The following is a 288,358-nucleotide window of genomic DNA, read 5'->3' on the forward strand; positions in this document are numbered from 1 at the left end:
ATGTGCTGTAAATCTGCACTGCCTGTCAACCCATCCTTATTAGCATATTTATTAGGCAGTGCTTGTTACCTTCAGTAGGATGAGAGCTCTTTGGTAAGTGGAAAGCATGAGAAGCATTGCCAAGGAGAGCAACAACTTTTCAGATTTTCAGCCAGTTATTTTGCACATTAGAGCAGGACAAACACAATTTGGGTTCCTCACTACCTGCCTCTATTGACCACTTGATTCTTTCCACAAGCCTATCATGGACACAAGTATTATTTAAAACAGCTATGATTGCAGGAGAAGAGGAGAGGAAGCATAAGGCAAACAATTTGGAAAAATAATGCCAAATTAAAAGCTATCTATGTGCTCCAAGTATCTCCGTATCAGATTGCCAAGTTTTTGTAAAAAGAACCCATGCCACTGTATTAAATTCTACCAAAATATGAAAAGTAGGAAATAGGGGGGTGTGTGTGTGTCAGAACTTATATGGTGATGTAGCTCAGGAGATGTAACTATGTGAGACACAGACATCTCCCAGTGTTGACCATTAATCAAGACTCCCATCTCCCAATCTTGACCATTGACCAAGATTCCCAAAATGAGTTACAAAAAAACAGATAAAGCTGAAGGCTCCATGTGATAGTACTGTTTTGGAGGATCCTGGCAGCTCAACAAGGATGAAGCCATCCTGGTCTCCCGTGAGAAGGGATTGTACAGTGAAGGACAGGATTTACTACTAGTGGTGGCAGCAGTGATTCTCCTGGCACTCCTTGGTTGATGGACACCATGTGTTGCCCAGTCTCCCTACCCAAGCCAGGTGCACCTGTTGGCTCCCATGTCAGAGAGGCAGTAAATCCACTCTGGATTTTAGTATGAACTTTGAAAAAACTATCCAAGATGCTCAACCTGTTTTGGAGGTATGGTTCTTCTCCTCGGACAGCTCTTTTAAAATGGAGACTTATACCGAAAGCAGATTTATTCCTCTTCTGTCCTCAGAGCCATCAGATGCCACTGACCCATGCAATTCTGTGTCATGAATTTGAGAGAAAATGACATTCACTACTAAGGCAACATGTATTTATACTACTAGTTGGTGGTCATGATCGTGCCCTGTTTTGTCCTGGTGATGCTATGCCATCACTTACCACTATTCTGAGGAGGCTTCTAAGGATAAAACTGATAACGTCTAAGGACAAAATTGATGACAAAAACTGCCACCCCCCCCCACACACATAGGTGCCTCCTCAGATCTGTGTTATATCATGGTGTGTGTGTTGTGTGCTTTCAAGTCGGTTCCAGCTTATAGTGATCCTAAGGGATTTCCTGGCACTGCCTTCCTCTGGGGCTGAGAGCATGTGACTTGCCCCAGGTCACCCAGAGGGTTTCATGGATGAGTGGGAATCGAACCCTGGTCTACAGGGTTCTAGTCTAGCACTCAAACCACTATGTCATGCTGGCTTGATAACTTGAAAACTATTATCCTTGAAAAGATGAGAACCATAAATACATTGGCCCAAACATTCTCAAATTTATTTGGAACCAACTCTGCCTAGTTTTAGGAAACTTGGATTTTGATGATTCCCCTCCCGCATCTCTGGTAGAATAGAATTGTAGGATCATAAAGTTGGAAGAGACCCCAAGGGTCATCCAGTCCAATCCCCTGCCATGCAGCAATACACAATCAAAGCACTCCCAATAGATGGCCATCCAGCCTCTGCTTAAAAGCCTCTAAAGAAGGAAAATCCACTGTTCCCCAAGGCAGCATATTCCACTGTCGAACAGCTCTTCTATTCAGGAAGTTCTTCCTAATATTGAAGTGGAATCTCTTTTCCTGTAGCTTGAATCCCTTGCTCCAGGTCCTATCTTCTGGAGCTGCAGCAAACAAGAGACACCTTCAAATATTTAAACACGGCTACCATGTCTTCCCTTAACCTTCTCTTCCCCCCAGTTTTTCCCAATTAATTTGACATTTCCCCACTTCTTTGTTTATCTGTCTTCTTGAACATACAAACACCATCCTGAAAAGGGGAAAAGATTTCTGTGGAATGAATCAATTTTGAACAGCATTCTAAAAAAATTGAATGATATTTTTTATTTATATATTTATTTTATATATAAAAGAAATTTTAAAAAAGAAAGAAAAAACACAAATAAAGATGCAGGCTTATGGCAATTCAGTTTTATCGGCACCCTCTGCTTGGGTTGTCGATTCTGATCCCCCGGAAGTTAGCAAAGTCCGTCGGTTGTAGTGACCTTTTATGATACCAGAATTATTGTTCTCATTCAGGATTTGCTTCTGTTTTTGCCTGTTAAGAGACTGTACAAGCCCTAATACGACAGCAGCTAAGGAATACTGCCCAGTCAGTTTTCTTGGCTGCAAGATTAAAGGGTTTGGCTGCACTCTTCCCAGAAGAAGATATGTTTTGATTTTTCCTTCTTGCTCACTTATGCCCTTGACATAGATTTCTCCCCGGTAGTCAAAGGCAAATCCCTTGTCCTTCAGGATGAGATATGTTTCCTCAGGCACTTGCATTCTGCCGCTAATGCCAGTGCTGTCCATTCGGCTAGCTAAGTTAACTGTTTTGCCCCAGATATCATACTGGGGTTTCTTAGCACCAATAACGCCTGCTACAACAGAGCCATGGCTAATACCTAGAAAAGAAAAAAGAGACAAGGGTTCCAGAAATGTCATCCTGTTAATATCTTGCAGCAAAAATAATAAGATGTTCCTTTTGCAACTTTAGATTTAATAAAATGCTATAATACCTTGCAGTTCTGCTCTTTGAGGTGTGAGATCTTCCAGGATAATAATAATAATACATTTTATTTATAGACCGCTATTCCGCAATGATCATAGCGGTGATCATAGGATGCAAGGATTAGCACAGATTTGGGTGTCATTGGAATGAGGTACTAGAGGTTTATGGCATTTTGTGATATAGAGTTTGTTTCACATAGAAACAGGTTGAGTAAAGATAGGGGCTCACAATGTTCCAATAGAGTCTAGACCTCCAATGGATTTGGAGTAGGACTTGTTGGGAATGGGGAGAGAGGTGACAGCAAAGCATATAGACAAATCAAAACTGAATTCACCCTTTACAAATGGAAATCAGTAATTTCAAAATCAGAATGGGCACACATGTGTTAGAAAGTCTTAATGGGCTTTTAAGTTGTTTTTAAAAAAGAAGTTCATTTCTTAATGGGCAAGATTACAATTGATGCCATCTAGAATATTATAAAGATTTGGGCTGCTGCCACACTGCAGAATCAATGCACTTTGATACTTCTTTATCTATCATGGCTCCATCCTATGGAATCCTGGGATTTGTAGCTTGTTGTGGCACCTGAGCTAGCTGCTAAATATCTAAATGCTAAATATCTCACAAAACTACAAATCCCAGAATTCTATAGCATTGACCCTTGGCAATTAAAGATGTGTCAAACTGCATTAATTCTGCAGAGTAGATGCAGACCTGGACAGAATACAAGATAATGTTAGAAATGTAATCATATTAATATCATGTTAATTCTAATGTTATTTGCAAATGGTTCAACTAGAGAAATAATATATCTGTTACACAAATAGCTCCATGTTCAAATGGTGCTCTTCTATTTGATCAAGGCCTAGAAAAGGGAAGCAGTGGCTTAATGCCTACATGCCATGTTTCCCTTTCTCTGTTGAATACCCACCCCACCTCACCCCACTTGGAGGTCCATTTTGCTTATTTAGACATAATCAACATATACATACCAATGCGAAGTTCAAAGTTGTTAAATGAATGCTTGTTGATCTCTTGAATGCTTTCATTCAGTGCAATGGAGAAATCTGCCAGTGCACATAAATGGCCCCATTTATCTTCACATTGCTGAAGGAAGGAATAAAACAGAAAATCCATTGCAAAAGGCAAACATTTGTTGGATGACCAGCTACTCCACCTGCCCCCAAAACATACAAATAATAAAAACTGGTTCTAGCTCCATATTCCAGTAGCATGGTAATCTCTTTGCATCTGGCAATGCAAACACAGCCAACCTTACCTGCTCCCTGCTAGGCATGGTCATGGGGGAAGAGTTGGGATGGTGGTAAATGAGTCTGCATAGCAGTAACTCCACATGAAGAACTGTACGCTACATTGAACCATGTTGGGTTTGAGACCATTCTATTCTTCTCCCCCTCTCCAATCAATACAGTTATGTCACTGCTCATTACTAGATATTTTGGACAACAAAACTATGTGCCATGTGAAAGAGAATTTTGGATGGGCCACCCAGCATTTCAGAGCAGACCTGTGGAATGCATAAAATGGAAAGTAGCAAATCATATTTCCTAAAAGAAAGATGGGCAAAGCATAGTCTACTCTGCAATTTTTTTGCCAGTAAATTGCCTCTGGGGGCATTGGGACAATTTTGCCACATCTCCTCCTGGGTCATTTTGGGTGCAGGAGCAGCTTCAAAAAATAATTTTAAAAAATACTCAGGAAGTGTATTCTATTTACTCCCTCTTGTTGTCTTTTAAACTTTTCCCTACTTAATATGGCCCAAGGGAAACTGAAAATACTGCACAATGCTCCACATTCTGCAATAGAAGGTATTTGGGGGAATATGGGGGAAATTACAGATCTCCAAGGTTCTTGGTGGGGAGGAATGTGCCCAACCAAACTTTCACAGTTGCCTATGTGTGCCCAAGGTATGACTAATTTCCTGGCCTTTTGGGGGGAGCTGGAAGGAGGCTGATGTAGCCTCCTGGCTCCTGGAAATTCCCATTATACTATACATATTTTTTGCTGTTATGAGCACAGGAAGGGGATGCTCAGGACTCCGTGAGGCCAAGAAAAAACGCATTTTATTGCACACCTCAAAATGGCCCCATTCCATCGCAGGGTGCCAAGCCATTCCTATTCAGTGCTGACATGAGCCATTTTGCTCGGCTAGAAGACCTCCGTTCAAGCCAAAGGACACGTCTCAGTACTGAAAGAGAATGGCTTGGCACTGGGAGATGGAATGGGGCCATTTTGAAAATACTTTGGTGTGTTTTTTCTCATCCTCACTCGTCCTCGAGCATCCCCTTCTCATGCCCATAATGCAGAAAAAAATGTGTGCAATAAGGTACTATGACTCTAGAGACCAGGGTTTGAATACCTGTTCAACTGTGAATGAGTGCCCTTGGGCAAGTCATATTCTCTCAGCCTCAGAGGAAGGCAAAAACAAACCCCCTCTAAAGAAATCTTCAAAGAAAACTCTGTGACAGGTTCTCCTTAGTGTCACCATATCACATGAAGACACACTACAACAACATATTTGTTAGCTACCAGAACTAACTCCTTACCTGTTTTTCAGGAGATAATCCTGATACAGCCATGTATGTGCTCCCAATGGTTTTAATTTTTTCTATGTCTTGAAATCTTTCTTCATCTAGCAACTAAGAATAAAGAGAGATCCTGTTAATTCTCATTTTGTAATGAAGCTGATCAGATGCACAGCTCCCAAATGGTTATTTATTTTCACAGTTTGCAATCTGGAAGCTATTAATTCAGTGGTACTTGGCATAACGGATAATAGTTTTCTTTTAACATCTTTGGTACACTGAGCTGTTAATAAACTGACTTTGACAGTATGTTTATTTCTACTCTTGATCTGACTGAACTTGCAAGTGATCAGCTGCATTTTGAACATGCTTGGCAATATTTTATTATTTGGACCAGGCAGTTATTCAGCAGGATGATAGAATGAAATCAAATTATAAGTACATGTGGATTTACATATATCTGTGCTGCAGTTATGTATGGTTGACTATGTCTGTTTTGCATTCCATAACATTTACATTTTTTTTTTCAGGAATAAGGTTCTCTCCCATTTCCAATTCACTTTTTGATTTATTTATTTACTAATTTGTTTTGGTAAGAGTTTGCATGAAAATATGTGTTTCCTCGGGCACACAAATACATATGTTTCTATCCATTCTTCTTTAATCAGCCTTTTTTTTTTGCAAGAACTTCCTAACCATAATTGCAGTTTTTGTGTGCATGTTCCCCAAGCTATGTGTTTCCAGATAGAACAGCATTGCAAATTTCAGAGAAGTATGAAAACTGAAGAGTAATTATGTTAGTCTGTGCAAGCACTTGGAAAATGGCAAATGAGATCTCTATGAACCCCTGAAGCATAATTTCCAGAGATAAAGGGGATCAATTCTGGCAGTATGACCAATCCCCTCCCCCCTCAAAAGTACCCTATGAATCTATCCAAAAGACAGAATAGGGTCAAGATTTACTAGAGCCTGGAAACTTAAACTACTGACTGTCTCTGGTCAAAAAAGGGAACATATGGTTCTAGGCCAGCCTTCTCCAACATGGTGCCTTTTGAAATATACAGGGCTACAACTCTCATAATAACTCTTATAAACCATAGATGACATGCTCAATGGTCGGGGATACTAGGAGTTCTAGTCCAAGCCATTTGAAGGATACTAGGTCGGGGGAGGTCGCTATAGACTAGTGGTCTACAGTCTTATTTCTTCAAAATGTAATGCAACCCTTGCAAATGCGCACTTTTTCTAGACAAGGTGTACTTTGCCTCACAATGAGTCTTGGGAGATGTGGAACCAATACTTTTGGTATTGATGCTATCAAAATTTTGTTCATCCTAACTGTGGCTACTTCATTTTATAAGAAATCAAGCAGAGGTTCTCAGGCTGAACATCTCTGCTTCAATTTTTTAAATTTTTTAAATTATTAATTAAAACACACACAAATAAACTTATAAATCAAACAACATACTGTGTTCAACACTACTATACAGTGCGCCCCACCCCAAGGACTATATATACCATTTAATTAATCCATTTTTCAAAACTGCACTGACTCTCACGGAGGCAAACATCCCCTTTTTTCTTATAAAAACACAACTCTACAAATTTATTCCGTACATCTTCAAAATCATTTGCTTCAAATTCCTAAAGTATCCACACTCCCATTGCTGATTGTGCCAAAACTGTGTCACTGTACTTAACTGAATTGTCCCAGCTGCTTTCTTTCATTTACTTGATCTCAAAGCAGCCTGTTGTTGAACTCAGTCAACTGTGTCTCAAAATTAAAAATAGATTAGCAACTAGCAAAAGACAATGTTGTTTCATCTTGTGTCTTGATTCCAAAATGATCCATTATATACCTAAATATTGAAGAGTCACTATGTTAAGCCCTAATTAGATCCTTTATTAATTAAGCAAGTAGGTGTTAGAAGGGCATGTTAAATATCCCAGTGAAGTTGGCACTCTTCCTGCTAGGTATCATGGGAATATTCTACCAACTGTATTTACAAACTCCAAAGACAAATGCTCGGTGAACGGGATAGCATATGTTTTGCTTTACCTCTAAATTACAGTTTTATTATAGTCAATGGTAAAAGTACTGATATCTGGAAAGGCATTTATTCTTACTTTTGCCATTTTATTCCTATTGTCATAGTGATGGAGAATGGTCAGCCAGAGAACTCTGAAGAAATGAAATGTTTTTGAACTGCATTACAGCACATTATTTGTATCAGCATCTATTGAACATACATGTCTTAAAGTCCATCTCTTTTATGCCTCAGACTTGTTGATCTAAGCCAATTTGCACAAATCTTTGAAATGTCACATTGAGATAAAAAGCCAAAAGTTGCAGGCAACATTATTCTCTTAAGAATGTTGGAGAAATATCCAGAAGGAAGCCAGTTTGCAAGACAAGACACCAAACTGTCAAGAGACATGCTAGAGCTTCTTCTATTCATCCCTGCTGCTTGCACTGATAAATAGGATTGCTTATCCCTGAAAAACATTAGTTTCAGACAGACCAGGTCTGCCCTTTGGAATGCCATACATCTGTTGCTTGCTTTGTCTTTTGATCTGTGCTGTTCCTTTGCTGAGAGTGATACATGTGCACCAACACACAGAGCCAAATTCATGGAAAACTGGAAAGTCAACAAGGACAAGTCAAAATGCAACAGTAACAGAGAAAATGCAATAATTAAATCCCACTGAAAGCAAGCCTTAGGATTCTGTGAAAGCCACACACTGTATTTCAAGATGCACTGCCATAGACTAATGCTATTTCAAGCACAAATAACCATGGGAAATTTCTATTATCAGAATAAATAGCCAGATTTAGATGTATAGGCCACTTTTGTAATGGTTCCCACCATGCACAAAAATCTCCCCACTGAGATCAGAGGGGATCTTAATATAGGGTGTTTTGCAGTGGTGGTTTTATTGTAATATTTTCCATGTTACTGTTTTAGTATTGTTGTATCATTTCATTTTATTGAACCAGCATGCTGTAATGGTTTGAGCATTGGACTATGACTCTGGAGACTAGGTTTCAAATCCCCACTTGGCCATGGAAACCCAGTGGGTGAACTTAGGCAAGCCACACGTTCTCCGCTTCAGACGGAGAACCACTGGACAAATCTTGCCAAGAAAACCTTGTAATAGGCTCGCCTTAGGGATGCCAGAAGCAACCTGAAGGCACACAACAACAAAAACAATTATTTTATTTGTTGGTTTACTATATCTTCTTAGCCTTTGAGACTATAAAATGCATTGTGATTTTTGAAAAGCAATATATAAATGTCTGAAATAAAATATAAATGAATTAATATGTACACTGATGTGTAGTTCTTCTCCACTGGTTCTCCTGAACAAATTCCATCTTTGATCTGCATATCCCCCCCTCCATCCGAAGGTTTCTCAAATGGATTCTTCTCTTTGGGATTCTTGTCCACCTTTCTTTCCTAAATTTCCCTGTTTCACTTGATGCCTGTGTGTACTGTATGTACCTTCAAGTCACCTGTTGACTTACGGTGACCCCATGAATTTTATAGGGTTTTCTTAGGCAAGGAATACCCAGAGGTGTTTTTACAATTTGAAATACAGCCTACAGCACCTGGTATTCTTTGACAGCCTCCCATCCAAGTGGTAACCAGGGCTGATCCTGATTAGCATCTAAGATTAGATGGTACCTACAGGATATTTAGCAACACGATTCACTTAATATTCTGCTTTTTAAGATGGCTATGTCCTGCTCAGGGTCTGGAAATGTAAGTGCTATAGTAATGTTAAACTGCTAGAGAAAATCAATTCACTAAAGTAAAAATGTTGAGGAAATTAAATTAAATTAAATTAATTCAGTAGTGGGCTGCAAAGGCAATCAGTTGTTCTTGCTGCCATTACCATTGTTGGGCTGTAACAAGATATTATTAACATTAACTTTTGTTGTTGTATTTTTATCTTTTGCGTTTCCATTGATTTCTTTGTCTCGTACCAGTAAACATTCTAGTCACTAGCAATTTACTTCACCAGGTATACTGTATTAAGATCGGCTAGAATCCATAATCACAGTTACATATGAGTTATGCATGTAATGGACCATGACTCTGGACTGAGAGTTCAAATCCTCGACAGCCATGTAAACCTTGTGGGTGCCCCAAGGCAAATCAAACTCTCTCAGCCTCAGAGGATGGGATTGGCAAACCCCCTGTGAAGAAATTTGTCAAGAAAACCCCAAGATAGGTTCATCTTAGGGTTGCCATAGGCCAGAAATTACTTGAAGGCACACAACAACATCAACAGCATGCATTTGAATTTACAACCTCTACGTAGTCAATAGTGTAGGAAATACACAGGGATCATACACTGGCTGCCAATTAGCTTCCGGGCTCCATACAAAGTGTTGGTTATTACCTATAAAGCCCTATATGGCTTGGGCCCAAGTTACTTGAGGGAACGCTTCTCCCTACACAATCCGCCTCGCACTCTCAGAACATCAGGGAAGTACATATTGGAGTACCCCAAGGTGAGACTAGAAACAACTCACCAAAGAACTTTTACAGCGGCAGCTCCGAATTGCTGGAACAAACTCCCAGAAGAGATCCGCCTTAGTTCCACCTTGGACGTGTTCAAGAAATCCTTGAAAACGCATCTCTTCCGTTTAGCATACCCTCCTGACTCCTTTTAGAGAAAACTATCTCCACACAGAAGCTACCTCAAGATGTTGGACCGCGATTAGATTAAGATATTCAAGACTGTTTATATGATGTTTTCAAATGGTCTATTTTACTCTGTATTGTAATAGTTATTTAATGATATGAACCGCTTTTATCATTTTGGAAAAGCGGTATATAAATAAAGTTTTATTATATTATTATTATTATCATAAAACTCCCTCTGCTCCAGCTTGCCTGCATTATCCACTGCAACTAATGGGTATCTGTTGTCCTGTCCATCAGGACAAAGATGACTGATGTTTCCATTCCCCTCCCATTAGTGATTTCAGATACAACAGTCATAAGCAGAACACCTGCCATAATTTCTCCTCAGAATCAAAGTTCACTGGGGGGTGGGGGTGGAAACATCAATATGGTGTTTCCTGATCAACAGGAGACCAGACTCTCATCACCCTCCGTGGCTGCTATTTAGTAACTCAGGATGGTGATGGTGGTCTGGGAGATGGTACCTGCCTATGCAACGAAGGCCCTGAACAGACGGGCACCCAAGTATGTACTCCGTACGTACTAGGGTTGCCTGGGGGCGTCTCTTTTAGAGGCCCACAACCCTAGTATGTACAGAGTACGTACAAAATGGCGGTGCCCTGTTCACATGGGCGCCACCATTTTGACATAACAGATGCCTAGCGTCCGCATGTCGCGGCGCCCAGGTGACATTGCGAGTGCGCCAGCAGCAGCACTTGCGTGCTGCAAAAAGAAGCCGCTTTTTGGGGCTTCTTTTTCCACCGTCGGGAAGCCTTGCCGTTTGGAGGTTGAGGCTTCCCGCCGGCGGAAATGGAGGCGGCAGCAAATCGCCCTTTTTGGGCGGTCTGTGTCCCATCTAAGATAGTTATGTAACTAGGTAATGCATGTAGAACTATGACCACAATGTTTCATAATGGACATTGTATCATAGACTAATAAAGTTAATTTGTTAATCTGTTAATTTGATAATTTTAGTTAGTTGATTCTTTAACCATTGATTTGCTGATTTTTAATTTTTTGGAGAAAAAAAGTTTGGAAAAAAAATTAAAGCCAGGAAATTAATTTTTATAGCATTGTTTCTAATGTCTGGTCCTCCTTCTGTATCCTCCATATGTATGGTTTTCTATGGACTTTTGTATGAATGGAGAAACTGTTGGGCTGAGTATGGAGCTTGGAATGTTAGGTTTGAAAATTAATCTGATAACATTAAATATTAGAAAATGCTTGATATTGCTATTTAATTCATCATTTAAAATATTAGCTTGGGAGCACTCCATAGGATATATAAGAAAATGGCATAGAGACTGTCAATGTTTAGTGGAGCATGTTTTGTTACTGGCTCCTTCAAAAGGTCTCATTTTGTTCTGTTAAAATTGTCTTGCCACAGATTAGATTCTGCATCCATGGATTCCACCATCTGTGGCTTGAAAATACGTTTTAAAAGTCCAAAAGCAAACATTGATTTTGATATTTGATATAAGAAATACCATTTTACTTCACCATCATATTTAATAGGACTTGAGCATCCAAAGATTTTGGTATTCACAGGGAATCTTGGAACCAAAACCCCAATACCAAGGGCCCATTTTAGACTGGAAAGCCTCCCCCAAATAAAATGAACACGTGGAGATTAAACAAATACATTGACTGAGCTTGCATAAACTGCATGTCCTGCCAACATGATTGATAAATTGCCTGGCCTGCTGACTTGATTCTTAAATTTCACTCAGCTTTTTCCAGCCTGAATCTGTGAAATTACCTCATCGAAGTCAGCAATGATTTCATTCAGCAGACGCAGGCACTCGACACCTTGATTGTTCATTTCGGTCTGGGAGTAAAAGTCGGCAAAGCCAGGTATGGAAGCAAACATGACACCAACAGCATCATAGGACTGAGAATACAGTTCCTAGAGATTCAATGAGAGAAGAAGAAAATAAGAAAGAAAAAAATAACCAAGTGACATATTTCATAGGTGATGAACTGTCACGGCACTGCATTTTGTTAGAGCCTGGAAGACTTACTATTTTGGACTACAGTTCCCACTGGCCATGTAGGGATTCTGGGAGTTGTACTCCACAGAGCAACATTTTGAATTGCTACATTTTTGCAGTTAAAATTCCACAAAATGTTATTAGCTCCATTTTACATGGAAATATTTTGGACAACGGGTCATTAATTAACCTTGGACCCCAAAGGAAGTATTTTTTTGCATTGCTAATGGAATTTAAATTTTATATCATGAACTGATTAAGTTGATTTGTCTCAATATGGAGGAGTGGCTTGCCTGCATAGATATCCCTCTATATCTTAATTCAGAACAACACCAACAACATATTGATAAAATGCAGGCCTGTGAACTAAGATTGTCATAATCTTTTTCCTCCTGTATGATTTTTAACACTTTTGCCTGATGAAGAAATCAGTGGAGCTTTGAAAGCCTGCAATATATATATTATGCATTTTGATTAGCCCAATAAAGACATAATTGTTTTGTGGATTTTGGATGTTATTGTATGCTAATTAACTCGGTACATGATAAACTACATGCTATATGGGAGATCTGTGACTTAAAACTTTCAATATGTATTATTGTGCTGTCTCATTACCATTTCCTTTAAGGAGTTTCCATGGGGAATTCTGAATTAGACTGGAACACTATTGTTAACAGAGACAAGGAAACACTTTCGCTATGTATCAATTTCCTGATTTGCCCCACCTCCCCAAACTGTGCATGTCACTTACCCTCTCTTACACGTTAAATGTCCCTTATCTGGAATGCAAAAATCTGAAATACTCCCAAAACCAAAACTTTCCCCATGGATGGCTGAATTAGAAACCCCTTTGCTTTGTGATGGTCAATGTACACAAACTTTGATTCATGCACAAAAATATTTAAATTATATTTTATAAAATTACCTTCAGGCTACGTGTATATGAAACATAAATGAATTCTATGTTTAGACTTGGGTCCCATCTCCAAGATATCTCATTATGTATGTATATGTATGTATTATGATTCCAAAATCTAAAACATTTCTGATCCCAAGCACTTCAGATAAGGAAGTCTCAGCCTGTATCATCTCTACACCCAGCTGCATGGGTGGATCCTTACAATGGGTATATATTAGTATATATTAAATAAATACACATGCACACACAAGCTGTTCTGAACACTCATATGGGAAACCCATCATCAAACATCATTAGTTCTCCCACTCCCAACCCTGGAGATTGGTCAGGTTAATTTATTATGCTAACATTTACCGTATAAAAACTTGAATGGGTCTGACAGCTGATTGACTGATACTGTGCCTGAATGACTCAAGAAAGAGCCTGAGAGAAAGATTACAGGGTAAGATCATAGACAATACCAGAGAACTGCAGTTGTAAATGGGAAACTAGGCACAGAATCATTTCCTGTATTGCTATGTCCTCCCTCCAGTCCATCTCCCCTGATCCAGGCCTCGGAGGTAGAGAAGAACTGCTGGCCCTCATCCCCTTCCCCACCACCACTCCCTTCTCCTTTTGTGTCGTGTCTTTTTAGATTGTAAGCCTTAGGGCAGGGAACCGTCCAATTAAAAAGATTGTGTGTACAGCACTGTGTAAATTTACAGCGCTTTATAAATAAAGGTTAATAATAATAATAATAATAGTAGTAGTCTCAGAATAACACTGCAAGAAATAATCTGTATCACAAAACATCCAGGACTTGAAGAGACCAAAATGTTACCAAACCCTTGCCCCCAGGGAGGATTTCCCAATTACTGTCTCTCCTTGAAGTAATGGCAGAAGTAATGAGGAAAACCACAAAAGAAGCCATAGCCATTCAAGAGAAGCCCTTTCCTTAGCACCAGGCCATTATGAAGTAAATTCAGAAACCAAACATTACATACTTCATTATCTCGGTCCTTCTCCAAGAAGTGACGGGCAACATGACTTGGGAGGATATTGCGGAGCATGTTTTCATTATGCTCTCTTAATTCCTTCATCTCATTGATTTCTTCTTTGGCTTGGCCACGCCACAGGAAGTCTAACCTTGCTGTGTATTCAAGCTGTAGGGGTGACGAGAGAAAAATGGGAGGAAATAATCAAATGTTATGTCTGTTAGATGCTGGATTTTAAAAATTAATTTGTACGCTTTAGGATTTAAAAACAAACAACCCTTGCATTGAGTTAGTTGCATGGTACTTTCTTAAAGCATGTATACTTCTTGTATTTTGTGTCCTTGATGAGAATTCTGTTGTGCTCTCAATGGGGACAACTGACTAAAAACTAGAATGCATAATTTCTTCTTTTTTGCATTAAATATCATGGGGCATTTTTTTTAATTGTCCCCAGTACATTACATTGGATAGACCAAGAAATTATCCTTATGAGAAAAAGTAACAGATTGGTTGAAACTTTCTTATCTGAGCTGTTTTATGTTTGAAATAAAAGAAAACAAAACCAACAATTTGTATGTGGCAAGTGACTGAAACTTGCAGAAACTGATTGCAAATGTGACAATGTTGCAGAATGCATACAATTTAGGTCTAATCTGCACTGCAGAAATAATGCAGTTTGACATGGCTTTAACTGCCATGGATCAATGCTATGGAATTCTGAGATTTGTCATAATTCTGCAGCATTAAACAATGGCAGTTAAAGTGAAATTAAACTGTATTAATTCCGCAGAGTAGATGCAGCTGTGTGTGTGTTTGTGTGTGTGAGAGAGACAGAGTGAAATCAGGATCATTACTGAAGAGGGAGGACCAAGGGCTTAAAACCTCCTATCATCTATATCAGGTTTCTGGCCTAGAATGGGTGTCTCATTACTGTGTGACTAACTTGAAAAAAAAGTCTGCCCCAGTGATGAAAGTATTTACGTCAGGCAGAACAACTCTTTTTGTAGAGAGATGCCATGAGTGAGAGAAGATTGGGGGCTTCTATCAAATAAGTACATCTTACATGTAATCAGATGATTATATCACAACATTCCATACCAGCCTTTAAAAAGCCTATGCCCTGCTCTTTAAACAAGATTACTTGTTATCTTTTCTGCATGGAACAAATATTCATTGTAGGCTTATGAGTTGCTTTTTGTTTTAACACAGTTTTCACAAGCTTCTGAAAGCCAGAGTGCAATTAAATGATTTTTAGAGGGTATTATGATCAAGTTCAGAGGCCATTGTTTTCATGTTACATAAAAAGTCTTTATCCTAAAAAGTATTAGGTTTATAACAATACTAAGGATAGCTATTGCAGCTTAGTGTTGTTGATGATTTGTGACTTAAAAGAACTCACCCCTGCAGCCAGACTGGCAAAAGGAGATATATATTCTAGAGAAATGTTATTATGAATTAACAATCTTCTTTACTTTGTTTTCCCAATACAAATTCAGTTCCAAATCTTCCTTTTTAAGTATTATTATTGTGTATTAGCTTACAGCTGTAGATCGCTTAGACACTGCTTAGGCAGTATGAAGTGGTATATAAATGAAGCTTGTTTGTTTGTTTCTTTGTATTCACCACAAACAAAAATCACCAAGCTCCATAATAAATTGATAACAGATTCTATATTTGTCATTTGTTTGCTCCTTTAAACTTCAGTCTAAAAACCAAAGCAGTTCTTTCCCATAGGAATGATCAGAATTCATAGATTCCTAGAATCCTAGAGTCGTGAGAGACCCCGAGGGATATCCAGTCCAATGTCCTGCCATGCAGGAATACACAATCAAAGCATCCCTGATAACAACAGAAATAGCATCTTCATCTATATACCGCTTCATACCACCTAAACAGTCTCGTCTAAGCGGTTTACAACTGTAAGCTAATTTCGCCCAACAAGGTAGGTACTCATTTTAATGACCTTGGAAGGATGCAAGGTCATTAAAGGATGATTCGTGCCTGAGCCCTGGCTGGTACTGAACTCTCAACCTTATGGTTTATGAGTGAGTGGCTGCAGTACAGGCATTTAACCACTGTGCAACCAGGGCTCATGGACGGCCATCCCACCTCTGTTTGAAAAATCTCAAAAGAAGGAGACTCCATCACGCTCCAAGCGAGTGTGTTATACTGTTGAACATCTCTTACTGTCAGGAAGTTCTTCCTAATGTTTAGATGGAATCTCTTTTCCTGTGCCCTGAATCCATTGCTTCATGTCTAAATCTCTGGAGCAGTAGAAAACAAGCTTGCGCCATCCTCAATATGACATCTCTTCAAATATTTAAACGTGGCGACCATGTCACCTCTTAATCTTCTCTTCTCCAGGCTAAACATACCCAGCTCCCTAAGCTGCTCCTCCTAGGACCCAATTTCCAGACCATTCACCATTTTGGTCACCCTCTTCTGGACATGCTCTAGCTTGTCCCCATCTATTTTGAACGGTGATGCCCAAAACTAGACACAATATTGCAGGTGAGGTCTGACCAAAGCAGAATAGAGTGGTATTATTATGTCCCTCAATCTAGACACAATACTCTATTGATGCAGCCTAGAATTGCATTGGGTTCCTTAGCTGCTGCATCACATTGCTGCCTAATGTTCATCCTGTGGTACACTAAGAATCCTAGAATTTTTTTTGCAGTTACTGCCTTGAAGCCAGGTGTCATCCTATATCTGTGCATTTCATTTTTACTGGCCAAGCGTAGTATCCTACACTTCTCCCTTTCAAAATTCCTTTTGTTAGTATCAAAAGGCCTAAATATTCTGAAGGCATACGATCTCATCTGATCTTGGATGGTTAGCAGGAATGGCCCTGGCTAGTACTTGAATGGAAGAATGTCACTGAATATCAAGTGCTGTAAGCTATATTTCAGTGGAAAGAATTGGTAAAGGTCCAAGTATTTCTTACCTAAGAAAACCCTATGAAATCCATGGGGTTGCCATAAATTAACAAGCAACCTGAAAGCACATGCACCCATGAAGAAGAGTGAAATCATCTACACAAAAGGGATAATTCTCCCAGCCTCTGGAAACCCCAAGGGGAATATGGTAAATCAATATTGTGTAGCCAATTTATAACTAGTCCATATTCACATACATTCACATCTGGTTTGAATTTTGGCAGAACTTGGGCAAGTTACTTTTTTGGAATACATCTTCCAGAATCCCCCAACTAGGATTTTCCAGAGTCTGGGTTTTGGTCCTTGTTGTGGAGTGTTGGGAAAGGAGGATGAAACATCAAGAAACTGAATTTTCTCTATATTACACATTGAGGCAATGTAGTGTAGTGGTAGAGTATTGAATTAGGACACTGGGAAACAATGGTTCAAATCCCTTCTAAGCCATGGAAACCCACTGTCTGACCTTGGGCAAGTTACACTCCTTCAGCTTCAGAGGAAGACAAGGGCTAACCCGCTCTTAGCAATTCTGCTAAGAAAAGCCAGTGACACACAGCAAAAATGATGACAAAATATGAATATATTTATTTTATGTTTTAAAGGCTTTGATTTCTCCTTCTGGTGTTTTACACCAGTTAGGATGTCTGACAACAACTGAAATCAGTCCTGACACACTACTTGACCCCATAAAATATATCAAAATTGTGGAACACTATAATAAATAGTACTGCATAGACCCTGGTATGTGCTATCCTTATGAAGCCTTACTTTAAGGATAATTAGACATGCAGTTATTGAAAGCCATTTTATGTATTTGGTATAAATAACAAATCTACTTTTCAGATAACTTTTGACGAGCATTTTTTAGATATTTCAAGCTTTTAGTGGGAATGTGAAATAAATGCATGAATGAAACTGAAAGACTTGCCTTACCTGTTGGCCATGATAAAAGACAGCTAACAAAAACATGGCCATAAGAAGCAAAGAGGCCTCTTTGGTCCCCAGGAAGTCTGTGCTAGAAAGAGAAAAGGTGGAGGGGAAAAAGTGGAATAGCACAGGTTTGAATAAAATTTGATTTCTGTTCTACCTCAGGCATCATCTGCACTGCAGAAATAATACAGTCTAACACCACTTTAACTGTCTTGGCTCCATTCTATGGACTCCTGGGATTTCTAGTTTGTTGTGGCACCAGAACTCTCTGACCACGAAGGCTAAATAGCTCACAAAACTACAAATCCCAGAATTCCACAGCATTGAGCCATGGCAGTTAAAATGGTGTCAGACTCCATTATTTCTGCAGCACAGATTCAGTGTTCAATACATTATTAAAGGAACAGCCCCACCTTCTTTTTCATCTAGCCACTGCATTTCTCAAATTCTAAAAAAGGGATTCGACAGATGGGTGCTTTGTGCCAGCCTGGGCCTGAACTAGGGGTGCAAGGGGGCTGAGTGTTTACATGCTCAGCAACCCTACAGTGCACCTCAGGCACCATCTTGGCATGCCCCCATACAGACGAGGTATGCGACAGTGGCGTCTGCACAGCGTAGTGCCCAAACCGTGTGCAGCATAAAAAGAACCCACCGGGAGCGGGTTCTTTTTAAGCGTCCTGAAGGCCTTGCTGATTGGTTGCTGCAGCCTCCATTCGAGGCAGAAAGGAGCGTGTCTCGCCGCCCCTTTCTGCCCATCTGTCCAGCCCCTAAGTGAGTTTCTTTTTTAAATACTGTTGTTACTGTTGTTATTTGAAGTTCATATCTCAGTACCACCAACAAATGGCCAGCTCTTTAAAGCCAGTTATTTTGGTTTTACGTTTCTCTGCTCAAAACATCTGATAAGGGATCTTGATCTAGGGTTGCCATAATGGAGTACCTCGAAACCGGGACAAATGTAGGACAAGGTTTGAAAATGTAGGACATTTTTTTTTTAATTTCCTGGCTAGGAAATTAAAAAAAAAAGTCCTAGATTTTTAAACCTTGTCCTCCTCCTCCTCCTCCTCCCGGCCTGGGAGGGAGCCTAGGCCGGCTCCCAGGCCGAGAAGGGCGCGGGGAAGCTTGGCATCGCGGCGATCGCCGCAGTGCCAGGCTTCCTCCTCCTCCTCCCGGCCTGAGAGGAAGCCTAGGCCGGCTCCCAGGCCGGGAAAGAGGCGGAGGCTGCTCCTCATCGCGGCGATCGCCGCAAGGGGAAGCGGCCTGCTCCTCCTCCCGGCCTGGGAGGAAGCCTCAGCAGTCTCCCAGGCCGGGAAAGAGGCAGGGGCCGCTCCTCATCGCGGCGATCACCGCGGTAGGAAGCGGCCTCCTCCTCCTCCCTGGCCTTGCGGAGGCCTTGGAGGACCCCGCGGTCGGAGCTCCGACCGCGGAGCCGCCTTGAAGGCCTCGCTGGGGCCCGGGAGGGAGCGTCTCCGCGGCTGGAGCTCCAACCGCGGAGAGCCTTCCCAGGCCTCAGCAAGGCCTTGGAGCCGCTGCGGGGCCTGAGGTGGCCGCGGTGGGCGGGGCCGTCCCAGTTTGGGCGCCAAACCGGACCGGGACCGGGTTGGCCCCTCCCAAACCGGGATTGTCCCGCACCCCGGCGGGATATGGCAACCCTATCTTGATCTGAAGTTCTCATTCAGAGGGAGAGATGGGCAGACCAACTCCAGGTGCCTGAAAAAGAAGGAGAGTCCTCCCTCCAGTCCACCTGCCACGATCCAGGCATCAGAAGGAGAGAAGATCTGCTGGACTTTTCCCCTTCCCCACTGCCATTCCCTTCTTTTGTGTGTTGTCTTTTTAGATTGTATGCCTGAGGGCAGGGACATGTCTATTTTTTTAAAATGTAAGACGCTCTGATAGCCTTTTGGCTGAAGAGCAGGGTATAAATACTCAAATAAATAAATAAATAAATAAATAAATAAATAAATAAATAAAACTGTGTCTGTGCATGTGCCTTCAAGCTGCTTTTACCCCATGGATTTCATAGAGTTTTCTTAGGGAAGGAATACTCAGAGGTAGTTTTGTCAGTTTCTTCCTCTGAAATATAACCCATAGTACCTGCTATTCATTGGCAGTCTTCCATTCAAGTACTAACCAAAGCTGACATTGCTTAGCTTCCAAAATCAGATGCCTTTAGGGTATTTGGACTCTTTAGACAACTACTCCTATCTAATTTATTTTAGCTTATTTATATGCTTTCATGCAGCATAGAAGCCAAGGCAGCTCACATCTTCCTAGATTGTACGCCATAGGCAGGTTTACTCTTATCTATTTATTGTTTGTATGTACAGTGCTGTGCAAATCTACAGCACTATATAAATAATAATAATAATAATAATAATAATAATAATAATAATAATAATCTTCCCTGGCCATTGGTCATACAGACTGTTTCTGTTGGGGAGCTACAGTCGAAAGCACTGTTCAGTCATTTGTAAAATTAGTAAGAATAAGGGTAAATTTGGGACTAGGGAGTTCAGAATATGAATTTGTGCATTTGCAAAAGCTCTGCTACAATATGTGTCAACCTTAATAATAATAATAGACTTTTTTTTGAATTTGTGTTCAGTCTGTCCTGCCATTATTATCCACTGGTCAGCCAGTCAGATAGCCCTTCCTTCCCTTCCTGTTCCATTGCCTCTTTTCATTTTCCCAAATACATCAGGGCTTAGAATTCATTAGTGAAGGAAAAGACAAACTATTTCTCATAGGGAAACTACCTTGGACTAAGACGGCAATGTTTTACATTTTTGGATGATATGCCCCTCTCAGGGTGGGGGAGGTCCTCAAACTTTAGCACCTAATGCCTGAAGCCCATCCTTATTTTCATGCTTAAGCCTAGACAAAAACATACAGAAAGTCCTTTCTGACAGTAGCATCAGTGAAAGATTGACACATCAAACCAACTGTGGTATTATTTTCCTATTTGGGGCTCCACAGTAGTGCTGCCCTTTTTTTGTTTCTGCTGCATCCATTCCCAGCTGATGAGATATTTACAGCCCCACGAAGAAATTACCTTGTCTTGATATGTGATGATGCAGGGAGTTTTCTCTTTTCCACAAGGCTATTTTTATATTTATTTGAAGAAGTAGGAAAAAGGCTATTGTACAAGGGCCTGTTCAGATACCCTTGGTGGAATGGCAAAGCATATCAGAACCTTCATTACTCTCGAGGAATGGGATGTGTTTGGGGAATGATACGCAAAGTTACATTTTTCTGATCAATATTTGTTTACATCCTATATTTCTGTGCTGCCCAACATTCAAAACTGTCTGGACAGTTTACAAAACAGAGCCAAAACCATACCATATAAAACAACCTTGGGCAACTTCCTGGGGTCAGAGGACTGTCCCCACCCCTTTGAAAGATGCATCTACCTCACACTTGCCATTTTACTCCCTAGACCTACTCCCTGCACTCCTACTCCAGAAAAAAAATGGAGTTTAGGGCCTAAAATGCACTCATAAAAAACAACATTTCAACTGGAATTAGACACTTACTCTCCATTATGATTGATGTCATCATATCGTAGAAACAGGGAAGCATAAATGGTTTCAGTAAGGAAGCAGTAGATTGCAATCATGATAAGCAGCACTGCCAACTTGAGGACAGAATTCAGACGGAGGAAAACAGCACAGGTCACCATTGCCAGAATTCCAGTGAAGACAAAATACTTAAATAAAGGAGATTGGGAGAACAATCAATTCAGCAACTAGTACTAACTCAGATCCAATGATTCAGTATCTTTGCTTTGGCTATTTATTTTCATTTCACCAAGCACTGAAAAGTCACTTTTCTAGATCATATCTCTCAGACTTCCCACACCTGGCTGGGGGATTCTGGTGGTCTAAAAAGTAACTTTTCACAGATTTGCACTTTTGGGGGTCAACAGTTTACTGCTGGTCTCTTATTATTTTGGCTTATTTCACACTTTCCCCAAGCTGTTCATGGCAGAATATATATCTGTACAAAATATGAAGAGGAATGGAAGTGCAGTTTAAGTGCAAAAATTACACTGAAGCTGTTGGACGTTTTTGTAGTGTTTTGAAATGGAAAAAACAACAACGGGTCTACTTTTAACCAGATGCTATTTTTCCAGATACGCATGGGGCTCTATCTGCATGAGAAATACCAAAATGTCCTCATTGATTTTCAGGGCTGGAGGTCAGCTTTGTTAATGACAATCCCTGTTACGCATGGAGCTTCCAATCAACACAAGAAATTGTGGCCAGCGTTGCACTTCTAACATGACGTGCTCAGAATTACCTCTGGATAGGAGCAAATGTCTGAAAGATATACAGAAGAGTTGAAAGTCTGATTCTTAAAGGGTGCTGGATTGTGAAAATCACACCATAGCTGTTGAAAAAAGGGGAGAAAATAATAACATTAAAACTTAGATTGTTGGAGTTGCAATTTCTTTTAAGAAAAGGGGGAGGAACAGGAGGCATTTGTTTGTTACATTTATACCTTTCCCTTCCTCTAATGAACTCAAAGTGGAATATATGGTTCTCCTTCTTGTTTTCATCCTCACAACAGCCCTGTGAGGTAGGCTGGACAGAGAAATAGTGTCTATCTTAAGAACACACAGTTAACTTAATGGATGAGTTGGGATTTTAACTGAAATCACTCCAATTCTAGTCCAGTAATTGTGAGTCATTTCTCTGCTAGTCCCAAAGCCCTGAATGAATGACCCATGAAGGATGTAGGTAAGTTCACTGCAGCAACCACAATTAGGGTAATATTTGATATAGACCTCTCATGTAACAGGAATGTAAACAATACTTCCAGGTTTTATCATCCTCATTGAGCAAGTCTTCTGATACATTGTGAAACAACATTGACAAAATGGCCAACCATTTCAAGATCTTTCATAATTCAGGGTTGTTGTTGTTGTTGTTTGAGGGGGAAGGGAATGTTTATTTGTGCAAAACCTTTTTTTCTGGACCAAACCCAACATTTTTGTGCAGAAAATAGTGTATTTTGCTAAAACTACACTATCTTTTGTGTGAAATGTTTTATATTGCACAAAAGCTTTTTTTTTTTGTTACAAAAATATGAAAAGTCTTTGAAAAATGTAAAAAGATATATACTGTATATCCGTAATCTTGGTCATTAGGGGGAAAAACCTTTCAAATTATTTGTTTATGCAGACAAGAATAAATTAATGAAGATTCATATCCCTAACAAGTAATGCCGAATTTGAAACTGCAAAAATTTAGTCTTTCTTTTGGTAGAAACTAAGATAGTGGTGATATCATAGGTTTAACTTTACAGTAATGAAAGTAGGTGCCTTTGATAATTTAATTTGATTTTACAAAAATGTGTAAAATTTTGGTAAGAGTTATGTTTATTTTTAAGGTGCTATATCATCATAGTTGGTCACATGTAGCTGGAACTTCTGACATATTCGGGACAATGCAGCCACAAGGTTTACGGTGATGAAACTCACAAAAGTAAGTCAGTCTACAGGTAATCCTATGGTATTTTAAACAGCAGGTGAGTTATTGATGCCTGACAGCACTTTTTAAAGGGACCTCCATTTAAGGATGATAACTCTGGTGGGCCTGACACTGGATTTTCACCCCAGACACCTGCTGCCAGCCATATCGCTCCCAGAAATGGTCACAAAAAGAATTAAAAATCAAATGAGAAGTGACCTGATGTCCATGTCTCGGTTTGATTTTGTTTTGCTGCTGTAGGAGAAGGTTAACCGCGGGAAGGGACAGGTCTCTGAAATGCCCATGAAAATGCTGACATTTCAGGAGGTATTCCATGGTGGTCTGGAGGTTTAAAACTATCAAGCTTCACAATTCATGATTCCTTTTCCTTTCTCTCTTCTTTCACCCTCTTGTCTTTTACACATTTCCCTTTTACTCATGATCTGACTCTTTGGGTACTTACAATATTGATGACAGCTCCCAGAAAATTAATCATAATTGAGGCAAAGATTATAACATTTCGGGCCAAGTAGGTCTCATTAATCCAGCAGCAAGTTTTCCGGAGGACAAGAGGCAAACATTTGTAATCTTCTGCAGTGGTGATCAACACGAGAGCTGAATGCAGCATAATCAGGATTGAAAACTGGACAACCATTGGTATCATCCTGGGGAGGGAAAAAGAGGCCCTTCAGAAGCGAAAACAGATTTACTAGACTTACATAGGGATAGCTGTAAAATGAATTCAAACACACCTATTCTGACACGAGAGTGCATCATTCAGTTTATTTTCCCTTCTCTCTCTCTCTCCATCTCAAACACACACACACACACACACACACATGTGAATGCATTCACACTAAGGTGTTAATATAGAGCTCACACAGGCATTATAACCATATGCTAGCAGTATTTGGGCTTCTGTTTCTCATTCAGCTAGGACAGATTTGCAGTTACTTTTAAAAAAATAATTAATTACACCTCTAGATAGTCTGAGTCAGGGAGATCATGGGCCTAAGCCTACAGGACCTGAGCAGAGAGGCAGAGGATGTGGGGCTTGGAGTCATCTCATTCACAGGATCACAGTGCATCAGTGCCAACCTGAAGGCAGCTAACAACAGCAACAACTAAATCCAAGGCTCCAAAGTTGTTAGCGTGATATCCTTACTTTTCCATTTCTCAAATGCAAATAAAATAGATACTTAAAACTACACATGCCTAAATGTTACTGACTAATAGAACGTGACATGAAACATGTTATCTGCTCATTCACCTCACACCAAGTGAAGTTCACCATTCACTTCAGCCCATATAACATCACACATAGCAGCAACACAAGGCACAGCATGAGCCAGCACTTGAACCATGTGATATTCCTCCTCCACGATTGAGTAAGGTGACTAGTGGTTGAATGAGTTTCTGAAACCATTATACAGAAGTCTTTCCATTTACCTTGAAGAAGGAAGCAAACTCTGGATGGCGGTGATAAATACGAGGACCATGAATGCACACACCAAGTTTGACTTGAACACTTCATCTCTCATTTGGGAATACTGAAATAGAAAACAGTAGGCAAAGGGGAAAAGAAAACCTTCAGTCTTGTTTGATCGAACTACAGAGAGAGTGAGACAATGTTATAAGGCTTTGGGGAAATTAGCAGGAAGAAGCGGTAAATTAATTAGCTCACTGCAGTGAGATCGTTCCCCTGCCCTCCCAAGTTTAAATATAGAAAAACCTCCTCAGAAGAAGCATGATGTGAAGGAGCCTGCAAAGGCACCTCAGCAGGGAAGCAAATATTAGCCATTCAATTGTGTGAAATAGTTTTTTATTCAGCTTGCTCTCTCATATAATCAGTTACATTAAAAATTCAATAATGGATAGGCTACACCACACAATCTCAAGGGATATGGAGTGTGTGTGTGTAGAGAGGTACTTTGAAAGATGTGTATGTGACAAGGAAGAGAAGCACAATTTCACATGCCTAGGGGTTGACAGAAATGTTACAAAACAAGGGGTTGAGATATCATCATCATTTAACTTGGGTTGGAGCTTTAAAGAAATTCTGTCTTGGCTCAGAAGATCCAGACATTGCGGCACAGAGTATCCTAAGTGCACAAACGGGAGAATAATTTGGTGGATTTTACCCACAGCAGTAATTCTACCCATAGCAAAATTCTGGTCCAAACGCTGGATTGAAACTGATGCCAGGGTTTTTGTTCTTGTTTTTTGGATGAGACATTTGGCAAGGCTGACTGGGGAATTTGAAGAACTGTAGTTTAAAAAAAAAAAGATTGAAGAAGCATAGGAAAACATGGGAGAGTTGCAAGCAGAAGATGATGGTATGCTGATGCCTTAGACAATTCTGTGCATGGGTCAGAAAAGAAGAACTTAGCAAAGTAGACATTACTATGTTTGCCATGCTCTGCTTTTATCATACAATTTCCACATTTTTATCCATGAAATTTTTACAGTGGGATATTGTCCCCCTCTTGCAACACCCATGTTTTCCCATACTTTTCCCCTCTTTCCGCCATCTCCCAAATAGTTATGTAATTAGCTGTGCATATCTTTGGACTGGTAGTACTAAGGGCCATCTGTCTGGAAGAACTCTAACTTAAACACAGTCCATTCAATCCAACTTGTGATAGCCATGTATAATTTTTCACCTCAATTTTAACAAGTATGACTAGTTGTCTCTGAGAAGCTTCTATAAAGCAGAACACAGAACAACAGATATATTGGACAATGACTTTTAGAATTCATGAACACTGACTGTGCTGGCTAAGGCTGATGGGAGTTGTAGTCCAGCAACATCTGGATGGCCATAGCTTGTCCAGCCATTTTCTACAACAGCTCTAATTGTTTAAAGAGCTGACATGTTTAAAGAGCTGCCCTTTGAAAAAACAAACAAAACAAAACTCTGTTCTCATGCATGACCCGGCACAACAACATTGATGGTGCTGATTCTATGGAGTACAGTGCTCTCTGAAATCATTACTGGAGACTGGCATCTTTGAGAGGTGGAGAAATAAGCTTTTCCTTGACCTGTTTTCTTATGGAATATTTGACCAAGAAAAGCTTTCATTGTTTCTTATATGTTCCAGGATGAGCTTTACTGGCTACACTTTTATATTCCAGGCTGGGCTACAAATATGGAATAGGTAACATGGCAGTTGTGGAGAAGATACATGCAAATGACACAGAACACAAAAATGACACAAAACACACCACAACACAGCATAAAACTACACACTGCCAGGCAATGAAAGCTTGTATATAGCAAGAGTTAAACAAAGCTTGGATAAAGTTATTTTTTTCCTGGACTATAACTCCCAAAATGCACCTCTGGTCATCAAGGGAGGTTGGGAGTTGTAGTGCAGAAAAGTAACTTTCCTTACTGGATGTTAAGATGGGAAGTCCTCATTTGCCTCTGATAAGAAATCCTATCCTGCTGTGAAATAACACAGTATCTATAAAAGCTACTCTGTTGGGAACATTTCACACAGCCATTCTCCCAGATGATATTTACAATTTATCATTTTTAAAAGAAAACATAGCCATTACAATCTGGCTTGCAGAAATTGAACTACAGTATGAAACCCATTCTATTAGAGACATTTTGCACATCCAAGCTATCAGTTGATATTTGATATCTATCATTTTAAAATAAAACAACACACATACACACACCAATTTTTATGATGTGATAATGGTCTGACTTCTGGAAACTGAACTAGAGTTATATAAGAAAGCAAAGAGGTAAGAAAATTTCTTATAAGAAATACATGGCATATTTACAGATCTGAGGTCATTATCTGTTCCCCAAAGAGAAGTTACTTGATTCTCATCAGGGATGTTTTGCCTATTCATTTCCAGTATTTAATAAAATAATGGGATTAAATGACTAGGATGCAATTGCAAGAGTGTAAGATAGCCATGAGGGATGTGTTTTGGAAAACACACACATACAAAACCCAGGCAGAAATCTACCGGTTACGGATAACAGTGGATAAGGGATGTCCTTCCTCCATTCACCCATGCAAAGCCAGTCAGGTTATTTTGATATACAATGCAAAAATCCCGACTTTTCCCAACCCTGGCAATAAAATAACAAATTATATTGCAAACAATTTGTTGCCACTTCCAGACATGCAGAAGCTGCTGCCTGCGAGGATTTCCTAAATCTGTTAAATGAAATTATCAGTTTTGGATGGGAGTCTACTAGTTAATATTTTATCAGACCGGATTTGTTTGGTCATTCTCTAAAATAAAAAAATCATTCTTCCACTCACTTACCAGGTAGGATGCTCAAATGAGAAAGGGGACAAGCCTTCTCTACCATTAATACAGGGTAAGGAATTGAGTAAACTGTTTAGCTTATCAGAACTATGTTCACCCTTCTCTAAAACCTTTCCTAGTTTAACAATGGACCGTCATGTCTCCACAATCTTCCAGGTAATGGTACCACACCAACATGAACCATTTTGTCTCATTTTGGACATTAAGTTCATGCAGGAGCAATTACCAAGGAAGTCCAGGGAGCCGTAGTTAAGACTAGGGCTGCATGTACGGTGCAGAATTAATGCAGCTTGCCACTGCTCTAACAGCTATGGAATTCTGGGATTTGTAATTTAGTGAGATATTTAACCTTCTCTATCCAAGAGCTCTGGTGCCATAGAAAACAGAAAATCCCAGGATTCCATAGCATTGAGCTATGACTGTTAAAGCAGTGTCAAACTGCATTAATTCTGCAGTGGGGCAGCAGTCTAGAAAAGGAGCCTGCCTAACATGTGACAGAGCCATGACTGCCTAGTTGGATGAATCCAATACTGGGCTAAAGAGATCAACTATCTGACTTAATATAAAGCACATTGTTCCTATGTTCTTATGTAAGGCCATTTCAGTGCCACTCACCTCCTACCCCATTTGTGCACACACACTCTGTTCTTGGGTGTGAAAGAGACTATTTTCAAAATCACAAGTGGTTGGTTCCTTTTTTTGAATGAAAAGATAAGTACAACCTGCAGAAAGTGAGGGTGGTGTTAGAATGGGGTATGGACGCTGGACATCCTGCAGTTGCTTGTCCCCTGCTTTTACAGTTGTGTGGAAGACAGCACAACACTGGGAGAAGCTTTCATGACACTCTACACATGTTGAGGTTCCCTCTTCCACACAAGTATTAATGGTATAGGATCCCTGACTTCTTTTTCCTGTGGCTGTTCTATTCTGAAGGCTGCTTCAAATATAAAGCTGCTCTTCCCTAAAAGATGCTACTGCCATGGTTTCCAAACTCAGGTCCTCCAGATGTTTTGGACTTAGAATCACAGTTGGAGGAGACTTCAAGGGCCATCCAGTCCAACCTCCTGCCATGCAGTAATACACAATCAAAACAGTCCTAACAGATGACCATCTAGCCTCTGTTTAAAAACCTCCAAAGAAAGAGACACTACCACACACCAGGGCAGTGTGTTCCAGTGTTGAACAGCTTTTACTGTCAGGAAGTTCTTCACAATGTTGAGAAGGAATCTCTTTTCCTGTAGCTTGTATCCATTGTTCCATGTCCAGAGCAGCAGAAAACAAATGTGCTGCATCTTCAGTATGGTATCCTTTAATATATTTAAACAGGGCTATCATATAACCTCTTAACTGTCTCTTCTCTAGGCTAAACATACCCAGCTCCCTAAGTTGCACCTCATAGTTGGAGCAATATAGCATTGTTTCCAGACCTTTCACCATTAGATTGTTCTTCTCTGGACACATTTCAATTTGTCAACATACTTTCTGAATTGTGGTGCCCAGAGTAGGACACAGTATAACAAGTGAGGCCTGACTAAAGCAGAATAGAATGGTACTATTAATTCCTTTGATCTAAAGACTATACTTCGATTAATGCTGCCTAGAATTGCATTGGCTTTTTAAGCTGCCACACCACATTGTTGACTCATGTTTAACTTATGGTCTACCAGGACTCCTGGGTCTCTTTCACATGTACATTTTTCAAGCCAAGGTTCCACCATCCTATATCTTTGACCAGCTCCCAGAATCCCTGGCCATTGACTCAGTTGACTGAGGCTGCTGGGAGTTAAAAGTCCAAAACATCTAGACCAGAATTTAGGAACCATTGTGCCAGTGAGTCCCATCAAGCCTGAATGCAGCACAAAAACAGAAAGGAAGAGGATGCTTGGGCTGCAGTTCTAGAATTCCTCCTCATCTTTGTAACCCCCACCTCCAGGAGCAGCAATACCTGTGTTTTTCAAAAACCAATAGCACAGAAGGTGGGAGACAAAGCAAGGGCAGGTACTTTACGATCCATTCCTGTCCCAAAACTGGGACCCGCTCTATCATAAGGCAGAGTGAAACAGATGCCTTAGGTGATAAATGCTGGGAGGTGAGGAGTGTCAGCAAACTGTGCTGGCACCAATTTTAGGGTTAGGGACCACTCAGCAACCACACAGTCCCTAGACCTAATACGTGTGAGGGCGCCATGATGATGCGGCCCTGCCCACGTCACACGTGTCGGTGATGTTGCAGCTGCGCCACATCCAAATGGCACGGCGCATATGTGACATAACCACACCATCCTACAGCACTTGTGGCATCGCAACGGTGCAGCAAACTGGAGCTGTTTCTGTGTGCTCCTTTTTTTGTTAAGCAGTGGCACCGCAACATTTGGTTGCTGTGGTAACGCTACATGGCAATGAGTAGCGGCTCCAGCCCGCCTTTTTCAGGTGGTGTGTACCACACTTTAGATTGCCTGCAAACATTCTATACAGCCTGTTCTACTGTCTTAGCATCCAGAGTCACACTAAACATTTAAGATGGGGTTATATACTCTATGACTGCTTTAATCACAGCTACTCCTCAGGAATATCAGTGGCAGGTAGTTGTTTCTATGTCAGTACAAGCAGTAAATCTGTTTCATGAATTTCAAATCCAACACTTTGAAGGAGCTGTCCTATTCTTAAAGCAGATTTGGTTGCTTAGAGAGGATCTTTCAAGTTCAAACTAAAACCCAGAATATATTTACTGCTCCACTGACAACAACTAGAATCTACTAGGGAAGAAACAAATTAAGAGAGTATGCAGAATTTCTTTCTTGCCCATTGTTTCCTTCCTATAAATTTCTCACTCAAAGAGCGCTTTTATCATTATATGGGGGTTAAATGAATGTTTCTAAAGAAAAGTATTTACTTCTTCCCCATTGCATTCACATTTCCCAAGCTGATACCCTCCAGATGTTTTGGACTTTAACTCCAGAAATTCCTGATCACTGGCCACTGCTGGCAGTAATGGTGACAGCTGAAGTCCAGAATATCTAGAGGGCACTATTTTGGGTAAGGTTGCTCCCAAACATCATCTTCAGATGTGTCTTTTCTTCTTTCAAAAGGGATCATCAGGTTAATATGGAGTTCTTTCCATTGAATGTTCATGGACATTCCAAGAAAGCCATCTATCACAAAACATTTACCACAACAAGATATAGCTATCTGCCTACTTATTGAGAAGCAAAGTGGTAAAGCATTTTGTAAGCCTGGTCTCTGTGGGTTTGCCCCCTCCCTTCATCATCATGTCTTTGCTGTCTTGAAAAGCTTAGTCACTTTTAGAAGGGATTTCCCGGCTGTGGAAATGAGTCATCACACTTAATACATCTATAATAACCACAGTGTATGTGAATAGCTTTTTAAGATTAGTCTTGAGGAGCAGGGGGAAGATGGCAAATCAGAAAGGAAAACCACAGCAATTGTTGTCTTTACTAATTCACTGGTCATTTCAAGACAGTTTGAGATGGCAAAAAGCATCTATCAAGACCCAGCTACCTTATGCTCCAGGCTAGAGTCCTTAAACATCAGGGAGAAAGGCTTGATATGCTCTCTTCGCAATTTATCGCCACTCCGCAAGTCGATGGTGTGCTCTATTCGCTTGTTAATTTCCTCAGGCCCAGACTGGACATGCAAAGCTTGTGCAAGATGGTTTGGAAGCAGATTTATTGAATTTCTTGTTAGGGCAGCCAGAGTCTAGGGGAAAGCACATGCAAAAAGAATAAACCTGCTAGTCCCCTTTGGAATAAAAATGCAATCTTTTCCCCCTCTCTTTCTTTCCTTTTTTTAAAAAGAGATCTTGTTGCATTTGCAAACCATAACAGCGTTCCATGCAATTCATTCATCCCAGATGACCAAATATTTTTTAGAAGGAGACATCTGAACCACAAAATGCACAAAAGTAGAATAGGGCAATTGCTTTGATGACATGTTTGGAATGGGCTTTGAGGTTCTCATGGTAATTCCATCTATTCATCCATTCAATTTGGATAGGTTTTTGTTTGTTTGTTTACATTGAATCAGTAGCAGGTGATGGTTCCCATGTCAGTGGATCAGTGAATCTACTCAAGATTTTTAGTCTTGCTGCAGGGCTCTGCACTTTAGATAGCTTCTTTGAAATTATCTAAGGTGGAGTGGATTCACCATTGTTCTGACAGAGAGGTCACTGACACAGAGGTCACAAACTGCCACTGCACTGAACTCCTATTCACACTTTTCCAAGCATACAGCTATCTATAATTTCAAAGCATACAGCTCTGTATAATTCTGCACCTGGAGAAACCCTTTAAATTGTTTTCCAAAGTAGGGGCATTTCTAAAATGAAGACAGAATCAGAAGAACTGCAACAGAATGTACAAAAAGATTTCTCCAAAGGAAAGGGTATATTCACATGTGAGAGAACTGTCACAGTGTCACCTCAGTCCAAAGAGATGTTTTTATGCTCAGATGCATATATGGATAACTGTCAAATAATGATGGTGCCTTCATTTCAAGAGGTGGTATTGTCTTGCTGTGCAAAGGAATTAGTGCACACATGCTGCATCGTATTCTGTTAGACTGAATGAGAAGCTGTCCCAAGTGGAGGAGGGCCACCTGTGTATCAGAACTCATGGGAATGTAAGAAGACCCTTAAGGGCTAAGCCAAAGGCCTTTTTAACTACTCACACAGTGGCCAACAAGATACCACCAATAAGATGATGCAAGGGGAAGCCCACAAGCATGATATGGAGAAAAAAATCTGACTGCTCATGTTTCCAAGCAACTGGTACTGAGAGACATATAGCCACTGGTACAGGAGATAAAATGTAGCTATTATGGCTGAGACTTTTTCTCCTCCATGAATTCATCTAATCCCTTATCAGAGCCATCTGAAGTTGGCAACTGTAGTCTGAGCCATGTATCCATGGGAGGTGGGGTGGAGGGGTGGGGTATGTTTCCAGACTTACCACAGATAGCAAGAATCATGGATAATGACAAATGCTGTATTTGTGCAGTTGCCTAAAGAGTAAATAAGTAGACTGGGGGGAGGGTACTATTTTGTCCTTTACTTTATGGCTATGTAGAGAGATCTTGTAGCACCTTTGAGACTAACTGAAAGAAAAAAGTTGGTAGCATGAGCTTTCACAGACTTAAGTCTGCTTCCTCAGATGCATGTGGTGGATGTCTCTCTGTACCTGGGCAAGTTTCTTGAAGAAGTTGAAGGATTTCTACTCCATTTGGCTAAATTTAGTGTTTCCATATTGGTAGCCTTCAAAGATATAGCCCTGTTAGTCTGTAAAACCTGTATGCGAAGAGATCTTGTAGCACCTTTGAGACTAACAGAAAGAAAGAAGTTGGCAGCATGAGCTTTTGTAGACTTAAGTCTAGGAAAGCTCATGCTGCCAAATTCTTTCTTTCAGTTAGCTTCAAAGGTGCTACAAGAACTCTTTACATACTGATTTTACAGACTAACATGGCTATATTTTTACTTTATTGGCTACAGGGAACAGTCAACTCCCTTGTTGCAACAGCTCCATTGGTTGCTGGTCCATTTCTGGGTGCAATTCAAAGTGTTGATTTTGACCTATAAAGTCTCTTGCCACCCTTTCAGGCTCATTTGGTGTGAACAAGGCAGAAGGCCTTCTCAGTGGCTGCTCCCAGACTTTGGAACTTCCTCCCTGAAGAGGCCAGGAGGGCCCTGTCCTTGCTTTCCTTTAGGCAACAGGTCAAAACCTATCTGTGCTATCAGGCTTTAGGGTTTGGGCTTTTAATGCTTTGCAGTTCTAATGTTGGTATACAATCTTTAATGCTTTTAATTAGGTCAGCCTTCCATATCCATGGATTCTTTATCCACAGATTAAACCATCCACAGTATAAAAGTATTACACACACACATACATATTCCAAAAAAACAAATTTCGATTTTGTCATTTTATATAAGGAACACCATTTTACTATGCCACTGTATTCAATGGAATTTATGCATCTATGGATTTTGGTATCTATGGGGGGTCCTGGAACTAAACCCTAGCAGATACTAAGGGCCCACTGTATTTTTTACGTTTAGTATTTTAACATAATAAATTGTTTGCTTTTAAATCTTATATTTATACTTTGCTTAATGTTTTTGTATTGTTTAAAATGTGTATTATTTTATATATCATGTTAGCCACCTTGTGTCCCACTATCAGGAGAAAAGCAGGATAAAAAATGAATAAAACAAATAAAACAAATAAGTACTTCAGGAAGCAAAATGCTTTGGGCTGCTCCAGATAGATACATAAAACCAAGAATGTCATACAAGTGACACCAGCTGAAATGTCCCCTTCTACATAAGTGTTAAAGATGTAGGAAAGCTATCATCTTTTACATTTGGTGAGCTCACTAGGTTAGGCTTTATTTCCATATTTGTCAAGTAATTATTTCACGTGTGGTGTATTTTTTTGTTTTTTGGAGTCTACATGATTTCTATAAAGTTGGGGAGGGAGAGGCAGGTTTTGAAGAAAACACCAAATGGTAATGAAAACCTTGAATGCAGAAAAAGTTATCCATTATATGGGCTTAAAGCTTGTATAAGAAATGATCCTGTGGGTGCTTTAATATGGAATATTGCTCACACAGAGGGCCAGTTTTCCAACTTATAGTCACAGTAATCATTTCTGGGAAGCTGCAGAATCATAGCAGATCATCAGAGCCAAACCTAGTGTTAGGCAGACTGAGGCAACCACCTCAGCAGCAGGTAATAGGGGGCGGCACTTTGGTTGTCCCTCCTCTGCTCCCTGGGCAGTGCCCCACATGGACTCCAAGGCTGCACCTGCACTGCAGAATTAATGTGGTTTGACACCACTTTAACTGCCATGGCTCAATGCATTAGGATTTTGGGATTGGTAGTTTTTTGTGATGTCTAGCCTTTTCTGTCGGAGATCTCTGATGCCATAACAAAGTACAAATCACAGCATTGTTTATTTATTTTATTTTTACTTTATTTTTTGCAGAGCAGCAACAGCTTGAGCTGACCAATGGCTCTCAGGCAGATCTGTCACAAGTATCACATGAAGGCTAATTGTCACAGGTATTTCCAGTTAGTTGAAGTGGCTGACTTCCATCTCAATTGAGTGGTGAATCCAACTTGGATTTTTACTCTAAAGGAGCTGTCCTAGAAATAGGATCAAGCTCCTGGGATGCTCCACTAAAGTACTTCAGAGTGAAACTCAAAGTGAATTCACAACTCTACTGTCATGGGAACCATTGGATGTCATTGGCATCCATACACAGAATAGAAGATTCTGTATTTGCTTCCTGAACAGCAAATGGCACCCGCTATCCAGAGATTGGAAACTTTACTGCTAGATCTAATGCATTAATATTAAACCATTAAATAGATGTCATATAAGACAAATGAACCTAGTTTTTTTATTTACTTCATTCACTGAATAAATTACTATTTTGTAAAAAAAAATGTTTTTTTTACTATTTAAAACATTAGTTTTAAATAATAGTGCTTTAATACTGCTTGTGTCACTATTGGGTCTAAGTGCCCAGTAGGCTGGATAAACAACAGCCTTTGCTATGTGGTTCAGAGATTCCTCACTCACCAAATGACAAGCTCCCTTGAAGCAAAGCGTAAAGCAGCTGCTGCCCTTATTTTTTTAAAAGCTATTGCTAATAGCCACTAATGTTAGTGCCATTGATTCCAGCAACAACTGGCCACTTTAAGATGCAGAGATCACTTTTAAGTTACAGTACTTAAAATGCAAATAAAAATTGTTGTTGCTGTGTCCTTTCACGTAGTTTCTGACTCATGACAACCTTATTACAGGGTTTTCTTAGCAAGATGTGTTCAGATGGATTTGCCTTTGCCTTCATCTGATGCTCAGAAAAAATGACTTGCCCAAGACCACCCACTGGGTTTTCATGGCTGAGTGGGAATTTAAACTTTGGCATCCAGAGTGGTAATCCAATGCTCTGGTCATTAACATTAAAATAGTAACAGTAACAAGCAGGGAAGTAACATGTTATCACTAACTTTGCTACTTTTAATGCATTGCTTCCATGCTGTGAAGAACAATATGTGCTCAGTGCAGTTTCTGAATCCTCCTCCCTTCCCCAAATTTCCTAGTGTCATGTTGCCAAATTCAGACCATTTGTGTGAAAATAGGAATGGCCACAGTGGGCTTCAGATGAAAAGAAATCACAAATCTCTATTGTCTCCACATGTGATTAACTACTACATTGGATGCTGACAGTTAAACAAAAGTCAACAATGGCCCATTCTGCACGGGCAAAAAGTACGTGCCGCGCATGTACTAGGGTTAGAAAGGGGCGTCCTTTCCAGATGCCCCTAAACCTAGTACGCGCTTGGCATGTACAAAATGGCGGCACCTGTTTTACATGGGCGCCACCATCTTGACATCGCGGATGCTTAGCATCTGCACATCGTGCAGCATAAATGTTGCCGCCAGTGCGCCATTGGCACTTTGGGGTACCATTTCCGCGGCACAAAAAGAAGCAGCTTTTTTCGGCTTCTTTTTGTTGCATCCGGGAATCGCTCAGTTTGGCCGCTGCGGTTCCCGGACGCAGCAACCAGCGGCACCGGCAGACCGCCCCTTTTTGGGCAGTCTTTAAAGCACCAGAATTCAGCAAATACATGCTGAGATGAAGTGCTGTATGTTCCAGATGCAGAAAACTTTTGCCACATTGGCTTGTTTGGTAGATAACCTTACAATGTTGTAGAGGATTCTGGGACCAAGACTCATGAACATGTGAAGATGTGTTATATCAAGTCAGATCACCAGTATAATTAGCTCAGATTGTCAACACCAGCTTTGCCCAATCTTCTAATATCCTGACATTTTTGACTCCCACCAGCCCCAGCCATGGCAAGAGTCCCAGGATTTATAATATAAACATCTGGAGGGAATGGGATGTTTGGGGAAAGCTGCTGACAGTAACTCTCCAGAGATCTTTTCCAGCTTTACCGGAGATGTTTGGGTTGAACGTGGGACCTTCTGCATAAAAAGAGAAGTTCTATTACTCAGCTATTGCTTCTCCATCTTACAAGGTATTGTATAGGGCTCTTTGAACTTAACTGTTAACTTAACTTTCAGTTCACTTGGTGCACCTTTTAAGTCTTAACAGGTGCACCAAGTGATCTGAAAGTGCAACCTAGACTACTCTTCTAAGAGTATTTTAAGAAGCAATAGGTAGATATGAGTAATTATCTTTCCAAGACATTTGCCCTTGAGGATTAATCTTAAATGGATAAATTCTAGAGGGATACCAAAATTTTTTGGGACATAGTACAAAAACCCCAGTACAGGCAGGAAGTCTATTGTGTGACTTTAGGCTAATGAATCTCCTTTAGCTCTTTACAAACAATAAATCCAGACAGAAAACACTGCAAGGAGAAAGGAAGCAGGATCATAGCAGCCGATCCCACTGTGTATGCATTAATCTGAAGGTTGGGAAAGATTCCACCATGATATGGTGAGGAATGTGTGGTCATCCAGCCTCTGGGGGACTAATTGTTTTATATTGTGCTTGGTGGCATGCTCAGATGGGGAGTCTAGGTCTGTAGTCCAAAAAGAAATTTTTCTAAATCTATCCATAAGCTGTTGGGTGACATACAAGAAGGGAATGACTGCAGATGCAGTTCAAATTGTCTGGAGGATGAAGTATTTCTCAGCCCTGCCATATGCCTAATACACATATATAACATAAAGAGACTCCTCCATCAAGCCTTTGTCCAAAAAAGTGCAAAAGACAGGAAGCAATAATAAAACACATGTTATAACAGCACAACATGGAAGCATAAGTTAAAAGCACAACTGAAAGCCTAGTAATAAAGGACATAGACATATTCAGCTGACTAGACTCCCTTCAACCAGAGATCTGCTTTCGTGTCAAAAAGACTTTCTGCATAAAAATGGAAAGTGCCCTCATTTGCTGTGCGGAGGAGCCTCAGCAGCCAAACCGCGTGACTCTTCCGAGCAGCAAAAAGAAGCTGCAAAAAGTGGCTTCTTTTTGCGGCATGGTAATGACGCCACAAGGCACCAATGGCGCACTTGCGGCATCATTACTGAGCTGCAACATGCAGACGCTAAGTGTCCGCTACGTCAAGATGGTGGCGCCCATGTAGAATGGGCGCCACCATTTTCTGCATGCTCGGCATGTACTAGGGTTGGGGGCGTCCAGAAAGGGCGTACTTTTGGCCCGTGCGGAATGGGCCATTGTCTGCCAGTAGAAGTACAACACAGGAGAGATTTTCAGAATCTGGGAGTAGTCATCAAGAGCACCAGCTAGGAATGAGTGGAAATGAGTGCCCAGGAAATAGGTGCCCATAGACAAAAACCACCTTTCTCCTCCTCCTCCACTACTGCTTGATCTGAGATTTGTTTTCCTATCTGTAGACATAGAGACACACAATAATTTCCCGTGACTCCAGTTAGTGCCTGGAGACCTGGCAAATGGGACCGCCCGACTTACTGGGCTGGTGCAATTGCTGTAGTCTGAGGACAGAGCAGCCTTTTCCCCATGCCATGCGGGCTGAGAGCAGGGCCGAGCGCAGGGCTGGTCTGGGCTGCCGGGCCCAGCATGGCAGTTCAAGATAGCGACGGTACTTCCAGCCGGCTAGGGTCTCCAACTCCCAAGGTCCTCTGGGAGAGGAACTACATAAGTGCCGCACTGTGGCTGGCTGTGCCACTTCTACTCTGGCCAGGACTACAACTCCCAGAATCACCTGGGAGTGGAAGTGGCCCAGGATTGGTGTGCTGCGGGGGCTGCAGCACTGGGATTGACCAGAAGGTGGGCTGCCTCCTGCCTCCTGACTGCTGATTGGCTGGCTGGCCTTTAAGGGGCTGCGCCGGCTGGCACTCAGCAACATTTTGTTTGCCGGCTCCCACCCTCCCTCCCTCGCAGGGTTGGTGATTTGCTGTCACAACTTTCCTAGGGTGGCAGCATAGATCTTGGATCTGTTGGGCGTGGTTTCCTTTGCTGTGGGGCACCTGATCACATGCTGAGGGTATAGCAATGTCGTCAATGCAGGGGCAGCATGAAGTCAGTGTTCCCCGGTGACAAGGGGCGAAGATGCGCATATGCGCATAACTGGTTCCCAAGGAGGCAGGGCACTTTAAGTCCGTTCCCCCTCTGTCATCCTGAGTCCTGGCTGTGACCAGGCAATTTGGTTCATCGACCAGCATGGGTTGGTGGATAGCAGATCTAGACCTTATGCTTTCGGGCCAACCCTTTACACTTATTTGCCTATTTGCCTGCTGTATTTAATAAAGTTTTCTGCCAATTGGTTGTCCGGTTGTCCAGTGTTTTTTTTCTGCCCTTCCTTTCCTTCCACAGCAACTGTAACTAGAAACACTTTGATCAAAAGGACCAGAAAAGATTCACCTGTTCTCTGCTCCTTCTGCTATCACAACATCAATATGGCACATATTAAAATGCAGAAAGACCTCAAGAACAACATACTGGCAACTTGCTCAGAATACACACACATATACACAGGCACACACAAACACAGCATAATATAAAATGGATGTTGCGTAGAAAGAGAACACCAATGCCACCCACAAAGGCCGGAGATATTTCCCTCCCTCACCGACGACTTGTGAGGGTTGTGCCTGTGATGCAAAGGGGCAGCTGGCAAAGCAAGATCTCTGTGAGATAAAGGTTTAAGCCTAAGTTGTGTGGACATTTTAGACAAGGAGGACTAAGTCTGTGCAGAAAAGAAAATGAGATATTATGTCATTAGGGATCTAACCAATGGAAAAGGAAGATAACTCAAGCCAATCTTCCTCCACAGTGACTCATCAGTCTTTCAAATGCAGCAGAAAGGCTGGTGGCTTAGGGCATTTTAACCTTTTCTTATTTAATTTCTGTAAGCAGACAGCCTTCACAAGGGATTTTGTGCCACAGTTAAAACAAACAGAACACCTCTCAGATCCTTACAGTCCTTGCAGAAAAGGCTGCTGAACAGGGGGTGCAGGGAGCACTCTTATTTGAGTTGCCTGTTTGGGCTATTTAAACTATGACTGTAAAAACCTATGTATACAATTGGCATATGCAACAAAAAGTTATAGTGTGGAATGCTCATGAGGGGGGCAAAAAAAGAGTCATTTTTTAAAACCACTACTCCCACAGCTGGACTAAAGCCCCTCAGCTAGCTGGGAGATTTTGAGAACTGTCGCCCAAAGATGCAACTTCTCTCATTCTTTTAAGGACTCCAGTCAGCCATCTTCATTGTACTCCAGAATAAACTTAATTCTGTTCCTTCTTGACTACATCCCTGGTTTTCTGTTCTTTGACATGCTATGACCACTCAGTATTGTCAGTCCAACTTGCGTTGGTCCTTCCTTGTGTCAAATGATTCCTTTTGTACTTCTGCAACCTTCCTTAACCTTCCTTCAACTTTAAAACTCTTCCAAGGGCCATTTGCGTTGGTTTTACCCTACCCCTTCCCTTGCATTACCCTGTCCATATGGGGAAGGGCTAAAGGCCTGATTCAGGTATAGACTGTCTACATGGGAAGGAAAGTCCCACAGTGAATCTGGGCTATCCCTGAGCGAAATTATATGTCTTTATACTTGAGAATTTTAAAAATTCACCATTTGCTCCAGGTCTTACCAAAAAATCTTGAGCATCTGGAGTGTTTACACACAAATGATTTACAAAACTTTAAAGTGGGTCATTAAAACACAGACTTTCAAATGCTTTCTGTACCTTTGCTCAGTCATAAATCAAAATGGAGACTCCAGTCAAGAAATCAGAAAAAAAGACTATGGTGCTTTCCAGACCACCGCTTTGCGCCGGCCTGGATACATGCTAGGGTTACCTTGGGGCGTTCTTTACAGACGCCCCACAACCCAAGCACATACCTGCGGTGTGATAATGGTGGTGCCCTGTTTACACGGGTGCCGCCATTATGATGTCATGGCAGCGCGGCAGCCAAACGATGCAGCGCAGGCGTGATGTGCTTGTGCTGCTGCAGGGCGCTTGTGGCATCCTTTCAGTGGTGCCAGAAGGAGCTCTGAAACAGAGCTCCTTCTTGGGGAGCGCCTTGTTCCTGCAACCACCAAACGGCTGCGGGAACGAAGCTGGGAAAATGGCCCCTTTCTCCCCTGACAGCGGCTCCCGGGCGGCTCCCGGGCGACTCCTGGGGTGTCCTGGGGCATGAAGCCCCAAGAACACCCCTTTTCGGGACCAGGGAGGAGTGGCATTTTGCTGCTTCTCCCTGGTCCCGAAAAGACCAGACTGGGGCCTCTGGGCTGCCACTGTGGCTGCCCTGGCCCCAATACGTGGCGACAAGGGGCGGCTGCAGGCCACTCCAAATGGGTTGTCTGTATCCTGCCTATGACTTGGAATGGCAGCTATACAGGAATTAGATAAGATTCTCAAGTATAAAGGCATATAATTGAAATCTAAAGTCAGGATTATGCATGTCATAGCATTTCCAATTTCTATGTACTGTTGTGAAAGCTGAATAGTGAAGAAAGCTGACAGGAAGAGAATCAATATTTGAAATGTGGTGCTGGAAGAGAGCTCTATGGATATCATAGATTTCCAAAAAGACAAATAAACATAAATACATAAATAATACAAATTAAGTTAGATGTTAAGTGTTAAGAGTTGTATTACAATGTATTTGAACTGGAGAAGGAAGGGAGGGGAATCAGAATTACAGAGCTGGAAGAGAATACAAGTGCCAGTGAGAAGCTTTACAAAGCCTAACACAACTTGTAACCCAAGATCCCTTTACAAAGAAACAGAAATTATGGAACTTGCAACCATTTGCTAAGAAATCATATGCTCTGCTTTCAAATTATTTCTCCTCTTTGACAACAATAGACTTTTGCTCCATAAATTACAGATTCTAAATTACAAACTTTTGCTCCCTCTCCACTAGGGTAGAGGTGCAATCTGAAACACACTACCACAAACTATCTGAAAAATAAATGATTTACAGAATCATAGAAAACACTGTCATAGAGTTGGAAGAGAGCACAAGGGCCATGTAGTCCAACCCCCTTTTATGGAATACACAAAGCACTCCCAACACATAGTCATCCAACCCCTGTTTAAAAACCTCCAAAGAACCACCACCACATTCCAGGCAGCATATTCCACTGTGGAATAGTTCTTACTGCCAGGAAGGCCTTCATAATGTTTAAGTGAAATCTTTCCCCCCTGTACTTTGACTCCATTGCTCCATGTCCTAGTTTCTCAAGCAACAGAAAACAAGTTTGCTTCATTTTCAATATGATAACCGTTCAAATATTTAAACAAGGCTATTATGTCATGTCTTAACCTTCCCTTCCCCATGCTAAACTTACCTAGCTCTCTATGGGGCTGTGCAGATCACCCCTAAGGGGCAGCCTGCAACCACCTTAAGGTGTGCCAGATTGGAGCCCTGGCAACTGCATGCCACAGCCCTGATCCAACCTTTCCAGGGCACAAAAAGGAGCTGCAAAAAGCAGCTCCTTTTGCACCCTGGAAAGGGTGCAATAGCTGCGGCACTGTGGCTTGAAGGCACTCCTTTGGTGCTGCGGACACAGCGCCAGAGAAGCACTGTGATGCCACACACTGTGTAGTGTGGCACATGGCATCACAGTGCCCTGGGGGCGGAGCCAGGCATGCGTCGTGTATATGCTACACCCCGACTTCACCCCCAAAGCTGGCCGGTCTGCACGAGTCTAAGTCACTCTTTTTAGGGTTTGGTGGTTTCCAAACCTTTCACCATTTTAGCCTCCCTCCTCTGGATACATTCTAGCTTGTCAATATCCATCTTGAAGTGTGGTGCTCAGAACTGGACACAGTCTTCCAGGTGAAATCTGACCAAAGCAGAATAGACTGGTACTAATACTTTCCTCCAATCTAAACACTACTCCCATTGATACAGCCTCTTGTTCAGCTTGTACATCTTGAGGAGCAAAGAGGGTTTTTAAAAAGAAAAGGAAAGGGTAGGGGTGTATTTCTTTGTTAAAAGGATGTCAACTTAGAGCAAACACTTTGGAAAATATGGGACTGGAATGGAAAATATGGGTGTCTGGATGGCACCAGGTTGGGAAATCAGAATTGAGGTCACCATGTAAACAAATAAATAAGATTACATTGGGGGTATGCATACTTTATGCATCGAGGCACACCATGGGGAAAGGATCACTACTGACCTAAATAAATAAATAAATAAATAAATAAATAAATAAATAAATAAATAAATAAATGTTTCACTTTCCAGTGTTTTAGGGTGGAATGTAAACTGGCTACTCAGTGAGCTCCTATCCAGACTAAAGCCTAGTTCTTACACAAAACAAAGTTTGATGATAAACCTGTGTCTTCACTGTACTGCTTCATACTAGGGCACACGCAACTGAATGCTCCTTCATATAAAACTAAACAAATAAATACTTGTATATAAAAAATTAGAATTTAGGGAATCTGAATTCTAGCCTAGCGTTAATTTTCTATGTGAAGAGGAACATATCTATATGTTGATACCTCTGCAATTTAAAGTGTTACAGTCCAGTCACAAATCAGTCACCTCATCTGCTACTTGTGAGAACAAAAGCTGGCCAGAGTTCATTTGTACTGAAAATAAACCACATTTTAGATGCCTGATGACTGCCTGCAGCAATTTATGCAACTCCTGGGTCTTTTAATGCTATATGAACTTGACTTGAAGTTCTGATTCAATTAACACTCTGCTGTGTGTGACATTTAATTTTAGTAGGGAGATGGGAGGAGATCTTGACACTTTCTGGATTCTTTTATGTAAGTTAATTCTGGCCTGCAGTGGTTTGTTTAATCATCTGAAGTTCATGTTAGAGGAAAGGTTAAAGTGGAAATTGTTTCCTCCAAAGCTTTTGTAATGGAGATGCAGTAAAGCATGCACTTGTAGCAGGTGATACTAGGAAGGCAATTTGGACTTACATGCTGCTTTCCCACTATGTTATCAAAAGGAAGCTCAGGGCTCCATGATCCTTCTGTGAATGTTGCCCCACTGTTTCTTCTGTCTGAAGCAGTGACTGCCTCTTTGACAATGTCTTCGGGCAGCATCAACAAACTTTCCTCTGGCTGTTTGATCAAGTAGGTCTCGATGTTGTGCTTTCTCAAGAATTCATTGCGTTCCTTGCCGTGCCCTTCTTCAACTTTATAATCTCCATTTAAACAATCTAGAGTAGCCTTGGAAATGTGGATTCTCCTACAGACATTTAAAGAAATAATAAAATTAGAAGAGATGATGCTTGAGCATAAAATACTGAATGTCAAAAGGGAGATCTGAAGGTCACAGTACACCCTTACCAACACACCTGAATACTCTAGTTAAGACTGACAGCCAACTGGCCAGTCAGCCATGCCCTCCTCCAGAATACTCCATTCCTTTTTCCTGCCCTTTTGATGGTTTGTCAACAGGGCATTCAGCTCTCTGTGACTACTAAGCATACGAATTCTTCACAAGACCATGGCGGGGTGGAATGGGGGTTTAGGCCATTCAAATTTGTATTATTGCAAATTTCAGGGTTACTATGAATATGCAAATATCTTGCTTTTGTTTTTCACTGGCTTTGTTTTTAGCCATATAGCTGTAGAGTTTGTTATTAATTCCACCCACTCCTCGAAGGGATCATAAATCTTTATCAACAGCCCTGGGAGCTGTAGTTTTGTGAGACATTTAGCCTTCCTTGTCCCACAGTAAAACTTCAATTTCCAGAATTCCCTAGCACTGAGCCAGGGCAGATAAAGCAGTATCAAACTGGATCATTTCTGTAGTGTGTTTTCACACCAGGACGATTGGCAGAGCCTTGAGGGAGGGTGGGGCTTTGATACCCTCCATGATAGAGACCAGAATTTTCAATATCAGCAAGGTCCATTGGACTAAACTGAGGCATGTGATGGGAGTCGGAGTCGGTATATAAGGACAGTGCACCCCCCATCCTGCCTCTTTTCCACGAAGCAGCCCACCCTCCCACCCTAAATGCAGTATGAACTTGGTTGGTCGCTTCGGGGCCAGGTAGGAATTTTCTCCCCTTTTCCCGGGGTTTTTTGCCTACCCCATACTGTGTGCCGGGACTGGTGATTGGCTTTGGGTGGCTGTTAAATAGGTTTCATTGGCCCATATGGGGTTAAAGAACTGTTTGGTATGCACCATTGGCACCCCTTTGTGGTGAAAGGTTAGGCTCTTGATCAGCTTCACATGTCAAGGGGTGTGGAGTTGTGAGAGAACCTGCCTTTGGGGTAGACATGGGGGTTTTGCTCAACCTTACAAATTCGTGGGGGTTTGGGGGAGAGTGCCTTATGTTTACCTTTCTAGGACTGGACTGAGGATGCAATCCGAATCATTGGATTTACCTCGGGGTTCGGTGTTTGTGCCCAAAGGGAAGGCTGAAGAGGAAGTCTAGGATTGACACCTGGCTTCAGCTGGACCCGCACCAGGCTTTTCACTTTAATCAATTTGCTCAGAGTTTGAAGTTAAGGTTGAAGTTCAAGTGCTTAGCTTTAAATAGATTATAGGTCAAATAAATGGCCCTTTATTCATTCAATTTATGTGTCTGGTCTCATTATTTCATGGTTGGGTATCAATTTGGACCAATAGTTAATCTTGAAGTAATTCACCAGGAGTTGCACATCAAATTATATGAAGCTGGGTTAGTATTTTTATAGCTGTAATCTATAATGGTAATTGCTGAGCAAACATGTTTCTAGATGGACTTGCTCACACAATGTACCAGTATGACACCAATACACACAACACAGAGAGGCAAGACTGGCTATAGATCTGTCAAATAAACTGGCATTGCTGTCATTAAATGTGTGAAATGGCCCTTATTGTCTACCTACAGGTTTCTACTTTGGTTTGCCTTCTTAATTTTCTAACCTATGGTCACTCATAGCTTTTTCTGATTAAAAGTTAATAGCTAAAGTAGGGCTGAAGAGCAAAACAGATGGAAGAGTCTAGCCTGAGAGCCTCTGTACTGTCCAGAATTCTATAAGACCTGGATGATTAAAAACAACAACTCCTATTGCAAGCAAATTGGAAAGCCAGCTGTCAGATGTGTTTGAAGATGCATCTAAGCTTCTGTTCATCTTGAGGTCATGTCTGGAGACTAAATGGATTGTGGATTCAGCAAATCCATATCCACTCCAAGATTCATACCCCCAAAGCACTTCATTTTTGCATCATTTTGAATTTCTAGTCTTAGAAGGAAGCCACCATGGTAATCACCACATTGTCTGAGTGGGGCTTGTAAGGAGCATCCAAGATCAAATCTTCCCTGTTAAGTTCATACAGTCATCAATGACCTGAGGGGGATTTTCAACTATGAGAATCCCCCTCAGGTCATAATCCTATTGGCCCCTTGGTTTCAGCCTAAATGTCTTAAGAGAAATAATTCTGAAAGGAATCCATACTAGAGAATTATTGTATATTGTTTGGGGGCCCTAGCTGGCTGAGATTTCATAAATAAATAGTTTCATTAATAATCTCTAACTTATAAAGCATCGCAGTTTACTATGTGCTAATTGCTGTTGAGTGTATCAGATATATAATTAATAATAATAATAATAATAATAATAATAATAATATGCAAATAAAGTTTTACTCAGGTTCAGTGGTAATTCATATAATCATAGCCAATTTTGCCAAGGACTAAATAAATTGCAAATTACCACAGAGATGCATAATGAAATTGAACTGAATAGCACTAGTGCTACAAATGGGGTCTATGGTTACAGAGAACTCCCTTGTTGAGTTTGTTTCCTGGCACAATTCAAACTCCTGATTATGACCTATAGGCCCGTTACAGACCACCCAAAAGGGGCGGTCTTGGGCCGCTGCCGGTTGCAGCGCGGAGGAGCCGCAGCAGCCAAACCGCGCGACTTCTCTGCGCTGCAAAAAAGGAGTGTGGAAATTGCGCTCCTTCCGGCAACCTGGAAGAGACGTCGCAAGTGCCAAAGCATGCACTCGCAATGTCTCTTCTGGGTTGGGACATGCGGACGCAGAGCGTCCGCTACGTCAAGATGGCGGCGCCCATCTGTATATGGCGCCGTCATTTTGATGTATCGATTACACGCGAGGGGCAAGGAGCGTCCGGAAGCGCCGCCCCTTGCACATAATCACGGCGCGATGACAGCGCCTCTTGCGCCCATCTGTAACACGCCATAAAGTCCCATGCAGCTTAGGCCCAAATTATCTGAAAGCTCATATCTCCCTATATGAGCCTGCTTAAATTCTAAGATCCCCCAGTGGAGGGTTTTCTCTTGGCCTCACCACCTTCACAAGGAAGTCTGGTGAGGGCAGAGAAGAAGCCTTCATGGTGGTTTTTTCTAGGCTGTTGAGCTCACTATCAGACCACCTGACCTTGTGTAAGAGACATCTTCAGACTGTTGTACAGCTCTATTGCATTGCCACTCGATTATGAGTTAATTTTTAAGATAATTGTATTACTTTTATCGATGTGTTATTATTTATATTTTATCTATTGATATCCGTATTTTAGTGGACTGGTAATCCCACCTCGATCCACCTGGGATAGGCGGGTAAATATAAGCAAACCATTATTATTATATTATGGGAGCTTCCTCCTTTCTCTTTAGGGAGAAGGCAAAGACCTTTTTATCTGGACACGCATTTTGGGATTAAATGGCTATACAGAAGAGTCTATAATTAACTTACATAAAAGAATCCAGAAAGTGCCAAGATCTCCTCCAATCATGGGGCTTTCTTGGCAAGATTTTTTCAGAGGAGGTTTGCCTTTGCCTTCCCTTGAAAGTGTGACTCACCCAAAGTCACCCAGTGGGTTTGAGGGCAGAGCTGGGAATCGACCCCTGGTCTCCAGAATCCCAGTTCAATGCTCAAACCATTAAGCCATGCTAGTCACCATAATTCACAAACTACTTGAAGGCACTCAACAATGCCAACAATTCTTTACACCTCCAAATCTTCTTTGAGGTGAGCATTATGATGCTCACATTTTGAATTCAAACTCTAGAAATCCAAGAAATCACTGCTTCCTTCTTTCCCAATGAACTGGAAACTGGAAACTGTTATGAAAAGGAACCATAAATTGGTTAGGATTTTCTGATGTTATTTATGCAGAGCCTGAAGGAATCATTACTCAGGTATTCTTGCACGGGTAACAATAATGTCAAAAGAAGTTGCTGAAATCTATTAAGTATATTATGCACACAGATGGGAAAGCACTATATACTGAGCATTTTGATTAAGATAAATACTGTTAGAGCTTTTTGCAAAAACAGGTTTCTGTTCCATCAACAGAAAGATTTCTGACATACAGAGATCAATGACATACAGCAGGGTTTTGCAGAAAGATAAAGTAATTTGCTCAGGGATATGAAATGTTACAAAAAAAATGGACATAGCTCTGAAGAGACAATCAAACAGTCCAGTATTTTAGCTGTTTTCTACTTGGGGTATAGGTATAGCTAATTAGCAAGTAAGCTAATTTGCCCCCAACAGTCTGGGTACTCATTTTAGCGACCTCGGAAGGATGCAAGCCTGAGTCGAGCTTGGGCCCTTTTGCTGGTCTTGAACTCGCAACCTTGTGGTTTTGAGTAAATGGCTGCAGTACAGGCATTTAACCACTGCACCACCAGGGCTCCTTATATCTACACTACAGACAAAACCTTAAGAGACACAACTTTCTTACAATAATTAGTGAAAATACTTTGATACTGTCTTCCTGTCTCTTCCAGATATATGAAAATTCTCTGCTTGAGAGATTTCTGGGGTTCCCTGAGGGAAGGAAATTGATATTTAATCTGTTTGAATATATGGTATACGTATGCTCACCATGGTTGAAATTCAAAGAAGATAAACCACAGGATGGCTTCAAGGATTATTTTAACTGAGACTATATAGACAGAGGGAGCCACAAACTGACTTCAGAATAGGAATGGGAATCATGCAACACCCAAGATGTTGTTAGGCCACCATGTCTAGCATCCCTCACCACATTACTGTGCCAATTAGGGCTGTTGGAGCTCCAGTCTTAATAACATTTGGAAGGCAGCATACTTTCCGCCTTTGCTTTAAAACAAAGATAACGTGCCCATTAGGGTTGCCATGTCAGGAGCTAGGGACAGCTCCTGGTGATGTGGTGGAGATAGCAACTTCACATGTCTCAAACTTTATTATTGTTAGAGCACACTTTGTCTCTCTAAGAGTTTAGAATGCATATTTGTGGCAATTTCCTGTTTATGTGTTTACACAAACCTCTCTCTTCCTGGAGCATGTACACATCCTTTGTCTCTTAGAAACCCTTCTCACACTGTGCCATGCTTGCCTCTCCCTCCATTAAGGATGCAAATGGAGCTCCCACTCTGAGAAACTCAGACCTACTTTGATCTAGCATAGACTATCTACTTCTTTCTACCCACCTCAAGAACCTGAATCTATATATATGATTTATGAACAAGACTGTGAATAAACAACCTTTTATGCCCTTTGAAAAGAAGACTAAGGGGCTTGACAGACTACCTGGGAAAGGCGGGCTGGAGCTGCCCCCCTTGCTGCACAGCATTGCCGCAGCAACCAAATGGCACGGCACCACTGCACAGCAAAAAAGGAGCCACCTACAGTGCTCCTTTTTGCGATGTCATAAGAGCTGCATTGCAGCTCTAATGATACCACTTCCTTTTAGACACTTGTGGGCCCTGACATGCCCACCGTTATCAATACATCCCCCATGTGGGTGGTGCCACTAAAAAATGGTGCTGCCCACACTTACTAGGGCTCGGGAGCGTGTGGTTGGTGCATGCTCCTGTGTCCTAGAATCGCCACCAACACACCACAAAGACCTTTTTACTAGGGTAGGTAAATGTGTGGGTGGTGGAGGACAGTTCTTGCGTTTCTAATCTTCTGCCTGAACGCAATTTAAATGTCTGCTAAAGAAATTCACCAGATCTGAATTGTTTTAAACTAAACACATCAGTAACAGTATGTAGGACCATTAAGAATGACACCTTATACATCAAACAGTTATTCAGAACATGTCATTCAAAAATAAAATAAAATAAAATAAAATCTAACAAAGAAGACAAAGGAGGAAGGTGAAGGTACAGTATCTCTGGAGAGTCTATAGTGGCTTTTCCAAAGCAAACCTCAGCAGTGGGGCCCAATAGTACACAATAAAATAAATAAATAAATAAGCTCTTCCTTTTTTAGAACAGTGCTGTCATCATGAGATCGCTTTGTTACTCTGCAGCCCAGAGAAGAGGGCCTGGGCCCTGCATTTTGGAAACTCTAGTGAACATAGCTAAGAAGTTTAACATAGGGGTTGTCTGCATGGGCCAAAAGGTCCACGTTCCGTCATTTAGATGACACAGGTCAAAACCCTGGGGCCAGGATCGGGCCTGATCCTGTCAAACCAAATGCAGATCCAGTGTATCTGGCCTGATCCTAGAGTAATTTGGTCTCGGTTTGATGTGGAGTTTCCTAGAAACTCTGTGGCAAACCCCGGCTGTTTGTACATCCCACCCCTGTATTCCTTACCTTGTTACACTGTCTGTCGCCCATACTCAGAAGCCCCCAGTTGCCATATCTGGCATGGAAACAGGGCACCTGGCCACATGGGTGTGAGCGACTGCATGGCAAGGTTAGGAACGCATACCGGTAATGGGTCCCAGGTCAGCGTGGAATGGTGTGTAAACAGCGTCATGTTCCCACGCTGACCTGGGGATCGACCCAGGTGAGCACTGGGGCTAGAATAGCATGAGTTCATCTCATGCTATTCTGGCCTGTCTGCTCAGCCGCAGAATCAAACATTTTGATTGCACATTGACATGGCACAGCAGAATACAAAATGGCAACATTCACTCCAATGGACTAAAAAATTGGTAAGACTCAAAGTGTTAGGAAAGCAAATTGGTTCAACATTAGTGCTTACGTATTACTGTACTTACACACACTTATACTTACCCAGGGATTCCACCTGATTCAAGTTTATTTGCAATGTCTACGTCCCAAGACCAGACATCAAACTGCCACTTCCGTAGACCCAACACACCACACAGCACAGATCCAGAGTGTATTCCAATTCTCATATCAACATCATGCTTTGTCCTTGACCTTACATACCTAAAAACAAAAACAAAGCAAAACCCCATCATTATCTTTAAAATGTATGTAGGGGTTTGGATTACATCTTCTAGAATCATCCTGCTAGCATGGGGTTTGGTGACAAATGTTTTTTGCATGGTGCAGGAAAAACCATATTTTTTTCTTTCAGCATTACACATGTCACTGCATTTGTAGGCCTATATATATTACTCAGTTTGTATCTTCTCCACCCACTACAAAATCTATTTAACATTTATATTTTGAATGTAGCAGATGGGAAGAATGATGACTCTGTTTTACCACCACATGATTAAGGTTCATTGCACAGAAAAACAAGGGGCCACTGTACACACTTTTTAGCATGTGTAGATCATGGATAAGTGGCATATACATAAACTGGCTGAATGACAGCTTGGAAAGCTTACTTTTTTGAACTATGACCTCTGGCATATCATTGCCAATAAAACAGGATTCTGGAGGCTGCAGTCCAACAAAGGTAAAGCTTCCAAACTCTGACATCATTTAGAAGTGATAGAATTCCTTTTAACATTTATTTTGGAAGAAGGAAGCAAAATAGGGATGACATGAGCCTTCAGCTTCAAACTGCAAACTTCCTCAACTCATAAATAAATAAATAAACTGATCCCTTCGTGAGGTAGGCTCACATATCTTTAAGCTGGTTATGATCAATAAAATAAATAAATAAACAAATAAATAAATACAATTAAAAATGGCCCATGACTGATAAAGGAAGATCCAAGTTGCACCAATATCCAGCTGTCTCTACCAATCTCTTTTTTTGTTTTCCCTGTGGACAAATAAGACTAACTGGATGAAGAAAGAAGCAACAGGAAGTGGGGAATGCTCATTCCCTGCCAGATGTAATGGTACCTGTAGTTTTTTTGAGTTTTTAAGCTCTCAAAATGTCAAGTTGCTTTTCATGTGGAGCCACTACTGGTTTTCATATTTTTCATATGAGGTTTGTTCATACCGATGTGAAATCAAAGGCTTTCATGGCCCACATCCATAGTTTTTTGTGGGTTTTTTGGGCTATGTGGCCATGTTCTAGAAGAGTTTATTACTGACATTTCACCAGTATCTGTGGCTGGGATCTTCATAGAATGCATTTTCTGAAGATGCAAGCCACAGATGCTGGCAAAGCATCAGGAATAAATTCTTCTAGAACATGGTCACATAGCCTGAAAAACCCACAAAATCTTGTTCACACCCTTTGGCACTTCAGAGATGAAAACCGGGCATGTGTGGCCCAACAAACATCCAAGTATGGCTAAGATGGCAGAAGTGATTAATGAGAAAGACAAGCTAGGACAGTCTGTGGCAGTTTGCTTTTGCCTGAGTCTACTGAGAAGGACAAAATTTTGTCCCCTCCTCTCTTCTCACCTGTTGACTTAATTAAGTGCAAACTACTTTTGTGCTTTAAACTAAGTTTGCACTAACTGACGTAAACTAAGGACAAAGGGAAAATGGGATGACAGAGGAATAACTGGATCACTTTGGGACAACTGGAAGATATTCTTTTTAGTGTCCAGTGCAGCCACTTGCTGTCTGTCTGTCTGTCTGTCTGTCTGTCTGTCTGTCTGTCTGTCTGTCTGTCTATCTATCTATCTATCTATCTATCTATCTATCTATCTAGCATGCCACCTTTCTCCTGGAGTGGGATCCAAGATGGCTCACAGATTAAATTGTCAAAAACTTTCCAATACAATTTTAAAAACAATTAAAATAATTTTATTTGTCATCTGCAAGTAGGATTGCATCTAGCTAGTTGGCCTGGCAGAAAAACTTCCTTTTAGACAAGAAATTACTTAGGATGTGATCATGGACAAATTTACCTAAGAAGAAGTTAAAGTGAACACAGTGGGAATTATGTCCAAGTAAATATCGGCAGCATTGTGTTATAGGTCTGTGTATGCAGTGGGGAAAGTATTTTTTCTTTCCTTTCTTCTTTTTTTTCTTTTTGCAAAGCTTCTCAAGGGAATTGAATCTGGCATCATCCTTGTTGAGCATCCAGTGGTAGTATTTTTGGAGCTTTTCATTTTTAAAACAGGATTTCAGAAATGTTTGCAATCTGTTTTAAATAAAGCTTTGACTAGATTTTATTGCACATTGCCTGGGGACCATGGTGAATAAAAAATTGTTACATTAACAACAGCAGCAAACAAGTAAAATAAATAAAAATAAAAAGTCACCTAATAGAATTTGATGTGACTCAAATTAAAATGATCATATGCAGGATTTAAGTCTAGAATTTAAAGTTCTATGGAATTTGGAGACTATTTGAGGTTTGTGTCCCATACTAGATTGAACTGAAAGCTGTAATTGTAGATATGATTGCAATGACAGAGACTTTAAAACATGGAAGTATTCTATTTTATTTTAAATTGAGGAGAATTTGCTAGCCCTGAACAATTAATTCCTATTGGAAAAAATAAAAGTGTTAATAATGTTGTTCTGAACGGTGGATTATCATAAGAACGCATAATTGCATTGCATGGACCAGTGGCATACATATTACTGCTATTAAAGAAAAGAATACAAAATTATAGAGAAAAAAGACGGACAGAGATCTTTGAACAGAAAAAAATTACAAGGTCCATTGAGTCTTTTCAGCTTTCCCTCATAAAAATCATTGTGCAATCCTTTATTGCAATACTGGTGAATGATTTAATTCAGGTGTTTTCTCATCTTGCCCTCTATTTCAAGGGATTAATGTCTTAAAAAGTAAACTTTTCCAGAATACTAATAGTTGGATATTAAAAGATTTTTGTCAATATTGGAGTATAAATGATAATGAAAGGAGAGTACAGCTGAGGTGGCTGAGGATGGGTGCTAAGGCTTATAAAGTGAGAAAATGAAAACTCTTTTGTATAAATGGGGTCCATTTATGGATTATATAAAATGTTAAAGGGGGGGGGTGCAGAGATTTTAGAGTTTGAGCTATAGGTAGTAAGGATGTAGTAAGAAATAGTATAGGCAGAAATTTTAAAAACAAAAAAGTTTAGAATAATTTAGATTTCCTGAGTTTGTATTTTTTTTTTTGGGGGGGGGGGGGTCAGGAATGTATTTGATGAGAAATAATAAAAAGAGAATTTGAGGGAGAAGTCCTTTTTAAGGTGTGGGAGAGAGGGAAGAGGTTGAAGGGGAATGTTAAGATACATGTTGTTAATGTTGTGATGGTGTTTTATATGTATTTTTATGGTTTACATTTTAGTTCACATGGTATTTATATGGCAACCCTCTCCTAGTGATTTCTCAATGAAGTTTCTTCAGAGGAAGTTTGTCATTACCTTCTCTAAGGCCAATGTCACATGGAGTCCTAGTTCAACACCAAAACCACCACACCATGCTGACTCAACACACTGCTTCCAAAAATAATGGTGTAACCTTGACTTCTGTTGCCCCATATGGTGGCAAAAGTGGAGGCTATTTTACTGTTTGAGGGGTGTCAATTGAAGGTGCTTTACCTCACCAGCAGCAAGGGTAATTTTTCAGATATTTTGGATTTCGTTTTTTTTTGTTTCTGGAGGAATCAACAATAGGGAATATCCCAACTGCCATTTTCCTTTTCCTTTTTTGTTCCACATAATGCCCCAGATGCAGAAATTCCAGGATGGCCCTTGTGGTCTCTTCTAACTCTATGATTCTATGAGAGGGGAGTGGTCTCTCTGTTCCCACAATGCTGCCACATATCTGGGTATTCTTTGAAAAAGGAAATGGTAGTCAAGCTTCATATCATCATTGCCTATGGAAGAGAACAGCCCTAAATGGCATACACTTCACTAACATAAATCCTTTTAATATAAAATTCTTTTTGATCCCAGTGTCACTAAGCTGACCAGTAAACTGAGCAGTAAAATAGGTCCACCCTAAAAGCAAGTAGGAGACTCTGCATAAAATGGAGGAAGGATGAAAGGAATTATAATCATCTGAAAACTTCCATTACAGTAATGAATGTGGGTACACCTATACAGCTGCTGCCATTTTTAGGGAAGGTGATCGAGAGGGCAGTCGCCTTTCAGCTTCAGGGACTCCTGGATGAAACAGATTATCTCGACCCATTTCAAACCGGGTTCCGGGCAGGCTATGGAGTTGAGACTGCCATGGTCGCCTTAGTTGATGATCTCCATCTGGGCATGGACAGGGGAAGCGTGTCCCTGTTAGTGCTTTTGGACATCTCAGCGGCCTTCGATACCATCAACCATGGTATCCTTCTGGATCGCCTGAGAGAGTTAGGTATTGGGGGCTCTGCTTTGCAGTGGTTCCATTCCTACCTCTCGGGCAGATTCCAGATGGTGGAGCTGGGGGACTGTCGTTCTGACAAGAGGGCCCTTACATCTGGGGTCCCTCAGGGAGCGATTTTGTCCCCTATGCTATTTAACATTTACATGAAGCCGCTGGGAGAGATCATCCGGAGACATGGCGCACGGTGTTATCAGTACGCTGATGACACCCAAATAGTCTTCTCTATGTCTCCGACTGATGCAGTAACTAAGGATGGCATCTCTCCTCTTGATGCCTGCTTGGAGTCGGTAATGGGCTGGATGAAAGAAAACAGACTCAGTGTGAATCCAGAGAAAACGGAAGTACTAGTGATAGGTTCTCCTGGTCCAGGTAAGAAAGTTTTTCCACCTGTCCTGAATGGGGTCACGCTCCCTGTGAAGGACTTGGTTCGCAGTTTGGGGGTGCTCCTTGACTCGTCGCTCCACCTTACATCTCAGGTGGATGCGACGGTTAGGAGCACCTGTTATCAGCTTCGGCTGATACTCCAACTGCGACCCTTCTTGGACCGGGGGGACCTAGAAACCATTGTACATGCTCTGGTAACCTCTCGACTAGATTTCTGTAATGCACTTTACATGGGGCAACCCTTGTACCAATCTCGGAAGCTTCAATTAGTGCAGAATATGGCAGCAAGGCTGGTCACTGGTTGCTCCAGGGCCAGCCATATAACACCTGTTCTGAAAGATCTCCATTGGCTGCCTATTCGCTTCCGGGCCGAATACAAGGTGTTGGTTATCACCTATAAAGCCCTATATGGCTTGGGACCAGGGTACTTGGAGGACCGCCTCTCCCCATATAGTCCGCCCCGCACTCTTAGATCAGGAGAAAGACATCTGTTGACGGTTCCAGATGTCCGCTACGCTGTTACGAGGAGGGCTTATTCTGTCTCAGCCCCTAGACTCTGGAACACACTCCCTAATGAGCTCCGCATGTCCACTTCCCTTGACGTTTTCAAGAAAAACTTGAAGACTTACCTTTTTCGTCAGGCATTCCCCCATGAACGTTGGTGTTATTTTTCTCCCCCTGAATGTGACGTTTTTCCATTCTGTCAGCCTTGTAATTGTATTCTTGTTTTTATCTTGTTATTTTATTGTATATTGTGTTTTTAAATTGTTTTACTATGCTGTAAACAGCTATGATCCATGGAATAGTGGTATATAAATTATTATTATTATTATTATTATTATTAAATAAGTCAGCTTGACACCACTATAGCTGCCATGGCTCCATCCTACAGAATTCTGGGCTATGAAGTTTTGTGAGGAATCGGGACTCTTTGGCAGAGATGGATAAAGACCTTGTGAATCTACAAATCCCAGGATTCGTTAGGATGGAGCTATAGTACTTAAAGTGGTGTCAAAGTGACTTATTTTTACAGTTTAGATGGTACCCCTATTAGATTAAATAGATTCCAAAACCTATGGATTATTGAGAGCACACTTGCTTTCTTATGTTTCAAACCAGCACGCCTAATTCTCAAGAGCAAGACCTCTCTACCACTAATAAAACCAAAAACTGAGAACACAGTAAAGCAGCAAGGGAGAATCTGAGGATGTTCTGCAGTCTAGCTATAAGGAACTGGGGAATCATAGTGTGATGGGAGCAATAAAAGCAAGAGAAGTAAGAAAATGAATTACCTGATTGTTTTGATCATGCTGAGTCCCATTTCAACACAACAATGAGCATGGTCCTGCCGAGGTTCAGGAAGCCCAGATACACAGTAGTAGCAGTCCCCAAGGATCTTAATTCTAAGGCAGTGATGTTCCTGTATCCGAAATGAAAGGAAAAGAAAGCAAAGGAAAGGAAAGGAAAGGAAAGGGTGAGAGAAAGGAAAAGAGAGGGAAGGGGAAAAAGAAAAGAAAACAGTGTGAGCTACAGTATGAGAAAGAGCATGAAGTGATTGGAAGAAACAAAATTGAACCATTTTTTGAAATGTTGATTTTTTTGGGGGGTGGAATCCACTCAAAATGTTCCAGGAAAACTAATGAGAAGATATAATAAATGTAGATTAGTTCATATGTGGGAAATGCAAAGATGTTATAATTCATCCTTCCCCCAAGTTATTGTTTGGCACAAATTCTTAGTTCCAGATGTGAGGGGCAAGCACTTTCCCCCCTAATGGGCCATGAACGGGTATCATATTTGTACTCACTGGCTACAACTGTTTCTTTGTTTCCTGGAAACTCTTTAGGGACTACTAGCCAATGGCTGATGGACTGTCACCAGTCCTCAGAACCCCATTTTGGGTAGCACTGCTTTCAAAGTAATTTTAGCTGCATCTGCACTACAGAATTAATGCAGTTTGACACAGCTTTAACTGCCAAGACTCAGTGCTATGGAATTCTGGGATGTGTCATTTTGTAAAATATTTAGCTTTCTTTGTCAGTGCACTTTGGTGCCACAGCAAACTACAGATCCCAGGATCCTATAGGATGGAGCCGTGACAATTAAAGTGGTGCCAAACTGTTAATTCTGCACTGTGGTAACATCCTTTGTTACTGGGAACTGTCACTTTGGTTTGTGCTTCCCTCTTGCTTTGAAATTTATATAATTTCTTGACACTTCTGCACAATTTATCTAACTTTTCCCCATTGACTAAAGCATGTCTGTGTGTATTTTATTCAATTATTCACAGTAATGCCATCTAAATTTTAAAATAAGTGCATTGCTTTTTGTGCATTTTGTCACAAAGGTGTGTGTGCGCGCGTTAAGATGAGGAGCTTGTTTTCTTGCAACTAATTTTGACAGGTGTGAGAAACTACTTTTGTAGTGATTATCAAGTCAACTGAAATTTTTCTCCATTCTAGCTTTTCAACAAGCTAAGGAGGTGGAAATAAAAGGTAAGAACTAGAAGGGTAGATTTCCAAGTGATTCTCGGTATGAACAACTAGTGGAGTGCAGGAGATTAGTGTGTAGGGCAGATGCTTAAAGTGTTGACAGATTGTTTGTTTAGGCTGCATCCACATTGCAGAAATAATCCAGTTTGACACTACTTTAACTATCATGGTTCAGTGCTGTGGAATTCTAGGAACTGTAGTTTTGTAAGACCTTTAGCCTTCTCTGTCATAGAACTACAATTCCCGGAATTCCATAGCAGTGAGCCATGGCAGTTAAAGTAGTGGGAAAGTGGATGATTTTTGCAGTGTGAATGCAGCCTTAGAAGTAAGGAAGATACACCTTATTTTTAAAGAAGCAAGCACCTTATTGCCAGGCCTTTCCCCACCAGTAGCTCTTGGGAATAACCCAAAAACTGAAAGAAAGCCACAATGGCTTGAATCTTGATGGATCATTAAATACTGCATGTCAAACCATCTGTTTAAGACAGTTGCCAAAAAGTAGAGAGCAATGGAAAAGTTTGCCAAGAGAGAAACACATTCCTCTTAATACTTTACAAAAAGGACTGCAAAACACTTGGATTATATGAAGATGACTTCAGATTACACACACACACACACACACACACACACAGAGTATATATATTTGCTGTTAATTGCTGTCATGTCAACTTTGACTTATGGTGACCCCATGAATGAGAGACCTCCAAATCACCCTGCTCAGGGCTTGCAAACTCAAACTGTAGCTTCTTTGAGTTCTATCCACCTATAATGTGGTCTTTGTCTTTTCTGGCTGCTTTCTACCTTACCAAGCATTGTTGTCTTTTCTGATGATTCATGTTTTCTCATGATATGTATAAAGTACAATAATTGCAGCTTAGTAATCTTGGCTTCTAAGGAGAGTTCAGGCTTGATTTGTTCCTGAACCTGCTTATTTTGTCTTTTTTTGCAGGCTGTAGACCCCCCCCCCCCCCCAATCATCACATTTAAAATGAGTTGATTCTCTTCCTATTAGCTTTCATCACTGTCCAGCGTTCACACAATCATACATAATGGACTGTCCTGATTTTAGTATTGAATTATATTCAAATAAATATCTGCCTTTAGATATTGTTTCTTGCTTTACTGTTAAAGAAGGCAAAGTTATCAGTTTGCTTAAGCAATTAGAAAATCTGGTATAGGTTGAATTTGGGACCAGAAATGTTTCAGAGTTGGGATTTTTTGGATTTTGGGATACACAACTAGTGTAGTACATACTTACAATGTATTTGAGAGAGAGATGCAAGGTTGAAGAGAGATGCAAGCATCTGTGAAATGGTAGGAAACATGGATTCGTACTGAACACTATACTTGGATTCCTACCATTTCATAGTTCCTCAGACCCCTCCTGCTAATCTCTCAGATCCTCATTCTCTTTCCAGCCTTCTGTCTTTTTCCCACTGGCTGCCTTCTTTTGCCTTCATAGTGGTGGCAGTGGTTATGCTTCTATTTGTCATCTCTCTCTAGACACACATCTCATTTTTTCACTACTTATGTTGTGTATGCGATGTGAGGCTGGAGAACGATTGGGGATTTGAGAGATTACAAGAGGAATACCACAGCTGCTGCCTCAAAGGTGGAAGTGGATGGCTGGTGGCAAAAAGTTTTGGGTTTTGGAAATTTCAGATCTAACATTTCTGGATTAGGGGTACTCATCTGGTACTTGTGAAATGCCACAAGCACTGACCCCTCCCCCCCTTTGCTCTTGGCTGTGCACCAGAAGGAGAAGATAACATATACTTAGGGGCCATTCAGACTACAGAAAAAAATGGGTTTGAAAGTGATTCTTGCACGTGAAGTTCATATTGGATCCGAATCCATCACAATACATGTTGGGGCTTGCACAAGGAAATGCCCCTTACACCGAGTTATACAGATTCGGGCTAAAATACATCTTTTTTCAAAAGACGCGGGTTGCGTCAAATTTGAACTTGCCCTTGATCATGATTGGGGCAAATTAGGGAGGGATTAGGGTCAGGGGGAGGGCAAAGGTTGGAGCATTCCCTCCCATCATCAGAAGGGAGGAGGAGGAGGAGGAGGAGGAGGAGGAGGAAAGAGCCGAAAAAGGGGAATCTGGATGCAAAGGGTGACAGGAGGAAAGGGGGAAATCAGGGGTGACTGGGCTGCAGAGGGCTGGCAGAGAGAGGTGGGGGGGTGAAGAAAGTGATGAAGGAGGAGGAGGAGGAGGAAGAGGAGAAAGGGGCCGTGGGAGCAAGGGAGCCATGGAGGGGATCCTAAAACAGAGCAGGAGGAGGAGGAGGATGAAGGAGCTGGGGGAAAGAGTCAATGGGCATCCCCGAGGAAGAAGTGAGTCTGAAGGAAGGAGGAGGATTTCCAGGGGGAATTGGGTTGCGGGGCTATGCTGGGGCATGTAGGGAAATCAGGCTGCTTGTTCTACTTTCATTCCCTCTCGCTCCTGGATTATTGTCAGAGGGAGGTGGGGGGTGGTGGAGAAAGCTCAAAGGGAGGTGAGGGTCAGAAGGAAGGAGGATTGCCCAGGGAAGTAGGGCTGTGGGTCCAAGCTGGGGCATGTAGGGAAATCAGCCTCTTTTGACAATTTATGTGCATTATTTTTTGGGTGCTTGCTTGTTCTACTTTCCTGTTGCTCCTGGATTATTATTATTACTATCATTATTATTATTTGTGTTATATGAGGATGCTACAGGAATGCTTGCGCCGCATTTCCATTTTATTCCCAATTCATTCCATGGGTCTACTTTAGTTGGAACTGACAGGTCACACTCTCTCAGCCTCAGTGGAAGGCAATGGCAAAGCTCCTCTAGCAGGAGGAAAAGGGTCAGGTCAGGTCAGGTCAAAGGCAGGGCACAAACAGAGCTCACATCATGCACCCCCCCCCCCTTTTCATATTTTTTAAAAATTATTTTTGACCAAATATGTGCATGATTTGTTTTCTTGAGGCAGATAGAGCAGTGCTAGCAGCTTGTGCACTTTCCCTTTTCTATGCTCGCTTCCAGCAAAGAGGAAATGTTGCGAGTGTAAATGTTACAATCCTACAACGTGAATGTTACATTTTTTGCTCTTGTCAATTAGACAAAATGATACATGCTTTTGCTACTGAATTCAGAGGCAGTCCTGAATTGCTTTTAAAAGCAAAAGAAAAAAAAAGCATGGCAATTGCATCCTTTACTGGCATTTCTGAGGTGAGGAATTTATTATTATTATTATTATTATTATTATTATTATCATTATTATTTCATGTGTAAGAGGCATTCTGGGGGGCAAGGAGTGGGGGGTGCATTAGCTTGCATGGGATTGAAAATGGGGACAGGGGCAGATCTGACCCAAATGCCCACATATACACACAACACCCAAAAAAAAGAGGTTTTTAAAAAATTGACACTTTGGGGCATTTTGTGCATGGTTCTTTAAAAAAAAGGAGGGGGGGACACTTCTGGTGCCCCTGCAAAAATGTCACCATGATGATCGCTTGATTGACAGCAGGCACCTTCACAGCAGGCACAGAATGCATTCAATTTAAAATGCCCCTCTTTTTGTAGTGGGCACTTGCTAACAGAGAGATTCGGGGGAGGGGCATCCGAATCAGCCCAGTTCCTTCCAGCTTTTTGATGCCAGTCTGAATGGGGCCTTAGACTCATCATATTGTTCTGGTAACATTTGCCATTTCTGACCAGGGATGGGGAACTTCCAGCTCACAGGGCTTCCCCATCCCATGGTAAGTGAGAAATGTACAGTATCTTAGGCATCTGTTTGGCCACTGTAGGAACAGAATGGTGGAAGAGACAGAACTCTGATCTAACAGTACAGTATTCTTCTTATATTTTAAAGTTATGCTTAAGCTTACTTAAAAATAAAATAGAAATCGTCCATGGTAGCTGAAAGAAAGCATGGGGGATCGGGAACTGGCAAGAAAGAGAACCAAAGAAATGAGCTACTCAAATATCTTTCCACTGAATGCCAACAAACATAGATTTCATTAAGATTTTTTTTTCTCTTCCCGGGGCAGGAAAATGATGGATTGCATTTCCTGAGACCTGTGCCATGTTATCAATTCCACCCACTCTTCAAGCAAGACCGATATGCCAAGTGCCTAGCAGAAGCTTGAAGCATGCTATTCATCTCAGTTTGGAAACTAGACTTTATGAACAGATGGAGAAAAAGATGCAGAATCCCAAAAGGAACTAAGGATGGGTGGGGACTAGCTTATTAATGTTCTCTAGATTTGTATGGCCTTGCATTCTATAGCTGAACTTGCATTCTATAGTTCTTTTCAAGGAAGATATGCGAGTCCTAAATTCAGGATTCAGGAATTTGGACATCCCAGCTTTACATTTTTAACAGCAGCTTGACATGTATTAATTATTAAAAAAAAAGTACAGTGGTGCCTCGGGTTACGAAATTAATTCGTTCCGCGGCGCCGTTCGTAACCCGATACATTTCGCAACCCGAAAAGGCTTTCCGTTAGCGCTGGAAGCCTATAGCATTTGAATTTCGCACCGAAATTAATTTCGTAACCCGAAAAATATTTCGTAACCCGGAACAGTTTTTTCCAATCCAACTTTTTCGTATCCCGGAAATTTCGTAACGCGGTCATTTCGTATCCCGAGGCACCACTGTAGTTACTTATCATTAATCTCTTTCCCCGAAGGTATGAACAAGATTATCACAGTGGTTGTGTAACAAGAAATATATTCCTTTTGCAGTGCAATGGCAAATTTTAAATTGCTTTAATAATTGCATGGGTTTGGAATCACTAAATGGTGGAGGAGGAATATCACTTCAATCCACTTCTGATTTTTAAAAGTTAAGTTTTCAAGCTGGTTTCTAGCTTAAAGGACCAAAAGTTCAGGTTGTGCATATGTGGCCATTGCCTGTTGGAATCTTATAAACCAAGTGCAGAGGATGGGAGATTGAACAAAATGGTCAGTGCCTAATGCAATAACTACAGTTATATTGGTTTAATAACACCATAATTGGTATGAATCCATTCCTAAAGAATCCTTGAATTTTTAGTTTGGTGGGATACTTTGGCTGCTTCCACACTGCAGAATTAATGCAGTTTAACACTACTTTAACTACCAAGGGTCCATCCTATGGAATCATGGGATTTGTAGTTTGTTGGGAGACCAGAGCTCCTTGACAGAGAAGGCTAAATATCTCACAAAAATATTCCATAAGTCCCACAATTCCATATCACTGAGACATGAGAGTTAACATGGTGTCAAACTACATTAATTCATCAATGCATTCAGACCTCATTTAAAGAAAATCAAACCCAGAATAAAAAAGCTTGCACCTCATGTGTCTCACAATACTTCTATTTCATCATAACATACCCACAAGAGAGACACTACAGGAACTGCAAGTTGCAATTGCCAAATTTTTCAAACTAGCACAGCAAGGATCTGAACAGAAGAATGGGAACAGAAGAACATAGTGGGGTTATGGGGGAAGGGTTGGTTGGCAGGAGAATACTTTTGGATTGCTTCACTATCACAAAAACATTTATCCATGTGTTCAGAGAACCAAACAGGATTGATTATTCTTTCCCTCACCGCCCCCCAGGATTTACAATGAAGCAGAATGAAAACACTCACAAAGCTTCTGTCTTTTCATGGACTGGCATTTATGTAGTTCATTTCTTTGGATTCATATTGTACCAGTGTATTTGGTTCCTTTCCCACTTGGCATGTGTGTTGCTAGGTACTGTGCAAATGTTTCAGGCAGAATATAGAGGAGTACTCTCACAAATACAGGTGATAAAAAGGGATATACTTAAAAACATTAAACCATACAATGTGTGACTGGACACAGGCAACAGTAATTCAGATTTGTAATTTCTGCATTTGTAACAGGCTGCATGACATATTGCTGCAGACAATGGTATTTATGATTGCTCATAGTATGTCCAAGGTGTGACAGTCTCAGTTTAGTCATCTTGGTTTCTAGGGAAAATTCAGGCTTAATTTGGTCCAGTACCAACTTATTTGTCTTTTTTGCAGTCTATGGTATCTGGGATTGGAATGCATATTGAGTGTTTCCAGTTTGTGGGTCATTCATTTGTTTTCCATATTTTTTGATGAGTTTAATTAGAACTAGAATAGTTTGTTTCTGTAGACTGAAACAGCTATATTGGTATACCATCTGTTCCTGGTGATTTATTTCTCCCAAGTGCTCTGAGTGCACTTTACTTTCTCAAAGTGGAGGTTTATCCTCATATGATTCTTCCTCAAATGAATCTGTCACCCTTTCATCTCTTTGATATAGTTCTTCCATGTATTGTTTCCATTACCTTTTAATTTCTTCTTGATCATGTAGAGCAGTGGTTCCCAAGCTTTTTACCCTTGTGACACCCTTTACATTTACATCCAAATGCCATGCACCCCCACTGACACAGTATATGAATATAATAATAATAATAATAATAATAATAATAATAATAATTTTTATTTATATGTCCTGCCTCTTCCAAGGATCAAGGTGGGATTACAGCATTAAAATAATACAATACAATTGAACAACCAATAAAATACTAATACTGAATTATGCATCCCTATTGGTTACTTAAAATCCTCAAACCTCAATTCGTGTACTATCATACTTATAGAGGAGGTCTTAGTCATCGTCTCTATACCAAATCCGATGGGAAGGCCCACCAGAAGAGATCCGTCTTTAGTGCCTTTTTAAAGGCATCTAAAGTGGTGATAAGGTAATTGTTTAGTGCATGTATTCTCATTCACACATTCATGTACAGTGCACCTGCTCCATATGCAGGTGCGCCCTCCGCAACTTTTGGTTTACATGGAAGCCACGCTGTAATACTTTCAATGGTGCTCGCGGCCACCAAACATGCACACCATGCCTCCGCGTTCATGAGCCCCATTCACTTAAGTGGGGCTTGAGTATAGGCGGAATTTGCCTTAAGCTGGGGGTCCGGAACGCATCCCCTGCGTAAGGCAAGGTTCCACTCTATATTCATATTTTAACATAAGAAAATAGCTCTCCTTTTACCACATCTTTAGTCAGAAGTTCCAAGTGCTTTCCTTGCCTTTCTCCCCCTGTCCTGGGCGGAAAGGATTTGGGAAGAGGAAGAGGAGGAGTGGGAGGGGGATCAGGGCCTTTAAATCTCACATCCTCCTTGAACAAGTCACATGTCCCACCCCAGGAGTCCCATCCCACAGTTTGAGAACCACTGATGTAGAGCATTCCTCTGCTGGTCCTAGAGCATCCCCATTCTTGGTTTAAATTTCCTTTTGAATTCTTGAATCTTGTCACTTGTTCTTTTTCTTTGTTCGTCTTTTGTTTTCTGCATTGATCATTATAGTAGTTTCCCTTGTCCCTGTGCACAAGTTGTTGAACAGTTGCATTGTGGGTTTTGACTGTATTTCTGTCACCTTTTACTTTTGCTTCTTATGGTAAGCATGACAACAAATGCTGGAAATGCGGTAAAAAGAGAGGGACACTATTTCATTTATGGTGGGGGTGTAAAAAGGCAAAGAGATTTTGGAAAACAATCCGTAAAACGATTAACAAAATATTAAATATAGATCTAGAGAATGAACCAGAAATTTTTCTGTTAAATATGCTCAATGATGACTTAGAAAAGAAATATGGTTGTGTGATATTTTATATGATATGTGTAGCAAGAATGGTATATGCAAAATCCTGGAAAAGTAAATTGGTCCCAAAAGTGGAAGGATGGGTATTGAAGTTGCAAGAAATAATAGAATTAGATAAACTGTCAAGAAAACTGAGAAATGAAAAAATGACAATTTTTTTGGGAAAATGGAAACAGGTATTTGAATATATAGAAAATAATTGGGGAAAACAGACAATTAAAATATTAAAAGATTGGTAAAGAAATAAAATTTAATGGAATAAACAATGATAAGGTGAAAAAATTGATGAACCATAGTTGTAAAAATGCTAAGATAAATGGTATAGTTAAAAAAGGAGAAATACGATTTAATTTCCACATTGGTAAATTCATTATTTTACTTTTTCAGATATGAAAGAAATTTTTCTGTTGCTAGGCGAAACTCATTAGGAAAAGTGGATACCCCTGCTCAGCAAAATGAGATTGAAATTTTAAAAAAGATGATATCTCAACATGAGAAAAGGAAATTAAGAACAGGGGGGACATATTTAAAGACTTAACTAATTCTTAAGAAGTGTGAGAATAATACAGGTCCGACTGTAATAGCAGGAAGATTTTTATGTTTTTATGTATTATTAATACTATATATATTTGTATTGTTTTCAGAAAGCTTTTGGATACTGTAGCTAATCTTTTTTTGTTTATTTGTCTTTGTAGTGTTTGTCTTTTTAAACTAATAAAATTTATTTTAACAAAAACTTTTGCTTCTTATCTGTACCTATCTGTTTTAAGAGTTTCATTTGTCATCCACTGAAATTTCTCTTTCTATTTGGCTGCATATAGTTTCTTTTTGCATTTCTTTTTTGTAAAGTTTTCTTGGGTCTTGGTCAGTAGGCTGAATAGTGCAAATCCATTTTTCATACTACCTTTAAAGTGTATAGAGATGCCCTTTAGGTTGTATTTTGGTGTCATGCCTGGTTTGGTGTTGTGCTTTAGCTTGACTTTAATTTTTGATAGTAGTAGTTCATGATCTGTGCCACAATTTTCTCCTGGTCTTGTTCTTGCAGGGAGAATGGAGTTAAGGTAATGTCCATGTGAAACTCATACAGTTGCTTCTTGGGTTGCTTGGAGAATGTGTTTGTGACGAACGAATTGTTGGCTTCACAAAATGCATTCAGTCAGTGTCTTATTTCATTTCGTGATCCTATGCCAAATTTTCAGTTAATTTTTGACTCTTCTGTGTTTCCTATTTTTGCATTCCAATTAAGAAGTTTGTTTGATGTGTAATCAATTTACTCCTGAACTCCAGCACAGAAATCTTTCAATTTCTTCGTCTTCTGACTCTGTAGCTGGCACTTAAATATGGGTTATAGCTATAGTGATGGGTTTTCCCTGAAGTCTTATTGACATGATTTGGTAAAATTTTGTATTATATCTGTTGACTACTTTTGCTACATCTCTCCTCTCTATAAATGCCACCCCATTTCTTGTTAGATTTCCATATCTTGAGTAAAATACCGTGCAATTATTTGACTCAAAATGTCCCATTCCTGTACTCTTTAGCTCTCTTGCCCCAAGTATTTCAATGTTTATACATTCCATTTCTTGTTTTACTGTATCTAGCCTCCCCTAATTCATGATTTTCACATTCCATGTTCCTGTAATATGTATTGCACAGCTTCAGACTTTCCTTTTGTCTCTGCGCACATCAAAAGCTGACTTGAGTCTAGTTGCATTGTTATTCACAGTGCTACTTGTATTTGCCCTCTGCTGCACTCCATTAGCTCATTGAGTGCCCTCTGATCTAGGAGTCTTATTTTAGATTGTCTCATTGTAGCTTTTCCAGAGTAAAAGATCTTCAAAAGGAAGTTTACCATGCCTCCCTCTATGCCATACTAACAAGCATTAGCTATGGTGCCACCACCATTGTCTCTGAATGATACTCTACCAGTGCCACCTCACACTACTGCTCCTGCCTAATAGCTGTTTTACACACTTAGGAGAGTGTCCCATGAGGGATGGGACATCATTGTCCTGTCTCTGTCCTCTTGTCCTTCCTGCCAGATCTCAGAAAAGACATTCACACTTGACCTGTACTTGACCTGGCTGCAGCCAGCTGAAAAGTCCTTTCAACCATCAGCTGAAAAGCACTTTCAGCCATAATTTGGAGTCTTTTGTATTAACAGCTTAACCTATTAATACCATGGCGGCTGAAAGCGCTTTTCAGCTGGCTGCAGTGTGAAAGTGATTTGAGCAATCACTTTCACTTAGGTCATGTACCGGATAAGGATGGGGGAACAATTCCGTTCCTATCCCATCCCCCTTGTGATAATCTCCTGTCTGGCTTCTTACCAAATGCCTGTCTGATATGGGAGACGCTACCAGGAGCGCTGTTACTGTCAGACTACCCTGTAGCTTCACAGGAGCATGCAATCCCCTCACCACAGAAAGTTAATGCCATAGGTTCTTATACTTTGGTACCACAGGTAAATATCCTTAGCAGTAGTTTCAAGTGCTACAGAGATTCAACTAAAATGCAACGGATGGCATGGCTGAAATCTCCAGATACAGAAGAAAGTGGCATGTCTACTTTTGCATAGTGCTGTATTTTTGTTGCTCTGTGTTGTTACAGTAAGACCAGGCAAACATAACTAGCGTATACTGTCAGGTTTCACCAGTATTCCCCCTCCCCTTGCCAAAAGCTCTATTTCTGAATCAGATGTATGTCTGGAAGACACATTTCATCAGGAGGGCACTATAGAACTGTCTCACCTAAAAATTTGTGCTCACTGAGGAAACAAGGAAAAATGTTTTAGGAATTAAAATGCTATATGCTGTCCCATTATCATGGGAATTCAGGGCAGCATCAGGAAATAAACGATGTTGTCCCTGAGGGCAAACAAAAGGCAAGGCAAAGCTCCTTCTGGCTGCTAGCAGCCTCATCACTATTGTCAGCCCATGAGTTTGGCATCTGTGGTGCTGTGTCAAATACAATCAGAGCCCCATATCCATGGATTCTTTATCCAGAAATTCCACCATCCATGGCTTGAAAATATTTTATAAACAATCCAGAGAACAAAACTTGATTTTGCTTTTTTATATAAGGTACACTATTTTACTATACCATTGTATATAACGGAACCTGAGCATTAACAGATTTTGGTATCCAAGGGGGTTCTGGAACCAAACCTCAGCAGATACCAATGGCCCACTATCATATATATATATATGTATGTATGTATGTATGTATGTTTGTTTGTTTGTTTGTTTGTTTATTATTTTATTTTATTTTCTTACATCCCACCTTTCTCCCAATATAAGGACTTTAAAAAGAAAGCTGAAGAAATGAGATGCATGACTTCCTACCTTAAATTCCAATATTATATAATGATATAATATTCATAATGATTGCAGGAGACAGTGCTTGCAAACAGCCAATCATGAGATCTCATCTAAGGACTATGGTTTTGAAAAGGCATTTATGTAATTACTAACTGCTCCAGGTATGAGACATCTGGATATACAGTATCATCAATCTTTAAGGATAATTAGCAGTTGGTGAAAGTATGAAAAATGGGAATGGAGCCAACAGTCTGTTTATAAAGATAATTTTGTCCAGTCAAAAAAGGGCACACACTATTAATAACATGAGGTTAAGCTGTACAGCATCTCATATAATTTTGCAAAATGTGTAATGCATCAACTCAAATATAGCCTACCAGCTGTGTATGATGCCCACCAGTGGCCACTAATCTTGAGACTGCAGGCATAAGACTTTTATATACCTATTAGGGCTAAAATCTGGGATGACGGCTCATATGCTGAGCCACTGTGATCTTGCACAATAAATAAACCTTCTTTTCTCACAAAATCACATCTTCTTTTCTCACTGGAAATTAATACATTAGTGCTCTAGTAAGAATGCAGAACCAGGTAAGGAACAAGCAGATAAACAGCCACACAGACTTTCCATTCCTTTTAAAAATATCTGTATAGACTGCTATGCTTAGGCTTTTACTTCCTCCTTCATTTGTCTGAAATCACTTCTGCCTTTTCTTTCTCCAAGTTAAAGCATCACATGGAGTTTCCAGAATGGGAGCCTGAGTGGACACAGAAGCCAGCTTTAGCAGATTTTGTAAACAATTTCTGTTTATCTAATTATGAATATCAATAGTAGTTACTGTAGTCCTGTTTTATAGCCATGAGCTTGTTGAATCATCCCATTGTACTATAAACACCAAATATTATTAAATATTGAATTAGTGAAAATGAATTAACAACATGACTCACATGTGCTAAGCGATCAAATCTGGCGAAGAGTTCATTTAGCATTCGGACCAGCTCCTGGGCTGAGAGTGTTGTAGAGAGATTTGTGAATCCTTTTACATCTGCAAAAAGAATGCTGAACACAGAATGGAAAGAGGAAAATTAACATTGATTTAGATAGTCATCAGAGAAAGCAACTGAAATAATAATGTTATACATTATGCCAAAGTCATGGGCATTTTTTTCTTTTTAAGAAGAGCAATTGTGTCTGTAGGTGAAGCCCCAAGCAGATAAAAAGAAAAACTGCTATTTCTTCATAAACAAAATAATTGTTTACAACTTTGCCACTCATCTGAACTGTTTGTGCATTTGAGTATATATGAAATTGTTAATTGCAGAAGAATATATTAAATAAGAATAGTTATTTTTAAGTTCAGGAGCTGTTGCCTTCTTGTAATCAGCAGCTCTTTTGAAACATGCTTTCACAAAATATGATAGATTTCTGGATGTCTTTATGCAAAATAAAAGCTCAGAGTAGGCAGATGTTCTTGGGCACGACTATAGTCTTGAGTGAATCTGAAAAAATCTGAAATCTGAATCTGAAAAAAGTGAGTGACTGTGGTAATTCTGAAGACAATGGGGAAACTGATGGGCCTTTACTATTGTCCTTCCTATTTTTGGATTCCTCAACTGTTGTTTTAACCCCCTGTCAATTGAGCAGATGCTTTTGGGACTCCTGGAACTGTGGGACATATGAAGACATGTTTCCAAACTGGATTTCAAAGACAGTGGAAGCAGAGCCATCCCAAATCATCTTACTACCTGAGTCAAAGGACAAGATGGTACCCTCCCCATTCTACCTACAGAAACAAACTGGATGAGCAGTTGACTGACAGCCTTTCTGCTTTTGCATTAGTAGTTGGATAGCAAAGGGAAAAAAATGGGGGTGTGTGTGATTAAACCCCCAGTGGGATGCCATACATATTGGGTGAGATGCTTTATATTTGTGCCTCACAAACTGTACTGGCTTTGAGAAAAGATGCTCCACAGTCATAAACAATTAGCTAAAGGCAAGATTTAAACTGGAACAGTATCACAGAGCACCCTTGGTTGCCAGCACTAGTGGCTATCTAGATTTTATGAGGCATCATCATATTCAAGAGGGTTATTCCTTCCTGCATGTTGTTTCTGGGGTTTTTGTTTCACTTTCTCTCCCAGGTGGCCTTTCTTGCATGGACATTAGCTAGGAAGGATTAGTTTTCCATGCCTTGAATTGTGCTACCCAGGGGGCTTGAACTGCCTATGTAATTTGGCAGGCAGAGCCTGCACCAGAAAGATTACAGGCTTAGCCTAATCATGTTTACATGGAAGCAAGTGCCATTAATTCCAATGAGATTTACATCAAAGTAAACATGCTTTGGATGGCACAGAGTGGACTGCTGGAAAACTGGAACATCACTTGGTGGATTCCACCCCTCCTGTCATGAATAAGCATCATTCACTGTCATGGAAGTAAGCAGAAGCAGAAGGTCTGTAGTAAGCAAAGAGTCACCAAGGTGCTCTGGTGAACAGGGGTGGGTGGATGTGGGACTGCATGAAATGTTCTCTTACTAAAGAGAAGATGGTGGGGGAAAAAAGGGGGGGGGGGACCCAAAAACCTTCCAACATTCTAGAACAGTGATTAATGAACTGATCAAAAGAGGACACATACAGAAGCACCCAGCTGACATTCAGCCAGGAAGAAAAGATCGTTAAAGGGGGGAAACCAGACAGGCAGACACATGCTCCCTCTTACCTGACATTTTCATAGCGGTGAATATAGATCTTGTGAAACTGATGCTGCAAATGTTCATCTTCCACATTGGTCATGTCATTAATCATTTCCAGCACTACAAATCTAGGTAACACAGATAGGACCAGCCTCTCCTGAAATAATAAAATAAGAGATTGGGGAGGTGGTGGTCCCCAAAACAGAGGTTATTGATGTATTCATTTATTATTAAAACATTTATATTCCAACCTATATTCTGGGATCTCATGAAGATAAAATTAATTAAACAGCTGAAAGCCATTCAAAATTTAAAACAACTTAAAATGTTAACTTGTACATCCTACAAGCATAGTAAGCTATTTAACGTATTAAAACAGGGTTAAAATATTAAAACAATTTAAAACCATGTGCATTTGGGAATAAATCAATTAGGCCTCAAACGTTTTAATAACAAGCCGTGTTTTTACTTGATGTCAGAACAAAAAACAGGGTTGGCCATGTGTCTACTTTATGCTGGATTGAACCCAGACTCCCAAAGGAAATCATTCCACAACTAGGATGCCACAATTGAAAAGGTCCTCCCACTGGTGGGACACAGAGGGAGCCACTCCTCAGCAGATGGCACATGGCAGATGACACATACAGCACATATTTTAAATTTCAAAGGCATAGCTGGAAAATCAGTATGCAATGGGATTTTGAGACTAACCAAAAGAAGTAAGTTGACAGCATCTGAAGAAGTAGGTTCAAGTCTACAAAAGCTATCGTCTCAGATGCATCTGAGGAAATAGGCTCAAGTCTAGGACAGCTCATGCTGCCAACTTCTTTCTTTCAGTTAGTCTCAAAGGTGCTACAGAATACCACTGCATGCATATATTTTAAACAAGAGATGGGCTGCAACTATCCTATTTGCCTCCCTGATGAGCCAGACTTCTATTTTGGCTATACATCCTGTTTTAGGGAAAGTGATTTTGGGGGCCAAACCAAAATGTTAGGATTGCTTTAGTCAAGATTTGCACCCTCTGCTTCCAGAGGCCTGATTCTCCATTTCTGTCTTCTCCCTCTCTCATTTTTAGTGGCTTAGAGAGTGGAGCAGAGGGTTCCATTTTGGGGGGGCACAGAAATCACTTTGGGAGTCTGCAAGGACTATCTTTGTCTTACAGTAAATCAAAAGCAACAAAAAGAGAAAAAGTTTTTTTTTAAAAGATAGAAAAAATTGAAGCCAGCCCTCTTATGCAGAGAACTTAATTCTAAGGATTAAAATAACAAAAGACTATCTATTAAACATCTCTTAAAATAAACTGGCTTAAATGCAGTACAGAGAAACACATGAAGGTTGACATTCATAACCTCTTAAATTCATAAGCTCCATCAGATGAATTCACAATTGAATTCATAACAACCATCAAACATTTAAAGTGAAAATTGTTTTTTCCTCTTACGTCAATAGGTGACATCTGAGGTCAAATGTTATAAATATGAAACACCAAGCTATCCTTTATAATATTTTTGCACAAATTATGAATATTTATAACATCAGCTGAATAACAAGTACATTTTTCTATGCCATCAACAAAAACTGTTCTGACTCCAAGTAGAAAACTGTTCACTTGTACATCTGTGCAGTTATAGATTTGTGCAGTACATTTGTACAATGATCAGAAATATGACACACATACTCTTCCCAAAAAATTCTTATGCGTTCAGAACTTTCCATAAATAAATAGCAGTGGATATTTGGCAGAACAATGCTTGTCTATGACATGGAAAGAACCTCTTTTGTTATTTGGTCACAGCAATCAACAGTCAAACACAGAGAGAGTAGTCATTATTCTTCATAATCATTTCTAAAAAAATATCTTTGCTTATATTAGTTCTAACATAACGAAGTTATCCTGAGAGAGGTAAGTACATCACTCTAAAATGATGTGTGTGGAATGTGGGGGTGGTGATTTTGGTATCCTTCTTTATTGACAGAGGGATTGTGTTTGTTGATGCAAGCAAGGCACTGCTCCAGCACCTCCACATTTCCAGCTGACTCCGATGGCAAGGAGAGGCAGAGAGGTATGTCTTCCAACCCCCAAACTCCTAATGACCTGTTCTCATCACAGCCTTAGATTGAAGCTAAACAACAACGGAGACAAGACTGGGCACCCAACAGCACAATGGCCATGAGGCAGAGCAGGAGTTTCCCCAATGCCACTCTCTAGAATCAACCTTGCAGATAGCAGTGGAACCATTGTAACATAGTGCCTCCTACTCCCATCCATTAGAGCTAGTCCAATAAGATACCATGATCAATGGGATCAAAAGCTGTGAGAGATCTAGGAGGATCAACAGGGTAGCATTCTAACGTCTTTCTCCCAGAGTGGGGTACTCTGGCCTGAAGCAGTACAGTACTCTGGCCTGAAGCTAGACTGAAACACAAACATGAGGGATGAGATCTGGGAAGAATGTATGGTTTGAGTTGCTGAATGTTTTTATCATGGATGAATTGTTTGGATATTGTGTAACTGGGGGAAAAAACTTTCAGTCCTTACAACAACTACCTATGTACTGTGATTAACTTTACTTACTGAATAAAGCTTTTCTGAATCTGCTGAATCTGCTTAAGGCTTACTGTATGTTCCTGGAGAAGAGTTAGACTGTATATTACAAGTAGTTATCACATACCTCTAAGTTCAGGGAGGTCCTCCTTCAAGGCAGCACACACCTCCCCCTGACCTAGTAAGGCATTTAATAACCCTTTAACCCACCAATCAATCCATGTCTGCTAGATCTTAACAGCACTTAAGAGTGTCGCTGAGCCTGACCCCAACAAGCTCTGCACCACATGGAAAAACTTTGTTGGACAGTCTGCTGAAGATAGAATATAAGAGGTATAATATGTTATTTTCACCACCTTCACTGCCACACAATGAAAGGTCTTTGCCAAATTCCACTTGTATTCTTCTAGAGAAATTGGTGAAATGTGGGCCAGTCTATTTTACAATTAAATGCATTTGTAGGATGGCTGAAAAGGAAAGAAGGAACAAATGGGCCTGATGATGTTCATCATCTTTATAAATGACTTGGATGATGTACATCCAATTTGCATAAGCCACCAAACTAGGAGAGGCCACAAACACAAGAGGCAATACATTTTAGGTAGGTGCACAGACACTTGTCCTGACTCTAGGTATCTTAAACCATAGGCTAAACAAGAGTCCCAAATGTATTGTTAAGGCCAAAAAAACAAAAAACAAAACAAAAAACAAACAAAAAAAGTAATCCTGGACTACATCAACAGAATTACCTGTATATACTTGACTATAAGTCAACCTCATGAATAAGTTGAGGGCAGGTTTTGGGGCCAAAATTATGGATTTTGCCATGACCTGTGGATAAGTCAAGGGTAAAACTTGGAGGCTCCTTCAATGTGTGTATGTGTGCATTCAGCAAGAGAGACGCTAACTGAGGCTTTTTGCTTCAGCATTTCAACTTTGGTTTCAGCCTTCACCCAGACAGTGGCAGCCGGTGGGGGTGGGAGAGGGACTGTTTAGTTGTTTAATAGCAATTAATCACTCAGGACTCTTTCTGCTTGGCTCAAGAGAAAAAGAAACTCTCTTCTCACCACATGGGGAAATCTGAAAGAGCTGCCATCACATTATAACTTGATGTATTTTATTGTTGTAGGATTCTTCGTGATTGGGCGGGCTAGAAATAAATCATCATTATTATTATAATTATTATTATTATATTATATTATATTATTATCATACTGATCCGTAAATAAACTGACCTGGGATACTGGGGTCAATTTTTGGGCATACATTTTTAGACTTAAAGACGAGTATATATGGTAGTTTCCAAATCAAAGGACTTAACATTATCACTGTTTTCTACTTTGTGCAAATCTCACTGGGAAGTCTATGTCTAATTCTGGGAGCCATGTTTAAGGAGAATATTGACATGCCCCAAAATGATAAAGGATTTGGAAACCAAGTTTTCTGAGGGACAGTTGAGAGAGCTGGATATGTTTAGCCAGGAGAAATAAGAGGTAATTTAAATATTTGAAGGGCTGTCACAGGAAAGTTGGAGTGAACTTTGTTTTCACTGCTGCTTCAGGCACTAGCATTGGAACAAGAAGATTCAAACAACAAGAAAGGAGATTCTTTATTTAATGTGAAGGAAGAACATCTTGCTTCTAATAGGTTTTTCCATAATGGAATAGGCTGCCTTTTGAACTGCCTTGGAAGGGCCTTTGCAGCTGAAAGGTGGCATAACATGTCCAAATAAATATAAAACCAAGATGCCCAAATCAATACAATTAAACAAATTTTAAAAATCATTATTTTAATTGGAGGTTTAACACTGCATTCATTTAAATCCATCTCTTGTGTGAGCAAACAACCAGAGGATTAGGTTGTTAAATCTGCATCCATTGTAACAACCTTGGAAGAAAAATGTCATATTCCATCTGTGATACAGCAATGGTGCTATTTCACCATATCTCTTTTGCAGCCTATTTCAGATCATTTGCAGGGCTCATGACTTAAATCTCACAAAGAAATGATTAAATACATTGAAATAAGTGAAAAAGGACTGTGTAGTGGCTCTTTTAATCTGCTTATCACCAGTTTTCAGTGGATGCTTTGAGGAACATTGAGCTAAATCATTCATCCCCTGCTGATTGTGGACAAGGTGAAAGATATTTAATCAAAGCTTCATATGGAAAACTAGATATAATAAAAAAGTAAATAAGTAAATAAACCAAAAGCCATTTGAGCTGATGTGATAGGGACATTCTCCATGTGACTTTGTATTGATGATGGCCCACTCACAGAAGTATGTCACTGCTTAAATCTGGAACCAGAAAGCCTTGAACATAGCCTTGAAACAGTAAAGATATCTGAAGAACAGCAGCCAGAGCTGCATAACAGAGGAACGGCTTTCTCAACAGATGGAGTTGTATTTGGGGGTTTGTTCTTCACAGGCACAATCTGTAACACTACTAATGTTGGGAGTTTGAAAAACAACAGAGAGGCACAACTAAACTGAAAGCAACTATATGGGACAGAGGCATTTCAAGAATAGGAGCACAGGGGGAAATGTTCTGTTTATTCTCATTCACCCACTCATCTTTAGCCATATCCTGAAATAGCTGCAGGGTCAGCTTCATTGCATTGAGCAAATTTCAAAAGCTAAAGACCAAATGGCCAAGGGTTCCCTTCCCAGAGGTGTCACTAGGAGGGTGAGCCAGATGCGGACAGCACTGGTGACACCACTGCTCCTCAAATGTCTTCCTTTTGGCAGACATGAACTGTGGTATTCACCCATGTTCCTTTAAAACCCTCAAGTTCAGAAGAATAGAAGGCATGAGTGGAGCAAGGCTCAATGGGAAGAGAAAGTAGAATCCTCAGCTGTTATTGTTTTTAAATTATGCTTTTAAAATTTTATTTAAAAACATCACATCTCACAAAATTTTCACTTTAATCACATGAAAGTATGTAAATAAATTTAGGTTGTGCTTATGATATTGTAATTTAAAGGTATAATTTTTATTTTGCTAGTTGTTTATGTCACAACTACTGCCATTACATTTAATGGTTCTGGAATTTTGATTTATGGGTTAAAAAAACATTACTAAGGATTCTGTATGATGTAGGATGGGAGAAGGTCAATGGGTGGGTGATACCATGATTGTCCGCACTGGGTGATGTCAACTTTAGTGATGCCAGTGTCTCTTCCCTTACTTTTGTTTCTCAATATTAATAATAAAGCCAACTATCTTCCCTGCCTCACACTATGTAAGCATGTAATGCTATACCACGATGCAGTGTCTTTCCTGTGCTCATTTCATCCTGGAAACATGGAGCAGTCAAAACACTATTTGAAGTGACTGCAGGACTTTTAGTGCTGTTAAAAGAAGAAAAAAATCCCAAACTTTAGCTACTTTATGTTATTGTTGTGTACCTTGTCATTTCTAACTTATGGTGACCCTAAGGTGCACCTATCACAGGGTTTTCTTGGCAAAATTTGTTCAGAAGGGGTTTGCGTTTGAGTTCCTGTGAGGCTGTGATTTCCCTAAGGTCACCTATGGGTTTCCCTGGCTGAGCGATGATTCAAACACTTGTCCCCAGAATCATAGTCCAACGTTCAAACCACTATGCCACACTGACTAGCTCACACCTACCTTGAATTTACAGTAAAACCTAGAGATGTAAATCTTGAGGGAACTATTTGTTGTTCCACCTCAGGCAGCAGTGTCTTTTGGGTTCACTATTGAAGTCATTCCCCCGTAGTGCCAATCTGAATGTGGTGGCTAAATGGGTCTCTGCATTTAATGTACAATCTTTCCTTCTGACTGAAATGCAAACACCAGCTGCTTTGGTAATTACTGAGATCACAGAAGGGAAGGAGGAAGGCATTAATTCTTTCCTCCCTTGCTGCCAAGGCTGCCCCTACCATGTGGGAGAGTAAGACAGCTGCTTCAGGAAACTGATTTTGGATGTCACAAGAAGACAGCAAATTATTTGCTTTTAAATCCATGTTTAAAGCTTTTTCTTTTCTCCTAGGAAGACGTGTTTGTATTATGGCATCATAGAATCACAGAATTGGAAGAGACCTCAAGGGCCATCAGGTCTAACCCCCTGCCATGTAGGAATACATAATCAAAGCATCTCCAACAGATGGGCATCCAGCTTCTGTTTAAAAACCACCAAAGAAGGAGACTCCACTACACTCCAAGGCAGCATATTCCACTGTCATAGAGCTCTTACTGTCAAGAAGTTATTTTTAATGTTGAAGTGGAATCTCTCTTCCTGTAGTTTGAATCTGTTGCTCTGGGTCCTAATCTCTGGAGCTGCAGAAAACAAGCTTGCTCCAGCTTCAGTATGACATACCTTCAAATACTTAAATAGGGCTATCATGTCACCTTGTAACCTTCTCTTCACGCAGCTCTCTAACATACAAAGCAGACTGACCCAAAAGGGCATATTGGGGCTTCCCTGGTGCTGCCCACCCCAGTGCTGCGGCAACCACTCAGGTGTGGCATTGATCCAGCCCAACACTACTATTTTAAACTGACTTCTGAAAAGGAGTATTTTTTCTGCTCCTTTTCAAACCGGCTTTTCTGGGTTGAGGCAACTTTAGGCTGCGTTCAAGGCCATGCCTCCAATGCAGCCTGACAGCACCATTTTGGCCCATCTGTTTTGGGCTTAAATCGCTACTCATGGGACATAGTTTCTAGACCTTTCACTCCATTTTGGTCACCCTGAACACACTCCAGCTTGTCCACATCCTATTTGAATTGTGGTGCCCAGAACTGGACACAGTATTCCAGGTGAGGGAGGGCTAAAGCAGAATAGAGTGGCAGTATTACTTCCCTTGATGTAGACACTTTACTTCTATTGATGCAACATAGAAATGCATTGGCTTTTTTAGGTGCTGCATCATACTGTTTACGGATGTTAACCTTGTGGTCTACTAGGACTCCTAGATCCCATCCTGCACCTATGCATTTCATTTTTTCTGCCTAAGTGCTGTAGCTTACATTTTTTTCATGTTGAAATTCATTTTGTTAGTTTTGTCTCAGCTTTCTAATCTATTAAGATAATTTTGAATTTTGAAGATTAACCATCCAATATGAAGCCAAGCCCTCCCTCCAGTCCATCTGCCTTGGTCCAGGCCTTGGAGGTAGAAAGGAACTGCTGGACCTCTTACCCTTTCCCTCCACCACTCCCTTCTCCTTCTGTGTCATGTCTTTTTAGATTGTAAACCCGAGGGCAGGGAACCGTCTAACTAAAAAGATTGTATGTACAGCGCTGTGTAAATTTACAGCGCTTCATAAATAAAGGTTAATAATAATAATAAATCCTGGAATCAGAGTCATAGAGTTCGAAGAAACCTCAAGAGCCATCCAGTCCAAACCCCTGCCATGCAGAAAATATTCTCTCCTCTGGGGTATTAGCTACTCCTCCTAATTTGGTGTCATTTGCAAATTTTATAAGCATACCCTCTGTTCTTTCACCTAAGACACTGATAAAGATGTTAAATAGCACCGTGCTAGTCATTTTATTCCAAGATGAAGAGGAGCCATTGATGAGCCTTCTTTGGGTTCAGTTGGTCAAATCCACTTAACAGTAGCATTGTCTGGCCCACATTTTACTAGCTTGTTTGCCTGAACATCATGGGGGGACCTTGTTGAAAACCTAATGAAATCAAGATATACTACACCCACAGCATTCCCTCCTTCTACCAAGCTGATAATTTTATTAGAAGATGAGATAAGTAGTGTGTATCATGATTTGTTTTCGAGAAACCCATGTTGACTTTTAGTGACTGGAATTCCTTTCTAAATGCTTACAGACTGTTTGTTTAATGTTTTGCTCTAGAATCTTTCCTGGTATTGATGTCAGGCTAATAGTGTGGTAATTATACGGGTCCTCTATTTTTTTCCTTTTTTGAAGATGGGGAAGACATTTGTCTTCCTCCAGTCTGCTGGGATCTTTCCTATTCAGATTGGAGGAGGGCAAATATTCCCATTTGTGGGATCTTCTGCCATTGGTGCCAAAATAACAGGGCAAATGTAGGATATTATTTACATTTACTTTGGTTGGGACCACTTTTTGTTCTGTCTCAGGGAGCAAAACATTTGGGGTTGGCTCTACCTGCTAAACCCATGAGGAAAATCACTCCTCTAAAGCTGAAATCCTTTGGAGGGGGAAAGTGTCATACTAAAAAAAATAAATAGGTAAGTGTGATTGGTTCCTTTTAGCAGCTTTCCCCTCCTACACTTCTCACTGCTAAGTCCACTTCATATTTCTCTCTTGCCACATTTGCCTCCTAACTTAAGAGCATAAGTATACTCCAGTTCTGAGGCGAGACTCTAGAGAGAGAAAACACTTCACACACAAAAGACTTTATGTCAAGATCCATTTTGCTCATTCTGGCAAACTTTGCTTTGAAAGTATAGACTCAATTATCCCTCCAGGTCAGTGCTTATCATACACCTCAATCCAAGGAGAAGGAAAAAGCTTCCTGCTCTATTTCTGAGTGAGAAGGGAGAGCAAATAACGGCTTTATATAGTTCTACATTTTAGCCTGAAGTGTTGTGACTCATACTCTTATATCTGGAGGTCTTTAGCTCAATTAATAGTTGTGGCAGTTGTCAAGTGTACAAAAAGAATATTCAGAAGAAAATATCTAACTCATCCAAAAGTCACAATGCTTAAAGGGTGGAGTATTTGTCTGAAAATCTATGAAGGTGGTTATCAGACTTCTCATATTTGCACAACTATTTTTAGAATGCTTATCTGTGAAGAACTCCTCTGCTGCATATAGGTATATATTGGGGGTACAAAGAATATTAAAAAATATTTGAAATATATTAAAACAAAGACCCTGAATCTACAGAGAAGAGTAAGATTCTGTCTCTTCGTCTACTCTCCTGCATGCTGAGTTGAGGGCAAAACTACTTTTGTACTTTATAATCAGTTTGCACCAATGGAAGTAAGGTGAGGACAAATGAGGAAAATGGGAGGAGAGAAAAACTGGGAGATTTTAAAGCCGCTCAAAAAGTGGTACAGCAGATTATTAATCAGGACTGTCTCACACTGAGGAGAAGCAAGTTTATTGTTTTGTGCCTTCAAGCAAATTTCTGACTTATGGTGACCCCATCATGGGGTTTTAATGGCAAGATTTGCTTACAGGGGGTTTGCCACTGCCTTCTGTTAAGGCTGAGAGTGTGTGACTTGCCTAAGGTCATTCCATGGTTTCCATGGGTGGGCAGGGACTGAAAACATCATCTTCCAGGGTCCTAGTCTAACACTCAAACCACTATACCATGTAGTTCTCTAGAATCAAGTTGTTGTTGTTTGTCTTCAACAAGCTGTTTTCAAGTTATGGTGACCCTAGGGTGAACCTATCATGGGACTTCGAGGGTTGAGAGTATGTAACTTGTGAAAGGTCACTCAATGGATTTCCATGGTTCAGGTAGGCTAGATTAAATGTTCCTAATCACATCTTCCTAAATTAAGAGAGAAGGAATAATCCCTGCCCTTCATTTGCTCTGGGAAGAGACCATTTACATAAGATTTCTTTCTTAATTTTAAAACAGGAATTTTTCTTCTGTCTGTCTGGGTTTGCATGTGTATGTGTTTTTGAGTGGCAAGCTGAACAATTTTGGTTGATACTCAATCCCTCATTGTTAATGACATCAGCAGGGACCATCCCTAGGTCCCTGGTTTTGCCTTGGAAACCTCAGGGACTGAGATGATCCTAAACAACCCTACTGGTGTCAATAGAGCCTTATACTGAGTCAGACTGCTGCTCTATTATCCTAGTACTGCCAACATTATCTGGTAGCAGCTCTTCAGGATTTCAGGCAGAATTACAGCTCTCCCTGGAGGTCCTTGATCTTCCCTGGTGGTCTTCTATTTTTAACTAGTCTCCAGCATTCATCACCATTATAGGACTGTAATATTTGGAGGAATGCATGATTCTCACCTTGGTTTAGAGTACGAATAGGCAAAGTGTGACCCATAGGCTACATGAGAACCACCAGGGATGTTTTTGTGGTCCCCAGGGTTCCACCTAGGAGTTAAAATGTTTTTTGCAATTGCACTGAAATGCTCCAAAATGATCTCTATGGGTTGGGAAGGACATGCCCACTACATTTGCAGCTCCCTGGACCCACAAGGGTCAAAATGAAATTTTGCAAAAAGATTAAAAAAAACAACAACTTCTAAATGCCCCCCAATTTTCTGTACATGCTAAGAAGGCCCCCAAACATACCCCCATATCATCTAACGGGTGTTTGAGGCAAAAATTATTTTTTTTAAAAGGAGCAGGTGTGGTGGGGTTAGTGCGTCCCAAGTCCCTCACAGCTGCCCACACCTAGGCTATAGCAACACTAGCCATGTCATGCTTAACCTCCTTCCAGTTGGCGGGCAACCACTCCTCTGATATTGTGCTAGAGCTAAACCTAAGCCTAGATTGATGGTACTGTAAAATATGCAACCTGCTAGATAAAGTAATGTCTAGTCAGGTATGCAAGAGAACAAAGTGACGATGATACCTTAAAGATCGCTGTGTTCTGCTTTGCGTAACAGATTGGGAAGTGCAAATGAGATTGTTTGTGTCCTTTTTAAAAATAAGTACTAACTGAAAGATTTGGAGGAACTGATGAGGAAAGACTTAAGAAGCTGGGTATGTTTACCTTGAAAATGAGAAGCCTGAGAGATGACATGATGACCATATTTCAATACCTGAAGGGATGTCATGTAGAAGATGGAACAAGCTTGTTTTTGCTGCTCCAGAGGCTAGAACACAAACCAATGGATTCAGATCACAAGAAAAGAGATTCCACCTGATCTTTAGGAAGAACCTCTTGGTTGTAGGAGCTATTTGACAGCAAAATGGACTGCCTCGGGGGCAGACTATCCTGCTTTGGAGATCTTTATACAGAGGTTGGATGGACATCTTTCAGTTGTTTAGTTGTTTATTCCTGAATAGTGGGGAGGGGTTGTACTTGATGCCCCTTGTGGCCCCTTCCAACTCTATGATTTGATGAGTTTGTGAGGAACTTTCTGGGACAAGCTAGGCTTGCACAAAAAGGACACACTCCACTTGAGCAATGATAAGACCAGAGTGCTGATGCTTAACATGAAAAAAGTGGTACAGCAGCTTTTAAACTGCATGGTCTTGGTCTATAGAAATATAATAATAGAATCATAGAGTTGGGAGAGACTACTAGGGCCATCCAGTCCAACCCCTTGCCATGCAGGAATACACAATCAAAGCACTGATCCAAAAACCCCAAAGAAGGAGGTTCCATCACTCTGCGAGGCAACATGTTCCATTGTTGAACAGCTCTTACAATCAGAAAGTTCTTTCTAATGTTTAGGTGGACTCTTTTTCTCATATCTTGATCACATTGGTCTAGTTCCTAGGCTCTTCAGCAGGAGTAAGTAAGCTTGCTCCTTCTTCAATATGACATCCCTTCAAATATTTAAACATGGCTATGTTGTCACCTCTTAACCTGCTCTTCTCCAAGCTAAACATATCCAGCTACCTAAGCCTCCCTTTATAAGGCATGGTTTCCAGACTTTTCTCCATTTAGGTCTCCCATCTCTGCACATGCTCTAGTTTGTCAACATCCTTTTTGAATTGTGGTGCCCAGAACCTGACACAGTATTCCAGGTGAGGTCTGACCAAAGCAGAATAGAGTGGTACTATTACTTCCCTCAGTCTAGACAGTATTCTCCTAATGATGCAGCCTAGAATTGTATTGACTATTTTTGCTGCCACCACTAAGACTCCTAGATCCCTTTCGCATGAGCTGCCATCAAGCCAGGTGCCATCCATCGTATATCTGTATTTCAGAGGGGATAAGAGCTTTTTCTAGACAATCAAAAAGAGCAGGAATAGTATCAGAATTTTATCTGAACTAACATTACCATGAAAGTGTAAATCAAGATTCAGATCAAGGAACTGGAGCAACATATACATATATATGCACTTGGATTTTTCCACCTGAGTAGCAGGGCTATAGGGTGTGGAAATGCTGCAGCCTTCTCCTCCTTCTCGTCTATTTTTTCTATCTGACATTTCTTCCAAAATTGGGACTCAAGATGGCTTACAATTGTAAAAAAATACAGCTAAAACATACAAAAAGTGAACATTAAATTGGGATTGAACTATTGACAATATTAAAATTATTTTAAACTACCCTTAAAAGATAAAATACCATTTAATTTTTTTAAGTAACCCTCAGTTAAATAGTTCAGTTTAATACACTACAGCATCCTCAGCCCATTCTTTTAAAATGTTCTCTTTTAGAAGCCTGCTGGAATAAAAAGGTATTTGCCTGGCAAAAGAAGGACAGCAGAGAGGAGGCCATTCTGTTCTCCCTGGGAATGGGATCCCAGAGTCAAGGGGCAGTCACTGAGAAGGCGCATCTTACGTTCCCACCAACCATTCACCTCTTGATGAACTCAGGGCCCAGGCACACAGTCTGCCAGATAGCCATAACCAACATTCTGAATTGCGCCTAGACACAAACTGGCAACCAGCAGAGCATTAACAGAGGAATAGTAGCCGGGTTTTCTGAAGACTCTTCAGAAGGTAGAGCACATTACAGTAGTCCAAACAGGATGTAACCAATCTATGTACCATCATGGCCTGATCTGGCTTCTCAAAGAATGGACACAGATGGTGCTTTATATGTGAAAAAGCCACTGCAGAAGACTGGGTCTCCAGCTTCAAAGCTGAGTCCAAGAGTACTCCAAAACTATAAACCTGTGTCATCAGGGGAAGTATAGCCCTACCTAACACAGGCTGAATCTCTATTCCCTAATCTGCCTTTTGACTGATCAGAAACAGCTTTGTCTTGTCTGGATTAAGTTTCAGTTTGTTTGCCTTCATCAATCAGTGGAATGCTAGATTCAACAGCACCATGATAGATAATGCTAAAGGAATATTGGCAGAGCCATTCCACCAGGGAACATAAACTAGCCAAACAGCTAAAAAACAAAAAACAAAACAGCAGAATTAAAGGCAAGCAACACAAGGAATAATTTCCCATATAAGTGTTGTTACCTTACCTGCCTCTGGTTTTCTGTTTCTAGCCTCAGTCTAGCTTCTACACATCTTCTGGTCTCTAAGAAGGCTTGGCGTTGTGCTCGGTCTGATAGGTAGCTAATGAAGATCCCAGCAGTATTCATGCACATAAATAAAACTGCTTGAGCTGCTGTCTGGAAGAAACAAGAAGAAGGAAAATTAATGACATAGCTCCATCATATTTATATCCATACACAGAAATATACACACACTCTAATTAGGGCTAGGGAATGATAAAATAAGTTTTAGTTAATCCATCATCTGCATCTGCCTTGTAACCACTTAAATATTTTTGCACATTTCCAGAAATGTAGAATAGGCACCCTTCTAATATATATATATATTTTACATTCTACATTTCTGGAAATGTGCAAAAATATTTAAGTGGTTACAAGGCAGATGCAGACGATGGATTAACTAAAACTTATTTATATATTTTGGGGGGTAAGCATTAAGATAAATTTAGTATGTCTTTTTTAAAAATCTTCCACTCATTGTTTTTTCTACCTGTTTCTTTCCCTAATGTTGCAATATAGCAGAATAAAAAAACTATGGACTTTATCACATGAAGCTAGAAAAACAGAATTTTAACAGGATAAATTTTAACAGTTGTACTAGTCCTGCTGCTGCTTGCATTCCATTCATTACTGTAGTGCATCTTTCATACGCAAAACCCATCAAAACCTTGCTGCTATTCAATTGCTGCCTTCATGCAATAGGTTCCTTCCGCTGCAGTTCCACTTCTTAAGCAGTCATGTGTTGTCAGTGGGTATGATTCTGTTCCTCTTGTATTGAAAGGTGATATAGGTCCAAAACACACTTCCAAAAATAATACAGATTGAGACCACTTTAACTGTCCTGCCTCAATGCTAGGGAATTCTGGGAACTATAGTTTGTGAAACATTTAGCCTTCTCTGTCAGAGAGCTCTGCTGCCACAATAAATTACAATTCCCAAGATTCCCTAGCACTGAGTCAGGGCAGTCAAAGTGGTCTGAAACTGGATTATTTCTGCAGTGTGTTTTGCACCATAGAAAAAATTATGAATAAATAAATAAACATGACATAGGCCAGTGCTTCTCAGATTATCTGACATGATAGTCCAATAATGTCCATCCCCCAAATGCCAAAGAATGGCCTAAATAGCCTAAAAGGACTATCTGGTCTTGGAAGCTAAACAGGATGCGCTCTGGTTAATACTTGGATAGGAGATTGCCAATGAGTACCAGATGCTGTAGTGCAGGTTATATTTCAGTGAAAGGAACTGGCCAAACCACACCTGTGTATTCCTTGTCTAAGAAAGCTCTATGGACTTCATGGGGTCATTGTAAGTCAACAGGTGACTTAAAGGCATATGAACATACGACTGGCAATGTATAGCTGCAATGGCTTCTTTCTTTCATGGAAGCTTGTGAGGAACTAGCAGCTAATAGCTCAGTTATCACCACTGGTCTAGGGACCACCACCCTGAATAGCATAAACTATCTCAATACACAATAACAGCTGGGATAAAAAGTATAACAGTGGCAAAAGTCAATAGATTTGCTGGGGCATTTTTGTCTTGACTGTTCTTTATTTGTATATGTGTTTCAAAGAAGCCCACATAGCAAGGGGCTTAAAATTGATGAAATTGTTTACACCTGTTCAGGTGAGAATGCCTTCACTGTAGTTCTGTGGCCATGTATAGACAGAGAAAGAAAATGACTGGCCACAAAGCTTTATGGTGAACAGGATGTTTGAACTGAGACCTTATTGACAAAGTCTATAATCTATGATGTCTGTATCCATCTCTAAAACTACTTCTTTACACAATACCTAATTTCTTGATTTCACTGCTTGATGATGTAGTGATGGCCTCTCACTAACCTGTCTTTAATCCTCATGCACCAGGATGGGACATTTTAGTTTCCCCAAAACAGGTGCTGTAGTTCCACACAGTCAAAACAAAAATGTCTCAGCAAATCTATTGATTTTTGCCATGGTTATATCTTTTATCCCAAAATAAAATTCTAATTGAGAATGAGGTATATGTTAAATCCTATTCCTAATTCAAACCCTAATTTATAGTGTACTGGAATTCTCAGTGGGGTTATAATGTCTTTGAGTATATGGAAATGGAATGTATGTTATTTTTTATGTGTGTTTTTTAAAGTGAATAAAAACTATTTTTGTTTAAAAAAAGGAAAACAGACTTCTCATAGATATCTTAAAAAAACAAAAACCTAGTGCATGGAGGTTAAAACACTGGTGGGCAACTGTTATCTTCCAGGTAGTGTTGTACTGCAGCTCCCATCAGCCTTAGTAAGCCTAGCTAATGGTGCTGAGTGCTGGGAGTTGTAGTCCATAAACATCTGAAGGGCCATATTTGCCCACACCTGTTTCAAATTGGTTATACCAGTAGCAGCTGGTGATATCCAAAGCAACCTAGTGGTGAACCTACTCAATATCAGTGACTGGGCAACAACACTATGAGAAGGAGAAGGCCTTTGCTTTGTGTTAGTAGCCTTCCCAGAGATATTTGATTAGACATTAGTAGCTTGAAATAAGATGCAGGGTTAGATGGAAAGTTGGTCTGATCCACATACTTATGTTTTTATTCCACTAGCTTCCTCTATGCAAAGCTAGGCTGCTAGGAGTTAGAACTGACTGCAAAAGCAGTAACTTAAAGAAATAAAATAATTTCTACGATCTCTATTAAATGAGTTGGAACATATGATGCCTTCTGTGCCTGGAGGAAGAAATAGGCAACATTTGGGGGCATTAAACTCTCACTGAACCACAGATGATGTTTGCAAGAGATGAGTCACAGCACTGGAGTCAGGAATGATTACAGGCATAATTAGACATTTTTTACTTTTATTTTTTTGCAAAATGTTCTCTGAAACACATGATGTTACTGTTGTGACTCGTTTCACAATATAGTGTTAACAGCAGAGGAGATCAGGGGAAGTATACATCACAATAAGCATTTGTCATTGTTATTATTGCCATATGATTATTTTCTGTAATAATGAATATGTAGAATGAAATTAATGAGTAAGTTTGTTCTTCTGCTTACTTTCTCAAAGAACTTGTGTCTCACTCAGCTCCTCTGAATAAGCTACTTTCGTTCTGCCTAATTCTTAAGGCATAATCATAGACGCAGTCTCTTCAGTTCCACAAAAGTGGAGAAAGGCCAGCCTAGTTATCAGCCATAGTACTGAACATCCTAAATGTTTTGCATTCATATTTTTTTATATAAAAACAACAAAACACCATAAGTCTCTAGCCCTCATTGCTGCCAAATGGAGGCTTTAAACAGTGTGGCTGATAAAATCTCCAAAATCAGAAGAGGATATGTAGGATTTTTTATACTCCAGTTGGCTTTATTACCTAGGAACACTCATGTGTAGAGATGGGAAAAGACATTTTTATGAGTTTGTCCAGCTCATGCTCTGCAAGACTATTAGCAAAAGTGTTTGCCTAGTGTGTATGTATGTATTTTGTTTCCTGTTATTTAAAAAATACAGCTTGCATTAGTGCGACAAATGGACAGTTATTCTTGGAGGTGAAATGCAAAATGTCTGGAAAGCTAAAGGTTGAGAACTATTCTATTCTACAGGAAAATTAAAAGAGTAAATCACCCATTGAAGGACATGTAAATCTTCAAGAAACGGGAGTTATTTCTCTTTATACACAAATCACTGGAGAGCCAGCATGGTGTAGTGGTTTAAGCACTGGAACCCAGTGGATGACCTTGGGCAAGTCATGTTCTCTCCGTCTCATAGGATGGCAAAGGCAAATCTCTTCTGAACAAATCTTGCTAAGAAAACACTGTGGTAGGTTCATTTTAGGATTGCCATAAATTAGAAATTGCTTGCAGGCACACAACAACACTGAAGCACAGCTCTTTGGTTGTTTTTTTTTTTAAAATATAAGTGGTATATAATATTTTCAAATTAAAAAAAAACCTTACATACAAAGATAATACAGACCCACATTCAGTAGTTTGTTTTTGAGGATGTAGAGAAAGAGACAATCTTAGTTGCTGACCACCTCACTGTCCCATATTAAGAACCTATCCTGTACATACATACATACATACATAGAGATACACACATACACCGCCCAAAGGGACATGCTCTCCCTGGCATCACCATCTGAGATCTGTATAAACTATTTTCAATTTAAATTTATGGAGGATATTTTATGATATAATGATTTGGGAACGTCTTCTGGGGTGGGGTGGGCAAAATGTGATTGCAAGGGAAATTTAGTGACCTTCAGATGCTGTTGGACTGTAATTCCCAGCATTCCTCACCATTGTATATGCTAGCTAGGGCTGCTGGGAGTAGCAATCCAGCAAAAGCTGGAAAGATGAATGATTCTCATTCATGGACTAGAGGCAGGCAGCATAATACATAGCAGAGAAGAGTTGAGTTCTAACATTAGCAACTGCAACTCTGATATACCAGATACAAATAATGGTCAAGATCATATCTCTACACACCTAACTCTGTGCATGCAACCCCACACACCCCCACCCTGGGAATGGCCCCTGATGTTGTTACTTAACAGTAAGGAAGGGAGGAGGCGATTCAGACCACAGAAAAGGAGTCAGTCCCAGCTCAGTGGGAGGGGGAGAAGGAATAAGGACATGTTCTCAAATAGAATTTACCCACCTTTTCTTTCTGCAAGGACCCCAGAGCAGCTGAATCTTCATGTCTGAATCACCTCCCCACCAGTAAGTGATGGCAGTAGGGGACCTTCCAGAACTGACAGGTGGGGGGAAGTTTGAGGATGGACCACAACAACAGGAGAATAGCTGTCTGTGGCCTGTCTAAAAAGGGTCTCATGCATGTGTCAATCACTGACAGGATGCTGGCCAAGGTAAATAGACAAGTAGGTCCTCAAAGGAGCTTCAGGCATTTCACAGTTGTCTCAACACTTTACCGATTTATTTGTCATAGGATTAAATATCCTAAGGAATCTCGATATTTGCATTTTGATCAAATATTTAAAACAAACCAATGTATCATGAAAACAGAGGGTCAAATCAGATTAATCTGATAGTGCAGGCAGGTTTTCCAGCATACCTTGCAGACTCTAGTCCAATCTGGGGATTGGACTAGAGCAATTCAGCAGAGAGTTCTACCTACAGCACCAAGGCACAAATCCCAGGATTTCTCATGATGGAGGTATGAAATTTTACATGGTATCAACTTGCTATAACTGTGTAGTACAGATACACCAGTAGAACATATAGAACTGCTCAGTCAGGGAATTTAGCCTGAGTTAGCAGTTAAAAAGAGCAATTCCTGCTGGGTCCTTATTGGCTCCTCTGGTCCAATAAGATTTGGTTGGGCTGACAAATTTTCTTTCAGGTTTCATTATGTCAGCAATGCAGAGCAGAACGAATGACAACATTTCCTTCTGTTCATGAGCTGCCATGGTAGTGCACAGAATAAGGTATATGGGCCCCATTGTTGGATTACTCATATCGAGTCCTTTGCTGCTTTAAATCCCCACACCAGATGCAAAGAATAATAATACAGTCCACCCAAGAAAGGGTTCAGATGGAAAGGGCTGTAGACTAGTGGCACAGCACATAGAATTAACATGGTATACTGCAGTGCTAAGAGTCATAAACAGGGACTTGTGAGATCTGGGTTCTAATCTCCATTGCACCATGAAATTTACTGCATAACCTGGTGCCAATCTTTCTCTCAGCCTGACTTAGCTGAGAGCATTCCTGTAAAAATAACACCTTTATGAACATATCTGATTTTATGAAATTTTAGAAGTAAAGTACAACCAGGGACTTAGAAGGAAGAGCATTTCTTGGAGATCTTCAGGAAAGGATTGGGAAGATTCTTACCTGATACTTGGGCTGTATCTGCACTGCAAAAATAAGGCAGTTTTGACACCGCTTTAACTGCCATGGCACAATGCTATGGAATTCTGAGGTTTTTAGTTTTGTGAGATATTTAGCCTTCTCTGACAGAGAGCTCTGATGCCACAACAAACCATAGTTCCCAGAATTCCATAGCATTGAGGCATAACCGTTAAAGCAGTGTCAAACTGCATTGTTTTTGCAGTGCAGATGTAGCCCAGGAGAGCTTTCTCCCAAACAGTATGGCCACTGGCCTTGTTAGCTTTAGCAGCTATAGTTCAAAAAAGTAACTTTTCCAAGCTCTACAGTCAGCACACACAGTACTAGCCTAGATGAAACAGTAGTCTGACTCAATATAAGAGACTTTTCTATGCCCCTAGAGAATCTTATTGCCAAATCACATTTTCCATGTAGTTCAATTTTAATACTTCTTCCAAGTCCCTATCCAACTTCATCTCCACATTTTTGCAGTGACTTCACCACCTTCTTCATTCTACAAGATTTTAATAATAATAATAATAATAATAATAATGAAATTTTATTTTTATACCGCTATTCCAGTGATCACAGCGGTGTACATCAAAGAGTAAGACAATTAAAACATCAGCATGACAATAATACAAAGTTAACAATTAAGAACAGTAAAAACCAACAACACCCTATACAAGTGGCTGTGTAGAATGGAATACACAAAAACATTGCCAAGGGGAAGAGAATGACCACAAGGCTCACGGGGGGGAAAGCCTGGCGGAACAAAAAAGTCTTCAAGTTCTTCTTGAAAGCATCGAGGGAGGTGGAAGTACGGTGCTCATTGGGGAGGGAGTTCCAGAGCTGAGGGGCTGAAATAGAGAAAGCCCTCTGAGCTGATACATATCGAGCGTCTGGAACTCTTAAAAGATGTCTTTCACCCGACCTGAGAGTGCGGGGCGGATTGTATGGGGAGAGGCGGTCCTCCAAGTACCCTGGGCCCAAGCCATTTAGGGCTTTATAGGTGATAACCAACACCATGTATTCGGCCCGGAAGCGAATAGGCAGCCAATGGAGATCTTTTAGGACTGGTGTTATATGGCTGGCCCTGGAACATCCAGTAACCAGCCGAGCAGCCATATTCTGCACTAATTGAAGCTTCCGGGTTTGGTACAAGGGTTGCCCCATGTAAAGCGCATTACAGAAATCTAATCGAGAGGTTACCAGAGCATGTACAACGGTTTCAAGGTCCCCCCGGCCAAGGAAGGCATTTTAACAATGTTGACTATCCCAAGAGTTTACACAGTTTTCTACATGGGGTTTACTCCCATGGGTGTAAGCTATTAAGACATAAATAATGCAAGATGAAGTCATTAAATAATTTGGTGAAGCACTTTACAAACCCTTGGGATTTTTAAAAATAAAAATAAAGTGCAGTATGAAGTTTATTTTTAATAAATTGGATAGAAGAGAGTGAAACCACAGCATCAGCTATTCTATCACCAAGTTCCATCTGTTTTATCATGTTCCAGGTTAATTCAATCCTCGTTAAATTTTAAAATCCGTTCATCAACTTTGTCTCTCAGACATCTTAGCTGTATACCTCGCCTGCCTCCCCAACCTCTAAATTGGTAAAATAAATATTAACTTGTTCCTTTCCTCCTAATTTAGTGCTCCCTGACACATGCATGGAAATACATCAGATATAAATAGCTCTTTATTACAGCATGTCTGAGTTTCTCCACTGCTCTTGTAATCGGAACATTTATCGTGCATTCATCAGGGCAGAAACAAGATAAAGCTGTTTTTAAAACTAGAGAAGATTAGTTTTTAGTTAAGGTAGGTTCTGGACATTGGCCTCACTCATCAATGGAAGATGCCTAGCCTGGTCTTAAGGAAAGCAAAGTGGACCAGAACTTTTGCTCAGGCCACTTGAATAATAGAACTAGAACATGGGGGCATGCAAGGTCCTTGGACCTCTATATGAACAACTGTACACCAGATCTCCTGGTCGTTCATGTGGGAACTGGTGCCACTAGTGTTGTGTCCCTTTCTGGGCACTCTTGTGATCCGGATTTGATTCTGTCATGCTCTCCTCAGGTGCTGATGTGACCACATGAGTGCTGAAACAGGGCACATACTCCTCTGATACTTGCTAAAGCTGTCTCAGTGGCAAGGGAGCTATATCCTTGCCCAGAATGGCCTTACCATCAAAGTGGGCATTGCAAAGTGGGCAGTCCCCCGTCATGCTGTCTGAAGCACAACCCTAAATAGGCTTCTTTCTCTCCTCTTTCCTACTAGAGCCATTGCAGAGTTGAAAGGAAAAGGGAAAGAAGAAGAGATAAAGCAAAGAAGAATAAAGTGCCCTAAGGCTAAATAGACAGAAAAGGTAACCAGAAAAATAGGAGTGATAAGAAAGACCTGTGCTCTGAGCAATGGCAGGAAGAATAACTAGTTTCATGGATGGCCAAAGGGAAGGAGCCTGCCAAGTCTATTTTGTTGTTCAGCATTCACAAGACCCTTATTGATTCTTCCCACCTGTTTCTGGGCAGTGACAGAGGCCCGAGACAGACGGGTGGGAATCACCATCCTCGGTCCAAAATTAGGGTTCGGGAGCACGCAGCAACCGTACACTCCTGAACCCTAATACGGAGCAGTGGCGCCATCATGGTGTACTGCAGTCCACACAGGGGCCGCCATGATGATGCAAGTGTGGCGCCACATCCATACGTTGGGGACCCGCTCTTGCATAATTGACGCAACATAGTGTGCTAATTGTGCACTGATGGCGGCGCCCATGCACACCCAAAAGAACCTGCTTTTTGTAGGTTCTTTTTGAAGAGGAGGGAGCCCACATGGTTTGGCTGCTGTGGGTTCCCTCCGGAGAAAAATGGGCAACTCCAGACTGCCCTTTTGGGGAGGTCTGTCGAGCCCCAAACAAACTCAAGTTATGTGGGTTCCTGCTTTCACCAACCCTTAGAATTCTCTGTTCCTATTACAATTATTTTGGGTCCCGTTAAGATGACATGAGTCACCTGCAAACATACATAAAGTGTTACTTTTTGTAAAATGGTGGTGACATTTCACACCACCATTTTACAAAATGTAACATTCCATGTATGTTTACAGGTGACACATGTCATCTTAAGGGGGGCCAAAATAATTGTAGCAAGAGTCTAAGAGCAGATCTACATGTACAATAAAATCCAGGGTACCCCATATTTTCCAGATTCGCAGCCATTCTGGGACTTGTCTATACATACTATTGAAGGGAGGCTATTCACAGCAAATTTGGATTAAGCAGCCACACATCCCCGCCACGCAAATCTAGAGGTTGTAAAATGACAAGCTTTCCTGAATTATTTGTGGCAACACAACACCCTTTTTTGAAAAATGTTTGTCAAGGATGCACACATGTGGAAGAGCACAGGTAAAGGCAAACAGATATATATGGTTTTACGTAAATACAGTTGCCTTTTTACAGATTGCACCGCTCGAACCTCCTGCTCTTTGGGAATCATCACTTCCTGTCCCTCCAGCACTGCCAGAGTGAGTCTGCCAGCCACACTTATCACACATCCAGATTTTCCAGGAAAATCTGGGGAAAAGGGGGTAAATCTTTTTTTCCTTCACTGTCCAAGGAATAGGCGCTAGGGTGCCTAAACACCTCAGCTAATTCCCCAAATTGACAAGACCATTGTATGTCTAGATCACCACTAATTCTGGATAAGTAAGGATTTAAAAAAATAGTCTAGATTTAGACAACCCTTAAGTTACTATTTTTTTCTTTAAAAAAGAAAAGAAAAGAAAATGGGAAAAGGCACACTGAATCCTCCAGGTAGCATAGAATTCCTGGAGTTGGACAGTAGTCTAAAAAAGGGAACCTCTCCAACCTTTGTTGACAATAGCCTTTCCACCTGACTGCCACAGGTCAGTCTCTTCATCAACATTATTACCAACTGTGAATTAGCTGCTCCCTTCCTAGAACTCTCAGCTCCCCCAATTCTGCTATTTGAGGAGTATGGTAAACAACTGTTAACATTAAATCTTGAAACTCTGGCAGTGACCATTCTTTTATGTAACTCCCTTATGTAACAGCATGTAATAGTTCCTGGGTGAACATTAGCTTCTTTTCCTCTGCCCTCCTCATTCCTTTTTTTAAAATCATGCCCCTTGGAATGTAAACCATTATTCTAAAACTTAAATTACTGTAAGGGCTTCTTCAGAAAGGTTTATATAAATATAAAAAGTAAATAATGCATGGAAATAGGCTAGGAAAGAAGCCCCAATTTTTATTTGGTTACATTCTAGTTAGAACAGTGGTAGCACTTCTCCATCCATACCATACCATCTGGCTTACCTAGATGTTTTTTTAAATTGTAAATTCAGATAATGAATTTTAAACGTGGATTGTTTTAAAATGTGTATGTCTTATTTGTCCTTTTAAGTTGTTGCATGCATTAATTCATGTGTTTTAACTGATGTTGTTTTCCGCTTTGATCCATGGGAAGAGGTCAGTAAGAAATAGTAGTAGTAGTAGTAGTAATGTAGTATGGTAAATAAAAAAAACAGTGGAGGAGATACTTAAATGCATTACACACCTCAGTTTTGACTGCTCTCAAACCATGTCTTAAATGTTTTTGGTCAATCGATGTAAGACTCCCAGTTAAAGAGTATCTCTGGACATAATGAATACCTACTGTCTATTTGGGGAATCAATAAAATCCAAATGATAGTTTACAGAAAATCACAGAATTATATTACCTTATACTTGGAAGTGATCACACGTGACCTTAAAGTTGGAAGTCTAGCCCCTGCCATGCAGGAATACACAACTGTAGCACTTTTGAAAGATGCTTGTCTAACCTCTGTTTAGAAACCTACAAAGATGTCCACCACCCTTGCAAGGCACTCTGTTCTACTCTCAAATAGCTCTGGTATGGACTGCCTTGGAGGAAGGAAATAAATTAAGCTATTCAAGAGTACAATGCTGAAAAGTGTTCCAGATATATGACAGTGCAAATGGGCATGTAACCCTACCGGGGGTCACACCACAAAGGTAGTGGAAGCAGCCTTCTTCTGTTTGTAAAATATATTTTCACTTAAAACAAGTCATGCATGGTGGAATAAAGAAGAACTAAATGTGAATCACACTTCCAGGAGGACTGCAGGAGTGCAATCATTTTAAAACCAAGTGAAAATGTCCTGTAAAAACAAAAAGCAAGTTAAACCCTGCCTTTGTCCAACATTAGGGTTCTTCCTGGATACAGCCAAGCAGTGACATACACACTCAGGGGAAGTCAGGCATGGTATATGGCAGTGAGAGGAACTTTTTAGAGACAGAATGCCCAAATCAACAGGTGCCACCCAGTGCTGGGGGGGTGGGGTGGCAGGACTTCTGGGGGCAGGACTTCCTCTTTCTGGGGGGCTGGACTTCCGGTGGTTGGATTTCCAGGAAAAAAACACCCAGGCACACTCTCTTAGCCTCAGAGGAAGGCAATAGCAAAAATCCCCTCTCTTCATATCCTTACAATTTTGTATCCATTCTGAATCTTTCTGTAATCTATGAAGAAACCATTGTACCTTTATTCCTTCCTCTTGGAGTTCTTCTCTAGGTTTCATCCTCCCCTTCTGAATAGTCTTTATTAAAATCTGGTTTTATTTTAAGCATTTCTCCTCTTCCAACCTCCATCTACCAAATAAGGCTTCATGAGGGAATATCCACATTGGTGGGTTACAAACCGCCACTTGGGAGGTCCTCAGGACGTCCCAGTTTAAAAAAGGGGCGTCTCTTCCAGACACCCCTATTCCTGTTATGGACTCTGTCCGTAACAAATGGTGGCGGCCGTTCCACATAGCCGCCGCCATCTTGACGTAACGGACGCTGTGCGTCCGCACGTCGCGCAGCGCTAATGATAATAATAATAATAATAATAGATTTATTTCTAGCCCGCCCAATCACGAAGAATCCGGGCGGGTTACAACGATAAGATATAACAAATTACAATAGAGTTAAAAAAATCAAACCCTAGACCTACCACCACCACCCATTCCCAGTACTAAAACAGAATTAAACAGTAATAATATTAAAACATTAAAAACATTAAAAACATTGAACAACCAAAAAATAGGCAGAAACATTGGCGGGGGGAAATAGAAAAATGAGGGGACAAATATCTCTATATCTGGGGAGGGTAACTAGGTTGGAAAGGCCTGCCGGAAGAGATACGTCTTGAGTGCTTTCTTAAAAGCTACCAGAGTGGAAATATGACGAATCTCCTCCGGCAGGTCGTTCCATAGTTTAGGAGCAGTAGTAAAAAAGGCCCTCTGGGGCGCCACCAGAAGAAGCTCCATTTTGGAGCTTCTTTTTTGCTCCGTAAGGGAGCCGCGTGGTTTGGCTGTGGCGGCTCCCTCACAGAGCAAACAGCAGCGCCGGGAGACTGCCACAAAGCGGAGGTTTGTAACGCCTCCTATAAAGCTTTCTAAAAAAGTTTTTTTAAAACTCTCTGGAATATATTGATTAGTCCACTTCTAACATAGTGGCTCTTAAAGTCTCTCTTTTCCTTTGTCTTCCTGTAGCACAGGAACACATGCCAACCAAATCTTAGTCCACTTCCTTCTAATTTTAAAACCCTTTCTTTTCTTAAATTAATCAAAACCTTTATCCAAGTCACCCCTTCTGCATAATAGTAGAGTCTCAAATCTTTAAGTCCCATTCCTCCTCTCTCTCTTATGTCTATTAATATTTTTCACTTTATCTTAGATTTCCTTCCCATCAGATAAATCTAGTTATTTCTTCCATTATGAAAATCACCTCTCATTAATGATGATTGGTAAGGCACTGAAATAAAAATATCATCTACCTTCTGAAGAAATCTTGCCAAGAAAACCCCATGATAGATTTGTCTTGGGGTCACCATAATTTAGAAATGACATGGAGGCACACAACAACAACAGTAACAACAACAACATGCATAATAAAGCACAGACAGTACAGCACAATAACAAGAACAAAGAGAGCCAGAGGCTTGAGCGTGTGACTCTGAAGACCAGGGCTCAAATCCCAGCTTGGCCATGAAACCCACTGGGAGACCTTGGGCAAGTCACACTCTCTCAGCTTCAAGGAAAGGCAATAGCAAAGCCCATCTGAAGAAACTTGTCAAGACAAACCCATGATACACTCACTTTAGGGTCACCATAAGTCAGACTTGAAGGCACACAACCCCAACCCCAGCCTCGTGCCTTACCAGAAGGCAAAAGCTTTTCCCAGCTGGGGATTGGAGCAGACCTTCTGCCATGTTTCCTGGAAGAAGTCTCCAGCAGCAAGGGAGAGCCTGAGGAGGAGGAGGACGATGACAACGCTCCTGGTTGTGGGTTGGCTGGGGATGGGGCTCCTTCCAAAAGTCCCCAGAGAAGGATGGGCAGAAGCTCTGCAGGCAGTGGCATACCTGAGTTTGGTGTCACCTGGTGTGGAGGGCCAGGACTTCCAGCTGGAAGGGGTGGGGAAGGCTTTCACCCTGAAGGGCCACACACCACCCCTCCTTGTTGCAGCTGGGTTTTCCACAGGAGAACTGGGCTGCAGCAAGGAGCTGGCCCAGCCCTGCATGCCTCCCTGCCCCTCCTTGCTGTGGCCCAGGCTTCCCTTGCCGCATGTCCTCTGAGATGCCAGAGAGGACACACATGCCACCGGTTCTCAAACATGGGCATATGACATGCACAGCTTTGTCCTTAAGCACCTCACTGCTATTTACACCACCCTCAAGATCTCCTGCCTGGAGTCATCCATCCTGATCTGCCTAATGATACAACTGAATTTACTAAAAGTCCTCTCACTTGTATTCTCTCTTTTTTAGTGATGTCATATGTGGCCTCCCTTGTCTTAAAATGTATCAAGAATCAAGTGAATTTTAAATGCCTAAAGCAACATCTGGAAAATGTCACAAATTGACATTTTGACACCAAAAATTTGGAGATGTTGCTAAAACTCCAACGTTTGAAGCACTGTTATATATACAAACACTTGTAATGCCCAATTTAGAGATCTGCTTCTGTGATATACATTTGTGTACCCTTGAGTTCATTCTTCAAATACCTTAATACAAGAGCTATTATATATTTGGCTGCAGTACCCACAGTATACTAGTCAGCATGGAAAGGGTTCATGCTGGTTGGGGAATACTGGGAGTCGCAGCCCCAATTCTGCTAACATGAGCCCACTACTCTTCAGTCCCATGATATCATTTGGAACCCATTTTAGACCAAAGAGCATACTTGAAATGCATGTTGTTGTCATATAGTTTTGGAGACACAGACTGTTTTATACCATTTGTTCTCACTAGAGAATTACTAGAGAAACTAACCAGGATCAATCATAAGCCACACCATCAATTTTCTGCAAGCTAAGAGCTCTTATCTCCTTTGAATCCACAAAGAAGCCAAATGACAGATCAAATCAAATTTACATTTACAAGATATCCTGGGATTTTGAAGCACTTAACAGAGTCAATATTAAAAAAAAAAAACATACATAGCAAGGCCAATGCAGTGTGAGTGAACGAAAGTCAAATAGGCAAGATAATTTCATATTCGAAAATGGACTTTAATGCAATGCAATTCATTTTTATTAGTAGCCTGTAAATATAGCAAAAACTTTGCTTGATGAGATTACTGTTCCTCTCATCCCCCCCCATCCAAAAAAAAAAAAAAAAAACCCAGTTAGTGTTTTATAGTGTTATTGGACAGGTCAGAAAACAGCACAGCTCTGTCATAAAAATCTTTATCTACATAACCTAATGTGCTACTCAAACCATATGCTCAATACAATCATCAAGATGGATGGGTGTATTCTTATTGGCCCAGTTCAGTATCAAGCTTAGCAAACTGCGGCATCGCCTGCCAATCCAAAAAAGAAAAAAAAGGCAGCCCCTTTTCCTTCTCCAGCCCAGTTTAGGGTGACTATGGCTGCAACCACACTGCAGAAATAATCTGGTTTGACATGATTTTAACTGCAATGGCTCATTGCTATGGAACAACAAAATGGTTGTTCTCACTGTATGTTCATTGAACAGCAGCATCCGAGAGAGAAGATAATTTCATATTTAAAGTGGACTTTAATACTGGGGGAGACTGTTTCATAAAGATGAAAACGGCTACATTTAAAGAAAAGGTATTTGCACAACTACTTAAGCTATACGGAAAGTGTTTGCCATTACGTCTAATGAACCCATGTGGTCTGTTGCCACAGAGCTGCTTACGCTGCAGCAGACAAAAGGTGAAACCAAACTTATACATGAAGCAGCAGAACAAGTAGATACAAGGAGGTAGATAAAAGCCTTTTGCTAAACAAAAGCTATGAGTGCTTTAAATATAACTGTGAACAAGATACAAAGAGAACCATTTAATTAAAACAGAAGAAACTCATTTCACAAAGAGCGGACCTGTAACTTTTCTCAAAGTCAAAGCAAGAAGAGCTTTAACTAATTAGTTTTGCTGGCTGAAAGTTTTAGAAAGCTTTGTTCAACAGGATTTGGCTCACAGTGAACTGTGGGTGGCATAAAGTTGTGGTGTTTCTCTAGACAATATATTCCATGTGTAGCCCAAAGCACTGGTTGCCATGGAAATTGTTGGTTAATTAGGCTTGAAGAATAATTTTGATTCATTGTTAGGTGTTAAGCTAAAATTAGCAAATTGTTTTCCGTAATGAAAAGAAACAATTCTAATACTTACTTGGATCTAGAAGGGAAAAATAAAGGTTTCATTTGTACAAATTATTTAATAACAACTCAAATGATAGTTAATTCATTATTTGGATAATAAATTATTTCACAGGGTGGTGATAAAAACATACATTGTGAAGCTGAAAATGTTGCATGAAATAAAACCTACGTAGCCTTCCATCCTGCAGGGAGATCTATAGCAAAGACCTAGAAGGTCAGAATCTGCTTATCTTTTGGAATATTAGAATAGTAACAAACTTAGAGCACTGTGCTCCCAGAGATTTTTTGCCAAAATGTCTGATTTCACCCCTAAGCATCTGCAACTATGGAAATGAATGAAGAATGGATGATACAGATTATCTGCATCCATTTCAAACCAGCTTTAGGGCAGGGTATGGAGTTGAGACTGCTATGGTCGCCTTAGTGGATGATCTCTGTTTGGGTATTGACAGGGGAAGTGTGACCTACTTTTGGCCTCTCAGCGGCCTTTGATACCATCGACCGTGGTATCTTTCTGGAATGCTTGGGAGAATTGGGAGTCAGGGGCACTGCACTGCAGTGGTTCCGATCTTATCTCTCAGGCAAGTTTCAGATTGATGCTTGGAGACAACTGCTCCTCTAAGAGGGAGCTTAAATCTAGTGTCCCTCAAGGTGCCATTCTGTCCCCATGCTATTTAATATTTACACGAAACTGCTGAGGGAGATAAATTTGAGACATGAGGTAGGGTGTTATCAGTAGGCTGATGACACCCAGATATATTTCTCCATGCCTCGGACTGCTGCAGTGACTAAGGATGGCATCTCTCTTCTGAATGAATGCCTTAAGGTGGTAATGGACTGGATGAGGAAAAACAGATTAAAACTGAATCCAGATAAAATGGAGGTACACATTTTAGGGACCCCTAATCCGGGTACGGAGATATGTCAGCTGGTTCTGGACAGGCTCTCACTTCCCCTAAAGGACTGTGTTCACAGCTTGGGAGTGTAACCTGCCTCAGTCCCTCTGGAAAGGTGGGATATAAATAAAACCACTACTACTACTTATTATTATTATGAATGAAGAATGAGTGCCATTCAAGAGGTTGCTGCACACACAACTCCAGGAATCATGGGAGATGGAGTGCAATAATTTTTGGCAGGCCACAATTTCCCCCGTTCTCTTCCATGAGGCAAATAAGTAATACAGTGGGCCCTTGGTATACGCAGGGGATCTGTTCCAGACCCACCCGCGTATACCAAAACCCACGTATGCTCAAGTCCCATTTGTCCCAATGGCGGCGCGCATGCACGCACGCCGCCATTGGGACAAAAGTCCCTGACCCCTCCTCCCTCGCTTCCCTCCTCCCTTTCCTCCCTGCCTCCCTTTCCTCTTACTTACCTTGAAAGTCTTGGTGCGGCTGCTTGGCCTCCGCCGCTGCTGCCGCCGCGGGACAAGCCAGGTGGCAGTGGCGGTGGCAGAGGCCAAGCCTCGGCTTCCTTGCCACTGCCGTGAGAGGGCGCGATGGCGGTGCTGGAGGCGGCGAAGAGGAGGTGCGGAGCACAGCACCGCCAGAGGCCTTCAAGGCCTCCGGCACTGTCACCCAACCTCCTCACCACCGCTACCACCGCGGAAGGGGCAGGTGTTGGTGATGGGGCCCTCTTGGACTCCAACACTGGTATCCGGCCCTTCCGCGGCGGCGGAGGCATGAAGGAGGCCGGATGCTGGTGCTGGAGGCCTCGAAGGCCTCTGGCGCGGCAGCCCTGCTTCCTCGCCGCCGTCGTGGGAAAGGCCCAGTGGTGGTGCTGTTGGGGGCCAAGAGGCCTCCAGCACTGCCATTGCGCCCTCTCACAGCGGCAGCAAGGAAGCCGAGGCTTGGCCTCTGCTGCCGCCGCTGCCACCCAGCTTGTCCCATGGAGGCGGCGGTGGAGGCCAAGCAGTCGCACTGAGACTTTCAAGGTAAGTAAGAGGAAGGGAAGGGAGGGAGGCAGGCAGGGATGGAAGGGAGGAGGGAAGCGAGGGAGGAGAAGGAAGTTGTCCCTAATGGCGGCGCGCGTGCACGCGTGCCACCATTGGGGACAATTTCCTGATTTGCCATCCGCGGATGCTCAAATCCACAGATGGCAAATCCGCGTATAAGAAGGGCCGACTGTACTTGGTTTCCCCATCTCTAAATCTCACAGTACCCTTTAGAATAAAGGTTGGAGACTGGTTCAGGCTCATTCAATTAACATCATGGATTTACCTAGATATGGATCATCTCCCCAGTCCTAAGTGAACATTCTAACCATTATACCTTGCTGTTCTATATTGGCCGACATGTCATTCACAGATATGTTTTTGACCTTGAATACACATAATAGACATGAATTTCACTAGTTGTTGTCTGCTAAAGAAAAAGCAGATTTGGATGACTGAGATGTATCAAAAACAATTTTTGAAAATTCTCTTCTTCCACTTGGCTATAGGCTACTTTAGAAACATAAAAATAGTGTAAGGGTCTAACAATGTTAAGTTCTTATAGCTGTGAACATAAAGTCTCTTCCTCCATTTCTCAAAATAATAACATCTACACAGATTGCAGTGCTTTCATCTTGATGAGAAAACGTGTTAAGACTATACACAGGATGATGAAAATTCATACTGCATTAAGAAATCGATGACTATAGTATATTGTGGGTTTTTTTGGGGTATGTGGCCATGTTCTAGAAGAATTTATTCCTGATGTTTCACCTGCATCTGTGGCTGGCATTTTCAGAGAAAATAGATGACTATTTCCCTACCTTAGCTCCTACTCTCTACTGCCCCAGTTTGGCAAGCACAGTCCAAATTAATCCTTGGACATCCCACTTTTTCCACTGCTTTTAAAATATTTCAGTTTCTGTCTCCTCCTCCCTCTTGTTTCAGTTCGTGCAAACTGAGTTCAAAGCGCAAAAGTAGTTTGTACTCAAATTCAGCAGAGGGGAGAGGAAGCAGCAGAATCTTGCCCTTCCCAGTAGGCTCAGGCAAAAGGAAACTGCCGCAGAGTCTCATGTTCTTCCTCATGAACAATGTGCTGTCTTGACCACACTCTGATGTTGCTTTACCACATGTATCCCAGTTTTCATTTATGAAATGTTGGAGGGAATATTAACTCAGTAATAACAAATCAATAAAACTATATGGGGGAAAAAACAGAAACAAAACTTTCATAGGTAGCTCTTGCAAGCATAGAATAAGCACAACAACACTCTATTTAAGTCTGGGTATTTGTGACTCACACATTACTTCAGGCAAATTGTGGTACATCAGAGTCAAAGTGACAACCAATGAAACCCACGTAGAAATGCAGGAAGCCAAGCAAGCTTAAATGTTACCATATTAGTTCCACTGGACAGCTCTTAAGTACCAAGTACTCTTCTCCTCATTGCTTACATATCCCGAGCTAGTCATAGCTGAAGCAAAACATTATGTAAACTCAGAGTTCTCATCCAACATCAGTTCACAATTGAATTTTTTTGAGTCTGAATAAGACTGCAGCTTTTGCTTTTGAAATTCACATTTTAGTAAAAAAATAAAAGGAAAAAAAACTTATATATCTTAATTTTTAAACCAACAGAGCCGAATGTATGGCAGCAGTTATGACAATGGTATGGGTTCATTGACTCATATATGGCAGCAATCATGACAATGGCACACATTCATAGACTGACGGAATCATAGAGTTAGAAGAGAGCACACAAGCCTTCCAGTCCAATCACATTGTGCCATGAAGGAATACACAACCAAAGCATGTGCAACAGTTGACCATCCAGACTCTGTTCAAATGCCTCCAAAAAAGAGACTCCACTACACTCTGATGGACTGTGTTACATTGTCAAACAGCTCTCACCATCATCTTCCTAATGTTTACGTGGGATCTCTTTTCCTGCAGTTTGAATCCATTGTTCCATGCTCAAGGGGTTGTCTACACTGATGGGGAAAAAACCTTCATCTCATATTTTCCTGGTCCACAGTGACCGTATTAGTGCCACAACTACTCAAAATAAACTGGACTCAAGTTGTACTGACTGCCACACATTTCCCATACCCTAATTCAAATCGGTACAAAAAGGAAATGTGTTTTTTTCCTTCCCCGTATGCCAAAACCTGTCAACTAACAGCCTTGTTTACCAATCAATCTTTCCAACTTGCACTCTTGCCTTTTCCGTCCAATCTTCTTCCTGCCTCTTCACATTCCAGTTAGTGATAATGAGTAAAGGCAGGAAGCCTAAATGTCTCCTCCCCTCTGCCTGACTATCTGTTGATTTATTTTTTAAAAATGTATTTTTCACAGACACAGGATAGAAGCTGCCCATCTCTTTTACTGCAGCTGCTGGTAATGGAGCTCTTCACCCCTTGCTGGCAGATGCCGCCCTCTCCCCAGCAGAGCAAAGTTGCTCCAAAGTCAACTAATGGTGAAGGAATAGTGTGACCTACACCATCATCATTGTTCTCATGGCTGGACTGAGCTGGGAAGTAGGTGGCAGCAAGCAGAGTAAAGTACTCCACTGCTGGAAATTGTAGTGAAGGAGATCAGCAGCTTTATTCCACATGGTTCATCAATGCTAATGGTAGCTTAGGCTAGCTCATCCCTCTTCCTCTCCTTGATACCTGAGTGAGCAAATGAGTGAATGAGCAAGGGAGTGAACATACACCTAGACACCGCAACCTCTGCAAATAAGGAGAGAGGACTATGTATAAAAAGTTTATAAAAGACGCTTCCATTTCCAAAGCCCTTCTAGTCATCGATTACTATGTCCTCAACATTAAAAAAAGCAGCAACACTTACCAAGCTTACCAAACTAGTCCCACCCTCCAATTAGCTCACCCACCCAGATTTCACCCCGATTCTGACTGGAAACAAAGGGCCGAAACATATGGACCTGAAAAGCAGGCTGTGGCTGCTCTGGCACAATTCACATTGGGGTTGCAGCAAACCCATGCACCCAGCCCCAATCCAGGCCACCCCCACAGTTTTGAACTGGTCCGGCAAAAAGAATGGTATTTTACTACTCCTTTTGGACCCCATTTTTTGTAAAAGATGTGACCTCAGTGCAGTTTCCAGCCATGTTTGGGGCATGCATCATCTAAATGCTACACTCTGAACGCGACCGGGAATCAGTTTACTTGGGCCATCTTTTTCAAGCCATAGTGAATACAATTTATCTCCTATTTAGACAACCTCCTAGTGTCTGGAGCAGTAGAAAACAAGCTTGCTCCATTCTCAATATGATATAATAATAATAATAATAATAATAATAATAATAATTTGTTTTATTTATATACCACTATTAATAATAATAATAATAAAATTTTTATTTATATACCGCCCTTTCAACAGATCAGGGCGGTTTACATCAGGTTAAAAACAATACAAAAACAGTAAAACCATACAACAATTCCATAAAACAAAGACAAAAAAGCCCCGGGTTAGCCGATCCCTTTGCCAGTGCGGATCTATTCCAAAGATCATAGCGGTGAACAGCAAGTAAGCTAATTAGCAAGTAAGCTAATTTGCCCCCAACAGTCTGGGTACTCATTTTAGCGACCTCGGAAGGATGCAAGCCTGAATATCCTTTCAAATATTCAAACATGACTTTAAGGTCACCTCTTAACCTATAGTTTTGTTTTTAGCTTAAAACAGAATTACAGTTGGCCCTCCATAGTCACGGTCTTGATTATTCGCGATCTCATTGTGAGCCCTGCCCACCTCCTTCCCTTCCTTGGGACTCAGTTGAGTCCCAAGCACGGGAGAAAGTGGGCGGAGCTGGCATGCTGGCAGCACACATGCCCACTCTGCCCACCATCTCCTATCCCTCTGAGCAGCTGCTCCCAGAGAAAGGAGAAGGGGACGCTGCTCCTGCCAAGGCAAGGCTGCTCTGGCCGGAAGAAGGCTGTGCCAGCCAGGGCAAGGCTTTCCTTAGCCGGAGCAGGAGTTTTCCGGCTGGTGCAGCCTTACCTTGGCAGGATCATGGCCATGCTGGCTGGGAGAACAGCTGTACTAGGAGGGGAAAGGTTGTGCTGACCAGAGGAAGACCGCTCCGGCTGAGGCAAGACCTTCCTTAGGCCGGTGAATCCTTCCTCCAGCCGGCACAGCTGTTCTCCCGGCTAGCACGGCATTGCTTCTGCTGAGGCAAGGGCATGCCGGCATGAAAAAGCCTGCACCGGCTGAGGCCTTACCTCAATAAGGAAAGGAGGGAGGGAGGAAAGGGAATAGGGTAGGGGGGGAGAGGGAGGGAGGGGGAATACTCAAGTTCCCATTGTCCCCAATGGCAGCGCACTATTGAGGGAAATGGGAACTTGAATATTCGCGAAATTACGAATATTCCCTGGAACAGAATCCCTGCGAATTCGGAGGGACGACTGTATTAAACTCAATGAGCAAGTTGGTTATTGCTAATGTAAACACGACTGGTTCCATTGAGCCTGTTATAACATAACAATCTATATCCCATCTTACATCTCTGATAACTTCTTCTATAACAGTTAGTTACATAGAGGCAAATTTAGATGATTTTTCTGGGTGGTTGTAAACTAAATCTTTCCATTACTGGGACTTAGATCTCTCCATGAAGAGTGAGTGGGTGGGTTATTTATTTGGAGCATTTATATCCTACCCTCCCCTTTGGCCAGAGTGGCTTACAAACTGTTAAATTGACAGTTCCTGGCCCTGAGGCTTACAATGCAATAAGACAGAACACAATGGAGATTATCGCACTGTGTTCTGAGAATGTTCCTATCATCACGTGATGAGAACGTTCCTGGAACAGATATTACTGCATTAGTAAACTAGAACGTGATCAGAACGTGATCAGAACTGCATTTTACCGCACAGCGATTCCTGAAACCGTTCCGAGAACATATTCCACCAAGGCCGCCTCCGTCTCCTGATTGGCTGAAAGAATGACAGGCAGGGAGGCAGGGAAGCAGGCAGGCGAGCGACTGCAGTGAGGGAAGGGGTGTGTGTGAGAGAGAGAGGGGGGAAAGGAGGAGGGAGGGAAGGGAGGGAAGAAGGAGGGATCGGGAGGAAGGCAGGGAGAAAGAGAAATGGGGAGAGATGAGCCTTGCAAGTTACACCCCAAACCTCCTTTGCAAGGCTGGAAAGAAGGAGGAGCTCCATGCAGGTCTCTTCAAGCCGAAGGAAAGCAAGTTGCCAGGGAGGGGACTGGGCCAAGGGCAGAGCCCCAGCAGCCGTAGCAGCTCTTTAAACTGGTTAGAAAAGAAGAGTCCTCTGCTGTCATCCCAATTCCCCATTTTGGCTGCTTGTCAGCCTTTTGCCTCCTGTGTGTGTGCGCATGTAATGTGTGCCTTCATAGAATCATAGAATCATAGAGTTGGAAGAGACCACAAGGGCCATCCAGTCCAACCCCATTCTGCCATGCAGGAAATCACAATCAAAGCATCCCCAACAGATGGCCATCCAGCCTCTGCTTAAAGACCTCCAAGGAAGGAGACTCCACTACACTCTGAGGAAAGAGTGTGTTCCACTGTCGAACAGCCCTTACTCTCAGGAAGTTCCTCCTAATATTGAAGTGGGATCTCTTTTCCTGGAGCTTGCATCCATTGCTCCGGGTCCTAGTCTCTGGAGCAGCAGAAAACAAGCTTGCTCCCTCATCAATGTGACATCCCTTCAAATATTTAAACAGGGCTATCATATCACCTCTTAATCTTCTCTTCTCCAGGCTAAACATCCCCAGCTCCTTAAGTCGTTCCTTGTAGGGCATGGTTTCCAGACCTTTCACCATTTTAGTCGCCCTCCTTTGGACACGCTCCTTTTTGAATTGTGGTGCCCAGAACTGGACACAATATTCCAGGTGGGGCCTGTGAGCTTCCCTCCCCGCTTTAATTCTTGTCTGGCTCTTTGCTATGGAATTCTGGGAGTTGTTTGCTTGCTTTTGTGTGTTGCTCCAAACAGAGGAGCTTTTGTGGATTCCTTCCTGGAGGGAAGGAGGAGAAGGTCCTGGGCATCCCTGCCATCCTTGCCTCCTGCAGGCTGCCAGCACAGGAGCCCCGCTGGACATGACACTAGAGGCCCCCGCAGAAGCAGCCAGACCCTCTCCCTCTTGCTCTCTGCTCTGGCCCCCCTGTTTCCCTCTCTCTTTCTCTCTCTTTCCCTTCTTTCCTCTTCTCTCACTTGTCCCAACTTTCCTCCCTTCCCTCCCTCCTTCTTTCCCCCCTCACACACACACACCTTCCCTCACTGCAGTCGCTCGCCTGCCTGCCTGCCTCCCTGCCTGTCATTCTTTCAGCCAATCAGGAGACGGAGGAATGAGAGAACGGATTTGAGAACAGATAAGAATATCGCACACACCTCTGTTGGAACGTTCTCATCACGTTTCAGCTCTCTGGGAACACATTCATATCTGTACCCTCCTGGAACACATTTGGAACACATTTAAACGTTCTGAGAACCCGATTGGAACACATACGTGCGGTATACTCAAATGCGTTCCGTTCTCATCACGTGATGAGAACGGTCTCAGAACGCAGTGCGATAATCTCCAATATTTCTGTTATATTGTATTGAAGATGACCATTTCACATACATCATTCTGAATAGTCCGATTCTACTGGCTTGTTCTACCTCCATCACCATCCCTCCTCCTGCCTATTATGACTGAAATGACAACACTCTTGCATATTCTGAACAGATATTTGGCTTACCAGAAATACAGAATAAGCAAACTCTCATAAACAGACACACAGGTCAGTTTAGCCTGAAGAACTTCGAATACAGTCAGCCCTCCATATCCATGGATTCTTTATCAATGGATTAATATTTCTAAAACTATAAAATACAAAAAGCAAACCTTGATATTGCCATTTTATATAAGGGATGCCATCTGCCATATACTATGCCATTGTATATAATGGGATTTAAACATCCACAGATTTTGGTATCCATGGAGGTCTTGGAACCAAACTCCAGTGGATAGCAAGGGTCCAATGTAATTGACCAAAGCTGGTTTTGGGGGAATCAAATGGTGCTCCATTTTCTTATTTAGAGAGTAAACATGCTGTTCTGGCAAAAGATTCCCAAGGCCAATGAATAGTACCTTGTCTTGCTCCACTGTCCACTACATCTGGATTCAGCAGGCAAAGCAGTTCTCCACTGCAACCCAGGCTGAATCCCCAGACTTAGAAGCACAGGTCAAGATCCCTTATGATTGTGCCAAGAGTTCATACAGTACCTCTGACAAGATGAATGCCTTAACAATACCTACAGGGACTAGAACATAAACAAATGAATTCAAATTACAAGAAAAGAGATTCCATCTAAACGTTAGGAAGAACTTTTTTACTGTAAGAACGGTTTGATAGTGGAATAAATTGCCTTGGAGGGTAGTGGATTCTCCATCTTTGGAAATCTTTAAACAGCAGTTGGATGGGCATCTTTCAGGGGTGCTTTAGTAATGTATTTCTGTGTTGCAGGGGGTTGGGCTAGATCACCTTTGTTGTCCCTTCCAACTCTGAGAGTTCATGATTTTTATGATCTATGGAATGTACACATATCAATATTATGGACATTTCTTAAAAATGAACATTTTCCCCTACATAGACTTATAATGCATGTATGTACCTGTGTGCGTGCACACACACACACACACAGAGTCTCTCAGTATTATCTAACAGCACTGACATACAGAATGAGCAGTTATGCATTCCTCATTTCCTCAGCAATTAATTGCATCAGTTGAACTGTATCAGCATTTAATTTGGTAGTTACATTTAGCTGCTTAAAGCTGATGTCTGTTGCAAAACCTCCATCTTTGCATATCACAATGTATCTAGGCAATATAGGAATAGCAAACAAAATCATACATATAAACTTTGAAAAGACAGGATAGAACAAAAAAAATAGAAATTTTCCCCATCAATCTGCTACCTGAACCCTTTTATTTAGAGCTGCTGTGACTGAACCAGTGCATATCCTGTGCTTCACCACTACTGTCCCTCTAATGATTATTCTTGCTTTGTTGAATATGCCTAGTTTGGGGTTTCCTTATGATGAATGGGTACCCATTCCAAAGTTGGTTCCTGGGAAAGTCCAAAGTGACCTTTAGGGTAGGTCCTATATATATGCTACAAACTGTGTAGCAAGGATAAAGGCCCCTGTCTTCCAATATATCTTAATCTTATTTTTGGAGTGGACAGAGCTTGGAAAAGTGACTTTTTGGACTATGAGTGCCAGAATCCACAAGCCACCCCAGCCCAGGATCTTAACAGATCAGGACTATGGTCATATTGCCTGGAGAGTCAGTGTGATGTAAAGACCAAGGTTGTCAGATGGGGATTTGGGACATCCTGGTTCTAATTCCCACTGAGCTGTGAAACTCACTAGGTAACCTTGAAGCAGTCATACTCTCTCTCTCTTTCACATACACACACACACACACACACACACACACACACACACACCTAGATCAGAATGGCAATAAAGTAAACAGATCAAAGCTTGCCTGCCTTCTCATGCAAGAGTCCTCATATGGATCAGGCTCTTTTAAGTGTGAAGGCAGTTTGCATCTGAGAAGAAGTTACTTGGGAGAGACAGTTTGGCTAATATGCATCTAACAGAGTGTTATTGTTAACTGCCCTTGAGTCAACCTCAGCTCATGGCGATGCTGTGTATGAGACATCTCCAACCCCCACCCCATCTTCCACTGCCCTGCCTAGCTCTTGTAGAGTCTGGCCTGTGACCTCCCTAATTGAGTCTATCCACCTGGCGTGTGGTCTTTCTCTTTTTTTTACTGCCTCCCACCTTTCCTAGCATCATTTCCCCCCCTAATGTAGAACTTGTAAAAGTCCTTTGTGAGTCATGAAACTCACTGGGTGACACCGGTCTACACACTTTCTGCCAGTCAAAATGACCTCACAGGACTGTTGTTGTGAGGATAATGTGGGGTGGAGAAAGAGGGGGGGCATATATGCTCCCTTGATTTCAATGAAAGGAATGGTGGTTGTAGCAATAAAATAGTTTTAATTACAGTACTGAGACTGTCTTGCTCTGATTTTAGGCTTCTTTTTAAACACTGAAGCAAAAAATGACTGCCACAGAAAAGTAGACACACTGCAGGATGAGCAATTTCCCATTAATGATGAGTCACAGTGAACATACAACAACCTCGGTTAAACATGATCTAGGCAAGCAGTTCCATATAATGAACACTATTCTCAAAGGAAGCAGTTCTAGTGCATATGTCAGAAAGACGAATGTAGTGTCAGGGTTGCCCCCCACCCCTTCAGCAAAATAGAAGACAAATACTTGCATCTAGCAAGCTGTTTTTGTTTTTAAAAAAACAACTCCCTGACTAAACACATTTAGGAATAAATCCTGTTGGTTAGCCCAAAGCAGAGTAGACCCTTTGAATCAACTGTTGAATGGTGAATCAATACATTGACAAATCCCACTGATTCAATGGGTTACTTTATGTGGAACTAGCAACAGAATTCAGGCTTTAGTTCAAAACCATGTACTCTACATTCCTCATTCTCTTTACTGAGAACGTCACTCTCTTTAAAATCCTGATTCCTGCGATTCCTTCTATATGTGCTGGTTTCTTTTCTGCATTCATTCAGTGGGCTTCCTTGTCAATAGATTAGTGAATCTATTCTATCCTTTAGTATGAACTTTAAAGGACCCATTCAAGGTGCTTAACCTAGTTGGAGTGGAGTTCAGCACCCTGGGCATTTCATTTAACAGGCAGACTATAGTGCAGAATGGACACACTGGCCCAATGATAAGGAAACCATCAGCTGCCACTGTTACACTTTAATGGTTAGACTGTTGGACTAGGAACACGCACTTTGGGTCTCCATTGAGTCTTCATTGAGTCATGGACCTTGTGGTCATAAACTTTATGATTTTATCATAAACTCTATGCTTTTATGAAATTCACAATTTGTGTTCTTATCAGCCATTAACTCTCTCAAACACTCAGCCTATCCCAAAGAACTATTGTGTGTATGCCATCTTGAGCTCACTGCAGCAAAGGCATAGTATAAATACAACAAGCAAGCACACAAACCAACCAACTAGAGGCTTCAGTCACGAGCCTGTATCCCAAAGGATATAAGCAATTCCCCTCAAAGACTGCTGAAGTCACAACCTTTGCTATATGGAAAAACTCCGTCAGCCTGAGGGTTGAATTCAGTTTCAGATATATTTTCCAGCACCACATTCCAGAGGTGGGTGTGCCCAAAGGTTAAAGTGTGGGACCAAAATTATCAGCTTGAAAGTAGACTTCGGAGAGGCATTTCAAACTTTTACAATGGAGGGGGGCAGACATAAAATGTGAGAAGCCACCAAATGATGATTTCATGGGTAATGGGATATGAATATCTAAGTAGTGGATTGAACTGAAACCTCAATATGGCCAGATTCAGCCCTGAAGCCTGAGGTTCTCTACCCCATATTTACCAGAAGTCTGAGGTCTCTGCTGTGACGAAGACTCTGAAAATAATATGAAATTTCATTCAAAGAATAAAATGTTCAGTGTGTTTTGGTGACAAACTTTTACAAAGGCACTGAAAGAATCACCATCATATATCATCATCTTCTCCTAGCTTAATTGTCATTTGTGGTAAATAAAGAGCCTGTGTTAAGAACAAAGAGTTTATTATGCAATGCAGCATAACTTAACAAAACAAACACTAAATTTTCCACTAAGCTTAATACAAATCAGCATCAATCAGGTCTGTTATAAAACTGAAAGGCTAACTCTTGCTTCCTCTCTCTCTCACACACATACAAATATCTCATTCTAAAAGTACCCAGTTTATGATTATATTTTTCTTTATATGTATAAATCTCTACAGCACAGTTGATAATCCCTAAAGCATCCTTTCTAACTGACAGCAAATATAGCATGTAAATCTCCTTGTGCACTGAAAAGGAAAGAAATGTAAAAAATATGAAGGAATGGAATGCTGTTACAGGTTGTGTACCCCTTATCCAAACATGCAAAATCTAAAATGCTCCAAAATCCAGCATGATGCTTCGAGGATATGATGCAGTGCTCCTGCTTGTTTGTTTGCAAGAGGGAAATGGGCAGCTGGTGGGCTCCCCAAAGAGCTGTACTCTCTGGACAGCTGGAGAGAGATACAAGGTGAGAGAGAGAGAGAGGGAGAGAGAGAGAGAGAGAGAGAAGGATCTGCAAAATGGTGGGAAGCATAGATTCATGCCAAGCACCACGCTTGGAATCTGGCCATTTCACAGATTCTTATGTCTCTCCCCAGCTTCACATTTTTCTTGTGTCTCTCCAGCCTTGCAAATATAGTATGAACTAGGCTACTTGTATTCCAAAATCTGAAGAAATCCAAACTCTGAAACACTTCTGGTCCCAAGCATTTTGGATAAGGGATACTCAACTTGTATTATGAATACACTCATTTTCTAGGGGATTTTAATATATTAAAAAATTACTTGTTCCCAAGAGCCAGACATTCCAGCAGTGATAACTCACAATGATACCTTCTTCTTTGAAAAATTGTCCACCTTTCCCCAAACTATTACTGTGAAAACTTCAGCTAAAATCAGAGAGAATAATGAAATTGAAGTGGAATGGCAGACCATGTAATTGTCCCTCCGAAGTAAAAAGTAACAGCATTGTGTAGCCTGGATCCACTACGCTTTGTTGTTGTTGTGTGCCTTCAAGCTGTTGCCAACTTACGACAACCTTAAGGCAAATCTATTACAAGATTTTCTTGGCATGATTTATTCAGAGGAGGTTTGCCTTTGCCTTCTGTGAGGCTGAGAGGGTGTGACTTGCCAATCTCCAGTGGCTGAGTGGGGATTCAAATACTGGTATTCAAAGTCATAGTCAAATGCTTCAAACATTACACCATGCTGGCTCTCTACTGGTCACTATCATTTACAGTATACATACCAGTACTTAAAGGAACCACATGTTAACCTTCATCCAGGTAGACTTGATATTTTTGTCCCTCAGAGTAATTGTTTGTTGAAGAATTCAAACAGCACTAGACGCACAAAGCAGGCCTTTTATGACATTATTTATATAACTGTAACAACTGAAGAACTCTACAAACCAAAAAAGTAGCATTTTAAATATAGACACCCCTCCATTTTCATGGGGGATCTGTTGCAGACCCCACCCCTGCGAAAGCAAAAAATGACAAGTATTCAACCCCCATTGGCTTGAATGGTTGTGCAGTGCAGGCACACGCCCCATTTTGTCCTGCAGCACTTGCCACTCATGAAAGACTGAGGGATGCAAATGGCAAGACTGCAAACACCGAAGGACAAGTGTATAAAGAAATTGTTATCAGTTTTGCCCCAAAAATGAAAGGCAGACAGCTACTCAAAACAAACAGTCCATGTTAATGTTTATTTTCTGGCTCTGTCATTTTGGAGTATTACGTAATATTCTTGATTGTACACCTGAAAACTCTGCAGACATGGGCCTTTTTAATACTGTGCAATATACCAAAATTCCCATGAAAATACTACGGATCAGTGCTACTCAGGATGGTGATCCCTGGACCAGTGCCAGTTCTTGAGTGTGCCAGTCCCTAGAAAGTGTGAGAAGAAAGAAAAAATTGTACCCAGTGAGCACCAATCCAGTGTTGGCTCCTAGCACAGTGAGGGCTGGGAAAATAATTGCCAGTCCTTTGCACCAGATAGCTGGAGAAGCCCTGTTCTAGATCAAGTCAGTCAATGAAAGGTTTTTAATCTGGTTGATAATGGTGAAATACAGTTTTTAAAATAAATAGAATGGTGTGATGTTTATGTAAACAAATTCATAAACATATGCAAAGAAATGGCTAGCAAATTATTGTCACTACTGGAATATCAACAACATATTCTAAAAGTGTATGACAATGTTGCAATTCCATTGCTAAGACTTTATAGCATATGTCATGAGTAGTAAGAGGGGGTGGGATAATGGGCTCTCCCATTATCTGGGCAATACTGCTGAGGGGTAGTCTCCCCTTGAAGTAAATAAAGAATTAATGATGTGTTGGTTTTAAGCTACATTTATTGGGGGACAAAATCTCAAAGAAGCAAAAGAGATCACTAGAGACAATTGCCCAATGAGGATTATAAATTGAGGAGAATTGTTAAAGTTTAGAGATGATCCCCAGTGCGAGATTATAAAAACCTTGGGTGCCACGAAGCATAGAGAGAGAGTGATACATCACAACAGCAAGCAAGAAATCAATACAGCATACAAGGGAGGTAATGTTATCTGAAGTACAAGTCATTGTTTCTCTGCAATGTGCTCAATTGGAAACAACATAGAAGGGAAACAGAAAACTCATATTTGATAATGTTAAACTATATCAAGTGTGGTCTTCCAGGAGCTGCTGCAGTACATTTAGGGATGATGACCAGATGTGGAAACATGCCTTGGAAAAGCATTTGGGACTGCAGAGGGCTTTTCAGGATTTTTGATTTCTGTGATTTTACAAACAATATGCAGCCCCTACACTGGCGAGGTTTGATATAAATTAAATACTAGTTCATTATTTTGGCTGGAGTCCTGTTATATTCATACAAAGAAGTACTCAAACCCCCCCCCCCCCAAGTAATTTATAGTACTTGGTCACAAGTCTGTCACACATGACCAATAGCACCATTAAAACAACCACTTGGATACTGCCAATGAGACTCCCTTCAGAAAACTGTAGCCACTGGAAACTTTCCACCCTTGTTAGGGTAGATATGCCAGCAGAGTTTTACATTGCTTGGCTATTGAACACAGAGTTGTCTGGTAGTGGCTACCTTATTTCAGGCATGGATTTCCCCAACTATATTTGGGACTGAACCTGGGTTCTTCCTCATGCAAAACATGGGATCTACCACTTGGGTGCGGCCCTCCTGCTATACTCAACCCTCCAGTGTTCTCCCTAGGGATGGACAACACACTCCTTAGGTATAGATCCAGGTGTCCATAGCCTCAATCTGGCAGTGAAACAAATTTTGATGAGGTTGCAGAATGGTTGGTCTTCTTTCTCTTGTGTATTATCTTATACACAATCAAGCCAACTGTGCATAGTATATTTTAATTTCAGCCTTTCCCAGTATTTCTGCATGAGATGCCTTTAATCAATGATGCCAAATATTGAAGCTTTATGACTATGTCGACCATTTCCATTTTCACTCTCAGCTTCCTCCCTTTTATGAATCTGTTGTTTTTATGTCCTATCAAGTCTGCTTTGACTTATGAATTAGGGTTCCCTCATTGTCTTAGCCTTTAGGACATGGATAGGGAACATATGGCCCTCCAGACATTGTTGGATTGTAAACACCATGATCTCTCATCATTGGCTATGCCAGCAAGGGCTGATCAAAGTTGCAATTCCACAACAGTAGTTCCCCAACTATGTACTAAAGATGCCCTTCTTCTAATCTCCTTGATGCACAAACATGTAGTGTTCTGAGAACGGGAAGGAGCAGGTAATGAAATACATGATTAGAATATGAAACATGTTGTCCAATTTCCACACATCTTTATGCGACTCCTCATTTCTAAAAGAAGAAACACTTGCAATAGTCTGGCACCCATCTCTATAGCAATCATTTGATTGCACAATGAAACCTTACATTATTCCATTGGATTATACACACACACACACAGTTCTGCATATATAAAAATATAATTGCATTATATGCAGTTCACTTTCACGTTTCTTGAATAATATTCTGAGAGTATTCCATCTCACATGTGGTTCCTGAATGCCAGAAGAATATTCCTTTAACTGATTCCTTTTCTTTCAAACAGAACATACCATGTCTAATACCTCTATGAGATATATGATTTTCAGATAACTGAAAAAAACAGAATCCAAACTAAATCAAGAATTCAGTTGTGACTAACTGGTAATGAAAAACCACTAGAGGGAGCCAAATGAAAATCCTGTAATTGTAGCATATTTTAGCAACTGCAGTGGAGCGAAAATATTTCAGCACTGAGAGATGGGGATAGCTCCCAGTTCCTCTGGTATATCCTACAGGTTTTTACCAATAGCACAGAAGTAGAAAATAGCTATCAGTGGGGTGGATTTTTTAAAAAGATTATCTGAACTCTGATATTACTGTCTTAATTATTTTCATCTTACATCCATAGATCCTGTGTTGTTCCTAGGATGTGCCTTTGTTGTTGTTAACCACCCTCCAGCTGATTTTGACCCATGGTGACCCTGTGGATGAGACATTTCCAAGACTCCCTATCCTCCACTGTTCTACTTAGTTCCTTCAAAGTCATACCTGTGACCTCCTAATAGAGTCCATCCATCTAGCATGTGGCCTTCCTCTGTTTCTACTTCCCTCCACTTTTCCTATCATTATTTTTTTTCCAATGAGTCGTGCCTCCTCATGATATGGCCAAAGTACAAAAGCCTCAGTTTTGTCATCTTGGCTTCCATGGAGATTTATGGCTTGATCTGCTCTAGCACCATTTGTTTGCCTTTTTTGGCTGTCCATAGAATCCTCAGCACTCTTTTTCAGCACCACATCTCAAATGAACTGATTTTCCTCCTAATTTCTTTCTTAACATACCAGCTCTCACATCTATAGATGGTAAGAGGGAATATAGTGGCTTGTATGATTCTAATTTTAGTGTTCAGTTGTATATCTTTGCATTTTAGGATCTTTTCTAGCTCTTTCACAGCCACTCTCACCATTTTCAATCTTCTTCTGATTTTCTGGCTGCAGTTCCTGTTTCTATCAATGTTTGATCCCAGGTATGAGAACTCTTTTATTATGCTCCTACTGGCTCCCAAACACATCCAGAAAAGGATGGAAAGGCATTTTAAAATAAACTCTAACATTTCTGGGATCTTATACAAGTTGAAATTCCTTCTTCTGCACAACCATTAAAGGTGCAGGAGTCCTGTTCTGCATTTCACCTGGCAATCCTAAGAAATACCCCCTTTTTACATTGTTAACTCTTCCTCTTGCAACTACAATTTCCCTGACAGATGAACATCCATGTTTAAATTTATTCAACACAGAAAAATGCCTCCACTCTGAAGACACTATGTCCCACTGTTGAACAACTCTTGCCATTTGCATATTTCTCTTTGTGTTTAGCCAAAATCTGCTTTCCTATATTTCTTCCCACTTCCCCAGATGCCCTTGCCCTCTGGATAGCCTTCTTCCATGCAAGCTTCCTATGATACATCATCTTTGCCTCTAATGCTGCCTCTAATACCTGAATTGTAGTGAATGCCATGATATAGTGTTTACTAGAAAGCAATGGCAAACCTCCTCTGACCAAATCTTGCCAAAAAAAAAACCAATGATAGATTTGCATTAGAGTCACTGTACGTCAGAAATGACTTGAAGGCACACAACATACACACACAGAGTTGCCAAAGGCTGCTGCCACAGTTTGACAACACGTTAACTGTCATGGCTCAGTGCTAGGGAATCCTAGGATTTGTAGTTTGTTGTGGGACCAGAGCTCTATGACAGAGAAGACTAAATATCTCACAAAGCTATGAATCTCAGAATTCCATACACTGAGACATGACAGTTCAAATAGTTTCAGAATGCATTAATTCTGCAGTGTAGATGCAGCACAATTACACAATTCTCTTATTTTGCCCCATCCTTTCTGGTTTTTGCTAGGAAGTTGCTTTTCTGGTAGCCTGTTAAATAATGAGACTTGTCCCTCAAGGCACGATACTGTCTCCAATGCTATTCAACATTTACATGAAGCTGCTCGGTGAGATCATCCGGAGACATGGGGCGGGGTGTTATAAGTATGCTGATGACACCCAAATTTGCTTCTCCATGTCTCAGACTGCTACAGTGACCAAGGATGGCATCTCCCCTCTGAATGACTGTCTGAGGTCAGTAATGGATTGGATGAGGGAAAATACACTTAAACTGAATCCAAATAAAATGGAGGTACTCGCTATAGGCAATCCTAATCCGGGAATGGTGATAAACTTCCCCTAAAGGACTGTGTTCGTAGCTTGGGGATACTCCTGGACTCATCACTTCAGCTGTCATCTCAGGTGGATGCGACGGCCAGGAGAGCCTGTTATCAGCTTCGGCTGAAACACCAGCTACGACACTTCTTGAAATGGGAAAACCTAGAAATGGTTGTACTCACTGGTAACCTCTCATCTTGATTTCTGCAATGCACTCTACATGGGGCAACCCTCATGCCTCGTTTGGAAGCTGCAACTAGTTCAATATATGGCAGCCAGATTGGTTACAGGGAGTTCTAAATTTGATCCTACTATACCTATCTTAAAATCCCTACACTGGCTGCCTATTAGCTTCTGGGAACAGTATAAGGTGTTGGTCATTACCTATAAAGCCCTACATGGCTTGGGTCCAGCTTACTTGAGGGAACACCTCCTCCCATACAATCCTTCCTGCACTCTCAGGTCCTCTGGGAAGAATCTCTTGCAGTCTAAGAAAACTAGACTCGTAACGACTTCCCAGAGGATGTTTTCTATTGCGGCTCCAAAAATCTGGAATGACCTGACGGAGGAGATCTGCCACTAACATCTTTAGAGGCCTTTAAGAAGGCAATAAAAATGGATCTTTTCTGGCAGAAGTTCCCTAACTGACTTGGAATGTTTACTCTCCAGTTGCATAGCCATTCCCTCCGGACTATGATCATGATTGATTTTATTGACTATTTTATTGGTAGCATTTTATTGGAAATTGTTGTTTTTAAAACTATTTTAAGGTGGGAGGGAGATAGGGAATTGGATGTTATATGTTTTGCTATGTTTTTACTTGTGGCTTGTTGTGTTCTATTTTTATTGTTCTTATGTTTGTTGTTACCCACCTCAATCCAATACAGGGAGAGGAGGGATACAAATCAAGGTCTCTACCCAGATCCCCCCCGGGGGTGGTGGACCTATTAGGATGGTCCACCCTCGAAGGCTGATGGAACCCAAAAGGTTCCAGGAAGCCCTAGAGGGACACATGGTTGGAAGTGACGGCGACTCTGTTGATGCCCTGACTGGTATCTGGAATACCGGTCTCTCTAGGGCTATACACAGTATCGCTCCCAAGCGCCCTCTCAGACCTGCTTCCAAACGTAAGCCTTGGTATACGGAAGATCTCTGGGCGAGGAAGCGGGACCTGCGACGGCTAGAGCACCGCTGGCGGAAACACCTACGCTTAGCTGACAAGGCTCTCCTAGACCGCCTGTTGGAGGACTATGGAGAGGCGATACGAGCAGCTAAGAACTCGTTCTATGGTGCTCGTGTCGCGTCCGCAGAGTCGCGTCCAGCAGAGTTGTTCAGGGTGGTCAGGGAGTTAACTCAGCTCCCTCCCGCCCCGAACCAGATCCTTGAACCTTCTAAGGCCTGCTGTGACCAATTTAACAACTTCTTTGAGGATAAAACCTCTCGGATAAGCGAAGGTCTTAACGCCGGCATTAGAGCAGAACCTAGGGTAGAGGCATCCAGAGCCTCCGTGGACTCTATTAAACTGGATCAGTTTGAGTTGGTAAGTACCGATGATGTGGACAAGATCCTTGGAAGTGTTCGGAAGACAACCTGCTCTCTCAATCCCTGTCCCTCATGCCTAGCGGCTCAGGGGGGACCGGCTGTAACCTTGTTGTTACACCGGATTATAAATACATCACTGAGGGATGGGCAATTTCCAACCAGCTTGAAATTGGCCACCATAAAACCGCTGCTAAAAAAGCCCTCCCTCGACCCCCTGATTCATAGTAATTATCGGCCAGTCTCGCTGCTGCCATTTTTGGGGAAGGTGATCGAGAAGGCGGTTGCAATCCAGCTTCGATCGATCTTGGATGAAACGGATTATCTGGACCCATTTCAAACTGGCTTTCGGGCGGGCTACGGGGTTGAGACGGCCATGGTCGCCTTGGTCAATGATCTCCGTCTGGGCATCGACAGGGGAAGCGTGTCCCTGTTGGTGCTCTTGGACATCTCAGCGGCTTTCAATACCATAGACCATGGTATCCTTCTGGAGCGCCTGGCAGAGGTGGGAATCGGGGGCACTGCGCTCCAGTGGTTCCGCTCCTACCTCTCTGGGAGGTTCCAGATGGTGCAGCTGGGAGACGTGTGCTCCGATAAGAGGGCCCTCACAACTGGGGTCCCTCAAGGAGCCATTCTGTCTCCCATGCTATTTAACATTTACATGAAACCGCTGGGAGAGATCATCCGGAGACATGGGGCGCGGGGTTATCAGTACGCTGATGACACCCAAATAGTTTTCTCTATGTCTCCGACTGATGCAGTGACTGAAGATGGCGTCTCTCCTCTCGTGGCCTGACTGGAGTCGGTAATGGGCTGGATGAGGGAAAACCGACTCAGTCTGAATCCAGAGAAAACGGAGGTACTTGTGATAGGTTCCCCTGGTCCAGGAATGGTGGTGGTTCCACCTGTCCTGAACGGGATCACGCTTCCTGTGAAGGACTCCGTGCGCAGTCTGGGGGTGCTTCTTGATTCGTCGCTTCACCTTACAGCTCAGGTGAATGCGACGGTCAAGAGCACCTGTTATCAGCTTCGGCTTATTTGCCAGCTGCGCCCATACCTGGCCCAGGGAGACCTTGAGACGGTGGTACATGCTCTGGTAACCTCTCGATTGGATTTCTGCAATGCACTCTACATGGGGCAACCCTTATACCATACCCGGAAGCTACAGATGGTACAGAATATGGCAGCCAGACTGGTCACTGGTACTTCCAGGGCCAGTCATATTACACCTATACTCAAAGATCTGCATTGGCTGCCCATCCGCTTCCGGGCACAGTACAAGGTGTTGGTGATAATCTATAAAGGCCTATATGGCTTGGGCCCAGGATACCTGAAGGACCGCCTCTCTCCATACATTCCGCCCCGCACCCTCAGAACTTCTGGGCAGCAACTACTGAGGGTCCCAGGGGCTAGACTAACCTCCACAACGAGGAGGTCATATTCCATCGTCGCCCCGGCCCTCTGGAATACGCTGCCCATAGAGCTCCGCTCGGCCACCTCCCTGGCCCAGTTTAAGAAGGAACTAAAAACCTTCTTATTTCAATCTGCATTCCCCGAATGAAGTTCCAGCTGGTCTTCCCCCCCCCCCCCCCGATGACAATGGTGATCGGCTGATGGTGTTTTAATTTTGTTTTTAATATGACTGTATTGTATTTTTATGGGGTTTCTGTATTGTTATTGTGTTGTTCACCACCCTGATCGATGGAAGGGCGGTATACAAATAAAATTTTTATTTATTTATTTTTTAAAATTATTTTTATTATTATTATTATTATTATTATTATGTCTGGATTATTTGATGCTAGTGTGTTCTTTTATCTATTGTTACTTTTTCCTTTAATGTTATGGTTTTTACACAACTTCGTTATACTTGACATTTGCAACTCTGTTGCAACCTATCCTGTGGATCCAGGTAGGACCACTTTTGTCCCAATTCAAATTCCTTTCCCCTGAATTTCTTTCTACTTCTGAAAACCTTGGGGTTGCTTTGCGGGTGAGGAAATACTGTTTTGATTACATATGTAGAAACTTTTATGCTTGTACACCAGAAATACAGGGAATGGTGACTTAAATTCACTTGCTAGTCCTGAATAGAGTAGACCCAGACAATGAAGAGGATTTATGTATGAGATCCTGTGTGGTTCTTGACTTGCCATTCAATTCATTTATTTGAATTTACTGTAGCTTGGACTAGCAATTGAATTTAGATCAGTGTGTCCATCAATCTTTTCATCCTGAACTGATTTTCTCCTTTATCTGTATTCAATGTATGCCTATCTCCTTCCTCATCTCTTGAAGAGAAAAGTCCCTAAGAAAAAAGAGAGGTCATGATGTCACCAGAATGGTCTGTCCATTGTGATTATCATTTTCATTAACATTTTAAGCTTTTTAAAGGTGCTCATTGGCATTCTGAATGATTCCAGTTTTTCAGAAACAAAATTCTCAGTGGGAGGGGAGTCTAATATCTCTGCTATTTTCTAAATATCTATCCCATTATTAAACACATCACCTCCACCTTAAATCAAAGACATCCTCATGAATATCTGCTGAACAAATTAACCAGAGGTGATAAGCATTTTGCACAATCAGAGACAACATTTCAAAATTAGGATTCTGTATCTGTAAATTCAAAGATGAAAGAATGCTAAAATATCAGAGTATAAAAAGTATCCTGCAAGATCAGATCAAAAACCTACCTAAACCATATCCAGGCATTATCAAATGTGGTTTTAGTCAACATTTGAGGATGAGGCATGTGCCAGCCCAAAGCCCTCCATTCTGTCACCTTCTACATTTGGAGTATGAAAAAGAGAGTCTCCACTTTCTGTGGAAGCTCTCTATGCAATTTGGACAACTGGAATAACATGGGGAGCCTCCAAGGATACCAGAAAGTCTTCTTTTCAGAATGTCCACCTACATGAGTAGAGGGTAACAGAAGTGATGTGGTGATAGGCAGGTCCAGCATTTTCTGTGGTTTTCAGGCTTTGGTTTTCCAGATGTTTTAGACGTCAAATCCCAGAACTCCAGATCATTGGCTGTACTGCCTAGGGCTTCTGAGAGTTGAAGTCCAAAATATCTGGCAGATCAGATGTTGAGAACCAATAATAAACCATATATCATAGTGCATCAACAAAATGTCAATATGTTCTTGATCTGATTTTCAAGTACAGTTATGTTGTTTCTGATAGCCATCAACCACATGCCTCTAGAACAGAGGTTCTCAACCTTGGATCCTCCAGGCATTTTAGACTTCAGCTCCCAGAATCCATCATTTGGGCAAGCTGGCTGGAACTTCTGGGAGTTGAAGTCCAAAACATTCTGAGATCCAAAGATTGAGAACTACTGATCTAGAAGATCACACACTCAGCAGAAAAGTAATCACGTTTCCCAGTTGTTTTTCCCCCACCTGAGTGCATCACTAAGGGTTGGAGAAGAGGGGTTGACACCTCTCCAAACATTACTAAGGATTCTGTATGGTATGGTATGGGAAGAGGTTAAGGGAGAGTGACATCCTGGGTTACTACACTAGGTGATGTAAGCTCTAGTGATGCCACTGTCTGATGCTAGTCTGTCCTAGAAGAGACTAGGACCCAGAGCATTGGATGCAGGCTACAGGAAAAGAGATTCCACCTCAACATTAGGAGGAACTTCCTGACAGTAGGGGCTGTTCGACAGTGGAACACACTCCCTTGGAGAGTGGTGGAGTCTCCTCCCTTAGAGGTCTTTAAACAGAGGCTGGATGGCCATCTGTCAGGGATGCTTTGATTTAGATTTCCTGCATGGCAGGGGGTTGGACTCGATGGCCCTTGTGGTCTCTTCCAGTTGTGTGATTCTTTGATTCTAGAATCATAGAATAATAGAGTTGGAAGAGACCACAAGGACCATCCAGTCCAACCTCCTGCCATGCAGGAACTCACAATCAAAGCACTCTCAGAGATGGCCATCCAGCCTCTGTTTGAAGACCTCTAAAGAAGGAGTCCTGTTTAGTTACTGTCACTTTTTTTTCTTTAATGTTGTGGTTTTTACATGAGTTTATTATACCTGCCATTTGCAATTCTGTTGAAAATGGCTTGTTGAAAGCTATGCAGTAGAAGACAAATCTGGCAAATTCTGCCAAGTTTATAAGGCTCAGATTGCATCTCTGCCATCTGAAAGCATTTCACTCATCACCAAAAGATCTCATCACCATACACATCTGAAAGGCTCATCCTTAAAGGCTTCGCTACCAGGTCACACTAAAAATGAGGACAATGTGAAATAGTTATGATCTGCATCAGTGGAGACTCCACTTGCAACAAGGAAGGTTATGTATAAATTAGCATACAAACCTTTATGCACAATTAGGTTCAGTTTATGCATAAATTAGCATACAAACCTTTATGCATAATTAGGTTCAGTTTATGCATAAATTAGCATACACAAAAATTCATGCAAATCAGACACTAAGCACCAGGTGGCAGACGATCAAATTTCAGTGGCTGAATTTAGATGGACTATAAATAGACTGACTATAGCCCTTTGAGTTGTGTACAAAGCTGTTTTCCCTGATCCCAGATGTTTGTGTTTACTTAGTAGAGAAATGCACATAGAACATCCTCTGAAATGTTCTATATTCCTCCATCAAATATCACAGGCTGAATCACTGGCACTTAAGACAGATTCTGGGGCTCTAGTAAACTGTTATTGCTATGTATCTTCAAGTCATTTCTGATATATGGCAACCCTAAGGTGAACTTACCATGTGGTTTTCTTGGCAACATTTGCTCAGGAGGCAATCAATTCAAGAAAAAAAGAAAACAAGAAAACAAAACCATTTTTAAGAATTTTGAGCCTTCCTAGAAACTTTGCCTCTGAGAAGACTTTTGAAAAAGATTTTTAAAAAATTACTGGATTAATAAACAATTAATGTATGCAGTAGAGTTACATAATACCACTTTTATGGGCTATACCTTTCAGAGGGCATTTGGTTGAATTACGTATGTGAATGCTTGTCTGTGAAACAAAGTGGGGGAGAGGCCCATACATACATACCCTCAGTACATAAAAAGCTGTCATTTTAAAGAATCTAATCCCCTGCACTACAATGTAGCTTTCTCCATACACAAATGATTTTCCTGCACACAGGAGAATTAAAAATGCCAGCCTGCAGTTATTCATTCTTCATTCTAAAGACCTGACCTGAAGGAACACAAAAAGTTCAAGTCTAACACAAAAACTCATTGTGGCCTATCCACATCTGTTCCCACAACAAAGAAGATGAGAAGCCCACAGGCTGGAGGGGAACACAATAACACCTTATTGTAACTGGTACTGGGAGACATATCCCTGTGTTACTGTAGGTAGCATATAGCCTTCTTGACAAGCAGCCTTTCACAGTCTTTATTGATGTGTGCCTCCAAGTCATTTCTAACTTATGGTGACCCCAAGGAAGGGTTTTCTTGGCAGGATTTGTTCAGGGATGGAGGTTGTCTTTTCCTTCCTCTGAGGCTGAGAGAATGTGACTTGTTCAAGATCATTCACTGGGTTTCCATGATCAAGTGAAGATTTGCGTGTTTGTCTCCAGAGGCATAGTCCAATGCTCAAACTACTACACCACACCAGCTCTTGTGAATCTACCTAATCCTCTTTTAAAACCACCCACACTGTCAGCCATAACAACATTCTGTGGATGCGGAATCTGCAGTTTAACTGTACTTTGTGAAGAAGCATTTATTTTCAATGGTCCTGGATATACTATCATTTGGCTCCCAAAAACAGATTGCCAACTTTTCACTTCAGTCCTGTATAAATAGCAAAGAACATGTGACAATGTTTCTTTCCAAACTATATAGAAAGCTTTGTTTGCCAGTTCTTGCTACCAGTAATTCATTGATTGATTTTACTTCCTAATATCCCCGACAACCAAGTTTTATTAAGCAGTGAAGAGATTTTGAAAAATCACAATATTCCCACAAAATATAAAGCAGATAACAGCACTACTATAAATCAAAACAAAAAATTAATAACAATAGAAACTAAATTCAGCCTTAGTCATAAAATCAAGAGAGACCAAAAACTACAAATCATATCAATAGTGTGATACCAATGTAAACAGGAATATTGAAGATATTAATATTTTATAACCAATTTGCTATGGATTTTAAGAACCCTGAGGGAAAATTCCTGTCCTGCTTCCAAAGAGACAGTAGTGTAGGAACCAGATGAGCCCATATTTCAGAACCAGTTTTGGCCCCTGCCAAAAAGGTTTTCTCCCTCGTGGTCACCCTCCATAACTCAGATATGAACTAACTAGAAAAGATCTTGAAGTGTAAAGATATGTTATTAAATACTGAAGTTAGGACTACTATACCATCATATTTTCAATTTCTATCTGTGGTTGTGAAAGTTGGAGAATGAAGAAAGCTGATAGGGAAAAAAAATTCAAAATGCAGAGCTGGAGAAAAGTTCTATAGATAGTGTGGACTGCAAAAAAGACAAATCGTTCCTAGAGCAAATCAAGCCTGACCTCTTCTTAGAAGCCAAGATAACTAAACTGAGACTGTCATTCTTTGGCCATATCATGAGATATAAAAGACAATAATGCTTGGTAAGGTAGAAGTCAGGAGAAAAGGCAGGAGGGCCACATTCCAGGAGGATAATCAAGGAAGCCACAGTCCTGAGTCTGCAAGATCTGAGCAGGGCTGTTCAGGGCAGAGTGACTGGGAGATCTCTCATTCATAGGGTCACCCTGTCAAAGGTGACTTGATAGTAGTTAGCAATAAATCCACACTGCAGAATTATAGCAGTTTGAGCCCGTTTTTAACTGCTATGCTTCCACCTACGGGAAACCAGGGGTATGTAGTTTAGCGAGAGGCTTAAAATTCTCTTTTATTGTGTGAACTACAACCTTAGAGCCCCCTAGCAAACTTTCACTAAACTATAAATCCCAGAATTTGGTAGGGCAGAGCCACAGCAGTTAAAATGGAATCCCACTGCTAAAACTGTGGAGTGTGGTTATGCCCTTAGGCTGGGTGGGAGCCAAATAATTCCTCCCACTACTGGATTGATTTCTGCCCAACGGAGCAGGAAAGAGGATGATTCCCCTTCCTTTTTCCATGCCCTTTCCAGAATCTGGCTAAGAGCCTCCAGAACTATATGGAACAGATGAGGGGGCTGCAACTAGAAACAGCAGAAGTCCTCATTGCAGATGAAGAGGGAGCTTGCAGAACACTGGGTTTCTTTTTCCTACTTTGGCAACCCTAGGGACTGGTCTGGATGAAACCCAATACCTACTGAATCCAATTTGAGAGTCTGCAGATCCTTCATCCTCATTACATATCAAGACACTATGCAGATTCCATGGCTTTGAGATTAAATGTCTGTCACCTTCCACCTTTACCTCCTCCATCCTGCTTTTTTGTAACATCCTGCTTTATGGATCAGCCTTGGAAGCCTTGATAGAAGTGTATCTCTTCTTTCTCTGCCCTACTAATGCTGTATGGAATTTTGTCCCTCCCCCCCCCCCCCCGCAAAACATGGCTATGTGGCTCCCTCCCCCCTCACTTGCAGGACCATTCTTAGCAAGCCTCAGTAGATGGCCTTAGGGCCTGGTTAGGTGGACATGAGAAACAACAGTTTTCAGGGAATGGGCAACCAGACTTCTATAGAAGCCCACTGAAATTCTGGCATGCAATTCCAAGGGGTTGTAGCGTAAGGACAGGGTAGGGAATGACACCCCCCCCCACACACACAATAAGAATTCTGTCCCTCTAATAAAATTTTCCATTAGTCCCCAAATTTCAACTATAGCACAGTGAGGCACTGAAAATCATTCACACCTAAAACCATTATATTTGCATTGTCTTGGTAACTTTGTTTGTCCCTTTTCTTTGGATGCCTAAACTGTATTCCTAAATGCAGATTTGATGTTTAAAATTATAGTATTGCAATGTTAGAAATTCAGATACTGAAGGAAAATTTCACTGGAAGGGCAGAATTCCTATTGGGGGGCAATACTCTTATTTTGCCCCATTCCCACAGCTACACCCCTGCCTGTTCCTAGTGTGTAGCCCTCTAATGTAGTTCTGGCTTTTGAACCCTCCAGATTCCCCAGGTTGCCATTTCTCCATTGAGAAGAAAGGGGATGAACTGCATCTCCTTGAAGCCACTGGGAACAGCAGTTCACCTTTTAACAGAACAGAAATAAAAACTGTAAGGGCCTCATGCACTGTTTAACATTTAAAAAAAAAGTCTGATTTTTCAAAACCAGAAATAGATTTCTGTGTTTATTTGCACCAATCTCATACACACAGTCCATGCAGCCCTCAGAGGTGGTAGAATGGAAAACCAGCTCCTGGACCTGCCACAGTTGTCCACCTAGACTAAGGTAGGAATTATCTACTCAGTAGATACAGCCCACAAAGTTAAGCAGTCATGCCCATCTAGTATGTAAAGCACATCTGTTAAACCCAGACATTCCCAACTCAACACTCTCTCCAGGTGTGTTATACAACTCCCATCATTCCCAAGAACAATGGGATTTGTAATCCAATGCACCTGGAAGGTCCTGGTGGAGGATGATTGGGTTAGCCTATCAAAAATTCAGTGCCTGTTTTTTTTTTTTTTTTTGGGGGGGGACAGATGAATACACTCCCCACCCTTGTTTTGAATGTCCTGCAAAAATGCTATTTAATTGTGTCACAACAAGATAATCCTGAAATCAGAAAGCCTTTAATCCATCTGACATTATTTCTTTTACTTGAGTAAGTTCATGTTCTTAAGGGGAAAAAACTTTTAAAAAATAGCACAGCCACCTGGAAACTTGAAATCAAAGTGAATGGATCGCCCCCCCCCCCCCAATCCTAATCATTGCCATCCTTTAAAAAATCAAAACCCAAGGATGTCAAACTGATCTGTCCACAGAAGAAATTGGGGTAATAGAGGACATCGATGCAATGCTTACTTCCTCCAATGCACCTTCTCCAGACTGAAACTGGGGCACAAAAAATGTAGCATGTGGCCTCCAATGTTATTTTTTGGGTCTTAATCTCTTTAGACCTCTGAGTCACTGTTATTCTGGCCAAAGAGGCAAAAAAGGACATTTCTTCACCTGGAAGCCTCCAGGAACAGTTTTTTTTAAAACATCCTTTTAAAAACATTTTTTTTAAAAAAAATCAGTTTTTCAAAAAAAGAAATGGACATCTGGACAGTTTCAGTTTTGTTCATTGGCATTTGTGACAGTTTGTGTGGCTGGCCGAAGGACTGTTGGGATAGAAATATGGTCCATAGATCTGGTGAAGTTTCTCAGTCCTATCCTAAACCTTGCCCAGGAAGGGGAAAGAAACAACTATCAAAAAGTAATCTCTACAATCTGGATTTGACTGGAAGCAAATATTGGTTTGCCGGGGGAACCGGGGGGGGGGGGGGGGGGGGAGAACACACAACCACTGAAAGCCAGCTCAAAACTAGTCTGGTTTAATGGATGATCCGATTTGCCCTTCAGACACAAAGGGACTTGATACTAACTCAACCACAAACTCAAGAGGTGGCTTTTGATGCATTTCTACATTTCAGGCTGCATTTGTTAATTTATAACATCAGAATGAACTTGAAGGGATCAGGTGCAGATAATAAATCCCTTTGAAAGGCACTGCAGGCACAACCGTATGAGTCTGAACTTACATTCTGATGTTCCAAAAATTAACATAATACATAAACTAAATCAAAACAGGAATACAGTATACTCCACTAAAGCATCAATCCTGTACATTCCTACCTGAGAGTAAGTCCTATTAAATAAAGTCGGCTTATCTCTTAGTGTATGTATATGTGTGTGGGTGTGTATAGGACTGCACTTAAAATGCACATAATTCATCAAATGGTTAACCAAATAGATTTAGGGATCAAAAGCAGCATGTTGTGGTTGTGATTGCTTTTAGGGAAAGAGGGGAGATGTGATGAATTATCCAGCCACATCAAAATGTCATTCCCCACCTTGCTCCACATGCGCACTCTCAGTTCTCCTTCCAAATAAAAGCCCAGATCTATTTGAGATCACACCTGAATGTTTTTTTTAAAAGGAAAGCTATGGTGGGAGGAGGTTAAGTTATGCATTCACTTGGCAATAGTTCTAAAGAGTAGGTTGTTGAGGTTGATGTAGGTAAACTTAGGTTCTAATTCCCAATTCAGCAATAAAGTCACAGGGACACATTGATCACTGTGCCGTGTCTCTACATAACCTATCACCAGACAGGGATAAAACAGGATAACCCCATGCATACTCTCCAGGGCTCCTTGAAAGAACAGAGAGAATCAGATTTGACAGATCCATTTCTCCAACTGACTACAAGTCCAACACATCTTGGTTTGGAATGGCTGGAATTGTAGTCCAACACCTGTGGGGGATGCCAGATTGAGGAAGGCTGATCTCATAAAATCAGGTGCTGATCGATAACAACTTCTGTGCATTCCTCATTGTGTTCCCATCTGGATGACTTACAGCACCCATACCTGCTTTCACAGAGGGCTTTGATTTCATTTATTATTATTTTGGTAAAGGTTCATCTGAACTTAGGAAAAGTTCCTCAGTTTGGACCACAGCTCTCAAAAATTTCCATCCAGCTTGAACTGCATCTGAATGGGAAATTCTAGGAGTTGTTCCCCCCCAAAAAACAACAACAACAACAACACACAGCCCAAAATAGTTTTCCAAGCTCTGTTTTTACCCTAATGGTGATGCATGTGCAACAGGCTAGTGGTGGCTGGTGGTTTTCATGTCATTACAGTAATGAAGCCCTTTACAGGAGCTGTCCAAGTTGCTGAACCTTTTTGGAGGATAGTGTTATGGCCCTTGGATGAGTTCAGATTAAAACCAAGAATGGATTCACTTCTTTCCACACTCACTGCCTTAGCCTAAATCTTCTCAGGTAGGAGAGAAGCAAGCACTGACAGAACAAGCATCACAAAAGGCAATTCCCTGCAGAAAGAAGAATTAACCCACATAGACAATACCTGGTTGATGGAGGTCACCATCTGCCTTGGTATGACTATCTGCATGACAAGCTGCAAGAGGGACGTGACTAAGCCAGCCAGGATGGCCCAAGTCAGGGGCAGAGGCAGCATGCTGTAGGTGACAAAGAGGGTGAAGAGCACATAGCCAATGCCATCACCGAGAAGCCCACATCCCAGGCCAGCCGTCAAAATCTGTGTTGCCATGGCCACCCAAGTGACCACCCCACTGTACTGCAAGTAGGTGTAAGAGGTTGTGTCCTTCCTAACCACCACTAAGGCACAGATGACCACTTCAATGCCTGTGAAGAAGCCCAGCAGAATGCCCTTGAGGGGGTCCATGGGGGCTGAGGCCAAGGTGAGGTGGAGTAGCAGGAGGGTCAGCTTGGTGAGCACATCCAAGATGTTCACCACCACCTCTGATTTGCGCCTCTGGCCCAGGAAGTAGCGCTGGTAGAGGCGCTCCAAGTCCCGGGATTTGAAGGAGTTGCGCAAAGTTGGGAAGATCACACCCCGGTAAGTGTAGCCCCAGTTGAGGAAGAAATCTGAGTTGCTGGGTGCGCCATCCAAGTGCAGGAAGCCCAAGTCCCCACTGCTGCTGGTGCGCTCTGGGAAGACTTTTGTACCCCCGTTGTTGTGGCCGCCGAGGCTCTTGCCTGCCGACTGGCGTCGGGGATGATGAGAGTGGTTGGAGCAACAGGAGTCCTCTGAGGCCAGTGCTTTGCTACTGCTGCTGCTGCTGCTGTGCTCTTGGATGAAGCGCTGCTCAGTGATATGGCGCAGCGCAGTTTGCCACAGCAGGCGCTGGGAGCGGGCACCACTGCCAGGGGGAGTCTGGTTAATGGTGTACAACTCATCACTGTCACTCAAGCAGCGCACCTCTGACAACTCCATGGTGTGTGTGTGTGATGGTGGTGGGTATCAGGGCAGCCAGGTGGGTCAGATGAATCACATTGACCAACAGATGCCTCCTCTCACTCTCCTGACAAGGGGATCTGAGGTTATTGCAGAAGCAAAGTTCCTTCCCATCCCTTCTTTGGCACTGGATATTCCTTCTGTCCAGGAGGTCAGCTTTGTAAAGTGCAACCCCATCTACCACCCATTGACTGTAGTAGGATGGGGCGAGGAAGTGAGGGGCCTCTTGCAAACTGAGTGGCTGAAGTCCAGTTTAGTGTGATCAAAGCCCCATGCTTATGGTTGCCTCTCTCTTCATGAACCTACAAAGGAGGGACACAAACAGGCAACAGTCTCTCACGCCGAGAGGGCTGACCTCTTTGGTCGCAGATAGCCAGGCAGTAGTACCCATCTTTCTTTTGGAAAGACAGGCCATGGGTCCCTCTTGTCCACTGTTATCTGCTTAGCTTTCTGACAAGGTTGGTCCATGTAGGTCAAGTGTGCCAAGGTCTCCAGCCAAAGTCTTCTCCCGTCACCTTGTGCTTCCGGCTCCCTGGGCTCCTTGTGAAGCGCAAGATGGCAGGCAGGGCCTGGAAGCCCTGGTCTGAAAGCTTGAGGTCCACCACCGAGTAACCACCGAGGGTCCTTGCAAGGTGCGATCCTATGTAGGTCAGTTTTTGGAGTGCTGGAAGAGACAGAGCTCCAGCTGCAAGAGGATCATGCAGCTTCAGAAGCTCAGGAGGGAAGCTGTGGGGGTCCAGCGAAGTGGAGGATTGTGCCCACACTCATCCCCACAGCTCTCTCTCTCTCTCTCTCTCTCTCTCTCCAGCTTCCCTGTGTCCAGATGCAGCTGGGGTCGCGAGAGGTGGGCGCTGGCTGGCTCTAACCCCCGAAAAAGTCAGCATCAGCGGCGGCGGCAGCAGCAGCCAAGCCCCTCGGGGCAAAAGCAGAGGAAGGAAGGAAGGAAGGAAGGAAGGAGGGGGTGGGGAGAAAAAGAAGAGAGAGGAGAAGCGCTTTTGGGGAGGGGCTGCTTCTCCTTTGCCGCTTCCCTCAGTCCGAGGCGGGAAGGCGAGCGAGAGGCGTCCGAGGGGAGGAGGCACCTCTTCGGCTTCTGCGATGCTTTCATCCCAGCCTCGGGCGGGAAGCTCAGCCAGGAAGCCGGGGCTCGTTCTGCTCCGGAGGGGGACCACCTCCGCCCCAAGGAAAAGGCCGAGGCCAAGGCGGGGGAAGAGCGTCCCTCTTCTTCCTCAGCAGAGGCCACCCCTCGCAGCAGCAGCGGCGGCGGCGAGGAGGCGGCAGCAGCAGCAGCGCCAGCCCCAGGGGCCCCCCTCAGGCCCCGCCGAGGGCTCCGGGGGGGCTCCGCTCCGGAGGAGAGAGGAGAGGGCCATCGGGGCGCTAAAGGGGAGGAGCCCCCCTTGGCCTTTCCAACTCTTCGGCAGAAAGAGCCCCAACCCTTCAGCCTTGGGCTTCAGCAACTCTGCTCCTCCGTAAAGGGAAATGGAGACACCCAAGAAAGACCCTTCACGCAAGAAGGAGAAGGAGAAGGAGAAGGAGAAGGAGAAAAGAAGGAGGAGGAGGAGGAGGAGATGAAGAAGGAGGAGATGAAAGAGAAGAAGATAAAAATGAGGAGAAGAAGATGAAAGAGAAGAAGGAGGAGGAGGCGATGAAGGAGAAGTAGAAGAAGAAAGAGGAGGAGATAAAGAAAGCGGAGAAGGAGGAGCAGGAGCCCTGGGGCTCTTCCTCCAGGCACTGGCCCCTCCGGGAGGCCGGGGTTAGGAGGCCAGGGCCCCAGGGAGGAGGGAGGAGCAGAGCCTCCTCAGCCCCCTGCCTTCCCCCGCCTCCCAAGGCTGGCCCATCCCTCCAGGTGCTCAGCAGCCCCCAGCAGGGCTCCCAGGTGGGGCTCCGGGAGCCAGGGCGCCCCTTTGGTCCTGGGAGGCTGGAGGGCCCCTCTCCTCCTCCTTCTCCCGAAAGGAGGCTGCCGGAGCCGCTGCGGCGCTGGGCTGCTGCTCCTGCTCCTGGTCCTCCTCCTCCTCCTCCTCTGCTGCTGCTGCTGCTGCCTCTCTGGCGGAGGGAAAGGCAGGCAGCCCCCGGTCAGCTGATGGACCACTGACGTCAGGCTCTGCTTTGGCGCCCACTTGAAGAAGAAGAAGAAGAAGAAAGAGGAGGAGGAGGAAGAGTGGCTATTGGCCAGCCGGCCCTTCTGAGGGCTCCCAGCCCCGCCCCCTTTCCCTGGTCCTAGGGAGGATGCAGTTGTTGGGGCTCCAAGGACATCCCAAAGGAATCCCACCCAACAATGGCTGCATCCACACTGGAGCACTGTTAACCCGGTTTGGCATTACCTTAACTGCCTTGGCTCAAGGCTATGGGATTCTGGGAGTTGGAGTTTGTTGTGGGCCCAGAGCAGGGGGCTCCCATTGCCATCCTTGGAGGCTAAGAGAGTGTGAGTTGTCCAAGGTCACCCAATGGGTTTTATGCCTGAGCTAGGAATTGAACCCTGGTCTCCAGAGTCCCAGTCCAATGCTGACCAAAGCAGAATAGAGAGTTACTATCACTTCTCTTGATCCAGAAACTATACTCTTATCTAAGTAGCCTAGATTTTCCTTGGCTTTCTTAGTTGCTGCATCACATTCAAGTTCACTCCGGCATATAGCAACCCTATCCTAGGGTTTTCCTAGCAAAATGTATTTGGTGGAGGTTTGCCATTGCCTTCCTCTGAAGCCAAGATGTGTGGCTTACCTCAAGTTTCCAGAGATTTGAAACTTTAGGTAACTTCAGAGAAATTTGGGGTAAATTCAAAGATCTAATCAGAGATCTGGGCCCTTAGTTCAAAACTCAAGCTGCTACATTAGGCTCTCACAGGTCAAGATATTATATTAACCCAGTCAAATTATTATACAACTCAGACCTGAAAATACCAGAGGTGCCTTTCCCTTTTCCTTATCCCTAGTAATAAATAATGATAACAAATAAAACCACTAAGAATTTGTTGTCTTTTCATAACACCCCAAAACTGCTGCCTGAGGTTAGAACCTCACTCCATCTGCATTTTCTGCTCATACTTGCTCTCCCTGTCTCCATTTTAGGGATGTGCAGCATATTAAAATAGGAAATGCAACAGAGAAAAGTAGTATGTAGAGAGACCTTGTAACACCTTTGAGACTAACCGCAAGAAAGATGTTGGCAGCATGAGCTTTGGTAGACTTAAATCTATTTCCTCAGATGCAGGAAGTACACTTATGTCTATGAAACCTCAGGCTGCCAACTTGTTTCTTTCAGTTAGTCTCAAATGTGCTATAAGATCTGTCTACATACTACAGGTTAACACAGCTATATGTTTGAATCCTACTACCAGAGAAAAATAGGTTTATTCTGACTGATCTGTATTGTTCCACCATCTGGAAGGAAAGTTGCAGGTGAATGGGTGCAGGAGAAGAAGAGGTGGTTGTTCTGTGCCTCAACAGGAACCTCCTGTGCCCACTCACATACCTTTATTTCTGGGCCATGGCAGGAGGCACTGGGGCCACCATACAGTTCAGTGGGTGTGCTTATGTGCAAGAAAGAGCGGGTGGCATAACAAAGGTTGCACCTGCTCCTTACTTTAGAACATTAGCTGCTTGCTAGCTTTAAAAAACTCCAAACTAGTTTAGCATGCAAACTTCCAAATTAGTTCAGCACTTGAATTGGAGCCAATACCAATAAGGAAGACCTCTTTTCAAAACATGAAACCCAATCAGCTATTAATACATAGCAAGAAATTCAGGTAAACTGGAACAGAAGAGCATAAGCTATGCACCCTTAAGCACTCGCCTAACTATCAATGGCTTGGCAGTGCAAAAAATGCCTCATTGATATGCCTCATTTAGTATCAGTCCAGGGTGGTTCCATGATACTTTGCTGGCTGAGGTAAAGGACAAAATGTTGCCCTTCAGTTCAATGTGCAAAAGCAGACTGGACTGGAAAATGAGCCCTACTTCAGCACTATTCATGAGAGAGGACCATCTGCCACACTTGGTGGGCAATGATAAGCTTAGGGGGCACTAGGCGGGCCAGTGAGTACATCTAGCTCTGCCTGACCTCCAACACTTTCCCACTTTCCACCGTGCCTAGCCCAGAAGCAGAAGAAAGGCCCTCTCTCCATTCTGACTGCCCTTGCCCTTGAGAGAAGAATTGGCCATATCTGCTGGACTTGATCCTCTTTCCCACTGCCATTCGCTTCTCCTTTTGTCTGATGTCTTTTCAGATGGTAAGCCTGAGGTCAGGGAACTGTCAAGGTAACAATCTGTAAGCCATTCTGGGAACCTTTATGGCTGAAGAGCAGGATATAAATACTCTAAATAAATAAATAAATGGATCCTCATGCACCTTATTCTGCAGCTTGAGTCTGCTGCCTCACTTTGCCTAAAGGTAGGACCATCCCTGAAGAAATCTCAGCTAGCATTCTGTATTGCACTTACCTAAAATTACATATCTGTAAATGCCCCATATTCACTGACACTATGTAGACATGTCTGTGACATTATTCACACAACTGCCATTCCAAACCTGCCTTACCAAACAGCAGCCTCACTGAGCAAATGAGGTTTGTTCAGCTGGGAACTGGGGTGCAGGAGGGTGACATTTCCACTCGCCTCCCACCTATAAGGAAGGCTGCCATGATACTTAAAGCATCTCTTCCTCCTTGCCCATCTCACCATTATCATCTTGCCCTCCGCCCCTCATTTCATCATTCTGTCCCTTCTCACCTTCTTCCTTACCATCTTCCTTCCATCCTTCTCCTCTTGCATTTGTCACATTTCTAATTTAGAATCAAACTCCTTTGGCTAGAATGTCTGCTTCACTTCTAGTTTGAAACATATTCAGGGAATCTGTGTTGACCATATAACAAAGTACAATAACATCCAAAATCCACAAAACAATGATATCTTTATTTGACCAGCCAAAATGCACAAAATACATGATAAAAGCTTTTGAAGCCAGTGGAGCTTTGAAAACTTGAATCATGTATTTTGTGCATTTTGGTTGACTGAATAAAAGCATCATTGTTTTCTAGATTTTGGATGTTGCTGTACTTTCCAGCGTGAAAGTTACCCTAAGAAGAATGAATATAATGACATGGTGAAGCAGTGGTAGAATGATGTTCTAAGATCCAGAGCATCATCCAACTACTGCTTAATCATACACGGATTTAGCATGCAGTTACAGCTATTATTCTTAAAAAAGAATTTAGCAGTGGCCTTCTACTTTCTGTCTTTTCTCCAACTGACATATCTCTGTATTAATAGGTAAAATGCATTCATATCTTCATGTCACTTGCGGAAATGCCAGGAAGGAGAGAAAGCAAGAGCTCAAGATTGTCCAGCAATTACAAAATGGCTTTACCATGACCCTGTAAAGAGATTCTAGATGAATAAAAAGAATATGAAAACAAAAAATGAGCATGCAATATGCTATGGACAGGCACAGTGGCAGAAATGACGACAGCATTTTAGATGCACCTACTCAGGGTCAGCCCTGCCACTAGGCAGACGTGGATACTCACCTTAGGTAGCAGATGATGGCAGGTGGAAGCATGGTGTTTGAGGGGAAAGCAGTATGCCCCACAGTTGTGCTGCACCCACAAGTTAGCTTGCTCCCTTTTGACCAAACCCTGGGAAGTTACTTTTAAAAAGCAGTTAATTGGAGTTAGAGCTCCAAGGCTCCTAAAATTAGCAACATTAGTAAGTCACCATCATATTAAGGAATTCTTCACTTTCTTGTACAGTGGATCCCTCCCATCTGCATGGGTTCAGTTCCTCCACCCATCCATGCATGGATGGCAAAAAACATGGATGATCACACCCCATATTATATGATGATGTGAGCACAGATGTATCAGCACACCTATATGTGCACACTGCCATTGAATAATACAGGGCATGGCAATCTGCAGGTGATCAGAACTGTAGATTGCCAGGTCGTCAATACAAAGAGTCCACTGAAAATAACTGTTCTTTGTTTTAGAACATACACACATCGGAATGTTACTAGATTAGTGGCCATTGGCTTCCACATCAGTAGGGCAGCAAATTTGCTTTAGATTCTAGTCCATACTGTAAAGGGTCTTTCCAAGGTCCTGAACCCAATGAATAAAATAAGTTCAGCACCTTGGATAGTTCCTTTAACACTTGGACTAAATCCCAGAGCTAGTAGGAGCCACTAGCTGCCATTGCCTGTGGTATGAACTATTCATGCACTCAGACTATAGACGCTGTAGTTATAAAAAAAATAACTAAAGCCAGGTACTGTTATACCAGAAAGGGAGTAAAGTTATCCTAGTTACACTGAGATCGTACTGAGACTCATTTATGCTTTAGGAATGAATTGCAAATCATGTGTTATTTGGAAGGCATTATTTTCAAGCTCAGCTTAGGTGCCATGGAGGATATTCTCCCACTGCCAGTGCATTCAGATTTTATGCATGACATAGAAGAGTTCATTACAGCCATTCTGGCTGTGGGATTCTGGGAGTCATAGCCAGGCATGTAATTTTTCTAGATTGTGGGCTGGATAAATCTTTGGTCTGCACTACCAAGGGTATTCTGACAATATTCTGTTAGAAAGAGATAGTATCAGATGTTTGGGAACACTGCTATTTAGCAAAGTATCTCATAATGCCCAGATCGCCTGTTTGTGCTCTGTGCTGGCATAGCTATACCAACATAGGCAGTGGTAGCAGGAGATAAAAGTCTGTTAGTACAGCTTCCGTGAAGGAAATAAGGTCTTAGAGAAGTAAGGCACTGGAAAAACATTTAGCCTGTCATCCCTCACCCTGGAAAAAGTGGAATTGCTAGTGTAGAGCATGAATAGGATTCCAGCCAATCATGCCAGTTTTGAAATTATCCTAGTTTTGAAATGGCAAACATCAGTACAAACACATGCATGCCCACATGTCCATACACAGAAGTATACAAGCACAGACAGATGCACACACTTTTCATCAGCTAGCAACATCTGCGAAGTTGACTTTCTTTGACTTTGAATGTTCACTCATGCTTTTCTAATAGAATGACTAGTAAAGAGAGAACAACATGAAAACGCATAAGACAGAATGTGCTCAGGTATGAACAGTACAGACTGTGTTGGTACAGATCACATTGTAGGGTACATAGTCTCCAGATTTTGCAATATATATATATATATATATTTTATATCCTTGTATGCAAAAGAGCATGGTTAAGAAACATAGTACAAGAGTAGCTCATACCACAGAAAGTCTAATATCTTTGGTATTTCAACAAATGGATCTCAGGTAGATGTCAGAGGCACTGGGTTTGTAAATGATAGTTACTGGGACTTGGTGAGTACTGTCATACTTATGGCCTGCTCTTGGTTTCCCAGGGCATTTGGATGGCAAATGTAGGAGCAGAAGATTGGAAGAAATAGTCTCTGCTTTGGCAATGTTTAAACTATCGTATATACTTGACTATAAGTCAACCTCATGTATAAGTCGAGGGCAGGTTTGGGGGCAAAAATTAGGGATTTTGATATGACCCATGGATAAGTCGAGGGTAAAATTTAGGAACATGTAACCAAGGATGTAAAGAATGGTGCAAAGGAAAACAAGGTAAAGAACATATAAACTTCCAGCAGATATTAACTGTTTGTGCTCATACTAAAAACTGTATGGATGAGATAAATAGAGGGAGGACAGTGCTTCCAGGTCACATTATGGTCTTTCCTTTCACCAGGTTATGGTTCCTTTTTAAAATAAGTATTAAAGTACTTATATTGACCCATGGATAAGTTGACACAGGTTTTGGGGGGTCAATGTTTTGACTAAAATTTCTAGACTTCTACATGAGTATATACACTAGGTAGTGGTGGTGGGTGGAGGTGTTTGTATTAATGTTTTAATGAAAAAATGAATCCGTGGCCCGTTACAGACCGCCCAAAAGGGGCGGTCTCGGGCTGCTGCCAGTTGCAGTGCAGAGGAGTCGCAGCAGCCAAACCGCGCAACTCCTCCACGCTGCAAAGAAGGAGTGCGAAAATCGCGCTCCTTCCAGCAACCCGGAAGAGATGCCGCAAGTGCCAAAGCATGCACTCGCTTCATCACTTCCGGGCCACGATGTGTGGACGCAGAGCGTCCACTACGTCAAAATGACGGCGGCCGTGTGGAACAGCCGCCACCATTTGTTATGGACTCTGTCCGTAACAGGGTAAGGGGCATCTGGAAGAGATGCCCCTTTTTCAAAATGGGACGTCCTAAGGACGTCCCTTATGGCGGTCTGTAACCCGCCCTAGTTATATTAATACTGTGAAACATTATATTTTATGTTAGAAAGCTTGATCAACCATGCTTTAATGCTAGATGGACCATCAGCCCAACTCAGTATTAAACAGCTTCACAGACAGGGATAACTGCTGGTTCCCATGTCAGTAGGAAGATGAACCAACTCTTGTTGGCTTAAACCAAATGATTAAAAAAAGTCACTCCTGTTGCTTTTTTAAAAATTGATTATTTACACATACATATATGACAGGCTATTATAACTATTTTCCAACCCTCTTACTGGAACAACAAGGACTATTTGCATTTAAACATTTTAACTTTAACAGTTTGTTGGCTGTTGGTCATTGATAGATCAGTATCCAATGCCAGTTGCTTCTTTTTAATCACTTTATTTTTATTGTGCAAGAGATGTAATTCAGAAACAATTCTCTCAATTAACATAGGTTTAACCAAAAACAACTCTGAGAATAATTTGAGTCTATGTTTTAATATGTATAGTCTACATACAGTCAGATTTAAGAAGAATGACATGCAATAAAAACTTGAGTGTTTTATTAAAATATGTAAATCATATCAAAACCTAATCACTTTGTATTGTTAATATTAAACAAACATTAAAGCATAATTGATCAAGTTCTCTAACACAAAAATAATGTTTCACAGTATTATTTTTTATAGTAAGCAGAATTTTTTCCACTAAAACATTAATGCCCCCCCCCACCAATGCCCTGGTTTAAACAAGAAAAATAACAACAGTCCCATTTTAAACCAACTCCCAGTTTGTTTTTTAATTAACAATGACAAAAATAAACCCAACCACTAGTTATCACAGATCATAGGTTCACATCTGCTCAAGTCTTCCTGTGTGCAACATAAATTTGTTTGGGTCCTTGGGTACCAAAAGGTATTCTTCATTCCTGTAGCTCAGTCAGGTCAAAGTTATAATGAGAGAGAAAATCATGAGATGTGTCATGGGTTTTATCCTGCTCCTACTCCTGATTAGGAGAAGAAATCCTTGAAGCTCATCTAGCTGAACTGCAACCACCTGCTGATTTTAACCCTCCCCCAACTAGTAACTCAGTAGGAACTTACTGGGGAGCTTGACTGAAAGCCAGGTAAAACAAACTATTGGCCTGTTACAGACTGCCAAAATAAAGCTGCTTCGGGTCTCTTTGGAGGTATGCTGTTTAAATGATGCATGCACCCTAAGAATCCGGAAGCTGCACCAAAGCTGCACTCCAGTGCTTAGGAATGGAGTGTGGCTTTGGCGCGACCTCCGGACTCTTAGGACCCATGCATCATTTAAATAGCATACCTCCAAAGAGACCCGAAGCAGCTTTATTTTGGCAGTCTGTAACAGGCCATTGTGAACAACAAGAATCCTTTGCAGCTGCTGTGAGATCTATAGCTGCCTGACCTTGAGACGGAGTTGATAGCTCAGATTTTCTCATGTAAGCTTCGTAAAGAGATGATGACTCTTCTGCCACTGCTCCTTTTGCTGTTCTTTTTCCCATCGATGCACAGCAGTGCTAAACCCATTTAAAGCACTTCTTTTAATGGAATATTTTAATGGTTAAATGTGTTTAATTGATGTTTTAGGGGAGGGAATAATTGTATTGTATGGACTTTTTATTGTAAGCCACCTCGATTGTCTTGTGACAGAGAGGCATGGTAAAAATAAAGTTGTTGTTGTTGTTCTGCTGAATTACCCATGCCTTTTGCAGTGAATTGATTCAGTGCTAGTGTGAATGAGCTGCAGATCTGAATTGGTTCTCTGTGAAACAATCAGCCCTGTGATGCAACTCCATGTTGAATTGAGTCATTGATGAATGTGAACACAAACTGGATTAAATTGAAATGGGGAAGGTTCAATCGCTGCTCGAATAGTGTGAACGTCTATTTAGCACTAAATCGCTTCATCGATTTGACTCAAAAACTGGTTTATTCTGTAGTGGGAATGAGGCCTAGGATACTGGATCTCCATTATTTCACCATGGAAGGGAAAAGATGTGGCCACACATTGTTAGACTGGAAGAAAATTACATTGCACAGCATGCAGGAAATGAGTCTTTCTGCTCTCCCAGCACAGAGATGATGCAGTAACAGGAGGAAAACATTACCTGTTAATTTGTATGCTGCTCTTACAGACTTAATTCTTATTCTGTGCATAAGGAAGCGGGAAAACTAAAGGACTGGGACAATTCCTTCTAATCTGAATTGGCTGCCTGTTGTACAAGACTTGTTTGTCCACAGCTCTCACTCCTGCTGGTGAGTACATTATTGAAAGATAGTGCTATCAGTCTCCTACATGTCAAACAAAGCATAGGTGGCCAACTACCCTGGATTGATATAGACGATTTATTTGTGTCATAACTCATCCCCTGGATGACGCAGAGAAGGAGAAAGAGGAAGAAGAAGAGGATGCAGATGGCTAGGAAGCTGCAGCTCCTTGTAGTGGAGCTCTCTGAGCATTTCATCTGAGGAAATGGGGGCAGGGGCAATGGGGGACCATGACCATGAAGCTGGCAAAAGGCTGCAGATGCTGATGATGACACATCTCTATCCTTAGTTGAGCAATGGACAGAAAAATACTGATCCCAGTGCCTGTTAAATAATGGACAGTGGCCTAATTAGGCATTAATTCGATATCTTTGGCAGTTCTCTCTCAGCTTTAATGCTGACAACTGTCTTATCTGGTTGATTGGCAGTACTCTCTTGCATTCCTGTTTTCATGACCTGGCTACCTTGTAGACTATTCTGTTTATTCCTTGCTGGCTCATGTTTCTCAACTTTGGACACCCTGTTGTGACTTCTGGATCAGCTAATGACCACCTTTGTGTTGCCTCCTTTTATCTTGCTTAGATTATCCATGATTGACTTGTCTGCATGGGTGAAAAACCCCATTCTCACACTGCCACTGGTGCTGCCTGATCACATAACAAAAGGCAATTTCCATAGCATAGGCCTTCCCTGTTAACCCAACTTTGTCTCAGAGCTGGCAAAGTCACAGGAAGCCCCGGTGTTTCCCCAAAATCTTGGGGTTAATGTATTGTGGCATGCAAACAGCTAGATTGAGCCTGGATTAGACCAGCCTGATGTTCACATGTGAGGTGCCACACCATCTTCCTTCCCTGTGCTGAGCAGTGTAGGAAGGGAGCAGCTGTTGCTGGACCCAAGGCTTCTGCTTCCATACTATGCCAACTGGAACTCCATGGACAGGTTGCCCCACATGCCACCACTTCTCCTGAGAGTGGGCTCATCAGTGAGAACAGAGAGTAGAAAGATACCCATCCCATGGCTGGAGCCTGCCTGGGGCCTTCCTTGGTCATTTGCTGACCTGTGTCCAGGACCAAGAGATAGGGCTTGGAGGCCCCTATTGAAATAATAGTGATGCATTTCCAAATTACCACACAGAAGACCATAATGTTAGAGGTTGGGGTTGCAACAAATAAACAAACAGAATGGGTCTGCATTTTCCAACAGCTTCCAAACCCAGTCAGACAAGGATGTGCTCCTTTTGGAGATATCACACACACACACACATATTATATATATATATATATATATATATATATATATATATATATATATTATTTATAAAGCGCTGTAAATTTACACAGTGCTGTACATATAATCTTTTAGACGGTTCCCTGCCCTCAGGCTTACAATCTAAAAAGACACGACACAAAAGGAGAAGGGACTGGTGGCGGGGAAGGGGATGAGGTCCAGCAGTTCTTCTCAACCTCCAAGGCCTGGACCAAGGCAGATGGACTGGAGGGAGGACTTGGCTTCTTGGAGCTAGCCTGCCTCTCTTGCCCTCAAGATGGAGGATGAAGGGAGGGCTTGTCTTCTTCCAGGCAGGCCTGTTGGAGCTAGCCTGCCTCTCTCTCCCTCAAGAAGGTGGATGAAGTTGATAACAAGCGCTTCTGACCGTCGCATCCACCTGAGATGTCAGTTGGAGCGACAAGTCCAGAAGCACTCCCAAGCTGCAAACTGAGTCCTTCAGGGGGAGCGTGAGCCCATTCAGGACAGGTGAACAAATTTCATTACCCGGACTCGGGGAACCTATCACTAGCACTTCCGTTTTCTCTGGATTCAAACTGAGTTTGTTTTCCCTCATCCAGCCCATTACCGACTCTAAGCAGGCATTTAGAGGAGAGATGCCATCCCTAGTCACTGCATCAGTCGGAGACACAGAGAAGCATATCTGGGTGTCATCAGCGTACTGATAACACCGCGCCCCATGTCTCCAGATGATCTCTCCCAGCGGATTCATGTAAATGTTGAATAGCATAGGGGACAGGATAGCTCCTTGAGGGACACCAGATGTAAGTTCCCTCTTATCAGAGCAAGAGTCCCCCAGCTGCACCATCTGGAATCTGCCCGAGAGGTAGGAACAGAACCACTGGAGCGCAGTGCCCCCGATACCTAACTCCCTCAGGCGTTCCAGAAGGATACCATGGTCAATGATATCAAAGCCGCTGAGATGTCCAAAAGCACTAACAGGGACACGCTTCCCCTGTCCATGCCCAGATGGAGCTCATCAACTAAGGCGACCATGGCAGTCTCAACTCCATAGCCCGCCCGGAAACCAGTTTGAAATGGGTCCAAAAAATCCGTTTCATCCAAGATCGCTTGGAGTTGGAAGGCAACTGCTCTCTCAATCACCTTTCCTAAAAAAGGCAACAGCGACACAGGTCGATAATTAATTATGTATCAGGGGGTCTAAGGAGGGCTTTTTTAGCAGAGGTTTAACTACTGCTAATTTCAGACTAGATGGAAACCGTCCCTCTCTAAAAGATGTATTAATTATGCGGTGCAGCATGGATGTTACCGCAGTTCCCCCCGAGCTGCCAGGGATCAAGGGAGCATGTTGTCTTCTTAAAACTTCCAAGAATCTTGTCCACTTCCTCGGTACTCACAAACTCAAAGTGATCCAGTTTAATAGAGTCCACGGAAGCTCTGGACACCTCTCTTATAGGTTCTGAAGAAATACTGGCGTCGAGATCAGCCCTTATTCGAGAGATTTTATCCGCGAAGAAGTTGTTAAATTCGTCACAGCAGGCTTTAGATGGCTGTAAAATAGGGTTCAGGGAGGGGGGCAGTTGAGTCAGCTCCCTCACTACCCTGAACAGCTCTGCCAGACGCAACTCCGCGGACGCAATACTTGCAGCATAAAACAAATGTTTAGCTGCACTTATTGCCACTCCGTAAGCCTTCAAAAGAGACTCAAGGAGTGCCTTGTCGGCTAAGTGATGATGTCTTTGCCAGTTGTGCTCTAGTCATTGCACGGCCCACTTCCTTTCCCTGAGATCTTCCGTATACCAGGGTTGCTTATTGGAAGCAGGCTGGAAAGGACGCTTGGGAGCGATATTGTGTATAGCCATAGAGAGATCTTTATCCCAGATGTTAGTCAGGGCATCAACAGAATCGCCGTCAGTTCCAACCATATAACCCTCTAGGGCTTCTTGGAACCTTTTGGGTTCCATCAGCCTTCGAGGGTGGACCATCCTAATAGGTCCTCCACCCCCGGGAGGGATTTGGGTAGATGCCTTGAGTCTAGCCTCGACCAGGAAATGGTCCGTCCATGATAGGGCAGAGATATTAGATACCTCTGCCCACGGAGTATCCATGTCCGTACTAAAGACGACATTGAGAGTATTACCAGCACAATGTGTGGGCCCTGAGACCAATTGGGACAGACCCATGGCAGTCATGGTAGCCATGAATTCCCGAGCCGCGCCTGTTGGACCTTGACTGACCTTGAAAGGGATGTTGAGGTCTCCCAGGACAAGAAGCCTGGGAGACTCCAGCACCAGTTCCTAGACCAGATGTATCAGCTTGGCCAGGGAGTCTGTTAGCGCACGGGGTGGACGGTAGACCAACAGAATCCCCAGACTGTCCCTAGCCTTCAGGGTCAGGTAGATACACTCAATGAAGTCCATTTTTCCGGACATGGTTCCTGGTTAAGGGAAGGGTGTTCTTATAGATCAAGGCAACACCACCCCCATATTAGTGTTGTTCTGAGAGGAAGTTCTGTCCCACTGATTATTTTTAAAATTTGTATTTCTGCAAAACTTTAGTTTCTCTCAAGCACATTGATACTGCTTTCTTGTTTCTCTCTGGCCTCATTTAGACATTGTTTCTATCAGAATCACCCTTTAAATTCTGGAGGGAGTGACAAAAGTGAAATGACAAGCCTATAGTCAATTCTAGTCCTCATCATTTTTTTTCATCTAGGTTATCTAGGCCAGGTTAATAGACAAAGGGGTCTTGCAGCACCTGTGAGACTAACTGTGTGAAAGAAGTTGTAGCATAATGCTTTCATAGACTAGGTCTACTTTCACTCCAAGTATGTGAGGAAGTAGACTATGTTTACAAAAGCTTTATGCTACAACGTCATTCTCACAGTTAGTCTCAAAGGTGCTACAAGATCCTTTTGCAGACTAGCATGGCTATGGCCCTTTCCAGACAGGCCTTTACAGCGCCCCCGTCATGTGCTAGGGGTTGGCCGAGGGCGCACCGCCCATACTGGCCTCACCCCTAGCATGTGATGAGGGTGTCAAAATGACGGCGCCCTATAAACACAGGCACCGCCATTTTGACATGATGGACACTTAGCGTCCGCACATCCCAGTGTCATTGTTACGCCACAAGTGCACCATTGGGGCACTGCAGCATCACAATCGTGCTGTAAGAAGAACCCACTTTTTAAGAGTTCTTTTTGCTGTGCGAGGGAGCCGCGTGGTTTGTCTGCTGCGGATCCCTCACGCAGCAAAACAAGGCGCGGATAGACCGTCCTTTTTGGGCGGTCTGTATCCTGCCAAAGTCTCTGAATTCTATGCCAGGTAAATATGGCATAACATTTTCTTATCCGTGCTTTTATTCTGGGAAATTCCAGCTCCTGAGATACAGTGAATAACTACTGCTTACATAGTTTCACCATGTACATGCTTCTCTAAAAGACCTTCTTATACCCTTTCATCCTTTGGAACTAGGAAGTGAGGCTCCGACTAGGAGACAGTGTCTTCACATATTGCTTGCTTATTTGAGAAATGAAGAAAATTAACAAGACAATAAAAAAGAAGGGATAATGAGTATTTTAATATTAATATCCTGCCATTGGATGCAGCATTTCCGTCCATGTGATTTGTGGGCATGCCCTTGATGAATCATAATTATGTCTATTTGGTAGTTATCACAGATCATTCAGATTAAGGTTGTTCCTTTCTTCCCTTACACAAATGGCAAGAATTTAATCAAGCTTCATTACTCTATATCTATATTGTGTTCACAATTCAAGTCATCCATATCAACTTTTAAGCAATAAAAAGACAAAGGACACTTTGTTCCATTAGAATAAGGATCTGTCTTGTCTAGAATCATCCTTTCTAGAGCATATCTTTTCAAATGATAACTGTATTTTCCATGCCTGAGAGTTGTTGCAGTGAGGCTCACTCCCCGGCACCTCTCCTTGCGCCACAGCAGCACCGTAGGAACTAAATTGTGCAGCACTGCTGCGCAGCAAAAAAGAAGCACCCAGAAGCGGCTCCTTTTTGCTGCACCACTGCGATGCCACAAAGCGCCAGAGACAGCGCGGTAACATTGCGGCTATGCTGCACCATTTAGACGTAGCGCAGCTGCGGCGTCATCGTTGTGTGCACCGTCTGTACAGTGTTGCACAGCTGTGGCATGCCCATGACGTGCTAGGGTTGTGGGGCATGTACACACCCCGTCCTCGAGCAACCCTAGAACATCATGGGCACGCTGCAAAGGGCCCGTCTGTACTGGCCCATGGACAGAATAGGGAAACTGATGGGGAAACACAGCCTCCAAATGATTTACAGACCAACCAGCAAAATCCAGCAAACGCTGTGCTCAGTGAAGGACAGGAGAGACCTTCTCACAGCCGCAGGGGTTTATCGCAAACCATGCAGCTGTGGACAAATCTACACAGGGACCACAAAACACAGTGTTCAAACATGAATAAAAAAACACAAGATACACTGTAGACTATCATCAGTAGCAGAACACATTATAAACCAACCAGGGTACAGAGTGCTATTTGAAAACATTGAAATTCTGGACCATGCCAACAATGTCCAGGTCAGAATGAACAGAGAAGCCATTGAAATCCAAAAACACCTGGGCAACTTCAACAGGAAAGAAAAAATGCTGAAAGTAAACAAAGTTTGGCTACCAGTCCTGAAAAACACCAAAATCAAGACTCGGGACAAGCAAATGACCACCACTGAGGCTCAAGGAGTTTCCCCACAGACAATGGATTACCAATTAAATAGATAGAAATCCCCCTCGCATACCCCCCCACAACACATCTCCAGGCTGTGCCATTCAACATAGGATAACAAACAAATTAACTCCGCCATTAACATGTAAACCACTTCCTCCCAAACAAGGGTCCCACTGTATATATGCTCCACACATGTCCATGTCAACAACTTCTACAGAAGCCCCTGAAGGTCTCAGGGGAACTTAGAAGAGTCAACAATTCACTCTGTGTGTGTGTGTGTGTGTGTGTGTGTGTGTGTGTGTGTGTTTTAAGAGCAAAAGAGAGTGAGTGAGAGCAAGGGAGAGAGGGAGGGAGGGGTGGAGGGGAGGAAAGAAAGAAAGAAACTGACAGCTAATTCCTGGATCTTAGAACACTCAGTTTGTACTGTTTTACACAAGTAAATGGGGAAATGTGGCCCTCCAGATATTTTAGATGCAATCCCCCAATTCCCTTACCATTGGCCATAATGATTGGGTGTTGAATGATTAATTTATTGATTGATTTTATATTGTACTTTCCTCTCAGTATACGTCCAAAGACAATTTACAATATATGTTAAAATATAAGTTAAAACAAAATATAGATAAAACAACACATAATACAAAAGCTTTTTTTTAAAAAAAATGAAACAGATGGTCCAATTGAAACATCCAAAAGAATTTAAACACATTCAAAACATATTGTAAAGACTAAAAAATGCAGCACACTGCAATTAAAAACTTTCTTCAATGGCCAGTTAACACTCAAAAGCTAGGTTAAATAAGAAGAGTAGAGAGAGGATCAGTTGAACTTCTCATAGGAGTGAATTTAATAGCCTGGGAGCAGCCACCAAGAAGGCTCTGTCCCATGTCTTTGCTAACCCTGGACCTTATCACACAGGCTCCAGGCATGGGATGAGAACGGTCCAAAAGGGGCCGGGAAGTGAACGGAACAAGTGGCGATGCATTTTACTGCACACAGGAAGTCCCTCACTCATTCCGTTCCTTTCCCTTCCATTTAGAATCCATCCCAGAGGAGGAGATTTTTGAGAAATGTTCTGAACAGTTCTTAAAAACCGTGTCCTCTAGGACAGATTTGGAAAGGAAGGGAAGGGAATGGAATGGAATGGGGACTTCTGTATGCAGTAAAATGTGTCTTCCACTTGTTCCTGGCCCCTTTCATTCTGTTCTCGTCCTTTGCATGGAGCCCCTGTGCGATAAGGTCCCCTGTTGCATGGAAGTGAGAGAAGACCCCCCCCTCCTCTGAGGATCTTCAAATTCAGGAAGGCCCTTATTGAGAGACAGTCTTTCAGACAGACTCAGCCTAAGCTGAATTGGGCTCTTTTTGGGCATAACGCTCACTTTGAATTCTGCCTGGAAATGAATCTGCAGCCAGTGCAGCAGTTTAAGCAGAGAAATTATATCTTCCCAGTACGCAGCCCTGCACAGCAGTCTGGCTGCAGTATTTTTGACCTGCTGAAGTTTCTGTACCAATTCCAAAGGCAAATGAAATGTTGCTTGCATTACATTTATCCAAATGAGATGTAATCAAGATACATTTTACTAAGACCAGACAGGAATTATGGTCAAAATATCTGGATAACTATAGGTTTCCTAGCCACAATAGAAAATAATCTAGGAGGTGTTTCTCTGTAATTGCACTGAAATGAAGAATTATCACCATGAATGAAATCTTAAATTATTCTCACACTGAAAACCACCTGTATCTCCAACAGGTGAAGCTGTAACTAACTCAGGCTATTGTAAATCAGGCATGAGATGTGGGAGGTGAATGTCAATGTCAGTTTGGATGTTAGAATAATGATAGCTCCAATCAAGTGAATAATAAGCCTACCATAGTACTGGGAGGATGGCACATTGCTGATTTATAACAGCAGGACCTCATTGGTGCTAGATTGAATTATGTAGGTTAAAAAACAGCAACCAGCCCTTTCATTACACCTCTGATTATGAGAAACAGGTCTCCTTGCTGCATAATGTTAAACAGTGCAATGGGTGGAGGATGAGTTGAATTGTTGCTTCTCTAGGTTTTCAGGAAATCACCCTCTGTGAGGAGCAGAAAGAAGCTTACTTTGAGGTGTCTGGACAGCTTGATGATTAAAAAAAAAATCAGATGGGGCACCCACACAGTTCTAAGGTTAGTTTTTAGCCTTGCCTGCATCATATCAACATAGCATAAACATTCTGTTCCTTTATCGGACAAGAGAAGTAAGCAATTGATTCCCCCTCACACTCCCTGCTATGGCTGCAATATTTGGAAATACATCTTTGGACTGGAATATCCAGAATCCCCAGCCAGTACGGTGGCAGCGGGGGGATCTGGGATTTACAGTACAAAATATTCAGTTTTCTGAGCTCTGCTGTAGCATTCATTTTGTAATTTGGCCTTGCATCACTAATTCTTTTTAAATAAACTTTCACAGGCTGTTGTAACACTGCAGAATTACTGTATATACTCATGTATAAGTCTAGAAATTTTAGTCAAAAGATTGACCCGAAAAACCTGAGTTGACTTATCCACAGGTCAATATAAGTACTATACTTTAACTCTTATTTTAAAAAGGAACCATTCCCTGGTGAAAAGCAAGAGCATAATCTGTCCTGGAAGCACTGATCCCCCCCCCCCCCCTATTCTCTCATCCTTCCAGCCTTTAGTATGAGCACAAACAGTTATGTCTGCTGGAATTTTATAAGTTCTTTGACATTGTTTTGCAGTGCTTCATCCTTTAGATCCTTTGCTATATGCCCCTAAGTTTTACCCTTGACTTATACACGGGTTATATCAAAACCCATAATTTTGGCCCCAAAACCTACCCTCGACTTATACATGAGGTCAACTTATAGTCGAGTATATACGGTAATGGAGTCTGACACCGTTTTAACCATCATGGATCCATCCTATAGCAGCTATCCAATTCCTGCTTAAGGACTTCCAGAGATGGAGAGTTCACGACCCTCCAAGGCATTCTATTCCACTGTCAAACAGCTCTATGTTTAGGTGGAATCTCTTGTAATTTGAATCCACTGCATCATGTTCTGGTCCCTGGAGCAGGAAAAAACAAGCTCACTCCATCTTCTACATGAAATCAGATATTTAAAGATGACTATTGTGTTACCTCTCAGTCTTCTCTTTACCAAGTTAAATATACACAGCTCCCTAAGTCGTTCCTCATAATCTGTTCTTGTTAGTCATAGCAGTCTTTTAAAAGTAACACGCTGCATTGTTCACTGTGTTGTTACTTTTCTCTTACTTCTGCTACTTTTTAAAAAATCTATTCTAGAACTACTAAGACAAAAACATCAAACTTGAAAAATTCCTAAATATTAGATCCGTCTGTCTGTCTGTCTATCTAAAAATGCCTAAAATGCCTAAAAATGCCTAAAACACATTCCTTGTTACACCCATACTACAACATTGCTCCTATCCATAATGTTATTATTGATATTCAGTTTTATTCCATCCTTGTTGATTTGAAAAGTTTGGCAACTATGGCGCTTTACAAACCGCCCAAAAGGGCAGTCTGAAAAGCACCTTCATTTGCTGCATGGAGGAGCCTCAGTGGCCAAACCACATGGCTCCTCCGTGCAGCAAAATAGAAGCTGCAAAATGGAGCTTCTTCTTGCGGTGAGCTAATGACACCACAAGGCGCCAATGGTGCACTCGTGATGTCATTAGTGCCGTGTGACGTGCGGACGCTAAGCGTCCGCTATGTCAAGATGGCGGCGCCCATGTAGAACAGGCACTACCATTTTGTATGCGCCGAGCGCGTACTAGGGTTAGAAGCGTCCAGAAAGGATGCCCCTTTCTAACCCTAGTATGTGCTCAGCACATACTAGGGTGCCCGTTTGTAACGGGCCTGTTACTCATGACTCATTGCTCTGATAGGTAATGTAGTGCTCTGTGCTCCAGTCCTTAAGACTGGAGTGTGGCTTTGGCACAGCTTCTGGCCTCTTAGGATGCATGCATCATTTAAATAGCATACCTCCAAAGTGACCCAAAGCCTGTCTGTATGGGCTCATAGTTACCAGGAATTTAGGTACTTTTCTTAGTAAAAACGATGGAACAAAATTATTTATCAATTACTCCCAATATAGAAAATAGTGTGGCATAGTGGTATGAGAGTTGGCCTACAACTCTGGAGACCAGGGTTCAGATCCCCACTCAGCCACAAAACCCACTGGGTGACCTTTGGCAAGTCATACTCTCTCAGCCTCAGAGGAAGGCAATGGCAAACCTCCTCTGAACATCTTGCCCCATGATAAGTTCGCCTAAGGGTCACCATAAGCCAGGAATGACTTGAAGGGACACAACAACAACAAGCACTCCCAATACTGGAGGAGAACAGAGAATTATGTGATTTTTCTGCTTCTCTTAACCAGCTCCCATTGAACATGATCACAGCACTGAAGCCAAGCCAATCTATGGCATGAAGTAGCTTCCATGACTCAACTGAACATGGGTAGGCAGGCATCTCCTTCAAAACACACCTGGCAGGTTCAAGCTGAAGCAGAAACAGCCTTCAATTTTTTCCAGCATGCCAGCATGTGTTTCATTTTCTCCTGCTGATTATATATACCCCTTCCTTAGCCATTCCACTTTCTCCTTCCTACACCCTCAAAAACACAAGCGTCTGTTTCACATATCAGCCCACCTGTCAATTTTGATTCAATAAGCATTACATATTTAATTCTTCTTCTTTCCCCAACTTCTGAGTCTAAGCCAACATTTGGCATCTCTTCTTCTTAGGTTGCTACAGCTTCTTTCTAGGCTTAGGTTCTCAAACCTTCAGGTAAAGTGACCCCTAATAGCATCGAGGGCTTGTAAAAACTGCATAGTACCATTCTGAATAACTGTGGATATTTCTTCAATCCACAGTTCTTTGCCATTTCAGCAAGCAGGTAGTGGGAGACTAAGCAAAACAACAGCTTGACTGTGGGCAATCTTATTATTATTGATTCCTTCTCCCCCTCTCCTCACACATTTGGAATGCCTTTTGAAAAATCACCATGAAATCTCTTGGGACAAATATTTCCTTGAACAAAGCTGAGAATAATGTCAAATGCCAAATTCCAACAACATAGTATTAATTCATTATATTTAAGCTAGGGATGCCAGTCCTTGACTATTTATCCTTATATGTGAGGGAGAATAATTGTGGTAGTTTTCTTTCCGCAGCAGGAGAAGATGAATATTTATCTGCAGTGTTCTTTGTCACTATTATCAAGTTGACTTATAGTGAACTTCAGAATGAGAGACCTCCAAGAACCCCAGACAGTAACTGCCCTGCTCAGGTCTTGCAAACTCCAAGCTTTGGCTTTTTTGATCTACAGCTCCTCCATGTTACAGAAATAAAACAGTTTGACACTACTTTAACTGTCATGACTCCATTGTGTGGAATCCTGGGATTTGGCGATGTGTTCAGCCTAGTCTGTCAGAGAGGTCTAATGCCTCACCAAACTACATAGTCTAGGATCTGTACAATAGAGTCATGGCAGTTAAAGTGGTGACAAACTGCTTTATTGCTGCAGTGTGGGTACACCCTTAGTCTATCCACCCATAATGCTGTCTTCCTCTTTTCCTATTAACTTCCACTTTTCCCAGCATCGTCGTGTCTTCTCATGATAGATCCAAAGTACAATAGTCTGATTTTAGTCATTTTGGTTTCTAGTCAGAGGCTTGATTTGCTCCAGGACCCATTAATTATTTTAGTGGTCCATAGAACTCTCTTCCAGCACCACATTTCAAATGAGTGGTTTTTCTTTCTGTCAGCTTTCTTCCTTGTCCAGCTTTCACAACCATATATAAAATAAGATCCTCAAAATGACAGGGTTTGGAATTGTGCATCCCTTCAGATATCACTTAGCTGCAGTTCCCAGCACCCCTAGTTGACATAGGCGGAATACAGACTGCCCCTTTGGGGCAGCCTGCACCCGCCCCTTTCCCCAACGGATTGGGGACTGAGTGGCCACAGCGGCAGCCTCGGAGGCCCTGATCCGCCACTTTTCCAGGCCTCGGGGAAGCAGCAAAACGCCACTTCCCCACAGCCTGGAAAGGGGTGTCCTTGGGGCTTCATGCCCCAAGGACACCCCGACAGTGGCGGGGAGAGAGAGAAAGGGGCTACTCAGCCCCTTTCTCTTTTGTATGACTGGCACAGCACCTCTGAAAGGGCACCACAAGCGCCCTGCAGCGGCACCAGGATGTAATGGCCATGCTGCACCATTTGGATGTGATGCGGCCATCACGTCAAAATGGTGGCGCCCATGTAGACAGGGCACCATCATTTTGACATCCTGGCGACGAACTAGGGTTGCGGGGCGTATATAACCCCTAGTACATTGCCAGGATGTGCTAAAAGGCCCATCTGGATAGGGCCATAGTCAGCTGTCAGGAATGCTAGAAAATTTAGTTCAGGAAACTATGGAAGGCCACACAATTGCCACGTATTCTCCCTATATTCAAAAGACTAAAAGTGTTGTGGAGAGATTTTGTGCAGAAAAACACGTAGGTTTTTTTTTTTTTAATAATTTGCACAAAAGCAGAGTTTTAAGCAAAGGAAACTGTTTTCCCGCAAAGCAAACCATATTTTCAGTGCAGTAAAAGTATTTTCTGAGAAGAAAACTGGGGGGAAGTTGCACCCCCCATATTTTTAATCTACGGAATAATTTTTCTGCAATACTTTGGAACATAAATACCACAAGATTTCGGTATTTATGTTCCAAATACATTGCTGGTAGATATCGATTCTTGATTCTCAACAAACTGATTTATTTTTTTAAAACTGGGAAGGAATAGTTATGAATGTTTTTTCTATCTCTTATTTGAGCCTTGCTTTTCTTCCAAAGATCAAGGTGAGATATGTTACTCTTTCCACTTTCCACATTTAATCCACATTTAATCTTTTGGTCCATGTGGGTATCAATGACACTGTAAGGTATAGCCTTCAGTATATCATATGGGATTATGAGGTTTTGGGTGGGAGATTGAAGGACCTTCATGGACAGGTTGTCATTTCTCTCCTTCCAGTTGGAGGTTGTGATGTAGGAAGGGAGTGAAGAATAGTGAAGATGAACAACTGGCTCTCCAGATTGTGCCTCCAGAAAATATTTGGCTGTTTGGACCATGAGCAGCAGTTTCATGAAGATGGATTTCTGGCAAGGGATGGTTTCACCTCATAATAGAAGGAATGGTTTTACTAAGGTTCTCACAAATCTGGTCAGAAGGGCTTTAAACTGCATTATGTGGGGTAGGAAGACAGTATTCTTGAGGGCAAGAGTTCATCAAATGATGGAGATAATTGCCCCAGCTGTTATAGGGAGAACTGGGTGAACAATAATAACAGATAAAATCGAACAATACAATATGAGTGGGATGGGATGAAAAACCTTAAATAAGCAGCTGAGGGGGGGTTGGCTCATGGTCTTAGATGTGTTTACAATAATGCACAGAACATGGAAAACAAAGAAGATGAACTTGAACTCATAACTCAGCAAAACAAATGTGATATAATAGCCATCACTGAAAGCTGATCTGATGAGTCTCATGATAGGAATGTAGTAAGAGGAGTATAACCTATTTCAGACAAATAGATCAAACAGGAAAGGAGGAGGAATAGCATTATACATCAAGGATGTCTACATCCATGAAGAGATGCATGACTAAAATCTTGGAAGCCAGATGGAGAGCATATGGATAAAAATTAAAGGGGAAGTAAACAACAGGGATGTCATTATAGAGGTCTATTACAGACCCCCAAGCCAGACAGATGTTCAACGCCACATTTCTGGGTCATAGAATCAGAGAGTTGGAAAAGACCTCAAGAGCCATCAAGCCCAACCCCCATGCAGGAATACACAATCAAAGAAACTCCAACAGATGGCCATCAAGCTTCTGTTTAAGAACTCCAAAGGAGACTCCACCACACTCTGCAACAGTTATATTTCACTGCTGAACAGCTCTTACTTTCAGGAATTGCCTCCTAATGTTGAGATGCAGTCTCTTTTCCTGTAGTTTAAATCCATTGGTCTGAGTCCTATACTCTGGAGCTGCAGAAGATAAATTTGCTCCTTCTTCAGTATGACATCCCTTCAAATATTTAAACAGGGCTGTCATATCACCTCTTAATCTTCTCTTCTCCAGGCTAAATATACGCAGCGTTTTATATATCCATCTCTCTTCTATACTTACATTCTCTGAAGATGCCAGCCACAGATGCTGGTGAAACATCAGAAATAAACTCTTCTAGAACATGGCCACATAGCCCGAAAACCTCACAAAAAACTATGGATGTTGGCCATGAAAGCCTTCGACTTTACATTAAATATACGCAGCTCCCTAAGCCAATCCCCATACAACATGGCTTCCAGAACTTTCATCATTTTGATTGCTCTCTTCTGGACATGCTTCAGCTTGACAACATCCTTTTCGAGCTGTAGTGCCCAGAAATGGACTCAGTATTTCAGGTGAAGTTTGACCAATGCAGAATAGAGTGGTACTGTCATTTCCCTTGATCTAGACACTATACATCTGTTAATTCAGCCTAGAATTGCATTGGCTCTTTTAGCTGCTGCATTACACTGATAACTCGTATTTAATTTGTGGTTTTACTAGGACTTCTAGATGCCTTTCACATATACTGTTGTCAAACCAGGTGTCCCCCCATCCTATATTTGTGCATTTCATTTTTTTCTGCCTACTTTGCTGTTTCTCCATGTTTAAATTAATTTTGTTAGTTTTGGCTCATCTTCCTAATCCACTAAGGTCATTTTGAATTTTGATCCTGTCCTCTGTAGTATTACTTACTGTAGTATTACCTACCCATCCTACTTTGGTGTGATCTGCAGATTTTGTAACCATGCCCTCTTATTCCATTATCAAAATCACTGATAAAGATGTTGAATAGGACTAGGCCCAGGAAGGAAAGCTGTGGCACCACACTGGTCGCTTCTCTCCAGGATGAAGAGGAGCCACTGGTGAACACCCTTTGGATTTGCTTGGTCAACTAATTACAAATTCATCTAACATTTTCATTGTCTAGCATACATTTTACTAGCTAGCTTGCAAGAATATCATGGGTGACCTTTTCAAAGGCCTTACTGAAATCAAGATATGCTATGTCCACAGCATTCCCTTCAAGCTGGTAATTTTTGTGTTTTAAAAAGGAGATGATATTAGTTCGTCATAATTTGTTTTTGATAAATCATGTTGACTTTCTGTGATTATGGCATTCCTTATAGGCTGTCTGTAAATTTATTTGCTCTAGAATCTTTCCTGCTATTGATGTCAGGTGGGCTGGGCAGTTACTATTTGGATCCTCTTTTTTCCTCCTTTTGGAGCTTGGGACAATGTTTGCCTTCCTCCAATCTGCTGAGACCCCTCTTGTTCTCTAGTAATTCTTAAAAATTATGACAGTGGTTCTAAGATTAATTTTGACACTTTGAACAGTGTTCTCCTTTTGAGAGAAGACACAGACAAAGAAAGTGCTGAATAGTTCTGTTCCCTGTTAACATTTCATCATATTTTCCATGCAGCAGCCCTACTGTTTCCTTATTCTTCCTTTTGCTATGGATATAACCAAAAAGGCTTTTAAAATTATTTTTAACCTCTCTAGCAAACCTGAGCTCATTCTCCACTTTAGATTTTTTTTTCTTCCTACAGAAGCTGGCTGTTTCTTGGCATTCTTCTTTGCTTCTCTGTTTCTTATACATATTCTGTTAAGGCCATTAACGTCATCTGTGCATACAAGCACACTATGGTTGCCAGGAGTAATAAGGGACAGGTCTTCTGTTTCTTTTATGGTTGTATCGAACAGAAAATTTCAGCAGGTGTTGCTTATCCTGAAAGGAAAACTTGCTGAAATTCCCTTTTCTACACAACCATTAAGAGGAGCCCTCATCCCTGTTTCATCTATTAACCCTAAAGCAAGTAGCTGAGTACTGTAATGGCTCAGATCTTACCAAGACTTAACCTAAGGAAGTTAATGGGGAGAAGTTTACAATCTCTTCTTTTTTGAGCCTATGCAGACTGGCCATAAATGCCAGCCTGGAGGTGGACATTTGATGCACACCATATGATGCACACCCTGACCCTGCCCCCAGGGTGACATGTCGCGCACCACTCCACACGATGCAGCGCCAAAGGAGCACTTTAAAGCTGTGGTGCCACACACTTTTGTAGCCATTTCTTATTCTAAAGGTTTTATTTTTTAAAAAAATCAATTTCCAATCTTGTATTTGCTTTATTGCTTTATCTCTTATGAAGGTGGTTAGTATGTCTAAGTCCATAATTTCTTTTCGTTTGATTAGCCATTCTTCTAGTGTGAAGTCAAAGGCTTTCATGGCTGGCATCCATAGTTTTTTGTGGGTTTTTCGGGATATGTGGCCATATTCTAGAAGAGTTTATTCCTGGTGTTTTGCCAGCATCTGTGTCTGGCATCTTCAGAGAATTCTTCTAGTGTTGGTATTTTCTTTTTCCAGATCTGCATACACAGCATCCTAGCCAGTGTAATCTTATAGAATAATAATTTCTTAAATTTCTTTTGTATTTGAGTATTGCATTGGTCATGTATGTTAGGTACAGTTCTGGAATGGCTGGTATTTTCTCTTGTAATAATTCAGTTATTTGATACTGTATTCATTACATGCAAAAGACATTTACACATTTATGCAGATCCTATCATTAAACTGTCAGTGAAGCAGAATTGCATTAACGCATTCTTCCTTTAATACATAATGAAGGGCGAAGACAGGACAATTCCACTTCAATGATGGGACAATGACAGGATAAGCATGACATCGTATGAAAAACTTTTTGTGATTGTGCGATAAGGATGGGAAAAGGACAGGACAAGGACAGGATGTCCCCCGTCTGATAATATCCAATATTTTAGAACAGCAAAGATAAGAGCCAATCTTGCTTTTGATTTTCATGTAAGGTAGCCCTCTTCCTCCATAGTGCCATGCCCAGCCAAGAGCAGCTCTCGGAGGAGGAGGAGCGTCCTCCAGAGCAAGAGCTAATTGAGGCTACACCAGGTGGTAATCCTGCTCTGCCAGGTCCCAATTGTGCTCTCCCAGCCCCAGAGGAGGAGGCCCAACCAGGTCCTAGTGCTAGTGAGATGCCTCCTGTGGTGCAACAGCCTAGTGGTGACTCTGAGGAGGAAGCTTGCCTGGATGTGCCTACAGTGGATCCTCGGTATACGCGGGGGATCCGTTCTGGACTCCCCCCCGCGTATACCAACATCCGTGTATGCTCAAAGCACTATTCTGTCCAATGGCGGCGCGCATGCACGTGCGCCGCCATTGGACAGAAAAGTCCCCTTCCTCTTTCCCCCTCCTTCCTAACTTCTCTCCCTCCCTCCCTCCCTCCCTCCCTCCCTCCCTCCCACCTACCTACCTAAAACTAACCTCCCTCCCTCCCTCCCTGGATCGCCCCGCCGCCGCGTCCTCGCTGCTGCTGCCGCCGCCGCTGTAAGTGGCCCGGATGCAGCCTGGAGGTCTCTTGGCCTCCAGGAGCAGCACCCAGCCGTTTTGTGGTGGCGGAGGCTGAGGCCGCGAGGGAGAAGAGGCTTGGCCTCGTCCTCCTCACAGCCTCGGTCCCTGCCGCCGCAAAATGGCCGGCTGCTGCTCCTGGAGGCCAAGGGGCCTCCAAGCTGCAGTTGGCTCTTTAAGAGAGGTGGCGACCAGGGAGGACGGGGCCAGGCCTCGTCCTCCCTGGTCGCCGCCTCTCTTAAAGAGCCGGCTGCAGCTTGGAGGACAAGGGGCCCCTTGTCCTCCAGGCTGCAGTCGGCTCTTTCTCTGCGGCGGCAACCAGGGAGAACAGGGCCAGGCCTCGTCCTCCCTGGCCGCCGCCTCTCTTAAAGAGCTGGCTGCAGCTTGGAGGACAAGGGGCCCCTTGTCCTCCAGGCTGCAGCCGGCTCTTTCTCAGCGGTGGCGACCAGGGAGAACGGGGCCAGGCCTCGTCCTCCCTGGTCGCCGCCTCTCTTAAAGAGCTGGCTGCAGCTTGGAGGACAAGGGGCCCCTTGTCCTCCAGGCTGCAGCCGGCTCTTTCTCAGCGGCAGCGACCAGGGAGAACGGGGCCAGGCCTCATCCTCCCTGGTCGACACCTCTCTTAAAGAGCCGGCTGCAGCTTGGAGGACAAGGGGCCCCTTGTCCTCCAGGCTGCAGCTGGCTCTTTCTCAGCGGCGGCGACCAGGGAGAATGGGGCCAGGCCTCATCCTCCCTGGTCGCCGCCTCTTTTAAAGAGCTGGCTGCAGCTTGGAGGACAAGGGGCCCCTTGTCCTCCAGGCTGCAGCCGGCTCTTCCTCAGCGGTGGCGAGGAAGAGGGAGGGAAGTTAGGAAGGAGGGGGAAAGAAGAGGGGAGGAGAGGGACTTTGTTCCTAATGGCGGCACGCATGCACGCGCCCCGCCATTAGGAACAACTTCTGGGTTTGCCATGCGCGTATGCTCAAATCCGCGTATGGCAAATCCGCGTATAGGGAGGTTCGACTGTACTTACAAAGAGAGAAGGGCTGAGAGTGCTTGCAGGCACAGATCCAAGAGGACTGCAGAGAGGCAATTAGCCAACCAGCCTCAGGTAGCATGGGAGAGAGTTTCCCTTACTTAAGCTGTAGAGAGGCCTCCACTCAGTGCTAGAGTTTATTGCATGATCCCCTGGTGTGATTGCTGCTGGCCCTGGCTCCTTGTATCTTGACTCCTTGTTGCTTTGACCTCAGACTGGACCCTTGTTATCTTCTGGCTGCTCTGACCTTGGACTGCTTTGACTACTCTGATTCCCGGTATCCTGACTTCAGCTTGGCTTTTGGACTGCTCTGACTTCTGGTATCCTGACTTTGGCTTGGCTTCTCGGACTGCTCTCACACGTACTCCTTGCAAGGTCTGTGTCCTGCTTCCACTTGCTTGGCTAAGCCATTCTTATCGGCGTGTGTCTGTGTGTGCTGGCTGCAGTCCAGGACACATAGCCCCTTTTCACTACGTCCCATATTGTTTTCTGATGCCTTAATTTCCAGAGAGTCATTTTTCAGGGGCAAAAATATCTATAGAAAACAGTAGTAGAAACTGAGCTTTCATGAACTTCCTGAAGTAAATCCAATTCTTATCATCCAAGTCACGGCATTTAAATTTAATTACTTCCAGTGTATAGAAAATATTTAAATGACATTTCAGCCTGAAACAGCATGATTCTATGCATGCCTACCAAGAAGTAAACCCAATGGAATTCAGTGTTTCTTTCTCCCAGATTGTCATGTGTAAGATTGCCGCCTTAATCACTCTTCAACAGTGCTATAAAACGGACGGGTGTGTTGAGGGCATTAAGGATTAATTAATCTGATTGTCCCCATCTCCAGTGCCACAGATCGAACCTCCCTTTGCAGATGCTTTTCCCCTTCTTATATTTTAATTTAATAAGTCCTTAATATGATCCCTGGGGGCCAATTATGGCAGCTAAGCACAAACTATTATGGCTGGTTTATTACAGATTAATTGGCTGTTTCTTGAAAACAGACATACATGTCTTGTTCCCAGCAGGTTGTCTGATTCAGCTTCCCCCTTTAGTTCCAGTACTGTCTTCGTCACATTTCTCCTGCCAGTGAATTACAAGAGTGAAATCCTGTGTCGGATCTTTACAGCACGTATTTTCTATTGTTTCTTTCAGTCTTCTCTGCAGAAGAAATCCAAACAAAACTCTCCTACCCTGTCATTAAACTTTTGGCATTTAGCTTTTCCTAGAATCACTGTGCATCACTGAATTCACTGATCTTGGCTGGTATTGAAAGGCAGGTAAACTCAGCCCTGGTTAACACTTGTCTGGGAGACAACTAGAAAACCCCAAAGAGCCACCTGCTGAATGGTATGACTTAATAAAACATATCCAGAGTAGCCATATTGGCTATGTAGCAAAGTACAATAATATCCAAAGTCCACAAAACAATTGATACCTTTATTGGACAACCAATAAACAGCTTTTGGGGTTCCACTGGCTTCTTCGTCAGGCAAAATGCAGGCTTGTGATTAACACTGTCATATTTTCCCCTCCAGTATGATTTATAATATCATTGCCTGACAAAGAAGCCAGTGGAGCTTCAAAAGTTTGCCACAAGTATTTTGTGCATTTTGGTTGGCCAATAAAGATATCACTGTTTTGTGGATTTTGGTATGACTCCATATAAGACAGCTTTCTATATTTTGTTTTGTTGGGCCTGACCCAAGATATTTTTCTGCCGGATGAAAAGGACAAATTGATGCTCCCTCTCTTCACTTCAACACTGCAATGGGATAGTGCTCCCAGTACTCCTGAGACCATCTGGCCAGTTTAGGGGTGCAGGATAGGTTATATGATGCAAAGAGCTCTGTCTTCCAGTGATGACTAGTCAGAAGCTTTGGGGCTGTCAAATTACAAGGAGGTACAGCTTTGGGGCTGTCACTGCTTCACCCTAGCATCTATCACTGAACTTGCATCTGCATTGTAAAAACAATCCAGTTTGACATCACTTTAATTGCCATGGCTTAATATTATGGGAATCTGGTAACTGTAGTTCGTTGTGGCACCAGAACACTCTGACAGAGTCCTATCTCACAAAACTACATACTCTAGAATTCCATAGTATTGAGCTGTGGCAGTTAAAGTGGTGTTAACCTGGATTGTTTTTGCACTGTGGATACATCCTGAAGTGCTTTTCTCACTCTGTCTAATGATAGGGCCAGCCCTAGGGTGCATCTGCACTGTCAAGTTACAGCATGTTGATATAACTTTACCCCATTCTGTAGATTCCTGGAATCTGTAGTTTCATGAAGTACTTACAATTATCTGCCAGTGAGCTCTAACACTGTAGTTTCAAGGGAATGCACTCAAGTATTTTAAGTATCTAATGAAAATACAAAATGTCATCTTGGAATTTGTAGTTTGATGAGGTGAGTCCCATGGCTGGAAAAAAGGCAGGATGCAAATATAGTAATCCCTCCACATTCCAGGGCAGTATGGGCCCCATGAAAGTGGAAAAACCAGGAATATGTTAGCCTTCCTCCCAACATGAATGATAGAGGCGGGATACAAACCGCCGCCGTTTGCTCCACGCGGGAGCTGCAGCAGCCAAACCGCGCGGCTCCCGCGCGGAGCAAAAAAGAAGCTCCATTTCGGAGCTTCTTCTTGCGGCGCACTGATGATGTCGCAAAGCGCCGCTGGCGCATTCGCGACGTCATAGGCGCCGCGACATGTCTGGACGCTATGCGTCCAGTACGTAAAGATGGCGGCGCCCATGTGGAAGGGGCGCCGCCATCTTGTACGTATAGGATACGTACTAGGGTTAGGGGGGTGCGGAAGCACCGCCCCTTCCTAACCCTAGTACGTATCCTATACGTACTATATGGCGGTTTGTATCCCGCCCAAGTCTTCCCCCACCAAAAGCACTAACCGTAATTCTCTTTGCAACCTTGAAACTCATAGCCTCCCTCACATTTCCAAAGTGCTTCCACTTTCAATCAAATGTTAGCAGCCACAGCTGCAAAACACACACCTTCTCCCCTCCTGGCCAGACAAAAGCATCACTGTATCTTCCTCACTTTGACAAACTGCATTCTCCTCATTTCCAAAGTCTTTCCACTCTGAATCTGATGTTTGCAGCTATCACCACAAAGGGAAGGTACAGTGTTGTTTTTTTCTGTGTTGTTTTTGTATGGCCAGGAGGAGGAGGGGAGAGAAACTGGATACTCTCTGTCTCTGAGATGAGATTCAAAGGGAAGGTCTGTGGAAATGAGGGGGATACAAAGTTTTGGCAAAACAGGGAGGAAGAGTGAGGAGGAGCAGCTACAAAGTTGTGAATCTGAAACCTGCAAATGTGGATGGTCAACTGTACAACAACAGCACCACCATTAAAAATACTAAAAATTAAATGCACAGATGTAGGATAGGTGACACCTGGCTTGACAGCTGTGCATGAAAAAGTGATCTGGGAGTCTTAGTGGACCACTGGATGAACATTTGTCAGCAATGTGTCTTCTATATGGCAGAATGGGGTGGAATTGAATGTTCCTTGGGGACTCTTCCAACTCTATGATTCTATGCAATAAATAAACAGCACAGATACTCCTCTGGGGAAGATCTCAAAGTGAATTATTCTCCTGTAGAGGGTTGCCGAGTGAAATAAAGGACAGGACTTCTATCCCTTTGATAGTTGTGTAGCAACGTCAGATGGACATCATCTTTCCCTTCAGGTTACTTCCTTATTGCATTTTCCATAAACACATACCACTTGCCATTTACATTTTCTTTGCTACCCTGTTCCACTTCCAGAAGGGCACACCCAAGTTATGACCAGGTTTTTTGTTTTGTTTTGTTGCCTCTTGCCAACTCCCCCCCCCCACCCAACAGCTAATGTAAACAGTGCTCCAGAATAAACAGTGCATTGTGTTTTGACTCAAAAGTTTGGCTTCCAGAGGAGTGAGGCGATACAGTGCAATGAAAAGAATGTTGGGTTTGGATCCAGGCAATCCAGATTCAAAGGTTCATCAGCTAGGAGAGTCACAAGATTGCCTGGGGGAAAACCACTGTCTTGTGCTTTGACCCAGGCCTCGGGAACCTGTGACGCACCAAAGCAAATGGGTTCATCAGGAGCTTTAAAAAAAGCCTCTATTTTGTGTCTTCCTGCTTGGAGTTGCCAAGTATCTGGCAAAACCACAAAACATAAATAAGTAAATCGATTTACTGTAATGCACCCTCAGCTCTTTGACGTAAGGGATGAAAAATAACTCTAATAATTCAATAACACAAGGCATCAGAAAACTCCTCACTTGGCTCCTTTCATCTTATTCAACCCAAACTACAATTCTGTCAGTTCCAATGCTATCATTATCCTAGTCTTCTATCATGTATGGTGTAGAAAGAGTAGAGCAAATAAGGCATTTTGCTCCTGCTGTCTTTCTCCTAAAGCTATCCAGTTACACAGTGGAACTGAGTGGCAGTAGATTCAAGGCAAACAAAAGTAATTATTTCTGGAAACGCTGCATGATTAAGCTATGGAATTCATTGCCACAAGATGCACCAATAATGGCAAACACAGCCATTAACTCAAACATCTGTGAAATTGATCCAATCATTGGTAGCAAAATGGTTTAATGAAATGGCTCTCCCTGCCCACTAACTTTGTTTTGCTGATCCATTTAATTAATTTTTCAGTATACTTATCAGTACAGCAGGCTCCAGAACAGATGTCAATGGAGCATATTTCTGAACTGGCATGGATGGGCTGTATTGCCAATCTCTGACTCTCATACACAGGGGACATTGTTTAAAACAAGGGTGGAAAAATTGCAAGAGTGTGAGGGCATATGTTTCACTGACAGCATGTGCTGCAGGCCACACCAGTCCTATGTATGTTCCAAGGTTAGAAGAACAAAACTGAAAGTATCCAGAAGTCCACGTCAGGTTTGGTTTCTTCCCCATTTGGGGGGTTGGTGGGATTTGGGAACCTCTATCTCCATTTATGCAAAACCTTCTAGGTGTGTATCTACACTGTAGAAATAATACAGTTTTACACCACTTTAAGTGATATAGTGCCATCTTATGGAATCCTGGAATTTTTGGTTTTACAGATTCTTAGGCCTGTTACAGACAGCCAAAATAAAGCTGCTTCGAGTCACAGTGGAGGTATGGTGTTTCAATGATGCATGCGTCCTAAGAGTCCAGAAGTCGCACCAAAGCCACGCTCCAGCCCTAAGGACTGGAGCGTGGCTTTGGTGCGGCTTCTGGACTCTTAGGACGCATGCATCATTGAAACACCATACCTCCACTGTGACTCGAAGCAGCTTTATTTTGGCTGTCTGTAACAGGCCTTAGTCTTCTTTGCCAAAGCATACTAGTGCCTCACAACACTACAAATGCCGAGATTCTGCATGATGGAGCCATGGCTGTTAAAGTGATGTCAAACTGCATTATTTGTACAATGTAGGTGCACCCAAAGATTCCATAAGTGGGGAAACCATTTTATTTGCTTATTATTGTTATTATTATTGACTGGTGGGGTAGAGGCAGTCCTTACAATATCCTTTGTACCCTTGGTTTAAATCTTTAGTGTGAACTGCTTTTGAATAGAGCTTATGGGAAATTTTGCAAGATATTAATATTTATGTTGCTGATTTGCTGCTGGGTGACTAGAATCAATGAACCACTATATATATGATTCAGCGTGAGTGAGAGGACTTTGAAATCATCATTATCATTTCATGCCAGCCCTACAATTTATGTGGCAAACATTACCACTGCATATGCACTAATGTTGCATATAAACCTTCCTCCCCATCATTCACACTGCTAGTTTGGTGAACTCTGCAATGGTCTCTTAGCAGCCATGCAGCCAAATCTATAATAGCAAAGCAAACAGAGTGGCAGTTTACATACATACAGGACAAGGGTTTTATTCAGTCAAAATTTCAATTCTTCATTGTGTTTGAAAGCACATGCAGCTCTGAACAGAGCTTTAGAAAAGTCAGTCTTGTAGACTACAACTTCTACAACTATAGTCAATATAGCTAGGGGGTTCTGGAAGTTGTGGTCCAAGAAGTAATTTTTCCAGGTTCTAGCTCTGAGAAAACAGACCTATCAAAAGTTATTGGCAGACAAAGTTGAACGCCTTTTCTTGTCACCAGAATCCACTGATTCAGATTCCGGAGCGACAAAAAACAGGCTTGTGCCATTTTCTGCATAGCATCCCATCAGTTACCATGCCACCTCTCAGTCTTCTACAAGGTAAAAATACCTAGCTTCATCTGTCTTTCCAGACCTTCAGTCATCTTGGTCATCCTTTTCTGGGAAAATTCCAGCTTGTCAATATCCTTCTTGAACTGTGGTGTGCAGAACTGGCACTGTATTCTGGCTGAGGTATGACCAAAGCCGAACAGAATAGTACCATTACTTCCCTTGATCTGGACATTATAGTTCTGTTTCTGCACTGGCTTTTTGGCCACTGAATCACAGTGTTGACTCATCTTTAGCTTGTATTCTATGAAGGACCCTAAATCCTAACCTGTTGAGGTGCTTGGAGAAACATTAAATATTTATATTTGAAGGGAAACATGTGTTGGTCTCTCAATAATAATAATAATAATAATAATAATAATAATAATAATAATAATAATTTATTTATACCCCACCCAATCACTAGGAATCCAGGCGGCTTACAACAGTGGGGAAATACAGAGCAATAGCAATAAACAATAATAATACACATAAGATAATAAAGAAATATAACATAGCAATACATAGCAAAAAAAACATAATAACAACAACAATAACAGTAATATTGTAGCAATTCAATAATGACAAAAGCCTAACACTGATTATTACATTCAAATCAATAATTATCAAAAAGAATTCCCTATTTCCAACCCCTCATTGGAAGAAATAACAAGCAGATGCCAATAAACAATGAAATAATAAAGGAAATACAGCACAAGTTACAACATTACCGTCAAGGAAACTACAATAAAACAATTACAATCTAACAACCTGAAAAAGGTGGAGACTAAAAATTAGCAACAAGATAATGTTCTTCTTAGTATTGCCCGAGGCTTTATGGGTCGACGCCCAAGCAGAGTTGGTCCAGGGCTGGAGGAGAGGGCAAGATGTTAAAGAGCCCTCCCTCCCTCAGTCCTCCATTTTCCTCCTGGCAGTCCACACACACTCTATGTGTATATACATGTATTTGTTAATGACCTTAAATCAACCTCGACTCATTGTGACCCTGTGTATGAGATATCTCCAAGCTCCCCTATCCTCCACTACTTTGCTTAGGTCTTGTAGATTCAGACACATGGCCTCCCTAATTGAGTCTATCCACCTGGCATACGGACTTTCTCTCTTTCTGCTGCCTTCTACTTTTCCTAGCATTATTATCTTTTACAATAATTCTTGCCATCTCACAACGTGGCCAAATTCTGACAGCCTCAATTCAATCAACTTGGCTTCCAGGGAGAGTTTGGACTTGATCTGTTCAAGGAACCATTTGTTTGTCTTTTTGGCTGCCCATGGTATTCTCAGTACTCTTTTTCAACATCTCATCTCAAATGAGTTGATTTTCTTTTTATCCGCTTCCTTCACTGTCCAGCTCCTACATCCGAACATGCTGATGGGGAATACAATGGCTTGGATGATTCTAACTTTCATGCTCAGTTGTATATCTTTACTGTTTAGGATCTTGTCTAGTTTTTTCATTGCTGTCCTTCTCATTCCTAGTCTTCTTATTTCTTGACTGCAGTCTCCTTTCTGATCAATGTTTGATCCAAGCTATATGTATATGCATTCAAGTCACCTGTTGACTTATGGTGACCCTATGAATTTCGTAAGGTTTTCTTAGGTAAGGTATACTCAGGTATACTCAGAGGTGGTTTTGCCAATTCCTTCTCCTGAAATATAGCCTACAGTACTAACCAGAGCTGACTCTGCTTACCTTCCAAGATCAGATAGCTTCTCAACCATTATGAATGCAGAATATTTTTTTCTCACAAACATAACTAATTATTAGAAATGACTAGTATGTACATAATACCATTAGCTATGCTTTATTTGTGTGTTATAAATAAAATATTTTTTAAAAGATAGGGTATGATGCCTCTAGGCAAGCCAACAAACCAGAGTATAGTTGGAGAATTGGACAGATGAAAAAGTAGATAAAAATGATATATGCCTCAGTTTGATTCATTTTTATTGTATTTTTTAAATCTGTATTACAAGGAGAATGTTGTTTAATTGCCATTGCTGGCCCTGCAACCATTAATTTAAAATTACGCCTGGCATTTGCAAATCAATAGTTATCTGAGGGAAGAAAAACAATATATATGAAGGTATGTAGCTTCCTCTTTTTCTGGGGGCAGGAGAGGAAACACTTATAGTTTTCATCTGCTTCTAATTTGGCCCTGCAAAATCAGATCCATCCTCATGATAATTTGCAAAAAAGACATCCACCAAGAGACAAGTTATGTAGAATTAAGGTGTGTGTATTCTGATAATTACTACTGCCAGGATCTTGCATCATAGGCCATGATAACCTTATGATGATGGAGCTATGTCATTGAGACAATATTCAGGCAAGTTACAGGAGTCTGACAATATGTAATGGGGGCATGACATGACACAAGACGTCCCGTTGTGAAACAGGAGGTCCCACCCCATATGTGAAAGGTGGGGGACATTGTTCCATTAGAATGCAGGGTATCCATCACTTACCACTGCCCTCTGTTCTGGATTTCCATTGCCCTGTGGCTCTGTTGGGGCTCCAACCCCACTTCTCTTTTCATAGCTATGGCAGAAAGACAGTCTATATTACAAAGTGTTGTATTGTTGTATATAGCAAGTATTGTGGAACAGCCACACTATTTGCTATCCTTGTGCAGTGGTCCCAATAGTACTGGTATAACAATGTTCCCTTCCTGGCAATATGACTGTTGCCAAATGCTATAGTTTTAAATGATCCAACTGGAAGTTGGTTTACGATGACATGAATTCCCAATGTCCCATCACTTCCTGTCATCATTTTGAGAGGGACTGCACAGGTAAACAGAAACATTTTCTGGGGGAGGATAGTCCCCAGGATTCTGAGCTGCTTGGGAGGTGGAGTGGGGGTATTTTTACACTGTAGTGCAGTTGGGGTATTTTTGTACAGTTTGGGGTTTTGCATGTTTTCCCTGAAAACTATATATATATATTCCTGGGGGGAGAACTGGGGGAGTTTGGGAGTTCATAGGAACCTATGGCATCACAGAAGTGGAGTTCAGGTGCAGCAGGGGTACCATGGGCCACCCTTTGCCCACCCTGTTGTATGGTGCCATCAGGCTTGTACATATTTTGTGACCTCTTGGGCTTTGTCACAAGCTGAACATGAGCCAACTTCTTTCTTTCTTTCAGTTTGTTTCACAGGTGCTGCAAGATCCCTTTGCATATTGATTTTCCAGACAAACACAGCTATGTGTTTGAATGAGTCAACAATGTGATGTCGCAACTAAAAAAGCCAATATGATTCTAGGTTGTATCAATAGAAGTGTAGTCTCTAGATTGAGGAAGGTAGTAGTACCCACTATATTCTGTTTTGGTCAGCTCTCACCTGGAATACTGTGTCCAGTTCTGGGCACTCCAATCTAAGAAGGATGTGGACAAGCTGGAACATGGCCAGAAGATGGTGACCAAAATGGGAAAAAGTTCAGAAACCATGTCCTATATGGGGTGGCTTAGAGATGTGGATATGTTTAGACTGGGGAAGAGGAGACTAAGAGAGGATGTCATAGTGGTGACATGATAGCCATGTTTAAATATTTGGAGGGATGTCATATTGAAGATGGTGCAAGCTTATGTTCTGCACTTCCAGATTATAGGCTGCAGTGTGATGGATTCAAGTTACAGGAAAAGAGATTCCACCTAAACATTAGGAAGAATTTCCTGACAGTAAGAGCTGTTCAACAGTGGAATGTGTTGCCTTGGACAGAGGCAGAGTCTCTTTCTTTGGAGATTTTTAAACAGAGGCTGGCTGGCCATCTGTGAAGAGTTCTTTGACTGTGTCTTCCTGCATGGCAGAATGGGGCTGGAATGGACGGCCCTTGGGATCTCTCCCAACTCTATGATTTTAATCAAATGAAGTGCACACAGGAACCTTATGCTCACCCACTCTCTTCACTGAGGAGGGGAACTCTCCCCCCCCCCCCCCCCATCAGCACTGTAGCTGTAATCTGCAGACTCTCTTAAGAGATTACAGCTCCAACTTCAAATGAAATCTTTATCTCTAGTAAGGGAAGTGGGGGTGGGAATAAGCCTGACTGTGTGTGCATGCATGATGAGCTGATATCTTCCCCAGGAATACTTGGAAGAAGCGTGGAAAAAGCTCACGTGTTTGGGGCCATGCTCTGGGCATCATTAATGCCTGATCACTCTTTTTGGTGGAACGTGATGTCCCTAATGATCCTCTAAAGCCAAATGAAAAAAGTTTGTTCTCCAAGCAAGTATTGTAATTTCCATGGGTAGCTAATCATTGCTATTATATACTTGCTTTGCTGCAGCTGTCTGGTGTAAAAATGGAAGGCTTTCAGTTTCTGTATATGTGTGATCATGCATGATTCTACGTGAGTGTAAGTCTTCGGCTTTTTTTGAGAAATGAGATCCCCATAGTCCTGGCTGTAGCATCAGAATGAAAACATGAAATCTGCAGACAATTCATCTGGCAACAGTCTGCTTTAAAACAACAACATGACCCATGTGTGCCATGACTGTTTTAGCCATCATCATGAAAAGCATCACTCTCGTGTACTTTCAAATAATTTCATGCTTCTCTGAAATACTGCTGAAGTACTTTGACATGTGATTTATGCGAATGGACATGGGAAGTTAGGGAATAAATCTACTGTGAAAACAAAATCAAAATTTTATACTAGGATAATTAAATTGTGTGCTAAGGAAAATGTATTCTATGGTCTCTATAAAGTTTTCTGATCAAGGTAAATTTAATGTTTCTTTGATCACTATGCCTCCTGCAATTTTTACATTTTTGACTGATGTGATTTGTGCTCTTCTAGACATATGGGCAAGAAACTACAAGAAATATCAAAGCCCCATCCTTGTCAAGTGGAGGGTTTATTCAGTAAATTTCCTAGTACATGAAATTTCACCAGGCCTGGAAACTTACAAGTGTAATTTTGTAAATATGAAGGCTAGAAAGCTTATCTTTTTCCTTCTTCAGCTCCTCCTCCTTTATCTTTTTTAAAGGACAATCAACAGTGCAATCTTGTAGTACACCTTGCTGAGCTCAATAGGACTCAATAGGACTGCTTGGGAAATATATGAAGAATTGCAAATGTTTTAGTAAAGTGAATTCTGCAGTATGTACAAGTTGAGTCTTCTTTATCCAGAATTCCAAAATCCAAAATCGTCCACATGGGTGGCTGAGATCATGATATCTTTGCTTTATGATTGTTCAGTGTAAACAAATTTTGTTTTATGCACAAAATTATTTAAAATATTTTGTATAAAATTACCTCAGACTATGTGTATAAGATGTATATTAAACTTACATGAATTTTGTGTTTAGAATTGGGTCTCATCTCCAAGAAAAGAAGTAAATATAAGCAATTCCAAAATCTGGAATAAATCTGAAATCCAAAACACTTAATAAAATGTAAAATAAAACTTTATATCCCGCTTTTTGTTACCACAATCAAAGTGGCGTACAACCTTTAAAATATACAATATATACAATTCCCCCCCTTAAAAAAGGATTAAACAATTCTATCCATTAAAATTACAAATGATAAAATCTAAAAACAATACTACAATAATAAAATAATGGTGGGCAGAGTCTTCGCTTGTATATGACTGTGGGGGGAGTGTTACATGGCCGGGATCTATTCCGGGAAGGCCTGCCAGAAGAGATCCGTCTTGACAGCTTTCTTGAAGCTCTCAAGGTTGGCAGTTTGACAGATCTCGTCTGGCAGGCCATTCCATAAAGTGGGAGCGATCGCAGAAAAAGTCCTCTGGGAGGTCGCCGTCAATCTGGTCTTTGTGGACTGCAACAAATTCCTCCCAGAGGTTCTGAGGGTGCGAGGCGGATTATACGGAAGGAGGCAATCACTTAAGTAGGTTGGGCCCAAGCCATGGAGGGCTTTAAAGGTAATGACCAACACCTTGTACTGTGCCCAGAACCAAATAGGCAGCCAGTGGAGTGATTTCAATATAGGTGTAATATGGTCACTCCTAGTTGTTCCTGTAATCAATCTGGCTGCCATATTCTGTACCAGTTGAAGTTTCCAGACTAGGCACAAGGGTAGCCCCATGTAGAGTGCATTGTAAAAATCAAGTCTTGAGGTTACCAGTGCATGTACTACAATTTCGAGGTTACCCGGCTCTTCTGGTCCCAAGCATTTTGGGTAATGGTGACTCATCCTGTATCACCTGATACCGTTTTTATCTTTCTGCAGAGTCCTTTTCATAAGAATGGTGGTTGATGAATTGTCAGAGCAGTCAATGTATGTGGAGTCTGTACTTTTAAAAGTTATCCAAGATGTTGGACCTATCTCCCAAAACCCAGAGCAGATTTGTTGTCCAACTGCTATGGTAGAGGCATCAAATGTCACTGACAAGTGGAAAAAATGGGGTACTGAATCTTAAAAATAGCTGTCTAGTTTAACATCTTTTTACCATAGTGGCCAACTGGATGTCTCTGGGAGGACATGACTGCCATAGACCTCTCTGGACATTGTTACTAGCAGTTCATATTCAGCTATTTATTGTGAATGATTTAGAGCTATGAAAAGTTACTTCTTTAGACTAAAGCTCTTAACATTTCTCTTAGCTCATGTAATTAGTGATTGTATTGGCTGGAAGACCCCTGGAGCTGTAGCCTAAAAAGTAACTTTCCTAAGCAATACTATACACCTGGAAGTTGCACATAGTTCTCGCCTTCAACAGCTCTTTTTGATGACTGTCTCATTGTCTGTTCCAAATGTAAAGAACACATTGAACTGATACACATGCCTTTCCTGACATCCTTTATTTTGTACACAAGATCCTGGTCTTAAATGTATGTTCTTTACCTTCCTTTTTGAAAAGCCAAGAACAACATAATTCACTGGTAGAAAGTGTACACTTGGGAAAACAGAAGCTTATTTTAAGCTTATATGAGGTAACCATTTTAATGACGTGGATTGCAAAACTCACACATTCATCTTCATAGGAATGACAGCCATAAGGAACAGGGAAGAGCTTGAGCATGTTAGTGAACCATCTTGCCAGTCTACTTGGCTGTCACTCCTTGCCAAGTTCTGTTTAGTTTCTGAAATGAAGAAATGATCCAGAAGGTTGACATGTTATCTCCTAGTTCTCCTGTCTCAGTACCAAGAACTTGGTTAGTTCTTTCTGCAAAAAGAAAGGTAAAGAAGGACCCGTCTGGCTCACACAGCGTCAACATGGCTTCTGGAAAATTAAGTCCTATGCTACTAACATTTTACACACATTTGTGCATGTGATGAAGCACATGGATAGGATTGATGTGATAGATATTTCTTCAGACTTTCAAAAGGCATTTGACAAAGCCCCAAAAACTCTTAAGGAAGAATAGTTATGGGACAAAGGAGACATTGTCTTTTATATCAGTAATGTAGTAAAGAACAGAAAACAAGGTGTAAGAGTAAGAGTGTTGTTCCCATAATGCTGTGTTCAGTCTACTACAGACCCCACTCTTTATCTTAAAGGGGCAAATCTTTTCCTGTCACTCTAAGCAGAAAGGAAGGAAAGAGTGGGTGTTTTTAAGGATTTAATTATTGAGAATCCTCACTGATATTTACAGTCTCTTTGCCTGTCCCCTATCAATGGAGGCAGGGCAGGTGGATTACACTATACATGGGCTCCCCCTCACCAACCCATATACTTAACAGTTGTGTGGGAGAGGGCTTCACTCTTCTTTCCTTGGTCTCCATCCTCTTCAAAGTCAGGAATCTGTGGTATGGAAACCAGGGAAAGCTCATGCACAGTGAAATCCCCTCTACAGACTACAAGCTGCAGGCTGTTTGTACAGCTTACAAATGGATGGTGTCAGGGAAATTCAGCACCTACATAGAAACCACATCATACCACCACTGTGTGGATTTATGCCTTTACCCTGAGGAGGGTTTCCTTGGCTATCATCCTCCTAATTTATCACCCCCATCCTCATCCCCATTCAAATATATTTCATTCGAGGGATATAACTGTGAGCTTTATCACACCGGGTTCTCAGCCCGGCCCAGCAGGAAACTGAAACGAGTGGGGGACAGATTTTACCGCACACACCCATCCCTCACTCGTTCCGTTCCCCCTCTCTTCCCTTCCCATTCCGTTCCAGAGGGAACACTTTTTGAGAACTGTTCAGAACAGTTCTCAAAAATTTCCCCCTCTGGAACGGATTAAGAATGGAAGAGAGGGGGAACAGAACGAATGAGGGACGGATGTGTGCGGTAAAATCCGTCCCCCACTCGTTCTGCACTCGTCCCTGCTCCTTCCGTTCCGTGCTCAGAACGGAACGGAAGGAACAGAAGGAACGCAGTGCGATAAAGCTCTGTGACCCAAGGCAGCTTACAATTTGAAAGAAATGCAATACATTAATGATTCTTTGTCACATTGAACAAGGAGTAAGATTGTTTTCTGCTGCTCCAGAGACTAGGGAGATTATCACACCGGCAAAAAAAGATGGGAGCATAGCAGTATGCGCTTATCAATATCATGTGATAACACAAAGATTATCACACAATGTTGTGATTATCCTGCAATTATCTTGTGAATAAAGAGGAATTCTAGTGCCACTATTTATTCACAGAAAATCCCAGTGAATAAAAAGCAGTGCTAGATTTCCTCTTTATTCAGAATAATTGTGATGTCATGCAACATTGAGTGGTAATCTTTGGATTATCGTGCACTAGTGCTGGGAGTATACCGTTATACTTCTGTCTTTTTTTGCCGGTGTGATAATTTCCTTGGACATAGAGCAATGGATTCAAACTAAAGAAAAAACAGATTCTAGCTAATTCTCAGGTTGGAGGAACTTCCTGACAGTAAGATCTGTCTCAGAGTGTAGTGGACCTCCTCCTCACCTTAAAACCTTCCTTGGAAGTTTTAAATAGATGCCGGATAGCCATTTGTTGAGAGTGCTTTAACTGTCTCTCCTGCATTTCAGGGGGTTGGACTGGATGGCGCTTGTGGTCTCTTCCAATTCTATGATTCTATGAACTAAAAACATACAAAAGGTGAATATAAAAAAAGAATTTAATTATTAATACAGTTTAAGTGCATGCTTTAAACTGTATGAATAGTTTAACTTTATTTTAATACAATTAAAGATAAACAATTACCCTATATACTCAACTATAAGCTGACCTCACGTATAAATCGAGATCAAGTTTGGGGGCCAAAATTACGGATTTTAATATGACCCAGGATCACACAGTAAATATATGTATACACCCATTGTCTTCCAGGTCAGCATTCTCTGAAAATGCCAGCCACAGATGCTGGTGAAACATCAGGAATAAATTCTTCTAGAACATGGCCACATAGCCCGAAAAACCCACAGAAAACTATGGATGCTGGCCATGAAAGCCTTCAACTTCACATTATCTGTGATTGTCTCTAGTCATTCAAGGAGAGCAACATATTTTTTCCTAAAGCCTACCTGAAGCTAGAGCTATATGTGTAATTTTCTTTCGGATTTCAAGAGGGTGTGGATTGCATAACCTCTGTACAGGAAGTCTCCAGTGTTCACGTTTGACTGTGAATGGATCTACTTGCATCCTAAGTAGCTGGTTTGCTAAGTCCAGATTAATCTTGCATTTATTTATCTTGGTGTTGCATAATTATTTTTCCTGATCCAACAGCTGGAAGGCAGGCTTAATTCAGCAAAGCATAAGCACTACAAATAAATCTATTATTCACTCTTAGCTGCTCAAATGAAGCAAAAATGGAATTAGTTCCACTGATATGCTCTGAAATTAATAATGTCATTTCAAACATCCTGGGCAGGAAATAACACTTTTTCCTCCACTGACCTTTGCCAATCACCATTTACCGGGTTCATAATGTAAGAATGGCAGATTGAGGTCAGAGGCTCTGTTCAAGGACAACAATTAGATCTTTAAAGGATTAATGCTCAGCAGAGGAGAGCTTGATACAGCAAAGCTATGATCAGTAGTATGTGGACTGCAGACAGAGATGTGATTTCAATAGAGGTCTCAAATTAGGTTGGGCTTGGTAGCCCAAAATGATTTATGATATATGACATTAAAGTGAAGAAGAGGAGACCTGTGTGTTCCACCTGGACCCCACTGGAGAAAAGGAGTATAAGGGGAATAGAAAGATGAAGAGCAGGATAATAATAATAATAATAATAATAATAATAATAATAAATATTATTATTAAATAAATAAATAATGTATCTATTCCCTTTATACTCCCAGCCTGATTCAGCATTGCCACTGCTGAGGAATGCTGGGTGTTGCAATTCAATAGGTCTGCAGTTCCCACTCATGCAGCAAGGTGTGCTTCTGTTCTTTCGAAAACATCAGGTCACTGTGGGTAGGTAGGTGTTCATTCTGCTTTGGCATTGTCTCTGATAAAACCTGGCACCCTTCTACAGAATTAAGGAGAATGACTAACTGTTACATGTATGCTTGAGTCTCTTTCAGAAAATTAAAGATTATCCTTATTTTATGTAGTGAGCCCTTAGTATTCACTAGGGTTAGGTTCAAGGACCCTGTGTGGATAGCAAAATCTGTGGATGCTCAAGTCCCATTATATGGAATGGTATAGTGGAATGGTGTGTGTTTTATAAAATGGCAAAATCAAGGTTTGATTTTTGAATTTTATAAAACATTTTAAAGACATGGATGACTGATTCTATGGATGCAGAATCTGTGGATATGGAAAATGGTAAATCTAGAGAACAGATACCCTAGCCTTTAAATGAAAAAAGAAAACTCTTGTTCTCTGTTTGCAGTTTTTCATTCAAGAACCCTAAACATTGCAAACACTTACCCCAAACACTCTTAACTGCATAGCCTTAGGCATTTTCTCTGTTTTCTGCAACCACCCTGAGAGAAGGCTTCATTTCGTCTAGCGCATAGTCCAGCAAGCAGTACTAGGTCTAAAACGGCACAGGGCTTTTCATTACTAGGTCTGAAAAGGCACAGGGCTGGTTCAGATGTAACACTAAACCACAGTTTACTATACAATAATGAGTTTACTAACTCCCTTATTCACATATTTCCTCTCCCCACACCACATTTTGGAGGATTTTTACCTCTTATTCAGATTAGCCATAGCCCACCATGACATCTACATAATGCTGCAGTTAGGACTGGCACACAGAACTGTGGTTTATCAAAATGGGAGCAGAGGTTTCCTTTCTCCTCATGGCCATACCTGGGGAAAGTCAGTGGTGAGAAAAAGAAAAAAACATTCTATAGAAATAGAAATATAGAAGAAAGGAAAGAGGTACTGGGATGCAAGCACTCTCTCCAGTTCTCTCATTTTGACAGGGACAGTCCTGAGTAATTCTTTGTTGTCTCACTTTTTCAATTGCTTCGGTCTCCTTCTCCCATTTCCCCACTTTGTCCTTCACTTGCTTCAGTTGCTGCAAACTGAATTTAAAGTGTAAAAGCAGATTGCACTCAATTAAATTAGCAGGGAGGGGAAAAAGGCTGAGAATCTTTCCCTTCCCTGTAGGTCTGGGCAAAAGCAAACAGCTGCAGCCTCTTCTAGCTTGTATGTTCTTCCTCATTAATAATAACTTTTGCCATTTTGACCACACTCCACTGTTGTTTGGCCACACACACACCAGTTTCCATTTAGAAAATTATAGTACTTTCATACCACTTTTAATTGACTCCTGGGATTTGCAGTTTTGTAAGGACTTTTACATTCTTCAAAAGCTCTTCAAGGAAGCATGGTAGAGAATTCCAAGTACTCCTTCCCCAAACTTCAGATCCCAGGTTTCTATAGGAAGAATCTTTGGCAGTTAAAGTGTTATCAAACTGCTATAATTGTGGGGTGTAAAAGCACCCTTGAATTGGCTAAAAGATATCCAGGGTTGCAAGAACTCAGAAGGCGGCATGGTATTTTTTAATCTCAGTACTTCCAAGCAGAAGAATGAATTACATTCAACAAATAGATTAAAAGGGTATGAGCGTAGAAGCTTTCATAATGTATTTCTTTAGCCTAGCATTTCTGTTACTTGAATGCAGATTTTATTTATCATTGAAGGAGAGTGGACTGATTTACATCAAAGTGACTCAAATATCAGATTAATAGCATTATAGTGGAAGAGAATGTAAAGCAAGTTTCCATCCCAGGTTGTGTAAATCACATGTTTCCTCATTAAATGTGCATTGCAATTAGTTAACGTAACAATTAGACTACAAATTTCAACTAAACAGAGCCTTTATACTCTCCAGGAGCATATCTGAACAAACTTCAATCATGTTTCCCGAATACATTTTGCAGTACAGAGCTACATCTGATTGGAAGCAAGGGGGTTGTTGAGAAATTATTGGATTTCAGTATACAGCAGCTTTCTGTATCCAATAGGTCATCTGTATTCATTTCATGGCTACCCATAGGCTCTGAAACTCCCTTCCTAAGGATGCTACGATGGCCACCTCTTTCTTATCTTTCCATTGGCAGACAGACTTTTTTTTCATTCTAATGGGTTTTTGAGGACTAAAGAAGCTTTTTTTAAAAGTGCTTTTACAAGTGAGCTGTGCTGTTTTAACTGCACTGTCTTGAAACTTCATTTTAACGCTATAACTAATTGTGTTTAAAACTGTTTTTACTGTTACCACTGTAGCATAATTACATTTGAATGTTGTTGTTTTTGGTATATTTTAACTACATTTGCTTGTTTTAATTGGAAAGAAACCTTCAGTCCCCATTTTTGAGGAAAGGTAGGGCGTAAATGAAGATGATCACAACAAAAACAACAAATTCAGGCAGTTAAAACTATATGTGGGTTTGAGTGTCGAACAAAGGTCCAAAATACACTGCAGAAATAATCTAGTTTGAGATCGCTTTAACGCCCTGTCTGAGTGCTAGGGAATTCTGGGAACTGTAGTTTTATGTGACATTGAGCCTTTTCTGTTAGAGAGATCTGGTGCCACAATAAACTACAATTCTCCGGATTCCCTAGCACTGAGCCTGGACAGGTAAGGCGGTCTCAAACTGGATGATTTCTGCAGTGTTTTTTGGACCTAGGTCTGCTGGGACTTGCAGTCCTGCAGTGCCTGGAGGGCTGCATGATTAGCATCCTTGCTGTCACTTAGGAATGGCTTTTTGAGGAGTGTGCAAAAGTGGGAAGGAAAATCCTACTGCAGAAATGAAATTCTTTTCACATTTTTAAAGAAAATATCTTTACTATTTTCTTTTTCATTCTCTGTTATCTCATGGTATTCCAGAAGAAAATTATCCACTGAAGGAAAAATGACAACAAGCCAACAACTGTGCATTTAACATTCAGTTCCACAAATCAAAATATATCTTCCCTGATTAAAATTGTCCCTTCCTTCCATGATCATCAATCAGCCAATTAACCTGATTACACCTGGTAGTCCTTATGATTTGCCAGAACTGTAGGCTCAGGCTCTTTCCTAACCATTTATATATTGTGATTTTAGTGAGAATCTCTGATGTCACCTCGAGATTAACCCTTAACAATACCAAATAATGCAAAGAAGAGTCTTCTTGCACCTTAAAGACAATGTTTTATGGCATATACTTCCATGGAGTGCAGTAGTCATGTTTTGCATGACATGTTATGCTGAATCTCATTTTGGGAGAAAGGTGGGATATAAGTCCAGTAAACAAGCAAACAAACTAGATGTGAAATTGGTAACTATGCTGATAGCTATACATTAATTTGGACATCTCATGAGAAGATATGACTAACTAGAAAAGACAACAATGCTTGGTAAGAACACAGTAGAAAAAGAGGAAGACCACATCATAGATGAATAGACTCAATCAAGGAAACTAATTTTGTGAATGGCGAATCTTACAAAAATGTATACCAGAATTTGTTGTTAGGGGCTTTGACCTCAAAGAGCCCCAGTGATCAACTGCCCTGCTCAGGTCTTGCAGTGGCTTCCAGGAATGAATCTATGGGCTTCCTCTTTTCGCACTGATTTTTTAAAATGTGATTAAAAGAAGTTTAGTGTTGGGCTTATACTCATTTATTTGCTGTATCAGATTAACATGGCTACCATTAAAACATGGAAGGAGATTTTTACACACTTATTTCATTGCTTCACAAAACCTACCTTAAGTTTTGTTCTTTGTGATGTTTCCATTTGCCCCTGGTGCCTGCTGGGGTTTGGTTCCAAGACCTTCCATGGATACCCAAATCTGTGGATGTTCAAGTCTCGTTATATACAGTGGCATAATAAAATGTTGTCCCTTATATGAAATGGCACAATCAAGGTTAGCTTTTTGGAATTTATATTTCAAAAAAATAGTTTCAAGCTATGGATGGTTGAATCCATGGATAAAAAAATCCAAGGGCACTGAGGGCCGATTATATTTGACATGTTTGTGCATTTCTTTATATATAACATTTATATTGTAAAATTTCCACAATGGCCAGAAATGCTTTTCCTCAGCTGAGGCTTATGTGCTGACTAATCTGTTCCTAGAGGTGTCTGAACTGGTCATGGTGACACACAACATCTCACCTAGCTCTTTTTTGGCCTTCCCTTGGGGATCTCAGAGCAAAACAAAGCCTTCAGGAAGACTCATTATTTCCAGTTCAAGCAGAGATGTCAGAGGTGGGGCATAGTTCCTGTTTACTTTACCCTCATGTATCAATATGGGGCATTTTAGTCTTCAAGCGTCATATTTAATTGTAGAAACCACACTGAACCTGTCCTACAATGAGCTCATTTTGTGATTTTGTCACCATCGTAGACAGTTGTCGACTCTCTCCCCTTCCCATACATGGTTGTTGTTTTTTTTAATCTGGCAAAAATCATTGGAAGCAGCTGCCCCAATAAATCTACTGCTTTTTGACATCAGGGTATATTTTGTGACAATCATTATAAAGCATTTACACAAATAAAGGCCTCAGGTGGCTTTTCAGTGAATCATGATGCCAAGAAGCAGAAGTGACATATTCAGCCTGTTCAATGGCTATACTTTTGGGTGGCAACAGCATCAAAAATCAAAATCAAATGGAATTGGGAAATACAAGCAATTCACAAATACCACTACCATTAACTCTAACCTTCAATACAATGGAACTCTCATGGGGTCACAAAATATCTCACTCTTTACTCAATGCAAAATTAACTTTAGGAGGTGGCTGAGGAGTTTGGGTTTTTTTCTCTTTTCTTTTTACACTCCAAAACAAAACAAAACAAAGCACAGAACAGTCTGTCTTCCCAAACACTTCTCCACTGGCTCCACCTCCTGGACTGCCTTGGGAGGGATAGAACATGATTTGCATGGTGTTGAGTTAAGAATCAAGGGAGGAAAAATCAAAACAATGAACTGTCTACTCAGATTAACTATGGTAAGTGAGAATAATATACACCCAGAGGTGGAGAGACACTGACACACCAACACAAGAATACTGGCTGATGAAGATGATTGATCTTGCTGAAATCAACAAATTTTCAGTGTTGATCAAAGAGAAATCTTTGCATAATTTTAAGAAAGATTGAGAATTGTTTATCACATATTGGCAGTCCTTTTGGGGAGATAAATCAGTTTTAGGTTGTGTAAAGTAAACAGATTTGGTGTGTAGCAGAGGCATAAATATTTCATCATATATCAGGAAGAAGAGAAATAGTGGTATATATCGTAGTTTTTTGTGGGTTTTTCAGGCTATGTGGCCATGTTCCAGAAGCATCTGTGGCTGGCATCTTCAGATAATACTGGCACGGAAGAGAGGCCGGATGGCTATCTGTCAGGGGCACTTTGCCCCACCCTTGGGGCAAACTGATTTATTCAAAAAATGATTTCAAACTTGTTTTTAATTCATTAAATAGTCTTTTTTTAAACTTTCATAAATGTTTTAATGTTTTAAATTGTTTTTAATCTACTTCAGTAAATCTGATTCCTGTGCTGCCCTGAGATCTTCTAATATAAGGCAGGAGCAGTGCCATTGCCATCCCTGGTATAACCTGTGCAGGGATCATGGCCAAAAGGCTGTGCTCACCCCTTCCCTTCTACCACAGTAATGGCAGTCCCCTAAAGAAGAGGCTGCCCCTAGGAAATAGGGCTGGGGGCACTCAGCCTTCACATTCCCTGCGGTAACAGTGGCTCACCATGAGAAACTCCTGCTGCTGTGTGGAAGCAGAGCTGGGGGCTCTTAGCCTTTGTTCCTCTTGGTGGTGGCAACTCCTTGTGAGGAATCACTGCCGTGGCGAGGAAGCAGGGCCAGATGCCCTCAGCCCTGTCCTTCCCCATGGTAGTGGCAGCTCCTCATGAAGAATTGCCCCCTCTGTGGGGAAGTGGGGCTGGGGGCACCCGCCCATCCTCCTTAGAGGGAAGATGGCCCAACTGGGTGTCACCTCTCTTCTGGAGTGTCAGCCGGTGCAGGTCACACCACCACACACCACTAATGATGCCACTTGGCAGGAAATAAATATTATAATAATAAAGTTTGGCTTGGATCTTGATTTGGAAAGCACTCCCATTAAGATCAGTTCTGAGACACCTGATTAAATTCAGATTTCAGGTCGGAATCTTTTGCCTTGTTTTGACCTGGGTATTTCCCAAATTTGAATCAGTCTGCAATTTAGGATTTCTCTAAGTCTACAAAACTGCTGTGCTACACTTAGGGAGATAAAGAGTCACTTATCTGATTCTTGCATGCAAACACAAAGAATATAAAGAGACAGCAATAAAAAGAGGGCTTCCTCCTACACGCACATTTTTTATTTTTGGTTTTGCATTGCAGGACTTGTTTGTAGGAAAAAAATCACTTCTACAAATCAGTATGATTGTAAAGAAAACAGTGCAAAATGCAGATTTTCTGTACCACACAAAATAGAGTTCTTCTCTACAAAAGGTATACAGAAAAGTTTTCTAATGCAAACACAGTTTTTGCTAAAAGGTGCTTAAAAGCAATATCCTGTGTGTGTGTGTGTGTGTGTGTGTGTGCGCGTGCATGTGCATGCAATCTGGTTGACCATTTCTCAGGCCAGGTAATATCCAGGTCAAGAAAAATTGCAAGCAGTCTACATCTCTAACTACGTTGGGGGGGTGGTGGTGGTGGTGGTGGTGGTAAATAAATCCTTCAAAAATGTTTAGTATTTTCCCTCTAAGACACTAACTGTGCAAGATGAACACACTAGAGGGAATACTCTACCACAATGAGTCCTGCTTCTAGCAAGATTTAATGTAGAAGCTTTTAAGCCTCTCTGAACAAAGGAAAGAAACCACAACTGCTTAATAAAAAATGATGGTGGGCAGGCAATAATTTTTAAAAACAGATTTTATTACAGTTGCATATATTGTGTATCAAAGTCTCTAGTTCTGTCCTACTCCCCTCATATAATTTTTTCATTCCAGTAAACATGCATAGGTGAGAAAAGCTTGCAAATAAATAGAGTAGCAAATATTCCTTTATTTCCAGCATGGTTTAGCTAAGATTTACAAAGGTGTCATGTCTAACAAGTGATAGGGGTGAGGCACTGAGTTTACCAATCCTTAGAGTTGTTTTCATTTCTTTAGTAGAAGAAAACATTTTCATTGTTGGGAGCTACAAAGAGATTTTGTTTTTTAAAAGGTCTTGCTGAAGCTGCCCACCACATCGCCATACCATCCTGAACACACCTGATCTTGTCTGATTTCAGGAGTTAAGCAGGGTCAGGCCTAATTAATAGATGCCTTGGTTGAATTAGTGCAATATGCTCTACCTTTGCAAACTGTCAGAACCTTCAGTTGGCCCAAAGAGCTGCAGCGAGATTGGGGAATACTTTATTGTTATTGTTAACTGCCCTGAAGTCAACCTTGACTCATGGTGACCCTGTGGATGAGACATCTTCAAGACGCCTGTCCTTAATAGCTCTGTACAGGTCCTTCAATATCAGTCATGTGGCCTCTATTATAGAGTCTAACCATCTGGCATGTGGTCTTCCTCTCTTTCTACTGCCTCTATCCTTCCTAGCATTAGTGGACTTTATCACATGGGAGACAAGCATCCTCCTCCCATCATTAAATCGTCATTAAATCCTGTTAATTGCATGATCAGGGGGAAGGTTATCACACCCTCATGCAGTTCTCCCATTCTTGTCTCGTATGTAAAGAGTAATGGAGGCGTCATTTGGTATTAATGTAAACTTCGGTTAATACCAAATGATGCCTCCATTACTCTTTACAGACTGGACAAGAATGGGAGAAGCATGTGGGGGTGTGAAAATCTTCTCCCCGACTGCGCAATTAACAGAATTTAATGATGATTTAATGATGAGAGGAGGATGCTTGCCTCCTCTGTGTGATAATCTCCATTGTCTTTTCTAATGAGTCATGCTTTCTCACCATGTAGCCAAAGTACAACAGTCTCAATTTAGTTTTCCTGGCTTCCAAGGAATGTTCAGGGACAGGCTATAGAGGCCATATAACTTTCTTGTTGCAACAGTTGCACTAGCTGTTGGTCCATTTCTAGGCATAATTCAAAATACTGGACCCTGTATGGCTTGGGTCCAGGTTACTTGAAAGGCTGTATTTCCCTTTATGAGCCCATTATAGCTCTTCGCTTGTCAGAGGTGGCCCTTGCTGTAAGCTACAGTTCAGAGGAAGGAATTGGCAAAACTGCCCCTGAGTATTCCTTGCCTAAGAAAACCCTATGAAATTCATGGGGTCGCCAGAAGTCAACAGGGGACTTAAAGGTACATACACATTATTCCTCCTTAGTGTGTTGTGCTCTCACTCTCTCAGCTTTATTAACATCGAATTTACAGCTTTCCATTTATAAAGTAGACCTGATAGCTTCACTGTCTTTGGGAATATGATGAATGTTTCCAACAAAACAGTTCTCGGAGCTGACAGTCCGTATATAGACACCAAAAAGTGCTGCAGTTGTAAATATTGCTACAGGGCTTCTGAGGATAATAAGTAGACTTCAGTAGTGAAAAAGGTTAAAATTCCTGCCTTGGACCAATCAGTTAATCAAAAGTACAAATCTTACAAGTGATTCATTTCTTATATAAAATGGGTTATCCCACAATCTTCAAATTAGGATTGTCCCATAGGATAAGTTTAGCATCACAAATTGTAAGTGACAAGATACAATACACCAAACCATAATGGCAGCATAAATTGCAAAGCATATCATTCCCTTTTCTTTCTTGAGCAAAGAGAACCTAACATCCTAACAGAAAGCAGAGTTTATGAATTAGGCTGTTTGTCAGTTATTTGGAAAAGTCAGAAGAGATGTCTTATGATACAAACACAAATCTGGAAAATTAAATCTGCCTTTTCAAAATGACGGTTGCACTGTTTTGAACAGAAAACAATTTCTCTGGGGTAAAGAACGCCAGAGAAATCCCTAAAAATTGTATTTCTCAAAGGTAACTTATGGGATATACAGTGAAATACCTGAAAGAACATACACCTTGTTGTTGCTGTGGTTGTCATTGTTAACTGCCATCAACTTGACTTATGGGGACTCTATGACCTGAGAGATCGCATACACTACGAGTAGTAAAACATTCATCTTTGGTATATCAACCTTGCCCTAATATATAACTTGAGTGAGGTTTACCTATCCAAATCCAGAAATATTTTAGCAATAGCAATGCAAACATAATTGCCTGCACTGACAGTTACATTGTACAACACAAGACCTGATGGAGCAATGGTCTGACTCAGTATTAAGTAGCTTTCTATGTTTCAAAGGGTAGTTTGTTTGCATGAATGAAGCTGTAATATCTCAGGTGTACCACTAAATGGATGACGAGTGTCACCACAGCTATCAGATGAAATGTCAGTTGAACCATTGAGACAAAAGGCTTGAAGAGGAAAGGAGGAGACCTTTGTTAAGACATTTGCACCAAAATAGTCTGGATGTGTTCACAAGTGCTGAAGATCTCTGAAAACAGAAGCTGCTTTTCCACACTGATGAAACAAGGTACTGTGTGTGGTTTCAGCTCAGCCCTAATTTAAACTAAAGCTGGGGGTAAAGTACTGGTCTTTTAATCATAGCAATTTGAAGTTAGTTTCCCCCGTGAACAATTTTTAGAATTCTGGAGCACCTAAAATTCCTCCTTCTGTCACCTTTGGTCATTCTGCATTTTCTTCATTCAGAAACAGTGAGGGTTTTTTCTTTCCTTTTCAATTTCACATAACAACAGCAACTCATTGCTTTCATTTCACAAATTAAAATCACTGACTGCAATGCAGAATAAAATCTGGCTGTTCTCATTCAAGCCATCCAAATGTTATTTGGGATGAATAGCAAAAACATAAATAAAAAATAATTTGAAAAACAGAGACATTATCGATATGACAACATGCCTGTAGTTTCAGAATGAACTGGATGCATCCAAGGATCAATTTTATATTTCTAAAGTAGCACAAATCTGTTTTCCCAAGGACAGGGGTGGGCAGACTACTGTAGTGGGATATAGTGCCACCCCCAAACTGTTTTTGTAGCCCTAGATCTATTTACCCTTTTTTTCTGCCCACCCAATCCCTTGTTGTGGAGGGTGTTGGAAGAGACCTCAAGGATCATCAAATCTAAAGCCCCTACCATGCAGGAATGCACACATTTGTTATCTTTTAAATTAATTGTAGCCCTCCTATACTATTCAACAACAAAAGAAAAATCAGTTTTTTTCCAAAACGAGAATTTAACTTATAGCCACTTTTCTGTTTCCTTTTAAAAAAAAAGTATCCTTTTTGGCCCCAAACTGCCCCTGGAGAATCCCGACACGAAAACTTGGCCCTTGGACCTGATGCAGTTGCTCACTTCTGCTGTGATGGAAAGGATGGGGTTCTGATGATGAAGAAGATAGTCTCATCACTCACAATCAGTATGACATCCTTAAAAAGGGTGGGAACTTTGGGTGACAACTGGTACTGAAAGCCTTTCTGTGCAGCTTCCAGGCCCTCTCACATCCCTTGCTCTTAAAAAGGACAAGAAATACATAATTCCACTTCCAGGGATAAGGAGTTTAGTTCTCCATTTATGCATCGCCTGGCCGCAGTGCATTCTTAGGTGTGAAATATTGCTCCTGGCCATCTGAAAAATACACAAGTGCAGCCCAAGGGACATTAGGGAGCAGCAAATGGGGAAAGTGTAGCCTCTGAAACCGTCTTGCTGTACCTTACCTTAAAAAGTCCTCCTTATCTGAGCATCAAGTGGATGAAGGATGAAGAACTGAAGGCTCTGGCTGCCAGCTGTCCTCTGAGGCCATGCCTAGGTGTTCCACCAGAGACTCCTCCAAAGGAAGACATTGAAGATTTTCACATGACATTGTTATATCGTTCCTTTATCATCCCAAAGTGTAGTGCAATCGTCATAACAGATAGAGGATTCGAAAAGATTTTCACATGAGGCTGTTAGTGTTCTTAAATCATTGACATATCAGAATTCAGCAATTCAACTGTTTTGAAATCGTTTTGTAATCATTTATTGTTGAATTCTGATATATCAACGATTTAAGAACACTAACAGCCTCATGTGAAAATCTTTTGGAATAGTCTATCCGTTATGACGATTCCACTATACTCTGGGACTATAAAGGAATGATATAACAATGTCGTTTGAAAATCTTCAATGACATGGAGGTTGAAAAGCCCCTATATCCTGAAGAGACACAGTAGCAGACATGACAGTATGTTCAGCTGTCCAGGAATTCACAAATCCAGTAGATACTGACTTGGTACAATGTGCCATGTGGAGCAAAAGCTGGGATTTCCCAGCAACTGCTGATTATGACAAACTCTTGAGATGTTGTCTGCTAGACTCAACCATCAGCATAAGTTTGCCATGAACTCTGCCCAGACTCTCAGATTTCCTCGACTCCTTTGGCCCCTTAGCATGGTTGTTAAGACTCTTCTTTGACTTTCTCCCTGTTTGTTGACAAACTGGTAAGACTCCACTCTATTTATTTGGCCTTGGATTGTCTATTGAGGATACCTCTGCCTGCTACTTCTAATTGTGACACCTTCATGATTCTCTGTGCTCCAGCCTATCCATCAAACACATGTCCCTGTTGTTCTCCTGCAATACCTATTTGTTCCACAAAACACTCTGATCCTGTTTATGTACTTGCAATGAAACAGAAGATCTTCATGGTTCCTCACCCCTAATCTATAACAAAGTAAGCACACCTTGTACAGCAGGGATGGAGAATCCTAAACCCTAAGCAGCCAAAGTAATGGTGAGACCTGATAGAAATGTCAACAACATTTGGAAGGACAACACATTCTACATTTTAACTATAAAGATATATACATGAGAGTTGAGGTACAGAGTTGTGGGTGATGGACAGCATCCTGTTAGGACATATGAACAAATAAGTCTTGCTTAAAAAGTAAAGGTAAAGATTTTCCCTTGATGAGATTGCCTAGTTTTGGGGGTGGTGTTTATCTTCATTACTAAGCCAAGGGAGCCAGCGTTGTCAAAGACAATCCCATGGTCATATGGCATAGGAGTGTGTTACCTTCCCACTACCTGCTTGCACTTTCACATGCATTCAGATTGCTAGGTTGGCAGGAGCTGGGACTAGTGATGGGAACTCACTCCATCATGTGGCACATGGGAAAGGGCACTTTTGCTGTTTACTACTGGAAAGGGGGAAGTACAATTCAGAAAATGAAGATGCAGCTGGTCTGGACTCTGAGTGGAAGGAAAAAGAAAGAGAACTCCATGTGCACCTTCTTCTCTTTCCCCTTCTGAACAAAGACCAACTTGTCCTTCACCATCTGAATTGCTTTGCTCTTGCTCTCTTTCTCACAGTAAGCTGCAGCAGCACCAGCTCCCCTTTATGGGGGTGGATAGATGCCAAAACAGGGAGAGGGTGCAAAACTACATTGCTGAAGCATTATAGTGGATCTGTTTGATGTGGAATCCTGGCCATTATGTAGCTTGTCAAAAAATTTGCACTCTTAATTCCAGAATTTCCCAGTGGCCATGCTTGCTGGAGAATTCTGCAACCTGTCACTTTTCCAAGTCCTATTTCAGAAGCTTACTGCTGAGAATCTGTAAGCCCATGTAACTGGTATGACTACTAACATAATGCAGGAGTCCCTGTTAAGACATAATTAATTATAGCACTACCCCAATAATTAGTTGCTTATACTGTAGTTACATTTTTCAAAACAAAACAAAACTACTGATTTATTCATTTTTCAAAAGTAACTGATATAAACATTGATATTACCTTTTTTTTTTTTTTTTTAAAAAAGCAGGGATAGCAGAAGACACTGGCTTGTAATACAAAGCATGTCTAAGGAGGTAATGTTACATATACATGAAGATAAGGCAGACTTTTAAAAAAATCAATAGGATAATGAAGAAAATATTTACAGTACATGGCTAATCCTGCCAGCTACCTCCTGGCAATAATACACAAAAACAAAGCAAAGAAATATTTTAACACTTAAAAAAAATAACAAAAATACAATTTTAAAATAGAAGCATTCTATGCCTGGTAAAAACAGTTGCTTGTCTGAATATAATGTGTAGAACTGAAAAAAACAAAAAAACAAAAAAAACACTAGGATGATTTTTATTTATTTATTTATTTATTTGCGGTTCTGTGCCATTTAGTGAAAAGCAAGCCATTGGGCATAAAAAGACTTCAAAAATATTCCCAAAACAATTTTTTCATGCATTCTGTATTCAGAAGAAACGATGAAGAGCAGCAAAGTACAAAAGTTATGCATATTTACTGAGAAGTTCAAAAAGACTGCATTATCTACTCAGAAGAAAAAGGGCTAGATTATTTAGAAGCAAGTACGGGCAGCAATTTTTTGAGAACACCCAGAACCCTATAATAAAGATGAGCACCTTCTTCAGCTGCTACTGTTGGCAGCAACCACAGCATTTTGCCTATCTTTTTCCAAGGAGGTAATGGGAAGGTAACAACTGAAGTTGCGAGGTGGTCTACAGCCCTCCAAATTCCCATAAGGGACCAATGTTCTTCATCCAACTATTGGCAGTTGTCTATCCCTGCCCTACATTTGAATACATACATTTATCTTTGCATTTTTGGGGGGCTTAATTATTTTGGGGTTAGGGGATATTCCTCTTCACACATTCCACATTTATGATTGTATGTCAAATCCCCTATAGATTGTTGATCTTGTGTTTTCCTTTTTTAAAAAAAATATGGCTAGACAAACTTCTTGGCATCACTATCCCTCTGCATGTTTGCTTCTGCAACAGAATCCTGTCAGAAGGATAATTCAGCTTAAAAGTACTCCTTGTCTTCCATTAACCACCACTCTTGATTACCAAGAAGATTTGCATAAACACAAGCCTCTTTGTGTCTGGAGTGTTTGCCTTCACACCTGATGAAATAATTGTCTGTTTCTCATATTGTAATTGCTTGCATTTCTGCAATGATCAAGAAGCCTACATAAAGCTTGGCAAAGTTATGCTGTTGAGTTGCAATTCACACGCCCACCCCCCTCAAGCTACTAGTGTTTTCTCATGGATTCTGGGGTTGTAGTCCAAGAGAGTTATTTTTCCAAGCTCTGAGTTTACATAAGAGGATCCGTGTGGGATCAGATCAAATATCCATCTATCCTGTTTCCAATATTGGCCTTCTAAATACCTTTGGGAAGCCCATATAGGGCATAGAGGCCATAGAAGTCTTTGGCTGCAACAGGCCTTTAGTGGCGAGCTGCCTCCAGTCCTGGCATTTTATTGCACATTAGCCCACCTTTTTATCCAGGAGCACAGGGGATGCAGCTAGTTACCCCCTCCATCATTTTATTCTCACAGCAACCCTGCATGGTAGCTTACGCTAAGGAACAATGACAGACCTTTCACCATTTTGATCATCCTCCTTAAACTGGGACATGTCCAGAGGATGGCAGCCGAAATGATGAAAGGTTGGAAATCATACCCCATGAGGAGCAGCTGGGTAGGTTTAGCCTGGAGAAAAGCAAGTCAAGAGATAACATGATAGCCCTGTTTAAACATTTGAAGGGGTGTCATATTGAGGATGGAGCAAGCTTGTTTTCTGCTGCTCCAAAGATTAGGACACAGAGCAATGGATTCAAACTACAAGAAAAGAGATTCCACCTAAATATTAGGAAGAACATCCTGACAGTAAGAGTTGTTCAGCAATGTAATGTGCTGCCTAGGAGTGTGGTGACTCCTTTTGAGGTTTTTAACCAGTCTGGATGGCCATCTGTCAGGAGTTCTTTGATTGTATATTCTTGCATGGTAGTGAGTCCATGCATGGCGGTGAGTCTATGACTGGGTTCCAAGATCACTCATTGAGATTTCTGAATGACAGTTGTTTTCAGCCTAGATCTCTGCTGTGCCAGGCAGCCTCCAAGCTATTCCCTTCCCGCCCTCTTCTGTTCTGCGTCAGGCCCATTTGCCAGAGCCTATGCGATAAGCTCATTAGACTGAGGGACTGAGGGTCCTTGCCAGTTTTCAGCTAATGATGGATTCTGGATGCTAGAGCAGAACTGGGGGTAGAGCAGAAGCATCTGAAACATGGTTACTCCACCCCCTATTTCTTATACTGCAGAACTGTAGATCCTTGCCACTTATCAGCTAATTCTGAAGTCTGTCTGGTTTAACCATCATCATAAACTGGGAACTTTGATGAACAGAATTTGATAATCAAACCCCAGACAAGTGGCAAGGGCCCTCAATTCCCTAGTCTATGAGATAGTCACGGAGAATCACACCTGGTTTGGTCACTGCAGATGTTAGGATTCTCTTCTATCCTACATGATGACCAAAGTGGCTACTCCACACTCAATGTTTTTGCTGTGATAGCCCTCCTGAGTGGCCATTTAATGATATTTGGAAAGCTCAGGGCATGGGAGAAGTTGACTATGATCCATGATACAAGCTAAGTGCTGGTTTTGGTTAAAATGTGTTAAATTTAAGCCCCAGAAACATAAATAATAGGTTCAGGGGAGAAACAAATATCTCAGACAGAAAGGAGAAAGCCTTGTGTATTAGAGAATGTGTGTCCTAGCTTCTTTACCTGAAACACCTAACTTTGAAGTACACTTGAATGTACAGTTAGATTTGACAAGTAATCTGTTCAAGTACAGGATTTGATTCTGGCTGTTTGTTTTGTGTTTTTCTGTAGTCTTAGTGAGACATGCTGAAGGTTCTGCACTTTTCTCTGCTGAAGGAGCCTGCGTCTTTACAGATCTGCTCTCTATTATTCACTAAAAGGGATCAAACACCCTGGGGAAAACTACTCCAAATGTAATAGATTGTGGCCCCAGAAGCTTCCAAGTGCTGCCGTTGTCAATATTAACATTATTTCAGACCTCTTGCACTCCGAGGGCCCCAGAGTTCCTTCTTTCCAAACAGGAAATCACCTTTAGGTCATTTTTAGTTTCAAAAAGTGGGGAATGTGGTCCAAAGAGATCCATGGTTGTGCTGGAAATGGGATAGGATGGGATCCCACTATATATCACTATACCTGCTACCTCCCCATGCTACAATTTTGTGACTTTCCCAGTTAAAGAAAACAGGTGAGCCAGATATCTGGTTCAGTATAAGACAGTTTCATATGGCTGTACTCTGAGGAAACACACTCAAAGAGGTTTTATTGGTCTTTTGCTAATTATACCAGTCCTGAGTAAGCCATTAAAATTCCAAGGGCATACCAGGATGACAACACATAAGAGGGAACATAAAATTATACAGTTCTTAGTTTTGATGTTGCCAAAGGTTCTTGGAGAATATTTTAGCTCCCTGTGTTGTTTTACTGAAGTATCCCAAGAGAAGCAGCCTGAGATTCTTCACAGAAGATGACGTGTACAATACAAGATTGTTAGAGATTCTGGGTTATGTACAGATTTATTGTTGCTTTGAAAATGGTTATTGCAGGCCAGAAATCCCTATTACAGGCATGCAGAGTTGCTGTGGCAAACAGCATCGTTTTGGTGTAGTGGCATCACAATATCATGTCACTATCCCCATGATAGTCAGCTGATGTCATTGAAGTGAATCACAGGAAGATGCAACATGTAGTTTGATCATGATCTTGCATGATGGAGTATCATTTCCTGTACATTACAGGGGAGAACTCAGCATGAGGATGCAGGGTAGATGTGAAAGCCTGGCATGATTATATACTTGCTGTGACCCTCGCTGACACAGGGGGACCATCAGCTACTGAGAGGCAAAATGAGGGCATTGCTTCTCCAAATAAGATTCTTCTATCTACCCCATGGAATCTTTTTTTTTAAAGTTCCCAAGTTTCTAGTCTTCCAGTCACTTCATACTTCAGTTGAACATTTAGGACTTTATCACATGAGCCTTGGTCTCACCTCAGTCTTGCTGTAACTGTATTATTGAAAGAGAACAAAAAGACACCAGTTTTGGAGCTTTTATTACCATACTTCTCTCCAATAGCACAACAGATTATTTATTTACTTTATTTATTTTATTTTAATGCCGTCTTTCTCCCCAAAAGGGACCCAAAGCAGGGAATGGAACCCAACACTCAAAGCACTACACCATACTGGCTCTCAGAAATTTGGGTACTAAAGGAAAATTTTATTTGGGGACAGATTTCTTACTGGGAGGGGTGACAATGAACTCATCCCCCCCCCCCTGCAGCTACACCCAAGAGACCACCATCCTAACCTTTTGCTGCTTGACCAATGCAACTAAAGTGTTCATGTGTCTTTTCCTTGTGGGAAATAAACCAGTTAGGGTTGTTTAACCTTCTTTCCAAGATTTCTTTGAACTTTGCATAAGAATATTATTTTCACCACACAAAATGCCATTTTCTGTGACAATATACCATATACAAATTTTGTGCAGAATAATTGTTTAAAAAATCATTTTCTGCACACAAAAGCTGTTTCCTTTTTTAAAAAATCCTGTTTGTTGTGAGAGAAGATGTACAAATTTAGTGCAGAGTATGTCCTCAACTGCATAGATCTTTGTCAGTCCAGGATTCTCTTCGTCAATAGTTTCCCAGCACTAAAAAACAAAACAAAACAAAAAACTCACCACATTTTTCATGTTTTTTTTTTAACAGTTCCAAATATTACTTCCACCCCTGTCCAAAGTTAGCAGCCAACCTTTATGGAAGGAAGAGAAGAAGTAGAGCACAAGTCAGGTCTTTTCCATATACCTAAAAATTATAAAACCTTTTAAAATGGGAGACTGGGTTTGTGACTTGTCTCCCCCTCAATAATGTATTGCTTTTGATCTCTCATTCTTCTCAGCATCAGAATCTTTGCCTTCTCTGTCTCTGTCTCTCTGTGAGAGTGTATGTTTTGTACTGTTATACTGTTGCACTCTCCTTCCTTCTTCTCATTCTTCAAAATGAAGGGCTTGGCAGTGATCTTCTGAATGAAGCTTCATTTTAAATTATAGAATCATAGAATCACAGAATCATAGAGTTGGAACAGAACGCAAGGGCCATCCAATCCAACCCCCTGCCATGCAGGAACTCTCAATCAAAGCATCCCCGACAGATGGCCATCCAGCCTTTGCTTAAAGACCTCCAAGGAAGGAGACTCCACTACACTCCAAGGGAGTTTGTTCCACTGTTGAACAGCCCTTACTCTCAGGAAGTTCCTCCTAATGTTGAGGTAGAATCTCTTTTCCTGCAGCTTGCATCCATTGCTCTGGGTCCTAGTCTCTGGAGCAGCAGAAAACATTACTTTTTTAAAAAAAGTTTCAAATAAAAACAAAAAACATAGAATCATAGTGCTGGAAGAGACCCCAGTCCAACCCCCTTCTGCCATGTAGGAAGACACAATCAAAACACTCCTGACAGATGGCCATGCAACCTCTGTTTAAAAACCTCCAGAGAAGGAGACTCCATTACACTCTGAACAATAAAGAAGTAAATTGAAAGCACAACAACAAGCACATCTGCATTCCTTGAGGACATCTCTAACTCTGAAAGTGGCCTCACTCCAGCCACATTCCTTAACTCTGTCCTATCCCACACTGCCTTTCTCTTGTGGTTTCTTCTGGCATTTAAATTGTTTGTATGTTTTCGTACTGTAAGCTGTCCCTCTGTGTTATAGGGCAGCACACAAATGTAGCAAGTAAGTAGAAAAGTATAGAAATGTGTGTCTCCCTTGCTCCATAGGACAGGGCTAGAATCAATGTGTGAAAATTCCAAGGAAGCAGATTTTGGTTACACACAGGGGGGAAAAACAACTACTACTGCATGGTAAAAGCTGTTTGTCAATGGAATGAATATATCAGAAACCAGTGGTCTCTTCTTCACTGGAGAGATTTAAGTGCAAGCTGGATGACTATCTATTAGGTCTTCTTGTAGTTCCTTGCAGAATCTATTATGCTTTCATCTACAGTTAATTTTTTAAAAAACATAAAACCAATAACAGAACACTAAAGCCCTTTCCTTCTTGTCTCTTAAGGAATTTATCCATGCTGATAAATCATTATATATAAAAAAGATGAGCTGAAACAAAATCTACACCCATGCCTAGACTCTATGCCACTGAGAAAAGGGGGAAGGAAGGATGGCTACAAGGATACAGCAACAGTAGAAAGAGAGCTGCTTTTACTCTTTTGTCATTGTCACTGCAAATTGCACTTTCTGTCTGTAACTTTGTTTTGTGCTGAATTGTGCTGTGAGGTCCAGAACTATCTAGGTGAACTAGATAGATATGACTTCTGGTTTGTTGTTGTGGTTACTGAGTGCCTTCAAGTAATTTCTGACTTAAGGTGACCCTAAGGCAAACCTCATTGTTGTTGTTTGCTTTCAAGTTGTTTCTGGCTTATGGTGACTGGACCTATCACAGGGTTTTCTTTGCAAGATTTGCAAACCTATCACTGAGTTATCTGGGGCTGAAAGGGTGTAACTCACCCAAGGTCACTCAGTGGATTTCCATGGCCAAGTGGAAAAGAGTCTAGAGTCACAGCCCAATGCTCAAACCACAGGCTACCTATATACTAACACTCATACCAGTCATATGTGTTTTCTGTGTTCCTTCAAGCAATTTCCAGTTTATGGCAACTCTGTCATAGGAGTTTCTTGGCAAGATTTGTATTGGGGGCGGGGGTTGCCATTGTCTTTCTTTGTGGCTTAAAGAGCCTGCTTTGCTCAAGATTAACCAGTGGGATTCCCTGGTGGAGAAGTCTACCCAAAGATGCACCACTATCCAGTAAAGCTGTTTCAACAGGGGAGTTGTTTCTTCTCCATAACCAGCCCCAGTGAGCAGGCTTGCTGCAGCTTTTCAGACCCACTGAAGTTTCTGAACAGTTTGCAAAGGCAGCATCACATAGAGTGTGTTACAGTAATTCAAAGGGGATGTATTCAAAGGATATGTCACTATAGCCATGAGATACAGTCCCACTCTCTAATACTAATCCATCAAGATGCCTGAGTCATTCTGATGGAGAGGCAAGAAAGGCTGGTGAAGTAAGTAAACCCCAATACAGACTGGTGCAAAGTGCCATTCTGGGGCTGATTTTAGGGCTTGGTAGGGCTGGGTGTCCATATGCACCCAAACCTACTAGTGGCACCCATGCACCATCTTGCTGTGGCTCTGCCCATACGGGGTGCACAACGATGATGTGCAGGCATCCACACACCCAAACGGTGCTCACTGGAAGCAGCTTCAAGGTGCATGAGCACCATTATGACACTCCTAAAAAGAATCTGCTCTATGAGGCTTCTTTTTAGAGAGTGTGTCAGTGCCATGCAGTGTGGTTGGCGTGGCACTGATGAGGGGTAAAGATGAGTGGCATGGAGCCACCTGTCTGTATCCCCCTAAGTCAACTAACTAATGTAGAGTTATTTAGTATCATTTCCTGGTTTCCTTTCTCCCTCATCTTATTTACATGCTGACAGTGCTGTTCCAACTGTTCTGAATACCCCCCACAATCAATCATTGCAATTGACTGACAGAAAATACCATTCAAATCGACAGGGAGAAGCACAGAATAAGTATAGCTCCTACCAGGAGTTTAGTAAAAAAATAAAAATGATCTGTTTCTTTTTGGGAATGATATTGATGACATATTCTGAAAGACAAATTATTTACTGACAGCAGATTCTCACTGTGGGATTTCTTTATGCTGAGTTTGTCTCTGCCATGTCCTGAGTTTTCAGCTCTGTTATTCTCCTACTGACGCATTGCAAGGTCTTCTGACGTCAAACCACTTTGCAAACGGTACTTTAACAAGCAGTCATAAAAAAATACATAATGCTAGGGTAAGTTTCTGCATCAGCAAAGAAAAGTGATTTTTTGCTTCCACTGAAAACCATGGTCCATTTCCTTGACATGTATAGAATTACAAGTTCTTAACTCAAATGTGAAATCTAAACAAAATATGTAAGGTTTCTCTAAGGTCATCAGTCTCTGCATACCCTCCAGCTGTCACAATTTGGCAGAGACAGTCCCAAACGTCCCAGGTCTTTTTTGCTGCTTTGTCTGATTTTTTTCTCCTTGTCCTACTTTCCCCCTTTGTCCTTAGCTTCCCTGAATTGCTGCAAACTGAGTTTAAGTTGAAAAAGTATTTGCACTTAGTTAACTCAGTGGGGAGAGAAAAGAGGAGAAAGCAAAATTTTGTCCTTCCTAATAGGGCCAGGCAAAAACAAACAGCTGCAGCCTCTCCTAGCTTGTCTGTTGTTCATTAATAACTTTGGCCATCTTAATTATATTCTGATGTTGCTTGATCACATAAGTCCTAGTTTTCATCTGGAAAATGTTGGCGTGTATGGGAGCTAAATACCCTTAAGGCACCAGATCTCATCGGATCATGGAATCTAATATTTCTTCCAGTGTGTTCCTGGTACACTGGTGGGAAGTGTTATTACCATGAGAATTTTCAAGTATACAGAAGGCCAGGTCATGCTGTGGAATGAACAACATATCTTCTATGGAGATAAATCCTGTCTCCCTAAACTTACATAGTTCTTTGAATGTGTGAATAAACAACCTGGATAGGAGTGTTTACTTGGAAGCTGGAAAGCTTCGGTTGGAGCAAAATTGCTTGCCTTAGCCCTGAATGAAAACAGCTTGGTGCTGGATGATAGAATGGGGCTGGCTTGAGGACAGTGCAGTGTGCGGTAAAATGCATTCTCCCTTGACCGCGTGCGTCCCCTGCCCATGCCCAAATCGGTGATGAAGGTGAGTGCGATAAGATTCTAAAAGTCTTTTGACAAATTGCCTCACCATACCCTCCAACATTTCCCAGATAAAACTGGGGCATATGTGGCCAAGCAACATCAGAGCATGGTCAAGATGGCAAAAGTTTTTAGTAAGGAAGGATGCATATACTAGGAGAGGTGGCAGTAGTTTGTTTTTGCCTAAGCCTACTGGGAAGATCAAGATGCATATAATGCTCCACTTGCTGCTTCTCCTCTGTTGCAACACTTTCAGAGGCTGCCATTTTGTTTCTAGCTACAGTTCAAAGTGCTGGTCATGATGCGTACCGCCCTATATGGACCATATCTCCCACATATGAGCTGTTTGGATCCTGAGAATCTCAGGAGAGGTCCTTTTCTCATCCCCAACACTATTTCAAGGATGGTTGGTGGGGATGTGAGACAAAGCCTTCTTCGTGGCTGCCTTTAGGATCTGGAACCTCCTTCTTAGGGAGATCAGAATGGACCTCTTGTTGTCCTTTTGTCCCCAGGCAGGAAACCTTTTTATTCTGACAGGCTTTTAAAACAGAACATTTTAAATGAGTGGTCTAAGTGGTTATGCATTGTTTTAAACTCAAATGTTTTTAATAGCTTTTGATCATTTTAACTACATTTTTTATTAATTGTATGTTTGAATTGTTTTAATATTGGTAGTAGCTTAATTCTATTTTAATGTTCATTTTTTGTACATTTTCAGCTGTCTTGTTCTTTTTAAATTGTAAGCTGCCTTGAGTCCCAATTTTGGAAGAAAAGCAGTATACAAAATAAATATAATACAAATGTGGTGGTGGTGGTGGTGGTGGTGGTGGTGGTGGTGATGATGATGATGATGATGATGATTAACCTTTATTTATAAAGCGCTGTAAATTTACACAGCGCTGTACATACAATCTTATTAATTGGACGGTTCCCTGCCCTCAGGCTTACAATATGATGATGATAGGTCACACTCAAAAGAAATCCAGTGAATCAGTGGAATTCACATAAGTACTGATCTACCATTCACCAGTTGATTCAGTAGGTCTATTCTAACTGCAGCTAGGAATTGAATTTAGGCCTAGGACTGCAGCAGAATTGTCTTACAACTCCATAAGAGTTTTATCTTAGCAAGACTGGAGGCAGAACTTGGAAATCGTTATGTCATTTGAACTACAACTCCTCAATTGTCCAGCCTCATTTTGAAGATATCCAGAGAAGGAGACCCCACCACTTCTCTAAGCAGTTGGTTCCATTGCCCAGCCACACTCTCACCATCCAGAGGTTTCTTCTTCTTCTTTTATTTATTTATTTTATTGCACAGTACATAAAAATAAGGAGAAAAGGAAAGGAAAAGAACAAGGGTTGAGATAAAAATTGTTTAACTTGACATTACAGTCTTATCTTCCCATAATTCTGCTACTCCTTTCCATTTTTCTTCATATTGTTGGGTAGAATTGTTATTATCAGGCATTGATAAAATATCTAATGTAGCTAACTCGTTCAGTTTCAGTGTCCATTCTTCTAGTGTTAGTACCGTGTTAGATTTCCAATGCTTAGCATAGATCAGTTGAGCGGCAGTAATCATGTATAATAACACACTCACTTTATCTTGAACCAAGTTATCAGGAATTATATCAGTTATATTTAATAAAAATGATTCAGGTCTTAATGGTATATTTTTTTTAGTATATACTCATAGGTTTCTTCTAATGTTTAGTCAAAATCTACCCTCCTGTAACTTATGGTTGCACTGAAAAACATTATGATGCTATAACTAGATAGATTGATAAGAAATGCCAGTGGAATTAGTCCGCCAGCAGAGCTGCAAACAGATTTAGAGCTGCAAATAACCTCTACTGCTCACATATTTATAATGTGTGAGATATATTAGATGTGTACTTACACAGCTTTCTGGGAAGTCATCTTCACCCTCTCCCCCCCCCCCTTCCCATGCTGCTGTGGAAAAGGAATTAAGGAGATATAAATTGTTTTAGTTGACTGTAACTGTCTCATCTACATAGGTCCCAAATTGCCCTTGGCTATATGTTTCATGGCCTAGTTAAGTCATTTAAACAAAGAATTGCAGAGACACTAAATGTCAAAAAATCACCATAATGCACCTCCCTTTCTCTGGGAAGAGAAGCTTGAAAGAAAACAAAAACAGTGGCTGAGGCTGCTGGCTTCAGGTAAGGCAGATGTGAATCTCCTGGGCTCTGTGCCCATGATTGAGATCCAAGATGTCAGTAAATATCAGGCATCAAACTCAGGAAAGTTTTCAAATTTGACAGATGGAGCTTCCTAGGCCCTTGCCAGTGGCCAATGATCTAGTTAAGTCACTTCCTCTCTATGGTGTGGCCGTGACACATAATTTTTATTTGTTATCAATTAAGGGCTCTCATCTCTTAATTCAGAGCTTGCGGGGGGAGACAAAACTGCCATCCCACTGAATCAAATAAGGCACCCTTTGAAGGGATATCGCCAAGGCCAAAGTGGTAATAAGGACCCTAGGGCACTTCCCAAACCAGCACCCCTTCATTCATGTGTGCAATCTTAGAGTGCTGGCTTCCTGATGCCCTTTCACATGACACACTTACAGCACTATGATTCCACTTTAACTGAGGAAATGATCACATCTGGCTTTTAAACCACAATTATAGTTGTAAAATAATGACGGCGATATTTATCATACCACGATCCCTCCAACCCATAGCTGTTGTGTCTGTGATGCTTGGTTAGGGCTTCACTTTTCATTGTGCTAAGCACCCCTGCATACCCCATGATGTATTTTGGGGGCCTCATATTTTTATATCTCATATCTGGGGATAGAATGTTTTTGAGAGACTGATGACCTTTCAGTAACACTAAATCAGGTTCCCATGAAAAAAGGATTGTTTTCCCTGAGGCATATGTACATCCAGGTTAAAAAAACAAAAACAAAAATATCAGAACTAAAATGCTCCTTCCTTCCTCCAAGGCATCCTCTTGAAACCTGAGACAAAGGGCCCAAACAGACAGGCCAAAATAAAGCTGCTTCAGGCCACTTTGGAAGTATACTGTTTAAATGACGCATGTGTCCTAAGAGGCCGGAAGCTGCGCCAAAGCCATGCTCCAATCCTAAGAACTGGGGCGCAGCTTTGGCACAGCTTCTGGCTTCTTACAATGCTTGTGTCATTTAAAAGTATACTTTCAAAGTGACCTGAAGCAGCTTTATTTTGGCCTGTCTGTTTGAGCCCAAAGATTCTTTTTGAACCTAAAGCACTAAGCCAATCTCTCTCTGCTACATCTTGTTGTGTCCCTAACCAAAGTTCTCCATCCATCAATCTCAGGGATATCCCAACCCACACAATGTTTTTGTTACAGTAAAGTTAAAACTATTAACCAGTCCAGAATCCCATTGTCACTTCCTGGGACAAGACATTCAGCTTTTGTTATGTGGCTAGTTAGCCTATCAGCTAAGGCTAGTTTTAAGATATTAATGTGGTTTCAAAACCTAACCTCTGCATGCACAGTTGGCGTACACTCCAGCCAGCATATATACCCATTCTTTGTGTATGTTCTATGTCATCCTTGGACCTCCAAGTCTGAGCCACTCCAGCTTTCCATATTCTTCTCCTTGGACAGGTAACTATTGCCCCACTGCAACCCCTAAACCTCTGCTATCCCCTATCCATATTTCTGTTTTAGTTAGTTCTGTGTGGTGTATTGTGTGAACTGCTATCTTGTATGTGTGATTTAAGAAGAATAAAACCTTCTTAATTCACCCAAGACCTGGAGTCCTCCCATTTAGTACTGGTATACACTGGTGCACAAGGCCAAAAGTTACCCAACTTTTGTGAAGCTAATTTCCCCAGCATTTAAATTAATGCTGACTATTGGTGGGGACCCCCTCCCCCCCAGTTCCCTCCACCTGTTTTTGGGGTATCAATTGACTGGAGAAACCCATCAATAAAGTCCCAATCTCACTGGAGCCCATTAGTTCTCAGGTGAAACATTGCTGCCAATACTGGGGGTGATGTGGTGTCAGTGTCTCCTCCTCTCCCCTTGTCCCTCTCTCCACTATTCCTAAGCAGCCTGGTTTCTGTTAATTTTTTTCTAATTCTTTTCTTTTAACTTAAATTACATTAGTATAACTCTGGAATTGTATTAAAAAGTAAAAATAAAAATAATATATAATAAAAAATTGAAAGGCATTCTGGGTAGGGCATAGGGCCATGAGTCAGGGTGATGGCAGAAACAGCTCCAGTCATGCAATTAACAAGACATGTGATAATGGTTGCTCACAAACAGTTTTCTTTAACAAGCATGACTGAAGCAAGAATAGGGCTCGTGTGATAATGTCTTGGCATGGTTGCATCCTATGGAATTTGAAATTTGGGGAGGCACTTGAGCTCTCTGGCTGAGAATGCTAAATATACCTACCTAAACTGAATCTTGAACCAGTCCTTTCAAATATGAAGAAGGAATGGCTCTGGGCAACTTTCTATCTTGGGTTTTTGTGGGGTTTTTTTTTTTTTTTTACATTTTAATTCATTTTTATTCTGCTTTTATCCCAGTCAGGTGATGGTGTAGGTGGAGCATATTAAGGGGTGCTGACTAAGAGGTTATGGACTCCAAACCTGTACTGATTAGTATTTTGGTTTTGAATTTGGGAAATCTCAAAAGTGAGGGAGTGCTGCATTCCACTGCAGAAGACACCTGAAACTATCTTCCATCTTTCAAGCTGTGATTGTGTGAGTTGTTGTAAGCTATTCCTGCCTGAGACATGTAAGAGTCAACAACACTCAAGAATGCTCTGTGTAATTGTCACCACATTTGGTGAATGGATTATTGTTTTTAGTCTTTATTAGCTCATGGAACAAAGTCTGAGGAGTACTTCATTTCATCTGTCAAATCAAGCTACCTCTAATAGCATTGTGTGTGTTAAACACTTTAATGACTGTCATGCAGTTCATTTCTCTTGTCTTCAGGAATCTCTTCTAATCAGATTAATGTGAAAGAAATATCTGCAAAACCAACCTATGACCCAGACTGTGGGTGTGAAAATCTAAATCATGCCATAGCCTACAATTAATAATTTTGTTTACTAAGCTACTGTATTGTTCTCTCCCTCTCTTTGGCCATGCTTTACAATCTCCCTTTCTGTAGAACAAGGATTGGGAGCCTACAGACCACATGACTTAAACTAGTCCATGTAGTTTCCTCATCCAGCCTACTAGTGGTGGCTGGTGACTCCCATGTCAATGAATCCCCTCCACGTTTTCCTTTTTTGTTGTTAATTGCTCTCAATTAACTTGACTAATGGTGACCCTATGAATGTGAGATCTCCAAGTTACACTGTCACCAACAGTCCTGCTCAAGTTTTGCAAATTCAGGACCATGGCTTCCTTGATTGACTCTATGCATCTGGAAGGCAATCTTTCTCTTTTCCTGGATGCTTCCTGTCTTGATGTTGAGTTTGGGTAAATGATTATTCCAGATATTCAAATAAAGAACATGAAAATGTACTGAGGCACCTATGATTACCAGGTGCTGGACATAAAAGGAGGAGGAAGATGAACAGTAGATTAAGTAGCACTTCTGACTGCATTGACCTAAAGTTATCTATTAAATCAATGATGAAAACAATATAATACTAAATTGACCTTTGTCAGATTCTGAAGCCCTTTAGAACTTTGTGTCCCCAACTGCTAACTTTACTAGGGATGCAAATTCTTGCCTATGTCATTTTTAGAAGTGAGAATCAATAATTTCAAAAGTCCTCTCCTTGCTAGGTGACATTATAAGACTTTTTGCACCATTTTCACATTTTGGTGTGTGTGTGTGTGCAAGTGCAAAATGCATTTGCAGGATACATATTAAAACTCAAGGTTTTGAATAAAAACCACTGATTTTGTATACTGTTTTCTGTAATAATAATAATAATTATTATTACTTATACCCCGCTCTTTAGCCAAGGCTGTCAGAGCGGGTTACGAATTGTTAATTAGACATTTTCCTGCCCTCAGGCTTACAATCTAAAGAGACAAGAGACAAAAGGAGAAGGGAATGGCAGTGGGGAAGGGAAAAAGTCCAGCAGATCTTCTCTCCCTCTGATGCCTGGACCAGGGCTGATGGACTGGAGGGAGGACCCTTCTTCTTACTCTGATTAGGACCGATTAGGGAAGGCATTGGGCCTACCTTTTCTCCCTCAGAGGCTAGGATGGAGTAGGATGCCTTCTACACAGAAGACTTCCCTGTACACAAACCATTTTGCTTAAAAATAATGTTTTCTGTACAAATTTTTCACAAGGGGTGCAAAAACGTCTCACAGCAATTGGTGAAAAGATACAGTATCTCATGAATGACAAGAAGATTTTCAAATAGTCTTCAGATGCATATACCATCCCAGACAGCATGGCTAATGGACGGGGATGATGGTGCATGTCGTCCAATAATATCTGGGCAAGTTTGAGAAAGGCTGCACTAGATTTCCACCCCTCCTCCTGTTCCTAACAATAAAGGTGTGTGTGTGTGTGTGGGGGGGAATTCAATGGAATTTTTGAATTCTGATCCCAGTCCAACCTCTAAATTTTCTCTGTAAAATGCTTTTCTTTGCTTTTATCAAAAGCGACTGATCTGATATCAGTGCTTACTGCAACAAACCATGCTCCTTGCCTAGCTAATCCTCAATGTGTATCCTCAATTCCACCCTTGATTCTTGATATGTTTGACTAGTTAAAAGAACAGATTCTCATTGTCCCTTGTTTGAACTCTAGGTGTTCCTCTCTATTATTTGTTACTCTGTGGCGGGATACAGACCTCCGCTTTGCGACGGTCTCCCGCCGGCGCCATTTGCTCTGCGCAGGAGCTGCAGCAGCCAAACCGCGTGGCTCCCGCGCGGAGCAAAAAAGAAGCTCCATTTCGGAGCTTCTTTCCGCGGCGCACTGATGACGTCGCGAAGCACCAAGGGCACATTCGTGACGTCATTAGCGCCGTGACACGTCTGGACGCTATGCGTCTGGACGTAAAGATGGTGGCGCCCATGTGGAAAGGGCGCCGCCATCTTGTACGTATTCTATACGTACTAGGGTTAGGGGGGTGCGGAAGCACCGCCCCTTCCTAACCCTAGTACGTATAGAATACGTACTATATGGCGGTTTGTATCCCGCCTGTATTTCGCTCAGTCCTGTAAACCTTCTACTCTACCCAGGTTTTTCTGCCTTTCCAACTAAAGCATGGCTTAAATCATTTGGCTTGCAATTTTAGGTCTCCAATTTTGGAGATAATTTCTACAGTGTAGCTACACCCTCAGTCAATTGGTTTTTAAAAACTTACATCAAAATAGTTTTTTTTTAAAATTACTCTTTAAATAATGTGGGTGTTTTCCCTCACCAAGAGCATTGTTTAAACATCATTACATTTACCACTTGCAGGATGAGAGCTCATTACAGTTCAGATTAATCTTTCAAAATGAATTGTGCAATTATAATAATTTGAGTCTACTGGAGTGAAAGACCTTTTTCCTTGAGAAGAAAAATGCTGTTTTCACATGTTGTTTTTTGTTGGGTAGGATCAAATACTCTTTTAATTTAAAAACCACACTTTTAAATAATCTTCAGAAAGGAAGCTGAAAGGGGAGAGAAAAAAATAGATCAACACACTGCTTCATACCATATATCATGGGTGCCTTATTAAAACAGTAGTTGTTTTGCCAAATCTATGCTAATAGAGTGATTAACATTCCCCTCTACTCATGAAGATAATAATTTATTTACCACTGGGCAGTTCAGTTTTATCATTGCATACAAAATAAGCAGCATTTACTTAGCTCATATTGTTCTGAAACAAATGAAGCTTGTTGAGGCTTTCTTCAAATGTCAAGTCCTCCTCTGCCCCCACGAAAGGAAAAACACAAGAAACAAACCATTGTGTGTTGGGGGGGGGGGGGGCAAGTTATGAACAGTAACAAATGTGTTAGCCTCTCACGGTGTAAATATTTCTGATCAAAGCACTCAAGTATCCTTGAATTTCAGAGCACAATGAATGTTCCTGACCTGAGCCATTTTCTTTAAGCGAGAAGGAAAGAACTCTTTTGGATCAATCTCTGAACCAGTTAGATGCCTAATGATTTCTGGTAAACTCATACACAGGCCATGAGTACAACAAGTATTCTTGATACAATACACCTGCATGCGAAATCCCACATGCGAAATCCTGCATGATCATTCATCATTTGAGACTTTGTTCTGAATTCTTGGTTGTCTGAGGCCCAGTGAATAGCTACAAGGAGTGGCCACACATTCTTTTTGGTGGTGGTTTCTATGCTGTGGAATGCCCTCTTTACTGAGATTCAACAAACCCTGACACTTCAAGACTACTGGATAGTGCATTTTTACAATTGGAGCTCAAAAACATAACCTTTCCAAGCTCTGCCCAAAATCTGGTTGTTTTAGAAGACCTTAAATGTGTGTAAGTGTGTGTGTGTGTGTGATTGCCTTTCCCTTTGTTTTCATTTTTGGTTTCTCAGAGTTTTTATGAAATGCTTTGGTGCCATTTTCATTTTCATTTTTTAGTTTGTTTTGTTTTCATGACATCAACATTTTCTGGGTGGTTATTTATTGCATTTTGTAGATCTAGTTTTGTTATGAGACACTGAACTTCTTTTGGGGGGAGAGGGACATTTTTTTTAAAAAAAATACATTATAAAATAGTGTTAGTCAGTGGCCTCTAAGTCATGGTTTTGGCTGCCTGCAGATTGCCACACCCCATATTACTCAATGGCAGCACTGCGAATGCAGACAGACTGAAGTGTGCATATGCATGTCACCTCCATCAAATAATATAAGGTACAATCATCCTGTGATAGGTTTGCCTTAGGGTCACAATAAATCAGAAATTACTTGAAGACACACAGCAACAATTCTCCTATGAGATGTCCTGGAAAATCTTCCAAGTAGCTTTGTAAGAGTGTCTGAAACCATTGTGAAGAGAGAAATGCTAGTCATTCTTCTCTTCATGCCATATTTCCAGAACCCAGAAAGTCTCTTTATTTTGGACTCCATCTTCCAGGACTGCCTAGGCAGTATAGCTACTGGTCATGCTGGATGGAGGATTCTGGGAGTTAGAGTACAAAAAGTAACCTTTGCACATCCCTGATTCTGATCACACATGCACACACAAAAGCCAAATTCACTCACACAAACAAAACAAACCTCAGCAACTCTGTGATGGCTGTGGTGAGTGATCTTGGGGCAGGAATTCCAGCTGCAAGCTCCTTCCATGCCTCACACACTCCAGGACATAAGTGAAACAACTACATTTAATTCATATTTCTTAGAACCATTGAGGATATGATAGTCTACTTGATGCTGTCATGTTGAACCTTTAATCAGGCCATCACAACAGCTATCATAGTGTCATCAGCCATTGTTAGAGGAAGGGACCATTACTTCTCCAATTCAGTCTGCCTTAATTATGAAAATTCTTCCAAGCACAATGTATATTTAGAAGTTGCCTTCATGCAGTCAGTTGAGCTTGCTTCTAAATATGTATGTATTGGATAGGTTGCATGCAGTCTTAGTTATTCCTAGGAGGGCTAAGCTACAAGAGTTGTCCGAATATTTGTAGTACTTCATTATTTAGTACATTGATGATTGACTATTTCTGAACAGACTCAAGTATACATGAGTCATGATGGTCCAATTCTGCCTGATCATTGATGGATGGGGGGGGGGGGGTAGCTCAGCATTCCCTCCCCATCCTAGTTGTGGAGATTCAAGTCCAACTGCATTACTGCCATACCTTGGGGAAGAACCAACCCTTAATTTAAGAAAAGAGAAAACAACTATTTTTGTCCCTCGTTTCCATGGCTAATACATGATAGTTTGCTAAATGAGGCAAAGGATAGGGTGGCTTCCCTCCCTGTTTCATGTAAAGAAGCTGAATGGACCAACAGTTGAATCTCACTTCAGCACTCCAATGGGATAGCATTCTGCACTACACCTAGGAGGGAGGAGGTAAACCTGGTGATGGCAGGAGAACCACTTGTATGATATCCACAATTATGTCCTCCAATAAAGAGGAACAGTTGGGGGAGTTCATGAGAACAGTCAGGAATCTCCCACTACTGACCCTCAACTTCATCTGCCTGCAGTGGTTGTCTCATTCTGCCTAAGGATAGTGCTAGCCTGGCTAGTTGTATTTGTAAAAAGTTTGGAAGGTTTGTGATGAAAACCATATATATCTTCACTCTAAGTTTATTTGAGTCACAGATTAGTTGATATGTTTTTTCTTCTCCCTATTGATATATGAGTCTATATGTGCAGATCCTTCAAAGAAGAATAACTCTTGAAGTGTAAGGGTTTGTTGAACCTCTCCTTTGGTCTTCTGAGAATCCATCTTCACTATTCTCTGAGGCAGACAAAGATTTTCAAATAAATCTGGATCATGTACAAGAACATTCTTTGTAATGAGGTCTTGCCTGCTAGTTAATTTCTTCTCCTGTGGCTATGACTGAACGGTCCATCAGCTTGATGTGAAGAATAGCAAGGAAGAATAAAACAGTCAGAGAAAGAAATATAAGAAAGCAGCTTATGACTTCGGCTCCTCCTTATGACGAAGACGAGCTATTAATATGCCACAGCAAAGAGACCAGGATCAAATTAAACACAGCACAATGGGATTCTGGAGAAAGCAACAAGAGGAGCAACAAAGCAAAGCAAGTCAAAGATGGTGAAAGAAAAGTGAAAGGAAGCAAGATTAAAGAAAACAGAAAAGAAATCAGAGAAACTGGTAGCTTAGAGAGGAGTTGGAGGAATCCACCTTACAGTTGTTCTGTACATTCAGAAAAAATAGTACATTGTCTTCCCAGAACTGTATCATTTCCAAATGCATGGGTGTACAGGGGGTGAGGTTTAATGTGAGAATTAACATATACATATGATTCCTTATGGCTCTGTCTGTTATTCTATAGCATTCAGTTAATTTCATAATCAAACAGTGTGATGTGATATTTGAACACCTACCTACCAGAGTTTCAACAAAGCTGCACTCTCCATCTGGGGCCTGGGTTTAACTGTGAACCTCATGGCTTAAACTATCTAGCTAAATGTATGGATTTTCATGCTTCTTTCCTGGCACTGGTGCTTTGGGAAGAACTTCCTGACAATGGGGGGTGTTCCCACTTGGCAGATAAAACGGATTATATTGGCGCAATTCTGATTCGGATTATGTTCTGGGAATAATTCAATTTTTTTCCATTGTTTCCATTACCAAAAGGGGCAAATTACCTCAATTCATTTAGACCCTGTTTTCGTTCCCATTTATTTTAAATCGCTTTATTTTAAAGCGGATTAACTTGCTCTCCGTTCCCATTTGTGTCCACAAGCTGTCAATCAAGTGCGTAGGCTTCAGACGTCACAAGTCTTGGGTTTTTTTTTGGGGGGGGGCAGTCAATGAAAATCAGCTGCATCCGAGGCACTTCTGTTGTGTCTCCCCAGACTAGAATGAGGCTTGGCAAATCGGATCAAGAAGGAGAAGGCAACGGGCTTCATTATTGGGGAGAGAATCTTTGGGGAAGAGAGAAGATAAAGCTCAATTCCCCCCTCAGATCCCTGGGTGTCCAGGCTCTCCTTTCCCCAAAATCGCTTTGCCTCCCCCATTGTTCCCTGGGCTTTCTGGGGGGCGATCAAGCAGGGATGTCCTGTAAAGCCCATCCCATAGTTCCTCTGGAAGGAGCCTCCTTTCCCCAAAATCGCTTTGCCTCCCCCATTGCTCCCTGGGCTGTCTGGGGCGTGATCAAGCAGGCATGTACTGCAAAGCCCATCTGCTGCTCAGGCGCACAGGCAGAGGTGAAAAAAGAATAGTTAAAAATTGTGTTCAATGGCTCTCCTAACACATCGGTCTATGAATGAGGAGCAGAGGGGAGGTTGCAATCCACCGGGGAAAAGTCTATGCGAATTGAAGAAAATGGTGCTGGCGATGCAGAAAGAGACCAAAGAGGGTGACACCCCCAGGCCAGCCCCTTGAGCGCTGCTCCTCCCATCTCCAGGTTCCCGCATCAGACACCCTTGTCGTTCCCATTTGGATACAGCGAATCGTACCCCGCTTTCAAAAATAACCCGCTTTATAACCTACTATTTTTTAAACCAGTTTATAGGCGTCTAATTCGAATCATACAATATAATTCGATTTTGAATCGAATTGCAGTGGAAACGATTCCGAGGCATTGAGGAACTAATTCGGGCATCAGTGGGAACGACACCTCTTAATTCGCTTCATGATCTGCTTTATAGGCAAGTGGGAACACCCTCAATAAGAGCTGTTGGACAGTGGAATACACTGCCTTGGAGTGTGGTGGAGTCTCCTTCCTTGGAGGGTTTTAAACAGAAACTGGAGGGCCATCTGTTGAGAGTGCTTTGATTGTGTATTCCTGCATGGCAGGCGGTTGGACTGGATGCCCTTGTGGTCTCTTCTAACTCTATGATTCTATGATAAAAAAGAGGTACTTCTGAGGTACTACTGCTAAGCTTCCTGGGGTTAAAAAAAGGGAGTAGAAAAACAGGAGATCCTGTGGAATCCTTGCAGCACCAGGTAGAGATCTTAGTAGCACAAGGTACAATTCAGCCAGAAAATGGGATTGTCTGAAGCACTGCTGCAAAGATTCCTGAAGTAGGAAATAAGGAGGGAAAACAGGTTAGAACTAAAGTACTACTTTAAGATCTCCAAGATTATTAAAAGGGTAGGGCAATGGGAAGAGCTTTCTGAAGTAATACTGGTAAGATTACTGGGTTTATTTTAATGTAGGAATGGAAAAAACAAGAGTATTGTGGACCTCTCTAGGCGCTATTAGGAACGGCCCCAGGCAGCAGCTGGTAAGTCTCAGCTACCTTAACAAATGATAGATTTTGCAGGGGGAAATGTTTGCAATAAAAGGAAATCAGCAAAACCCATCAAGATGGTTTGGTGAGGCACTAAACATACCAATGGGATGCCAGGTAGCTGTCCCTCAGGTGGGCATTCCACAGATAAAAGGGTACTGCTGACAAGTACCCCCCCCCCCATTGCATTCTTGTTGGTAGCAGCAGCCAGACAGGACTGTCTGAATAAGTCCTTAGTGTGAACATAAGGGAGTGGGCACTCCTTTGAGGAGATTTGTCCTAAGCTCTTTTAGGTATCATGTACTGCCACTCTTCAGTTCAGAAACACAAGTTTCAGAAAAATTCATAAAACATTATCCAGAAACTAAAAATACTTACAGAATAAACAATATTGTCAGGACTGAAAGCCATTACAGTTACAAAGCATATTAAAAGCACAGAGAAATTCAAACAGTTTCGCACTCTTGCACCCCATTCACCTTTCAACCAAAACAATCCTGTTCCCAAGACTGCTCCTCTTTTCAATCTGGTACCAAGCATTCTCAACAATTTGACCCTGACAGTTCAAGGCACATTTTTCTCTTCCCTCACATCTGCTTATTAGCTGGCTTCCCAAAAGATTCTTTCCCCCCATCATCACCACTTGTGTAAGATAACCCATCATCCAATAAAAGAAGCAAATCATATATATAGTATCTAGCCAGCAATCATGGCAGGAACTAAGATCCTGATTCCTGACATTAGAACTTGTTGGTATACTGAACTCAGAGGACAATGGCTGGGATCCTGTTGAGCAGTTACAAATGTGTAAGCTAGACTCAAGCTTTTCAATATTCAAGTTTATAATCATGGCAATATTGCCACAATCACAAATGCCTCTCACCTATCTTCAAAGCCAGAAGCTGCACCAAGCTCTGAAGTCTATTCTTCTAACAACAAGGATGAGTATGAGTATGAAAACAATCAGAAGCAGTACCTCTTTTGAAATTTCTTATTACACTGTAGATCACTGGCAGGAAGGAACTGGAAATGTCATTCTGCAGTGTACTGATAACCATCAGAGTAGACCTTTGTTACTTAGTGTGGCTGCTGACTGTTAAGATAGATTTGGGGAAATGGTCAGGAAGCAATGTGTAGTTACATGTTTGTAATTACGTCTGTACTGTAGGATCTCAGCAAGACATATAGTCTGAGACTTATGTAGACATAAATATTTTTGTCTGATAATGAATGGCTACATTCAGTTCAGGATTGTGGAGGTGGAATTGCACATGCAGTTCTGTTGCACATGAATGCACTGCACATTATATGTAGATGTGCTTTCTACATGGATGTAGTTTGTACATGGATGCACATGCACATTTGAATATTCATTCAGTTATATATTTGGTGCCTTGATTCAGTTGCATAACATTACAATTCAAGACTCAATCCTGATGTAAGATCTTGCCCTTTATCCAGACGAGGTTTGTGTTGTGATTGTGTTTTGTGATGCAAATCCTTGTAACGTATATAATTGTGTTTGAAATAATCCTTTAAAAATGCATTTATTTGCCCCCACAGAAGCATATACTGCAACAACAACAACAACAACAACAACAACAACTTATTTATTTATAGCCCACCCAATCATGAGGAATCCAGGCCAGTTACAACAATAAAAATACATGGAATATGATAAAATCCAAATTTAGTCCCTTCCCAACCCCCCGCCCAATACTAAAATTACAATTAAACTATCACAATTTTAAAATAGTTAAAATACAATAACTTAAAAAAGGGGAAATAATAGAATAATAGAAAGAAGGATATCTGTCTTGTTGGGTTCTCCTTGGAGGTATAGAAATGGGGACTGTCATAATGAGGACCTTCATTTGAAAATTAACAACTACACCAGCATTCAAAGGAGTTTGTCAAGGCTGTTGACTTCTGATGCGGATCTTGGGTGGCTATAACTGACAGCCAGTTAATACAGGCTGCAATATGAATGATGCTGTTTGGCTCTGGAATGTGGTCAGCTGCCATGCCTGTGATGTCTCTTCACCTCCTTGGTATGCTATGGTGTAAAAATCTATGCCTATTCTTTCTGTGTTATTTCGGATTGCTCGAACTACCGAGGTATAACACTGCTCTCCATTGCTGGAAAAATCCTCGCAAGGATACTGCTGAACAGATTAGTTCTTGCCATTGCAGAAGAACTTCCTCCCGAAAGCCAATGTGGCTTCAGAGCTAATAGGAGCACTACAGACATGGTATTTGCCCTCAGACAACTGCAAGAGAAATGTAGAGAGCAGAACAAAGGACTCTATGTAACATTTGTCGACCTCACCAAAGCCTTCGACACTGTGAGTAGAAAAGGTCTGTGGCAGATCCTGGAACGACTAGGATGCCCCCCCAAATTCCTCCAAATGATCATCCTGCTACATGAAGGCCAGCAAGGTCAAGTCAGATATGGCTGAACTGCTGTGACTTGAAACTTGTTGGAAAGAGAATTAATGTCCTCCTTTTACAGCATAAGGCTCCAACCAGGGGCACTGCATTAGTAGGAGATGTACAAATTAGATCATAGTGTACAGAAGAAGTGATCTGCACATGAAATGGATTTCAGGGAAGAGGGTAAAAGAAACTTGGGCCAAAGGGGGGGGGGGAATATAAGCAATCACCAACATCCCTTTCTCAGACAGTATTCTAGAGAATATGGGGGTCTCCCAGTTCTAGGGGTTCCTGGATGACACTGATTATCTAGACCCATTTCAATTTGACTTCAGGCCTGGCTATGAGATAGAGACAATTTTTGGTGCCTAGATGGAAGACCTACGCTGGGAACTAGAGCAGGGAATGTGGCCCTATTGGACCTCTCAACAGCTTTTGATTCCATCAACCACAGTGTCCTTCTGGGCTGCCTGCCAGGAGCTTAGGAGTACTGGTTTACTGTAATTCTGATTGGGGCAAATTCAGAAGAGGGTACAGTAGGGCCTTGGTATCTGTGGACTGGCTGTTTGATGATTTGGACATCCACAGATGGCAAGCCTGCATTGTCTCCAATGAGGTGCATGCATGTGGCTGCACCGCCATTAGGGACAACCTCTGTTGCCGTCCTGCCATTAGGGATAATCAAACTTTGTCTGAATGGCAGGCCATAGGCAACAAGGGAAGAAGGCTGCTCCGGAGCCAGCCAGCCACATTCACTTGTCCAACCAGAAGGTCCAGGAGAAGTGAAGCACGATCCCAGTGCTGGCCTCTGACTCCACCCTACTGCTGAGCCCCTGGGGGCTGAACTAGGCCTTGATGCTCACTTCCTTCTCTTCTTCCTCCAGGACCAGGTGCAAGAGTCCTCTCAGGCAGGCCCCCTCTCGGGTGGGGGGGGGGCTGAGTGCTTTGCCCCCTTGTCTTTGGCCATTCATTCCTTTGGCCTGGCTGACTCAGTCAACCCAGCCCAGCTTCCCAAAGCCTGCCTCACTGTTCTCACCACTGGCAGGTGGCAGGGGGCCTCCTCTGCCACCTTCATCTGAAGTCCTGTTATCCCTACTGGTGGTGTGGCCACCACCATTGGTGGTGCAAACACCACCATTGGGGACAACATAACCTGAGCATCAGCAGATTTTGATATCCATGATATCCATGATATTATACATATGCATATTACTATTTTACATTTTAATTATGCAAATTCAGCACAGTAATCATGACATTTCCCCCTACTACTATGTTGCAGCATTTGTAGCATTTTTGTAGTAACTGCTGAAAGAACTGTTAGGGTAAAGTTTAAAGTATGCAATATCAGAGAGAGAGAGAGAGAGAGAGAGAGAGAGAGATGCATGTTCAAATCCCTGTTTAGACATAGAATTCACCACGTGACTTTGAGCCATCAAAATTATTTTTCAGAGTTATTGTGAGGATTATTAGCAAAACATAAACAATGTAAAGTGAATGTAAACATTCCTGGAATGGTAAAGCATCACAATCCTATTCCAGGCAAAATATCTATGTTTCTGAAAATGGCCTGGAAAACCAACTTCCCAACTAATCACACATACCCAATTCATCAGTTTGATATTAGATGAGAGTGATGCAATATGCCACAAAGGAGGAGGAGGAGGAGGAGGAAGAGGAAGAGGAAGAGTAACAAAATTTGAATCTCTGGAATCTGCATAAAATCCAGCCTAACTCGTAGTATGGCACACTATTGAGAAGGGGGCCCAAGCAAATTAGAACTTCTAATTTGGGACATAGGAAAGGCAGCGGGGAGGGGGGGGGGATGAAAAGAGATGACAACTCTCTGGGCAGATCTATTTTTTTTCTTCCAGCAGCAGCCATTCCATAGCAATTGTTGTGTGTCTGGCCATACAACACAAGTTACATTGATCTACGAGGCCCTCCCCCCTCTACACATACCCTCATTCACAGAAAACAGCAAGAAGCAGCTTGGAATTGTTAATGCACTGAAGGAACAAGAACACTAGAGAATCTAGGTCAATTATATTCTTAAGAATGTGCTCAAAGACTCCTGATGAAAGCACAAGGATACAGAATAGTTGAAGCAGAATATATGAGATGATCTAGGCTTATTGATGTACTGGGAAAATGGGAAATAAGCAAACAAGTTTACACAGATAGCATAGGCTCATTTTCAGGTTTCTTGGTCTTCTTACTAAACGGTCTTCTTTTCCCTTTTCAGTGCAATGTTCTCTAAATGTCATACATGCATTCACATGATTTCCTTAGTTTACTGCAGTGCAGTGGCATTTCTCCTTCTGCCTGTACTCCTGTTTAAAATGGGCCATGGGAAGAAGATTGGAGGAAGGGGGCAGAAAGGAATCTTGAACCAGCACTACTACTGACGTCAGACTACATTGCTGCAGAATTTCATTCAAAACCCTGGGACACGTGATTCAATTCAATCTTCTCATGCTCCTGGGAAACTAGATGCTGTGCTCATAATACTTTCCCTCCCCCCAGTTTTCTGCTTCAAAGGAAAGCTGATGGGATGAATTTTTCAAATAGATGGGCCCAAACATTAAAAAAGCAGAGGTGGGAAAGAGACACTCAGCAGAATTTGTGTCATTTTATTCTGTGGCTTAAAATAGTGCCTTTGACTGCTGCAATCCGATAGCTATTTACCTTGCAGTAGGGTGAAACAATGAAATTTGTTCCCATCTGTGTTGCCAATCTCCTATGTGACAGATAAAAATTTACCGCTGAAAAATTCTGTAGAAAAATAATATGATGAAACTCTGCTAGGAAAACTAAGAACTCTGAAAGAATGCTTCCTTTTCCTTACCCAAATACATATAAGTGCTATGTAATATCATCAGGACCATGGGTTCATGATCCATGATTGCTATATGGGATAGAGATAAATCTGTGGGATAGAGATAATTCTGGAAGGGCCAGAATACATTTCTGAAGGGTTCCAGGCAGGAGACTTTCCCAGTCATGCCTAGAAACAGCAAGTATTCAATTGGGAATCTTTCACATACAAAGCATGTGCTCTACTGTTTTGAGAATATTTTTCCTCTCAAGAGCCCTCTTCTTTCCTTGGTCAAGATGAAGTCCTGAAGTTTTCAAACAGTTTTCAAAGGCAGCCCGATGTAGAGTGTATTAGATCCTTTTCCTTCTCCTCTGGACCTCTCTGCCTATAAAACACCCCATTTCACTCCATCTCTTTCCTTCTCAATCTGATGTTAAAACGTTCTCCTCCCCTAAGTTTTACCCTTGACTTATCCATGGGTCATATCAAAATCCATGATTTTGGCCCTAAAACCTTCCCTCGACACGAGGTCAACTCGTACATGAGTGTATACGGTAACACTTAAGTAAAGTTCAAAGTGATCTCCTTGCTAAGGACCTACGGTGTATCCACACTGAAGAATTAAAGCAGTTTGGAACTACTTTAACTGCCTTGACTCTCTCCTACAGAATTCTGGGAATTGTAGTTTGGTGAGATATCCAACCTGGTCTGTCAGAGAGTTTTGGTGCCTCACTAAACTACAGATTCCAGGATTCTTTAGGATAGAGTTATGGAAGTTAAAGTGGTGTCAAACTGCTTTAATTCTGTAGTGTGAATACCTCCCTAGAGAAGGGAGAGGGATGGAACTTTGTGATGAACTATGGTTGTTTAGAAAGGTTTTGAGAACTTCTCCAGGACTCCCCATCTTCTGAGATTAAAGAATTTGTAATCTTATGAAAGAGAGGGCCTTCAGAGCACTAGGACTACATTCCTGAAGTTCCTTCTCATAAAAATGTAAATGTGGAGGGGCTCTTGTAGGTCTTCTGGTCCATCTCTTCTCTTGGTACAGGAGGTCCAGAACTAGAGCAACACCCAACAAATGCAGTCCAGCTTCTGCTTAAAAACACTATCACGATGGAGAGATCCTCCACCACAAAACTAATTCCATCTGATCATAAAAAAAATCTTCCAGTGTTTAAGCAAATTCGTCTTTCCTGTAATTTAAATCCACTGACTCTTGCCCTCTGGGTCTGCAGAGTAAAAGTCTTTGCCATCTTCTCTATGATGGAGCTTGTCTGAGATTTAAGAAGTGTTACCTACCTGCAAGTTTGTTTTACCTTTAAGGCTAGTAATACTTGGTTCTTCCAACCTTTGTCACAGAGCTTATTTTCCAAACAACTGACCTAACGTCCATAAAAATAAATAAAAATGGAATATACAATTGTGAAGAGGTTTAGTTCTATTCAATGTGACTTAAATAGGGGTGAAGGCTTTTTATCTCACTACATGTAATCAGCTCATTCATGCTATGATACCTATATTCCCATCCAAAAACTGTTTGTTGAAGGCTATTCACTAAGCAGTTTTCACTGCTTCTAAGAGCCTATCACATTACAAAACAAACCTGCATTGAAAGAGAAGCATCTTTCTGCTTGCTTCTCTGCATGACGTCAATGAACAACTAAGTGCACTACCAAATGTACATGTGTGTCCATGAATAATGTATAATGCACATTCATGGACAACAGCATCCATGTACTTTCATTCACAGTGATATCACATTTGTGACCTTACAAGCTTGGATGTTCTGAATTAACCACTTCTGTAGAGGAAGTCATGCACGTGCAAGTGAGCAACAGGATCCTGGGTTGTTTTTCCCCCCATTCTCAATTAGCAAGTTGCAATCTTGCATACATAGCAGCTATACATAGGGGCAACCTCATGCCACAGTCCTGATCTGGCCTATGGAGAGCCCAAAATGGAGCCACAAAAAGCAGATCCTTTTTGCTCCCTCCAAGGGGTGAAATAGCCGCAGCAGTGCAGCTTCATGATGCCACTTCAGTGCTGCATCATGTTGATGCAGCGCCAGATGTGCGTAATGATGGCGCATGCCATGTTGACCAGTGTGCACCAAAATGGCACCATGGGGACAGACTTGGAAAATTCAGCATGAGGATGCTGTGCCCTGACTCCACCCACAGGCTGGGGCTTTCTGCCAGTCTGTATAGGGCCATGGTAACTCAATTACAGAGATGCATGTTGTCCCAGAATATGATTCATGGGGTACAGCAGGCATTGTCCTCCCTTCTTTGAGTTGCCATTTTGCACCTGACTCTGGTCAGTGAACTTCAGGGTCAATTAAAAAAACATAGTAGTTCCTTCAAACCTCAAATCAGCCCATAGCTGGTGGAGGGAAACAGAGAGAATGAAAAGGAAAGAGCATTGAAACCCAAACTCAGTGCTAAAAAGCAAAGTGATTTCTATTGTTTGTTGTTTCAGTTTCACAATGTTATTGATTGGAATTTTGTGTTATTGATTGGAATTTTGGACCATCAGTGATCCAGATTTTATCCAAGAATCTAGGAATCAAAGAGGCATTGTTGGAGAATGCAGTACATTCCAAGCAGTGTTGCTTTTTGTCATTCTGCTATTGTGTTCCTAATATTATTTCCTTCAGATGTTTTGTCAGCTTGTATGAAATTGCTCCCAGAGTAGCTATCATCGCTGGAACCACTGTGGTTTTCTTTTCCCAGAGGTGCTGGATCTCAGTTTATAGGTGTCAATATTTCATCATCATTTTCCTTTCTTGGTCTTCAGTTCTGTTCTCCCCATGGATTTTCACATCTATAATCCAACCTTCTTTTTTCAACCACAGTTATGTCTGCATTTATTACTTTGTGTATTACTTTGAATCTAAAAGTCCTTAAAGATTTTTTACTTTACCATTTTCAACATCCTCTCCCACCAGTGGTACATCATTCCCCCCAATAGATTCCAATGTATCATTGCAGCCACAGCTTTTCTTATATTCAGTCTCTGTGGTTGTGTGGCATGAACTTTCTCTCCCACCCTCTCCCCTTCCCTACTATTATTAGCAAGGATGAGGGCATCAACTTCTGTCCCTAGTCAAGTTTTCCTGTTTTGCTTAAGTTTAGCTGCAGTGATATAGTTGCCAGGTTTTCAAAATCATAGTAAGAGACAGTCAAAATTCACTACAATTTTGTGTCCTTATGAAAATTCATACAGTATTTGGTTTCTTGCTTGGCATGCATTAGCAAGTTCTAAATCTGCTTGAGTCACATTGACTGTAGTTCTATATCACAGTAATATGTTGTATATTTCCCCACATTCTTAACTACATAGTAGAGGCACTATGGAACCCTCCTAAAAACCTGCAAAGATATTATCAGGGCACCTGTCTTGTTCTCAGCCTTAAACAAAATTCAGCATTCCCAAGTCAGTAACCCAGAGAAGCAAGAGGTATCCTGTGTCAAAACAGTCCAGGGTCGGGAAAGCTGTAAATCAGAGTCAGGTTTCCAGGAAGTCACAGTAGCCCAATTGTTAAACAATCCAGGAGCTGTTGTGAAAAAGACTGAAGTTGTACTCAGCTGATGATGATGACTGAAACTTCCTAATATATACAGTATGTTGCCCAGATCTCAGGCAAAAATTTAGGGAGAGCATTTCACAGCTGTGCTCCTCCCAACTCCTTCATTGCAGCCTCTCATTTTCTCTGCAGGGCATATTGAGCCAGATGCTTGAACTTTCACCTTTCTCTGGGACTGGGGCCCATCTATTCCAGCTCCTCTTCTTTGTCTGAAGCTGAACTCCTGACGTGAAGGAAGACTTAGCTGGCTATCAGATGTCTGCTGTGGCTTCTCCATAGTTCATCTTGTTCATCTTCAGATGAAGATCTTCCAAAGTCTAGTTCATCTTCCAATGAAGGGGGCCATGAAAGCACCAGCAAGAATAGCCCAGTGTGGACTGGGATCTGCCAATAGGCACCAGTAGTCCATATCCATTGTCTCGATGTGAATGGGAAGTGCCCAATGCTCATTGACACCCAGTGAGAATTGGGATTGATGCATATATGTCTGGATGCAGATTGGAACCAATGCAAAATGGTCACTTCACTGGCTTCCCTATGTAGTAACATCATGGCAGCCTCCTGCTGAATGCAAACATTGTAAAACTGCTCATTAATATTTTCTGCAGACATAAATCCACTTATGTAAATATAAGGTTCTTACAGAATTCCAGCCATCATAATTATCTGTAAAGGCATTGAGCTTCAGGCACTTGCTCCTGCAACATGGCCTCATTTCCACAAAATGCCTCCACACCTCCAAACTCTGGATTTTTGGCAGCTCACTCAGTCTATATCAAATGACATGCTTTTCAGGCCTCAAATAAGGGACATCTCTTATAACAAGGGCAACTTATGTGATTAGCACAGGAAATGGATTTTTCCAAAAACAAGATATTGTTGTGAGGTATATACATGTTTTTGCAAATGATTAGATACAAACACACACAGGCAGGCAAACAATAGGGATCAATGCTGTTGTCTGCATTTTTGGACTCTCCTTGCTCCTTGAGCACATGGCTATGAGGACTGTTCCACTTCCTCCACTGCAACGACTCCATATGTATGGAGGAAAAAGTAATTCTTGGAAGAGTTTCTGTTCTTCACAAAATATCCCAGAATTCTTTGGTGGAACCCAGTGGCATTGCTGAGGTTGGTGTCACCTGCTGCAGTGGAGCAAATTTCCTTGCCTCCCCCCCCCCCCGCCACTGCTTGCCTGACCAGACAGCTGCGGGGGGGGGCACACTGTGGATCTGAGGTCCCCATTCTGGGTCCAGAGTGGCTGCAGCCATTACAGCAGCCGTGTTGGATCCTGAAGGCACTGGAGGGGGCAGCATCCACTGCTGTGTCTGGCATGCCCATTTAGGGTTTGGTGCAACTGCTGAGTGAGAGGGAAAGCACCTTTTCTTGCTCACCTAGTAGCCATGCCAGCCCCTCTGGGAGTACCACCCCACTGGGTGATGCCTTCCTCTGGAGTGTCATCCAGTGTGGACCGCATCCCCTGCACCCTCTTATGACACCACTGCTGCGGCTCTTCGATAAAGCACACCAGAAAACAACGTCAACAAGAGCAACAGGAGCAGCAGCAGCAACAACAAAATCTGTAATGACACAAAGTCTTGCAAATACCTATCAAATTTTTTGTGTGACAGTACAGACTGGAGTAATGGTTCTGGGATAATTTTATGCATTGTTATGTTAAATCAGATCTTGGCCACAATCCCAAAACTTAACTTTCCCAAGCTCTGGGATAAGGTTTGCAGCAGGGAAAGAAATCTGTCGAAGCTCACATTTGATTTTAGGTGGATTCTGAAGAGGGTTAGACAGATACACCCAACCTATTCCTGCCCATGTTCTTCAAAGCCAATTATTCTATCTCACTTGGTATCACAGAATAACGAAATGCTATTTGAAACTGAGTTTTGCTAAGAGACTCATGTTGAGAAAACGAGGGAGGGAGAGGGGGAAAAAACCCCCAGAACATCCATCAATATCAGGGAAAGCGTAGGTTGCTCTAATGCTTTGGCAGAAGAAAAGAAATCGGATTTGAAAGTTACAGCTACAATATTTTGATTGAATTGTTTTCCTCCATATATTAATGAGTCACACTCGCAAGAGAGATGCATGGAGGCTGTCATCTCTTTCCCAAAAGAACACACTTGCAACTAATGGGCACTTTCTTGTGAGCAAAGAAATGGGGTACATCAGTTCCTAATGGCTTGTATATTTATGAGGAGGTGGCTTTCTAGCTGCAGCAGTTCATTGATTGATTCAGAAGGGTTTGAAACTGATGACAAGCAAGTTGGAGATATTGAAGAAAGGCACCTGAAATTAAAAAGATGGAGGGAACACATCACATGCTCAAGAGGCAAAGGAAATAATTAATTTGTGGGGTTTTCTTCATAATAGGGGAAAGGAATTAAATGAATTAAATGATTTTAGAACTGGACATCTAGTAAATATGTGATTCCCAGGATTCCAAAGGATGTAGTTATGGAAGTTAAAGTGAAATTATAGTGCTATAACAGTGTATTGTGAAAGCCTCACTGATCTTGGATGATTTCAGAGGCTGAGCAGGCCCCTTCCTTTGATGGGAGATCAGCAGTGACTACCAGGCATCTCCATCCAGGGAAACTCTGCTTGAAACTCTGAGGAGCCTCTAACAAGTTTGCAAACCTATCCAACTGTTTTTTACCATCCAACTGTTCAGATTTGGGAGGGACAGACCTGATTAATTCTCTGTTGTCCTACATTTTCAGATGCATTTAAAATGCCCAGTTTCTCTCTCTGTTTCCATTTTCACCCTCTGTTCTTAGCTTCCATCAGCTGCTGCAAACTGAGTTCAAAACTGCCAAAATAGTTTGCACTCACATAACTCACCACAGGGGAAGACAAAATCTTATCCTTCCCAGCATCCTCAGGCTAAAGCAAGCTGCTGCAGCTTCTCCAACTTCTGACATCTTCTGATGTTGTTTGGCCCCGGGTGCCTCAGCTTTCATCTGTGAAACCTCAGCAAGTATGTTATAAATCTATATTTCAATGGAAGACATAGGGAATTTATGGGATGTGAGACTGAGAGGGAAGGAATTGGTATAGACTACAAACCAATCCTTCCTGGCAAGTGCATCTAACATGATTTGAAGAGGCTGGAGTTACTGAGAATGTAAAATGAAAGAAAGCTTTCATTTCTTCCCTCTTCAACTTGTCTGAACTTTGATACAAAGGAACATCACCTCCTTTCCCCCCTCAAAGCCATGCTGGAAGAGGAGTACACTCATCTTTTCATTTCCCCATGGTAGATCCTTGCAGAGAAAATGCACCACCATCAAGCTCCTGAACAAATATTTTAAAAGTTTCTAGATGGCATTTGCTACTACGCAAATGGAAATAAGTTGAAAGAGATCCTGTAGTGCTTCTAATTAACCGCCTCCTCCGAGGATGTAAGCATTACAGGATGGTTAATGTATGTTCATTCAGTGCCAAAAGCTAATTAAAAGATATGTTAATTTAAGTAGGCTGGGAAGCTCAGGGGGATTGGTAATTATTATTATTTACAGAGTCCTATGGTGTTTATTGTGGCTTCATGGCAGCCTGGCAATTTAGGTACCATGACTTAAATGCAAAGGAAGAGGAGAAAAGTTTGAAAACAGATCCGAGGCTAGTTAAATATTTGAGAGGAATGAAAGTATGACACAAAGTACACAAAGGAACTGTTTGGATTTTCTGGACACTGTGATATAGAACATTATTTTGTTTTTCTGTCTCCCAAAGGTTTCAATGGTTGTAAAGAAAACCCTTTGAAATTCATAGGATCATCATAAGTTGACAGGCAACTTAAAGGCATGCGCACACATAAAATACAATGAAATGATTGATCATCTTGTGATTTTTTTACATCACTCCTTTCTTCCATGATGCTCTGAGTGTCATTTGTGTAAGGTAATCCTTTGACTACTCAGAAATGAAAACTGCATAACACATTAATTAGTAATAGAGGAGCATGGAATTAGATTCACAGAAGAAACTGGAGACATTTCTCAAGATGTTCAAAAGATGGCTGTTTCATTGGTTTAAAACCCCCAATAAAAACCCATTTTTGAATTTGAGATGAATGCCCGCTCTCTCTCTCTCTGTGTGTGTGTGTGTGTGTGTGTGTAACATGCTGATTGGACTACTAAAACATTGTAAAAGAGTTATGTTTCAGTTGTCCTTTCTAACCCTTCGGAACTGTTCTTTGTGGTTCTTCCAAGTCTTTAGTGGTCTTTTCCAGACCTTCAGAACACATTTCCAGGTTAGTTGTTATAAAATTTGAGATATCAGAGGAGAAATAGAAAAGTCCCCATTTCAACTCATAGGATCTTTAGTTACCTTAGCACTATCAGGCTACACATTGGAGGATAGAGAAGCACTTGGCTTCTCCACCTCTGTAGACAAGGAATTTTCTGGCAGCAACTCAACAGACCCAGTTGTTTTTAGATTATGCATGTGGTTCCTGTTGTGGCTTGGACCAGAAGCACTGAGCAACCTAGCAATCTTTGTATTACTAAAACTAGAGATTAAATGTAGGTGACGCACTAATCCCCAATCCTGTGACTATACAGAAAGTTCTCTAGGCGCTTCTGGAAAATGATTAGTGGATGAACTTGTCAAGCTTCCTTCCATCAGTGTTCCCTTTGAGCTTAGTTTCTAAGTAGCTTAGAAAGTTAATTTTGGGTCCACTGAATATAATGACATTTTGACTCTATCCATAACTGAACAGTGGTAGCATGAAGCTTTCAATACCTGGGCATTGTCCTACCATTGCTCAATTACGGCTGAGTTCAGTTTGTCATTCTCCTTCAGAATAACTTTCCAAGGTCTAGGAAGACTGAGCCAATTGAATTCTTGTCAGGAGGGAGGCAAAGCTAGGGATATTTACACCTAGACATGGAAAGAATATTCATACTCATTCATTCCTATGTCAAATAACCGGTTTCCCATATAGCCAGGAAATCCTGTTGAGAAGCATAATATACCAGCGAGAATTTTGTGTAATTTTTTGACTGATATTTGAACATCCTGAAGAATTGTGGAGGAATAGTTATGCAGAGAAAAACAAGTGTTAATTTGCACAAAATCCCACTTCCCATTTTATGTGCAGAAAATAAGTTTCCAGAGCAGCAGCAACAACAACAACAACAAAATTTTTCTTGTACAGGAAAATTCTGCACATGTTTGAAGAATAATTCTTCTATAGGAATATTCATTTTCTCCCACAGTGGAGAGAAAACTCCCATCCTTATTCATCCCCACATGTTTGGACAAAGCAGTTTAAGTTTTACACAGTTACACATTCCTTTAGCTAATTGCCACCAACCTTTAAAGCCATTGAGATACATCTTCTGGCCATTAATGGCCCTTGAGAAAACTGATATATTCATTACTAATATAGTTTATAGCTCAGTGACAGATGCAAAATCTAAGATCCAAAGTTCTGTCCCTGGCATAGAGGGCTTTTTTAAAATTAATATTTTTAAATTTTACAATACAAATTATTATGCTTTCTTCATACAAATATATGCTTTACCACTTTACTTATTTTATACTAAATATCACCTCAGTGCACCCCTTCCCCGGAGCCATTCCCATCCATATACTCCAACCAAAATTTTAATTCATCTTGTGACAGCAATTTTCCATCTTATTTTCTTAATATTTTTTCAATATTTTTTTTCCGTATTTCATCAAAATCATTTCTATTCCATAATCCTTTCTTCACTTTCAATTTACATGTTAATTTATCAGTAATTGCTATTTGCCAGGCTTCCTTATACCAATCCTCCAGTTCCACATTTGTTTTCGATTTCCAACTTCTTGCTATAATTAATCTCGCTGCTGTTACAAGATTCCTTTCTTCTTTTTTTCCATTCTGCATCATTATACAGTGATAACAATACTATATTTGGTTTTCTATCTATTCTTATGTCCATAATATTTTGTATTTCTAATATTACTGTTTCCCATTTTTTAACATATTTACATTGCCACCACATATGTATATATGATCCCACTTCATTACATCCTCTCCAACAATATTTTGAATTATTCTTATCTATATTATGTAATCTCACTGGTGTCAAGTACCATTTCCAGATCAGCTTATAATAATTTTCCTTAATTCGTACCAATAGATTTTTCAAATATCTTTGTTCCCAAATTTTATCCCATTCATTTTCACAAAATTTACATCCTAATTCTTCTTCCTATATCTCTTTCCAAATATTTTGGTTTATTTCTTTTCTTTTATTCTCCATTAATATTTTATACATTTTGCTAGTTATTCCTTTCATACTTTCATTTTTCTCTAGTTCTTTTCCTTTCTGAATTATTTGTTCAAATTGCATATATTTTTTTCTTTTCTATATTCTTTTTCTTCCAATTTTTGAACCATTGTTCTATTTGCATATAATGAAACCATGATATTTTTATTCCCCTAAGTTTCTCATTTATATTTTTTCTTCCTATTTTTAATTCTACCCCATTTTCTATTTTATCTATCTTCCTTTCTACAGAGGGCTTAAAGGATCTCAGATAGTAATAATATAAACAGTCTGGAAACGGCTAGATGCCTTTCAAGCCTGAGACAGAATCTCAGCCTTAGCATTCTTCCTCTTCCAGGTGAGAAGATCAAGAGTGAAGTAAGTGCATGTGGAGACAGTGGAACTGTGGCAAATGTATATGCATTAGCTACACCTCCCTCCAAGAGCCAGCATGGCGTTGTGGTTTGGGTATTGGACTATGACTCTGGAGACCAGGGTTCAAATCCATTGTCAGTTATGGAAGCTGGGAAAGTCATACTCTCTCGGCCTCAGAGGAAGGCAAAAGCAAAGCCCCTCTGAACAAATCTTGCCAAGAAAACCCAATGATAGGGTCACCACAAGTCAGAAATGACTTGAAGGCAGACAGCAACGACAACAACAAGCACTTCCCTCCTCATCTTTTCTCTGAACACTCAAGTGAGACTCTTGATTTTGGTGGACATTAAAATCATGAAGCTATGAAATAACACAAGCCATCTTTGTCTTTGACTGAATGTACAAACAGATACAATTGCTCCTGCAGGTGTATCCTTTTAAAAACATTTTCTTACTAGGGAGAAATGGATATCTATTAATGTATTTAACTGGAACAAGAATAGCAGAATAACCTAATCTAGGACAAGGGCCTGCTGCTCTTCAAACCATATGTCTCAAGAATCTTTCCTCCCCTCTGCATTCATTATCAAGCCAGATTTGTTTTCCATTCTGATCTTTCAAATGTTTTCTTCCCCAGTATCAATGTATTCCTAAAAGACTTTAATCACATCTGTCAAAAAGGGACCTTTAATTCAATAGAATCTTTAGTCTCTTTAAATGTGCAGCAGAGAAAAAAAAAGTGAGATTAGCAAGAATTGTGATATTTTAAGAATATACTGTAAGCATTAGTCAAGTATCTTTGTGTTTAGTTACCATTACTGGGTATTCAAAGAAATAAGCCTGGATCCTATTGGTAGTCACAACTTCAACAGACATAAGAAATCAAAAGGATTTATGAAAGTGCTGACTCCCAATTCAACAATAGACTCAAAGGGTCTATGTCTGGGACTATCAGTAGGATTCCAGTCATATACTGCTCCTGGAGAGTTCAGTTAGCCAACTACCATCAAATGACGACCGATAGACCAATGATTACAATGCAAGGATTCAACTCTTTTGCCAATGTTTGCCCAGTCTCTGGGCCTTGCTTTGAGTTTCCAGGATTTGTAGGTCAGCTGCAGGCAGGAAACAAGAGTGGAGATTCTCCAGTTTTGGTGGGCTCGGCTCCAGGCAAAAGGAAAGGATAAATCTGCTATAGTTTTCAAGGCTTATCTGTTCCTGCAGCTTGCCAAGACTCTACAAAGGGATCAATTTACTTGGATAGCTTCCTCCTTCCCTTCTAGCTGTTGTGGTGCCAGGACTTGTCCTCCACTCTGCTTTTCATCCATCTTCTCACTAGTAGCAAATAGGTTAGAGTAAATGTCCACCACCCCAGCAGATAAGCAATTGCAGTTGGTACTTAATGCATAATGCTTAATAACATGTAAAAGGGCCATCTCTATGTTTTGGCTCTGAAGACTTAGGGCTTCAGATGATCCTGAAATGGCAACCCTCCTTCTGCCCCCATTCTCTGTTCCTCCATCTAACTTCACTGTACTTCCCACAGACAGCTTTGCTGCTAGAGGTTGGAAAACTTCAGTTACAATTTAAGGGTTGTCAGAAGATCAGACAGAGTAATTAGCGGCTGCTTTGTGATGGATTAGGACCGAAGAAGCAACTAATCCAAAGGAAGAAGAACCAAAATGCTTACATTCACAGAAAGGCCAGGCATTCTTGGGAATCTTCTGAGGCCCCCAGCCCAGTAGAGAGCTCACTGCCATTCTTTGAATCTTCCTAACCCCAATCCAATGTGGTGTAATGGTATGAGCACTGGACTAGGGCTCTGGAGACCAAGGTTCAAATCCCCACTTGGCCATGGAAACCCATTTAGTGACACTGGGCAAGTCACACTCTCCCCGCCTCAAAGGAGGCAAAAGAAAACCACCTCTGAGCAAATCTTGCCAAAAAAGCCCCATGATAGACTTGCCTTAGGATCACCATAACTTAGAAATAACTTGAAGGCACACTACATACATAATCCTTGTCTGTGCTGTTTTTGCCTGCTTGCCCACTCTCTTTGCTGGTATAAACAATACCAGGGGTTAGGAGATGGAGCAGCATTGTTCTCTTCTGCTAAAGATTTCATTCCTCACTCAATTGATTCTTGAAGGAAGCAACAGGGAGGTTTACCCATTTTCTTCCCACTTCAAGAATGTCTTTGAAGACTGCAGACTTCTTCAAGATTACACACAGTTTGGGACTTCTTCTGTGCAAAATGTGCATGTGGAATTTTTTGTAGATTTTTGTTAGACAACACAGCTAGAATTGTTGACTACCAAGAATCACAGAGCCTTACCCAAGTGTGTTCTGTGCATTAAATGCAGTTTCCCATGCAGTAAATGACATAGTTCTGTACAATGTTTTCATGTGGGATTTTAGCATGGAAAACAGGATTTTTTTAATGCAGGTAATAGCATTTTCTTTGTGGGACTATGTACAAGGATGACCTTCTATGTATCATATATATATTTGTCAAAGAAAAGCAAATGCAGTCAGAACCAGGATTGTGCTGTATTTAACACATCATTAAAAATGATGAAGAAGAAAATCACTCCCTCTTCTTTCTTTCTTTCTTTCTTTCTTTCTTTCTTTCTTTCTTTCTTTCCCTTTTTACATAATAGGTTTATAATAATCTGGGCAGAGTAATTTGATAATATATGCTCAGGGCCTCAGATGAGAAGTGTGAACAAGAGGGAAAGCAAAAAATGGAAGGTGATAACTTCTGTCTCAACACAGCAGGTGAAGATTCCTTTTCGTTCTGCTAAGAAGATGACAGCTGTCAACATGTCTTTACTAAGAAATCTCTTTGCCTCTTCTTCTTCCATTTAAAGCCTTCTTCACATGCATGGACAGCTTTAAAAGAAGCAGAAGCCAGAGGCTGTTTTTGAAATATGTAGACATAGATATTCTTCAAAACACAACTTAAGATGTGTCTCTGTGTGTGTCTCTGTGTGACAGAGAAAGAACTTCCTTCTTCACATTTTAATCTGAGAGCCAGTCTTTTGCGAAATTTCAACTCACCCCTTGTAAGGCATACATAATGCTTAACAAATGCAAAGAGTAAAAACAACAACAACATGCCTTTAGTTAATGAAGTAGATGTATTCCTGGGAATTAATTCTTTAACAAAAAAAATTTGTACCAGTGGCAGAAATAACAGGGCTCAGGAAACCAGGGTTCAATTGCTCTGTGGCCATGAAACCCACTGGGTGACCTTGGACAAGTCACAGTATCTCAGTTTCAAGGGGAGGCAATGGCAAACCTCATCTGAACAAATCTTGCCAAGAAAACTCCATGATAGGGTTGCCATAAGTCGGAAACAATTTGGAGGCACACAACACACACACAACAGTGATAAATACCTACATCATAGAAAGTCAGCATAATAATAATAATAAATTTTTTATTTCTATCCCGCTTTTTGCCAGGCAATCAAAGTGGCATACAACAGGTTAAAATACATCCATATATACATAATACCCCCTTAAAACAAGATTAAACAATGTAAGATTAAAAACTACACATTAAAACCGACTAAGCTAAATAAAAATCATCATGGGCAGAATTTACTGAATGGGAAGTCTTATTTGTGGCCGAGCATTTTATTCCAGGAAGGTTTGCCAGAAGAGATCCGTCTTAATGGCCTTTTTAAAGCTCTCTAGATTGGTGATTTGATGGATCTCATCCGGCAGGCCATTCCATAAGTTGGGAGCAGCTGCAGAGAATGTCCTCTGGGAGCATGGTGTAATGGTTTAAGCATTGGACTACTAATCTGGAGACCAGAGTCTGAATCCCAGCTCATTCATGTAAACCCACCGGGTGACCTTGGGCAAGTCATACTCTCTCAGCCTTAGAGGATGGCAATGGGAAGCCCCCTCTGAAGAAACCTGCCAAGAAAACCCCATATTATGGTTACCTTAGGGTTGCCATAAATCAGAAATGACTTGAAGAAACACAACAACAACAACAAACCTAGATCACAAACAAGAACAGTAGTTCAATGTTTTTGCAAATGTTTTATCCAAAACTAGCAATAAGCACACATGTAATGGCACATGGAGATTAGGTAAGAGTTACGTTAATTAATAAAAACATTTTGAACCTTCAAGGATGATTTTTTTTCTTCCACCAAACTCCACTTTTCTTACTATTTCTATTTTTCTGGCAAAATGTATAGATTATACTTTATAAGAATATTGGGTGTAGCTGGTGAATCAGGCTTCTTTTCTCCTTTTCTTGCTGCCCCCCGCCTCCGGATAATAGCTCCTGTTATGCTTGCTAACATATATTTTATATGAGTTTTGTTCACTGGAGGATGGGAAATGCTACATCATTTGTAATGCTGGGTTGAAAAATTGTTTCTCTTTCTTGGAGCTGGTTAATAAGAAGTTGTGGAAGAGAGGAAGCCCAAGTGGAAAAGAGAACCACATATGTCACCTTGAGATCCTTAGAGGAAAAGCAGGATATACATGTAAGTTGTTATGTTCATTGAATAATGATTAATATTCTTTCCATCCTGCCAAATAGAATCATAGAATCATAGAATCATAGAGTTGGAAGAGACCACTAGGGACATCCAGTCCAACCCCCTGCCATGCAGGAAATCCAAATCAAAGCATCCCTGACAGATGGCCATCCAGCCTCTGTTTAAAGACCTCCAAGGAAGGAGACTCTATCACCTTCCGAGGGAGTGCATTCCACTGTCGAACAGCCCTTACTGTCAGGAAGTTCCTCCTAATGTTGAAGTGGAATCTCTTTTCCTGTAGCTTGCATCCATTGTTCCAGGTCCTGTTCTCTGGAGCAGCAGAAAACAAGCTTGCTCCCTCTTCAATATGACACCCTTTCAAATATTTAAACAGGGCTATCATATCACCTCTTAACCTTCTTTTCTCCAGGCTAAACATCCCCAGCTCCCTAAATTGTTCCTCATAGGGCATGGTTTCCAGACCCTTCACCATTTTTGTCGCCCTCCTTTGGACACGCTCCAGTTTCTCAATGTCCTTTCTGAATTGTGGCGCCCAGAACTGGACACAATATTCTAGGTGGGGCCTGACCAAAGCAGAATACAGTGGCACTATTACTTCTCTTGATCTAGACACTATACTTTTATTGATGCAGCCTAAAATTGCATAAACTGTGGTTTTCAGTGCATGTGAGATCTGGAGTAATTGATACCTTTAAACATACCTGAGAAATCGATGGATAGAAGGTTTGACTGAACACCTTTGTTTATTTCATTCTTATACACAATAGGGAAAATATTTAGATGTTGGATGAGATTACAAAAATTACGGTGCATTTCTCAAAGATTTTTCATATTTCAATATTTACCCCTTGTTTTGAGCACCAACATCCCTTTTGCAGAAGAAAGTTTGTGTATGGAACTTTGGGGCTGATGTCATTCCAAAACTATTATTTCACCTCAAAATGTTGTTGTACCCCAGAATCATAGATTTATACTCCTAAACTATGAATCACTGCATAGAAGTTGACAGATGTCCCCCCCCCCCCCCCCCTTAAGTGAGTTCCTTTTCACTGAGGACAGAAAGATCTGTATATATTCTTTTTGAATGTACGGGTGTGTGTGCTTATTTATATTTTGCTATATTTCATAATTCAAACCATTTATGAATGCATACTCCCTAGACCATTATCATTGGTGATTGGTGGTATGGAAATATCTCTTTTGGCATTAAAATTCAATGGTTGTAAATGGAGCAAATGACCTCCTTAATGTCTGCTTTTGTAAATGTCAGTGTTAACTTTGAGCATTAGACCCGTGTGACATTATGTGTACTTTATTGAAGATTAGTGAGAGATTAACCAGTCATTCATGTTATGTGACAGGCATCAGATCTCTTTCTTACTGTCTGTGGAATAAAGTGGTAATTCAATTCTGGGTGTTAGAATAATATTTCATTCAAAATCTCAATGTGAAAAGCTGTTAATGAAAGAGTGCTAGGACTAAGGTTTCCATAACAACATGTTGCTATCAGCTAACAAAAGGAATATTAGAAGAGGAATCAGCATTAGTATAACATAAACTCAGAGATCATTAGGTTGTGACTTACAGAATAATTTGTACTCCTCGATAAAGATGACAAGAAATCACAAACATCTCTGAGACAACCAGCTACGACTGAGGCTGCTGCCACACTGCAGAATTAATGCAGTTTGACACCATTTTAAATGTTTTTGTATGGAATTAAAGACACTTGGTTTTGGATGTGGTGAGTTAAATAGGTGGCTACTGGATGGTAGGTGAGGAAGAAGCAGTGACAGTGAGCAGTCTTAAGTGACTATTTTGTGAAGCAGGACATGGATCCTAAGGAGTAGGAAAGAGCATTATCCCTGGGAGCAGCCTCAGGTACATTATTCATTTATGTCATGAGACCTCAGCTGGGAGCGGGGGAGGTTCCTGGGAAGGTCTCCTTTATTGAGGACTAGATGGGTACCAAGCAAAGTGGTGGTTGGCACTCAGAACCTGGGTTCTTCACCCAGAGTTCACTGCCATAGCTGGAGCCCATTTTAGGATTCTTCAACCTGCAGATCATGAAATCATATTGTTTCCAATTATGCTCAATAAATATGAATATTAGATGTTTATGTGTAAGACAGGAAACCTGTCTATTGACAGAGTCTGCAGAAATTGTTAGGAATTCATACAGGATAGGCTAGGGCTGATGATGGCTTAGATGCTTTGTCCATCTTGAAAAAAACCGAGCATCATACTAAATTGCAAATTGGAAATTCCCTCATTCTCCCCACCTCCCCTGCTGACAAGGAAATGTTTTCTTGATAAAAGATATCAGGGTTTAATTGTCTGGTTTACCTCTATGGAATGGAGGCCTGCTGAACTAGCCAAGACTGGTATACACACACCCATTGTGAGTATTGTGCACCTTGCAGAGATCCAGCAACCTATCTGGATTTGAAAGAGAGCAAATGTCTATACTGATTGGTTTTGTTCTGTGTACACAACTCAGTTCTTCAATCCTGCTCAGACCCTTATCAGAACCTAAAGGGCACCTCAGCTCTGTTTTGCCCACCTGGAGTTGTTCATTCTTAGGAGACCAGCCGCCAAGTTAGGAAGAGATTAAAAGACAGACACACAGAGAAAATCTCTCTCTCTTTGGTCTGTTTCCCTCTCTTAGACTTGCTGCTCTTTCTCAGATCTGTTTCCCTACTTCAGTCTCCAGTCATCTTCTTCACATCAGAGGGTGAGAAAATCCATGCATGTATTTTAGCCTGTAGTAGCTTAAGCTTAGCTGCACCCCTCTAACTGTTGAGGTAGGTTAGGAGAAAGCATGAAAGCTAAAAACGTATCCTTTCCTTCTCTTTTACTTTGAGAGACACCTCACATTGAGAATAGACTGTTCTGTTGGTTTCTACTGCTATCTTTTTCTGTCTTTTTAATAAAGAAATAATTGTTTTTGCTGCAAAATCAGTCTGTCCTTTACCACATTTTTACCTGGAGTCGCTTTGGTTAATTATCTATTTTAAACACCTTTAGTCTGCAAGGTCCTGCAGGGAGTTGATGTCTGGATGAGCTATTCCACACACACACCCCACCCCCCAAAATCCTGTACTGCTCTTAACACTACCCTGAAATACTTCACAGATGAAAACCAAATGTGGAAAAGTGCTGCAAAAAATGCTGGCCAAACTGCCCACATGATTTGTACCCTGCCAGAAGGGGATGATTTATTCAGCAAAGTCAGGGTCACTGGAGTCACGGATACAGACAAAAAAAGAAATGTGTCCTTTTGGGAGGCAACATAATTAATTACAACTTCTAGTACAGGCTAAGGTAATAATTTGGTGTTCCAATAACTTTCAGAATATATGAAAGTGCAACAACAGTACAGCACAGTCCTATTTCTTTAATCCTTTTGCTCACAGAACTGAAGCAAGGGATGACTAGTGAGATTAGAGATAAGAGACTTAATAACTGTGTACAGTTAAATCCTGAAAAAAACCTGGATTTTTTTCTTCTTCTTTTGTCCCCTAGCCTAGTAACTTAGCTGGGCGTGCAATAAAGATGCAATTAATGGAGAATTTGAAACTTCATTTTATACAAAATCTAATGAAGGCCTGAAGCAAAAGGTCATATTCTCTCATTATTAAACTGAAAATTTCACATAGTTGAGAAATATTGCCTGTCATACCATTTACTTCACTGCCATTAATACCGGTGGGACTCTTCCAGGGCACATACCTCTGTTACAAACCCAGTTCTACTTTAATCTAATTATCTCTGTTTTGGTTTCCGTAATGGATTCTTGGTAAACTGTAAGTTCAAAATGGTGTTGAGAATTTTTTTCTCTTCCAGAACTGGGTGTAGCTCCAGGCTTCCATGAAGAGTTATTTCGGTGCCAAACACATTGTATGCTATAAGATAAGCTATATTGGTGATAAAGCAGATGATACACAGCAGAGAAGCAATCCCAGCCTTTTGCTGATGGGGATCAAGACTCCCCTCATATACTGGAACATCTAGTGTTGGAACTGGGGCCCCAAACTAATTCTATCAAGACAATTCCTGGCTGGCAATCAAATCCCCCATTGCTGGCTATATGGGATCCATGGATTAGGGTACCACCACCTGATGCTAATGGAAAATGGACTCTCAGGGTATATATGATGCAGATGCAAACAAAGAAAATCCAAGTGTGCAAGTGTGACCCATCTCCCTTCATAACTATAAGAACTATGCAGGCAAGTTAGAGAGGAAAATTCACTTCCCTGGTCCATTCTCATTCTGAAGTTAGCAGTAATTTACAAAATAGACTTGTGTTTCTTATTTTTAAAGAAATAAACCATGGAGCAATTTACCAAATGTGATTATTAAAAGAAGGTTATAGGTTTTGCCCCTCTGGAAAAAATGCACAAAAATGAGGGTACTGCAGTTGGCCTGTCAAGGTCTTGACAAGGTTGATTGACATGTTTCTCCCCAAACGGATCCATATCAAGCAATCAGGGAACTCTTAGACTGGCAACCATCAAAAATACATGTGACTCATGGGTAGAGCTTGCAGCCTGAAAACAATGACTGAGATCAAAAGCTTGCAATAAGAAACTGAACTGAGATACAGCACTAATTCTGAAAGCCTCAAAACAGCAGGCACATCATCTCAAATGATCATTATGAAGCCATGAAGTTCAGCAGAGAGTTGGCTTGCTTGCAAGAACAGGCCCTCTGGTTTCAACTGTATCTGAAAAGATACATCATGTTCAAATGTCTGCAACTGGGCAAATGTGAAACCTTGGACACAATTTGACATTGGGTTTGCATAGCAAACATAAAGAGTCATGCAAAGTGCAGTTCAGTGATACTCAGGAATATCTTCCATGCAACAACTTTTAACCATAAAAAGCACAGCTCGGTTTGACATGTTTTTACTCAGTTCCAGAGCAATGGCTCCCTGAGTTGTTAAGCCAAAACACATTTTCATGAAAATTATGATTATTATATTATTATATTTCTTTGTACCCTGCTTTCCCCCCAAAATTGGGAGTCAAGGCAGCTTACAGTCTAAAAACACAGTACAAAACACAGTATAGAAGTTAACTATTCTTGGGATAAAATATTGGCCATGGTTCAATCTCTGCCTGATCACAAAGCTGACTGCTTTTGGTTATATGCCTTCATCACCAATAACCAACAGTACAGTATTTGTTAATGGTCTTATCCTTCTTACCTACAACTTTTGAAAACAGTAATATGTGCTATTTCATTTATTTAAAAATATGGTTGGCCAGACCTGCTGCATTGGAGGACACTGCCTGATTCATTCTTCTAGGTGGGGTCCTCCAACATCTGCCCCTAGACCTTCCCTGATGGCAGCTGAAAGTCACAAGATGTAGCCTCACATTTCATTATGTTCATGTCAGGGAGCAGCACTTCATCCATTCCATTTCTGTCTGTCAAGATAAGAACATGTTAAATTTCTACCTGAGGCAAATAAGGTGGCAACCACATCCAGTTACTTTCTCAGCCTTCAAAGTGGGGGTCCCTGCTTGACCCCATAATCCTTAGAATAAGCCTCCCCCCCCCCCCCACAGCCAGGTCTACCATACTATAGCATCCTGCTATATTACCTCATCAGCAAACACATTTGCCTCTGCTTGAGAATCTGCTGTGTTAGAATTCCTTTCACCATTTTCTAAGCACTATTATTATCTTAACAAACACCACAGAACATTTCGGGAGGGGGGGAAAGCCCACAGGTGCTATCATGCCCACTCTGATGTCTCACCATGCTTTTTCTATTAGGGAATATATATTGCCTTTTATTTTATTGATCCCTATCATCACTGAAGCCCATTTCTCATATGATGAATGTCTTACAATGGGCTATATGTCTTACAATGGGTTACATTTGACTAAATGAAAAAGAGACGCTTGTGAATTAGATTGATTGAAGTCTAAATGAAATAATCATTTTTATCCTTGAGGGCAGACAACAACGACAACAATGACTGAGAGACCTCCAAGCGTAACAGTCATCAATTCAGGTCTTGGAAACGTATGGCTGTCCCTGATTAAATGAATCCATCTGTAGTTCAGTCTCCCTTTTATCCTACTGCCTTTCACTTTACCAAGCATTATCATCTTTTCTAATGAGTCATGTCATCTCATGACACGTCCAAAGTATTACAGCCTCAGATTAGTCATCTTGGCTTGGATATCAAAATCTGTGGATGCTCAAGTCCCCTTAGATATAGTAAGTAGTAGAATAGTGTCCCTTATATGAAATGGCAAAAGGAAAATTTGCTCTTTAGTATTTATATTTTTAAAAAAATATATCATCAAGACATGGTTGGTTGAATTATGGATAAATAATCTGTATATAAGGAGGGCCAACTACAGTAGTATCATTCTGTTCTGCTTTGGTCACACTTCACCTGGAAGACTGTGTCCAGTTCTGGGCACCACAATTCAAAAGGGACATTAACTAGCTGGAACGTGTCCAGAGGAGGCAACCAAAATGAGGAAAGGTCTGAAAACCATGTCCTATGAGGAACAGCTTAAGGAGCTGGGTATATTTTGTTAAGGAAAAAGCAACATGGGATATACAGTGAAAGAAATAAAACATGTATGTGAGAGTCAGGGTGACTCAGCAGAAGCAATTAGAAGCCACACAGGTGTAAAAGGTAATGGAATTAACAAGTCCTAAATGCCAAGGACAGAAATGCAAAGTGGATAATTGAACACACCTGAGAATTGTTAAGTGGACAAGGTGAGATGATGAAATCATTAATTATGGGATGAACCAATGAAAATGATATACATGCCCACTGGGTGGAAACAGACAACAGTGGGTGGTATTTTGCAATGACTATAATAATGGCTATGAATCCCAATGTATTTTGTGGGTAGTAGTAGTGGGTAGTATTGGAGTAGTGTTGGATAGTTTTGGAGCTGTATATAGTAGAATAAAGTAGATCTTTTATATAAGACTACTGAGTTGTCTGGTGTCTTGAGTGAAGATACAAGAGCCAGCAGGATCCTGAAGAAGTGTGAAGACTTCTGTGGAAGCAAAGAGTGAGAAGGCTTGGAGAGTTTGTCAGAGTCTTCAGCCTATTCTCTGTAACTCTGCCGCTTTAGAGCAAAGCTTTAACCACTGGCCAAAACTGGTCAGCGCCGGTGCTTAACAAGGTGGTGAGTTCGAGCCTGAGGTGAAGAGCTACAACTCCCATCATCCCTGACATATTTATCCTAGGAAGGGTAAAGTTAATAGATGACATGATAGCCATGTTTAAATATTTGAAGGGATATCATATTGAGGACAGAGCAAGCTTGTTTTCTGCTGCTCCAGACAGTAGGACACAGAGCAATGGATTCAAACTATGGGAAAATAGATTCCACCTAAACATTAGAAAGAACATCATGACAACAAGAGATGCTCAACTATGGATTACACTCCCATGAGTGTGGCAGAGTCTCCTTTTTGGAGACTTTTAAACAGAGGCTGGATGGCTATCTGTTGAAGGTGCCTTGATTATGTATTCCTGCATTGTGGAGGGTGGGACTGGATGGTCCTTGTGGCCTATTCCAACTCTAGGATTCTATGGTTCTATGTCAGTGGGGTGGTGGATCTGTTCCAGGTTTTAGTCTGAACTTTAAAGGAGATATCCAAGGCAATGGACTTATTTAGAAGACAGGGTTCTGTACCTTGGACAGCTCTTTGAAAATGGATAGAATAAGTACTATCCCTCCCAACAACCATCACTGTTTACTAGAACCAATACTCTCAACTTTGATCCCCCAAGCAGAGCCTGGAAAAATCACATTGTTAGACTACAGCTCCCAGAATGAACTAACCGCCATAGCCTCTGATCATATTGGTTGAGAGATTGTTGGGGCTGTATTCCAAAAATATAACTTTTCCAAGTTATGACTAAACCATTCATGTTCAGGAGCTTTATTTTCTTCTTCTTTTGGGCTCTGTTTGGGTGTATTGCTTTGTTACCAAATAAATAAATAGATAGATAAATCTTGAATTAGGACATAAACTGTAATTTCAAATGATAAAACTTTGAAGTTGTAAGAACTTGCTTGAATTTTTTTTATTGTTGTTGTTCATTTCAGGATGTGGAGAAAAATCAATCTTTTAAAAACATGTTTTATATGCATAATAGAAACAGATCAATAAGATAATGTTGAGGAATAACGAAGCAGGCAACATAAAACAACAGAGAAACACTATTAAAGCATTACATTTATGCATTTATAAGTAGTCAGATCTGGTGCAAAAGTGTAATAATAGGGAGTCAGTTATTATCAAACACATCACATTATTTGTCTTTTAATGCAAATCTAATGTTTCCATTGTCAAGTGGGAAGCCTTCAGTCTTCTGTTACTAATGATTGCACCATAAGCGCTTGCAAGTACTTCACATTTTGCAGAAACACAAAAATCTTTAGGAATAAACCCTTGGGGGACAGAGTGGGGAGGGAAAAAACCACTCACAGATGACAAAGTATGATCACTGGCAAGGGCAAGAAATGTAAACTGAATGAAGTGTTGCAATTTGATCCAAGTAAAAAAATATTGCAACCACAGTGCTGCCACTAGGGGGCAATAGAAGTAATTAGGGTTCCCTTGGTGGGCTCCCAGTTACCTGTTTCTCTTCTGTTGCTTCTGCAGTTATGTACTGATACTCTCAGGCTTCTTAGCTTGACTTCCTTACATACAGTTTTCCTTTCCCTGAGTGTACCCACATTGCACAGTTACAGCAGTCTGATCCCAGTTTAACTGCTATGAATCTCCCCTCAGAAATCTGGGATTTGCAGTGTGATGAAGTGTTTAAAATTTTCTGGTAATGACTCTAGTGCTGTAGTTCAGGGGAGTAGACTTAAGCTGCCTAACAAACAATCCTCAGTATTTTGGCAAACCACCAGGCAAGACTTGGGCAAGTCACACTCTGCCAGCTTCAAAGGATGGCAATGTCAAACCCCTTCTGAAGAAACTTGCCAAAAAAACAAAAAAAAAAAAAAAACAAAAAAAAAACCAGTTATGGATTTGTCTTAGGGTCTTCATAAGTCAGAAATGACTTGAAAGCATACACAAACAAACCCCAGGGTTCTGTAGGATGGAGCCATGGCAGTTAAAGTGCTACAAGCAGATAGTGTGGATTTATGGGTAACATTAGTACAAAAAACATTACTAACGATTCTGTATGGTGTGGTGTGGATGGAAGTCAATGGGGTGATACCATTAGTTATTGCAGTGGGTGATGCCAACTCTATTGATGCCACTGGCAGAGGTTGGATTGGTTGGCCCTTGTGGTCTCTTCCAACTCTATAAGCCTATGAATTCTAATGTCTCTGCCAACTGGGCCTACAGAGGGAGGGAATTTCATAACTGGGGTGCAGAGACCCTTCCATTTCTTGGTATCATCACACAAGAGACAATGCTTTTGCCAGAAGGCAGAATGAATCATGAACAAATGGTTTTTGAAATTAGACCAAACGCACAAGAAAGGATGCCAAAGACCATATGCAGTCTGATGGCTGAATGGATTCTAGGGCCATACATTTCTGACCCTGTATAGACAATACAGAGCAAGATGAAGCAATAGTCTGTTTCTTTGTTCCTAACCAGCCCATGCCTCATTATCATGCAGTTCCAGCGATAGGCACACTTCTTTGACCTTGCTAATATAAGCCCGAGGTAGTAGACTGTAAAACAAAGAAACACCCGAAGGACTCTAAGCCCTGCCAGATAATAAAAGCCTCTGTTGCCTGCAGAGCGTTCCCCCAGAGAGAGGATATGAGACAAAAATGGAAGCTCCTGCAACAGAGCTCATCAATCATATTCTCTTCTCATCCTTCCTGTTGCTGAGCTAAATAGGTCCAGCTCTTTTAATCTCTTTTCACAAAACATATCTTACTGAGTTTCTTTCTCCTGTTATGTTTTGCTGGGTTTCACCTTCTTTCTCTCATAAGCTGAGCCCTGTTTGTAGGCAAAACTGTTCCATCTGTATCATGTGCCTCTTTTTGTAGAACTTGGAGTAGTAAAGGTACTTTTGACAAACAGACAGCACAACACAGTATCCCACAAGGATATGAAAAAAAAAATGCAGTGAGTGACATTTTGGGTGACACAGTCCATCTTGGCATTGTGAGACAGCCTGTTGAGGATTCTCCAGTCCCTTCTGAGAGTGCTTGTTGCCTGTTGTGCTGAAAGAGATCTTTCAGCACAACAGTCATCGAGCACACACACACACACATATTCCATAGTTTCTGCAAAATGTCTCAACCCAAAAGTAGCACATTTTTGCAGCCAAGACTGTACACGCACAATAAGCAGAAAAGGAAAGTTGATTGTTCCAAAGATGCAAACTACCCACCTGATGTTATCACTCAATTAGAGCTGGTTGCAAGAAGGCAATATTTATTGCAGTTTTAAATTTTGTGCCTTTAAAGAAATGTGCAAGGTTTGCCTCAAAAATACCCAAAATATCCCCAACACAAACCTTTGTTGTTGTTGTGTGCCTTCAAGTCATTTCCGACTTATGTTAACCCTAAGGGGAACCTAAGACAGGGTTTTCCTGGGCTGAGAGTCTGTGACTCGCCCAAGGTTACCCAGTGGGTTTCCATGGCTGAGTGGGGAATTGAGCAAAAATCTGCCCCTCTGACTCTTGATTCCTCACTATCCAACCTTTCACACCTTTCCTTTCTGCCAGCCTTGTATGGTTCTTAAAGTTGCATTGGATTTGTGTGTTTGCAGGCATCTTTGCACATTTCTAAATAAAACTCTTTTATTCATTGAAACTGGAGTCTTTCTGCCATGAGTAGTGGTATCCTTTTGAGCTAATAATTTCCCCAGAATACCAAGGAGACACTGTTAGTAGGGACCCCAGATCCCCCCCCCCCCACACACACACCTTTTTGAGTAACAATAGCACATTTTGGGCTTGTGTTTTCAGACTGAGACTTGGGAAATCCAGATCTGAGTCTTTGCTCACTGGGTGATCTTGGACGAGTGTCAAATCCAGCAGTTAACCATGTTTTGAAATTCAGGCTTCAGCAGTCAAAACTTAGTAAAATATTATTCAGTAACTATAGGTCCCCACTAGAGATATTCATTGTCAGAACTCAACAGCAAGAGTTAGCATTGCCTAATCAAAACACACTTAATTTCAAAATATTGGCAGACTGGTATTTCATTCATTACATACCCAGAACAACTCTGGTTCTCTTTTTCATATACAGTGGTACCCCGGGATACGAATGCGCCGCCTTACGAAATTTCCGGGTTACGAAAAAAATCCATTCAATTAAATAGTTCCGGGTTACGAAGGTTATTCCGGGTTACGAAGAAAATTTTTGGTGCTTTTCGGCGCGATTTCGCACGAAATCGCGGCTTTCGCTATTAGCGCCTATGGGCTTTTCGGCTAGCGAAAGTTTCCGGGTTACGAAAGCGGCGGCGGAACGAATTAATTTCGTAACCCGGGGTACCACTGTACATCCCCCTGTTTGTACTTCCTTCCAATTTCTTCCCAGCTTAATGACTTGGGTATTTTAGTCCCTGCCCGCCTTTTGTTTTGTTATCATACTACCTGTGCAATAACCATCCACTTACACTCTATCTCATCTTGCCCTTAAATTCATGGCAGGTAAGATGCAAAAGCAGCACCTGACAAGCACTTTCTCTCAGCCTGATGTACCTCACAGGTTTTCTGTGGCACTAAAGTGGGTAGAAAGAGAGTTAGGATGACTGGAGGGATGGTGAGCTATATGTGTAGTTAAAAGATGAACAAATAAAGTCTTCTATCATTTAAACTCCAGTGGAAAAATCTGAGATGGTGCTATCATTTTCAAGAGTGGTTGGGGGACTCTGGTCTGCTGGATTGCTGTGATTGTATGCCTGAAGGATTGAGATTACCAGAGCTGGCCCAAGATACTTTGCTTCTTAAAGCAAAGGATAAAATGTCACTCTTCCATTTCATCTCTCTGGCACTTATGTCCAGTGGTGAGTCCTACTGATGATGGAACAGCATCCTCTACTATGCCCAAGAACACCAGAGTAGCTAAGGGAGTGAAAAGGAATTTCTTCCCACAATATCCCCAGCAAAAACTTTGAAGTGAATCTAGGATCCAACTTTATTGAAAGAAAGATATTTCTGTTTCACACTGTATCAGCCAGGCTACTGTACAAAATGAGAGTAGAAGTAGTTTATATACTCTAATATGGTTTTCAGAAAGGATGCAAAGCCCTCATACATTGTGCATGTGTTGAGGTAGGTTTTGACTAAGCTATGCATTCTGGACTAAGTCCAGATGTCAGATTGGCCATCTATTGTTTTCTTCTGAGTGAGTGACTTATTCTGCCAGAAAGCCTTTGTACTCCTCTGTTTCCATGAAGATACGACACACTGGAGGTAACTTTGCTTCACTTACTTAGCAGTTTGTGGGGGAATTGTCATTGTTGTGTGACTTCAGGTCTTTCATGAGTTATGGTGACCCTAAGGCAAACTTATCCTGGGATTTTCTTGGCAGAATTTTTTTCAGAAGAAGTTTGTCCTTGCCTTCCTCTGAGGCTGAATAAGTACGACATGCTCAAGATAGCTTTCCACAGGTGAGCAGGGATTTTTAACCCTGCTCTCCTAGAGTCCTGCCTAGTCTAATGCTCAAACCACTATAGCATGCTGGCTGTTCGTCATGACAAATATTATTAAGTTGAAGCCTAGCGCATCTTTAGCAAAAGCGAAATCTAAGGCATGCTAGATTGCTTTCCCACCAGGAGCAAGAGCAGACAAGGAAGAGCAGTCCAGGGACCCTACCAAAGCATAGTACTATGGACCTTACCTCACAGGGGCTCCCCAGAACGGAATGAGAACAGAACGGAAGGGGCTGGGAACGAGTGGGGAATGAGTGGGGAGGCATTTTACTGCACACAGAAGCCCCTCACTTGTTCTGTTCCCTTCCCTTCCATTCCCAATCCGTCCCAGAGGAGGTGATTTTTGAGAACTGTTCAGAACAGTTCTCAAAACTCTCCTCCTCTGGGACGGATTGGGAATGGAATGGAAGAGAACGGAATGAGTGAGGGACTTGTGTGTGCAGTAAAATGTGTCCCCTACTAATTCCATTCCCTTCTTGTCCCTGTCTGTTCTGTTCTGTTCTCATTCCATTCCAGAAAGCTTGTGCAGTAAGGTTCCAGGTTTCCACTTTAACTACTATCACTGCATCGTATGGAATTCTGGAATTTCTAGTTTGGTGACGCACTAGGCATTTCTGATGAAGAATTCTAAATATCCCTCCTTAAACTGCAAGTCCTTGTCTTCCATAAGATAGAAAAATGGCAGTTAAAGTGTAATTATACCTCTATATTTGTACAGTGTTAAAGTGTGAAAGGAAAATTTTGTCTAGTTTGGTGTAGTTTGTTGAGCAAATGTACAGCCATCTTTGAGACGGCTCTCATCTTCACCTACTCCCCCTTCTCTTCAAAATATCTACAGACACTGAAAATATGTTTTACAGATAGCAGAAGTGGGAAGGAATCTGGTGTAGCCTGATGTTCAATCTAATCATAAAATTCACTGGGTGACGTTATGCAAGTCACATGTTGTCGGGGAAAAGCAATGGCAAACCTCTCCTGAAAAAATCTTGCCAAGAGATAGGATTGCTTTAGGATCACCATAAGTCAGAAATGATAACAACAACAAATGTTTCAAATGCCTCTTATTTGGCTGATTTCTCAGGGATCAACTCCACAGACCCTTATTGTTTTAGAATGTAAAATGTCTAGCTTGCTCTTCTGTTTCTTTTCACTGACCAGAGGACTGTCTGTAACCATATTTATTGTTAAAACAAACGTTTTTTTCAGATTGTGTAGACTTTATTCATAATGCAAAATACAAAATCTTGCAACCATAAAACAATGGTATAAAAAAGTTTCATGTTGTTAAAAACTTTCCTTATTAAAATTTTACACAATTCAATTTGTTTAAAATAAATCTGACCATAAAGAACAGTGGCTAGATGGAGGAGAAACAGATGCAAAATTTGTATTAATGTAATCTATAAGAGGAGACCATTTTTCCTGAACAGGTCTTTGATTTTGTTGTTTTGAGTTATATTTCATATTATATGTTAATTTCTCCATAAGCCATTGATCCCAAACTATTTCCCACCAGCTATCCAGGGATACAAGACCTGTTTTCCAATTATTAGCCACTTCTAGATGGGTTGCTGTCAGCAAAAAAGATATCAACTTTCTGTTTTTTAAAGATGTATTACCTTTTGTGTATATTGAAAGTAACAAAATAGCTGGGCAAAAAAATATTTTTTGTTTTGTAATTGAAGCAATTTGGTTGATCACATCGTGCCAGAAGTGGGTAATTTTGGAACAGTATAACCACATATGGATATAAGTCCCTAAGACTGGACAACCTTTCCAACACAAAGGTTATATAGATTTTATCATCTGTGATTTCCTAACAGGGGTCAGATACCATTTATGTACTAGCTTTAGAAAAAAAAACACTTTTCTTGCTCATGCATTGTTGTTTGTCAGGAGCTCATACTGAACTGAAGTTATAAAAGCTTTGCTGTTATCAATAAAGTGGCCTCTCTTGCTAAAGGCAAGCTTTAGTGTGGATATGTTTCTCTTGGGCAGGACCCCTTGGATCAAAGGTAAAACTATTGTTTGTGAGTTAGTCCTTTCCTTGGCTGCTTCAGGGTCCACCTGCAATACCATGTTCCTATAGGAATCCCGGTGGGGTTCTAGGGGTTTCCAGAACTTGACCCACAAGGTAAACAGGCTCCTGCTTTTGCTCTCAAATATCTGTTGCTGTAGGCTGTCATCTCAGTAGACTTCATAGTAGGTTGCATCTTGTAATAACTTGCCTTGAAAATAGTTTGAAAGGTGGGTGTACAATTCTTCAAAATACATGAAATTGTCATATTGCTTTCTTACTTCATTCTTGTGAACTAGACGATTACACATAAAGATCTCCTCTCTTAGTACCTCAGGCTATTTTAAAGATTAGCACGCCTTTACATTCCTTCCAAAATACACTTTTCTCTCTCACCCTCCAAGCAAAAAGAAAAAGAAAAGAAAAGAGCAAGACGTTATTAGCAGAGAGCACCATGTGTGAATTCAACTAAATTTATACCGCAATATTATCTGTAGATTAAAAACAGATTGACAATACCAGAATATATTTCATTTACAATAGCGATAATGGATCTAATTGCTTTTTAAAAAAAGAAATGACAGAGGGAGAAAGACTTTCTCTGAGAGCTGGAATGGGAGTGATGGAAGAATAAGAGGCTTCTCTTAGAATTTGAATAAAAGCAAAGTCTGCTAAGCAAATCCAACAAGCCAAATTGCCGAAACACATTATGCAATTTAGAGGACTAAACAATTAAAAATTATTGGAGAGTAATTCGGAAAAATGACCCCTTCCCCAACAGCAGAGCTTGAATGAAATTAAAAACTAATTTAGGAAACTAGATTTTTTTTATTGGGGCATTAAATTGTGTAAGATGAAATGTTGGACATGAGAAACCAGTTATGATTTATCTACAAGTAGCCCTGTCTTTTCATTGAAAATGAATCTGGATTTTTCTATATGGTAGGACTAGGACTCTGGAATTGCTGTTCTTGTGTGACTTCAGGTAGTTTTCTACATATGGCAACCTTCAGGTGGGATTTTCTGGGACTGAGAGGGAGTGATTCACTCAAAGTCACTCAGTGGGTTTTCGTGGCCAAGCAGAGAATTGAACTCTGATCGCTAGGACTCTGGACACCAGGCTTCAAAACTCTGCTCAGCTATGGAAATCCACTGGATGACCTTGGGCATGTCACACCTTTTCAGCCTGAAAAGAAAGCAATGGCAAACCTTCTCTGAAGAAACCTTGCCAAGAAGGTCCCATAATAGGTTCACCTTGGGGTTGCTGTAAGTTAGAAATGACTTGAAGGCACTCAACAATAATAAATGGTCTGGCAGGTTTATCTTGGTGGTGTATTTTATTTATTTAATCACTTTATTTTATGTATGTTCCATAAAGGTTTGAGTGTTGGACGAGGATTCTGGGAGATCAACATTCAAATCCCTGCTTGGGTATGGAAGCCCACTGGGAGCTCTTTGGCAAGTCATATTCCTTTATAGTCTGAAAAGCAAGCCAAAACTGAATGGGAGAATAGAGGGTTTCTCCATGTCCCTCCACATACCATTGCAGCACTTCTATTCTCTTCCTGAGGGAGATGGTTATAAAAGTGTGCCTTTTGTCATGATGGAAAAATCCATTCAACAAAAGTCATGCTTTTATGACTATCTCCCTTGAGAAGAGAAGTGTTACAACGGCATGTGGAGAGGCACAGAGAAAGTTGCTACTCACCTGCTCTCTTTTGGTCCCCCCCCCATACAATAGGGCTCTCAGAGGATAGCAATGGCAAACCTCTCCAAACAAATCTTACAAAGAAACCCCTAGAATAGAGATGCCAAGAGTCAGCCTGAAGGCACCTAACAACAACAATATAAGATAAATGTGCTATGCTGACCTCATAAACCTCTGAATTAAGTCCCAGTAGTTAGTCTTATTCAGTCATGCTCATTCCATCCAATTTCCACATCATTCTGCAATTAAAAATATATACAGAAATGTGCATATATTTTGACTTGCAGATTTTACATACATTTTGCACACTTCCTATCCTAACTTACATTTCTGTACCTATTTCTCTTTGGCATTACAGTTTAGTTGAAATGTTTTTTGTTTGTTTGTTTTGTTTTTGCAATTTTGGACCATGAACTACACTGTACAAATCAGAGAAGTACAGAGTCTTAGTGATACCTGTTCTGGACTCACATATTAATTTGTGAGTCACAAGTTAGGGCACTTTGCTAAACATGTAGTCTGAAAGAAATTCTGCACATGTAAAGACACCCAAAAAGTCTAGGAAAATATGCAGCTCCTCCTATGGGCAGCTGTAGGAATGGTGCCAACTGTTTGTCTGACTGCCTGTTGTCCTTCCCTAGGCTCTAAATGGTTGTATGTAGGGTGCTCAGCTAAAGGAGAGAGAGCTGGTTTCAGGAAGGGAGTTATAGTAAATATAGATGTTGAATTCCTTTGTCCACCGCAACCAAAAAAGTTCAATACAGAGGTTATACCGTTATATGTCACTACCAAGATTCTAAATACGTTTGTTCCCCCTCTCCCCAATATTTCATGGAAAAGAAACTGCATTGTGTCTGTCTTTTTCATCAAGAAAGTGATGAAATACCATGGGAAGAGGCATGCTATAACTGTACTCCACCCCTAAAAAAGATTTTTTGGATACTGTCTAAAAATCCATATATTGTCAGGCTATGGCAAAAATCTACTACTTGAGCTTCAGGCCAAAATATAACTTGACATAAGATTCAGAATGAGAATTGTATTTCTCTGGAGCAGATCATTCTTAAACTAATCAAGGCTTGTATTATAGATAAGGGGACATGGCTTCATCTCTGTTAAAATTTAATGAGTAACGACGTCTCCAGCCAAGCTTCATTTTTGCCAGTGTTGATCATATCTTTCGTGAGGTCACTTGGAGAGTTACAGGAAAGAGAGTTCAGCCTGCCAATGCTGAAATGAGCTGTGTGGCAAACATGGGACACATGCAATTCACATAGCCTTTTCTTTTCTTTTTCTTTTTTGGCAGCCCTCAGATCCTTGCCAGATCCCCCACAAAGACATTCCCAAAGGTTTCCAGAAGTGGAAGAAACTTGGAAATCCCACCCATCCTATCTCCCCAAACAAAGAAAATCAACCAAAAAACAGTTGATAAATTACATCTGGCGTCCCTCAAGGAGCCATTCTGTCCCCCATGCTATTTAACATTTACATGAAACCGTTGGGAGAGATCATCCGGAGACACGGGGTGCGGTGTTATCAGTACACTGATGACACCCAAATATGTTTCTCTGTGTCTCTGACTGATGCAGTAACTAGGGACGGCATCTCTCCTCTAAATGCCTGTCTGGGCTGGATGAGGGAAAACAGACCCAGTCTGAATCCAGAGAAAACGGAAGTACTCGTGATAGGTTCTCCAGGCCCGGGAAAGGAGATTTATCCACCTGTCCTGAATGGGGTCACGCTCCCCATGAAGGACTCAGTTCGCAGTCTGGGGGTGCTTCTGGACTCGTCGCTTCACCTCATATCTCAGGTGGATGCGACAGTCAGGAGCACTTGTTATCAGCTTCGGCGGATACTCCAGCTGCGACCCTACCTGGGCCAGGGGGACCTTGAAATGGTGGTACATGCTCTGGTAACCTCTCGGCTGGATTTCTGCAATGTGCTCTACATGGGGCAACCCTTGTACCAAACCCGGAAGCTTCAATTAGTTCAGAATATGGCAGCGAGGTTGGTTACTGGATGCTCCAGGACCAGCCACATAACACCTGTTACAAGATCTACATTGGCTGCCCATTTGCTTCTGGGAGCAATACAAGGTGTTGGTTATCACCTATAAAGCCCTAAATGGCTTGGGCCCAGGGTACTTGGAAGACTGCCTCTCCCCATACAATCCGCCCCAGACTCTCAGATCGGTTGGGAAGCAATTGCTAAGGGTTCCCAAGACAAGATACACCTCATCTTCTCAAAGGGCCTTTTCTGTCTCAGCCCCGCACATCTGGAACTCTCTTCCTGACGAGCTCCACTCTGTTACCTCCCTTGACTTGTTCAGGAAGAAGCTGAAGACCTACCTCTTCCAACAGGCTTTCCCCCATGCGTTGTGACATCTGTTCTCTCCCCATCACATTGCACTTTCAAGCTAGTTGTTGGTTTTAATGTCTGTAATTTTATTCTGTTTTTAACATGGTGTATTTTTTATGATATTTTATGATGTTGATACTGTTGTAAATTGTACGATGTTTTGTACCCTTGTTGTAACCCGCTTTGATCTCTTTTTGGAAAAGCGGGCTATAAATAAACAGTATTATTAGTATTATTATTATTATAAAGAAAGCAACTTCTTATTTCATTTTCAAGTATTTGTTGGCAGATATTTTTTGGAAGAGGCATGGAGTGAAAATTGATCTCCATGCCCTCCATTGTTGACCACTCTTGCTTTATACAGGATCACAGAATCATAGAGTTGGAAGAGTCCACAAGGGCCATCCAGTCCAACCCCTTGCCATGCAGCAATACACAATATAGATGGGATTTATTCCATTTTCATTACAATAGCATATGACATAATAGTGGCTCCCACACATTATCACACTCCTAAGGTGCTTATTTTGATATATGAACTGGCACACTCTCCCACTCTCCCTACCACCACATAAGCATACACACACACACACACACACACACACACACAGAAAGTTTGGTTCAGCTACAGTAAAATGGGTGGACAATTTGTAAGCAAATTCGCCTTCCTCACACTCACTTGCAAAACTGAAATGTTGCTGGTTTTATTGCAGTATTTTATTCATTTATATCCTACCTTTGTCTCAATAACGAGACTCAAAGTAGCTAACAATATATTTGAAAACAGATGAAAACTACACAAAACATTCAAAATAAAAATAAATATTAAAAAATTAAAACAATTAAACAATTAGTAAAGTTAAAACATTGCACATTAAAAACATTAACATTCATTAAAAGACAACATACAAACCTTACAACAGCACTACACAGCATTAAAATCCTCACCCCAATCAGTTTCTGAATGCATGATGGCATAAAAACATCTTAACTTACTAATGGAAGGAGAGCAAGGACATTATTATCAAACATCCCATAGGTATTCCTGTTCCTCCTGATAAAGGTAAGTCTTTGTGTGTGTGCGTGGGTAGATCTGGAATGGTCTAGCCAAAATAATCTTCTGTTCCACTCTCAAGGACAGCAGGAAACCTGCTGCCAAGTAGCTCTAAGGATAAAATAAACATGACTTCAGAGAATGAAAGTAATTAGAGAGAATAATAAAGCCCAAAGCAGTTGCTCTTCTCTATTGCTCTTGTTGGATAGAGGAGAAGATGAAAGTCTTTGGCTTCAAGAGAAGGCAGCACAGAGAAGGTGGCCCACAGTTGACCAGGCCAGAATTGTGACAGAAGCCAGCCAGGTTTTTTTTAAAAAAACCCTAAACACTTGATTGTTTTTGTTTTGTTTTGTTTTTTGCCATGGAAGTACCTTCTTGTCCCATGCAATTTTTAGCAAACCTTAACCCAGATGCCTGTGTTAATGTTCAATGCAACAGAATCCTCTTTGCATTCAGAAAACACTGCACAAGTCACTCAGTACAAGGTTTCCCATCTCAGATTCCAATTCTGGGTCATAAGTATTAATTCAATTCTGTGCTTTCACATTTCCACCCTGAAAATTTTTAAACCTGATAGTACTCACAACATTGTTTTTTTTTTAAAGAGCAGATCTAGAGCAAATGCAAACTAGAAACTTTTTAGAATTCCACCCTCCCTTTAATCCATTTCACTGAGCATTTTTCAAACACTTTTCAGCAGGCAAGCAGAAAGAAAAGAAAAGAAAAGAGACAGAGAAAAGGGTATAGAAATCTTGCTTGATTGTAAACAGTTGAGACATAGTAATTGCTTTCTGGAAATCCAGTGTTCTTAAGAAGAAGAATAAAAAATGAAACAAGCCCAAATTGTGCACTTTCTGACCAGCCCAGAAGAAAAGTGAGCTTTTCCTGAAACTTAATGACAGAAATAAGGAGTTATTGAAGAGCTACTGGGAAATTTTTGTTTGCAACAAGTTTTCAAAGGTGGCCCTGGGCCATTTGAAAACCACAGACTCCACCCCTTTCTTTTATATAACCTGCCAAAGTGCAGATTATCCAAGGGGAGCCAAGAGGCAAAACTGCAGGTCTTTTGACAGTTTGAGAGGCCACCACGATGCAAAATGGCAGGTGTTTGAAAGGCAGAAATTGCTGCTGGTCAAGTTGAACATGCTCCTCATTCAACAGGGTGCCTAAGTTCACTCTGCTTTTCCTTTGAACATACTGGCATTGATTCACAGGTGGCTATAGAGTGCAAGATATGTGTATAATGATAAAATCTACACAAAACTATTGATTTAATGTAGGCATGCATCTCTCTGTTAAATCAACATGTTGTCCATTTTCATAAATTACATGTTGCACATGTTTCTGTCTTTATGAAGAGTCCACATCTCTAAATATGGATTATTTTGGAATCTCACATAATGTATATAAAGGGCATGCTTTCCAGCCCTCAAATATGTGGCATCCCTTATAATAAAGGACACCTACCTGTTGTTCAAGACAGTGGGTTGGGATCCATGTTCTTATCTCTATTGCAAAATGATTGAGAATATGTATCTCTCAATCTATTAAGGTTGCCTGGTCAGAACTCTGGGGATGTCTGAGGGAGCAATAAAACATGGTTTCACCCAATTTTGAAATCTATATACATATTTAAACAATGTACAAATCCAGAATGAAGCTGCATTCCAGGGCTAAATATTGGAGCAAAATAACCCTTGATTTCCCTGCAGTTTAAAATGGAAACTGCGAACTAGTGCACCTGCATACAGACTGCATGCTGATGCAGAGATGGAGAAAGGGGCCAGTGAGTGGCTGGCACCATTGCTGCCCATAACTGTTTTTTGTCGCCTGTCTGTGAATTGCTCGCACATGCACAGAAATGTTCAGCTGCACCATCGACCCATTGCACACCCCAACAAAGGATGTCATCAACAATCCAATGCATTTAATTATAGCATTAACAAACTGGCCCATCCAACAGAGAGCCACAGAGAAGGAGGAAAGGGAGCATGTATAGGGAAGGGTTTCATGATCATGTTGTGCCAATGTGTCAATGGGTGCAAGCTAGTTCTCAAGCTAGCAGCAGCTGGCAAATCCAGTTGGATTGTTATATTGTGGGCTTAATTTAGTGACAAAGATATTACACCAAAAAAGTAACCTAGCTACCAGTTATTATGTGACTAAACACAAGGAAAACTGCTTGCTAAACAAAACAACAAGGCTCAGATTATATTATTAGTAACGTGTTATTTCCAAGCTCTGCAAAAGAGAGCACATGAAATAATTCTGAGTGCAAGAATGTGTTTCCAGCATTACTTTGTTCACATCATGAGAATAATAATAATAATAAATTTTATATATATCTCCCACTTCTCCCTTTGGATCGAAGCGGGATTACAACAGTAAAAACATCATAAAATACATACAGAATACATCAATCAAAAATAAAAAGGAGAAGAGTTGTTACAGTATTGCTCACAGTCGTAAGAATCAAGTCATCATATTCAGATGTTCAAAATCAGATTAGAGGAGATCCATTGGATAGGCCTGCTGGAAGAGATCCATCTTCAATGCCCTCTTGAAGACTTCCAAAGAAGGTATAAGATGGATCTGTTCCAGTAAATTGTTCCAAAGTCTAGGGGCCATCGCAGAAAACATTTTACAAGAGGTGGTTTTCAACCTGGTTTTGGGGTGTTCTAATATTTTTGTGGCAGATGTCTTGAGAGTGCGGGGCGGATTATGTAGGGAGAGGCATTCCCTTAAGTAACTCGGGCCCAGGCCATGTAAATATGCTCTGATCTCGGTGTCCTGGTGATCAGTCTGGCTGCAGCATTCTGAATCAATTGGAGCTTCCGAATTTGGTACAAAGGTAGCCCCATGTAGAGCGCATTACAGAAATCTAAACGAGAGGTTACCAGTGCATGTACTACTGTTTCAAGGTCCCCCTGAGCCAGGTAGGGACGCAGTTGGCGTATCAGCCAAAGTTGACACAACACACTCCTGGCTATCGCCTCCACCTGAAATGTCAACTGTAGAGACGAGTCCAGGAGTATGGGACTCGTCTCTACAATCCAACTGAACTGTGAACTTCATTCTTCAGGGGAAGTGTGACCCTGTCAAGGATGGGTTGGGAAATCTCCTTCCCCGGACCAGGGGCACCTATCACGAGCACCTCCATTTTCTCTGGATTCAGCTTGAGTTTTCTCTCATCCAGCCCATTACTGACTCAAGGCAGGCATTCAAAGGAGAGATGCCATCCTTAGTCACCGCAACAGTTGGAGACATAGAGAAGTGGATTTGGGTGTCATCGGCATATTGATAACACCGGGCCCCATGTCTCCGGATGATCTCTCCCAGCGGTTCATGTAAATGTTAAAAAGCATGGGGGACAGAATGGCGCCCTGAGGGATGCCAGATGTCACTTCTCTTTTATGAGAACAACTGTCCCCCAGCATCACCATCTGGAATCTGCCTGAGAGGTAGGAACGGAACCACTGGAGTGCAGTGCCCCCAATACCTAACCCCCTCAGGCGTTCCAGAAGGATACTATGGTCAATGGTATCGAATTCCACTGAAATGTCCAAGAGCACCAACAGGGTCACACTTCCCCTGTTGATGCCCAGACGGAGATCATCGACTAGGGCGACCATGGAAGACACAAATCAGTTTGTTTCTAGCATTACTTTGTTCACATCATGAGAAGACACAACTCATTAGAAATGACAATAATGTTGGGAAAAGTGGAAGGAATTAGGAAGAGAGGAAGACCACATCTTAGATGGATGGACTCAATTAAGGAGGCCATGGGTATGAACTGCAGAAACTGGGAAGAGTAGTGGAGGATAGGGGGTCTTGGGGATGTCTCATCTACAGGGTCACCATGAGTCGAGATTGACTCGAGGGTGGTAAACAACAATAAATTAGAATTGAATGGTGTTCACAGTTCTTCCACACAAACTCCTTCTTTTGGTTAACCTAAGTTTCATTTCTGAGGTTTCTTTCAGGGCAGTCATTTTGCCACTGCTATGTGTAAACAGTTGTGTGTCAGAAATACTGAAAATCTACTGAAAACCACTCATGGATCACAATTAGATACAGATGATCATACTGCACACCCCTGGTACTCACGTACACCAATTTCTGCTTTCTGCTTTCATTATTTGCAGTCACCTTACATTCACATTTAAATCAACACATTATAATCATGGATGAGAGCTTTCAGGACAAACACATCTAAATTTAAACTCCAGTGAAGTTCTGTAAATTGGAACATTAATTGGACCAGACACCAGCCCAGCTGGTTGTTCAAAACTTTCCTTTTTGAAATAATCTGGGAGGTATGTCATTTAACAAGGATTTGATTTCAAAATGTCACATAGGTCTAGAGTTTTAGTGTGTGAAGATTTTACTTAGTAATTTCAAATTCTAACTTCAAAAAGCTACCTTAGGAGCCATTCTAAATAACAACTTCAGCCTCCTTTTATAATTTGTTATACAGTAGCAGATGAAGTTGAGGTTATTGATAAAGTGGATTTAGAAATGATTGGTTTTATTTTTATTCATACAAAAATGTATCTCTTGTCCTTCTTGTGTTTACAGACAATTCAGGGCAGCAAACAGAGACTGTGTGTGTGTGTGTGTGTGTGTTTTGTGTGCTTTCAAGTAATTTCCTACTTTTAACTTATGACATCTATGAGGCAAACCTTTCATAGGCTTTTCTGGGCAAGATTTGTTCAGAGGAGGTTTGTCATTGCCATTCTCTACATGTGATCAAATATAATAATATTTTATTATATTATATTAATAATAAAAACAAATTGGTTGTTAACTACCCTTGAGTCGATCTCGACCCATGGCAACCCTGTGGATGAGACCTCTCGAAGACTCCCTATCCTCCATTGCTCTGCTTAGGTCCTGTAAACTCATATCCATGATCTCCTTAATAGATTCCATCCGTCTAGCATGTGGCCTTCCTCTTTCTCTTCTTCCCTCCACCTTTCCGTTTTTCCCAGTGAGGTGTACCTTCTTATGATGTCATATCCAAGTACTAACAAGCTTTCTTAGCTTTCAATATCAGACAGGATCTGATGCCTTCAGGGTATCTGTGTGTGTGTGTATGTCCCTTCAAGTCACCTATTGGCTTACAGACCCCATAAATGTCGTAGGGTTTTCTTAAGCAAGGAATACTTTGTTAAATGCCTCCAAATTGACTTTGAATTATTACACCCCTTTGAATGAGTCACTCCAAACCTCCTATCCTGAACCGCTCTGCCCAGATCCTGCAGGCTCTTTCAGTGAGTCTACCCATCTACTGTTCTCTACCTTCCCAAACATTATTGTCTTTTCAAGTGAGTCATGTCTTCTCATGATGTGGCCAACATATGGCAATCACAATATAGTAATTCTGGCTTCCAGGAAGAGTTCAGACTTGATCTGTTATAGAACATATTTGTTTGTCTTTTTGGCTGTCCATGGTAACCTTGATTTTTAAGGCACAAAATTTGATTTATGGACACACATTGGCTGTACAACAGTGATGCTTAGGAATTCACCAACACTTCCAGAGGACTGTGATGTTCACATCTGACATTCTTCCATTAGCACCATTTTTCCACCCAGCTTACACTCTGTAACAATAAAGATCACATTACCAGATTAAGATCAGAGTTGTCAGAGTGAATGGAATGAATATTTTGATAAAGGATGAATGCCTAGAAGCACATAGAATCCCCTTGAGATAAGATGACTATATGCTGCCTGTCAAATGTGATTAAAATTCCTGATTAAATTATTTTCTTCTTTCACAAATGATTATCCCTAGATATTCATATCCATTCTTATAAATCACAAGTTATAATTCACATGTCTCATTGCCTCAGTGCTCCTCACCTTATTCAAACTCATCTCTTCAAGATTCTTTCTGGCTGCCACTGTTTCATAAGTGAATGCAACACAATGGCTGAGATCCTCCATCAGAATGGCACATGTGAAGTTATATATTAATTGTGCTAGGCAACATTTGTATTGAATGGCAGCACTGTGCAACTCAACCAAAACTCCAAAATGTGGAACCAAATGAACAACCCAAATGCACACTTACAATCACAAACAATGTGCAATCCACATTCGGATGATGATGATGATGATGATGATGATGATGATGATGATGATGATATTTTATTTATATCCCACCTCTCTATCAAAGATTATTGAGGCGGCTGTAATGTGTATCCATGGGCAATGCATATGATCAGCCATGCTCATGTGCATTCATGCACAGTGCCACCTCCTGGATTCTTTTTGTATGCAATTTGAATCAAAATCACACTTTTTAACCAAACATATGGGGGTTGTAGGGGAAGTCACTGAAGAAAACCTAAGGGGAGGAAAGGTGTGGGGAGAAGGGAGTTGTAAGAGGAAGGAACAAAGATTACATGTTGTGATACATTTGGTGCTTAAGACAACACACACACACACAGCCTTTTCAGTCTGAGGCAGGCAGTAAAAGCCAAAAATGTATCAAGATCCTGCCCAGTCCAGCCTATCAGAGTTTGGACATGTTATTTCTGAACTACAGTGTCCAGGAATGGCAGCTGGTTGGCCAGTGCCTTCTTTAGGGGCTCAAAGTATGTGACTTGCCTGAAATCACCCAATGGGTTTCTATGGCCAAGCAGGGATTTGAACCCTAGTCTCCAGAGTTCTAATCCAACACTGAAAGCACTACAGCACAGAGCTCTGGTTTAAAAAATAACTTTCCTACTGCACATAATTGAAGACTTGCTAATGGTCAGTGGCAATTAAGATTCTGAAGTAACACATGCACGTGTACTGTAAGTATCCCTTGCATACCCCACATTATATATGGGGCTCCATATTTTCATATTCAAAAAGAGCCAGGCATGTTTTTAAGAGGTCATGATGACCTTTGGAATACCAGGTAAATTTCCCGTGGGAAGGAAACAGAGACCCGAAGATATGCAAAAAGATGCAGGTAATACTGAGAAAAAGGCTAAATGGTATACCAATCTCTCCTTCCTCTCCCAGGGTCCCTGCATATTCTCTTGCACTGAGAGGCAAAGGAACTCTCGTTGCATCAAACGCAGTAAGCCAGTGCTTTCTACATACTCCCAGCCATGTTCTACGCCAACTTCCCTATCCATCAACCCTGGGGTTGTCCTACTCAATTACTGTTTTTGTAACTCTGAAATATAAGCTATCAACTGGTCCAGAATCCCATTGTAGATTCCAGGAAGACCATCAAAACAATTCACCCCTTGAGGCTAGGATCCCCAGTGTAAATATCATTCCCAGACCTAGCCTCTTAGTGCACACAGTCACACACAGCCCCTGTCTGATGTTTATCACACTATACTCTTAAAGTGCTACTATTCCACTTTGACTCCTCTAGCTGCCTCCTGTTGCATTCTGGTATTGGCAGTTTTAAGGAGGGGTATTTAGAATTCTCAGGCAGAGAAGTTCTCTGCCTGAGAATTCTAAATACCCCTCCTTAAAACTGCCAGTCCCAGAATGCAACAGGAGGCAGCTAGAGGAGTCAAAGTGGAATAGTAGCACTTTAAGAGTATAGTGTGATAAACATCAGAGTACTGTGTGCTAACTGTTGCCCTCAGATCCCATTCTGAGCCACTTCATGCTTTCTGTGGTCTACACTTCAGACAGGTAAATATTGCTTTGTCTATACCCCTTAAAACTTTGCCATCCAATTTCCAGACCTCCATTTGTATAAGTTCTGAATGCTTTGTCTACTTGAATTATTATTGTGTGTTTGGTTGCATATTTCTTAAATTCTTAATTCACCCCAAACATGGAGTTCTCCTCGGTTAGTACTGGAAATGATCCCCAGGTTACCCAGCATCTCATAAGCTTCCCTGAGCTAAATTCCCCAACCTTTATAAGAGAAGCTGATACAGGGCCCCCCTAGTTTCTTCCCACACTTTTTTTTTTGGGGGGGGGGGTAACAGTACACAGATATATAAGTGTATATGTGTATATTATCTTGAACCATCCATATTTGCTGTCTCTACAAGAATTCAACCTTGGCAAATTCAGAACACATTTGTCCTATAAAAAGCATAAGCAGTTTGCCTCTTAATCTTTGGTACAATTGTTGGAGCACAGGGAACTTTCCTTTCCAATTGACATGCCCAGCAAGCCATCCCATCATCACAGCAGCTGGATTAAATATCTTAAAAGATATCTAGAGATCTTTACGTATGATGGGGTTTTTCACCAGCATGGATTCACAACAGGGCCTGTGGACTCCATGTACATAAATGTGACTTGTAGAATAATTGGAACTGCATTGTGTATCCCTATCTTACCTTTGCTTTAACAATGATGCCTAGCATTCCTAATTAACTAGCACCATTAACATTTGACACTTTTCTCAAATAGCAATAAGAACGATCTTGCCAATGGTCTTATTATGTTGTCAAAATGTCATTTCACAGTAATGTGTCCCTCATTTGATTTATTTTTCATTTATGTTGTGTGAAATGACTTTGTTCTGCAACTCTCCCACTGTTATCTAAAACTACAAGGTGGACAGGGTAATATTTTTTAGTATCTCACATAAAATGTAGTCACCCTTGGCATCCTATTAACATTAATAGCACTTGTTAGGAGCAATTTCTACATGCAGTGTGATAACCTCCTTTCACAAACACTAGTATTTTTTATTCTTATGTTATCCTTCCCCCTCCCAGCCTTCATTCCCCATATGCCCACAAAGTAACTGTGCTTGTTTATGGCTTGATGTCTTTTGCATTTTAGCATTCATATTGCACATATGGCTATGATATTCTCTGAGATCCAGCCTGGTGTAGTGGTTTGAGCTTTAGACTATGACTCTGGAGACCAGGGTTCAAATCCCTGCTCATCTATGGAAACCCACTAGGTGACCTTGGGCAAGTTACAGTCTCTCAGCCTCAGAGGAAGGTAATGGCAAACCTCCTCTGAACATATCTTGCCCTTCACTTTAGGGTCACCATAAGCCAGAAATGACTTGACATCATATTGTAACAAGATGATGTTCTCTGCAAATTTTACTGATACTCTACATCTAGAATTGTTAGGTCAGCACTATCTCAGGCTCTGAGATTTCCAGACCAACACCTGAGACCTAGAGACCAAGCCCTGTGATCTCACAGGGGGCAGGCTCTAGGAGAGATTACAAGGTGCAGCCCTTGGGGATGTTGCTAATCATATTTTACATTTCAACCACATTTGTACCTATGCTTTGGTCCCGCATTGCCAGTATAACCTAAGAGTTCTGCAGGCAGAACTCTGCTACATTTCTCCACTCACCTCTCCCAAAACCCATAGTGGTTTTGCAATAGCCCACATGAATGCTCATAATAATAATAATAATAATAATAATAATAATTTTTATTTATATCCCGCCTCTCTACAAAATGCAATCGGGACAGCTTACAAGATTAAAATATACAGTCCGAAACCTCGACCCACCCACCCACCCCCTTAAAATACAATTAAACAAAGTAGAATTTAAAACATAAAACATACTTAAAAACAATACAATAACTGTGGTGAAGTCAGGGGTCAGCAATTAGATTTTCCTTCTGATAGCCGGAGAACTATTCAGGAAAGGCCTGCCGGAAGAGATCCATCTTTATAGCTTTTTAAAAGCTATTTAGAGTGGTAATGTGGCTCTGCCCAGAAAAGCATATTCATCTGCATGATTAGGCCCATTCATGGTAGTGAAGATGTGAAATGTTCTCTGTGCTTTGTTGTGCTGTTGTCTCTGAGTTAAAGAGAAGAATCTCCATCTTGCAGACCTAGTCTGAAGGATAGAAGTGGGGAAAGTGAGGCCTGCAGTCTGCATGTAATTCCCCCCTGCCATGATAGAGTCCCCAAGCTCCCAGTCCTCCCAACTTTTTGGCAAAATTCTTTCCACACTGAGTTGTTTGTTTGTTTGTTTGCAAACACCTGTCAAGTTGACTCCAACTTATGGTGATACTATGAATAAGACGCCCCCTCCGCTCTCTACCGGGCATACCGCTGCTGGAGCCACGACTGCTGCCAGGCAGCCTTCCCCGGGTTGTCGGAGGTGCGCATCTGCGCACCGTCCCGGGGGAGCCGCCCACGGACTGTTTGTTGGACTCTGTCTCCATCTCAGCGTTTCCTGTGGTGGCCGGAGAAAGCCATATTGAGGACACCTGGGGGAAGGCGAGGGAGAGGCGCACCAGTGAGAGAGGTGCGCATAAAAGCCGGGTTGCCTGGGCCTTCTTCGCCACGCCCCCTCCACTCTCTACCGGGCATACCACTGCTGGAGCCGCGACTGCTGCCGGGCGGCCTTCCCCGGGTTGTTGGAGGTACGCATCTGCGCACCGTCCCGGGGGAGCCGCCCACGGACTGTTTGTTGGACTCTGCACCTCCGCAGCTGCACAGTTGCGCATTTTCAGCAGCAGATTGAGGGCAGGGGTGTTGTTCCTGTGCCGAATGGGGCAGAGAATGACTGAAGTGTCTTCTCTCTGCCCCTTCCATGGTGCTACGAGGGGAGGGGGAGGATATGGACTCGGGGAATGTTTTGGCTGGGGAGGCAGAGGGTAACTCTCTTCGCATGGACGGGGCTCCTATCGAGGTAGTGTGGGGCAAGGGGAGGTATGGCGGTAGGAGAGCGGACTGGCGTTACAGGGGAAGACGAGATTGATGCTTAATATCTATCCCGCCTTCCTGTCCCTCTCCTAACCAAAGAGACCTGAGGGTCGCTCCAACCGTACCACAAACCCTGTCTCTGCTCCTGTGCAATGCCAGGTCTATTAAGAACAAAACCCATATAATATACGACCTGCTTGAGGATAACAACTGTGACCTGGCTTGCATTACTGAGACCTGGCTTGGGCCTGAGGGGGAAGCTGTATGGGCTCAGGCCCTACCTGCCGGGTACTCAGTGAAGGACCAGACCAGGTTAGGTGGGCGGGGAGGGGGTGTTGCCTTGGTGCATAAGAACACCTTGTCTCTAACCAGGAACCATGTGCTTCAAACTTCCTATATTGAGTGTATTTACCTGACCCTGAAGGCCAGGGACAGTCTAGGTCCGACAAGAGACCCCTAACATCTGGGGTCCCTCAAGGAGCCATTCTGTCTCCCATGCTTTTTAACATTTACATGAAACCGCTGGGAGAGATCATCCGGAGACATGGGGCACGGGGTTATCAGTACGCTGATGACACCCAAATAATTTTCTCTATGTCTCCGACTGATGCAGTGACCGGGGATGGCATCTCTCCTCTCGTGGCCTGTCTGGAGTCGGTAATGGGCTGGATGAGGGAAAACAGACTCAGCTTGAATCCAGAGAAAACAGAAGTACTCGTGATAGGTTCTCCTGGCCCAGGGATGGCGGTGGTTCCACCTATCCTGAACGGGATCAAGCTTCCCGTGAAGGACTCTGTACGCAGTCTGGGGGTGCTCCTCGACTCGTCGCTCTACCTTACATCTCAGGTGGATGCAACAGTCAGGAGCACCTGTTATCAGCTTCGGCTGATATGCCAGTTGCGTCCCTACCTGAGCCGGGGGGACCTAGAAACAGTGGTACACGCTCTGGTAACCTCTCGGTTGGATTTCTGCAATGTGCTCTACATGGGGCAACGCTTGTACCATACCCGGAAGCTGCAACTAGTGCAAAATATGGCAGCAAGACTGGTCACTAACATACCTAGGGCCAGTCATATAACACTGGTCTTAAAAGACCTACATTGGCTGCCTATTCGCTTCCGGGCGCAATACAAGGTGTTAGTTATAACCTATAAAGCCCTAAGTGGCTTGGGCCCAGAGTACTTAAAGGACCGCCTCTCTCCGTACAATCCGCCCCGCACACTCAGATCCACCGGGCAGCATCTGTTAAGAGTTCTGGAGGCCAGATTGGTCAATACCACCAGAAGGGCCTTTTCCACCTCGGCCCCTATTCTCTGGAACTCGCTGCCCATCGAGCTCTGTTCAGCAACCTCCCTGGCCCAATTTAAGAAGGGGCTGAAAACGTTCTTCTTCAAGCAGGCTTACCCCTGATTCTTTGCCCTGAGAGCCCCCTCTTCCCCCCCCCCCCCGTTAGTAGTTTGTGATTCGACACAAGTTCTTTTATTGTTTTAATTGCACTGTTTTTAATTTGTATTGGATGTATATGATGTATATGATTATTGTTGTAAACCGCCCTGATATTTCGAAGGGCGGTATATAAATAAAGTTTTTATTTTATTATTTATTATTAAGAGACCTCCCTGTCACCCTGTCATCAACAGCCCAGCTCAGAGCTTGCAGACTCAGGTCCATGGCTTCCTTGATTGAGGCTATCCATCTGGAATGTGGTCTTCCTCTTTTCTTACTGCCATATCAAGCATTATCATTTGTTCTAGTGAGCCATACCTCAAGGAAACACAAGGGCTTCTTCTGACTTTGACAACTCACCATAAGTTGACAGGCAACATAAAGGCACATGTACACACACTAGATAGGATGTATAAATCTTGTTTCCAAGCCAAATCATGTACTCATAACCACCTCAGAAGTGTGATTGTGACTGAGCTTCAAAACAGGTTATATGCTCCCCACATGCTTTGCTACAAAGGGAACTTGCCATTTTCTTGTCACCACTGACACTGAAATTCAGCATTGCCAACAGGGATAGAGGTAGTACCAAGTAGCTTCAGGCAAGGCAAGTACCAATTGGACTCCTACCCCAAGAAACTGCCCCAGCTCTAGTTTAGATCTTTCCCCCTATTTCATAAAACTTCATAAAATTTCATAAAATCACAGAGCTGTAGAGCTGGAAGAGACCCCAAGGATCATACATTACTGACAGATGGTGAAGGAGAAAAGATCAGGAGGTCATGGCAGGAAACAAAAGATTAAGCTGTACAGTAAGAAATACATTTCTGTCTCATATCTTGACAGAAAGTTTGTGGAACAGGATGAGAACCTGTGAAATCTAGGCTCACACATTCTAATAACCAGATTTTCTAAAAGTTACATAGATTGAGTATATTCTAGGGTACACCTTTGAAGCCAATATATTGTTTTAAACTAAGCATCAAGCAAGCCACCAACAAATTCCTTTCCCATGCTCATTTTATACCCAGTTATCTTTTTTCAGGAAACTGAAAGTCAAAATTATGCACTAGGCAGTCAAATTATTTGTTTTTTCTAATGTTTGCTTATTTGTTAAGGTTTATAGTACACAGATTATTTGAACCACAGTGAATTGAGATCTAATCTGCACTGCAGAATTAAAGCAGTTTGACATTGCTTGAACTCTCATGGTTCTGTCCTATGAAATCCTGGGATTGTAGTGGCACCAGAGCTCTCTGACAGAGAAGGCTAAAAAGCTCACAAAACTAGAAATTTCAGAATTCCATAACATCGAGCCATGGCACTTAAAGAGGTGTCACACTATATTATTTCTTCTGTGCAGATTCGACCTAGATCTAAAATCTGAAATCACCATCCAACAAAGGAGAAACTTTCTTAGGTAGAGAGTTTCACTGCTAAAAAGCTCTTATTGTCAGGAAGTTCTTCTTATTTCATTTCTCCCCATTACAAAAAAAGACAAGATAAATGTTACCGGGCAAAAAGGTCATAGGGAATGTAAACGGGGGGAAATATAATGTCAAAGGAATATTTGAAGGCCAAGTGAATTTACAAGAAATCCTTATACAATTACCCTTTGCAAGCCATATGATAGGATAACAACAACAGTGAGTATTACCTATGAAGGCAGATCAATGAATTGACATCCTTGTGCCTTGTTACACAGTGGAAAAGGTCTGCCAGAGAACCACATTAGATTGCCTTGAAAGGTTGATCTCATTCTTGCACAATATCGATTGCAATTTGCAACAAGTACTATATTTTCAGGATACTGCTGATCTGAAAAGTCCAATGTATATATTATTGGCATTTTCTATATTCCAGGACAATTCAACCCATTACCAGATGGCCAGTCTCATGAAAATGTTAGCATCCCTTACCTATAAGAGTTAAATGGGTACGGGGCATACACATTTAGGAGACAGAATGCTACCAAATGGAATTGTGGGGCTGCTGATTGAAACCAGAAATACTTAACAAACAGCTCAATAGCACTGCATACCCTTTGCATGAAGAAGTCCCAGGTTCAATTTCTGGCATTTCAAGACAGGGCTAACTAAAGCACCTGTCTCAAAACAAAAGTGGACAGAAAAGAGAGACAGAAGTGTGCATGTGCAGAAAGAAAGAAAGAAAGAAAGAAAGAAAGAAAGAAAGAAAGAGGTGTATGTGTATATAAAGCATCACAGAAAGTATACAAATTCAGAAAAGCAAATAAAATTTGTTATGAATTCATAATACATACAATATTGTGTGGCAGGTGTAGCATGAAAGAAGCAAGGGAAGGCCACTGTCAGATTCTGGACATGTCAGAGAAGACATGACTCATTAGAAAAGACAATGGTGCTTGCCACTGTAGAAGGCCATAAGAAAAAAGAGAGACCACATTACTGGTGGATAGTCTCTATCAAGTAAGCTACAGCCCTGAGTTTTCAAGATCTGAATATGAGAAAGTGACTTGAATGTCTCTTGTTCATAGGGTCACCATAAATTGACAGCAGCTTGATAGTGATTAACAACTTATTTCACCTGGCAACCAATATTGTAAGTCACCCGGCATACATTTCAAAAGCAAAAGGTATCCAATGACCACCACTGTAAATCAAATCAGTCCTTTAAAAATACAGATGTGTTTTGACATTTAACGTCTTTCTCAAGTCTTTCTCATTCTCTGCTTGTTAGAGGATACCTTCTTAGTTTTGTCAGAAATCTGAATGTAAAGTATTGGTTAGCATTAGCTCCATAAAGTCATACACAAAAAAAGTACAGCAAATACAAGAACTTGGATGAATCACTGAGAAAACAACCAGGAATTACTCATGAAGCACAAAAGTCTCTCACCTTCACTAGTCACAGCCTCATAGGGAAACTGAGAACCTTTGTTTATAGCAGAAGTCTTCTCCCACAGGTCCGGCAGACGATAGGTCAGCAATTAACACAATAAAGTTTTAAAAATCAGTCAAGGCTAAAAATTCTGCATTCACTTACATTTCTACTCACACATGCTAATGCATCAAATCACTGACAAGAAATATAAAATAGTTTTAGTTGCATAGTAGTATGAAATATGTAAAACTGTGGTGAAACTGAGTCTTGTATTGACTGGAAAAAAGAAAATAAAATTGAAATAGATGTCTTAATTTGGGGGTACGCCACCAGCTTTGTAGCAACCATAGTACTTCAGATTAATTTCTTTCGTACAAAGTCTTCTAGTGCCACAGACACACCCAAATAATTTTGTCAGCTTCATTTTGAGGTCTTTGGTTTAACCGAATTGTGGAGAGGATTGTTCAAATGAGTTTCAACAATATTGCTGGAAAATAGGTCTCAGCAGTATGTTTAGCTATAATTCCAACAACAAAATAAAGCAAAAAAACAAAAACAAAACGGAATTAATTTAAACCTTAATTGCTGCCACATTTCATGAAATTTCCCATTTGCTTTCATATCCGCAGCATGGATGTTTCTCTGTGAGAATGACATTGATCAATGCTGTAGGCAGTGCTAAATGCTTTAACAGCAGCACATCCAGCATCAACTGAGATGAGAAGAGAGCTTTTGTACCTATTATGAGTCAGTTACACATGATGTTGTGTTGCTTGTCAGTGATCACGTGCTGCATTTTTTGTAGCCAATAAAGCTCCCTGTAATTTGTGTGTTTATTGGAAAAGCCAACATAGAATAGTTTACCTTAATATATGTGCATAACAATATCCACAATGGACACAATAGCACAGCACTTTGTACAAATTTGACAAATTTGACAAAGGTCTAAAACCTGTTGTTAGTCCCAGCTGGAGAAGATTCATTGAATCAAAGGAATATACCTATATATTGACTCTCCACTGAGTAGATTAAATGAGTCAATTCTAGTTAGGGCAAATCAATAAGAATCAAGTTAAATTCAGGGGTAGGGAGATAACAAAATGCTAAATCTACTCTCTGAAGATGCCAGCCACAGATGCAGGTGAAATGTCAGGAATAAACTCTTCTAGCACATGGCCACATAACCTCATAAACCCACAAAAAACTAAATCTAATTGTTAGTCCCAATGAGAGTAGATCCAATGAAATTTATGTAAATGTTGGCTTACAAGTTTTTGCTTTAATGGCTCACTACTAGGGGGTGGAATTAGATTTTATGCATGGTATGGCATGGTTTTGATGTGAGAAATGGAAGCCTCTGTAAGTGTCCTTATCTATGTTACGATAATGTCATATCGTCTGTCAGCTCTGCTGACTGATGTTGCATTTAACTATTTTCTTATTGCTTTGCAAGAAACTCCTCAAAACTTGTGCCTTTCTTCACACTATTGTCAGACTGAGACTTATTCTGCAGAAAATCTGGGTATGGTATTTATGTCCAGAGAACAGCGTTTTCTGTGTAGTAAACAGCACTTTCTGTGCAGATTTTTTTTTCTGCTCAGAAAATGTTTCTTGTGGATCTTTTACTATTGTTTCTAATATATTTTGTGTATTTTGTTTGGTTGAATGAAAGCATCACAGTTTTGTGGATTTTTGATGCAATTGTACTATTCCTAAATGGGTGCCTAATACAGATTGTTGGGATTTTTTCTCCTGCAGATGTGTGTACTTTTGTGTCCCCTCCTTGGCAGTGTGCAAATGGTCATTCCTAAGATAAACAGGCAAACGGACAGATGGTAGTATGTAGGTCTTTGCTGCAGGCTACAGCCCGCTTTGATGAGATTAGACACATCAGCACATATATTCCTTAGATGATGGCAAGTGAGCCACAATATGTGAAAAAACAGACCTGGTCTCATTCATGTAGGGATTGCCTGCATGGAAGCCTTTATAACCTAGTGTGTGTCCATGATATTAAATATATTTGTGTATATTTCTGTTCAGGCACACACTTCCACTAAGTACCAGTTATCTCAAGGTGCAGTTTTGCAAAGGGATATCATAACCTACAACATTTCACTTGAGAAAGTTGGGACACATGTGGCCAAGCAACATCAGAGTGCGGTCAAGATGGCAAAAGTTGTTCATGAGGAAAACACACATGCTAGGAGACGCTGTAGCCATTTTCTTTTGCCTGAGTCTGCTGGGAAGTTTTAGCTTACATTATTTTAACAAAGCCAATATGAGTCACATTTTTGGAAGAAAAGGAGGGATATGATTCAAATGAATAAATAAATAAATAAATACATGTTTCTGTTTTCAATATTACCTTGAATGCATTGCACAGTCATCCTTAAACCTCCACAGATAACCTGAACTTTAAAGCGGTGAACTTGAGCACCAAACAAGTGCAATAAACATGTAAATGTGTTTTATGTAAAGTCCTGCTATCAAAGTTCTCTCTTCTTTATGCCCATTTTCTCCCATTGTATTTCTGCAAGATATTAAGTGCACTGCAGTTTTGGGATACAAAATTAGGCAACTTTGCAATATCTCTCTCTCTCTCTCTCTCTCTCTCTCATAATTTATGCCTGCAATGTTTACTCTTTTGCTCCTTTGCTTCTGCTTTGCCCGCTCATGAGGACAAGTGAAGAGCTATAAGAAAAGTATTGATTCTTCAGCTTATGGCAGCTGGGAAACGTTTATTCAACAACTTCACTGATTTCAGTTACCATATCTGAAACAGCTTCAACCACCAGATTGAGTAATGAAGAGGAGGAGGATACAAAATACTGCAGCTGCATCTATATTCACTTTCTATTGCAGCTTTCTTTCAAGAATGGGTGCATCTTCACTGCAGAATTAAAGGAATCAGATACTGCTTTAATTGCTCTGGCTCAGTGCTATAGAATTCTGGGATTTGTAGTTTTGTGAGATATTTAGCCTTTTCTATCAGAGAACCCAGATACCACAACAAACTACAAATCCCAGGATTCCACAGGATGGAGCCATTAGAGTTAAAGCAGTGCCAAACTGCATTAATTTTGTTTTATGGCAATATTCGTCAGGAGGACTAGCAATTTTTTTTTTTAAATATAATACTGATGAAGACACACCAATACAACATTCATGTATGCTGCCATTCCTTTTTTGTGGAATGGCAGCATACATGGAAACTTGCCTTTGTGCTTGGAAACTGAGAGGGTGGTAATTCAATACACACAAGAACATTGCTCAAAGTATACTTTCCAGCCCTTCTTTAGTATTCTGAAGAGACTGCAATTATTGCTGCCTGGGGGAGTTCTTTGTTGGAAAATTCCAGTTGCTTTTCTGCAACGTGGTTGGCATGGTTTTGATGTTACTGCCAAGTGAGATGCAGATGGATGATGAGGCGTAGGATTCAACAAATAACCTTCCTGCCAGTAAGTTCCATTCTACAATGCTGTTTACTGAAGGCAAAATGGTATAATTTTCTATATACTAATATTGAAGTTAGTTTTCTAAGCGTCTTTATAGCCTAAAGAGTATTTCCCAGAAATTGCCATTTGGTGTGTTTCTCTAAGGTTTCAGATAATGCAGTTTGACACCACTTTAATTGCCAAGGTTCCATCCTACAGAATCTTGGGTTTTGTAGTTTTGTAAGGCACCAGAACTCTTTGGCAGAGAAGGACAAAGACCTTGCAAAACTAGCAGTCCCAGGATTCCACAATGGAGCTACAGCACTTCAAGTGGTATCCAAATTGCATTATTTTTAAAGTGTAGGTGCACCCTAAAAGTGTAGTCATAGTGTATAGCCATGTCATTGCTTATTTGTTGATCTTAGCCATGCCCATATTCCTGTATCAGTTAGTCTGAAGTTGGGTGTTGAGATATTAAGAAAACTGGTAGCGGGGATGGAAGGGAATATCCTGCAAAAGGTATGAGTGATTTGTTAGACACCTGTTCTCTGCCCTATGGCATTGCCCTCAAATAAGAAGTCTACCTCTTCAATAATAGTTCCTTCAGTTCCTACATTTCTTACATGGCAGTCACTGTCAATTTCAGATGAGCATTTAGAAATTTTAGGCACCCAAATAAAAGGTTCAGGCAAAATGACCAAGGGAATGTAAACACACCCAGAATAAGAGTTCTATATGTGAATGGTTTTCACTATTGCATTCTTAGCAATGCTAGAAAACTGGGGATGGAAGGAAAATTTCATGGGATGGGGCAGAAATCTCCATGGGGCAGAAAGCACCATGGGTTATTTCCTTTAGGGCAGAGGGAGACAATTCCAGAAGGTCCAGTTTTGATTTCCCTGGGACCATTTCTCCAGATCCCCCTCCCAAAAAGATAAAGTCTTTTTGTGGGGTGGAAATCAAAATTCCCAAGTGACAAGATGTTCACTTGACAATTTATGGTTTCCCCAACTGCTTAAATGGAAGCATGTGTTGTGTGTTATGCAAGGATGTACAGTACATGAAACATGGCAGAAAATGGTGCAGAGCATAGAAATTAAGGAGGCTGACCTAATCAAAGCAACCTGAGAAATTGTGGTCAAAAAATGGGGGGAGAATACATTGCTTCCCAGGAGAATGTTTTGATTCCTCTATTATTTTAGAGAGCTAGTGTGGCATACTGGTTTGAGTGCTTGACTATGACTCCAGAGAACTGGGTTTGAATCCTGCTTGTCTATGACATCCACCGGGTGACCCTGAGTAAGTCACATTCTCTCAGCCTCAGAGGATGGTTATGGCAACCCTCATCTGAAGAAACTTGCCAAGAAAACCCTGTGATAGGCCCACCTCAGGATGGCCATAAGTCAGAAATAACTTGAAGGCACACAACAACAACTCCATGTTATTTTCGTCACTTGTCTCAGCCAATAGGAAATAAGGGTGTGATGCCAAACCAAGAGATGAATGCAGTGCCTACTTTGTTATGAAAGCAACCCAACATTGCTCTTGATCATAAGGCAAACAATGATCCAATGTATCTTGAAATCTTTCCAGGAGAGTAATGCACAGAATTGTGTTTATATAAATTCTAAGCTCTAAGCTCTCTACTTCTCTCTCTCTCTTTCTTTCATATGGTTCTCTATCTAAGTATCACAGACACCAATTGTAGTTAGGGTTCATAGCTCTCAGTAAATTGGCAGCATGTATCTGACTTGGCTCAGGTCTTACAAAGCTTTTGTTCCCTTTGATACAGCCTGCTTTCAGTTCTACTTACCTCAGTCAGCAATGCCAGACAGGTACTTTGAAGATGTTTCAGAAATCTTAACTTTTTGGCTACATTTTTTGTCAAGCTTTCCTTATTTATTCCCTCACTGTACACAATATACATCTTTAGCCTTTCTTGAATCCAGGTATATATCATACACATAAATGTTGGCTTTTTTAGTTAGGGCTAGCTAGATTAGAACCACTCAGTCAATGGCCACTTGGTGGATCTGTGTAGGTTCCATTTATTCATTGGGTCTGCTCTAGTTGAGATTAACAATAGGATTCTGACCATTATTTTACAGAGCCACATTCCAATCATAGAGTTGGAAGGGCCATCTAGTCAAATCTCCTGCCATGCAATCCTAAAAGACTGCATGGAACCTCTAGTGAAAGACCTCAGGAGATTTGACTAGATGGCCCTTCCAACTCTATGATTGGAATGTGGCTCTGTAAAATAAAGTCTATCCCATTAGGAAGCAGCTATTAGCATCAGGAATGTCTTCCTAATGTTGATATGTCAGCTTTCTTTTTGCAATGTGAATCCACTGGTTCATGTTCCATTTTCTGGAGGAGCAGAAACCAAGCTCACCCCATCTTCTGCATAGTGTCCCTTCAGATATTCCAGGATGACTATCAGATCACATCTCAGTCTTCTCTTCTCCAGTTAAACATACACAGGTCCATAAGCAATTTCGCATAGGACTTGGCTTCCAGACTTTTTAACCACTTTTTACACAATCCAGCTTGCTGATATTCCTCTTGCACGTAGTGCACAAACCTTCTTGAAGTCCTGTTTTGCCACTGCACTGGGACACAGGCATGTGCCTGGGATCTTGAAAGGTATACCCTATACAGTACAAGCTTTAGAAAGTTATTCCAAGCTGATAAGGTTTAGAGTACACTGCACCAGTGGCAAGCAGTACATCTAATTATAGAGAGGCTTGTTAGTCATCCCCAGAAGGCTGACCATCAGTGGAATACTAGCCTCAGCAATGTTCCTGATACACTACAGAATTAATTCAGGCCTGTTACAGACAGCCAAAATAAAGCTGCTTCAAGTCACAGTGGAGGTATGGTGTTTCAATGATGCATGTGTCCTAAGAGTCCAGAAGTCACATCCAAGCCACGCTCCAGGCTGGAACGTGGCTTTGGTGTGACTTCTGGACTCTTAGGACGCATGCATCATTGAAACACCATACCTCCACTGTGACTTGAAGCAGCTTTATTTTGGCTGTCTGTAACAGGCCACAGTTTGACATCGCTTTAATTGCTATGGCTCCAACCTATGGAATCCTAGGATTTGTAGTTTATTGTGGCACCAGAGCTCTCTAAGCAAAAAGGCTAAACATCTCACAAAACTACAAATCCCAGAATCCCATAAGATGGAGCCATGGCAGTTAAAGTGGTGTCAGATGCATCTAGAGGGAACAGACAGGTGGAAACAGAATCTTTCCCTCTGCAGATAGAAAAACAGCTTAGCTTTATCTTGGCATACAAAATTTCTGGTCCAAGTTGTCGCAATTCCAAAAAAGAGAACCAGTCCAACCAATTAACAGTGATGAAGGTATAGTCTTATTTTACAATCAGAATGCATGGCAAGGCAACAGTATGATTTCTCTCCTAACACACTGGGAACACAAATTCCCCTATGATCTCATGGGGAAGCCAACATCCATGATTCCACTTGCACAGCTTTGATATGTCATTTGTTTGGACCTGAAAGAGAAAGAGGTGCTAATATGGCATTGCATGACTAACTTAGAAAAATGCTTGCATTAAAAAAATGTGTGTGTCTTGGTTTCTGGGACTTTTCCTACAGAAAAATATGCTAACAAAGCTAGAGTTATACTTAGAATGTCTCTTCCATCCTGGTCCTAAGAATGAAGAGCTTTCTGATAGCAAGGAGTCTGGAAGAGGTCTGTGGAAGGTTAATTTTGATGGCCAGCCTGGGAAGATAATGTAAATATCTAGTCAGGAATGCCATTTTGATGGAAAATAACCCCATGCTGTTGAAAGGTGACCTGACATCAGTACAAAGTGCTGAACTCAGGGTCCCTATTTTGTTCAGATTCTGGTGTGTTGGACCATAGGGCAGAAATGCACTTCTTCTAATAAACCTGGATCCATGATTCACCAGCATGACCTTCTATTTTCTCCTGAGACTACTGAGAAAGGAAAGTCTTCCTCTGACTACATTTCCCAGAATCCCCCAGTTAGTACAGGATAGCCTGGTTGACTAGAGGATTCTGAGAGATGTAATCCAAAAGGAGTAATTTCCCCAAATTCTACCAGTTTATAAACTCATGTCTGACCTACTTGCAAACATAGCAAATAAAAAGGCAAGCTGCACTCTGTGTGCAGCTTACTAAGAACATAGAACTGATTTCTGTCTTTTACATCCAATTTTAGGGAGCCCAATAGGATTTCGACTGGCTTCTATAATTTATAATTACTTCTTTATTGTGAAAGTTATTTGGGGGGGGGGGCAAGAAAACAATCCCCAGGAATTCTATTCATAAATAGAACATTACAAACCATGGTGCCTTAGATCACATTCAATAAAACAAAGACCCTGGTACTTTTCCTTCTCTTCTACTGAATACTGTACACAACATTTTTTTCTAATAACTCTTACTGCAGCCACTTTCAATTCATTTTTTAAAAAAGAATGTGAGGTGAAATGAACATTTAGAAACGGTGAGAGGAAAGGAAAGCATAGAGGCAATTGATGAGAGACGATATAAAAATGCATGCATAACGTTCGCATCCTTATGTGTTATTACTAAAGCACAACTTGCCATTAGTTTTTGGAGTGATCATAGGGATCAAGAACAGAGCACCATTAGGCATCTAAGGATTATCTCTAGCTTTCTGCTTTCCATAAGGAAAATTGGGTACTGACAGCTATGGATTAGTGTCCTGAAAAAAACAACAGAATTGCAACCTGACATAAACCCTGCTCATTTACTCACTACCTACCAGTACCATAAAAACAATACAAGAGTATGATTTGCTGGATTTATTTCCTAACAATATATCAACCTGGTCTTTATAGATTATAGATTGAAATCAAAGTGTAACTCAGGAGAAATTATGGCTTGCTCGAGAAGAAATGGGAACATCAAAATATCTGTCTTATGTGCAACCTATACGCTGGAAAAGAGGCCACCTTCAGGACACAATAGAGGAAAAATAAAATGATTTCTTATTGGCAAGAGGGTCAGACAAAGTTTCATTTTGTCATCCTATCTGTTTAATTTATGTGCAGAAGGTATCATATGAAAAGCAGGATCAGATTCAGAGGTCACACGAGTGAAAATTGGGGGATGAAATGACCAGTTTACGATATGCAGTTTAAGATATTTAGAAAACAGCAAAGATTTGGAATTAGTGTTGATGAAAGTTAAGGAAGCAAGTACAAAATTAAGAATTAAATAATGAGCACTGGTCAAAGGAGTGAAACACACAGGCCAAATAAAGCCATTTCAAACTTCTTTGGAGGTGCAGCATTTAGATGATGCAAGCCTTCAAACTGGGCAGAAACCACATCAAAGCCATGCTTTGATGCTAAAAACCAGAGCAAAAAGAACTTGGTCTGTTCTAATTTAGTTTAGAAAAAGCGCACAAATCAAGGAATCAGCCAGAAAAATCAGGAGTAGCAGAACATGTTATAAACCATCCTGGGCATAAATTGCTGTTTGAGCACACTGAAATTTTGGACCATGCCTACAACTCTCAGGTCAGAACACACAGGGAAGCCACTGAAATCCACAAGCACCTGTACAACTTCAACAGGAAAGAAAAAAACCCTTAAAGTTAGCAAAGTTTGGCTACCAGTCCTGAAAAACACTAAAATCTAGACCCAGCAAATGCAAATGAAAACCACGCAAGGTCAGGGGTTTTCCCAGCAAACAATGGATCTCTAATTAAACAGACACAAATCCTCTTTACATATCGTCCCACCCTGAGGTCTTGATGTTCAACAACAGAACAATACACAGATTAACATGTAAATCCCTCCTCCCAATTTAGAGTCACACTGTGTGTGTTTGTTTGTGTGTGTGTGTGTATCCTACTCACTTCCATGCCAGCATTCTCTGAAGATGCCAGCCACAGAACAAGCTCTTCTAGAACAAGGCCACATAACTTGAAAAACCCACAAAAAACTATTAGTAACATTGGCTGGGTTATTTGTAACTTTCTCATCTGTCAGTCTGTACTTCTGCGTTTAGTGCACACATGTCACAAAAGAAAATGGACACTGATTTTTAAGAGAAACTTTATGCATAAATTATAAAAATGTTGAAAGGGAGGTGGACCGCCTTCTGTACCATTCATGTTCTGGAGCTGAGAAACTTCACAATGCCTGAAGGTTTCACAATAGGCTGCCTCAGCATGTCAAGATGTGTCAAGCCTGCATATTCTGACAAGTAGGAGAGGCAACACTAACAATATTTTAACCCTAGGTGCAACTGTGGAAAGGTAGGGGGCTGCATTAGCCCACAGGAGACCTCAGAGGGTCACACTCATCCACTACACTCAATCCTGAAAAAAAAAAATCAGTATTATCTTCCCAAATGCCCTCAGCTACTCTCTAGGGGACACAGAGGCATTCTCATCATGTATTTGGGTCTTCCTGGGCCCATTTTAGGTCCAGGAGAGGCTTTTTATAATTGGAAGTGAGCAGAATTCACTTCCTGTTCACTTTATGTTTCCAAAAAAGGGGGGCTGTCTTGGGCATAAACTGGGCTTGGGAGGGTGGAGAAAAACATGGTGAGAATGTCCCATACAATTTGAAGCAAAGCAAAGTTGTTTTAAAAATTGCAAAAAAAAAAAAAAAAAAAAAAAAAAAGATCTCTTAGGAACCCCAAGGGCTCTCCAAATGTGGTGACAATGGCTTTCATGCTTGCTAGATGTCATTTTGGGTGATTTTGGAGCAATTTTTTTAAAAAATGTTTTTTAAATCTCCAGCAGTGGGGCCTGAGAGTCACAAACACAGCCCTGGGGACTACATGTGGCCTTTGGAGTACACTTTGCCCACCCAACTGTTTTAACCCAACTAGCGAGAGAGAGAGAGAGAGAGAGAGAGAGAGAGAGATATGCACTATTTTTGAAAGCGTGGGAAAAACAAAAGACCCTCTTTCAGCACTGAAAACTACAGATGAGACACTCAGAAAGCATCTCTTCAACTAGCTCTATGCTGAATTTAGCTCTTTTTTCTGTCATTGTTCCATGTCACTGGCTCAGGGTCCTCATGGGCTGACAAACTGCCAGCTCAGACAAGGTTTAAACTTTTCACTGATTTCACACTCCAGCAGGGAAACATTTAGTGACCTTTATCCATCAGCTTCCCCCAGCTGCAATGGTGATTTATTTATGGGCACTGGTATTCTCTAGCTGCTACCAAGCATCCAAGAGATAAAGCCACAGAGTAAAATATTGTGTGCAGACTGCACATACTGACACACCGACAGGGGCAGAGCAGGTAAAATAATATTGGATGGATTACAAGATATTCCTAGACCACAGGAAGGGGCAGAGAAGGACTACCTCTCCATTCTGTATGAAACAAGCACCATCCCACCTATCATCCTCTGTCACAGGTAAAGCCAGGTGCAGTTATGTTGGTCCTGGAATAATGTCTGTATACATTGGAGAACTTGATCATGACAAATAAGTGGCTCCTGGCAATAAGGAGGCCTTGTAGATGACTGATTCCCAAAATTGGGGAATAGATAGGCTGCCTTTTCCTAATGGGATAGTGTTCCCTTGAAATGATAAAGAGCACAATCTTACAATTCTCCTGGATGCATCTTGATTGCCATGGAAACCCCAGTGGCTAATGGTGCCTTTTATCAGCTACAGCTGGTACACCAGATGCAACTGTTCCTTGACTGGCTTGACCTGGCCATGTTGGTCCAAGTCTGAAATATTTCAATATACTAAATGTGATGTTACACTTAAGGCTGGTCCAGAAGGTGAAGCTAGTACAAATGCAAAACTGTGGAGCAGGACAGCCTACTGGTATCATGTAAAACCTGACAGCTTATTTGCTATCAGACCAAGTTTGAGCTTTTATTAGTATATAAAACTCTAATCAACTCTGGATCCTGCTATCAAAGGCGCGTTACAGACCGCCTGAAAGTGGTGGTCTGCTGGCTCTGCCAGTTGCTGTGTCCAGGAACCACAGCTGCCAAACCGCGCGGTTCCCAGACGCAGCAAAAAAGAAGCCCGAAAATGGAACTTCTTTCTGCACCCCAGAAGTGGCACCACGAGGCACTAGTCGTGCACTCGTGGCGTCACTTCCGCCGCGCAACGTCCGGATGCTATGCGTCCATGACGTCAAGATGGTGGCTCCCGTGTGGACGGGTGCCGCCATTTTGTACGGACCCAGTCCATACTAGGGTTGAGGGGTGTCTAGAATAGACACTCCTTTCTAACCCTAATATGCCCTTCCTAAGCCTAACATGTACTTTCGGCGCGTGTGTAATATGCCTAAGATTTCACCTTCTCCTTATAACCCCATTATCTCTTAGGTCATCAGGAGAGGTTCTTCTGGCAGCATCACATGCTCCCTGAGGTTAATTCTTATAGCAGGACATTTAGCTTGTAGTTCTATAAGGGGAAAGCAGATTTTAAAATTTTTCCTCTGTATTTTACTGTATTGGGAAAACAACAACAACATGGGTGTTTTGGTTTGGAACATTAAAAATAAACATCTAACCAGATGTCTGGGTCAAGGTGAATATGATGGAGAAGCAGCACTTTTCTTTAAAATCTCCTTTAAACTTTGATATTAGGCATGGTGCAACAATTATTGGGTTTCAGCACATGCTGAAGATATCTATTTTTGCAAGTGTTTCTAATGTAATTCAGCTCGCCATGTATTTTATGATATAGATGTTTTGTATATTGATTTTTGCATATTATTACATATTTTATGTTTTATTATTGTTTGACATGACTTGAAATCTTTACATACATATGATCTGTAAAGTATCAATGAATAGATCAATAAATCACTACAGTTCAACCAATTGATCCTGGATGCTTGCTTTCCACAAAAAGCAATGCAGATGTTTATCATCTGGCTAAAAGCCTTCCAAACCATAGACACAAAGATTTTATTGGGGGGAAAATGCGTTGGCTTGAATCCTACTCATGTCATATGCATGCTTAAATTCCCCTATGGAAGCAGTTGGACTTCTTTGTCTGATGTTCAAGGGCACATTCAAGTTCAAAGTTTCAGAAAAAAAGGCATCCATGTGATGCCATTGTGCATGGATGTGCACTTGATTTGGTCATACATTCAATATAACCAGTTCCACATGGACATATATTCAGTTGCTCATTTGGTATCTTAGTTCAGTTGAATAATGTTGCCATTCAGCATAATGGTATGTAGTTCATTAATGTATAACTCTATATGTTGAGAATCTCAATATTCAGCCATTACTCAGGATCTCAGCCATGACTTTGGTTGTGGCAATGAACAGAAGGGTGCATTTGCCTGGGGGTCTCTTGCACAGTGATATCATACCCCTGCATAAGGTCATACATTCATTTCACATTTGTTTTTTGTTGAGTCATCCATCAGCTTAAGGCCATCTTTACAGTTATCACAAAATATAAATGCAGTCTTATAAGGGGAAAGCAGATTTGTTTAATTTCTCCTCTATATTTTACTATATTGGGAGAAAAACAACAACATGGTTTTGTTTGATGTTGATCCTTTAGTTTTTGAACATTAAAAATAAACATTTAACAAGATGTCTGGGCAAGGTGAATAAATGAAAGGGAAGAATCACTTTTCTTTGCTGGACAAAAAGGCTCCATTTGGGTCTTGTGAAAGTTATGCTGGTGCTTACTGGTGGCTTCCACTTTAATGTGATGTGTTCTAAATTTTAAAGGGACTGTCTAAGGTGCTGAAATCATTTTGTGGGAATGCTTTCTCACTTTGGGTAGCTCCTTTAAACTTCACACTAAAACACCAGGCACTACTGAGATAAATAAATGCACAAAGAGAGAGTGGCATGCTCATCTGCCCATTCTCTGTCACTATTTAAATTGCATTCTTTACATGGAGGTGACTGTTTGAATAGGAGAACCGTTTGCATCTTTTATTTATATATTTACCTGTGTGATTACTATACATGGTACCTTAAAAATAAAGGGAAAACAAAAAACAGCCAACCTGGCCAAAAGTGTACAATCTACTACACACACACACACACACACACACACACGGGAAGGAAGATCTAACAGAATTATAAATGAATGAATGAATCTTTATTTGTATACCGCTATTCCAATGATCACAGCGGTTTACAATGAGTTAAAATATGATACAACAAATCCAATAAAAGAAATCCCCCCACATTAAACAATAAAATACAACAATAAAAATATCCATCATTCAATCACCTTTTAAAACCATTAAAACTAATAACAGCAATAACCCCAAAGACATCCATTACATTACAATTACAACAGCATAAAGGAGAAGAGTGGAATTAAGGGACATGGGGGAAAGCAAGGCGGAAAAAATGAGTCTTTAGGTTTTTTCTAAAAGACTCTAGGGAGGGGGCTGAGCGGAGCTCAACAGGGAGAGAGTTCCAAGCCTGCGGGGCCGAAGCAGAAAAAGCCCTATGTGCAGACATCACATATCTCGTGTCAGGAACTCTCAAAAACTGTTTCCCACCCGACCGGAGAGTGCGGGGCAGATTGTATGGGGAGAGGTGGTCCTCCAAGTACCCTGGGCCCAAGCCATTTAGGGCTTTATAGGTTATAACCAACACCTTGTATTGCGCCCGGAAGCCAATTGGCAGCCAGTGTAGGTCCTCCAGTACCGGTGTTATATGACTGGCTCTGGAGGTACCCGTAACCAGTCTAGCCGCCATGTTCTGAACCATTTGAAGCTTCCGAGTTTGGTACAAGGGTTGCCCCATGTAGAGCGCATTACAGAAATCGAGTCGAGAGGTTACCAGTGCATGTACCACTGTTTCAAGGTCCCCCCGGCCCAGGTAGGGTCGCAGCTGGCGTATCAACCGAAGCTGATAACAGGCGCCTCTGACTGTCACATCCACCTGAGAAGTTAGGTGGAGCGACAAGTCCAGAAGCACCCCCAGACTACGAACAGTGTCCTTTACAGGGAGCGTGACCCCGTTCAGGACGGGTAGAAAAATTTCCATCCCTGGACCAGGGGAGCCTATCACCAGTACTTCCGTTTTCTCTGGATTCAGGCTGAGTCTGTTTTCCCTCATCCAGCCCATTACTGACTCCAAGCAGGCGTTGAGCGGAGAGATGCCATCCCTAGTCACTGCATCAGTCGGAGACACAGAGAAGACTATTTGGGTGTCATCAGCGTACTGATAACACCGCGCCCCGTGTCTCCGGATGATCTCTCCCAGCGGCTTCATGTAAATGTTAAATAGCATAGGGGACAGAATCACTCCCTGAGGGACCCCAGATGTGAGGGCCCTCTTATCGGAGCGACAGTCCCCCAGCTCCACCATCTGGAATCTACCCGAGAGGTAGGAACGGAACCACTGCAGAACAGTGCCCCCGATACCCATAGTTATAAAACTATGCAATGCAGTTGTACAACAAAGAAAAGCAAACATCTATGCAATATAATATAAAGCAAAGTAACAAATTGCATATAATCATAATAAAGCAGATTATAAAATAAAATTCCAAAGGCTTTGGGAAACTAGACAATTTTTGATTGGGATGTTAAAACAACAAAGAAAGGAGCAGTCTGCAAATGTTCAGGGACATCGGCAAGCTATATATGGCCCACATATCCTTAGCATTTTTTTTTGGGGGGGGGTTAAATGTTTTGGTTGGGGAGGAATTAAAATTTGCCCCCAAATGTCCCTCAGTGCTCCTTAGGAGGTGGGGGGGGGGCAAGTTTTCCACATTTGTGGTGTCCTGAGCCATGTTAGACAACTTTTTTTCAACTGGAAGCCTGCTCCTTGACACGAAATATCCCAGACAGGTTTAAAGACTTGGTGGAATTGATCCACCTCCTCTTGGGTGGGTGGATGGGCATTTGGGGCATCACTTTTTATGGGAAGGAACAACTCTCAAAGGTACCCTTAACTTCCAACAATTGACCTGGGTAGGAATTGGTAAGAACAGATAGATAATATTAAACAGATTAAGCATCCTTGCATAATAAGGCTGGGTCACTCCAGATGTTTGAAACAACAGCTCCCATCCTTCCTGACCATCAGCCATAGAGGGCTGAGGATGATGGGATGTTAAGTTCAAAAATTTTGGAATGTATGAGTTTGGGGAAAGCTGGGTTAAACAAATGCATGCTATTAGAAAGCTGGCTGTCTATGGGAGTATCTGGCGAAAAGAAAATCTCATCTGCCTGCAGATCAGATATTATGGTTATCTCTTTCCTGTATGAATATTCTTCCCATTAAGAGAGAGTTAGCTATATAGAACATTTTGAAGAAGAAAAAGAGAGAGAGAGGATGCTAAAGAGTGTAATAATTGATTTTTAAGGAATTGTAGTCTAATTGAACTATAAACTAATTTACCACTACTGCAGTTCAAAAGGATCAATCATGAAGATGTTCTCCATATGTTAAACACTTATGTGAAAAATGGGGGGGGGGTTTAAAACAAACAAACAAACAAACAAACAAACAAACAAACAAACTTCCTGTCCTTTCAACAGTTTGTTGTTCCAATGGTGGAGGGAAGGAGCAAAGTCTTTCTACCCTTTGTTATATATTCAGGAGTAGCCATGCTGGCAATATAAAAAATAAAACAAAATAAAATTCACAAAAAAGCCACAAAACATATAATTCAGGAGGCTCCGCTGGCTACTTCATCAGGCAAACGATGTTAAATCATCATTCTGGGGAGAAGAAAAGGGATGCTGTTGGAGTTACAGGCCTTGCTTACTGAACATAGAATCATAGAATCGTAGAGTTGGAACAGACCACAAGGGCCATCCAGTCCAACCCCTTGCCATGCAGGAAATCTCAATCAAAGTATCCCTGACAGATGGCCATCCAGCCTCTGTTTAAAGACTTCCAAGGAGGGAGATTCCACTACACTCCGAGGGAGTGTGTTCCACTGTCGAACAACCCTTACTGTCAGGAAGTTCCTCCTAATGTTGAGGTGGAATCTCTTTTCCTGGAGCTTGCATCCATTGCTCCGGGTCCTAGTCTCTGGAACAGCAGAAAACAAGCTTGCTCCCTCCTCAATATGACATCCCTTCAAATATTTAAACAGGGCTATCATATCACCTCTTTATTGTCTCTTTTCCAGGCTAAACATCCCCAGCTCCCTAAGTCGTTCCTCATACTGCATTGTTTCCAGACCTTTCACCATTTTAGTCGCCCTCCTTTGGACACGCTCCAGTTTCTCAACATCCTTTTCAACTTGTGGTGCCCAGAACTGGACACAGTATTCCAGGTGGGGCCTGACCAAAGCAGAGTAAAGTGGCACTATTACTTCCCTTGATCTAGATACTATACTTCTATTGATGCAGCCTAAAATTGCATTGGCCTTGTTAGCTGCCGCATTGCACTGTTGACTCATGTTCAGTTTGTGGTCTTCGTGGACTCCCAGATCCCTTTCACATGTGGTTTCATTCAGCCAGGTGTCCCCTATCCTATATCTATGCATTTCATTTTTCCGCCATAAGTACCTTACATTTTTCTGTGTTGAAATTCATTTTGTTAGCTTTGGCCCAGCTTTTTAATCTATTAAGATCATTTTTAATTTTGATCCTGTCCTCTGGGATATTAGCTACTCCTCCTAATTTGGTGTCATCTGCAAATTTGATAAGTATTCCCCCAATTCTGTCCTCCAAGTCATTGATAAAGATGTTGAATAGCACTGGGCATAGGACAGAACCCTATGGGACCCCACTGGTCACTTCTCTCCAGGATGAAAGGGAGCCATTATTGAGCACCCTTTGGCTTCAGTCAGACAACCAATTACAAATCCATGTAACAGTTACCTTGTCTAGCCCACATTTTACAAGCTTGTGTGCAAGAATGTCATGGGGAACCCTGTCAAAGGCCTTACTGAAATCAAGATATACTATATCCACAGCATTCCCTTCATCTACCAAGCTGATAATTCTATCCAAAAAAAGAGATTAGATTTGTCTGGCATGACTTCTTTCTCAGAAACCCATGTTGACTCTTTGTGGTTATGGAATTGCTTTCTAGATGCTCACAGACTCTCTGTTTAATTATCTGCTCTAAAATCTTTCCTGGTATAGATGTCAGACTATCTGGACAATAATTGTTGGGATCCTCTTTTTTTCCCTTTTTGAAGATGGGGACAATGTTTGCCCTTCTCCAGTCTGCTGTGACTTCTTCTGTTCTCCAGGAGTTCTCAAAGATTATTGCCAATGGCTCAGATATTACATTTGCCAGTTCTTTTAATACCCTTGGATGTAGTTCATCTGGTCCTGGAGACTTAAATTCATTTAGATTAACAAGGTATTCCTCTACTATCTCTTTACTTATTCTGTGCTGAAATTCCCCTATTCTGTCCTCCGCTCCATTATTCTCAGGTTCATCACCCTTTTCCTTTTCTGAGAACATACAGGCAAAGAAGGTGTTGAGTAGTTCTGCCTTTTCTCTCTTCTGTTAGCATTTTGCCATCTTCTCCACGCAGTGGTCCTACCGTTTCCTTCTTCTTCCTTTTGCTGCGGACATATTCATAAAAGCCCTTTTTGTTGTTCTTAACCTCTCTAGCAAGCCTGAGTTCATTCTGTGCTTTAGCTTTTCTGACTTTACTCCTACACATGCCTGCTATTTCTTTGAGTTCCTCTTTAGTGATTTCCCCCTTTTTCCTTTTCTTATACATGTTCCATTTAAAACTTAGCTCAGTTGAAAGTTCTTTAGTCATCCATCTTGGTTTCTTGAGACACCTCCGATTTTTCTTTCTCACTGGAACTGTTTGAAATTGTGCCTTTAGTATCTCCCTTTTGAGAAACTCCCATCCGTCTTGGAACTCCCTTCTGTTTTCGTATTCCTGACCATGGGATCACCCCCAGTTATTTCTCTAAGTTTACTAAAATCAGCTTTCCTAAAGTCTAGAATGCATGTCTGACTATGCCTGGCTTCTCATTTCCACTGTATAACAAACTCCAGAAGAACATGGTCACTTCCACCTAATGATCCCACCACTCGCAATCCATTAACTAGATCATCCCTGTTGGTTAGTATCAGATCCAAATTAGCTGATCCCCTTGTTGTCTCTTCCACCTTTTGGACAATGAAATTGTTTCCAAGGCAGGTGAGGAATTTGCTAGACCTTGAGGATTTGGCTGAGTTTGACTTCCAAAAAATATCAGGAAAGTTGAAGTCACCCATCACTACTACATCTCTCCTTTCTGAGTGTGTGGTCATCTGTTCTAGAAGGGCATCATCCAATTCCTCCATCTGACTTGGGGGTCTGTAGTAGAATCCCACAATAATATCCTTGTTGTTTCCCTCCTCTTTAATTTTTATCCAGATGCTCTCCACCTGGCTTCCAGGATTGATGTCCTGGATCTCTTCACTGGTGTAAATGTCCATGACATATATTGCTATTCCTCCACCTTTCCTGATAGATGGTCACTTCTTGCTTTTCTTATTACTTTAAATATCCCAACATGCTTTGCCCTCTATCAAAACTGGCCTTCTTCAGGGGCTGTATTATAAAATACTAATAATATTCCATTACATATATTGAACTGGACAATACAAAATCAGTTAAATTCTCTAAATATATAAAATGCATTGTTCAAAATGTCAAAGTGTACATACATACCTTCAAACAAACAAACAAAAAAACTCTGAAGTTGTGTAAGACAATCTCCAAAGAATTGGACCATTAAGCAAAGAGAACAAGGGATTGTTATTCTTTCTTATTTCTACATGAGCACAGGTAGTTTGAAGAGAAAAGGAGCCAATGATTTCTTTGAGACTGGTCACAAGGATATCTTATACAATTGACCTGAATGTATCATCAGTTTGCTTTACACATGCATCATATTTGTCTTTATAAAATAATTGTGTTTTCCAAGATCCATTCCAAGGTTAATGGAGGACTCTGGTGGAGGATCTTGTCTTGGCACTACAGAGATGGGGAACATGTGGCCAATGATGTGTGATGATACAAGTTGAAATCCAACATCTGAAGGGGCACATGTTCAGCATACTTGACACAGAAGATGTAAGAGCTGAAGATTTGAGGTTTTCTGGTTTTATTCTTGGAAATTGCAAATTTATTCTTGGAAATCGCAAATGTTTTATTGGAATGTTTTTATGATGTTTTTAACTTGGTATGTTTTATATTGTATACTGTTCAATGTATCCATGTTGTAACCCGCTTTGATCTTTGGAAAAGCAGGCTAGAAATAAACAGTATTATTATTATTATTATTATTATTATTATTATTAAGATGCCCAATGGAAGCTTAAATATTCATTTAATTCAGATGTTGCTGGACTGCCACTTCCATCTTCCCTAGCCAATGGTGAGAGATGCTGGGCATGGAAGTTAAGCAACAACTGGGGGGCCATAGAGGCCCATTCCTAATTTTATTAAACATACAATCATTATAAAATCACATTGCTGAGCATGAAGAAAACTTTGAAAATAAATTCCCCAGAAGCATCCACACCTGTCTAACATACAAGCAAGTATCTGAGAGACAGAGAATTGGTTCAGTTCAGTTTTCACTGAATATACAACTCTAATGGTTAGAATATCATGTTCCAAGAATTTCCAAACAGGTTATTTCTGGCCGGAAAAGGGCAGGACAATGTTGCTAAGCAACGTCTCAGAAAAGGTTAACTTCTCAGTATGTATTAGGATCCAGCCCAAAACACTAGATTAACTGCTGTGTTAATTATTTGTGATTGGATGCATAAATCCCTCATTGGGATGTCGTTGTCCCCAGGCTTGGTTTTTAACCTCTTTGTGGAGTGCTTGGTGAACCAGGTGACCGAAGACAGACAAACTGTAGAGAAGACAGACTTGAGGAAAGAAGTGTGGGTTTTGGCCTTCTACAAAGGCACTTCGAAGATTCAAACTGCAGCTGCACCATTCCTTTTTATAAGAGCTATGTAGGGCAGTAGTGAGGTATAGGTGACACTTGAGATATTGGTGAATCACATATTTGACAACATAGATGTTGATGAGCTAAGAATATACATCCTGACTTACTGTGAGTCATAGCAGAATGTCAGGTATTGCTGTGATGTGTGTGTGTGTGTGTGTGTGTGTGTGAATAAGAGACAATTGGCTAATTTTCACTATTGATTTTTGTACCTTTTTTGTCAAATGTCCAATATTAGGAAATGCAACAAGTACCACCTTGTTACACAGAATCATAAAAT

At 41.4% G+C, this 288,358-nt stretch overlaps 1 protein-coding gene across 3 annotated transcripts; it reads right to left on the reverse strand.

Annotated features, from left to right (window-relative positions):
- Positions 1-2,080: 2,080 nt before the first annotated feature.
- Positions 2,081-133,326, reverse strand: ADCY8 (adenylate cyclase 8). Of its 3 annotated transcripts, none has more exons than XM_089517971.1 (18): positions 131,953-133,326; positions 84,955-85,104; positions 71,393-71,523; positions 69,622-69,733; positions 56,520-56,647; positions 50,440-50,598; positions 43,434-43,704; positions 31,020-31,217; positions 24,655-24,755; positions 23,669-23,870; positions 22,034-22,123; positions 21,268-21,440; positions 17,733-17,814; positions 13,878-14,036; positions 11,744-11,890; positions 5,312-5,404; positions 3,737-3,851; positions 2,081-2,637 (listed from the first exon to the last, which is right to left on the reverse strand). In XM_089517971.1, exons 1-18 carry the CDS (start codon positions 132,841-132,843, stop codon positions 2,150-2,152), a joined length of 3,690 nt encoding a protein of 1,229 aa, XP_089374097.1. In that variant the 5' UTR covers positions 132,844-133,326; the 3' UTR covers positions 2,081-2,149. The 3 variants fall into 3 exon arrangements, with proteins under 3 accessions (XP_089374097.1, XP_089374096.1, XP_089374099.1); XM_089517970.1 differs by having other exon boundaries at positions 17,738-17,819; XM_089517973.1 differs by lacking the exon at positions 31,020-31,217 and having other exon boundaries at positions 17,738-17,819.
- Positions 133,327-288,358: the final 155,032 nt, after the last annotated feature.

Source organism: Sceloporus occidentalis, unplaced genomic scaffold (genome assembly GCF_023333645.1).
Source record: "Sceloporus occidentalis isolate IW3139 unplaced genomic scaffold, rSceOcc1.0.p SCAF_3, whole genome shotgun sequence".
Lineage (NCBI taxonomy): Eukaryota > Metazoa > Chordata > Lepidosauria > Squamata > Phrynosomatidae > Sceloporus > Sceloporus occidentalis.

What these genes read in the sequence shown, in the direction of transcription:
- ADCY8 (XM_089517971.1), bottom strand. Translation starts at nt 132,843, where the DNA reads ATGGAGTTGTCAGAGGTGCGCTGCTTGAGTGACAGTGATGAGTTGTAC. An exon ending in ACTCTAGCCTGGAGCATAAG is followed by an intron (nt 24,756 to 31,019) that starts GTAGCTGGGTCT and finishes TTTCTATTTCAG; the next exon opens with TATTCCCAAATGAGAGATGA. An exon ending in AGTTTGCTTCCTTCTTCAAG is followed by an intron (nt 23,871 to 24,654) that starts GTAAATGGAAAG and finishes TTCCCTCCCCAG; the next exon opens with GATGATACCAATGGTTGTCC.